This window comes from Haliotis cracherodii, unplaced genomic scaffold, assembly GCF_022045235.1.
Source record: "Haliotis cracherodii isolate W230 unplaced genomic scaffold, xgHalCrac1.p SCAF_14, whole genome shotgun sequence".
In the NCBI taxonomy this organism is placed as follows: domain Eukaryota; kingdom Metazoa; phylum Mollusca; class Gastropoda; order Lepetellida; family Haliotidae; genus Haliotis; species Haliotis cracherodii.
This window is the reverse complement of record NW_027266269.1, coordinates 22,477,020-22,762,682: the sequence shown is the minus strand read 5'-3', so window position 1 is coordinate 22,762,682 and position 285,663 is coordinate 22,477,020. Positions and strand designations below refer to the sequence as shown.

Below are 285,663 nucleotides of genomic sequence, written 5' to 3'. Positions count from 1 at the left end.
AAATGAACATATCGTACAGAAAAAACAGTTGTTCAGTTATCTTAATAAAAATATAATAAAAGGGAGCCAAGTGACGCTCTTCATTTTCAGAGACTAAACAAATCTGCAGAGCTATAATTTCTGGGAATTTTACCACACGTGTAAAGGATCCTATCACCCATCACTGGCATGCCTGATACCTCAGTAATCTAGACTTGCCAAACATTATAGACTTGCATGGGCTGTATTTGATATATATTTGTATCAGGGTCTGTAAGACAGACTAACGGGAGGCACGAAGCTCTCCATCCTGTGTAAAGGCCCCATTACCAAACACTGAGGAGCCGGTGGTGGAGCCGGTGGTGGAGCCGGTGGTGGAGCCTTGTAGTTATAGCGTTCGTTCATCGCTACGCTCGCCTCTATGTGGCTGAAATAACGCCGATGCGACGATACATTTTAACTCACCCATCGGACTCGTGAAGATTCCGGGGTAGAATAGGTCTTCAGCAACTCATACTTGCCGTAAGAGGTGACTATGCTTGTCCTAAAAGGGCGACTAACGGGATCGGGTGGTCAGGCTCGCTGACTTGGTTGATGCATGTCATCGATCCCAACTGCGTGGATCGATGCTCATGATATCAACCACTGGATTGTCTGGTCCAGACTCGATTATTTACAGACCGCCGTCATATAGCTGGAATATTGCTGAGTGCGGCGTTAAACAACAAACAAACTTACCCATCGGTACGGGATTGACTGGGTACTATGTGCGAAACCTATCCTTGGGGTCCACCGTCGTGGTACATGGAAGGACTGATGCTTAAAGTATTTTAATAGAAACCCTAATCAGTCACTCACTGATAACAAAAACTCTAAATAGCCAATAGCGTCTTTATATTTTTTCCGAACAATATAGAGTTTGTTAAATATTATAAAATACGGTACACTACGTTTATAACGAACACGCTTATAACGAACCGGCGGATATAATTAACTGCTTTTTGGGTCCCGTACATTTGCTGTGTATATGCTGTCTATATACTTATAACGAACTACGGTTATAACGAACTAAAATTTGTGGTCCCTTTGTGTTCGTTATAACCGTAGTTTACTGTATGTATCGATTTATCAGAAAAGTACGTTGAAACAACACAAGGTCTTTCCAGGGACCTAAGGTCCTAAGGGACCGACTATTTGATATTATTTGTGGGTGTGGATGTGTGTTGTGGAGAAAGGTTTTTTGTCGAAAAAATATATTGTCCCCAATGTACATTTCTTGTATAAAATAAACAAATAATTGTGCTGAAAAAAAGGAATTGTCGGCCACAAAAAATACATTGTTGCTAGGTGGGGTTTTGTTGAAAAAAGTTTTACCCTCATAGTTTTAAGTTAAACAAATATTTGGTTTGGCAGCTGTAGCTGAACAAAATATTTAGTCTCAAAACAAAATCCCAGCCCTACCCCCCACATCCATGAATATCAAATAGTACATGGGTCCCTAATTCAAAATAGGGTATATTATATACAACTGAATCGCGTTATATTTGCACCGTGTGCGTGATCTGAAATTAATGTTATCATGTTTTAAAAACTCTTGTGACCATTGTGGTCTCATGCAAAAAACAGTGAAACTTAGTCATTTAGATCTTTAATAACTCGATGACATTCCATTTAAGACAACACAGCTTTGGTCCAGACAGAATCGTTTTCGGCACTACCTTAATTCGATATTTTTTTTTAAAGTATCCCGGCTGTAAGTCATACCAAGGCTGCCGAGGCTCCTAAACATGGGTTACATACTACAGCTGTCCGTGGTCACGTGGGCTCAATTCTGAGAAAGCCATTTTTTTGCTGGACTTTCCCTGTGAAGAATGTAGTCAGTAGATATAGGGGTGTATTTTGCTGTTTAAAATGTTCCGAGTAGCGGGGAAAGTATAACCTTCCGCATGCATGGTGAAGGGTGAGAATGAGCAGACATGCACGGGTCTCATTTGCTGGTTTATCACCATCTTGACAGACATGCACGGGTCTCATTTGTTGGTTTATCACCATCTTGGCAGACATACACAGGTCTCATTTGCTGGTTTATCACCATCTTGGCAGACATACACAGGTCTCATTTGCTGGTTTATCACCATCTTGGCAGACATACACCGGTCTCATTTGCTGGTTTATCACCATCTTAGCAGACATACACAGGTCTCATTTGCTGGTTTATCACCATCTTGGCAGACATGCGCGGGTCTCATTTGCTGGTTTATCACCAACTTGGCAGACATGCACAGGTCTCATTTGCTAGTTTATCACCATCTTGGCAGAATGTTTGATATCCGCGTCCAGCAACTGGGCCCCGTGGTCATATAATTCTTATTGCTGAAATGACAGGGGTTCCCTTATATTGTTCCCCGTATAGCCAAAAGATCCGATTTGTATGCAAAAAGTGAGTGAGTGAGTTGGGTTTAACGCCGCTTTTAACATAATTCCAGTTTCATCACGGCGTGTCAGCTTAATGTGGGAGGAAAGCCCCAAGTGATGCAGGTCTCGGACGTTTACCACCTCAGTGAAACACACGAGCACGGGTATGGTGCTGACAAACCTAGAAACACAATCGGGACGAACCGGGATTCGAACTCACAATCAAAGGTTTCTGGCGTGCCCAAGGGACGCAACTCTGCACAGCGAATCGCGGCGCCTTAGACGACTGGGCCACCCGTGCCTCCTCCCCTTCATGTAATATACAGGGAGACTGAATGACATGAGTGGTCACGATTGTCATAGATATAACATAGTTCTCGTTCTTTTACCTTTATCAATGGAGATTGCAGTATCCATTTGATGAGGATATTGCCAAACCATCTCTAACTCGTCACCTTACTCCAAACAGGGTATTCCTGGTTAGAATACACCCCTACAAACCTATGCTGGATGTAAGGCGCCCGAATGTATCGGGTGGTCGTTCTCGGTGACTTGTATGTTATCTACCCCGACGTGGATCGATGCTTATAATATCGATCACTGACTTGTCTGGTCCGGACTCGATTACGTACAGGCCGCCATCCAATAGCTGGAACACTGATAGGTGCAACAAAAAACGGGATTGGGATTCATTGTCGGGATCACAAGGCTGTTAACGAAACGTCAGGGATCTTTATAATCCCAGGGGTCACGGTGAGCACAATCGCAAAAGGCGCCGCAAATCGCTGTGCGAAAAAGTCGAAAACGTGTTTTGAGCCAAACGAGCGAACACTTTCCTCTTGTGAAACTAATACGATTGCCATGAATTTAATAACACGAAGAGCAAGCCGTGTTGACTTCAATGTTCGTGTCCAAACGATGTTAAACGCACGACCACTTCAGTGGTGAAATAATAACCTGGGCGGCATAATCACAAGCGGATACTTTGAACAAGGAACCGATGAAGGGAATCACGTTGTCTGTCTTCATTATCTCACTCTGTGATACTTTGGGGGAGTTTCTTGATAATTCATTTTGTATCTTTTTCTGCATTTTGAGATTGCACCAATAGTTGGCTGTCTGACCGTGTTTGGCAGTTTGACTGAGAGTTTCAAGGGCTTCGGCACGTGATGCACATGTAACGCACGTGGTGTCTCCTAAGATAAGTCTCTGCCTCTGTTCCCCCACCATTAAATGGGTACCCGGTAGGATGAGAGCGTAAGGTAACTGTCAACCGTAAAGCGCCTCACAGGCAGCGTGGGTTGTATACTCCTCATGGAGTTGAGAATGAAGATCAACTCCACACTGATTTATTGATCACGGTTATAAGAATGTAGTGTCATGAGTGTGAGTGAGTGAGTATGGTTTTACGCCTACTAGCAATAATCAAGCAATATCACGGCGGGGGACACCAGAAATAGGCTTCAGACATTGTACCAATGTGAGGAATCGAACCCGGGTCCACGGCGTGACGAGCGAGCGCTTTAATCACTAGGCTACCCGACCGCCCCTGTAGTGTCATGAATCTGGCGCATTATGAATGCACTCCACATGCTGCCGCCCCATGAAGATCCAGGCTAGAATAGGTCTTCAGCAACCCAGTATACTGACCAGTCCTTGTTTTAGCCCCTTAATGCCAAGCGACAGACAGGGTAATAACAAGTACCATCTTTTACCGTTTATTGGATCGAACCCCTGAACTTCCCCTCTCTGGGCAGACGCTAGACCACGGAGGCGGTCAGAAGTACTCCATCTGGATAAACGAGGTTTATTGTTATGAAAAGGTTAGCATTTTCTGTATTTTCTTCCTATATTCGTTATCATTAACAGATACAGCCACCAATTACATTATTTAAATGGCTCGCCAATAATGTATGCATCATTAGAATTTGTTTTGAAGCTGAATCCCATTCTACTCACATCTAGTCGACATAGCCGGTGTCCATCCTTTGTTGATGAAACAAAAATTGCGTAAAGAAAGCTTTTAAGAAAATTGTAGCATCCCCGAAAGAGCGCGAGATGAGACTGTCACTTTTAATTTTGACAAGTGTTTAAGCTGAAATTCGTTCTCTCTCAGAAACATCATTCATTTTAATCTGGTTTGAAATTAAAGACGACAAAAATGAGTTAATGCCGCTAAATCAGTCTAAACAGTCGGTAAATTATGACTCTGATAATGAATCTGTCCCCAAATATAAATGAGCAATTGTGCCAGAATCTCATGGGACAATTTTCACGGGTCTGAGGACAAAGGACGCGCGTGCGCTGCGCAGGCGCAGAAGAAGATGAGTCAAGTCGCGTGCCAGTTTTTTGAGTGAATGAGCTTCTCAGAATGAATAAAGAGTCTCGTTTGAACTCTTCGGTTAATTATTGTTAATATAGGCAGAAAAATGTCCACTGACTTGCCACGCCCATTGGTAAGCCCATTGGGACATCAAACGAATCGGCATTACAGAGAGCTTGTTTGAAAATTCTTCAAAAACTTTTGCCTTTTTCTAACTACGCGCGACTGCGTGAAACTAAATGTTATTGACGTGGTGATTTCTCTCCGTGAAAATAACCAAAAAAACAGAATGAATTTGTATCATATTACCGATCTAAATGTAATGTATGACAATTTATTCATAGCCAGTTCTGTAATTGGTTGGCTTAGTTTAATGCTTGTAACAAAGCATATTTTTTATTTCTGTTTGTGCTTTTTTTATTAGGTATATAAATGCCAAGAAAAATATAAAATGATGATGAATATATTACTGCACATAACCATTTAGAATACCGAAAGCTATGACATGGGTAACTAAAGGGTCGTTTTTACCCCGACACGTTTGTATTTAGCCCGTTCCACAAAAAGTTGACGCTTTAGCACGGGTGCCTTGTATCACAGATAGGCAGACCATAAAAATATTATCAGTTATGCAAAATCTTTTTTTATGCCGCCGATATCTTGCATCAACTGAAATGTCTTAATGAAACTTTGTCCCAAAAGTGACAACTTTTTAATACACAGTGGAGACATTTGTAACTCAAATTCAAGTTTGTTCGTTTAGTTTTGTCAGCAATATTCCAGTGATATGACGGTTGTTTAAATAATCGAGTCTTACCACCCGATCCCGTTAAAAGCCACTTACGACAAGCATGTGTTGCTGAAGACCAATTCGAAACCTGGACATTTCACCTCAGGCGGGACCCGTGAAGATCCGGGGTGGAGCAGGTCTTCAGCAACCCATGCTTGCCGTAAAAGGCGATTTTGCTTGTCGTAACAGGCGACTAACGGGATCGGGTGGTCAGGCTCGCTGACTCGCTGGTTTATGCATGTCATCGATCCAAATTGCGTGGATCAATATTCATGATGTAAATCACTGGATTGTCTGGTCCAGACTCGATTATTTACAGACCGCCGTCATATAGCTGGAATATTGCTGAGTGCGGCGTTAAACAACAAACAAACAAACAAGATAAAGCAACAACAGCAGAGATGTGGTTTGAGACTTGAGATCTTACATTATGAAGAAGAAAACACCAGTACGAATGAGAATGACACCAACAGCACGATGTCTTAAAGCACGACATGATAACCTGACAGTCTCATTGACTGACAAGATGGACTTGTTTTTTTACAGTGTGTTCTGACCGTGCCTACTCATCCACAAGACTTTACTGGTATTCCAAAAGTCGAAAGAATTTACAAAACGCGTTTGAGACAAGCAGGTGGTGCACATAATTTGTGCAAACATACTTGGTTTGTTCAAGGACGAGAGGGTATATGCATGTTGTGCACGTGCAGGTCATGACGATTAAATTGACTACGCTCCCGTTGACACCCGCGTTGCTCATACGACACTTAAGAAGTCGATGTGACAAGTCGATACCAGAATTCTCTTTAAGTCATTTGATAGAAGTTAATTACAAACAAATAAATTGGCTGTCACCGTTTTCACTACCGAACTTGTTGTTAGCCGAGACAGGACACGCACATATCTATCGTACTACTTGTCGCGGACCACCCGCTACCCCTTTCTCCACAATGGTACGCGCAAGTGGGCGGACCCCATGCATAGTCATAAAGGGTTAAATGTCAGGTTACAACAGAACTTAACCTGGCTTACGAGTAGGGATCGAATTGACAAAACATTTACAGAGAAAAGAGAATTCCAACATGCCTTTCATTGAAAAATGTCAAAATGCCAGTCGCCGATTAGGGTTGTATTGTCTTTGCCCCCGGGAGTGTATTTTTGCCATCAGCATTCCTTACCACTCGCGTAATAAGGACGAGATGATGGGTATATCTGTCAGGAGGTTTTGATTTTGACATTAAGCAATTGTTAAAGAATGTCCTTGGCAGGTATACAGTGTGTAGGGTGTATATGCCACATCCTTCTACAGCTGGCACGAGAATGTCATGCGACTGGCAGTGATAATGATAGAAAACTCCCTTGAACGGGGATGAGGGGTTGTTTTTTGTTGTTGTTTTTTTTTTTGTTTTTTTTTTTTTTTTTTTTTGGGGGGGGGCTTTTGGATTTCCCCACACATAAAGTCAAAACAAACAACTTACATGTCATCCGGCGGTGTGGATATTTGCTGATAATATCAATCACTGGTTTGTCTGGTCCTGTCTCGATTATTTACAGGTCACCACCATGAAACTGGACAATTGCTCAGTGTGGCGTTAAACAACAAACATATACTAGTAACCAAACAAGAACATTTTATTGCAGTTTATTTGATAAGGTCCTTTATAAATAATTTCTTCCAGAAAATGCTTGAAAAAATATACGACCTCAGGTCAACAACAATATGATTGTTCAATGGATATGTTGGATATCATAAAAAAAAACATAAAAAAACTGCATGACTTATCCTTTAAGAGAAATACATAGATTTTGACAAAATTCTCTGACAAAACTCATTACACCTTTAGTAAAACTTTTAAAACAGTGTGTGAGTGAGTGAGTTGGGTTTAACGCCACTTTTTAACAGTATTCCAGTTATTTCACGGCGTGTCAACTTAATGTGGGAGGAAAGTCTGAAGTGATGCAGGTCTCAGACGTTTACCACTTCGGTGAAACCCATGAGCACGGGTATGGTGCTGACAAACCTAGAAACATACTCGGGGCGAACAAGTTTCGAACCCACAAGTTTCTAGCGTGCCCAAGGGACGCAACTCTGCACAGCGAATCGCGGCGCCTAAGATTACAGGGCCCCTGTTTAAACAGTCATATACATGCATTTATTAACATTTAAGCGACAGGTGAGGTGAAATGGGGGTTTAACGTCCCGCCCAAGATTAGTGCACTTATATAGCTACGTGCATGCATGTGCGTGTGTGTGTGTGTGTGTGTGTGTGTGTGTGTGTGTGTGTGTGTGTGTGTGTGTGTGTATCTGTGTGTGTGTCTGCAAGTACTAGTCCGGACTTTATAATACTGACCTACTGAGATATCATGCTGCACTTTAACATGAATACCCCACTCAGACACAGTGTACTGACTCCAAGCCGACCAGTCCTCGTTTTAGCCCCTTAATGCCGAGCGCCAGGCAGGGTAACAACAAGCACCATACTTTAAATTCTTCTCTCTGGGCGGACGCTCTACCACAAGACCTCGGAGGCAGTCTTTAAGCGACACCAATTATTTTACGCATTCATTGGTAGTTGCAAATAAAGAGACTGTTTGCAAGCTAAATAAAAAATAGGTGACAAAACATATTTGCAATCATTCACTCACTTTACTTTTGCCAAATTAAAGAAAGGCTCGTCCGCGAGGCAGATGATACATTTGACGGATTTAAAAGTGAGTGAGTGAGTATTATTTTACGTGGCTTTTAACAATATTCCAGCAATATCACGACAGTGGACGCCAGAAATGAGCTTCATACACTGTACCCATGTTGGAATCGAACCAGGTTCTTCGGTGTGTCGAACGAACGCTTTAACCACTAGACTACCCACCAACCCGGTGGGTTTTAAAAGAAATTGTTATGGGGAACAGTCCTTTCACGTGAACTGGTTTATATTTACGGTGGACAAGTATTCTCTTTTGGATCGCCTCTTGTCTTCTGTTTGTAATTCTGTTAATCCAGGTGTGTTCGTGTAATTAAGAAACTGCCGTAGACTGTCTATTTCTAACAAATACATATTCACTCCGCAGGTGCAGTGTCACCGCTGACAAATAGACACGTCTATCGCGTGAAGCACGTGCAACTCGTTAACCCCGGCGCTATTCTGCTCGTGCTGAATGTCATGCCACACAGAGAGGCATTTCATTGCATTTGACCTACATCATGCCATGACGGCTTGTTCCCTTTTCATGAGAGGAAATCTACAAAATATAGTTTTATTTATTGTTCAGTTCAGTTCAGTTTTTATCAGTGCAAACACTATCGTACGGAAGCCTTTTAGGGCCATTTGGATTTTTGTTTTTTTTCGATACTAAGTTGAAATTTCAAGGAACTAAGTTGAAATTTTAACTTAGTATCTTGAAATTTCAAGATACAGATGTTGATACTATCTTGAAATTTCAACTTAGTATCTTGAAATTTCAAGATACTATCTTGAAATTTCAATTTAGTTTCTTGAAATTTCAACTTAGTATCTTGAAATTTCAATATAGTATCGAAAAAAATATTTTAAATAATGGCCGTATTGTAAGATCTCAAGTCGTAAGGCGTTGTATTTTTATTTCTCCAGGGATATGGTCATTTTATTTAATTTCAAGTGTGTGGGTTTTTAATTCGCGATAAGACCGAAATGCACGCTTATGAAAGAAAATAACTGATGTTGAATGATACGTGCGCAAAGACCAGTAAATAATTGCTGCTGTACTATTAGTAACTTCATCGGTTTGCTTGTTTACTATTTCAGCTGTATGACGGAAGTCTGTAAACAATCCAGTCTGAACCAGACAATCCAGTGATTAACATCATGAGCATCTGCGCAATTGGGAATTCGGATGTCATTATTGACCAAGGAGTTAATATGTACACATATATCTGTACACGTGGCGATGGCCTACATGAGTGACTGGTATATAATGACATGCATCAACCAAGTCGTTGAGTCTGACCACCTGATCCCGTTAGTCGCCTCTTACGACGAGCATGGGTGACTGAAGACCTGAATCTTCACAGGATGCTTCCCCGATACTCCAAACAGTACATGTGTGGTTTTGTTTCCATGGGAACGCTATAGATTGTTAAAATTCTTGTCACAGGGCACAACAAATCCAAAAAGAAAATAGAAAATTCTAAAACATTTTTTATCCTACTGACCCCACTTTCTAACAGATTTTCTAACAGAGCAAGAAAAGATGATTGAAAGTCAAATTCTATTTTTATCTTCATCCCTATAGGTTTTGGGAAAACACATTCGTAAAAATAGGCCTAACTTTCATGCTGTCGCATATACCTAAGTCGTTGCCATAAAGGTCACCGGGGGCACGGGTGGCCCAGTCGTCTACGGCGCCGCGATTCGCTGTGCAGAGTTGCGTCCCTTGGGCACGCCAGAAACCTATGATTGTGGGTTCGAATCCCGGTTCGTCCCGATTATGTTTCTAGGTTTGTCATCACCATACCCGTGCTCGTGGGTTTCACCGAAGTGGTAACCGTCTGAGACCTGCATCACTTCGGACCTTCCACCCACATTAAGCTGACACGCCGTGATATGACTTGAATACTGTTAAAAGCGGCGTTAAACCCAACTCACTCACTCACTCATAAAGGTCACCTTGTGAAAAGATTACTAGTAGTAATGTCAAGGCCGATATGACGCACACTTCCTCATTAGCATGTATATGGGACAAAATTGATTTAGCTTGATGACATCTTGACTGTTCTTATTATTTTTAATTGTGATTATTCATTTTTGTCACAAAATTCTGTTTTGTATATCTGGGAACCCTAATGTTTCTAAGTTATTTCGCTAAATATATTTTTGCCTTCGGGAAACATGAAAAGGTTTTTGTCAAATAACACATTTGTCATATGCTTCCATATGCATCGTATGCTAAACCAGCGTTATTAAACTGGAATATTAGACCCAATCATGTGTAACGTACTTATTCTCATCTGATCACTCGCCTCTTCGAATCTGGAGGGTTATGTTTTAATATAGACTCCCCCAGTTCGATGTTTAACAGGACAGTTTCTTTTTTTTTTTAACATAATTTTACAACAATTTCGTTTTAAAGTCAACGAGTAAACAAGACCAACCCATCTTAAAAAGAAATATTTACCTTAAACAGCATATCAAGTTTCAAAACGTAACATCTTTTACTGAAATTATTTCATCAGAAAACTTTGATGTTGTATATAACACATGTTTATATCTATATAAAGTCCAACGGCTAAGAGAAACTTAAATCGACTTCTTCCTTGGTATGCGTAGTTAATGCAATCAACCATTGTCTGTATTATGGACCTTATGGCCTTCTTACTGAATAAACTGTCTGTCTGTCTGTCTGTCCATGATAAAAAATAGCTGATCCATTCTCACTTTTTGGCACCAACATTCATTCTTGTCTGAAAAGTTAACTTCGTGAATGTCACAACCTTGAACTTAGACATTCTTTAATTTCAACGTCGAATAATTTATCATGTCGTCCGGCAAGTCTTTTAATTAACAAAGCTATGCTGTCTTGCGGGTGACAGGGAAGCAATTGTGAGCGAAACTAACGCAGCTAACTCCGCCTCGTTCTGACAATCTGGGGGACGCCATGATGGAAGACAGTTCTACCACAAATGGGTCTGGATAATGAGTCAGAATGCGGCAGCTGTTTACGACATCAGCCATTCAGTCTGACGTGTGATTGGTTATTGAGATAGGGGGAATATTTCGTCGTTGACAGATATTTGTCAGCTCTACGACAGATTCTAACGACATTGGGACAGCAACGGGGACAACGTCACCCTTGGTTCATTTCGGTCACGTGGCTGTAAAGGAATTTAGTTGTCATGACGTCACCCCTCAACGACCTGTGCAGAGATTACGCACAGAGGAATTTGAAGTTAATTCCACGCAACAAGACAAACCCTTTCCCTGAATGAGTCATTTCGGGAAATGATAACAAAAAGAAAAAAATAGGAGCAAGAACGGTTAACTTCACGCATATATTATTTTAAACCGAACTTTAAAAATCTTCTCTGTTGAGACCAATATTCGACAAACGTTCAAACTTAAAAGAAAATCGAAACATGATTTGCGCTGAATGAATGCTTATTTCAACCGTTATGTATAATAAAAGTTACATATTATTTTTAATATAGTTATTTTCGAGCTAGTTGGAGAAAAATATACCTAAATACCTAGATCTCATTTAGGAGATAAAGCTAGTCTGTGTTAAAGTTTGAGATGGTTCATCGTTAATTAAACACAGGTAAATGTCCTTCAAACTTAACGCGTTAGTGTTTATTAACCCCGTCAAATTTAGTCAAAATTAACCAATCAAATCAGGTAATTTTGCAATGTGATGACAAAATTAAGCTTAACATATGAAATGCTTCTTCTTTATTTTTGATAGAAAACTCTCTCTTGTCTAGCCGCGTGAAGCCGCAATACTACTAATGCAACTTAAAGCAATATTTACTCGTTCACTCACTCACTTACTCACTCTTTTTTTTGTTGAACTGAACATGTCCAAAATGAACCCTACCAGTGTTTCTATTAAGCAGATCGGTCTAGGAAACAAACATAAAATGGGTTTGGCTGATGAAAGTATGAAGCAGATTAATGCAAAACTGAGACAGGAAATTGAAGACAAAGAAACGGTCAAATTACATCTGTAGAAACGTGAATCATTGACTAAACCTCTTGTGCCCTAAAGCCCTAACCTTGCAGTTAGTGGCGAGCTTAGGTCATGTAAAAACACTTTGCTTTTTTTATCACGACTTGAATCTAATTTTAAAATCCTCTTTGGGGTGTACTAAAATGTGCATTTCGTTCCGTTCCCAATTCCGTATTTCAGTGTTGACTCATCATTGATTCACACGATTGTGGTCAAGTATTCTGGGTTGTTTTAAACATTGGAACATATTAGAGATCTGAGGGAAAACGAACTATAAAAGCAAAATCTTTAACTGCTATCAACACTTCGAACTTACTTTACCATGAGACCCGTGAAGATCCGGGTTAGAATAGGTCTTCAACAACCCATGCTTGCCGTAAAAGGTGACTATGCTTGTCGTAAGAGGCGACTAACGGGATCGGGTGGTCAGGCCCGCTGACTTGGTTAATGCATGTTATCGTACCTAAATTGCGTGGATCGATGCTCATGATGTCAATCACTAGATCGTCTGGTCCAGATTCGACTATTTACAGACCGCCGTCATATAGCTGGAATATTTCTGAGTGCGGCGTTAAACAACAAACAAACAAACGAACAAACTTTACCATGTAGACCCTCATTTTCAAAAGGCAGTGGGAAATTATCTCTTTTCATATTCGGATCGCCTCCGTGGTCTAATGGTGGAGCGTCCGCCCGGAGAGCGGAAGGTCCGGGGTTCGATCCCCGGCCGCGTCATACCCAAAGACGTTAAAAGATGGTACTTGTTGTTACCCTGTCTGGCACTCGGCATTAAGGGGCTAAAACAAGGACTGGTCGGCTCGGAGTCAGTATACTGTGTCTGAGTGGGGTATTCATGTTAAACTGCGGCAGGGTATCTCAGTGAGCTAGCACTATAAATCGGCATCAGTCCGGACTAGTACAAGCATCCACAAAAACACACACACGTACATGCACGTCGTTATATAAGTGCAATAATCTTGGACGCGACGTTAAACCCCATTTCACCTCACCTTTTTTCATATTCTAAGTGTTTGTCTGTTTGTGTGTTGTTTAACGCCGCAATTGTCCTTTTCTCAGCTTCCCACGTCTGTTATTGTTAATTTCATCGTGTGATTGTTTCAAAAGTGCAGCATAATATGCTCCGTTGATTGTAAGGACTTTTGGAAGATTGTCCATCGTGAACCAAAAACAGGAAGCTGTTGTACAAAGCGATCTTAACGCTAAGGTGATCGTAACTCCCATACCTTAACATAGACTTACGACAGTCGTGGCGCTAAGGTGATCGTAACTCACATACCATAACATAGACTTACGGCAGTCGTAGCGCTAAGATGATCGTAACTCACATACTTTAACATAGACTTACGACAGTCGTAGCGCTAAGGTGATCGTAACTCACATACCATAACATAGACTTACGACAATCGTGGCGCTAAGGTGATCGTAACTCACATACCATAACATAGACTTACGACAGTCGTAGCGCTAAGGTGATCGTAACTCACATACCTAAACATAGACTTACGACAGTCGTAGCGCTAAGGTGATCTTAACTCACTTACCTTAACATAGACTTACGACAGTCGTGGCGCTAAGGTGATCGTAACTCACATACCATAACATAGACTTACGACAGTCGTAGCGCTAAGGTGATCGTAACTCACATACCATAACAGAGACTTACGACAGTCGTAGCGCTAAGATGATCGTAACTCACATGCCATAACATAAACTTACGACAGTCGTAGCGCTAAGGTGATCGTAACTCACTTACCTTAACATAGACTTAAGACAGTCGTGGCGCTAAGATGATCGTAACTCACATACCTTAACATAGACTTAAGACAGTCGTGGCGCTAAGGTTGTTTTGCACAAAGGTCCCCTAGCAATAATCTTCCTGCTGATGGCACAGAGTAGGCCTTCATTGGTGGTGGTATTGTCAAAGTTTTGACTCTGCCTGGAATTGGTGAACCCAGGTGTCATCAACAGTCACACATCATTTCAAGAACCTTCTGGATCAGCTTCATCAGATCTAGACTATAACGTGGCATGTTATGCCTGGTGCGTTTCTGACCAGATGTCAGAAGCTTTGGAAGCCAACGATCTAATAAACTGGGCGGCAAAAGAAAGTATAGGTCGAGTTCCATGATCGATAAAAAAATAACAAGAAGAGGTTTTGTTGGGAATTATAATATAATCTAGGGAAGGGTAACAAGTGATTAGTCAACCACAGATTGAATGAAATTGTGCAATCACAGTTGTTAAGGTAAGCTCAAGGTAAACAATGGTGGGGTAAGAAATTTCATTTTCAAATGAAGACTCACTACAAGTTCATTGTCGACACAGTTGCCTTCAATAGCGTGTATGACCTCCAGCTGCCTAAATGCGTGCGTCAAAGGTGGCGCGTTCGGGTGATGTGTTTTTTGGTGAACCCAGGTGTCATCAACAGTCACACATCATTTCAAGAACCTTCTGGATCAGCTTCATCAGATCTAGACTATAACGTGGCATGTTATGCAGTCATATTCCCAATACCCACTTTCCACTAGTTATCGCCCGTTTTTAGGGAAATTACAAATTAGCAACCTATACTTTCTTTTGCCGCTTAGTTTACTTTCTTATAGATTGCCTAAGTTTCTGTGACCGTGGAATGTAATCTCCACTGGGAAACGCCAACTGAACTAGCAATGTGACAATCAGTCATTCGCCGGTCGGTCATCACCATCTAGTGGATTCTCCAGATAATTTAGTGTGTTTATGACCTTCCTGGGAGGGGCTTGTCTTCAAGGTTCCCTCGGCCAGGTTTAAACTCTTTACGTTGGCAGTGTTGATTTGTTTGTTTGTTTGTTTGTTGTTTAACGCTGCACTCTGCAATATTCCAGCTATATGACGACGGTCTGTAAATAATCCAGTCTGACCAGACAATCTAGTGATTGACATCATGAGCATCGCTCCACGCAATTGGGATCGATGACATGCATCAACCAAGTCAGCGAGCCTGACCACCCGATCTCGTTAATCGCCTCTTATGACAGGTATAGTCACCTTTTACGGCAACCATGGGTTGCTGAAGACCAGCAGTGTTGAACTCATGTCTTTATAAATGGCTTTTGGCGTTAAGCCCTTTTTCTGCACGTTCATCAAGTTTGTCTTCTTACCAAAGGTCATATTCCCCCTGTTTGTTTTACTTGCTTGTCACAGCCTACATATTTCTTCAGTTGACTCAGATGTGTCTGTGTGGATATACCTCTTTGATTTGTTTGTTTGTTTGTTATTTAACGCCGCACAGTGAGGTGGATGTCCATGCTAACCACCGTCATCAACACTTCCTGCTTGTTTGGAATATGTACGTTTTGTTGTGACGTACGTAGTTCATTTGTTTGTTTGTTGTTTAACGCCGCACTCAGCAATATTACATCTATATGACGACGGTCTGTAAATAATCGAGTCTGACCAGACAATCCAGTGATTGACATCATGAGAATCAATCTACCGAATTGGGATACGATGGCATGCGAGCCTGAAAACCCGATCCCGTTAATCGCCTCTTACGACAAGCATAGTCGCCTTTTACGGCAAGCATGGGTTGCTGAAGACCTATTCTACCCCGGATCTTCACGGGTTCAATACTCCTCGCATTCAATGGGGCTCATTGTAGATATTCTAAGCGGCCATTACAATGTTTAAAGTGTATACATTTTGCGTGCTGTACAGATGATGTACAGATATCTATCTGTATGTAGCAGGGCGTGGAGTCATCCAACAGATGACATCCATACCTTGTCAGATTGCGATGACATGACATCATGTGATGTCCACTATTACGCAATTCCTGTGTGAGGCTCCAAACTTATCCATCAACCCCCGTAGTCCACGGTTTTGCTATTTTGCCCTAATAAAGTGTCATTGTAGTGTTAATAACATGCACTTCCGTGCACCCATTTGATGAAGTACGGTAGCTATAATATCGCCGACTCCCTCACATTTGGAAGCATTATCATCAGTGCGATTTAAATCTAATGCCGCCTTCAAGATTATGGCACTAATATTGCGACTTGCATGCGCGTGTGCGTGTCGTTGGTTGCTCGTACTAGTCTGGAGTTATGCCGATTTAATAGTGCCAGCCTACTGATTGGTATGGTTTGGTTTGTTTGTTGTTTAACGTCGCACTCAGAAATATTCCAGCTATATGACGGCGGTCTGTACATTATTGAGGACCCGTGAAGATCCGGGGTAGAATAGGTCTTATACTGATGTGTATAAATCTAACAGTACATTTTGTATGTTTGTTGTTTAACGCCGCACTCTGCAATATTCCAGCTATATGACGGCGGTCTGTACATAATTGAGGACCCGTGAAGATCCGGGGAAGAATAGGTCTTATACTGATGTGTATAAATCTAACAGTACATTTTGTATGTTTGTTGTTTAACGCCGCACTCTGCAATATTCCAGCAAAATGACGGCGGTCTGTACATTATTGAGGACCCGTGAAGATCCGGGGTAGAATAGGTCTTATACTGATGTGTATAAATCTAACAGTACATTTTGTATGTTTGTTGTTTAACGCCGCACTCTGCAATATTCCAGCTATATGACGGCGGTCTGTACATAATTGAGGACCCGTGAAGATCCGGGGAAGAATAGGTCTTATACTGATGTGTATAAATCTAACAGTACATTTTTTATGTTTGTTGTTTAACGCCGCACTCTGCAATATTCCAGCTATATGACGGCGGTCTGTACATAATTGAGGACCCGTGAAGATCCGGGGTAGAATAGGTCTTATACTGATGTGTATAAATCTAACAGTACATTTTTTATGTTTGTTGTTTAACGCCGCACTCTGCAATATTCCAGCTATATGACGGCGGTCTGTACATAATTGAGGACCCGTGAAGATCCGGGGAAGAATAGGTCTTATACTGATGTGTATAAATCTAACAGTACATTTTTTATGTTTGTTGTTTAACGCCGCACTCCAGCAATATTCCAGCTATATGACGGCGGTCTGTACATAATTGAAGACCCGTGAAGATTCGGGGTAGAATAGGTCGTCAGCATCCCATGCTTGCCGTAAAAGGCGACTATGCTTGTCGTAAGAGGCGCGGTCAGGCTCCCTGGCTTGGTTGATGCATGTAATCGTATTCCAAATGTGTGGACCGATGCGGTCTGTAAATAATCGAGTCTGTACCAGACAATCCAGTGATTGACGCCATGAGCATGATTCCACGCAATTGGGATACGATGACATGCATCAACCAAGTCAGCGGGCCTGACCACCCGATCCCGTTAGTCGCCTTTTACGGCAAGCATGGGTTGCTGAAGACCTAGTCTACCCAGGATCTTCACGGGTCGCTAGCCCACTGAGATACCATGCGGCAGCTTACCATTGATACCCTGGTCAGACTAAGGATACTGACTCCCGAGCCGACTGGTCCTTGTTTGATCCACATAATGCAGAGTAACAACAAGTACCATTGTTTGGTATGACGCGGCCAAGTGATTGATACAATGAGCATATCGGGGTTCATTCAGTCAACCAAGCCACCGAGCTTTATACCCTACACAGGCTGATTTTGATTGATAAAATATTTTTTATTTTTGAATAAATATTTTTAAAATCTTTCTGATGATGCTGTGATAGAGAGCGGCGCAAATCTATTGATAGCAAACCTACATTTGTACAATATCTTCATATTCACTCAAGTTTCTTTTTTCGTAACGTTTGTTTCGCTTTAATTCACTCTTACGTTAACGTCGAAACACCGACTTACGGTTCTCCGGGGAGACGCTCTATCCACTAGGCCACGGAGGCGGTCTGTGGGCAACCGAACTTTCGGCAAGACGAGCGAACGCTTTAACCATTAAGCTACCTCACCTCCCTGGGTGTATGACCATAACTGTATAGTATGGTAACTTAGGTTTGGAAATATCCGAACGTGTAATTTCGGATCTCTGTCGGACTGTGAGTTTTGCGTTAGTTAGCGTTGTTGTACGGAAACCTGTTAGGGCCATTTGGTTTTTTTCTTCTTTTTTTTCTTTCTCAATTTCAAGACACTGAGTTGAAATTTCAAGATACTAAGTTGAAATTTTAAGATAATATGTTGAAAATTCATGATAAAAAATAAGTTGAAATTTCAAGATACTAACTAAATAATTAAAAGAAGCAAATGGCCCTTAAAGGCTTCCGTATTATAAGGAAAGATGCGTCTAATTGCTTTCGGAAGTGGAACTTGGAGTTGTCCACCTTGACTGGGTTAGGATACAAAGCGAGCGCCCGTGGGGATTGCGGGTAAAAATATAGATCCTCAGCAACCCATGCTTGTAAGATGCAACTAAATTGATCGGTTGGTCAAGCTCGGTGGCCTGGTTTATGCGTGTCGTTGTATGGATCAATGCCTATGATATAAACAGACAGCCGTCATAGAGCTGGCCCTCGTCACGATATGGCTGAAATTCTGCCGATGTGACGTAAAGCATTAACTCACTCACTCATACAGCTGGCCCTCGTCACGATATGGTTGAAATACTGCCGATGTGACGTAAAGCATTAACTCACTCACTCATACAGCTGGCCCTCGTCACGATATGGCTGAAATACTGCCGATGTGACGTAAAGCATTAACTCACTCACTCATACAGCTGGTCCAAACCCTTATTTTATTTCCACGCCGCCGTCAAATGTGGCTTCAACGTTACTGAGTGCGACGTTTTACAACAAACACCAACAAAGCGAGGCAACATTGAGCTTGAGGAAGCGTCTATAAATATACACAACTGTTGCTGAACATCGGGCAAAAATGCTGATATTCAGCAGGAATGAAAATGTAATTTTATGCTTATCTTTGTATTCGATCAGTTTGACACTGAACCGGGCCTGTATATACGCAATAATAATAAGCTCCAGTAAAATCTTAAGTTCATTTCCCAGTAATGTTTATTGAAGAAGATTAAGAAACGTGAGGCTTAATGTACGTGAACGCTACCGATACACATAGTTGCTTCATAGGTGCTTTGTGTAGGGCGTTCACATTCAGTGAAATTAGAGACAAGATGGTCTTTGGTGATAATGTTTGTTTGTTGGTATATATGTTCTGAGTATTATAAAATGCTTGGGTTTTTTTTCATAACAGAACTAATTCTGTTTATAAAGTTTTTATGTGGTTTCTTATTGTTATTCAAAAGTCATTGCTTGAAGATTATACACAGACAATTTGACAGAGAGTGAGTGAGTGAGTTTGGTTTTATACCGCTTTTAGCAATATTCCAGCAATATCACGGTGGGGCACACCAGAAATTGGTTTCACACGTTGTACCCATGTCGGGATTCGATCCCTGATCTTCGGCGTGACGAGCGAACGCTTTAACCAATAGGATACCCGACCACCCCTTTGACAGAGAATAGACGAACTGGTTTAGTGAGTGAGTGAGTTGGGTTTACGCCGATTTGAACAGTATTCCTGTTATATCGCGGCATATCAGCTTAATGTGGGAGGAAAGCCCGAAGTTATGCAGGTCTCAGACGTTTACCACTTCGGTGAAACCCACGAGCACGGTTATGGTGCTGACAAACCTAGAAATATAATCGGGGCGAACCGGTATTGGAACCCACAATCATAGGTTTCTGGTGTGTCCAAGGGACGCAACTCTACACAGCGAATCGCCACCACTGGGCCACCCGTGCCCCCACATTTTGCAATGAGTGGGTGAGGGTGGTTTTACGCCGCTTTTAGGATTATTCCAACAATATCACAGTGAGGGACACCACAAATGGGCTTCACACATTGTACCCATGTGGGGAATGGAACCCAGTTCTTCGGTGTGACGAGCGAACACATAAACCACGAGGCTACCCGACCGCCCCACATTGTGCAATGACTGCGAGTGATCGGGTGTCTCATAAGTATCTCGTGAATACTTTTGGCGGAGTACTTGAGTATTATAATCCGTACTTGGTTCAGCCTTCAGTTACCAAATATTATTCGACGTCGTTGTCAACATTAATCCCACAACAAACAAATCCTCATTGTGTAAACATCACTCATCATCTTCAACCGAGTGAGTCACTGCCTTATTCTAAACTTCCTCAAAGAACTAATATTTCCCTTTAATTTCATTTTTTATACTCATGATCCTACTTTTCCGAAATATTCTTAAAATAGACAGACACTATCCCCTTAATTAATCTCCGGTTTTGAAGAGCGTTGTCATATTTTCAGTCAAACAGGGCGTGGATTTCGTGAACTGTCATCTCTGATTGACATTCGCTTGATATGAACATGTTTTGAGTCAGCATTGACAGCTAACAACCTCTATAATCGGGGATTACCGAAAACAGACGAGCGCATTACAGTAAGACAATATAATCCCGCCACAATGGTCTTGTCTCGGCGTTGTGTTTGCATGGCAGATTTCGGAGCGGGTTTCCGTGATGACCGTCAAAAGATAACCATTAACACAGTCGGATTCCAGACAAAAGGATGAACTTGACTAGTTCCTTATAAGATGGAGTGATTACGAGCAGTTTTAGTGTGTTTTTTTCCGTTGTGACATTGACCAATATTATAGTAATGCCATTGCTTAGTCGTAAGAGGTGAATATTTTGGAATGTTTTGGGTATTTTGTTTAAGGCTGCACACAGCAATATTCCAGCTATATGACGACGGTGTGGAAATAATCGAGTCTGAACCAGACAATCCAGTGATTGATATTGTGAACAACGATCCACGCCTGTGATGACAGGCTATCAACCGGCTTTCATCGATTCTGATCATCCGATCTGTTTGGTCGCCTCTCGCGATCAGGATAGATTGTCCAGGATCTATTAATTGGATTTACGCCGCTTTTGGCAATATTCCAGCAATATCACGACGGGGCACACCAGAAATTGGCTTCACACATTGTACTCATATGGGAAATGTAACCTGGGTCTTCGGCGTGACGAGCGAGCGCTTTAACCACTGGGCTACCCCGCCGACCTTTGTATGTTTTGAAGCAGAGCTCTAAACATATTCCGACAAAATTCCCAGGAATCAAACCCTACCCACGGATCATTAAACGGCCAGCCCCTAACGTGAATCATATGAATTTCTTTAAATGAAGCTTGTCATATATATAGGTATTGACTCGTTAGGACCTGCACCAGAAAAAAAGTCTTGATCTTGACCTAACTTTATTTCGATCTCGAAATCGAGATAAGCAGTTAATTGTGTACACATTTATATAACGAGGCGGTCTGGACAGTAGAATATGTTGGAGATATCGGTACATTCGAGTTAGTGAGTGAGTATTGTTTATTATCATGCAATATTCGGCGGGGGACACCACAAATGGGCTTCACACTTTGTACCAATGTCGGGAATCGAACCAGGGTCTTCGGTGTGACGAGCGAACGCTTTAACCACTAGGCTACCCGACCGCCCAGTGGGACACCAGAAATGGGCTTTACACATTGTAACCGTTCGGGAAATCGAACCCGGGTTTCGGTGTGACGAGCGGACACTTTAACCACTAGGCTACCCGACCGCCCTCGGTACATTCGAGATAACGGGGTCTGAGTGTTCGTGTTTTTCGTACGCCGACAACGCGGATCCTTGCTCATGCTGTCATCCACTGGTTTGCCGGGTCGAAACGCCATCATGTTTCACACACTGCTGTGATATAGCATAGAACAACATTCAGTCTCTCAGTTATGTCCCTCGGGCGTGCAATGTCCTATCCGTGGGTAGTTCTAGTGTAAACTGTTGTACCTGTAGACGATTTAGTTCCGTCTTAACTCTCGTACCTTTACGTTGACTTACGTTGTTTTGTCGGCATTCCTGTACTTCCACATAAACATGCGCAGTTTCGTCGTAACTCTTTCACGTCAGAATGGACTTGAGTGGCTCTGTCGCAGTTGCTATACGCAAACAGCTCTGCCGTCTTTCCTGCACGTACGTAGCTCTGCCGTCTGTCCTGCACGTACGCATCTCTGTCGTATTTCATGCACGTACGTAGCTCTGCCGTAATGCCTGAACGTACGTAGCTCTGTCGTATTTCATGCATGTACTTAGCTCTGTCGTATTTCATACACGGACGTAGCTCTGTCATAATTCCTGTGCGTAGGTAGTTCTGGCGTAATTCCAGACGTACGCAGCTATGTAGCTCTCTTCTACTTCCTTTGTGTGGGTAGCTCTGTCGTTATTCTGTACGTATATACGTAGCTACTATCATATTTCATGCACGGACGTAACTCCGTCGTCATTCCTGTGCGTAGGTAGTTCTGGCGTAATTCCTGCACGTTCGCAGCTCTGTCGTAATTCTGTACGTACGTAGCTCTCTTCTACTTCCTGTGCGTAAGTAGCTCTGTCGTAATTCATGCACGTACGTGGTTTTCTCCTAATTCCTTTGCGTACGTAGGTCGTTAGGAATCCATTCTATTGTAATCTTGAATGTTCACAACTCTGTCGTAATTCCTCTACGTACGTAGTTCTGTCGTAATTTCTGCATGTACGTAACTCTGTTATAATTCCTGCACTTACATAGCTCTCTCGTATTTCATGCACGGACATAGCTCTGTCGTAATTCCTGTGCGTAGATAATTCTGGCGTAATTCCTGTACTTACGCAGCTCTGTTGTAATTCTGGACGTACGTAGGTCTTGTCTACTTCCTTTGCGTAAGTAGCTCTGTCGTAATTCCTGCACGACATAACTCTCTCGTAATTCCTGCACGTACATAACTCCCTCGTAATTCCTGCACGTACATAACTCCCTCGTAATTCCTGCACGTACATAACTCCCTCGTAATTCCTGCACGTACATAACTCCCTCGTAATTCCTGCACGTGCATAACTCCCTCGTAATTCCTGCACGTACATAACTCCCTCGTAATTCCTGCACGTAAGTAGTTCTGTAGTAACTTCGAAACTTTCAGATATCCATCCCTATCAACTCTAGTTCAGCATAACTAGTTTGGCTAAAATGCGTTGCTCGAAGCATTATTTATCATAAGCCCAACAACATTGGGAATCTCCAGATCTTTTCCATATTTATGAATATTGCAATACAACGTTATTCCACAAACCAATTACTTTCTTATCGCTTTTACTGACATTACAAGACTTTTGAGATCGGATTCAATTTTATAATTAAAAACAAACGTAATCAGGCCCTATGGTTTTGACGTTATGAGTGCGATAAACCTATGCTTTTAATATCCATTGTGTCTGTATATGATTAATAAAGACATGAATTTTCATTCATGTTTTGCATTTACAAGCAATATTTGCATTTCACTAACACATCGATCTAAACAAACTATTTCAAAACATAAACTGATGTCAGTATTACCTACTTTTGTGATTAAATGAAAACTGGAGCTATAAAGTGATTCCTTAAAACAACCACCGATCAATTTCATCCACCAGCTATTGTTTTTTAAGATACCCTATGCCTCCCTCTTTCCCCAAGAAAACGCCCCTTTCCCCATGCTTCGTCCATGTGTGTGTTTGCGTTACTCCCGATAGGTGCACGAGATGTCCCGGAGCTCCACTGAAATCGATCACTTTCTGCAGACAGACCCGACATCGATTTCAGCTATAATTATGTGAGGGGAATCCCAGACATGGTGGCGCCACGTTATAAACGGGGCGGACGGGAATGCCAGGTGCTCCTTCGTTATACAGCTGTGGGTTTTACGCTGCATTATTGATATTTCTGATTGATTTGATCTATTTCACACAATAATAGGATGTGCTTCGCCGATATCTGTTTCATTACAGAAATGATGAATCACTAGAACCGTTTTCGTCGACGACATGGCTTTCAACCATGGAGACACTAAAGAGTCCCAGTATCTCATAGTCAAGAGCAATCTGCAAAAGATACATCAATTCATTTTCTGATCTCACATTTCCTGTTCTTGTATTTAAGTTTAATTTAGAGTTGTTTTAAGGATCAAGCGGGATCCATGTGGACGTGTGCAGATGTATATAATTAACGATGATTAATACGTACACGAGAGTCGTGAATCCAGATATTTCTTTTTAACTCGCTCGATTAGACAGGGAACTGTTTCGTCCGGAAAAGCGTGTTCTCTGCATCTAACATAATTCAATCATTTGGTAAGGTCTTTTGAAATGAATGATTATTTGTTTGATCATTAATCACGTTCAGATTATTGATTATTGATTGGTTTATTTATTATATTTTTTAGTTACATGTACCGCCCACACCATGTCGCCTGTCTCACAGTCCCTGAACCATATCATTTGCCAATCCGCCAGCCCTTTCTGTATTGCAGAAACCCTAAATGAAGCAAGTCTAGATTTTCTTCAGGTTCTGAATCTCCTATCTCACTGGGGCTCCTTTTCAGTTCAAAGGAGTAATTTGTTTCTATCAAACATATATTTTCAGGGAGTAAGCGTTAGTCTAACGCCTTGACCACACCCACGCCACCTCCGCAGTGCCCACCTTCTTGAACACAACAAGGAATTGTGCGTTCCCCTGTTCTTCTGTAGATTGCTAGTGCTTGCCATCATTCTTGCAGATGCAGAACCTACTCTCGTCCAAGGAGACGACCCTTGGTAATTGCTAACGTTCAACACGTCTGTCATATCGTAATCTTGCCTGACGAAGGCTATTGGCCAATGTCGTCGCCGTGTAAGGTATGTAAGGTATGTTAACAGTCAGTTAAAGGGGAAGTGTACACGCAAAAATCACTTTCTTTCTTTTTCTAAACAAAACGCAATTTTAGAATTAGTTAGTATCTGTGTTTGAAAATATACACTCATTTTTTTTCACAGTGAAAGTAGGAAGCTCACAATAGTACGAAAGTGATATGCCGTTATGAGGCCTTCGTTTTACGAGCAAAATAGGCCTGAGTTATCCCCCTTAGATTATGACGTAATTGGTGCCAATTCAACTGGGTCCCTGTCTATTCTCAACGCAAAAGATATCAAGGACCAGTTTGCAGTAAAACAACATGGTCTACGACACACTCCGGCGCAGTGGTGACTCAGCATAACACAATTCTGGCTGGCATCTGAGATGCTAGAATCACAAAACTGTACCTACACCACGTGAAGCGGCTCTAACAAAGCATGATGACGTCATAATGTTTATCAATTGGCACCAATGACGTCATATTGCAAGGGGCATAAGCCATGGTGTTTTTGTTATGGAAATAGAACACTTGGTAAATGTGAAAAATATAAATCGTTTTAGTGCAAAAAATATGTTAATTAAATATGATGTTTTCATATTTTTGTCTATGACACTTCTATGTTAACACTTTTAATGTGGAAAAAGTACAAGAAAAAAAGGTTCATTTCCGTGTGAACTTGCCCTTTAACGCCCTTGCCTCGGGAAGATGCCAGCAGCACGCAATATTCTTGTCACTGTCGGTCGACTCACACGTTTCGCTCATGCCGTGGCCGCCGATGACGACGTCGACGTCAGAAAACGGTTACATAAATGCAATTCACCGAAGTGGTAAACGTCCGAGACATGCATCACTTCGGCCTTTCCTGCCACAGTAAGCTGACACGCCGCGATATAACTGGGATACTGTTAAAAGCGGCGCTAAACCCAACTCACTCACTCAAAGCGGCGCTTAACCCATCTCACTCACTTACATAATACATAAATGGCCCGTGAAGATCCGGGGTAGAATAGGTCTTCAGCAACCCATACTTGCCGTAAAAGGTGTATGCTTGTCGTAAAAGGCGACTAACGGGATCGGGTGGTCAGGCTCGCTGACTTGGTTGATGCATGTCATCGTCTCCCAGTTGCATGGATCGATGCTCATGATATTAATCACTGGATTGTCTGGTCCAGACTCGATTATTTACAGACCGTCGTCATATAGCTGGAATACTGCTGATTGCGGCGTTAAAACAACAAACCAACCAAACCACTACATAAATGCAAAGATTGGATCATCGGTCATTGTTATGTAGCGCGTACTTGTAGTGCGTGGCCGACATCTTCTTGGTCAGACCTGTCTGCGAGACCCGCCTCAGCAAGTTACCAACTGTAACTCTGGAACACGGGTGATGTTCCCATTGGGGTAAAGTTTCTTATGGACTTGAGTATATATTGTGGCGACGTACAGCTTCTATTTTTATCAGTTTTACTGTTACCATCACACAAGTCACAACTACTACTACTATTACTACTAGTAGTACTACTACTACTACTACTACTACTACTACTACTACTACTTCTGATACTACTCTGTACTGCTACTATTTTTACAACAGCAACTACTGCTACAACGACAACTACTATTATTATTACAACTACTACTACTACAAATGTTACTACACTGTACTGCTACTACTACTACTACACGTGCTACTACTACTTCTATTACTACTACTACTACTACCCCAACAACTGCTACTACGACTACTACTTTTACTACTACTACTACTACTACTACTAACGCAACATCTGCTACTACTACTACTTCTATTACAACTGCTGCTACAACTACAACTACGACTACTTCTATTACTGCAGCAACTACTACTACATCTATTACTACTACTACAACAACTGCTACTACTACTACTACCACAACAACTGCTACTACTACTACTACTTCTTCTATTACTACTGCTGCTACTGCTACTACTACTACTACGTAATACTACTACTTCTATTACTACTGCTACTACTACTACTAGTACTACTACTACTACTTCTATTACTACTACTGCTACTACTACTACTACTACTACTACTAGTACTACTACTTCTATTACTACTGCTGCTACTACAACCAATAGGGCGGTGGGGTATCCTTGTGGTAAAATCGTTTGTTTGTCATGGTAAAGACCCGGTTTCGAGGTACAATGTGTATCCCCTGCCATGATATTACTGGAATATTGCTAAAAGCGGCGTAAAACCGTACTCACTCACTAATGTTAATACTATACGACCACAGCTGCTGTCGGTGTTGCTGTTGCTGTTACTTCTAGTGTGAGGCCGCCTCTGTAACAACTCATCCACCTTCAACCAACATACCCATCAATTACAGTTCCCTCCGCCCAACTGCCCCGCACTCTTGCAGCTTTGTTCGTCTGAAGGCGTACACAACGGCACTTGAAACTCTCACGGTAAACATGATTAATGGGATTTAAAACTTTGGCGCCAAAATTCAAGATGGCGGCAAATGTCAGACGACAAATTTAATGGAGTGTTATAGGCATGCCAGGAATCAAGACAAATGTGCCAGAAGTCAGTTTGAGACGCCTGCACGTGCACACGCGACGTGCACGCGTAATGACCCGTGCGTGGGGACGTGTAGACATTCCCAAGTCGCGAGAAGGAGGGTCGGTTAATTTTAAAGAAATGATCCGGGCCACGCCACGCCGTCTAGAATTTCGGTCTGTCTTTAATCTTCAGGGTCGGAATCTTCAAGAGATTCCATCCTCTGTGTTTCATCTTTGTTGGTGCTGGTTTGCACACGGTACATATTGTACCAAAGTTGATGTCATTCTTACTATTTTGTTACTTTCACGCGTGTCGTCAGCCCATGAGTTTTGTACTGGTGCATAACATGGGGCCCCGTTCCACGAAGCGATCTTAGCGCTAATGTGATCGTGTCCCATACTTTAACATAGTCTCGCGACAGTTGTAACGCTGAGGTGAACGATCGTTAGTCCCATAGTTTAACATCGGCCTGCGACAGTCGTAACACTGAGGTGAACGTAAGTCCCATGCGTTAACATTGGCTTGCGACAATCGCAACGCTAAGGTGATCGTAAGTCCCATGCTTTAACCTAGGTTTGCGATTGTCGTAGGGTTAAGATCGCCTGTGGAACGGGACTCTTTAACTTATTGAACTGGGATCGGATGATAATTTTTTTTGGAGTGGGTGAGTTCGGTTAACGAATTTTTAACAGTATTCCAGTTTTCACGGCATGTCAGCGGAAAGGAGAGTCCGAAATGGTAGAGGCCTCAGACGTTTACCACTTTGGTGAAACCCACAACACTGACAAACCCAGATTTGGTTGGTTGGTTGGTTTGTTGTTTAACGCCGCACTCAGCAATATTCCAGCTAAAGGACGGCGGTCTGTAAATAATCGAGTCTGGACCAGACAATCCAGTGATTGATATCATGAGCATCCATCCACGCAATTGGGATCGATGACATGCATCAATCAAGTCAGCGAGCCTGACCACCCGATCCCGTTAGTCGCCTTTCACGACAAGCATAGTCGCCTTTTACGGAAAGTATGGGTTGCTGAAGACCTATTCTACCCCGGAATCTTCACTCACTTCTTCTATTTCTAGCTCAGGTTGCTACATCAGTAAAAGTGAATTGGCTTTTTGACTGTTATTGAACGTTATCTTAAGTTTAAGTCAGATTTTCTTATCGGATTGGCAAAACCAAACCAAGGGAATTTGGCCAGAAAGTTTGACTTATGTGCATAAAGAAACAGATCAGCAAGAAGGGGAACACAATCAAGCCTGACCACCCGAACCCATCAGCCACCTTTTACGACATGTGAGTGAGTGAGTTGGGTTTGACGCCGCTTTTAACAGTATTCCAGTTATATCGCGGCGTGTCAGCTTAATGTGGGAGGAAGCCCGAAGTGATGCAGGTATCAGACGTTTACCACTTCGGTGAAACCCACGAGCACGTGTATGGTGCTGACAAACCTAGAAACATGACATTCTCGACAGGGGACACCAGAAATGTGCTTCACACATTGTACCAATGTGGGGAATCGAAACCGGACCTTCGGGGTCACGAGTGAGTGAGTATGGTTTTACGCCGCTTTTTAGCAATATTCCAGCACTATCTCGGTGGGGGACACTAGATGTGGGCTTCACACATTGTACCCATGTCGGGAATCGAACACGTGATGAGCGGACGCTTTAACCACTAGGCTACCTGACCGCCCCACAAAAATAAGGAACACATGGCATGTAAAATGATTGTATTTGAAACCATTGTTCGAGAAATGACTGAAATGCGTGGAACTGCCACTTGACAACCCTCAGTCGTCATGATATTCGTGCTGTCAGATGAGCTGCATCAAACGAAGGGCTTTGGACTGTTAAACTCCAGTCGGGGCAGGCCTTCGTGATCCTAGATCTGGCCCTCGCCGTGTTTACTCAGGAGAGGTGAGAGGGAGGTTCGCCATCATGGCTGTGTATAATACCACTGATATAACCCGAGTAATCTCCACGCTCGCTTTCAATGTGAAGCCATCAATCCATCAAGAATTATCACCCAATAATTCTATCTCGTCTCTACCGTTCAATACCGGGCGAGAGCTGGGGCGGCAACGTACACAGGAGTGGCGCCAAACTGCCGCCTGCCATTCCCTAACGATGTTCCAGGGTGAAGGTCGATTGAGGTGGTCAAAGGTTAAATCTATCTCGATGACCAGTGTATGATTAATTGTGAGAAATAGGAATCAACGGTGGACGTCATATTAAGTACCTCATACTTTCTGACTGTTTATATCTTTGCAAAAATCAATGGTTTCATAGTATTTCATTTCGGGCGAAATAGGTCTCCAGCACCTCGTTCTTGTTGTAATGGTTGTTGGTTGGTTGTTTGTTGTTTAACGCCGCACTCAGCAATATTCCAGCTATATGACGGCGGTCTGTAAATAATCGAGTTTGGACCAGACAATCCAGTGATTGACATCATGAGCATCGACCCTCGCAGTTGGGATACGATTACATGCATCAACCAAGTCAGCAAGCCTGACCACCCGAACCCGTTAGTCGCCTCTTACGACATGTCGTAATGGGATTTATGTGGTAAGATTTGTATTGTTGTTTAACGCTGCATTCACCAATATTCCAGCTACTTGGCGACGGCGTGTAAATAAGGGCCTGGACCAGGCAATCCAGTGATAGATATAATGAGCAACAATCCAAGCCGTCGGGTACGATGACACGCAAGCGATCAATCACAGAGCAGGATCACCCGATCCATTTGATCGCCTCGTACGACGAGCACAGGTTGCCGGAGCCCTAATTTTTGTTGTTTGTTGTTGTTTAACGCCGCACTTAGCAAGAGTCCAGGGGCGCGATGTATAGCGCTTTGCTTCTATTTAATAAAAAACGTTTCGTTCCATGCAGCGCTGCGCTACCACTCGCTGCGACTCAGAGGTGGTGCACACAGCAGCGAGCGAAATTCAAAATGGCGTCACAGTATGTCCTTCTCGAAGGCGCCAAAGTTAACGTGTCCTTATTGGTGACCGAGGAGCAAGTCTAGCGAATGCTATGTTTGTGTTTTGTTTTCCACCAATGATAGTGCATTTACAGTTCTGATTTGACTCTTGTGTCAAAAGTGTGGCAAGTATCGGTGGTACGTTTGCTCTAAGCGACGCCATTTTGAAAGAAGCGCTCTAAACCAGTCTGTTTCACGGGTTCGCGAGCAGCGTTGCGTTTCGAAGCTTGTAACGTTTCGCTTAGACAAACATCTAGTCTCTGAAATGAACATATCGTACAGAAAAAACAGTTGTTCAGTTATCTTAATAAAAATAGACTCTCTTCATTTTCAGATACTGCAGTAATCTAGACTTGCCAAACATTATAGACTTGCATGGGCTGTATTTGATATATATTTGTATCAGCGTCTGTAAGACAGACTACGTTTCGCTGAACAACGCGTCCGATTTATATAACGGCGGTCTGTAAATAATCGAGTCTGGACCAGACAATCCATCCAGTGTTTGACATCATGAGCATCGATCCACGGAATTAGGATACGATGACATGCATCAACCAGGTCACTGAGCCCGAGCATGTCGTACGAGGCGACAAATGGGGATCGGGTGGTCAAGCTCGATGACCTGATAGATTGCATCGTATCCCCGTTGGCCGTACGTCATGATACTAATCTCAGGTTTGCCTGGTCCAGAGGCAATTACTTTTCCAGCGACCGACCCATGCTTGCCGTAAAAGAAGACCATATTTGTCGTAAGAAGCGACCAACGGGATCAGGTGGTCAGGCTCGCTGACTTGGTTGATGAATGTCATCATATCCAAATTGTGTGTATCGATGCTCATGATGTCAATCAGTCTCTTGAAATTTCAACTAAGTATGTTAAAATGTCAAATTAGAATCTTAAAATTTCAAGAAAAAACAAGGAACAAAAGGCCCCAAAAGGCTTCCGTACTACTCAGTCAGTATTTGAACCCGTGAAGACGCGGGTTGCAATAGGTCTTCAGCAACCCGTGCTTGCCATTAGAAGCCACTTTGCTTGTCGTAAGAGGCGACTAACGGGATCGGGTGGTCAGGCTTGCTGACTTGGTTGATGCATGTCATCGATCCCAATTGCTTGGATCACTGCTAATGATGCCAATCACCGGATTGTCTGGTCCAGACTCGCTTATTTACAAACCGCTGTCATACAGCTGAAATATTGCTGAGTGCGGCGTTAAACAACAAACAAACAAATTCAGGCGACCGTGATATCGATGTATTTTTGCCGACTGCGGCGTTAATCCATAAACAAACAAGCACCAAACAAACAACGCTGACCACATTCATAAACTCCAATAGCAGACTAAAAATAATACCGCAAGTCTTAGAATGGTTATTGGCCTATGAAGATCACCATTGATTTTGTAATAGCAAATTTCCTTTCTGCGTTTCATAACTCAGTCAGTGGCAAGAACGCACGAATCACTGTCAGCGTATGACACTGTACAAACACATTATAAACAAGTAGAATAGGCACTCTCAACTGCGCATGCGCCAAGCCTAATTTTCACTTAACCCCACGTGAGCATGTCAAGCTGCTTGTTTATCTAGCCCATTACGGCGATGGGCCGGTGTCAAACGCCGACCACGTCATTTAATCAATGGAATAAACAAGACTGGCATTAGATAATGGCGAAATTGTAGAAATGTTATTGAATCTAGAGTAGCGTCGTATAAGCCTATACTCAGAATTAGACAAATAACTTTTTCTTTCTTTTTTTTGTTTAACGCCGCACTCAGCAATATTCCAGCTCTATGGCGGAGGTTTGTAAATAATGGAGTCCGGACCAGACAATCCAGTGATTGATGTCATGAGCATCGATCTATGCAATTGGGATACAATGACATGCATCAACCAAGTCAGCGAGCCTGATCACCCGATCCGGTTAGTCGCCTCTTACGACAAACATGGGTTGCTAAAGACCTATTCCTTCCCAGATCAGACAGATAAAAAATTGGTTTGTAGTATGAAGGATAATTATATTTTTTGGTATCCACAAGTCGCTTTCACCATGTCAGTTGACCCTGAAGATCCGGGATAGAATAGGTTTTCAGCAACCCATGCTTGCATTAAAAGGCGACTATGCTTGTCGCAAGAGGCGACTAACGCGGGATGGGGTGGTCAGGCTCGCTGACTTGCGAGCATCAATTGCTAGTAGGATCGATGCTCATGATATCAATCACTGGATATTGTCTGGAATATTGCTGAGTGCAGCGTTAAACACCAAACCTACAACCAACCATGTCAGTGAGGGAACCATTACAACCATGTGATGGATATATTAACGCCCGTCTTGTGGGATCAAAGAAGTATTTTTTTTTAAAATTTAAACACCCACGGTTTAATTTAAATCATTTCATACAGTACATATAAACTGCCGGTCAAAAGAAAGATAACACCCGGTGTCTTCCAGAGCGGTGGAATATATAGTTTAGAATAAGATTGTTTGTTTGTTGTTTAACGCCGCATTCAGCAATATTCCAGCTATATGACGATGGTCGGTAAATAATAGAGTCTGGACCAGACAATCCAGTGATAGATGTCATGAGCATTGATCCCTGCAATTGGTCTGACCACCCGATCCCGTTAGTCGCCTTTTACGGGTTGCTGAAGACTTATTCTACCCCGCCTAGTAAAGATTTGATAACATTTGTAATGTTTTGGTCAAATCCAATCTTCAAGTGTATAGTTTCTTTTGCCTGGCACATTAGGTATTATTTTGGAAGTCAGATATCAGATATATTATCAGATATATATATATATATATATATATATATATATATATATATATTGTACGGCGGCCTGTACATAACTGAGTTCGGCCTAGACAACCCAGTGAATGATATAATGAGCACCGATCCATATAGTTGGCATGCACAATGACATTTAATCAACCAAGTCACCGAGCCTGCCCATCAAATTCCTTTAGTCGCCTCTTACGACCAGCGCACAGGTTGTTGAATGCCAATTGCACCCGGGAATCCAGGATCCTCGAAAGAGTGAGTGAATTGGGGTTTACGTCGTTTTTAACAGTATTCCAGTTATATCACGGCGTGTCAGCTTAATGTGGGAGGAAAGCCCGAAGTAATGCAGGTCTCAGACGTTTATCACTTCGATGAAACCCACGAGCATGGGTATGGTGCTGACAAACCTAGAAACATAATCGGGACAAATCGGGATTCGAAACCACAATCATAGATTCTGGCGTGCCCAAGGGACGCAACTCTGCACAGCGACTGGTCCACCTGCCCCCTCAGAGAGAGAGAGAGACAGAGAGAGACAGAGAGAGAGAGAGAGAGAGAGAGAGACGTAACTATTACAATTTCTCAAATATTTCATACATCCCATCTTCTCACGGCATTAATTTATATTATGAACTTTGTTCAAATAATGTATCATTCGTCCGTTCAAATTCGCCCCGGCAAATCTAACAATTCAAATACATGCTTCACCCTAACTGAAGTCTGACTCAGATGGCTTGTCGATATCTGAAATATACACCCGAGCACAGAAAGCGTGTGAAGACATTCTAAACAAACACTCTAATCCTTAACCACGTGAGACATCATAATTACACGTTCTTGTAAACAGCTCCAGCGTCTTGTGACAAATCTCAAATATTCTAAGTGATCTTCAAGTTGGAATTGTCATTTAAAAATCAATATCTGCCACCAAATATCGTTATCTGCTCATCATGTTCGCTGAAGGAACTTAAGAAGGGTGCATGATTTACGCGTGCTAACAAGTGTCAAGTTGTGGCGGCACGCACGTGCTGACTGGTGTAGTCATTGATTGAAATTGTGTCTGATTCTGTTATTGGGAAACTCTTCAGAGTCGTCCCGAAAGATATTCGACTTGCAACAGTTGTCTCCTTGCTTTTCGTTACAATCGGGAGTGGTCGGGTAGCCTAGTGGTTAAAGCGTTCGCTCGTCACGCCGAAGACCCGGGTTCCGGATTCCCGACATAGGTACAATTTGTGGAGCACATTTCTGGCGTCCGCCGCCGTGATATTGCTGAAATATTGCTAAAAGCGGCGTAAAACCATACTCACTCAATCACAACAATTGGATGCCGTGACGAATTGCTGAATTACTAAATCTCACCAACAGTCCATTGTTTAGAATATATATATATATATTTTGGTTTAACGCCGCACTCGGAATATTCTAGATATATGACGGCCGTCTGCAAATAATCGAGTCTGGACCAGACAATTCAGTGATTCATACCATGAGCATCGATCCACGCAATCCTATAATAGACTAACCCTTACTCTGCAAATATGAAATTTTGAAAGAAACTACATTTATGATTGTCACAGCTTAATATGACTTCGCTATAACCATTTATTCAAGTCACGTATTCTGCTCACACTCTTCAAGTGGTCAATTAGCCAAGTACTGATGTCGGTATTATCTTCATTGATACTTGATTGTCATGACGACGTCACACGAGATGAGGCTGGCTTGCTGTGCAAATTCACACATTCAATGCATGCGGTCGTAAGCTTGTTAGCCATATTGTCCAGTCGTGGTTTCATCCTGGTGCACTAAAAGCAGGCAATTCTGTTCGCGTGCAATGTTTGGCAATGTCATCAGGCATGTAAAACAGGTGAATTATAAAAGAAAACATCACTCGACACATGGGCACACTGGTGAATATGAACGACCATACAGTGTCAGTTTGTGGTGAAATATAGCATCAGAAATGTGCCTTAAGTTATTGAAGCGTTGAGCGGTTTGTCACACGTTGAAAGATAGTAAGGCAACACCCTTCCTTCAGGACCCGTGAAGATCCGGAGTAGAATAGGTCTTATACTGACGTGTATAAATCTAACAGTACATTTTGTATGTTTGTTGTTTAACACCGCACTCAGCAATATTCCAGCTATATGACGGCGGTCTGTACATGATCAGTGACCCGTGAAGATCCGGAGTAGAATAGGTCTTACACTGATGTGTATAAATCTAATAGTACATTTTGTATGTTTGTTGTTTAACGCCGCACTCTGCAATATTCCAGCTATATGACGGCGGTCTGAACATGATCCGTGACCCGTGAAGATCCGGAGTAGAATAGGTCTTCAGCATCCCATGCTTGCCGTAAAAGGCGACTATGCTTGTCGTAAGAGGCGACTAACGGGATCAGGCGGTCAGGCTCCCTGACTTGGTTGATTCCTGTAATCCTATTCCAAATGCGTGGACCGATGTTCATGATGTCAATCACTTGCTTGTCTGGTCCAGACTCGATTATTTACAGACCGCCGTCATATAGTGGTAACATTGCTGAGTGCGGCGGTTAAACAACAAACAAACAAACATACAAACAAATAATATCTAAAACTCAACATTTCAAAACGGGGCCACACACAAATGACCCCAAACACACTGCGAGGGTTTTCTTTTACCGACAGAAGATTATTTGACATCTTACGATCTCGATGAAATGATTGACAGATTTACTTAAAAACGCGTGTACTTAGCACACCGTGCCTAAGATGACACCACGAGTATCACGTGCAATACGTGCATTTTAGTTGTCAATAGCAACCGAAAGCGAGTTTTGACAGCTCCTCGTGCATGAATATGGACTTCTGTCACATGCGACGGTTAAAGCACTTTCACAGGTGTTCAATTCCTTGCACGTCGATTTGTAAGTGTGAACGAAGAGGAGAGTTCGAGTTTGAACACCGTTTGCACTTATTTTCGAGTCTAAAAGATATTGACATAAGTCACGCTTCAGTGAAGACTGGTAAAACATTGTTTTACTTAATTTACATGATTATATTCATGACTCAATTAGATATCAACTCGTTCTTGTCGCTATGTGGCTGAAATACTGCCGATGCGACTTTAAAATGTAACTCACTCACTCACTCAATTTACATGACGTATTATCTTCAGTATTTTCACATTACTACAGAGTTGCACCCCTTAGCCGTGCCTTGATCCGCAGTATCACCGCGAGGAACACTAGAAGTGATGTCTTAATGCCTATTTGTGGAATCAACCTGTACCAGGACTTGACAAGGAACGTTGTTACCACTAGGCTCCCCGAGAATATCTCAAATTATGGAAAGTTCATTATATAAAATTATTATTAATTTCATAAAATAGTTATTGATATCACCAGTTCGATTATTAGATATCAATAAATAATAACTGCCTCATTCACTCTGTTGTGTTAGGGGGTAAATATTATCATATTGTCATGTCTACCGTATTAAATGGAATAAAGCCTCGAAACGTATTGCTAATAACTCGCACATAGGCACTGAGAAATATATTCATAGAATTACATGTGTGACAGACGCTATTGTTTTAGATATCAAAAAGTACATTTAGAATTTATCATGTCTTAAAATCATGTAATTATCTTTAACAATCGAATCTGTCACAGCGCTTAATTGATAACTAGAATTTGTAATATCAAGAAATGAATTATTGATATCAGAAAATGGGAATAAATATAAAAAATTGCGCCTTCAGCACATTTTTAAGATATTCAAGCATTATCAGCAAACAATTATATTATTTTTTTAAAAACCTGAGGCAAAATTGTTTTTAGCAGTATTTTCTAAAACACATTATGTGCCCCCTCTCCACATCAAAAGAAAACCCGCCATCCCCAAGGGTTTCTATCTCCAGTCAAAGAACTGCCAAGCACTTCATCCCCGAATCTTCAAGTAGCTATATTACATTGATACGTAATTACATCTGGAACAATATACCAAACGGGCTTATTAATCGAATATGACAGCATTATTGTTTACAGCATTTGAGGAACAAGCGCCTGACGTCTATTTACCCGATACTAACCATTAACCAACCCCTAAATGGTGTCTTAAGTCCTAACTGACAAGTTGATAATGTCTTTCCGTGCTGTTATTAACTTCTGTTTGGATAAATAGCATTACTATATCAATAGAAAATTGCCTGTTATCAATGGACCGATGCGATTGTAGAATTCGTTCAGCCGCAGTTTGTTCTTGGTGCCGTAAATCGGTTACATGGGCTTTGAGTGTCGTGACAGGATGTCGTAAAACAGACTTAATTTTATCTGTAATTGTTGATACGGCTTATTATCAAGCAGATGTGAATACAACCTGATTTTAATCGGAAAGTATTAGCAATAACGTACGAATCCGGAAATTGAGAGAATATTCATCTCCACAAAATCCATAAACTAAGAATACATCGTTGTTCTTTGTCAAGGACGGGATGGTTGCGAACAAAAGGCAGAACTTTGTCAATAGTGCCATGATTAATTTATTATTGAATATTTGACTCCAATGAGAACATGACACTGAGATAGCGCCAGAACGTGATCTGTCTGTGTGCATCATTCATAACCGTTTTACTTTGAGATTTGTTTATTTATTTAATGAAATATGTTCTGGTACTTTTTTTTCAAGCTCTGAACTGTGTCAATATTGGAGTGACGTATTAGTGAATGTTTGATTACTGTGAGAACGGGACATTTGCGACACACAGAGACCTGGCAATGATTTATATGATAAGCTGGTGTGAATGTTAAAGAGGCGAGGTTTCAAAGAGGTCTGTTTCGTGTCTGAGCTTTGAGGTCTGAGCTTTGAGGTCTGAGGTTTGAGGTTTGAGGTCTGAGGCTGTGAAATATTTTCATGTTAATAGTGTGATGTATGGCATACTGTAAGGGACATTCTCGCGATCTCGCATTCTCGCGATCTCGACCTTTGGAAACGGGGTAAATATGCCCAAAACACGAGAATGCGAGATCGCGAGAACGCGAGATTTGGCCTAAACCTCGCATATTTACCTCGTTTCCAAAGGTCGAGATCGCGAGAATGTCCCTTACAGTATTCCATAGTGATGAATTAGGCTGGAAACGATACTCTTAGCCGAGAGCTCAGCCGATTTCACAGTGAGAAAGTGAATTAGGTTGTAAGTCGCTTCTAGTAATATTCCACTTGTGACACGGCTGGGTCCACATAGGAATTGACGTCAATGGGTTTTTCGCGTTCTTGGGGGTATGTTGAGGTGAGGTGAAATGGGGTTTAACCTCACGTTCAAGATAATTACACTTATATAGCGACGTGCATCGCGTGTGTGTGTGTGTGCGCGCGTGCGTGCGAACTAGTCCGGACTAATACCGATTTTATAGTGTTATCCCACCATGCAGCTTTTGAACACGAATACCCCACTCAGACACAGTATACTGACTCCGAGCCCACCAGTCCTTGTTTTAGCCCCTTACTGCCGAGCGCCAGGAAGGTTACAACAAGTACCATATTTTAATGTCTTTTGGAATGACGAGGCCGGGGATCGAACCCAGACCTTCCGCAATCCGGGGACAGGCTCTACCACTAGACCACGGAGGCAGTCTATGGGGGTAAAAATACAAGTGTAAACACTGTGTAAATCTGCAGAGCACACCGTGTTTACCTTACATATTGAAGTCAATGTTTTATGAATAACGTCAATAATAATAACTTCACAGCCTGCTTAGATATTCATAAACACACACAAAATGGAGAAAAATAATATGATAACAGTGACAGTCACATCGTTTGTAAAAGGCGACTAACGGAATCGGATGCTCATGGTATCAATCACTGGATTGTCTCGTCCAAACTCGATCATTTACCATCTTCCCGAGGCAAGGGAGTGAACTGACTTTAAAAGTCCAGTTTCCACCCTTGCCGAACTAGGCTGGAATTACTGGGCTCGACGTAGTGCCACCAATGGCTATTACCAATTATGTCCCTTCTAAGCCTCTCCTATGGACCAATCAGATTCCACCTCTCGTATCACTTGCGTTTGCTTCAAACAAAATGGTGGCGCCCAGTGAGGACGATCTGATCGATGATCAAGATCTATATTGTGATAAAACGGGTCTTACATCGCGAAATACAACAAATCACGTGAGCAACTTGATTAAAAACATGAAAGGTTTTGGAAAATATCTGCTGACAACGAATTGGCGATGCACATGCTTTGCAAACCCTGCAATCGATCGAAATCTGCACGACAGTTTACGAACCGGATTTTGCCTCGGGAAGATGATCATTTACAGGCCGCCGCCATACAGCTGGAATATTGCTGAGTGCGGCGTTAAACACCAAACAAACAAGCAAAAGAAATGCAAAGTGACATCGTTCAGAGCAATAATGAATCAAAAGCCCCGCCCATTCTATTGTCATCCAATCATGAACCAGAAGTCCGTAAGTAGGCGTGGCCTAATTTTTGTTTGAGTTTATAGAAACATCAACGCAAAAGCATTGCTTAACTAGCCAATCATATGCAACGCAATCATTTGCAAATTATTTATATGAAATTGGGTTCATAGTACATTGGACCCATGTGGGCGTTCGAACTCGGGCCTTCAGCGTGATGAGCATCGCATTAACCGCTTGGTCCCGCAAGTTCTAGACTTTGTAACAAGTGCAGTGTGTGAAAAATCGAGTGTGTGATTACTGTTAACATTCACTGTTAGCCCAACGAAGATCAGGGTCTTCAGCAACCCATGATTGTCGTAATAAGCGACTAACGGGATCAGGTGGTCAGACATGGGTGATGAATGTCATCGTATCCCAATTGCGTGGATCGATGCTCATGATATCAATCACAGGATTGTCTAGTCCAGACCCAATGATGTACAGGCCGCCGTCATATAGCTGGAATATTGCTAAGTGCGGCGTTAAACAACAAACAAACGTTAAACAACAAACATACAAAATGTACTGTAAGATTTATACACATCATAAAATGGGTTTGCGCACGATGACGAATGACACTTGTTTGGACTGACTGAAGGCGGGGTTTATTTCAGTACCGCTTCAAGTACGGCATTTTGGGGCCTTACTCACACACGCACGCATGCGCATAACCTTCTCTCTATCTAACGGCCGTTTTCATTTAAGGACTCAATTCCTTGAAGCGAAAAGGACATGTTCTAATTCAGCCCGAACAATAACATGCTGAAACCAGATCGTATTCTGTCAGGAAGTGACGTCATTATGCACTTGAGTGTCCCTGTGCATGACTGCGCATCAATAATAGCATATCCTGTGCTCCTCGAACTTTTACTTGCCTTAAACAAAGCATACATAATGAATAATATCCAATAATTAGGCATATCGTATTCAGCATTGGAGTGTTTGATTTCCAAGACGTTGTCACGAGCCCCCAAGGGACTATGTTTTATGAAGATTAATCTGCCATTGTTCGCGGAGTGTTTTCCGTTTTGGGGTATCCGAATACTGGACAACGTGTCGTGACGGTAAATTAAGAAGTCAATTGATCATCCAATGTGTATGACAATTAAAGAAATCGCCATCTTTATCGAAACTGTGGCCATGAATTGGTTAGCTGTTAAGCCTCGCTCTCGGCTTTTATCTCGAGACGAGACATACCGGCGACACGCCATTGTTTCGTATCCGGGCGGCATTGTCAAAGGGCCTCTGATATTACAATATTTCATTGAAATCAAATATTAGGAAATTATTTCATTATTTTCTTTTGTGATCACGCTAATCTGGTCTTGTTTAGAAACACGGAACAAAGCATCGGAGATGAGAGCTTTAATACAGAACAGCGTCTGTACCGGCCGGCAGATGGACAAGGGGTATTTTTTACAGGATGGCGAAGAAAGAACGCTCGTCTATCCCTTAGTATAAAAATGAAAACACGTTTATAAATGTGCGTCCTTTCGGGAAACTTCGGAAGCAGCTTTCACTATGATATTTCTGTTAGAGAAGAACATGAGGCCGGCCTCGATGAAGCTTCGGCCCTCTTGAATAATTTTTAGATTCGATCATTTTGGTCAGCTGTGTCTTACTTGATATATTTTTATATATTTATTTCGTGCATACGTTAGTGTGTAGAGTCAATTATTCTTTACAAAAGTGAAGTCAAGTATTCTTACACAACAGGAAAAAATAACTTTGCGGCATGCTATTCTAACATGGCCGCAAGCTGGCTCCGAGTCGCTTTTCAGAGAGTGGTCCCTTGAGGATGGACTGAATGATCGTTTTGTTGGCGGTCATTGGACAGGGAAACTGTACTCTTTGCCTTGACTCTGCTCGGTACCTTGTCAAATAGAGACCACTTTAAGTTCGTTCAATAAGAGACCGACTACCGATATTGGGGATCTGTACAGTCAATTTCAACACGGGAGTGAGTTGGGTTAAATGCCGCTTTAAACAGTATTCCAGTTATATCGCGGCGTGTCAGCTTAATGTGGGAGGAGATCCCGAAGTAATGCATGTCTCAGACGTTTACAACTTCGGTGAAACCCACGAGCACGAGTATGGTGCTGACAAACCTAGAAACATGATCGGGGCGAACCGGGATTCCAACTCACAATCATAGGTTTCTGGCGTGCCCAATTTCAACATGGTAAATAGTCATTTCTTTTGCGGCATTTGCATAACGAGGGATGAAGCCATTTTTAACCCTCCTTGGTGTTACTGTTAATCTCTGCGCATATGTATTCTCACATAATTATAAGTGAAGCGGAGGGTAGCCTTGTGGCTTAAACGATAGCTCGATACGCGAAAACCCGGGTTCCATTCCCACATGCGTACAATGTGTGAATCCTGTTCTCATGTCCTCCGCCGTGACACATCTTCCCGAGGCATGAGAGTTAACTGACTTTAAAAGTCCAGTTTCCACCCTTGCCGAACTAGGCTGAAATTCCTGGGCTCGATCGTAGCGCCACCAGTGGCTATTACGAGTTAAGTCCCTTCTGAGCCTCTCCTTTAGACCAATCAGATTCCACCTCTCGTATCACTCGCATTTGTTTGAAACAAAACAGAGGCGCCCAGTCAAGACGATCAGATCGATAATCAATGTCTATGTTGTGATAAAACGGGTCTTTCATCGCGCAATGCGTGAGCACCTTGATTAAAAACATTTGGAAAGATTTGGAAAATATCTGTTGACAACGAGTTGGCGGTGCACATGCTATGCAAATCCTGCAATCGACCGAAATCTGCACGACAGTTTACGTACCGGATTTTGATTTCGGTGCACGACTTTGATTGGACTATGCACAGACTCGTTAGTCCAGCCAAAATGTAACTCCATAATACCAGCCTAGTTCGGCAAGGCTGGAAACTGGACTTTTATAGTCAGTTAACTCCCTTGCCTTGCTGGGATATAACTAAAAGCGGCGTAAAACGATACAAACTCTCTTTGGAACCAAATCCTTCCAGCTGTTGACCACGTGCCTGATATGATAGAAGCACCTGTACCGTGACATCACATTGAAATAATAAACACGCTGAAATCAATCCCGTCCTCATAATATAACTAATTTCCATACTGACATGTTAATATGAAAATTATTATTGTGTAATTAAATTTGCCTATTATACAGGGGTCAAGATCACTTGATGGAATGTCCCTCCTCACACCCAACACCCTCCATTCCATTCTCCTGCTCATCCGTTTCTCCTTAACCCCGTGTCCCCACAATGCCGTGTATTAAAGTACCAACATTAAATATTCATCTTCTTCAAGTGATCAAGGTTTGGATTTGGATATTAAGTTATCAGAATAAATACCATCAAAATACGGATCACTGACTGGTATTACTGAATACAATCTGATTAAATGCTTCGGGTCACGTGACTGGCACGTGCAGTAACGGCAGGTGCGCTGTGGTCGGAGGTAATCTCGTTTGCTCTCGCTGAGTGGTCTCGTGCCGCGGCACCGATACGTGGTGTTGGCCATTGTGTGGGTGCGTTGTCAACACGGTGCCAGTGCTGGTCATTGTATGTGACGCGTATTTGTCCATTGTGAGGCGAACCATGGGCTTGAGAGTAACAATGGTCGTTTTTGCCAGATTCACAATGGCATCGTCTGACTGCCGCAGACCACGGCAGAGCTGTTAGAGATTGGCAATTTGTGGTTTGGGGGTCAAAGAGCCTCACCGACAAGGCAATGAAGTGGTCTAACACTTTGTTGGCTTTTTAATCTATGCTGATGAATGAAACGTATGTAGCATAATGCTAGGGGGAGGAGTAAAGATGATGATGATGATGATCAAGATAATGCCCGAGAGTGATCCACTTTGGTAATGCCGTGGTGATGATGGTGCTGCTCATGATGATGGTGATTGTCAAGATAATGCCCGAGAGTGATGCCCGAGAGATAAAACCCACGAGCACGGGTGCTGAAAAAAACAGAAACATCATCGAGTTGAACCGGGATTTGAGCCCTCAATCATAGGTTTCAGTCCACTGGGTAGAGTTGCGTCCCTTATGCGTGCAAAATACCAATGACCGTGGGTTCGAATGCCAGATTTGCCCTGATTATGTTTCTAGGTTTGTCAGCACGATACCCATAGCAGTTGGTTTCATCAAGGTGATAAACATCTGAGACCTGCATCACTACAACTAATATGACTGGATTACTGTCCAAAGCCGCGTCACTCACTCACTCACTCAGCATCTTCCCGGGGCAAGGGAGTTAACTGACTTTAAAAGTCCAGTTTCCACCTTTGCCGAACTCGGCAGGAGTTTCCGGGCTCGACTGTAGAGCCACTAGTGGCTCTTACGAGTTATGTCCCTTCAATAAACCCCCTGCAGACCAATAAGATTCCACCTCTCTTATCACTTGCATTTACTTCAAACAAAATGGCGGCGCCAAGTCAAGACGATTTCATCGATAATAAAGATCTTAATGGTAATAAAACGAGTCTCACCATGCGAAGGGCATCAAATCACTTGAGCACCTTCATTAAAAAACATGAAAAGATTTGAAAAATATCTGTCGACGCCCAGCTGACGGTACACGTGCTCTGCAAATCCTGCAATCAAACGAATTCGGCACAGCGGTTGCCATTTTGTGAATGAACCGAATGTCGATTTCGTTACGTGATTTTGATTTGACTATGCGTAGGCTTGTTAGTCCAACCAAAATATAACTCCGTGATTCCAGCCTAGTTCGGCAAGGGTGGAAACTGGGCTTTTAATGTCAGTTAACTCCCTTGCCTCGGGAAGAGGTCACGCACGCACTCACTCACTCACTCACTCACTCACTTCCATGGTGATCTCTGCTTTTTCTAGCCTGTCTCCAAGACCCTAGAAAAAGGTAAAAAGTCCAAGAGTCCAACTTAAATTTAGAATGATTGCCTCACCTCTACTATTAAGGAAATTGAGGATTGTTCGGTGCTGCATTTGAATTACATACTTTTATTTGTATGTATATATATATAGATAGATAGATAGATAGATAGATAGATAGATAGATAGATAGATAAGATGGCCTTATTTCTGGGACTCAAATCTCAGTATGTTTTTTCATGCAGCATTAATTGTATGAGCGGATCCCCAGGTTAGCCAAACAGCAGGATGAAGAAACAAAGACAATTAAATAATGACGCAGCATTCAGCCCGGGAAAACCGGAAGTATATTCTCGATCACAATGGAGCGATTTTTACGCATATCTGCACTTTAACCAGTTCTGATGATAGTTACATTATATTTAAAGTTCATTTTATCGTAAGAATCATAATTATTTGTAACTGATACTTTTAAAAACATAAAAGCTATTATTTGCCTTTATATAATGTGAGGAAATGGCATCACTGATTCATGACGAAAATAATTGCTGGGTCGCTGAGTGATAATATGTGATAACGTTTAACCATAAGAATCCCCCGCCCAGTTGTGAACGTGACCAAAGATTTGGTTTGTTCGTTGTTCAACGCCATACTCAGATTGTTCATAGATTCACAAAATATGACAAAAATTGTTTGTTGTTAAACATCAAATTCAGAAATATTCCAGGTATATAACTTCGGTCAGGTAAATAATCGGACTAGACAATCTGGTGTTTGACATCATGAACACCTATCTACGCAACTAGGATACAATGACATGCATCAGCAAAGTTAGCGAGCCTAACCACCTAATCCCTTCAGTCACCTGATTCCGGGGTAGAATAGGTCTTCAGCAACCCATGCTTGCCGTAAAAGGTGACCATGCTTGTCGTAAAAGGCGACTAACGGGATCGGGTGGTCAGGCTCGCTGACTTGGTTAATGCACGTCATCGATCCCAATTGCGTAGATCGATGCTCATGATATCAATCACTGGATTGTCTGGTCCAGACTCGATAATTTACAGACCGCCGTCATAGAGCTGGAATATTGCGGCGTTAAACAACCAACCAACCAACCAATCAACTTAGGTCGCCTCTTTTGAAAGTCGTGGGATTCTAACCTGGATCATCACCGCCAACAATATTACGGCTATATGACGACGGCCTGTAATTAATCGAATCTCAACGAGACAAACCAGTGATTGATATAATGAACAAGGGGAGGTGTGTGTGTGTGTGTGTGTGTGTGTGTGTGTGGGGGGGGGGGGGGGGGGGGGTGTTAGAGGGATAGGATACATGTATCTTAAGCATGGAACGAATACTTGCAATATATTTGCCCTAGGTGTGAAAAATCCTATACATCGCCACTGCACTATTTTTTTCTACTCGTTTAGGTAGACAGGATCCCAGCCAAACGGAAGCCATGACACAGGGCGTCTGATGTGGCCTAGACAGGAGGTCTCTGACAGAGGTTTCGGTCCAATGTGGTCATTAAAATAAGAATCTAGGGTTCAGAAACAAAACTGATTCAGGACAAAAAAATTCTTTTACATAAAGTATAAATAGTAGAATACTGTTTAGACCCTACTCACTCACTCACTCAACCGGTTACAAACAGAAACGTTCACACTGTAGATGGCTAGACTACTGTATTTGGGAAAAGGAGTAGAATGAACCAAAAATTCGTACCGTAGAAAATAAGTAAAGAAAATTAGCCGAGTGTGTTTCCGTATAAACTATTAACTATTAACTTGGAATGAATATTGTTTCATGCGCACCGTTGGTCTTTTTCTTCGTCGTATATAATATTGACGATGCGGACATGTACGAGAGTAACACCAATTTTATCATGTGATGTCATTCTTAAAATAATATAAGAAATAATATCCCTCACTGAAGTAACTTTAAAATCGCCAATATATTGGTAGAGCTAGTGAACATACATCGATTTATCCGAATTCAACACAAGTTGGAATTCTATCACGGTTCCACCACTTGCTATTGAAAGTCAGTTTGGCACTAAAAATAACTCAAAACGGGAATAGTCTATTTCATGTCAAAACGGTACACGGCAATGAATTTTCTGTACCCAACAATATCTGCTGTTATTATTTTTATTCCCATCACTGGAAGAAAGTTGTTTCAGAACATCATGTTGTAATGTGTTCAAGGTGACGTCTTGAACGGAGGGGTGCACAACGGTAGGAGGAACAGCACAAACACGTTCTGCACGTGCTACATAGTATACGTCGTTGATGACTGACAAGATGCGCTCCTCAGCTGATTTTTAAGGGGGGGTGAATTCTTTCAGTGTGATGCGGAAACAGGAAAACCATTTATGTCATTAATAAATACTTGCAACGAGCTTCTAAAGATCTTAATATGTCTCCAAACAAGCTGAAAATGTTGTCCGTCAACGGGACTCTAGCAATCGTTCTCATTGTCTAAAACGAGATGGCCCAGTCGTCTAAGGCGCCGCGAAACCCAGAAACCTATGATTGTGGGTTCGAATCCCGGTTTGCCCCGATTATGTTTCTAGGTTTGTCAGCACCATACCCGTGCTCGTGCCAGACGCAGACGCCTTTATGTCAATCTGCAGACAACAGACACAATCGGGCCGGGCACGCACTGACTTGTCAGCTGAACGTGCTGGAGACGGTAGCGAGTCATGGTCGCTGTTTGACGAGAATAAAGAAATTACCACAAGAAATATGTTATCCTTTGACCTCTTACCTCCGTGTCGTTGATTTCTCACATCAATGAAGCAATGAGAAACACAACCATACTCATCATCTTTCGGAATATTAAAAAACCCACCCGAAAACATAACCAAAACAAACTATTTTCGTCTGGGGCTAACAACTTTTGGGTTTTGTCCGGTATTTATCCGGTTTCTAATTCGGTGAAAATCTCGACTGTCAGGATGTTCACGAAAAAGTGAGTGAGTGAGTTGTGTTTAAGCCGCGTTCAACAGTATTCCAGTTATATGACGGCGTGTGAGCTTAATGTGGGAGGAGGATTAAGGTAACGCGACGACATACTCAGGAAAAGACAATAATGCTAAATCAGCTCTTGATTGCTGCCTTAACTCGAACTCCACTTTCTCGTTTTAGAGTGAGTGAGTTGGGTTTTACGCCGCTTTTAACAGTATTCCAGTTATATCGCGGTGTGTCAGCTTAATGTGGGAGGAAAGCCCGAAGTGATGCAGGTCTCAGACGTTTACCACTTCGATGAAACCCACGAGCACGGGTATGGTGCTGACAAACCTAGAAACATAATCGGGGCGACCCGGGATTCGAACCCACAATCATAGGTTTCTGGCGTGCCCAAGGCACGCAACTGCACAGCGAATCGCGGCGCCTTAGACGACTGGGCCACCCGTGCCCCCGCATGTCAAAGAAGTAAAAAACGGGTTGTGAGTTAGTGAGTGACTTGAGGTTTCACGCATGTCAAATATCTAAACAAAAGGTTTTTTGAGTTAGTGAGTTTAATTACAATCAAAACAGACTGCCAATCCCCTGCAAATCTAATGTTGCTCCTCATGTTCCAAATTAACAAAGCGTTTTTACATCGGATACTTTAAAACGTGAAAAAGACACGCTGATTTATTGTCAGATCCTTTTAATACAACCTTGTCGCTCAATCACCAATCAGCCAATCAGCAAGAACCTTTGTGCATTAGACGTTAGAAGCATGTGGTGCTATTTGGCAACAAAATTTATGACACGACAACAGTGCAACAAAAACATAACAATAACATGCATTAAACTTCACCAAATCACAATCGCTCACTGATTTCCTTAGGTATTTCGTAAGAGACGAAAAGTCGCTTACAGAACGTTTTTCCTATTAACATGGGACATTTCAGACGAATAAAGGCTCCACATTTCCCCACAATTGATGATTCACACGTCATTTCATAGGAGTAGCCAATAAAGTTAAGTCATCCGTTGTTTACGCATGCGCACTATGGCCCGTTATTGTTTCCTGGGGCTGGACCCAAGGCTATCTATCTGATTGAAGGGTGCCATCATCTTGCCCAACAATAACCTTAAATCAAAGGGAGACAACTGCAATTGTGGAAAATCTCCTTTCTGCCTGGCCGAATTCCTTTACGATTTTAATTGCGGAGTAATAATGAGATAGGGCGGGGATTATGGCATAGATGATCCCTTAATATCACCAGTGTGTTTTTTAATAGGAAATTGATAACTATTGTCTCGGAGCTAGCCGTCTGTAATATTTTAGAAGGGCATATTGACCCAATGCGCATGCGCCAACTTTTGTATGCGGTCAGCCAGTGCAGGTTTTGAGAGATTTTGTAGGAAAACGCGATAGTCAGTTTTGATCAAACTATGTAAATAATTATAGCTATAACGATGCGCCTCGGTTGTAAATTATAAGCGACAGTTATTTTGCTTTAACGGGATTAAGCGTTTTGTTCCACACGCTGCATAATTTATGATATACTTCAGTGTGAAAGACTGAGTTTTCCGAAGTTGAGAAAAGTGATTTTTAAATGCAGTGAACTTAACAATTAATAGTTCTCTGCAATGAACATAACACTTGACATTTCACTGCTGTGACGGAACTATTGTCATACAAGAGTGACCTCCCCTCAAATTGTCTCCCTTTATCGTAAGTGTGTTGACGAACTGTTGACTTCCTTTTTACGTTAGTTTCACATTGACAAGGCAAACTAATGTCAGATGGTCATTTATGGAGTTAATATCGCTTCATGCCGTTTGTTAATCTCTTGAAAATGTTTCGCTATGAACTGTAAATTTCTCATTTAACTCGTCAATCGTGAGTGTTCGCTTCGCAAAGCGCCATTTTTGTGACTTGACCAGCGTGTATTCTTTCGTTTCCAACAGCTGTCTCATAGTTTTCAAGAATAGTTTTTGTTTAAATTGATTTTGTATACAATCATATCTATATTATGATACAAAAGTGGCGTGGCCCTAAATATGTTTTGTTTCTTTTGTTTTTATTTTTTTTTTAAAGATTTTGCAAACACGAAACTATATTTTTAGTCGCAACTACAAGGGGTGGTGAACCGTCCCTGTGTGTTAGGTAGGGATAATTCACGTTTCAATGTGTTTAATTTTCAGGTAGACTACACAAAAAGTATGTAACAAAAAGGATATTCCACGTGTCTGTGAAATATCATGTTTCTCTCATCTCGTGTTGGGGAAAAGGAGATATTTTCACTCGTGGATACAGAAGACATAGGCCATGCTTGGGCTGGGGCTGACTTCTTATGGCAGAACACACACGTGAGTTGTATTCGTTATATTTATAATGTTTATATGTAAAACATAACATATTTGATTGAAGTAATTGTTAATTTAGACTACTGGGATGTGTGTACAAAGCAAAGATGTTGTTTCTATTTGTTGTTTTCTGAACCTCACCATCAGCAACCGTTAATTAGTATTCGATACAAAGCTTTAATGGGTGAGAGAGTTTAAAGTGATTCTTGCCGCAACAATGGTCCCCTTTATGTGTTAAAAATATTTTTATTTCTCTCTTCAGTTGGTGGACAGGACGAGGAGACAGATGGCTGGTGAATCAAGGGAGATAATGCAGCCTTTATGCTTTAAACTTCATTTTGTGGGAAGACACAGATTCTTAATTCGCTGTGTTCAGGATTCTACTCGAGAGATGTGCCAAAAGACTAAATTGTGCCAAATCATCCATGTGCCAAAGACTGGAGGCTTTTGGGATACTCACAAATGTTGTACCTTAATATGACTGTGCCATGGATTGTACTTAATTAATTAAGGGACACTTTGGCTTGATTTTCTTCATTGAACCGTTACATTTTAAGGTGTCACTCCCTCCGTGGTCTAGTGGTAGAGCGGCCGCCCGGAGAGCGGAAGGTCCGGGGTTCGATCCCCGGCCGCGTCATACCAAAAGACGTTAAAAGATGGTACTTGTTGTTACCCTGTCTGGCGCTCGGCATTAAGGGGCTAAAACAAGGACTGGTCGGCTCGGAGTCAGTACTACTGTGTCTGAGTGGGATATCCATGTTAAACTGCGGCATGGTATCTCAGTGTGCTAGCACTATTAATCGGCATAAGTCCGGACTAGTACAAGCAGCCACACACGCACACGTGCATGCACGTCGCTATATAAGTGCAATAATCTTGGACGCGACGTTAAACCCAATTTCACCTCACCTCACCTCACCTAAGGTGTTACTCAATGGTTGTGATTTCATTTGAAGCAGTATTTGTTCAGACAATCGCTTGCCTTGTGTTTTGTAATACTCCTAACTCGTTGGCTTTAAACCAAGCTCCTTCCCAGCGCGTGACACCTTCGTTACACTCTCGGTAACATCGCTGCCACCAGTGTGGGCGCGGCCATTTCAAGAATCTTGAAATTTGCCCTCCAACCCCATATGTAGTAACGTTTATACTTCTTTTGATGTCTTTGGGAATGCCATCATATTTCAATTTGAAAAGGTTTACGACTGGCCATGTTTCCAGATGAATTTACTTTGTTGTTTTGATAATTGGTTCGAGATTGAAGACTAACGGAAAATCAACCAACTTCTCCCTTACATTCTTACTATATCAATAATACGATAGTTCTAATGAAACAGAAATTCTAATTGACAAACGAAGAAAGTAATTTAGCAGCGATAAGTGTATTCGGCGTCACGACAGTCGTCACTTGTTTGTACAAATAACGGTCATTCGGTTGCGAGTTCAACTCCAAGCATGGTTGTGGCCACCTATTCACAGTGGGGAGTTTTGACTGGTGGCAGCGATAGTATAGAGAGCTCCGGGAACGTACTATCGCTGTGAGGAGCTTGGCTTTAAACTAGTAAGGGCTGGTAACTCTGCAGAGTGGATGGGGATAACCCTGCAGGTATCTGGCAGACCACAAGTGACATTGGACTCTCTCACAATGCAGCATTCACCCTAATTAAACCATGCATGGAACGAAAATCAGTGATGACACCAGGTGTTCGCGAAAAGGAGATAAGCATGAGCTGCTCTATACCCAACATAAGTCCGGACAAGTACAAATAGCCACACACACGCCAACCTCACCTCACCTCACCTCACCTCACCTCACCTCACCTCAACGCGACGCGACGCAACGCAACGCAACGCAACGCAACGCAACGCAACGCAACTCAACTCAACTCAACTCAACTCAACTCAACTCAACTCAACTCAACTCAACTCAAACTCAACTACAATATCAATCACTGAATTGTCTGATCATTTACAGACCACTGTAGCAGACCAATATAGCAGGACTATTGCCACCTGCGTCGTGAAACAGCAAACAAACAAACACATTTACTCACAAACAGTGATGTACAACGGTTTAAAGCAGTCCCAAACTACATTCACCCACATTTATTATCAACCTTTTCCGGGACAACCCCCTCGATTTATTAACTACTTGTAGAGACAGATAATTGAATCTCTGATCAGCGTAAAAAGCCTTCAAGACGATGCTGACATGTTTTTCACGTGTTTGCAACACGTGTTGGTTAGAGATCACTTGAAAGACACTGTCCTGATTTTGGCATAATTTGAACAGATGTTTTAAATCTGACTTAATTTAGTCCTTCTAAACACATTTTCAAAGACATGGATTCTGCTTTCAGATCGTGTTCAGTGTTAAAGCCAGCATGAGTCATATGAATAAATCTTCTCAGCAGGTGGTGACTGGGATCCCGCTACCCCAAAACGCATACCGATTATCCGTCGTATTATATACCCGCTCTTTTATTATAAATATGTATTAATCGGTAAAGGAGCTATGATACACTGGATACTCGAGGATATGCAAATTCCGAGGGAATTGTGATTAACAGTGATGTCAAGGCACAAGAAGGGTAGACAGGCCTAAAGGCAAGGGTAGACAGGCCTGGAGGCAAGGGTAGACAGACCTATAGGCAAGGGTAGACAGGCCTTAGAGGCAAGGGTAGACAGGCCTAGAGGCAAGGGTGGACAGACCTAGAGGCAAGGGTAGACAGACCTAGAGGCAAGGGTAGGACAGACCTAGAGGCAAGGGTAGACAGACCTAGAGGCAAGGGTAGACAGACCTGGAGGCAAGGGTAGACAGGCCTAGAAGCAAGGGTAGACAGACCTAGAAGCAAGGGTAGACAGACCTGGAGGCAAGGGTAGACAGACCTAGAGGCAAGGGTAGACAGACCTAGAGGCAAGGGTAGACAGGCCTAGAGGCAAGGGTAGGACAGACCTAGAGGCAAGGGTGGACAGACCTAGAGGCAAGGGTGGACAGACCTAGAGGCAAGGGTAGACAGACCTAGAGGCAAGGGTGGACAGACCTAGAGGCAAGGGTAGACAGGCCTAGAGGCAAGGGTAGACAGACCTAGAGGCAAGGGTAGACAGACCTAGAGGCAAGGGTAGACAGACCTAGAGGCAAGGGTAGGACAGACCTAGAAGCAAGGGTAGACATTCCAAGAGGCAAGGGTAGGACAGGCCTAGAGGCAAGGGTAGACAGGCCTAGAGGCAAGGGTAGACAGACCTAGAGGCAAGGGTAGACAGACCTAGAGGCAAGGGTAGACAGACCTAGAGGCAAGGGTGGACAGACCTATAGGCAAGGGTAAACAGACCTAGAGGCAAGGGTAGACAGACCTAGAGGCAAGGGTGGACAGACCTAGAGGCAAGGGTGGACAGACCTAGAGGCAAGGGTAGACAGGCCTAGAGGCAAGGGTGGACAGACCTAGAGGCAAGGGTAGACAGACCTAGAGGCAAGGGTAGACAGACCTAGAGGCAAGGGTAGACAGACCTAGAGGCAAGGGTAGACAGACCTAGAGGCAAGGGTAGGACAGACCTAGAAGCAAGGGTAGACATTCCAAGAGGCAAGGGTAGGACAGGCCTAGAGGCAAGGGTAGACAGGCCTAGAGGCAAGGGTAGACAGACCTAGAGGCAAGGGTAGACAGACCTAGAGGCAAGGGTAGACAGACCTAGAGGCAAGGGTAGACAGACCTAGAGGCAAGGGTGGACAGACCTATAGGCAAGGGTAAACAGACCTAGAGGCAAGGGTAGACAGACCTAGAGGCAAGGGTGGACAGACCTAGAGGCAAGGGTGGACAGGCCTAGAGGCAAGGGTAGACAGGCCTAGAGGCAAGGGTAGACAGACCTAGAGGCAAGGGTAGACAGACCTAGAGGCAAGGGTAGGACAGACCTAGAAGCAAGGGTAGACATTCCAAGAGGCAAGGGTAGGACAGGCCTAGAGGCAAGGGTAGACAGGCCTAGAGGCAAGGGTAGACAGACCTAGAGGCAAGGGTAGACAGACCTAGAGGCAAGGGTAGACAGACCTAGAGGCAAGGGTGGACAGACCTATAGGCAAGGGTAAACAGACCTAGAGGCAAGGGTAGACAGACCTATAGGCAAGGGTAGACAGACCTAGAGGCAAGGGTAGACAGACCTAGAGGCAAGGGTAGACAGGCCTAGAGGCAAGGGTAGACAGGCCTGGAGGCAAGGGTAGGACAGGCCTAGAGGCAAGGGTAGACAGGCCTAGAGGCAAGGGTAGACAGGCCTAGAGGCAAGGATAGACAGACCTTGAGGCAAGGGTAGACAGACCAAGAGGTAAGGATAGACAGGCCTAGAGGCAAGTGAAGACAGGCCTAGAGGCAAGTGTAGACAGACCTAGAGGCAAGGGTAGACAGACCTAGAGGCAAGGGTAGACAGACCTTGAGGCAAGGGTAGACAGACCTAGAAGCAAGTGTAGACAGGCCTAGAGGCAAGGGTAGGACAGAACTAGAGGCAAGGGTAGACAGACCTTGAGGCAAGGGTAGACAGAACTAGAGGCAAGGGTAGACAGGCCTAGAGGCAAGGGTAGACAGGCCTAGAGGCAAGGGTAGTCAGATCTAGAGGCAAGGGTAGACAGACCTAGAGGCAAGGGTAGACAGGCCTAGAGACAAGGGTAGTCAGACCAAGAGGCAAGGGTAGACAGGCCTAGAGGCAAGGGTAGACAGGCCTAGAGGCAAAGGTAGACAGGACTAGAGGCAAGGGTAGACAGGACTAGAGGCAAGGGTAGACAGGCCTAGAGGCAAGGGTAGACAGGCCTAGAGGCAAAGGTAGACAGAACTAGAGGCAAGGGTAGACAGGCCTAGAGGCAAGGGTAGACAGGCCTAGAGGCAAGGGTAGACAGAACTAGAGGCAAGGGTAGACAGGCCTAGAGGCAAGGGTAGACAGGCCTAGAGGCAAGGGTAGACAGAACTAGAGGCAAGGGTAGACAGAACTAGAGGCAAGGGTAGACAGAACTAGAGGCAAGGGTAGACAGGCCTAGAGGCAAGGGTAGACAGAACTAGAGGCAAGGGTAGACAGGCCTAGAGGCAAGGGTAGGACAGACCTAGAGGCAAGGGTAGGACAGACCTAGAGGCAAGGGTAGACAGGCCTAGAGGCAAGGGTAGACAGACCTAGAGGCAAGGGTAGACAGACCTAGAGGCAAGGGTAGACAGACCTAGAGGCAAGGGTAGACAGACCTAGAGGCAAGGGTAGGACAGACCTAGAGGCAAGGGTAGACAGACCTAGAGGCAAGGGTAGGACAGACCTAGAGGCAAGGGTAGACAGACCTAGAGGCAAGGGTAGACAGGCCTAGAGGCAAGGGTAGACAGACCTAGAGGCAAGGGTAGACAGACCTAGAGGCAAGGGTAGACAGACCTAGAGGCAAGGGTAGGACAGACCTAGAGGCAAGGGTAGACAGACCTAGAGGCAAGGGTAGACAGGACTAGAGGCAAAGGTAGACAGACCTAGAAGCAAGGGTAGACAGACCTATAGGCAAGGGTAGACAGACCTAGAGGCAAGGGTAGACAGGACTAGAGGCAAGGGTAGACAGGCCTAGAGGCAAGGGTAGACAGGACTAGAGGCAAGGGTAGACAGACCTAGAGGCAAGGGTAGACAGGACTAGAGGCAAGGGTAGACAGGACTAGAGGCAAGGGTAGACAGGCCTAGAAGCAAGGGTAGTCAGACCAAGAGGCAAGGGTAGGACAGACCTAGAGGCAAGGGTAGACAGGCCTAGAGGCAAGGATAGAGAGAACTTGAGGCAAGGGTAGACAGACCTTGAGGCAAGGGTAGACAGGCCTAGAGGCAAGGGTAGACAGGCCTACAGGCAAAGGTAGACAGACCTTGAGGCAAGGGTAGACAGACCTAGAGGCAAGGGTAGACAGACCTTGAGGCAAGGGTAGACAGGCCTAGAGGCAAGGGTAGACAGGCCTACAGGCAAGGGTAGACAGACCTTGAGGCAAGGGTAGACAGGCCTAGAGGCAAGGGTAGACAGACCTAGAGGCAAGGGTAGACAGGCCTAGAGGCAAGGGTAGACAGGCCTACAGGCAAGGGTAGACAGGCCTAGAGACAAGGGTAGACAGGCCTAGAGGCAAGGGTAGACAGGCCTACAGGCAAAGGTAGACAGACCTTGAGGCAAAGGTAGACAGACCTAGAGGCAAGGGTAGACAGAACTAGAGGCAAGGGTAGACAGGCCTACAGGCAAAGGTAGACAGACCTAGAGGCAAAGGTAGGACCAAACTACCTGGTGACAGGTGGGATACGAGTACAGTGCAATGACGGTAGGCCGGCACTACAGAAAGAACACGTGAAGAAGATACACCATATAAGTCAAGTGTTATAAGGTGTAATATACCATCGCATATTGCTAATCTAAACTATTTACAAATATTATTTGTGGCGAACAAAGTTTGCAAAATATTCACCCACATTAACATGCATTTCCATACAAATAAGGATATCGTGTTATGTAACTAAGCCGTTCATGAAATTCTCAAATCAATTGTTATCACAAGGATGAAACGTGGCAAACCCATTACGTTAAACAAAAAACAGTTTTCATCCTGTGCGTTGAAATATGAGGAGAGTTAATTTGTCATTTCCACTTCATGATTCAGACGCTGTAACAATATGCCTCAGGCATAAAACACACTTTAAAAAAAAAACAAATTAAAATAAACTTTGAACTGCACGTGCGATATAGCTTAAAAAGTACTCATTTTAAAAAAATTAAATAAAAATAAAAATCGGCTAAAAATCTAAAGGATGTGATGAGAGTGATAGAAAACAAAGACAGGCACTGGCAGACAAAATGTTGCTGAAAAAGACGCTAGTTGGGAGACAGAGAAGATCAGAGCCGTCAAGTGACTCACACAGATGAAAAAGATTAAAATTGGAAATTAAAATCTGGCGTTTGTTTCAGCTCTTGCGTCTGATCAGAAACGGTTCACGAACTCAAAATGGCAATTTTAGTATCGGTAATTAGATTCTGACGAAGGCTTGTTGAAGGGATGTTTTGTGTGCAAATATGACAAGGGCACACCACGGGGTCGATGAAATCAGCCAATCAGAACAAACAGTGAAAATCAGGTCAATTGTGTCAGCCAATGAGATTGTGCTTTGTTTTATGTACCTCCTGATGTCGTGACATTCGTGAGGCTTTCATAATGTTGTATCCTTTGGTGACCTCAGGGCTAATAACGAGATTTCATTGTTGGTGCTTTATCAACCTGTAAAAGTTATAATTTTACTAATTGTTTACTTTGGGTTAGGCGTTATATTTGGGCACTTATTCTATAAAGGCGGGTACCAATGGCGGTCGCCTAAGGCGCTGTTATTCGCCGTGCAGAGTTGCGTCCCCTTTGTTTCCAGAACCCCAAATGACCATCGGTTCGAATCCCTGATTCACATTGTTTATGCTGCTAGGGTTTGTCAGAACCATATCCATGGTCGTGGGTTTCACTAAAGTGATAAAGGCATCACTTTAGCGTTTCCTCCCAAGATGAGTGAGTGAGTATGGTTTTACGCCGCTTTTAGCAATATTCCAGCAATATCACGGCGGGGCACACCAGAAATGGGCTTCACGCATTGTACCCATGTCGGGAATCAAACCCGGGTCTTCGGCGAGACGAGCGAACGCTTTAACTACTAGGCTACCCGACCGCCCCTCCCAAGATGACACATGATTGAATGAAATACTGTTCAAAGAAGCATAAGGTGCAAATTCCAATTTAAAAGTTTGTTATGTTGTTAATTTGAAAAAAAGGAAAATGTAATCTTGCCCTTTTGGTATGAGAAAGCAAATGCGACATTAGTATCTACTCTGTGCGAAGATAAGGACAAATTTGATTATAAAAGACACTAAATAGATCGCAACAATAACCGACCCGTGAAGATCCGGGGTAGAATATAGGTGTTCAGCAACCCATTCTTGCTGTAATAGGCGACTGCCGGAATTGGGTGGTCAGGCTAGCTGACTTGGTTTGCAGCATGTCATCGTATCCCAATTGCGTGGATCGATGCTCATGATGTAAATCACAGGATTGTCTGGACCAGACTCGATTATTCACAGACCGCCGCCATAGAGCTGGAATATTGCTGAGTGCGGCGTTAAACAACAAACAAACAAACACACACAGTATTACTGCTTCTCACGTGGTGCTGATGTGATGTCCTATCTGAAGTACTGGACCGCCTCCGTGGTCTAGTGGTAGAGCGTCTGCCCGGAGAGCGGAAGGTCCGGTGTTCGATCCCCGGCCACGTCATGCCAAAAGACGTTAAAAGATGGTTCTTGTTGTTACCCTGTCTGGCGCTCGGCATTAAGGGGTTAAAGCAAGGACTGGTCGGCTCGGAGTCAGTATACTGTGTCTGAGTGGGGTATTCATGTTTAACTGCGGCATGGTATGTCAGTGAGCTAGCACTATAAATCGGCAACAGTCCGGTCTAGTACAAGCAGCCACACACCCACACACACGCGCGCACACACGCACGCATGCACGTGCATGCACGTCGCTATATAGTGCAATAATCTTGGACGCAACGTTAAACGCAATTTCACCTCACCTCTGAAGTACTGATATTCCGTGTTTCTTACGAACGTGTTAGGCAGATTTACATTAAAATACCAAACTGTCTTCATTAATATAATGCTATTTTAACAATTCAACAACACAACAAAAAAACAACGGCTTTCAATACACCTTTGACGAAGTATTCGGATACAGGGAGTGGCCTTTTCATGCTTGACCTTCCATGACTCGTGCACTTGCTCCGAATGTGAACTGGTATCCGTTTCAGAATGCGAGACCGCGTACTTCGGCTGTCATAGACAGAATCCCGGTTTCACAGCTAATGAGCCGTGGGATGTTCTTGACGACAGTCACGTGCTCAAACTGTGGACTTACACGATGGGGACAACTGTAGGGATAACGGCGAACTTATCGTCTAACAGTTCTCTCCCTCCTTCCTCTCTATCACCAAGCGTCGGTGGTGTAAAGGTTAGCATGGTTGCCTTCCAAGCAGTCGATCCGGGTTCGATTCCCGGCCGACGCAGGTTTTTGTTCATACACATTCAATCCCATTCAGAATAATGATCATTTAAAACTGTGCTAAAATGATGGAGCTCAATTTTGCGTACGATAACATAATTAGAAGATAAATAGTTTGTGTTTTCGGATTTTCGGGTGTTATTGAATGTTTGATGTTAACTTTTCATGGCGTCAATCTGCAAATCTCAGAACTCAAAATCTTTATCGACATTTGAACAGCAAAGGCTGGCGCCACGTGACTATCCGGGGTAGAATAGGTCTTCAGCAACCCATACTTGCCGTAAAAGGCCATTATGCTTGACGTAAGGGGCAACTAACGGGATCGGGTGATCAGGCTCGCTTACTTGGTTGATGCATGTCATGGATCCTAACTGCGTGGATCGATGCTCATGATGTTAATGACTGGATTGTCTGGTCCAGACTCGATTTTTACTGACCGCCGTCATAAAACTGGAATATTGCTGAGTGCGGCGTTAAACAACAAACAAACAAACTTTTCGGTAGCAACTCTCTCTTCTTAAGTCTGAAAACAAATATCAACATTATAACAACAAAAGACATCAGTAATTTTCCGTAGTTCGTTTTCTTTACATGGACTACTTTACTTGACAAACACGACGTCACTCCAGAATGGTATGACGCAATGATACATTGACAAAGTCATCTGCTCCACAAATTGAATCCGCTCCTCGGATTCGACCTCGAAAATGTCGGACAAGTCGATTTTACGAACAGATGGGTTAAGTTTGATCTTTTGTCTTGGGGCAGTAGCGAAGGTATACAATTTCAATTTCAAGAACTTCAAATTCCAGAGGTTTAGTCTGACCCGTATTCTATAAACATGTGGCACTTCCATCATACATATCGAATACTGGAGGCCTCGGAAATGTCGGACAAGTCGATTTTACGAACAGGTGGGTTAAGTTTGATCTTTTGTCTTGGGGCAGTAGCGAAAGTATACAATTTCAATTTCAAGAACTTCAAATTCCAGAGGTTTAGTCTGATCCGTATTCTATATACATGTGGCACTTCCATCATACATATAGAATACTGGAGGCCTCGGAAATGTCGGACAAGTCGATTTTACGAACAGGTGGGTTAAGTTTGATCTTTTGTCTTGGGGCAGTAGCGAAAGTATACAATTTCAATTTCAAGAACTTCAAATTCCAGAGGTTTAGTCTGACCCGTATTCTATATACATGTGGCACTTCCATCATACATATAGAATACTGGAGGCCTCGGAAATGTCGGACAAGTCGATTTTACGAACAGGTGGGTTAAGTTTGATCTTTTGTCTTGGGGCAGTAGCGAAGGTTTACAATTTCATGAGCTTTTTAAGAACTTCAAATTCCAGAGGTTTAGTCTGACCCGTATTCTATATACATGTGGCACTTCAATCTTACATATAGAATACTGGAGGCCTGTTCCACCACAGAATACCACTATTGTAGATTAAAATGATTGAAAATTGTGTAAAACCTCTAGACTAACATCTAGTCTCTGAAATGAACATATCGTAAATAAAAATATAATAATGACTCTCTTCATTTTCAGAGACTAAACAAATCTGCAGAGCTATAACTTCTTTGAATTTTACGACACGTGTAGACTAAAATCTAGTCTCTGAAATGAACATATCGTACATAAAAACAGTTGTTCAGTTATCTTAATGAAAATATAATAAAAAGGAGCCCAGTGACTCTCTTCATTTTCTGATACTGCAGTGATCTAGACTTGCCAAACACTATAGACTTGCATGGGCTATATTTGATATATATTTGTATCAGGGTCTGTAAGACAGACTACGACACGTGTATCACCCATCACTGGCATGCCTGATGCTGCAGTAATCTAGACTTGCCAAACATTATAGACTTGCATGGGCTGTATTTGATATATATTTGTATCAGGGTCTGTGAGACAGACTATAAAACCTCAAACACTAGTCAGTAAAGACTCGGCTGGTTGTTCAAGATGTTTGTATTAGTGAGGCCGAAAATCCAATCTCATTAAAATCAGATCTCAGTTCTAGCTACCGCTAAACAAAGCAATCTCATTAAAATCAGATCTTAGTTCTCTTGTAGCGAGTACAAAGATTTGATTTTAATGAGATTGGCCGAAAATCCAGGTTTTATTCCCGGATGTACAAAATTAATCCCATTTTTGGTATTGCCAAATGTTTTTGTGACATCATTGCGACATACTATTTGAATGATTTTTTGCATGTATATTTTCCTATTCGTACAAATATATATGTAAGTAAAATATGAATGTCGAAGTGGTTTGTCAGTAAGGGCTTTGGTGTCTTATAAATACATGGTGTTAAATAACGACATTTAGTTCAAGAAAAAATACCAGGTTTGGATTATGGCTGTATATAGACGGTGACCCTGGCGGAACTTGGAGACCAGCAGTTTGTAACTGGTTTTGTTGCAAGAATGCTCAACCGCTACTCATAGTAGGTCGGTATCGATGTCTCGGAGCAGATGGGATTTCCATCGCGAAAGTTCATATGTATGCAGACTTACCAGATGGGGACGACTGTACCGACGGAGGCTACGCGTCTAACATTTCTCTCCCTCCTTCCTGGCTTGTATCAAGCGTCGGTGGTGTAAAGGTTAGCATGGTTGCCTTCCAAGCAGTCGATCCGGGTTCGATTCCCGGCCGACGCAGCTTTTTGTTAAAATCTGTTCCATATCTGACCCCGATTTTACGATTTTATTGTCTGTATTAGTCAAAGTCCGGTTTAAACGGATGCCTTTGTACAGACACTGGTTCCCGGCTCTCTGTGCGCATCGTCAACGTGAAATATGAAGAGACGGGGCCCAGCTTACCGCTGTACCGAGTCTTAACACATGAAACTTGATTGTGAAACTTCTCACAAGGACTGTCAAAATATAACAAGAAACGATTTCAGTGACTTCCATTAAAACCCCGTTAACCCTGACAATCCGGACACCCGGCATTGCGGGCGATTTCTGTAGGGAATCTTTGTTTGTTTTTTTGTCAAACGTCGCTCCTTAAAAATGTTACAGCTGTCTGAAAGAAAGAAAGAAAGATACCCACAGTGACATACCACCCTTCCCCATCACAGGTATGTTGATAACTTTCTTACTCGACACCAAATTTCACGGTCTATGGTGAATTTGGATAGAATCACTGTATATTTTGATATATACTCATCTACAAACGAAAAGCGAATACCATATATGTTGGTTAAGATATGAAGAATTACTCATATTCAGTGGTTATTAGATCCATGACGCGACATGCACCATTTGTCTCGTGCAGAATTAGCGTGTAAAGTATGGAAATCATGTGCAGCATATGTGATAAGAATAGAGACACTGTGGTAACTCTTGACTGATTGTTAGTTTTTATAATTAAGTGGTACACATTGGAAACATATCTTCTTAACATACACACCTCTCTATAAATTTCAATAGTTCACGTTTCTTTTGACGGTGAGTATAAATACGCATTTTTTTCGCATAAAATTGCAACATATAAGGAAATACAAAAATAACAAACATTTATCTCTCTTTATAGACCCCCTAATGCTGATAAACTCGAATGGATTTGTTTTAAAAATACCCAATGATTGTAGGCTCACTGAATTGTTTGATAACCCGTATGTTCTGCACAATAGCTACCTTTAAAGGAAGAAAAATACTTAGGGATCAATATCTGCCAAGTTGGCGCAGCTCTATTACGGAAAGTTCAAAGGGTTTGTTCTACAAAGAATTTAAAGAAACTCTTTCTTTTGAAAAAGTATCTTTTCTCGCCCAAAAATGTATATTATCCTTTTCTTAAATTTAGAGGGGCACGGTGGCCCAGTCGTCTAAGGTGCCGCGATTCGCTGTGCAGAGTAGCGTCTCTTGGATACCCCAGAAACCTATGATTGTGGGATCGAATCCCGGTTCGCCCCGATTATGTTTCTAGGTGTGTCAGCACCATACCCGTGCTCGTGGGTTTCACCGAAGTGGTAAACGTCTGAGACCTGCATCACTTCGGGCTTTCCTCCAACATTAAGCTGACACGCCGCGATATAACTGGAATACTGTTAAAGGCGGCGTTAAACCAAACTCACTCTCTTAAATTTTGAACTAATAAGCATAACTTGCCCATTGAATAGGTTTGTTTGTTGTTTCACGCCGCACTCAGCAATATACCAGCTATATCACGGCGGTCTGTAAATAATCGAATCTGGACCAGACAATCCAGTGATTGATATCATGAGCATCGATCCACGCAGTTGCGATACGATGACATGCATCAACCAAGTCAGCTAGCCTGACCACCCGATCCCGTTAGTCGCCTCTCACGACAAGCATAGTCGCCTATTACAGCAAGCGTGGGTCGTTGAAGAACAATTCTACCCCGGATCTTCACGGGTCCCATTGAAAAGGAGTATGCAGTTTGTGGCGTTTTAGTGTGAGCTGCTCATAACATTAGCAGAGTTTGGGCTCCCTCGGAGAGGCCAACTGCTGAAAGGCAATAAATGAAACATTTATAGGGATAGTAATTAGCAGTCACTGAAACATGAAGTATACCTATTGAAACAATATTGATTATGTGAAGACACACCTCATTAGCTCATGTTTGTCACTGGATTGTTGTGGTTCGATCTAGTCACTGTGTCTGTCAACCCGATCTATTTTAAAAGTCGCCTCGTACCACATACATAGGTTGCTATTTAAATCCGGAATCGCATCTTAATCACCATGGAGACTGAGAATGAGAATGTGATACGAATACCCAGGGGTATTAAAAGTAATAAATATAAATAAATTTGAAGAAATCAAAAAATTAAATATCTTTATTCTATAAATATTAAATGTTGGTTATTGATGAAGGGAAACACAAGCAGCATTGAGAAGAGGTGCATCCAGATTGCATATCATATAAGTAAAGATACGTAGAAGGGAGATAACTCTGCCTAACTTGATTGGAGCACAGTTGAAAAGTCCGATGCGTGGGTGATTGAGAGTGAGTTAGGTTTAACGCCGGATTTGACAGCATTTCTGTTACATCACGTTGTGTCAGCTTCATGAGGAATGAGGGGCGGTCGGGTAGCCTAGTGGTTAGAGCGTTCGCTCGTCACGCCGAAGACCCGGGTTCGATTCCTGACATGGGTACAATGTGTGAAGCCAATTTGTGGTGTCCCCCGCCGCGATATTGCTGGAATATTGCTAAAAGCGGCGTAAAACCATACTCACTCACTCATGATGAATGAAAACCCAAAGTGGTGCAGTCCTCAGATGTTTACCACGACCACGCGTATGCTGACAAACCTAGAAACAAAATCAGGGCGGTTCTGGGATTCGAACCTACGATCATAGGATCCTGTCGCGTCTAAGGGACGCAACTCCATGTGTGTCGCATTGCAAATTTATATAAGTGCAATAATAACAAAATGTCGAGATATGTGATTTCGAGGTTTTTATTACATGTGCTTGGAAAATTGTTCATGGGACACATCCATTTTACACAAAGTTCCTTTTCGAGTGCGCCAACATAGTTCTAGTGTTACCCTCTGTGATAGTGCTGAAATAGTGTTTAAAGTATAACCACACTCACCTACATTACGATAGACATGAGAAGCGCAAAGCTACATCACAAGATACGTGTATATTAAAAGTTGTGGAAAATATCCGAAAACATTATTACGTTTTAGGTCAGGTGGTACTTTAGGCCTTCCTTCCTCTGTGTATGACTAGATGGCGATCTCTACAGACAGAGCAGTGTCAAGTGGCTTAGTGTCAATGTCCGGTGTATTCTCGAGTCGCCACCACCCTGAAGGAGATCAACGGGAATCCTGCTTTTAAAATCCAGGAGGGCACGTCAAACTAACACGACACACCAGGGACCGTCAAAGCTGTGAAGATCCGTGTTAGTATAGGTCTTCAACAACCCATTGTTGCCGTAAAAGGCGACTATGATTGTCGTAAGAGGCGACTAACAGGATCGGGTGGTCAGGCTCACTGACTAAGTTGATGCATGTCATCGTATCCCAACTGCATGGATCGATGCTCATGATGTCAATCACTGGATTGTCTGGTCCAGACTCCATTATTTACAGACCGCTATCATATAGCTGGAATATTGCTGAGTGCGGTGTTAAACCAGAAACAAACTAAACTCAGCCATGTTTATTGTAACTGATATACAGAACATTATTATTCTGATTATTATGTGTAAAATAGAGGATATTTCATGTGTCGAGTGATAGGACATCCACAAACCTACAACATCTAACCTAACTTACATAGACATCAGAGATGTTACCTTCGACATTTGACCTTGACCTGTTCTGTTAACTGTACATCATTCATGCCGTGCTTGACAACATTTCCCCTCGTCTATGCACTGTTGCCAGACAAGAAGCAATACCACAGATTCGTGACCATCCTTAAGCAGAAACAGTAGATCTGAACTACACCTAAAGCCCACCCTGGTCATCACCGACTTTGAGGCTGCCGCGAAAAAAAACTGCTGGTGATGTATTCCAGTGTCTGTTTCATTTCCGCCAAGCCATTTCGACCCGATTTGGGACAGATCTGGCAGTAAATCGTTTAGGTCGACGAGCCCGTGCCTTACCCAACGTTTAAAGATTATACGTGTTGTTTCCCTGCCTGGCGTTCGGCATTAAGGGGCTAAAACAAGGACTGGTCGGCTCGGAGATACTGTGTTTGAGTGGGGTATTCATGTTAAACAGTGGGCCAGTACTGTAAAATCGGCATTATCACACACACACACGCACGCACGCACGCACACACACACACACACGCACGCACGCACGCACGCACGCACACGCGCACGCACGCGAGCGTTTTTACGTGCAACCTCACTTCACCTCAACTACTCAACTCATCTTCAAATTTATAAACAGGAACAGGCACAAAGTCACAGCCAACTCCATATGAGCAAGTTGATATTTGGAGGGAGACAACCACAAATAAAGATGAACTTTGAGACCCAAAATGATCAACTAGACCAGGAGAAGAGAGCTGCGAACTGGACTGAAGATCCCAATCTTGTATTAGACTTTGTGGGACTATGAATTTTGTCAACGGGAAAGACATGTGTCTAACTTATAACTTTTTTTTATTGTACTGCAAATTTATACGATATTAATTATTTCACAAGATGTGTACAGCGATCAATAAAGCATGTACGTATGACATAAACATGCCATATATGAAATTCTAAGATGCTTCGTTGAACGATCAAAGGCGCCGACTGTACTTTGTCCAATGATATAAGATTGCAAAGCGATAAATTGCAAAGAATAATTTAGAACGAAGGGCGGTTTATTTGACGATAAACCATTGTTGTATCATGACGTCATTTCTGGAGATTTGAACATTCGCTCGCAACATTATTTTTAGAGGGAAGTATCTAGTACCGTATTTCCTCTATTAGACGCCGGGACTCTAAAAGACGCCGGCCTCTAATAGAAGCCGGGTCAATTGTTCAGTGTGAAAAATAGAAGCCGGTCCTCTCATAGACAGACCTCGAGAATTGATTGAGATATATCTACGGATATCTACGAACACAAAATATTTCCATTTCGTGACGATTCGGGACATTCGTGGTCATAGTGAAATGGGGGTATTAATAGAAGCCGGGCCTCCAATAGACGCCGGGCCTCTAATTGACGCCGGGTCAAAGGCTTGTCCGAAATAAATAGAATCCCGGGCTTCTAATAGAGGAAATACGGTAAGTTGTTCGCCATAGACACAACGTAGATGACCGCAATGGCCGTAATGTACAGATGATCGCCGTGACAATTGTGAGAATATGCGGAAAATACCAAACTTAACCTACCTAACCTTCCAAACTTAACCTACCTAACCTTCCAAACTTAACCTACCTATTCATAAAATGAAGTCATCAGGGAGTCATCATTATTAAAGTATGGGTAAATATTCTTAAAGCTTATCATCATCCAGGCTGTACGACCTAAACGACTCGTGGTTGTTGTTTTTCGCCCCTCATGGTTTATACTCCCTGCAGTGTTTTATTGTACGATAAACAACTTCCACTCGTCGTTTATTTCTAAAACAACGGACGACAGCTTCTTTGATCAATTGTACACAACAAATGCAAGAGGCAACAGCATAACTCATAACATCAACACTCATCTTCAATAGCGGTTTAATTGTTTATGTTAAAAAGTTTGATAAAAAAAAGTTGCAGTAAAAATGTTCCGACCCTGTAGTGAAAAGTTCCGGTTCACAATGTTTTGGTTTGTTTATGCGTCTACGTACGTACGTATGTATGTAATGAAATACAAGTCTGTTACAAATTCAATTGACTTGCTCCAGATAACAAGACAAGTTTGTGCCCCCTGCCTCCTCTATCGTTCTACCAATCAGTCCGCCTGACTGCACACACCTAAACAATAGCTGGTGGCGAATCCAGAAGACCCGACCAGCCTACGTCTTGCTTGTCATTGACCATAACGTGGCCAGCCATCCGTTCACTGACTATAACAAAGTGTATGCCATTATGTCGATTGTCCATTGGTACATGTGAACAGAACACGTTGTGAATTGATCAATAAAATTATCAAAAGACCGACGGGGCACCTGCTTTCCTTCCGTCGACAACAGACAATATTCATATTCAAAATGAGGTCAACGCTCCGGCCAATTGGGAGTCATGGTTAGATTCAAGAAGTTCAAAACCTGTGTTGTGTGTGAACCTTTTTATGTATACAGATCAAGCGGTTAAATTCTTCTAATTGCTCAGGGAGTAGGGTTGTAAGCATGTTTTAGTTCCTACTTGTAAAAAATACCAGGATTAAATTAAAAAGATGCAGTGAAAATGTTCCGACCCTGTAGTGAAATTTCCGGTTGAATGTTTGGGCGTGTTTATGAGCGATGTTCCTGTACATTGTCAATGTGTAACATGAATGAAAAAATGAAACAAGATCAGTACGTTCGCTCAAACATAATCTAAATGAAAAAAAACAAAAGAATATCATGACGAAAGAAAGCATGAAACAAATACCGGTTGATTAAGGGAAAAGGAAAATTTGAAAAAATGTCATAAGGACAGAAACGGATAAAACACAGCGCCCAAAATACATCCGAGACTGGAAGTGATGATGCTGGAAAATTCCACGAAATGGCCGTGTTTACGTCAAGTAAATTACGACAGAGCACCTGAAGTACAATCTAAGTGTGAATACTGAATTTTCTTGACATGTATATGTAACCATGGTAACACAGATATATAAAAACAACAGCCTTTTCAAATTTTGTTATTTTTTCAAATGTGTTAACGAAAATCTTTCGAACATTGGAGCATTTACATCTGTTCCGACCGGAACAAATCCGAAAGTGCTAATATCTCGCTGCACGGAAACTGGGCCAACGTTCCCTGCATAGCGATATGCTATATTGGGCTGTCCCCGCCCCTCTCGACAGAGAGACCCACTTCGTGGAAATGGGTCACCGCAGCAAAATGCTGTATTGGGAAATTGGTCGGATGGAGCCCGACTGGTAACCTGCCCTTCGCATCCTAGCAGATGCAAGCGAGGAGCGCAAGCGCTCTAGGGCAGGAAAACCAGTCTAGGACAGAGCGTGTTGCCGACAGACATAAACATGTTGAGTGTAATAATTTACAGTTAGGAATATTTAACTATTTATGTATTTCGTATGTACGCATATCAATATACTTATCTCAGACAAATATAAACTTTCGTATGAACGTTTGGTTGCATCAACAATTACTCATCCCTATGTTGCACTTCATCAAACGGGGCGGTCGGGTAGCCAAGGGGTTAAAGCGTTCGCTCGTCACGCTGAAGATCCGGGTTTGATTCCCGACATGGGTACAATGTGTGAAGCCCATTTCTGGTGTTCACGGCCGTGATATTGCTGGAATATTGCTAAAAGCGGTGTAAAATCAAACTCACTCACTTCCTCAAACCAAAACAAATATTCACGTCCCTTTTAAATGATAGGCCTATTTAATCCGATTTAACGTCGGTTATGTTGTTAACTGAGGCTCTGACCACTAGCAATATATCCACCCAGTACTGATACACACTGCATCCGGGTACTCTTGGTCTTAGTTTGACAAGAGGCCATAAAATACATTTTGGATGTCATGGTCTCTGGTTTGAGTGAGTGAGTGACGTTTTACGCCGCTTTTAGCAATATTCCAGCAATATCACAGCGGGGGACACCAGTAATAGGCTTCACGCATTCACTCATGTCGGGAATCAAACCCGGGTCTTCGGCGTGACGAGCGAACGCTTTAACCACTAGGCTACCCGACCGCCCGTCTCTGGTTTGACCTGGAAGGGATATAGAGGTGCGCACGGGAAGCGCGCGTCGTAAATCCATGCTATTTGTAAGCAACACAGACCCTGTTTCAGTTATTTGATGAGCAATGGTATAGATGTAATGTCCACGTAAAGATGCTTAATGTCTATATACTAATCTTATGAAGATCACGTCACACTATACTTTGAAATAACAAATAAGGCTCAGTGGCTTGGACCCAGCAGTTAATGCGCATGCGCCATAGTTTTCGGAGTTGTCTGAACTACCGCGAAAATTAAATTAGAATCCTTCTTTAACCTTTGGGCTAAACGAAGCCCCAAAATAAAACCTGTTGCCTTAATTAGTGCGAACATAGGAGACACTGTTATTGACATTAGGCTCACCGAATATTTTAGATGTGATTGGTTCATCAATCGTGAGGTCGCTGATTAGATAGTGTTTGCATGGCCTAATTCAATATGGCTGTCACGATATTTTCGAGAAAAAACCCAATCTGGTCCCGAAGATCCTGAAAAAGATTCTCCGCTATTTCTTCGAATATAAACTGCCGGGTAAAAGAAAGAATACACCTTGTTTGATGTTGGTTAAAATGAAACAAACAAGAAAATTGGTTATTCGATGGTGATGTATTTGATACGGGTATCATAGTTGTGTTTTTGGACCTTACGTTTGCAGTGTTTTGCGACTGTTTTCAGCCTAGTAACGTTTGGATAACATTTGTAATCTTTGACCACATCCAGTATTCTTTTCTTTCTTTTTACCCGTGAAGATCCGGGGAATGGGCAGGCCCATTCTTGTTGTAAAAAAGCGACTATGCTTGTCGTAAGAGGCGACTAACGAGATCGGTTGGTCATTATTGCTTACTTGGAATCGTGTTCCAGCTGCGTGGTTCGATGCTCATGATGTCAATCACTGGTGTGTCTGGTCCAGACTCGATTATTTACAAACCGCCGTCATATTGCTGGAATATTGCTGAGTGCGTCAAACAAACAAACAAACAAGTTTTCTTTCTTTTACCCGACAGTGTACATCTTTCACAGGACTTGCCTCATGTACATTCTGAAATATGACGTAAATATCCCCAAAATGTTTGGTCCCTCTTTTCTGTGAATAATATACATATCATGTATATATTTGACAAACATATTGTCTCAACACGCACGCACATAATATTTTAGATCAGTCTATTATCTTAAATCTCGTGGGGGTTTCAGATAAGATTGTAGGTACCCAACAACTTTTGCTTTTTATAAGAGGTCACTAATGGACTGGGTGGTCAGGCCCACGACTTCGTTGGTTGCATGTTATCATATCCCAGTCACGTGGTACGATTCTTATTAGAGCAATCACGAGATTATCTGGCCCAGACTTGATAATATACAGACCGCCGCCACCTTGTCAAAATATTGCTGAATGTGAAACTTCAAGAACAAAAACAAACTTATCGAAAAGGGCGACTAGGATCAATTATCGGAAAACCGTTTTCAGTTTAGGTCGTGACGTAATGAAGGCGTTGTATTATGCTGAGACATAATCTCTACGTTATGAGGCCGCTCTTTAATCGCTACAGTCGGCTTTCCATTGACGTTAGGCCTACGGTATAACGTAGATTTGATTGGTTTATCAAACAGGATCTCGCTGATTAAATAATGTCTGCGTAGACTCATTTAATTAGGCTGGTCCTGTATTTTACATGGCGTCCAGCTCGTCTTTAAAGGACAGAGCTCCAGATAACTTTTTGAACAATTGAATATTTACTCTAGGGCTTCTATTTTAAAAGGGTTATAACATTTTTCTTTGGGTAACCAATGTTATTTCACTCATCCATTCATCACTCGATTGGGTTTTTCCCAAAATTAGTGAACATTTTAAGATTAAAAAAAAAATGAAATAATGTTTTATTTGTATATAATTGTTCTAAATATATAGGCTTGACTTAGAAATTAAATTAGCTCATAACTGTGTTTCGGAAATTAGCTCCGTTGTACGCATGCTGAAAAAGCTTTATTGGGTATATACGCGTGCTGTTTTTATACATTTGAGTTTTTCCTTTAATGCACGCGTTTTTTGTACGCAAGGTAATGGAAAGTAATTGGGTTTTGAATATTTTTGGGGAGTATTTTACGCAAATACGCAGCTTATCTGTAGCTCTGGAGGAGGATTGGGTTTACAGTCTACTGACAGTTTTCAGTTAGGGTTGTGACGTAACAAGGGTCTCTGTAAAACCGAGATATTGTCCGTAAAACCGAGATATTGTCCTTGTCTAATGAGAGCACTCGTTAATCGTTAGATTGATTGAGATCATAAAACGTGAGTTAGCAGGTGACGAATGTCGCTTTAAGGACCCGACTCCGACTTGCTAGGGCAATTTGACTAAGCCTCTTTAAGGAAAAGCTTCTTAGACCGATGAGCCGAAAATATAACGGCGCAATTGCTAATGCGGTGTAAAGCAATATTCACTCAACCTTGTGACCATTTCCTGTCTTAGTCGAGACTCTGTGATTAGTGCCCTGTGTGGAAACTGAGACAGTGTTTCCATGAAATTAGGGTAGACAGTTATTGCTAAGCTGGTATAGTCACTGAACTCAAGCCACGTAACATGCTGTTAGTATTATTTGTTCGAATTTTCTTCAGGAAAATAATTCGTATGGATTTACAAAAAACAGAATTGTTCGATGGACATACTGGGCGTACTAAAATATTCTGCTGTTAAGAAGGCACAATTGTACGGCTCTGTTTTTAGAGTGATGGAATTTGATTTTACGCCGCTTTTAGCAATGTTCCAGCAATATCACGGCGGGGGACACCAGAAATGGGCTTCACACATTGTACCCATGTCGGGAATCGAACTCTGGTCTTCGGCGTGACGAGCGAACGCTTTAACCATGAGGCTACCCGACCGCCCCCTCTGTTTAAGAGAAAGACATTGCCAGTCTTGAAACAGCTGCCGTCAAATTGACGTGTTGCGTATACTGACTGGAAACTGGTCACGTTGTTGACGTGGTGCGTATACTGACTGAAAACTGGTCACGTTGTTGACGTGTTGCGTATACTGACTGAAAACTGGTCAAGATGTTGACGTGGTGCGTATACTGACTGAAAACTGGTCAAGTTGTTGACGTGGTGCGTATACTGACTGAAAACTGGTCAAGATGTTGAAGTGTTGCGTATACTGACTGAATACTGGTCAAGTTGCTGACGTGGTGCGTCAATCAAAATACTTGCAGAATACTGGTCAACCAAAGTACTGACTGAATACTGGTGAACTAAAGTACTGACAGAATACTGGCCAACAAGTACTAACAGAATACTGGTCAGCCAAAGTACTGACAGAATATTGGTCAACCAAAGTATTGACAGAATACTGGTCAGCCAAAGTACTGACAGAATACTGACCAACCAAAGTACTGACAGAATACTGGTCAACCAAAGTACTGACCGAATACTGGCCAACCAAAGTACTGACAGAATACTGGTCAACCAAAGTACTGACAGAATACTGGTCAACCAAAGTACTGACAGAATACTGGCCAACCAAAGTACTGAGCGGTACATAAGAACCCATTATAAGCACGTGCACAGCATTGTCAGAATACTGGTAAAACTACTCACGTGAAAGGTTCACGTGAACGTAACGTTGACATCCATGCACTTAATGCACATGTAATACGATTCTTTGACAAATAACAAAGCTTCTTATAAGAACAATTGGGTTGTGTACTCCTCATGGAGCTGAGAATGAAAATCGGGTGCTCACTGATCCTTTGACTGGGGTAATAATGTAAGTGCCATGACTACACGAGCTGGTTTGGCGCCATATATTATTATTATTATCATCATCATCATCATCATCATCATCCAAAGTGAACTGTGGGCAACACACAAGGGACAGTGTGGCAGCGTTCGTCCGTCATGGGGAAGACGGTGCCATACCCTCGTGGGAACAAAGTGTAGAGTCTATACCTGATTATCCTGCCATGATATTGACAGAATATTGTCATAACATGCTCACGTGAATATTGGGATCCACCGCGTGGATATGTAGGTGTTCGCGTGTGTGCGTGCTTGCGTGTGCGTGTATGTGCGTATATGTACATGAGTGTTTGTATATCAGTGTTTATGTGTGCGTGTGTATGTATCTTTCATTTCAACAGGTATACATTTTCAAATAACACTTTTATCACGTACTTAGTGATGAAACACCGTATATATCCAAATATAAAGTCTATATTTTTTTTTCTCATGTATTAACACTCAATGTCGGATTTACTTTCAGTGACAATGGATTTCAAAGTATGATAGTGAAAATCATGCTAGAAAATGATTGATTGATTGATTGATTGATTGATTGAATGAACATATTATTTAACATGAAAGAGAAAAATGCTCTACGTCACTTAACGATAAACAATATAATCGATTCTATCTCAAATTCCTAAGAGTAATGAAAACAAAGTGAGCAATTCCAAGCCATATTATCTCAGCTATTTTTATCAATATAAACAACAAGGGACTTCCATCGTCTGTAGCCATCAGTTATGACATATCGAAGTTCATGCGCCGTGCGAAACACTGTAAATAATGAATCAATATCACACCCGCCGTGTCTTTGAAGTTGCCGACAAAGCACAGCGTGACGTTATTTGGGGTCACGTGATCAGACACGATTAGCCGTGCTTCAATTTGGCTAAATCTCCGTGTGTTTTTAATAGCTATTGAAAAGAGGTTTCAAACTGAAGTAAAATTCAATTAGATAATGTGAGCTTTTTAACGCCATCAAGGCATGACGTTCCATCCAGTGCGTCGTATTATTCTTTATTGAGATGTAGTGACATTCGCGGGGAGATTTTCGTTATTTATGGTAATGCGACATGTTTAGGGCGATAATTGGTAAACCAACCATGGTCTTGTAAATCCGAAACTTGATAATCACATGAGTCATGAAATATGACGAATGTTTTATTCACAGTCCAAGAAACACTTAACAGACAAAATGTTTTTAATCCATTTGATATAAAACATCAAAGTATGCAAGTTGCGATGTAAAAATATATGTAGATACATTGCTTGTTTAAAGCGATAAAATCATTGAAATATTTGATAAATTTGGTCGTTAATATATATGTATTACTGTTTGTTTGGTGACAATTAACCTTTTCATTTTGGTGACTGGCTAACTTTTTTTTCTTTTCTTTTTTTGTGACTGGCTCACTTGTGTTTTCTTGTCATCGAAGCATTCGTGTTACGAACATGACGTCATATCAGTTATGCCTAAATAAGAATTAAATTCTTTGGTGTATGAACCTTTATATTTTGGAACTCGAAAGACGTAAACAAAATTATTTAATTTAGTCCGTGTGACGTCATGTTTACGCCGACAGCCATAAAACAACCAGCTGTATCGCGGAATAAAATATTTCCTCAAAACGAGAGACGACATGGGCGTACATGGATGCTCAAATTGTCGTAACAGTTCTTTTGTAGTTTGGTTGCAACAAATCCATTTAAATAATATCATTATTACATGAGAAATGTCTGATACGGACTTCAGAACTATCTCTTAGCGAGTCACACTGGCAATGAGTCGTAGTTTACATTTACTTCAAGTTCAGGACGGCAATATGGCCGACACGATCAGCGTGAAGGGGAGATTTCCGAAATAGTCAATGAACCAGTGGCGATTAAGCGTTAGTCACCGACCTATCATTGATCAACTGGCCTATTATTCAGAGTTGATTGTAAAGACTGTGTCGAAAATACACTGAATTAAATGCATCGCTGTAGGCATTGTCGGCTGTCATGCAGTCACTGTCGGTCCAGGAAGGATCTTGTCGTTTGATCGGAGGGAGGATATTTGACTTTTTCCAATACATGTATATACAAAAACGCTGACTTCAAGATTAAAGGGTCTAAATGATCAGACACAACGCTTCTGTGTGTATTCGGGCTGGGAATTCCCAGGGTTTCCCCAGGAATGTGGAAGTAGTCCGGCGGTGTTTACGTCATTTCAAGAATAACGTCACGTGAAAAACGCATCAACGTCAACATGTTACATAATGCGTCGTTGATAACGACTTTGCTTGTCGTAGAAGCGACTATGCTCGTCGTAAGAGGCAACTATGCTTGTTGTAAGAGGAGACTATGCTTGTTGTAAGAGGCGACTTTGCTTGTCATGAGAGGCGACTATGCTTGTCATGAGAGGCGACTATGCTTGTCATAAGAGGCGACTATGCTTGTCATGAGAGGCAACTTTGCTTGTAAGAGGCGACTATGCTTGTCGCCAGAGGCAACTAATGGGATCGGGTGGTCAGGTTCGCTGACGACTTGGTTGATGCATGTCGTCATATCCCAATTCCGTGAATCGATGTTCATGATATCAATCACTGGATTGCCTTGATATTATTTATTGGCCGCCGTCGCATAGAGCTGGAATATTGCTGAGTGTGGCGTTAAACAACAAACAAACAGAACTTTATGAACGTCAGTTTCGCGGTCATGTGACATGTATACGGAAATAAGACAGGATCCGAGTAACTCGGGTAAGAGTGAGAGAGTGAGTGAATGAGTTGGGTTTAACGCCGCTTTGAACAGTATTCCAGTTATATCACGGCGTGTCAGCTTGATGTGGGAGGAGAGCCCAAAGTGATGGAGGTCTTCCGGTCAGACCATCACGGAACTATTGAAATGTGTGTACATTTGGTGCCTGAACAGCCTCGATTGTCCAGGTTTTCTTACATTTACATCATGTTATTATGCTAAATACTCTAGACCTATCCCCAGTCATAAAACGCTAAAACCACCGTACAATCCCTCTCATGAACAGAAGTCCCGTGCGAGGTACGTAGAGGTGAGGGGAAATGGGATTTAACGTCGAGTCCAAGATTATTGCACATATTTAGCGACATATTTAGTGTGTGTGTGTGTGTGTGTGTGTGTGTGTGTGTGTGTGTGTGTGACACAGGATACTTACAGTATACAGTTTTTGTTTTAGCCCCTTAATGCCAAGCGCCATGCAGGGTAACAACAAGTACCGTCTTTTAACGTCTTTTGGTATGGCACTGCCGGGGATCGAACACCGGACCTTCCACTTTCCGGTCGGACGCTTTACCACTAGACCACGGAATACGAAGAGAGATTGAGACGGTGACGCCACTTCCTAAACGAAAGTGAATGGAATGGGTCAAGGGTATTTATCATAATATTCAGAAGATATACTACACTTGCGTATCGGGGGTTGTATTTGAGATAAAGGGAGAACTACTGTATGATGATGCAAGCTTGAAACTGATCAGATTTGTGTGTGTATCGTATTATTGAGAAGAAAAAAACCGTTAGCTATTTGAAAATCCAAGATGGCTGCCATAATTCAAGATGGCCGCCAACTGTCACACTACTTGTCTGTATTTTCCGTAGAAAGTCATAGGATTGAGATCTATATTTTTTTCAAGGTACCTGTAGATGCTGATATTGAATTAAATTACTATAGTATCTCAGTGGTCTAGCACCATAAAACCGGCATTAATCCGGCAAGGAAGCGCGCACCCACGCACGCACATTTTGACCTGCACAATATCAAATACCGTTTAGTTGTTCTGTGTCACGTGATAGTCCCGTGAGGTTCCAAAATGGATCTTTCCCAGAACTGACCGAGATCACATGTAGGCTTGAGTCAAGCCGATTAAGGTAAAAGGCTTTTATGAAAGAGAAATAAATAAATAATCCCATCTTCATGTCAATAACGATTGTGAATTGAGCTAGATTAACGAAAGGCTTGTTTTCGTTCTTCTTAGTATGCATGAGTGATTTCTATCCATGGTACACCAGTGCACAGAGGCGGCTCCGGGCAGACGCTCTATCCATTAGACCACGTGGGCCGGCTCTCCTTCAAGGTGCAAAGATTTATTTAGTTTCTCCTGAATCCAGAATTTAGAACACCCAGAGTCCACTCAACAAATGTCAGAGATACTGAAAACATAATCATATAAAGAGATGGTTACTATGCCCATGTTAAATAATCTCCCATATTGTTCGAAAGTGTACAACTTCATATCTAAAACGACCAATAACATAACGAGCATATTTACTGCCAAGTTACCTTCTTCAAAGATTATTTCCATCCGTAAATATAAAACAAAAATGGGCATTTGGTAATTGAAACTCATAAAATAATCTAGTTCCTGTTATTTTGGCAATAAGGCCAATTATTCTAAGCCTTGTAGTTTTCTTATTTCTTTCACATGAACCTGATATTTGATGTTACATAGGATTTATTTTAACTCCTGAGGAGCTGCAAATGCCTTGTGACACTGTGCCCTTCACATTACAAATCGTTAAATAATTACCGAGCAAATTATTTTCAAAATGGTGTCATTGTGAGCTGTTCCGTGATAAATCCCATAGAAACAGACGGATGCTTCAGTATCCTCGATAATGTAAATTTGGTGCGAGCCTGCTTTCAAGCCACATCAATTTTAACAATGGACGCCAGTGACCAGGGGGCTTGAGACATTATATTTTTTTCAGATTTATACCCCGAGGTGTTCCTTTTTAAATATCAAAATATGAAATAAAGTGGTGGAATCCCTGCAACGTTGTTAGCAATATGGAGCCGGATGTCCGGTATGATCTGCCCCGCAGCAAATTTTTCAAAATTATTCGGTAAAACTCGTCACTTTCCGTTTTACCATTCGAGAGTAATCTGTCCTGTTTTTTCTCCCTCGGGGACAAATGACAGCCATGCTGTCATACTACCCTCGAGATCTCATTTTGTAATGCAAACATAAATTTAGCTTTAATTTGAAACATCTCCTAATTCTTTTTTTGCACTGTTTCCAAAAGGAATTTGATTGGAAAGAGTCGTGACGAAAGTGTAAATCACTCAAATATCATCGAACTAATTATTTTTTGGAGAATTTATATTAGGACATCACATTAGGGAAGACTAATAAAAAAGCAAACTGCATATCATTACATAAATCTATCAAGGCACGGGTGGGAAACATGCCTCGTACTCCTAATATCATGTTAAATATGCTGTCGGTTAAGGGGTTCTTTCACTCAAAGATTATGCTAAGAAAAAAAAAAGATTTAATAAATCAGTCCTCGAATGATTTAATTCGAAACACAAAATAAAACAAAGTGTTACGTGTCGATTCCCAAATTGAAACAAAATGTTAACCCAGAAATCTGTACGTGAAAGAATTTACTTTGAAAATCAACAAATGGTATACAATCAACACTTGTATTACAAAATATACTAGGTTAAGAGGTCAATACAAATTACTTCACATCAGTTACAATGGCAGTGCACAAACTAGTGGAAGTACAACATTCAATGGCTGAATCAAATACAAAATATGATGGCAGTGTTGATATAAATTAGTACATTGATAATAATATTCACCTATCTGCAACAGTGGTCAAGTTTCCGAGATGGACCAAGGCTGTAATCAGGGATGATAAGTAATCTTCCCACAAAAACTGGTCTTGATGTAATGTGAGATAAAATCTGAGATGAGACAAGGACGCGCCTGCTTCACGTATATAGTCGCTTCCAGTGCTTTCCACACATTGCTTACCCAGTCCAATGTCACAAGCACGTCACAGAATATTCCACATGTTTCTATAACGCTTGATAATCCATGCTATTCGGATGTTTACAGATAATTCGAGCCATTCGTGACCAACTCGTGTTATTCCGGGACAAGCCGAACTTAAAGGTTACGGAGAGGGGCGAGTGGTGACGAATTGATTCGAGCATCTACATAAAATAACTTCCTCACCACTGCTTTCATTAAATGGTACTACATACCTGACAACTAATCATTTTCCAAATACAATGCAATGAGCTTCTAATGAATCTGACCAAAAACAATCATTGTTTACACTGACATATAACAAAAGGGACACAACGGTGTTAGATAAGATACATACCGTGAGTGCGTGAGTGAGTGAGTGCGTCTGCACGGAGTGCGGAACGTCCGGGGTTCGATCCCCGGCCGCGTCATACCAAAAACGGTACTTGTTGTTAACCTGTCTGTCGCTCGGTATTAAGGGGCTGAAACAAGGACAGAGTCAGTATACTGTGTCTGAGTGGGGTATTCTTGTTAAACAGCGGCATGGTATCTCAGTTGGCTAGCTCTATGAAATCAACATTAGTCCGAACTAGTGCAAGCCGACACACACGTGCATGCAAGTCGCTTGAACCCCATTAAACCCCATTTCACATTACCTTCAACCACTACTGCTCGTGTGCCTCGACCGCTCGTTCGTGTAAGTAAGTTCCTGGAGGGAAAATGTTTTCATCTATAAATCGGACTGGTTTCCTGGAATATTGCAAAAACAACAAACAAATAGACAACATCACCAACCCACCCATCCCCGCCGCTTTGACCAACGGAACCACTTATTTTAATTCGTTATAACCGTAGTACGTAATACGCATATGTCCAACATATATACAGCATATGGGCGGGGCCACGCAATAGTTCGTTATATCCGTCAGTTCGTTACAAGCGTGTTGATTATAAACGGAGTTTACTGCAGTTGATGTGCTGCAGGTCTTAAAGGAATACCACTGCGGCGAAACACACGAGAAATCTTCGAACTACGATAAAAGGTTTCTGGCACACATGGTTGTTGGCTTGTTGTTTTACGCCGCACTCAGCAATATTCCAGCTATATGACTGCGGTCTGTATGTAATCGAGTCTGGACCAGACAATCCAGTGATTGATATCATGAGCATCGATCCACGCAATTGGGATCGATGACATGCTTCAACCAAATCAGCGAGCCTGACCACCCGATCCCGTTAGTCGCCTCCTACGACAAGCATAGTCGCCATTTACGGCAAGCATGGGTTGCTGAAGACGGCACGCATGGACGCAGGAAAACCCATGCCTGCAGTGTTGTATCTTGGCAAAAGCAATTCAATACACTTCCAATAGTCCCCTATTTTATTCAAATAAAACGTGAGCTGATTTTTAAATAAATTATATAAGAACAAAACCATTTGAATGTTTTAAATATTCGATTTAACTGCTAATAAAATATAAAAAATTCCTTAGAACTTACGCAAGTCAAAATAGCTGTCTATAAACCTTAATCACTCACTAACAAGCGTTCACGTGTAAATATCAGTTTTATGCTCAGGTCATACTTCTTGAAGGCCAAAAGGTCAATCTAAAAGGTCGGTGTTTTCACTCCGAAACTGAGAAAGGTCTTGATCATATCGGCACAACGCCATCCGTAATCCGTCTATTATCAACTTGAGCGTGGAATTAAAGGTGGTCTTCGCTGTATGACAGGTGCAAGCTGGGGATCATTTCCATGCGCCTTCGTTCATAGTTCGGGAATCATCGTCTGTTGTGTGTAGGCAGTTCGATTGTCATGCGCCAGATGAACAGATCAGTGGTGTTGGTAGTGAGAGGGATGGTGGGGGGTGGGGGGGGGGGGGGGGGGGGGGGGGTGTGGGTATCTTTCTGGTCTATTTCTATAAGTGATGACAGTGGTATCTGCATATAGGAGGATCCAGATAGGGGGTGTCCACCGGGTCCCCCCCCCCCCCCCCCCCCACCACCACCACCACCACCACGACCACCACCACCACACACACCTCTTTTTAAAAACCAAATATAGTTTGCTAGAAGTAAAATGTACTGAGAGAGGATTTAATATTATAACATCGCTCCCATGCTTGGCGCAGTCTCAAATAAGAGTCATTCGGTATATATCGGTTATTTCCGTGATACGATGAAGGTGCCTTCGGCACGGCACCCCTTGGTTCTGCTATGCAGCGGTTTAAGTGGGCCACGCCCATACTTGAATGAGATCCTAGGGATACTGATATAATTTCAGTCTAAACAACCCACACGCCTGTCGATGACTATCACATAAATATTTACACGAGCTGCACATTGTTTGGTTCGCCTTACATATTCCACACAATAAGGTGCTGGTACTTGGAGGTGAAGACATTCTCATGCCAAATATTGTGGCTATCGATAAAATATTTCTGCTTAAAATTGGACTCCAAGTTTATGTAGTTGTAAATTCTTCTTAATGTTTTTCATAGGCATCTTTTTTTTCTTATTTCTCCCACGGAACATATCCTGAAGGAATAATAGCTCGCTTAATAATTATACATGTTATTTGATCTGTGATGGGATACCAGAGTGAGAGTGAGTATGGTTTTACGCCGCTTTTAGCAATATTCCAGCAATATCACGGCGGGGGACACCAGAAATGGGCTTCACATATTGTACCCATGTCGGGAATCGAACCCGGGTCTTCTGCGTGACGAGCGAACGCTTTAACCACTAGGCTACCCGACCGCCCCCTGATGTGATACAAGAGGGTGATAACACGAATACGTACATACACCCGAAACACAAGTGTCAAAACGGGTGGTGTCACCCTGGGCAAGTGACTTAGTCCAAATGTGCCTCTGTTCACCCAGCAGGGAATGGGTACCCGATATGTGAGGCGGACGTAAAACCCTGCCATTGCCAAAATAAATTCTCACCAGAATATCAAATGGTCGGCACCTCACCCCGTTCTGTAGAATTGTTAAGCGGTCGGTAATTTCTTTATGAAGTGGCCATGCGTCAGTTCCAAACTTCAATCGCCATTCGGAGTACACAAGCGCTTTCTTTCACGGAAGGGGGGCACGGGTGGCCCAGTCGTCTGAGGCGCCGCGATTCGCTGTGCAGAGTTGCGTCCCTTGGGCACGCCAGGAACCTATGATTGTGGGTTCGAATCACGGTTCGCCTCAATTATGTTTCCAGGTTTACGAATACGGACCAGCTCCATAGTTCAAATGTCATTCATTTGTCACCAACTCGTGCCATTCCGGAACAAGCCGAATCGGGTTACGGAAAGATACGAGTGGTAACGAATAACAGAAGTTTGGCGCTTCTGGCATACTTTAGGCATTCGTGACCAACTCGTGTTATTCCGGGACAAGCCGAATAGCGACGTGTCCCTCTCGTGGCAATTTTTGCGACCGGGTTCCGTCTTAGCGCAAACGGGCATACCTAAAACATCCTTGCGTAATGGTTCCCATACATTTCCCAATATATTATATATGTTTCAGATGCAATTTAAAGCACATCTGGACATGCGGAATAAGTATTATTGAGCACATTTAACTGTGTCTTGGGTAATTTATAGATGCATGACATATGTAAAATCAAAAATTATTTCTGAGGGATTCTTTGACGAAGAACTTGAGATCATACGCGCATTCTGATTAGTTTGTCGTATTTTCGCACATAACATTCGGGGACGAGTCTTCTTGCAGGTTACGGAAAGGGGCGAGTGGTGACGAATGATACTTAAGGTAGACAGGAGCCCAGTCAATCAAAAAATGACACTTTCTGCAAAGGAATTCAGCACAGATAACAAGCAACCCATATGTACACCCGCGGCATACTTCTACGTTAATGTCGAAACGACGCACAGATGAGAGTTTTGATTATGACAAGAATACCAGACAAGCATAAGTACCACTCGAAAAGCTCCTTGCACTGTCTAACCGAGGCCTTTTTGCGGTGTGGAAAGACCATATCGTAGGTATATGTTTACATTGGATGTGATGGCGTATTGCCGAACTGTTATTTGTCTGTTGGCGCAGTGTGTTAAAGTGTCATCGTTGGAAACACTTGTAACATATTCAATATTTGCTGTTCAGTCACCCCGGGCATATTGAAAGGGTCGGCAGTGTTGACTAAAGTGTTGAACACACGTCGGTTACTCCCGTGAATATAAATTGTTTATACTGTCATCACAAACAGTTGAACCCCTTTATAGGATAGGTGATGTTTCAAGTTCCTTTCATGTTTCTTGCGTGCCTGTGGCTACCTCTATACCAGATCGAAATGGAAAAATCTCACATCTAGACGGGTCTAACAGATAAAGAAAGAACGAAATCGTAATTTATTTTAGTCCCTATAATAATAAAATTCAGTCAATCTTGTTTTACACTACTGATATTATATTCTTGTTTTATAATCGAGTGTGGAACGGTGCAAGAGCCCACTAAAATAAGTGAGTGGGTGCTTTTGTTTTTTCGCCGCATTTAGCAATGTTCCAGCAATATCACGACAAAATGGGCTTCAAGCGTTGTACCCATGTCGGAATTCGAGTCCGGACATTTGGTGTGACGAGCGAAAGCTTTGATCACTAGGCTACCCTACCGCCCTTGCCAACTATGCATGTTGTAGTCTCTCTCTCTCTCTCTCTCTCTCTCTCTCTCTCTCTCTCTCTCTCTCTCTCTCTCTCTCTGTGAGAGACTACGTGTGTTTGTTATTTGACGCCGCACTCAGCAACATTGCAACTACCGTATGTATAAGTTTTGGCCAGACAATCCAGTGATTGATATTGTTAGCAACGATCCACGCTGTCGGTTATGACGTCATCGACCAAGTCAATGAGTCTGACCACCCGATCCAGTTAGTCACCTCTTACGTCAAGCATAGGTTGATGCATTACAACCTGTTCTAACCCGGAAACCCACTTGGCTCGGGGTCAGCGACCAACATTGTCACTGTTGGATTCGAGTGAGTGAGTGAGTGAGTTGGGTTTAACGCCGCTTTTAACAGTATTCCAGTTATATCACGGCGTGTCAGCTTAATGTGGGAGGAAAGCCCGAAGTGATGCAGGTCTAAGACGTTTACCACTTCGGTGAAACCCACGAGCACGGGTATGGTGCTGACAAACCTAGAAACATAATCGGGGCGAACCGGGATTCGAACCCACATGTTGGATTCGAGCGCACCTTGATAGATACGTGGGTTTACGCCACACTCAGCAATACTCCAGCTATATGACGGCGGTCGGTAAGTTATCGAGTCTGGACCAGACAATTCAGTGATTGACATCATGAGCATCGTTCTACGCAATTGGGATACGATGAAATACATCAACAAAGTCAGCGAGCCTGGGTCCCGCTTCACAAAGCGATCGTAACTCCCATAGTTTCAAGATCGACTTACGACAGTCGTAACGGTAACCGCTTTGTAGAACGGGGCCCTGATCACTCGATCCTGTTAGTCGCCTGTTACGGCAGGCATGGGTTGCTGAAGACCATTTGTAACCCCGATTTTCATGGTTAATGTTACTTGTAGTCCATGACAAATATATTTCAAACACGTGTCAATTCAAAATGAGATTCAAGATTTGATAAATGACACTTCCGGGATTGTCTCCCTGTTATTTACACACGTCATTGGGGTGTCGTTTTTTTCAAGACAACGAAAACGCCTCGAACTTCATATGCCATTATTGTATTTACAAATCGAAAAATGTGAAGTATGACTGACGTTTGTCTTAATAACATAATATTCTTATTTAGCAAGTTAGTCATCAGTAAAACCACAATAAGATGTTACAGCCTTCAAACACACGTCCGCTTATTTACTTTAAGCCTATTTCCTGACAGTGACGATTTCCAATGCGTGACATCGGGATTTGATTACAGCTGCCTTTTCCCGCGGTGCGAGCTTTCAACGCGTTGCACGTGCAGCACGTGACGCAAGAGTATCGTCCCTTGGGTGAAAAGTGTGAAATTGACAAGACGTGCCATGGCGTCCCATTGCAGAGACGGCGAGTATCGCGGCACAGATTAGAGAATTCGTGCATCGCGAGGTATCAAACACATGCACTTAACGTTGTAAATCTTGCGTAATATTTCTTCCTAATTGATCTGCGAGATACAAACTGCCGCTGATTTCGTCTTCTTGGTGTTGACACGCGCTTGAGTAAATTGCCGGAGCCGATATTGACGTAACAGCTGATAGCAGCATGGCCGAGTCCATTTTTCTCCGAGTTGTGCCAACTTTAGAAATGTGGATCGCGTACATAAAAACGTATATATTGTTCCGTGTTAATACGGTGCAGCAGTTATCACATGATCCGGTATTTTTTTAATATATTGCTGTCATAATTATTCGCTGGTGTCAAAATAAGAGAAAATTAGTGGGTATCTTCGATCATATGTCGACTCTTCCGTATTTCGACACAAGCAGATATATGGAGTAAACCAGTTAAGATCATAACAACAGAAACATCTGCTCGCTTGTCCACGATTAAATCAGCTTTAGAAAATATTAGTTTCAAAAAGAGCGTAATTTCTTTTATGATAAAACAAACCACAGACTATGATTGCCTATTTCTTTTTTTTGAAAACAGACATTTATTGTGTAATAAAATATTCCATAGACTATGTGTCTATTTCTTTTTTAAAGACTGAAATGTATTGTATAATAAAAGATACTATAGACAATGTTCGTCTATTTCTCGGCATACATGTTGGGATGATTCCACATTCAGTATGCTGGCATCCCTTTAGTTGAAATGGAATCACCCACTGAGCCGGACAGTCGCGGTGTATATTTCAACGCCGCAGTAATTGAGTTAATAAAGAAGAAATGAGACGGCAAAACCACTGCTGCAATGGTATAATTATATTTAAATGAAGAGACTTTATGAGGTTCTTCGAGTACAGTGGAATAGGGAATAAAGTCCATATGTCGGGCAGAAACTAAACAACGTATTTATTGCTAATTAAAACCAATGCATGCAATACCAGTTTCCGGAACCACGAAATATATAGATATACAAATTTCTTGTATAGGAAATGCGAGTTGGATCAGATAGCTCGGACAATTAATTTGTTTACGTGCCACATATGATTTAATATCAATTATCAGAACAACAATTAGTATTTACATAAAAGTACGTAGACATTCGGTTGAGACAGAGTGGTGTGCACGTGCATAGGAAATGTTTACCATTTATTCATTTCTTTTGTTTAGGGTTTTCGGCACTGGATTCGTAAACAATTGACTTTAAAGGTAGTCATCGCATCCTCAGTCCAAGCGCTGCTTTTTTAAGCGGAAGGTCCAGCATTATTAAAAGGGAAGGGTTAAAAATATCAAAATCCTCTCTCAGTCAATTTTATTGCCTACAAACATACTACATTTGGATTTCAAAAGAAGGGGCGGGCGAATTTAAGTCAGTTTAGGTCTTCCAGCCTTTGGGTATCGCGCGGTGGCTTTCTTTGGCGCTTTGTTTCAATACGGGACTCGAACTGGGTTTTCCGTGACACGGGACAACGCACTAGCCTTTGGGCTAACATAACATAACACAGCTGAGAAGAGTACTTGACATTCAATGGTTGAATGAAATAATCCTTTTAAACATCAAAATAACCTTAAGGGAAAATGAAAGTGCAATTTAGCTGAAGTGGCAGTAACTATGGACACTGCCCGGGGCCATCAGAATGAGTTTGTACGTCGTTCCACCTGAACGTGACGCCATGAATACAACGTCTGTGGACCTCATTAATATAGGATTGTATAGATGCTGCATATTGGCTGGCTACACTAACAGTCTCACAAAGTGAATAATAATAATAATTATAATAATAATAATAATAATAATAATAATACTTCTACTACTACTACTACTACTAATAATAATAATGATACCACCACCACTACTACTACTACTACTTATAATAATAGTGATGATGATGATGATGATGATGATGAAATTGATATAAATAACGGCTGAAATAATGATCATGACAACAGATGCTGATGGTGCTATATTACTTATGATGAAATTATTGAGTGCGTGATTGGGTTAAACGCCGTTTTTATATTACTGATGATTATTATCATTATTATATTGATAATGTTCATGATGATGATCATGATGATAGTGGCGATGCCAGATATTAGCATTACTGATCATTCACACAGCCCATGTCGCAATATACATCTGACTGAGACTAACTCGCCGGTAATGTGTATTGACCTGCAACCGTTAGAACACTGTGATGGGAAAACAGAACTTCCGTCTCGTAACTCTGGACGCGAGGAGTCACTTGAGAGACCAAGTACATCGATATCGTAACAGCAGACGCCTGTATCACAAAGCCGCCCGTTGTTTCCACGCAATCGTGCACAATTCTTAAATTGGACATCTTCACAATAAAAATCAAGACTCCCTGTCTCTCTTTCATTGTCTCCCGATGATTGACAGCCAGCAGACAGCGGCGCATGTTCCTTGCAGTGAGCGCCCTCTAGCGAGTGTTTACCGTATGCAAATTGCTCTGCGCTAAAAATAACCACCGACCTTTACAAATAATGGAGGCCGCGTTGAACTCTGACCCGTGACCTTTCCTTATATGGGAATACTGACCCAACCTCTATTCAAAGCATTGCATGGCGATGTAGCTCGAGCGAAGGAACGATGTAGCACTGTTCCCGTCATTTGTTTGTGTGTTTTGAGAGGATATATGCACGTGAAATTGTACATATGTGGATTTTAAACTATAACAGGACTAGAAGGTTACGTGGATTGCAAGGGTAGCGCAAAATGGCGAACTGCTTCGCTGAGAAACTCACCGGAGTTTCATCGTGGATGAGGATTTACTTGAGTCTACAAACGGCCCTTGCGCTAGTCGGTACGTGTTTACTTTATAACTTTTCGCATGCTTTGCATTTTAAACCCACGATTGCTACACTAACACCAAGTACCAATCATGGTGTTATTACAAGTTTCACAGCTTTGCTACTTGTATTGGCAAGTTTGGCGAAACTACAACTCGAATCTAAAAAGTACCCCCCTGTGCGGTCGAATATGTCCCGTTCGCTATTGTTTGTTCAAGTCGACCGAAATTGACAACATGGCCCGTCTTGAAGAAATAAGGTTGACGGGTTTCAGCTGTCAAACTTGTTCAGGAGTCTGTTCAATGCCACATATTGTCTCTGCGAGCCCAGGATAGGGCGACACAATATTCCAGATAAAAAGAAACGGAGTGTTTATGTTTTAAAAGGGTAAACTTTTCAACTTGTCAAAAAGAGTTTGAAATGATCAACGATAACCCTTGTTTGCTCAATGGTGGTGTTTGGTGTTCAAGAAATGATGAAAATATAAATATATTTAAGATTTAGTATTTAACGTAGATTTAGAATCACAAATTTCCTTCATATTCCGAATCACAAATTTGATTTATCAATTTCACCGGAGGGTTTTCAAAAGTGATAGCATTTCACCGCACAATCGGGTGTTATTCAAACCTATATCCCGTTTCAACAAATTTTAACAATATTTCATATATTACCCAGTTATATACAATTTTGCAAAACGAAAACGTCTGAGCGCGTTGCAGACGAATAAATTCACGATGCAAATTTTACATGCTCTTACAGTATAAGCCCAGGACTATACACGTCATAATCCCACATGCTCCTGTATAATATAGAAAGTAGACCCAACGTGACGTAATTAATCAGTTTATCGAGATGATAATAGTTCATTGTGTTATATCCAGCGGACAAAGAAGATTAGAGGTGCCTACATATGTGTAGCCTTCCGCTTTGCCAGGTGGTGGCGATTTGAAAGGATGGCAGTCTGTTGGGTTGAACACTGTTGAACTATGTGACAAGACCATTCGTTGCAGTGTTATATATCATACTTTGATCAACATAGTACAACTAACACTGTTATTTGTACTCAGTGCTCAGGGAATAACGTATTCATAGAATTGATAAATATGCAAATGCCATTTGGGGTTTGTTACTGCAAATTCACTGAGCTATATTAACAGCGGTGTAGAATTCGTAAGCTAGCAATTACCAGTTGACGTTTTTATCGCATAGGGGAGAGCTGTACGCATAGCGGAATATATCTACAGGTCACAATGACATGATGAAATATTATTCATATCCCTGAAGACAGAGGGATAGGTACGTCTGGTGTGTCTGTATGATTAAGTCTTCGGAGAGAATTCTTTTGTGATTTAATGCATTATTGCAGTTTGGGCAATACCTCTAGGTGGTAAAAATCGTACTATTTGGGGAGGTGATTTATCTAATCAGAAACCAGAATCTGGTTTGAGCAAGTTCGTGCAATTTTAGTGTTAAGCGTTATGGAGGCAATATTTGTTTTCTCAATTGATTGTGGCAAGAAATATTTGCAACATAAGAGAGATTCGTATTGATTAAAGTCTGAAGATGTTGCTGTGTGGAGACGAGTAGGTGACTTCTGCGCTGAACAGAAAATTGATATTGTGATTAACGTGTGTGTACTGTTTGGTTTGCGGTAATTGCGTGATGATTGTATTGTTAGCTTTCTTGTTATTATCTAATATTCAAATTATATCACTTGTCAAATTTGAATAAATCCATATTTTCAACCAGTAATATCATAGTCTCCAAGACATCAATAGAAGGGTATTTGACTCTTTTTTATAAGAAGGAAAAGTCAGTGGTTTTATTTCAATGATTGATTGTAATTGCTTTTATTTGAATCCTTAAAGTTGTCAGTTTTTTGTCATGTGGACAGTTCTGAAAGTAACAATGTTGGTTTTCAGTTAGGAATTGTTACTTTTATTATTTTTTTTATTAATATGTCAATGGGATATGTGTCTGTCACATAGAGATTTAGTTTGATTGATTGAATTAATAATACATGTAATCATTGAAGTCAAAATTCATCTTGCTCAGTTTGACATTAGAACATTCGAACCAATAATGTCATCACATTTGAAACGCTTACAAATGGAACAGATCTAAATATAGGCTGTGCTCCTGGCCAAGAATATAAGTCCGATCAATATACGCTTTAGAAATTGAATCTCTGACTTTTCTCAGTTTATGTTCTATCATGGTTTCAATATTTTCTACATACCACCAATATGAAATGATGAAGTTTATCCAAGGTATTCGATCTATGACACAAGACCAGTCACAGGTGGATTCATTGACATATTTGTCACGGACTGTTTGGGAAATTTACGACCCATGGACAAATTATGCCTGGCGGACATGTCCTTTTTATGAGTAAATTCACCTGAAGGGAACCACTATTGAATTTCCCTTTACTTGCCAACCTTTTGTCATGAACAAGAGCCTAATTAATGAGGTTTGTAATGACACCCAAGGCATTGAGTTTGAGGTTGTACATTGCTCTGGAGTCAGCTGTTTTTCCCCCTGTTAATTGCACAATAAACATCAGGCTGTGAATTTAGGACGAGAGACCACCCTGTGAAAAGTACATCCATTTAATGGCCTTTGTTTTCATTTTTATGGCCCGTTTGGCCGAGCTCGGCAGTTACATAGCTTCCATAAAATCAACTTGTCTTTTAATTGAATTGATTTTGATCAATTTAATATCTGTATGATTAACCGATTGATCATTTGATCTGGTCAAAGTTGTTGACCCGTGATGGTTGTCTTGGCAACAACCTTTTGTGGTCGTTCTTTGAATTTTAATAGTTTTTGTCATATTTCGTAAGGCCACCTAAAATATGTTTGTTTCTGGATTCTGACCAACACATATTTGGAGCTGAGCCCCTAACCCTGCAGCCTTCCTTTTGTTTGTACCACCATCTTGGTATTGTCCATCTCGACCACTGGGTGAAATGGTTGCATTATGCTACGGACAAACCATTTATAATCTTTCAGAGCAGGAAACTCGTTTCAACTGCCAATTATGTTTTTTCAAAGAGATTATATATGGACCTAAGTCGAGACGATCATATTCAAATTTATTTTGAAACTTATGATGATCATTGTAATCACGCTAAAATAACATATCTGTAACCATGGTAACACAAAAGCATGTCCATAAGCATGAATTTTTGAAGGGGTCTTATGCCAATGACCTATAATTCTATTTATCATATGATACAAAGAATATTATTTTATTGGAAAGACGTCCGCCCATATCCCCCCTCCAAAAGTTATATACTACCGCTCAATCTTTTTAAATATATTTTTAGGAGGGGATATGGACGGAAGTCTTACCATTCCTTTTTTAAAAAGGCATTTGACAAAGTTAGGAGGTAGCATTGCCATGAAAACTTTGAATTCAAAGACAACAGAATGAGGAAAAAGGAAACACGTTTAGGGGAATTGGTGGTGCATACTTTGGATATCACAATAATATTTCATAAAAAAATATCATTCTATTAACATGTTACTAAGAACAATGTGTTGTGACTTTGACGTTCATCATTTGAAATGAGCAGAATTGCCCCTCCTGAAATGTAGTTGGTTTCTTTGTTGAAGTATGGTCATGTGTTAACAGTATTATCCGTCTTTGACATGCCATGCCTGTCTGTCATTTGGTGAAACTGACATCTGCTATGAGCATCACTGATGTGTTATCACGTGTTATCACATCATAGGGCCTAAGGAAACATTACACAAACGAAGTCGAGGTCTTGAGAAATACTTACGGCTGGGAATGTTTTGAAAAACTTGGAGAGTTTGTGTAACTGCGATGGCCTTTTTTCAAGGGTATCATTTTCACGTTTTCCTCTTCCAAATTTAAAAACAGAAAAATTTAATTTGCATCTATTTTAAGTTCTGTAATTTTTTAAACCCTGATTTTGTTATGAAACTTTTGCTAATATAGGAACAAAGAAACAAACCCAGCTACACCAAATGTTTATGGCATGTTTTCAAAACTTTGAATTGTTTTAATGTATAAAACAGTGGAATGGGAGTTTCTGTTAGGGCGGGAAAGATTCAGGGGGTGATGCGGCGTTGCTATTGGCAACAGGGAGTTGGAATAGAGAGGGGAGAGTTGTGTGTGGGATGAGATGTTTTGGTTGAGTTTTACAGTGGATTACTGCTGTACAGGCATTGACGTCATGGAGCCAGTGAGATATAGATTGTGGACCGATGACTTGGATCCTGTGATGTAATCATTATGGACCCATGACGTCATGGACCAAGTGATGTAATCAATGGATCCACTGATGTGAATGATGTGAACATCGTGGACCCATTGCATCATGGACCAAGTGACGTGAACATCGTGGACCCATAGCGTTATGGACCCATTGACGTAAACATTGTGGACCATGGCGTCATGGACCGAATGACGTAAGATTTGTTGACACATGGTTCCATGGATCCAGTGAAACAACATTATGGACCCATCATCCATGGTGTTATGGACCTCATAATGAATGTCATAAAATCACGAACCCAGCAACAATTTAACATCAGTATGTGGGAACAAGGAGATCCTATAACATTGCAGTATTTGCACAATAACATATTTCCCTCAATAAGGGACTTTATACACACTGAAGCTCTTGGACGTAAAAGGCGACTATGCTTGTCGTAAAAGGCGACTAACGGGATCGGGTGGTCAGGCTCGCTGACTTGGTTGATGCAAGTCATCTTATCCCAATTGCGTGGTTTGATGTTCATGATGTCAATCACTGATTGTCAGGTCCTGACTTGATTATTTACAGACCGCCTTCATATAGCTGGAATATTGCTGAGTGCAGCATTAACCAACAAACAAACAAACTTACAAATCCAAATATGCTTGTCTAAAACTAAAAGGAATAAACATAACTATCAGTTAATTTTGATGTGCATGAAATGTTTAATGTGTTCTACATTTGGTATGGGGTGATTGTCATAGGCTGAAGGAGATTTGACAAATTTTTATCCAAATATATCTTATTATTCCGTGAAAAGGGTGTCAGTAAGATACCACCCATGACCCCAGCGTATGACCGGTGAAGTGTTAATCGATTCAGTGTAGGGTTCGGTTCAGCCTCAGGTCTGGCTTCCCTATAACAGGGCATATTTGTGGAAGGTGTAAATATCTCAATCCACTTGGCGTGTTTATTTACACATCCAGAACATGGGCAGAGGAGGTTTCAGCTTGTAGAGGAGCTGCTACCAGTAGGATAATCAGCCTCGCCCACAAGAAAGTGGGTAAAAAAGGATAAAAAACATGAAACTCAAATAATGCTGAACTTCACTTACAACTTTAAAAAAAGGTTTGTTTGATGGTGGTGACATGTGTAAGTTAAAAAAATTGGACTTGTTTTTTTATGAAAAGAGATTTGTGATCCAGAACCTAGGGCCCGGTTAAATAAAAGGAACTTATTGCTCTGTTAATCTTAAGCCTATGTTGCAGTATGGGAGTTACGATCACCTTAGCGCTACGACAGTCGTAAGTCTATGTTGCAGTATGGGAGTTATGATCACCTTAGCGCTATGACAGTCGTAAGTCTTTGTTGCAGTTTAGGAGTTACAATCACCTTTTAGCGTTACAATTGTCATTAGTCTATGTTGCAGTATGGGAGTTAGATCACCTTAGCGCTATGACAGTCATAAGTCTATGTTAAAGTATGGGAGTTACAATCACCTCAGCGCTGACGATTGCTTTTTTTAACTGGGCCTTGCTCTACATAGGGATTGTACTGCTAAGACGTTCGTAACTCCTGTATGTAAATGCAGACCTACGATTGTCTTATTGTTAACATAGATTTGTAGAATAAGGCGTACCCCTTTTATTATGAAGGTGCTTCCTTTAACATTATACAGGATAGTCTAGACAATTTTTTAAAAACAAACTTAAAGATATCCAGCCTCAATAGCAATGTCTTTTTTTCTGACAGATTTACCTTAAAGGTCTCGCCTGTCACAATGTTGAAACACTGTACGGGAAACTTTCTAAAAGTTTTTCAATAAGGGGATGACTCTGTCAGCTTATTTGAAGTGTTTATGAGACGCCATTTTTTAGCATTGTAGATATCGCTGACAGCGAGATAAGATTCTCCGCTATTACTGAAAAAGGACCTCGCCTGATATGTTTTTTGAAAATTGAAAAGATGCATGCACTTAAGCTGATTCAGTGTCCATGTATTTAATGTGATCTTGGGTCTGATATAGTATCTCATGTCGGCTGAGAATATCTTTTTCAAACACTCAAAATATATTCAACACTTGCATCAGAGTGTAAATAAGAAAGTCTTTTGGAGCAGTGAGATCATGTTGAGTAAATATCTCCACATTGCAATATTCCTGATAGAGGAGAGAGTTTGGCTGGCCCAGTTGCCAATGGCAGAGTAATTTGCTGTGCAGAGTTGCCTCCCTCAGACGTGCCAGAATCCTATAAATCATGGAACGAATCCCAGTTCTCTCTGATTATGTTTCAACTTTTTCAGCTCCATACATGTCGTAGTGGTTTTTCGAAACAGTTTAACCTCGACTTGCACACTCACAGAGACCTGTACCACTTCAGCTTTCTTTATATACTCACCAACAAAAGAAACGTGAAGACCATACATGTTGGTTAATATATGAATAATTACTCATATATAAAAGGTACTAGATTGGTTTGACGTACAAACGAACATAGGTTATGTTGTGTGATGTGACGCTCATGATCGCATCACATGTGGCGTCACAGATCCATAAACTCAATATGCACCATTTGTCTCGTGCAGTATTAGTGCGTAAATTTTGAAAATCACGTACAGCATATCGTGATAAGAATAAAGACACGCTGTGGAAACACATGACTGTTTTTTAACGTACATACTTCTCTATAAGTTTATGTGGGTCGCGTTTCTTTTGGTGATGAGTATATATATGGTTGACATGCCATGGTACAACTGAAATATTAAACCCAGCTCACTCATTCACTATTATTGTTATCAACCCGTGAAGATCCGGGGTAGAATAGGTCTTCAGCAACCCATGCTTGCGATAAAAGGCGACCATGCTTGTTGTCAGAGGCGACTAACCAGATTGGGTGGTCAGTCTCGCTGATTTGGTTGATGCATGTCATCGTATCCCAATTGCGTGGATCAATGCTCATGATGTCAATCCCTCAAACAAACAAACAAACAAACAAAACTTCATCTCTTCATCCACATCAAGTTGACCCGCCATGGTATAACTGAAATACTGTTCAGAGCAGTGTTACACCCAACCCACTTACTCACTGAAAGACGAGACGCACAATAACACAAGCTCATCGTGGGATTAGAAACAACAATTATTGACTTTGTACGGAAAACTGACTTAGGATGTCAAATATAGTTGTGAGTAGAAACACAACTGTCTTACACTGCAATCATGACCTTGTGATGTTGATGTTAGTACCCTACCAGCACATGAAACGCTGTGATGTTGATGTTAGTTCGCTACCAGCACACGAAATGCTAAATATGTGCGGAAACCCATTGCAGGAAATAGGCAAATAATTGGCCTGATATTTTTGTCCCTGGAACTGCCAAAGTTGTCAAGCAGATCAGCCTACCATTGGCGCTCATAGAATCCTGGTATTGTATGTCACAAATTGATGCTGGCTTTGGGTATTAACTTCGCCAAGAAATATGAGAATATGTTCACCACTGCGAGAAGAAACGTGATGGAATATAACTTGATTTGCTAATTACAGATACCAGATTTTTTCTTTGTGTTTCAAAGTGGAGTATGGCGAATTTGATGTAGTGCTTGCGTCAAAGAACTTGAATGCCCTAACCTCTGGCATATATTGATGCCACTCTTTTGGACATCAAAGCTCTGTGGATAAAATGCCGAGAAATTTGAGCCGAGTTAACGGTTTAACCTCCAGCTTGAAAATCTAGTGGCATAACGCCCGAGTTGAAAAGAGAAAAATACCATTTCTGTTTTGAATGATCATGGAGAAAAAAAAATCATGAATTCAACTTGCGTGATTGTTGGTTGTTTTTCAGCAAGGAAATTGATCAAGTTATTTTCTGTCAGAAAATGAGTTACTATGAAAGTTAATTGTGAGTAACACTTTGACATATCGATAAAACATTTTGTTTTGGATATAAGGCAGTGTCACAATTTTATATAGGTTTATAGAATTGAATAAGTAATTATGCGCATAATTATTGACTTACGTATTCGAGGCCCAAAGGTTCACATTTTCTTGACACTTCTGAACGCTGAGTTGCATAATCAAGTTGGTTCTGGAATAAAGTTGCAGTTTTTTTTGGGTAAATATGCTTCTTTTAAATTCTCAAGGACAGTTTTCAGTAACACAAGGCAACTTTCGTAATTTGTGATGACCTTTCAAATGTCTGTGTACATTGAATGGCAGCTTGCTTGTCGCCATCCGTTTGTCACATGGCGACATTGTTTGTCAAGATAGATGTCAAATGGTGCCATTGAAATTTAAATAATTAACTTAAAAAGTATCAGTGAATAGGAGTGTTTGTTGTGTGTGAACTTTTAGGTTGAAATTAATCTAATATATGTGGCATATAAAGTTTAACAACCCTTTAATGCTTATTAACATAGAGATGAAAGCTTAGAATTTTGGCTCTGAATACTTTGATGTTAGTGTTTGGTCTTTAAACAGTGAAGCCTACTTTATTGTTTTAAGATATTAATTATTCCAGCCTTGTCCTGAGATAAAATCTTCAGACGAAAATACAAAAGATGTCATTCGAATAAGTTATCTTGAGAATAATATCACTGGTTGGTTGTTATGGTAACTGTTATTTAAATAATAATTAAAATGCAATATAAGCTCAAATGTTGCCACTATTTCATAAATAATCAATATTAATGTTGACAGGGCACAAAAATGTAGGTTTACAAGTTGTCTGTCTTACAGACCCAGATACAAATATATATCAAATAGAGCCCATGCAAGTCTATAATGTTTGGCAAGTCTAGATTACTGCAGTGTCAGGATGAAGAGAGTCACTGGGCTCCCTTTTATTATATTTTTATTAAGATAATTGAACAACTGTTTTTTTCTGTACGATATGTTCATATCAGAGACTAGATGTTAGTCTAGTTTACAAGTAAATGTATGATTTATGTTCATGTATAATTCAGACAGTTGGTATCTGCTGCTGGGTCAGCCTGCCATCTGGTTGCTGTTGATTAATGTCATTGACCTTTGACATGGTAATTAAAGGTCTCTGTGACATAACCCAAGTCGTTAATTCCCAGTGTTTATGGTGTGACAAGGTCTGTGTAGTAATTAGACCCTCTCGCCAGTGTCGGGAGCAGTCAGGTCTATTGTGTTGTGTAACCGTGGTCAGCAGCACTGCTCAGGTTATGAAGCTGTGAGTGTGATTGGTGTGTGTTGATTTCTCTGCAAGGTTGTTGATTACACGGAGATACAATCTGGCTGGACCACAGGGGTTCATCACTGCCCAGCTGCCTGTAGTAGTCTGTATTATGAGTATTTGGCCGAAATGGAGTGAGTGAGTGAGTTAGTTTTATGCCGCATTCAGCATTATTCCAGCATTATCACGGCAGGGAGACTAGAAATGGGCTTCACGCATTGTACCCATGTCGGGAAGCGAACCCGGTCTTCGGCATGACAAGTGAACACTTTAACCACTAGGCTACCCGACCGTTCCTTGGCCAAAATGGAAGCTTCAATTACCCACATGGGTACAATGTGTGAAGCCCATTTTTCTTGTCTGTGCTGTGGTATCGCTTGAATATTGCAACAAATGGCATAAGATCCAACTCACTCACTCACTCACTCACTCACTCACTCACTCACTCACTCACTCACTCACTCTCACTCTTGTCTGCATTCTATTATATTTTGAAAGAGAGTAAATGTTAGTTGACCAAAAGTGACAACATCCCTCATGCATTTGATAATATTTGAAAAAAAATGGACGTTCAAAGATTTAAAACTTACCAAGGGTGCTAGTACGATGTCCTTTGAGAGCTGTCCTTTGAGAGTCGTCCTATGAGAGCTGTTTTTGAGAGCCGTCCTTTGAGAGTCGTCCTTTGGAAGCTGTCCTTTGAGAGCTGTCCTTTGAGAGCTGTTTTTGAGAGCCGTCCTTTGAGAGCCGTCCTTTGAGAGCTGTCCTTTGAGAGCTGTCCTTCGAGAGCTGTCCTTTGAGAGCTGTCCTTTGAGAGCTGTCCTTCGAGAGCTGTCCTTCGAGAGCTGTCCTTCGAGAGCTGTCCTTTGGGAGCTGTCCTTTGAGAGCTGTCCTTTGAGAGCTGTCCTTTGAGATACGTCCTTTCAAGCATTGCTGGAACTGCCTCAAGAATAAGTGTTTTCTTCCATTGAAAGCTATAATGACTCCACAGCAAAGAAATGAAGTAACGAGATTAGAGGCAATGCGAATTTTCTCAATTTGGACAAAATGCTCTCCAATCCTTTTCCTTTTTTACTTGTTAATTCCACTGATGCTCAACAGATTATTTTGGCCTGTGTCCTTTTAGGAACAATTACGATAGTTTTTAACAAAGAGATGCCCTCATCAAGAAAGATTCATTATATTATGCTAATGTTGTCTTTCAACTTTGTTAAGACTTCAACACTGTCATGTGAAAGGTCAATTTTCTCTTAAAATCCTTCATTTTAACGTAATGCAGATTTGCGTCTTAATACATTTGAGATTTCCCACCATGCATTTGCACACGTTTATTGTAAAAGTCGAATCAGGGCTGCCCTGGGGTGTTTTGCTGGGGTTTAATTAGTCGAAAAACCATCTTAAACCTCACTGAATGACTCTTATAAAACTGAAGACAGAATGGTATGAAATTGCCAATGTTCGATTCAATAGTATGCTTCTGCTTGGCGCCTGCTAAATCCATCGTTTGCCCTTTTACGATATCACCCATCAAAGAATAATATTTGGCGGAAGTTTATAAACAATAATGAGGAGTAAATTAGATCCCAGGGTGGCTCTGTGCAGAGTGATGCACTTTGTTTTTGCTCTTTGAAAGTTCTCTGTTAGTCATAAGATTTAATTTGTTGAGATCACAAGAGGCTGCGATGGCTATTTGGCGACCCAGAGGGGCGGAATTAGTGGAGTTAAGATGGCGATACAGATCCGTGAAGTGTCATTGTTACTGGCCGCACATTCCGACAATCGAAACAAAGGCACCACCCCTCCAAAACCTCCCCCTCCAACCCCCTCTCCCCCCTTTGCTGTGACTCACCTCTAACTCATTCCCAGGGGATGCACTTGTTTCTAATGATAGGGAAGTGTCCAATCCCTCCGAAGTGACCATATGGTCAAGATCATTGCGGAAAGGGAGGGGGGGATGGGGCATGATAAAAAAAAGGCCGAAATCGACACCTCTCTCCAATTTAGGAATTCCGACTCATCAATTTCAGCTATTGGAATCTGCCAATTTTGGCTGTTGAACTCACCACTTGGAGATTGGGTTGGAGCAGTTGTCAATTTGGGCATGCACAGGATCAGATGGCGTGTCAATTGTCTTAGGGCCGACCGGCTGATTAATGGTGGTATGTTTACATCTTGAGTTAATCACAACAATAAGCTCATCAATTTTCACGATCAGAAATGGATTACGTCAACAAGGTTTAAGTGCAAGACCCCAACATGGCTGTTAGTGGCTGTCATTTAAATTTTCACTTTGAAAAAAATCTAATAACATTTTGGGGAATATTTGGACATGCAGTAAAAATGACATTACATGGATTTGGAATTGTTTGAAAGTAATTTCTTAGAATTTGACAGATGAAAATTTTGAGTGATGGACGAAAGTTTTGCTCGACGGATGATAGTTTTGCTTGACGGATGATAGTTTTGCTGGACCACATGTGTATATTGAGGTATTGTCCGACAGATAAATCAAGCTATTGAATCACCACCTTGGATTCTGACGAAGTTTGGCTGGCTGGGTTTACTTGATTAATTCAGTGCAAAAAGGATTGTTCTGGAAGATGGAATCGGATATATCTCTGTTCTTACAACTACTAAAGGGAGTTGGTAATTCAATTAAACGAAATCCTACTTCGTCTCGATTAGTAGTGACTATCAATAATGGTCAAAATCAATCTGGAAGAACTAGCTATGTTCAGCATTTGTCCATTAATCATGGAGGATTTTCTCCAGTTGCGACACATATATCTGAACTATACTCTCTGTCCGAAGTGCTATTGAGGTAGACAAAATCAATATCAGAATAGCCTCTAACGCTCTTGACACATTTCTTGAGAGCCTCAGCATGTGAATCTAATCGGCCAAGGCTCACTGGGATAATGTTATTTGTCTACATTATTCGGTGAATATATTTTCTGATTTGTACAATCAGAACATAGAATTATGTGCTCATCTTTAACGGTTGGATGGTGTGGATTATTTTTAATAATAATTCAGGACATAGGCTAAATAATTTTGGTAGTTTTTTTATAAATCTAATATAAGAATTATATATTTTTTCTATTCCATTTGGATAAATATATACAAAACAAAAATTGCAGAAATTCATAGAATTTACAAATGTTTTGAACTGTATTCCCATATCGTGGCAATTTCTGTAGGTTTTTGTAAAGTTTAGAATGACAAATTTGAAATCTGAAAATCTGAATACAATCTTCTTGTAAGACATTTTTGTAAATGTTTCAAAAGCAAAATAATTCTAACTCTGCTGTTAATGAGAAAATCCTCAACCAACCCTTGTTCTTTAATGAATAAAAAGTAAACGAACTTGTGTAATCCTCATTTCATGATAATTCTGTATTATTAAAATCCTGGTGATGACTTTTTCAAATCCTTTTAATTCCATATGGATTCAAGACCAATCAACTTGCCGTCATAAAATTCCCACATCCTGTCGTTTTTTGTTTGAACATCATTCTAAGAGGCAACTTGTTGCTATAAAACAGAAATTTAAATATGCATGAACAAGGCAGGACATTTCTCTAGTGTACAACGACTTCTCGGACAGACTCGTCTCTGGATGCATCCATTGTGTTACCAGAATATGCAGTTCCTTATGTCAGAAGTTGGAACCCAAAATGGCCAGAGTTTCACACTGGATCTTAAGTGTCTTCTACCACTTCTCCTTGTCTTGAAATTTATGAATTAAAGTGTGCCTCTTCATCAGCATGGCGCCAATGGTCTTTTTAATCAGTTTCAAGAGATTACCGATTTGTTTTATGTCTGTGTGGGGTTTGAGAGGTGTTTGATTATTTTGTAATTTGGGGATAATTGTACAAGTACCTTGATGAGGTTCAAGCAGATGAAATCTGGCCCTGTCCTCCACTGATGTATATCGAATCTCACCCGAGTGTCTTTTTATATCAAATATATCAATACGAGTTGATGAAAGTGGAAAAACTCCGAGGCTCTCAAAAGACACGAGGGTGAGATTTGATTTATCATCCAGTATCATTCTCAAATCAAAATACGCGAAAAAATCAGTGATTTTTAAAAGCGATATGTAGATATCGTTTGATCTCACCAAAGCAATATCTCCTGTGGGAACCAGATTTGGACAATAAATGACGGAACGCTAGAACCATATTTGTCCACTCCTGTAAAGAGACGACAGTGCCATTGAATAAATTTTTTGACCGAAATCGTTTGAGAAAGGCTGTGTCACAGACGAGTGGCACTTTGACAGTTGAGAGGCAACAAGGAACTGCTCGTATGTATGGGATCAATAATACCTCTGGTACCATGTACCGGAATGCGTTCGTTGGGTTTTGATATACATTGATTTTCGTGTCAAAGGTTCTTGCCCAGCGGGCATACTGTTTGTTGTTTAAGCTGCATTTAACTTGCAGCCAGGACAATGTTTACGTTTTGTGTCATGTCAATTTTACACGTAAAGGTGCACGCAGCGGTGTGTAGGCAACAGTTTCAATCAGCCGACTCCCTCATGAGAGGTTGAGCTGTAAATTTGTCCTCTTCATATTGCCATGACCAAACAAGAGTGCCCTATTCAAAAGCAGACTTTCAACACATCTGAACAAAATCTGTCTATCGTTGGCGTTCATGTTTATACATGTCAATGATTCACTGTCATGTGGAAGGGAACGCTGAAGGGTTGGGGACCATGGGAATATTTTTGATCTTGTGTTTGTGTTTTTATTTCAAGGGCTGTTTAAAAACGTTCAAATCTCTTTGACTCTTTCTTAACGTTCTCCTTTGGGTCTCATTGTGATGGTTGCATCTCTAAGATTCAGATAGTGATAGAAGGATGGAAAGCCATTGGGGAGAATAAATTTGAATAAATAACGGTGGGACTTGCGTAAGTTTGTACTCAACCCTCACTCTCACTCACTCACTCACTCACTCAAAACCTAATCACTCACTCATTCACTCACTCACTCACTCACCTAATGACCTAATGAAGCACTCACTCACAAAAAATATTGCAAAAAAAGACACATCAAACCCAACTCTCTCACAAACTGCATCACTTCAGGATTTACTCCTACAAGCTGACACACTGCACTCACTCACTCCTTCACTCACTCAACCGCTCAACCACTCGCTCAATCACTCACTCAACCATTCACTCAACCACTCACTCACTCACTCAACCTCTCACTCACTCAACCACTCACTCACTCACTCAATTGTGTAACCATGACATGGAAAAATCAACCGCCTCCGTAGTCTAGTGGTAAAAGCATCTGCTTGGAGAGTGGAAGGCCCGAGGTTTAATCCCCGGGCCATATCATACCGAAAGATGTTAAAAAGGTACTTGTTGTTACCCTGCCTGGCACTCGGCATTAATGTGCCATGATTATGATTCTAGATTTATCAGCACAATGCTGTCCTCATGGGATTCCTAAAAGTAGAAAACATCTGAGACCTGCATCACTTTGAGCTTTCCTCACACGTATAGGGCAGTCGGGTAGCCTAGTGGTTAAAGCGTTCGTTCGTCACGCCGAAGACCTGGGTTTGATTCCCGACATGGGAACAATGTGTGAAGCCCATTTCTGGTGTTCCCTGCTGTGATATTGCTGGAATATTGCTAAAAGCGGCGTAAAACCATGCTCACTCACTCACTCCTTCCACATAAAGCTGACACTGATTTAACTGGAATACTGTTCAAAACGGTGATAAACCTAACTCCCTCAGTGTAACCAATGGCAGCAGCCATATAATGGAACCAGACCCCTCATGTTTCTCGGTGGCGAGAGTTTCCGCGATTTAAGCATTTTGACCAATATTAGAGTGAAATGATTACGTGACGAGAAAATTCTTTGGCAAATATAGTCCCTCAAACCTGAATACTGCAGCCGAAAGCCTCACAGCACAGAACAACTGCGAGGCAACGTACCTTGAACTGTCATCAAAGATGAGTGTGGTTCCTTCAGTGAGCTCTTCCAACCACAATCAATGCTCTGTCTTTGAAAAGATTGATACTGAATGGCTATGATAATATCACTGATGAGAATATGTAAGGATTTCTTGCCATTGATCGGTACAGCTGTTCAAGTACTGGCATTGGTTGTGGCGCCATATTAAGTTTATGATCTTACTCTGATTTGCTAATTTGACGAATCTCGTAAAAGATGTGCACTATTGATGGCGCACCAGACAGGGAACGGATTTATTGATTATGTAATCAGATGAAATATCTGTCTTATTCTGAATTTTTAAAGGTTTTTTTGTGTGTGAAAAATAAGGAAATTGTTCATGTACTAGCATAATTTTTTTAGCTGTTTTTAGGAAACGATTAATTATGATAAATTTCGTGAAAGATGGAAATTCTCATCTAGATAGAAATTTACAGCAGAATACTTTTGAATCTTTTTTTTGGTACAAGAAAAAGTACAATTCATTTATTCCAAAATTGATGGATGTCACAGTTTGAGTAATAAAATATTTGTGTTAATTGATGCAATTAAGTTGGAGTATAGTGGATTCAGTGTTTGAATTATTCATGATTCAACTGTAATCGTTCTGAATATAGATTCCATTTTCTGGAAGTTTTCAATAAAATTTTCAATTTGAATTTAAGTTGCTTTTGCTGGAAATAGAACATGATAGTTGTAGGAAAGCAGTTTAATACATTTTGGGGTGAATGTTAACATTTCTTCTCATTGTGTCTTGTTAATATCGTTTGTGTCGCTTGAAGACGATGGATCTATTCCTGTGCATTCTGAGACACCACAAGCTGGGCTAGAATGCATCAGCTTCTCCTCACAATAAAAAAAATGCTGATTCCTGGGTAATGTTGTGTGCATTAGTGGGTGAGATGTGGTGAAGAAAGTGATGGATCGCAGTGACGAGGGATGTCATGCTGGGCTATTGATATAGATTGCAAGCCAAGGAAAGTACATCTTGGGTATGTCATACTCTTTCATTTTGGGCTAAAAAATCAATTCAAGACCCATACAGGTTCTAGTAGTCCAACTGTAGCTCTACCCAGCAGGACTTCGCTCCAGTAAACAGTTTCTCTGATAATCAACCTTAAGCTCTACCTAACAAGACTTCACTCCAGTAAACAGCTCCTCCAATGATCAACCTGAAACTTGACCCACCAAGACTTCACTCCAGTAAACAGTTTCTCTGATAATCAATCTGAAGCTCGACCCAACAAGACCTCACTCCAGTAGACAGCTCCTCCAATGATCAACCTGAAGCTCGACCCAACAAGACTTCACTCCAGTAGACAGCTCCTCCCATAATTATCAACCTGAAACTCGACCCAACAAAACTTCAGTCCCTGTTCCACCAAACAATCGTAGCACTGCGACAATCATAAGTCTATGTTACAGTATGGGAGTTAAGATCACCTTAGCGCTACGATCATATTGTTGAACACCCCCCAGTACAGTAGACAGGTTCTCCGATAGTAATCAACCTGAACTCTACCCAACATCTTCCACTTCACAAGGACCACTTGAGACTGTCCCAACTGCAGTTGCCTGTGCTGGGTATTAAATCCACTGATCTGCGAGTGTGATGTCTGCGTGTGACATACAATGTTATCTCTCTGCCCGTCAGTCAGGACAGGTACCCCCCACTGGGGTACACTACACAAGTTACCTGTAATCAGCTAGACTTACCTGTGCGACCTATCTGGAGATCTCTTGACAGGTCGCTACGCGTTGTTGGGTCCAGCTTGACTGATCTTGTTTGATGTTCGGCCTCTTGTCGTATTTGAGGAGTTGTGATAATTATGTTCTGGGGAGGTTTGGACAAAGTTATCAAGCAATAAGTTGAGACTGTTGTGTGATGGTATTGTTGTTGTTATTTATGAGAACTGTACGGCCGTTGTTTGCGTCCTATTCCTTTCTCTTTGTTTCCAGTGTAATTTATTGTCTGGGGTGAGGTGAAATGGGGATTAACATAGCGTTCAAGATTATTTCATTTATATATATATATGTCTGTCTGTCTGTCTGTCTGTCTGTCTGTCTTGTATGCCTGTGTTCACTTATGCCGATTTTATTGTGCTAGCAAGGAGACACCATGCTGCAGTTTAACATGGGCACCCCAATCAGACACATTATACTGACTCCGAGCCTACCAGTCCTTGTTAAATCATACCCCAGTGGACGTGATGTTGCTCCTAACATCTGGGATTCGAACCCACACTGTCAGAGTGAGGCACCTAATCGCCAGCACACAAAGACAGCGATCTAACCCACTCAGCCACCGAGGCTTCGACCAAAATGAAAGTCTGACAACTGGTAGTCTCACATACTCAGCCCGAAAAAGTACTAGAATCTGTACTTTACTAAGAAAGTGTTATCCCAAATATAACATTTGTTAAATAACATCTTGGGTAACAAAAATATCATACTTGTGTTTGTAGAATCAGTAACAGATTTTGGACTGACGGCAGGTACAATTTTACGAATGTTTTGATGAAATTTGTTGACAATTAGCTGTTATGAATATTTCAAGGTCAGATAAATGATAGGTTGGTCAGTCAGTCAGTTACAGGGAGTGTTTTTCCACTTTAAATAAAGTTAACACGGCCTGTTTGTGGAATCAATATGTGCCAGACATTATTTTTTATGCATCAAATCCCGATCACTTTCAAGTTCTCATCTCAACACCCTCGGGGAACATACAGAGCTGAAATTCACATGTGATTTTCAAATCTGTGCCATGTCAAAGAGGAGATAACCCAGGGCCTTAGGTTAGTGGAACACCTGTAGTGAAATTTGTGATGTAGCTAACTGGATATACAGACCCTGAGTAGGACTAAGATAGAAGTAAGATACTACACAGGGTAAAAGGAACTAATATACAGGCGTTTTCACACACCTTCATTGATGTTCCTGAAGTTTTTTTCAAAGAGGATTCGTACATCAGAGAACTTATATTCACTCGAGGGAATTGGTTATATGTTTAACAGTCATGTACTTGTTTGAAATGAGTTTTACAGTTGCAATATTAAAATAGCAAAACTGGTTGGCTGGAAGTCAGTGTACTGTGTCTGAGTGGGTAACCATGTTAATCTGACCCGTGAAGATCTGGGGTAGAAATGGTCTTCTGCAAACCATGCTTGCCGTTAAAGGCGACTTTTCTTGTCATAAGAGTTGCAGGATCGGGTGGTCAGACTTGCTGACTTGGTTGATGCATGTTATCGTATCTTAATTGCGTTGATTGGTGCTCATTATATCAATCACTGGATCCAGACTCGATTATTTACAGGCTGCCATCATATACCTGGAATATTGCAGAGTGAGGCATTAAACAACAAACAAACCATATTAAACTGCAGCTAGGTATCTAATTAGGCAAGCACTATAAAACTGGGTTTAGTCAGGACTAGTACAAGTTGCCACACATACATACATACATGCACGTGACTATATAAGTGCAATAACTTTGAAAGCGACGTTCAACCCCATTTCATCTCACCTCACCTGAATCCCATATTCCCCCTGGTGATAACCCTTCGTCAGGAACAACATCATCTATTTGTGTTCCACTGATGTAGTTGACATCTACCTGACCACCTGATCCCATTAGTCACCTCTTTCGAGAAACATTGGTTGCTGAAGACCGATTCTAACCTGGATTTTCACAGGGGTGAATGAACGCAGAAAGAATAGTTGCAGAGATGTTGGACGAGGCTGGTGTTGTTGTGATGGGGATGTAGACAAGGATGCTGGGGATGTGAGAATGAGGTACTTACGTCAGCTAATGAGTGTACAAGGCTTCGGTTGCTGCTACTCAGCTACTTTCAAAGGAAAGAGCTCAATCAGGGGAGGTAATCACTTGAGAATGAGGTGATACCGATCTAGTGGCACTTATCGTCTCATTTAGTTATGTTACAGTCATTCCGTGAGATTCTGTGAGACGGTAACAATATCGCGTCACGGTGCCAGTAGGTATCGTGCAATATTTGAATTTTTAGACATAAAATAAATAAAATTTTAAAACCAAATTTATTTCTCAGTCGCCTAAATGTGGATTAAATAAACGTTGAATTTAGAAGAAATATCACTTCTAAAATATAAAAATGAAATTTTTGTTTTCTATAAAATTTGAATTTGGAAACAAGATAATCCCAAAATCATTTTCACATACTTTTTATAATAAATTAGTAAGGTTAAAACATTGATAAAATTCCTCAGTACTACAAATAACATTCATTACAAAAATATTGTTTTCAAATAGAAAATTAGGGAGAACACTTTACAAAGATTTGGTTTAAAGTCCTCAGTACAAACAGTTTGACTTAAATTTTAGTCACGAGCATTAACCAAAAAACACGGACTAGATAACATTCTGTGGTGTTTAGCACAGACACAGGTTTTAGGAGATGGCAAACTAATCCAAACTGCCATGAAAGTAAATGAACCAGACAAGTTAGTGCCCACGAAAACACTCTCAATGAAGTCAGTGCAGGTGTGGATGTTTCCAACCTAACTGACCCAGTCCTGTCATCCGCTAATCCCTTTCAGCAGTTTAATAGTGGCACCTGCAGAGTGATAAGACAGTCCCTTTGAAGTGCCTCCAACTTCAGAAGTCGAGAATGTCCCGAGAGAATCAACTACCGTGATGTACAGACCATCTGGGTCGAACTGTAACTTGTTCACTTTATGCTAGCGACATTCTTCTCATAACTGCCATGGTATGGTTATTTGTTGTTAGGGGACTATTATGTTGTCTCTCTCTACTGACAAGATGATTAGTTTGAAATTTGTTATGAGGGAAGTAGTTTTTGAAGGTGCTGTGTCTTCAATGGCATTGTGTACTTTTTGTTGAGACCAACATGTTTATAGTTGGGATGCGTTATTGGGAGCTGAGTTTTTTGTTTTTGGTCTTTTTTTTGATCATGCTCACTTGATGTGGATTTGATTGGCAGTCGTATAAAAAACAAAACTCATTAGAGAGGTATTGGCCATAAAAACCAGGTACATGTCAAACAACTTATAAAAATACTACTACCATAACAACTACTTTTTCTCCAATTAACACACTACTACTATTACTGCTGCTGCTACTACTACTTCTGCTACTACTACTACTACTACTACTACTACTACTACTACTACTACTACTACTACTACTTGTATTGCTACAGTGTAACAGTAGAAATGTAACAAGATACCAATAAGTTAGTGTAGTTCGAGATGACCCAACTGCTTACAGATAAAGTTTCCAACAACACCGCTAGGCAGATAATGAGAACATTACAGCGATCTTAGGCATCAAACTGTTCCATCTCCGTGTTCAACTGTCATAACATCCCCATGAAAACCATACGCCATCAGTCAAATATGATCACACTACATAGACAGCGTCAAGTTACGCTGGCGCCAAGCCAAGTTGTCACGTCCAAGTTAATCGTGTTTAAAATGACGCAACATGCATTTTAAGTGACATTATCTCGCGATCTTAATCTGCGGATGTTGTGTGTTGTCAGTGCTAAGGAGAGTCTCGGTGCAAGTGCAGTGTATTTAACTGCTGGTTGGATTGTTAGAACTCAATTTATGGCGGAATAATCGACAACAGAACTAAACCACTGAAAACTAAACCTTAAACTGCACTTGATGAATGGAAGATAAGGCTGGGTTGGGTAAACTATTAAACTCATAATTTGAAGTTAGAAAACATTGTCCATTCAAACTAAGAATGTGCTTGTTAGTTTTATTTTATTTTTTTGTCGATACTTGTTTATTCACAACTTGGGTTTGTGGTTTCAACAAGGTCGACTGCCTCTGTGGTCTAGTGGATAGAGTCTGGCTGTGTCGTACCAAAAGACGTTAAAAGATACTAGTTGTTGTTACCCTGCCTTACGCTCAGGAATCACCACCTGATCATAGAGTAAACATATACTCCAGAACGTTGTATTCCTCATGAAGAAGTTGGAATCCATAAATTCTCTTTCTTAAAACAAGGACTGGTCGGCGTGGTGGTGTCAGTTTACTGAGTGGAGTATCCATGTTATTAAAGTGCGATAATCTTGAGTGCAACATTAAGCCCCATTTCATCCAACCTCTCCCACGTTTTTCTCGCTCATTAAGACATGGATTATCTCCCTTGTCACTAACCTTCGCTTGAACATACCGTATTGATGTTTTTCCATATTGAAGCCAATAACATAATTGTAGTCCTGCCCTATGACTGTGGAATTATATATATATATATGAATATTTTTTTTTACTATTTAAAGCCTGGGCAAATCTAGATCAAACTAAACCAAGTCTAGTTTCAAGTCAAGGTTCTTTCGAAGAAATTTAAAAAAATTTTTTTTAGAAAATGTTTTCATTGACTAAGTGTCTGACACAATTGGGGCCTGACTATATGATAATCTGGAGGTGAGGGCTTGGATTGTTTTGTAGAATATAATGTTTGTAAAACATATATGTATATATTGTTCCAGATTAGAGACAGAAAACCTATAAAATGCATTGTTAAGGTAAATAAAAAACTGTTCGGCTAATGTTATCTTGTGGCTTGATTCTCAGTGTAACTGATCGCCAATATATCCTTGAGATATATGGAGATATTTCTGTGTGGGGTGGCACGTTTCTTTCCTCTCCAAGTAGGTAAACCATGATGAGGCATGTTAGGCAATATTACACACGTCTCCTACACTGCTCAATGAAACGTAATAGTGTTTGGGATTTTACAGTTCTGTAAACCCTTTGTTCGTGCTGCTATGGACGATGACTTAGGAAATATACAGTACTTGAAACGTTGTTTGTGTTTTGGGGGGGAATGTTTTAGAAATATTCTGTTCGGGGGGCTATAGTTGCAAGAATAACATCATTTGTTGAAGGTGGAATATATATTCATTTATCGTTAACCATTTTCATCATTGAGATCAGGCCAGATCAAACAACTTCTGTCATATTTGACAATTTCTATAATGTGCAGTGTTGAATATTCACCAAAAGTCCAGAGGATTTAAATCATCATGTCAGTTCATATGGGTTTAAAAATTTGTTATTCGTATAATTTACATATACGGTTTAAAAAATCAACACCATCAGGTGTCAACTGCCAAGGCCGTAGTTAACTTGTTTTGACAGGGGGAGCAAATATTTGTACAAGTATCACTTGTCCCCAACTTGATTCAAATAAAACCGTTTTCTATAAAACAATCTAGGGGGAGCAACTGCCCCCCATGCCCCCCAGCTGGCCACGGCACTGACTGCCAGGAATGAAAACATCCAGTTTCGGACGGCCAGGCAGGCATTTCCACTGTTGTTATACGAGGATTAATTTGTTTGAATATCTGACATATTGTTTAATCATTGGGCTCCTAGTAAGACAAGAATAATTGTCTTCATATTTCTGTCCTGAAAACAATTTCAATTTTAAAAACCAACTGTTTTTATTATTAACCTGTACACCAAGTAATAGAAAATAAGGGGCTTACAAAACAACATACACTTACTACTGTAAACACTTAGAATTGATCTTCACCAACCTCTGCTTGTCGTAAGAGTCATGGGATCAGGTAGTCAGGGGGTGAGTTGATGCATGTCATCGTATCCCAATTGCATTGATCGATGTTTATGATGTAAATCACTGGATTGCCTGGTCCAGACTCGATTATTTCCAGGCCACCATCACATATTTTGTTAAGCAACAAAAAATACAAAGTTTAAAAAAATCAGTTTTACTTTTGTTTGAATAAATAACATGAGGAGTTCACAATGTTTTTAAGAGCACATTGCTCATAAAATTGAAATACTGTCGAAATCAACAAAAGATTGTGAATGGATATTGAGTTGTCTCCCTTGAAAGCCAGCCTCTTTTGTTAGTCCATGAATGACAGAGTGCCAGTACAATGTTTCTACACAAGGATCGTCGTCTGTGAGATGAAGTGGAATGATTTATGATATTCGCATGTAATAAACATGGCCTTTATTCCGAATACAGTTTCTGTGATTGTCTTGTCGATTTTATCAACTCCAAATCCAGCCGGTAACATAAGGGCCAGTATTGTATCAGCTACCTGCTGGGTTTACAATAAAGGAGATATTCAAAACCAGCATGGGTCTACATAAAAAAAAAAACCCGGGGAGAATTGCCTGTTTTAATGGTGTGTGTGTGCTCTTGTGATCCAGTATTCGGAGCTAATAGGATTGCAATTTGAAACGTGTATTGTAGACGTGCAGATTTGAAATTTGTCATTTGTGAGAGCTGACATTCATGGAAGTAAGTTTTATGTTTGCTTACAATGGAGAAATGAAAATATATTGTCAAGGAGTAGTATCAAGTTGATGAAAATGTACGTTATTGTCGCTTTATCTGTTTTTATATTCATCTACTTGTTGTTCAGTTGTCTGGGTTAAACTTGATAGTTTACAGACCGCCGTTTACAGAGTGTGGCGTTAAACAACAAGTAAACAAATAATTATCTCTGACTCTCGCTAGCTTTCTCTGACTCTGGCTCTCTCTCATTCTCTCACTTTCTCTGACTCTCGCTAGCTTTCTCTGACTCTGGCTCTCTCTAATTCTCTGACTCCACTGGCTTACTCTGGCTCTCTCTTATTCTCTCGGGCGGTCGGGTACCCTAGTGGTTAAAGCGTTCGCTTGTCACGCCGAAGACCCGGGTTCAACATGGGTACAATGTGTGAAGCCCATTTCTGGTGCCCCCCCCCCGTGATATTGCTGGAATATTGCTAAAAGCGGCATAAAACCATACTCACTCACTCACTCTTATTCTCTCTCTCTCTCTCTCTCTTTTTCTGACTCTCTTTAGTGTGCGGTCATAGTGACTTACTGCCTTACACAAGACTGCTTTAACCACAACGAAATGATTAAATTTTGGATAATATGTTTAACAAGAAACAAGAACACAATAGATTCCGTTCAATCATCTAGTTGATTGATTCATGCAATCTCATCAAAACAATTCCAGTTCAGTTCGTAGCATTAATAAACTCTCTCTGCAAAATTTATCACAAGAATACCGGTTGCAGGATATGAAAATGGTAATCAATTTGTTTGGGAAAAAAGGTGGAAATTTGACGTCTCTCGATTTACGTGCACTGCGTCCAAGTCAATGGCGAATTGGTTGTGGTTTTTGTGTTGAAGGATTCTAATGACTTGAAACTTGTTGATTTTGGTAATAGAATTCTCGTGTCATGTAAACTCAAACAGGTTTTGCATAATGCCTGTCAATTTGTTTCCCCTAGCCTATGAAAGAACTATTTCATTGGTTTAATCGCAAATGGGGTAATAATTAACATAAAAAATGAAAAATTTCTAGTGTGTCTTTAGAATTGGTGGATTGGCACCCTTTGCAGAGTGTAGGTTTAATTGTACAGGGATTTATCTAAACTGCTCGGAAACTGATATTCCGCCCAAATCTGCAGCAAATGTCAATAATAATTCTTAAATTTGAATGAAACATTTCCCAATTCATGGTGTTGTGATTGTAACTGATGTCATGGCTTCGGTGATTTGTCTGTCATTGATAACATGGCCAAAATGGAGGAAGATGCTTTAAGGATTAGTTTAACATTATTGCATTGAATGAAACGTTACGATTCAATGTTAAAATACCTCTGACACTAGGAAAAAAGGAACTTGAACTTGAACAAAGTAATGAATTTGTCTGCCAAGGGCACTTAGTTTGGAATCCTATGTAAATATTTTAAATGCCTGTTGTATGATGCTAATTATTGATTTCATCTAGTAAGTGACTGACATTTGATATCTAGGGATTACTGTATTTGACATAATAAGCACTCATGTGTTATATGCACCCTTAATTATGGGCAGTTAAATTCTGGAAAAATATATCTGTTGTATATAAACATTTCAGGCTGTCAGCATAAACCACAAAATTAACGATCTTTCAACTCTGTTTTTTTCACCAAAATAATAATATTCTAATAAGAGCCCCTTATTTCTAATGTGTGTGTGTGTGTGTGTGTGTGTGTGTGTGTGTGTAACGAATTATTTCTTGTGTATCAATACTAAAACAAACCTGCATTTTAGGGGATGGATTATTTTATCAAAAATCCCATCCCCAGAATATCAAATTGTTGTGGGCAACATTACTAAATCACTCGCATTCTAACAAAACACATTTTTTGCAGCGAAAGAGTCCAGTACAAAATCGATTCAAATTCAACCAAATGAACAAGGCATGCATTAGCGCCATGGTAACTGAGGAACCACCAACCCCCTGTTGAGAACAGCGGCACAAACATGCTGTGTAAATAAGACATAATTAGCCGCAGAAACCTGAACATTGTGTAGCAAAACACACACAGTGTTTGTGTTGGAGGAATGGCAGGCCAGAGTGTGACCATTTGACCTCTCATTAAATCTTGCTGCCTTACGATCACAAGAATTTCAAAGCAAGGTGCATTTGTGTTTGAAAAAGAAAGTTACGTAAGATCCAGGTTGAAGTTAAGGTTAAAATAACTGTTTATGATTCATGAGATAAATTTGTGTTCATATTTCCTGTTTGTGTTTGTAATGAGTGCCAGATTCGAGGTTTGAGTTTGAACCAGAGTTTCATCCAGTCTGTCGTTGTTTTGCCAAGTACTGGATGTTTGAAGTTTTTATTTGAATTTTGCAAATTATAGCACAACTAGGTCACATTTTTTTATGACATCAGGCATAAATTACACTGAGAACATTGCCTCATGGAGACAAATGTTAAACTAAACAATTCTTGAATCTTGATTCTTGAAGTCATCTTAGTGCTTTTAGTCTTTTTCTATGTTTTAGTCATGGGAAAAGAACTGATGATAGTTGTCATGAATATAGGACCATAAATAGCAGACATCTTGTTTGGAGGTATCTTGAGAACACCTTGATGAAATGAGAAAGCACACATTAACAGATGAAAAGGAATATTTTATCATTGAGAAATAATTGTAGCACTACTAATACTTAATTTTGTGACAAATTGATAATGATACAAAGTAGTTATCATGAAAATATGACCACAAACAGCATCCATTTTATTTGGAGGGAACTTGAGAACGCCTTGCGGACAAAGCAAACAGCAACAGGTGAAAAGTAATGTCATTGCTGAGAAATTGTTATTGATAATATTAATTGTTACATGACTGTCACTTAGGGACTGGTCATGTATCATATGGTCAGGGAGGATTGATTGTAGGAACTTTCTTTTCATGCCCCCCTCCACCCCCCACCCACACCCCAAAAAATAAAAAAAAATAAATAAATAAATAAACCCAAAACAAAACCTGAAACTCCCCCTCCCCTAAATGCCAAGTCCCCGGATTTTGTATCAACAAGATACTGTTACAAAGTAGCTGTCATGGAAGTGTCCTTTTCGTTTCGAGGAATCATGAGAATTTCTCAATAAAATAAAGACAGTGCAATACTTAGCACAAACCCAAGAAACATAATGACTATTATAAAGTTGTACCACAAAAATAGAAATTGTGTAAATTGCACATCAGTGTGGAGACATTTATGACAGTGGCTTCGGCTTTCCTTGTATAGCAGTTTATTAGCTACTGATGTAGACATGTGGTTATCAATCACTTGTTGCAAAAGTCACTTAATCGCCAGCCACTGTCTCTAGGCATCTAATGCATGGCTATATATACACACAGTGTCACATTTGTGCCGAGTTCATCAACAATCACCTCCGATTTCATTTCGTATTCTGTCATGATTTATACGAGAATTTCTGTTGGTGTGTGTGATGAGAAGGTCTAGACAGCTCATGAATATCCTTAGGAGCTGTTACACATGTGTGGTCAGCGACTGCCATTTCAGCGTTCAGTGCAGACATTTTCGTGGATCATATCATGTTTCAAGTCAATATATTTTGACGTCTAGACAATCTGTTGAGTGGTCAGTATCATATATTCAATCAGTATTTCACATTGCTGTAAATTTTGGGGAGAGTATGTTCATCTGAAGTTGAAAGTGTAATAAGTTTACCTGGCATTTTAAAACTGTGAAGATCCAGGTTAGAATAAATCTTCAGCAACCCAAGCTTGCCGAAAACGGCGATTATGCTTGTTGTAGACACTGCACTGTCACTTACGAGATCGGGTGGTCAGACTCGCTGACCTGGTTGATGCATGTCACCGTATTCAATTTGTGTGGATGGATGCTCAGGATGTCAATCACTGGATTGTCTGGCCCAGTTTTGATTATTTACTGACCGCGGTCATATAGCCAGACCATTTTTGAGTGCTGTGGTAAACAATAAACATACCTACAAACAAAACCTCACATTTAAAAAAAAAAATGTTTGCTGGATGTCATGAAAGAAATTGTGTTTTAAAATAAAAACACATTTTAAGCTCGTCCTTTAAAATGAATGAAGCACTTGCTCACTCACTCACTCACTCACTCACTCACTCACTCACCTTTGCCCATGAGTATATATACAGGAGGATACTTTGTCTTTTCCTCCCACATGAAACAGACCATCTGAATCAGTTTTCACATGTGGATTTGTGTGCAAGGTTTTATCATGATAGTTGTCATGATATAACATTTATACTAAGTTTTCATATAATAATTAGATCCACCACAAGTGCTTTCATAAGATATCATGATAGTTTTAACACGACTTAGAACAGTATTACATGATCTTAATCGAATAAAGATCTATCTGTTGCTTAACTATTGCCCATGAGTATTCATACACAATGGCCTCTGCCTATAGATATTTGGTCATTTCTTGCTACAATAGACAGACCATATGAATTGCTTTAATGGCAATATGACCATCATCTGGGTCAGTACTGTGACCGATGGGTGCCAAGCGTTATCGGCCAGCAGACCAACTCCTGTAAACATCTTCCCACCAATATAGATGCCATACTTTCCTCTAATGAATGAGCTGTGCTTCATTGTACACCCCAGGGTTATATCCCATTGTGTCAGTTCGCTTCAGGGTCTTTGTGGGTTGCTGGGAACGCTTGAAGTAGTCTGGTGGAAAACGTTGGCAAACAATACTGTCTGGTGTAGTCCTCAGGACAATAGTATCTTGGTCAGTAACCGTCGCTCAGGGTCAGGTTTGGTGAAATTCTCCGATTCATTGTGGACGGTAATTAGATTAGATAGTGAGTGTGGTATGGATTTTGCAGTGTTCACGATTTTGAATATTTATGGTGACATTTGAAGGAAAATTCAGATCAAAGAGAAATAAATATATATGTTGAGATGGTGGAATATCTTTGGCCTTATTTTTCCAGACATCTTTGAGACTACCTAATTCCAGCATGTCTGTGTATACCGTTCAACTAATGTTAAGAACCCGATTTTTTTCCTGTGACAAGTTGGACCGCCTCCGTGGTCTAGTGGTAGAGCGTCTGTCCAGAGAGCGGAAGTTCTGGAGTTCGATCCCGGGCCACATCATAACAAAAGAAGTTAAAAGATGGTACTTGTTGTTACCCAGCCTGGACCTCGGCATTAAGGGGCTAAAACAAGGACTGGTCAGCTTGGAGTCAGTATACTGTGTCAGAGTGGGGTATTCATGTTAAACTGTAGCATGGTATCTCAGTGGGCTAGCACTATAAATCGGCATCAGTCCGGACAAGCACAAGCAGCCACACACACACACACACACACACACACACACACACACATGCATGCACATCACCATGTAGATGCAATAATCTTGAACGCGACGTTAAACCCCATTTCTCCTGACCTCACCTGTGACTAGTTAATCTGTCATGGCATGACAGATTAACTATTATGTTGAGTCATGAAAAGATTGGGTGTTCCTTTACATCTTTTAAGTAGTATGTATGTGTTGGTTTTTATGGCAGTTGCAACAATGACATGGAATCTTTGAACAGGATGCAAACGCTATTGAAACATTTGTTTGGATGTTATTTTTTCCTCTGATAATGAACTTCAAAAACAGAAATTATTTTACGTTATGTCAACAATTGAGAAGATGACCTTGGTTTGCTATGCGCTTTGAAAAACTGTATAGCAGCACGCAGTGAATTAATGATACAGTAATTAACCTAATTAGCAAGATGCACACATTAACCACTGTCATTACTGCCGTCATTATCACCGTCGTTACCACAGTGATTACCGCTGCATTACTGCCACAATATAATACATCGGTCCCCCACCATGATATTGCAGGAATATTGCCAAAAAAAGACACATCAAACCCAATTCCCTCACTAACTCTGGTGAGATCTGCATCACTGCAGGATGTTATCCTACAAGCTGACACACTGTTCTCACTCATGCACTCACTCACGCATGCACGCACGCACGCACGCATGCACGCACGCACGTACTCACTCAACTACTCACTCACTCACTCTTTAGCTTGACATTCATAAAATGTACCTTGCCATTATGTCAAGTAATGAATAGCATTGCTAGCCAAGCTTTGACCATTATCCCACTCACATACTCTAGTCACAGTTGTATATAATGTAATTATCAACAAACAAAATATTTTTACCTTGATTACCTTCCCAAATTAGATGTAACACTAGTGGAAGTTGAATAAATATATTTTAGATTTAGTCAAATTAGTCTTCAAACTGAAATGTCTTGAAAGTTGAAAAAAGATATGTTTGGACCAGGAAATTAACCATCATTTGCAGAGTCTGCTCTGCTCGTCCGCAAATCCAGGGATGAATCACTATGGCGTTAATGCGATTTTAGGTGCACAGTAATATCATTTCTTATCCGGGTGTCATCAGTATCTATTTACTTCGAGTATGCGTAACGCCACCAGAAATAACCGTGTCACTTTGTTGGATGTGACGGATGCACATCAAAGGATCATTATGATACCAAAAGCATCCTGCTGTCTGAACATGGCCTCATTTAATGTTAATATATGGTTGGAAAGTAGTGTAGGAAGGAAGCACTCTTCTATACGCGAGCAGTGTTTCCGTCATTGCTAGGAGAGGCTCTCAGGTCGTGAGGACACTACTCGATCGAGACCATTTAGGCAATCTGATGAGTAAAGTACATTGAGGTGGTCGAGGATTATGTGAGTGCTCTATGCTGGTTCTGGGTTTGAATCCTATATTCAGACCACCTTGGTGGTGTAGTGGATAAGCATGTGCTTAGAGAGTTGAAGTTTTGTGGTTGGATCTCCTGGCTGGGCCATACCTGACGCTCTGGACTGGTTGGCTCGGTGTCAGAATAACATATCTTTTTTTTTGTTTTAAACATTTTATTTCACCTTTTCCCCGTTACATGAGGAGGATGGCCATCCAGGGCAATGGTCATCCTCACATTCTGAAGACAATGTATGTATACATTTGGGGAAAATTAAATACAAGTATTGGAAATGGTGCCAAGGTGATTTTTAAGAAATATAAAAAACCACACACAGTCAAGCATTCAGAATAACGTATCTTAGTAGGGTATCCATGTTAAACCGTGCCATGGTATCTCAGTGGGCTAGTTCTATCAAATTGGCAAATTGGCTACGCACACACACATGCACGCTTGTCACTATGTAAGCAATGGTAAGTGCAATAATATTGAGGACTGTGAAAATCCGGGGTAGAACAGTTCTTTGCAACCCTGCTTGCTGTAAAAGGCTACTGAGCTTCTCATAGGAAACTAACAGGACAGGGAAGTCAGGTTCACTCATTGTATCCCAATTGTGAGGAACGATGCTCATGATGTCAATCACTGGATTGATTGTTCCAGACTTGATTAATTAAAGACCACCGTCATGCTGCTGGATTATTGCTGAGTGCGGCGTTAAACAACAAATAAACAAACAAAGAACAAGACGTTAATCCCTGTTCCACCTCTCCTGTATTCCACATACCCCTGGTTATAACCTATGAAGAGAAGTTAAGCTGTTGGACTCTCCAATCCCAGAAAAAGATTGCATGTTATTTGGTGACCAAAACAATATCCCGTCTCTACCAAACACTTCCAGCAACCCACCCTAGAATGTTATCACAAGGAATAGGCGCTCGGGAAACATGGCGTGCCATTGCCGGTTCATCCAGGAGGAGGATATGATTTTCAGCTCGCACCTCCTTTCATCTCCTGTGTCATCACAGTACACGTATCATTAGATCTGCAGGAGACATTAGTAAGATCATTCCCACCTTATCCTCCCTGATCAAAAGTTCAGCCATTTTATGAGCTGTCCTGGAGGCAACATTTGATGGGCAGTGTAATTAATGGGACAGTAACCCTGCATCTTGTCACCGTTTTATTGTTGCTTTAGAGGCATCAATGAATAGTGCAGGGATGTTGGTCTGCTTGCCAGCTTCTGCTGAACACATTCAACATAGATGTCGGCTATATTGAAGGTCAAGGTGAAGGTCATCTGAGCTGTACACTTGGAAATGCTGTTTTTTATGCTCTTGTTATCTTGTTACATGTTGTTTGAGAGTACCCATCAATACTAAAATGGTGATGGTCTGGCTGCTTGTTTCTGCTGAACACACTCAACATAGATGTCAGCCATATTGAAGGTCAAGGTGAAGGTCATCTAAGCTGTACACTTGGAAACGCCCTTTTTTTTGCGCTCCTGTTATGCTTATATTGTTCTTCGAGAGTACCCATCGATACCAAAATGGTGATGGTCTGGCTGCTTGATGTCAGCCATATTGAAGGTCAAGGTCAAGGTCAACTCAGCTGGACATTTGGCAGTGCTGTTTTATTTATGTTCCTGTTACTGTTTTATTGTTGTTCTCGCGTATCCATGAATAATACAAGGTTGTTAGTCTGGGGGAATATTCAATATACCAGTAGATGTCGGCCATAAGGTGAAGGTCAGCTGAGCTGAACATTTGGAAAGGCTGTTTCTGTTCCTGTTCTGTCATCACATAGCTTGATTGCTGTGTGTGATGTTAAACAACAAATAAACTGAATGGTTCAGCAAGTCTTGCATAGTCACCATCCAGGTCTCACATTTACATTAGTAAAACCTCTATTGGTTCTCATGGCAACAGGTACTGGAGGATTTCAATAGACTGTACCTAAGTGTGGGAAAGATTGACTAAAGAATTATGTATTTTTAATAAAATATCTGATATTTTCAGTTTACGCAAGACGACATGCCTCGTCATAATTTTTTGCAGCCAGCAATTCCGGCAGGTTATGAATTTAAATCGTAAGAAGTGGCGTGATTCACCAAATAAGATAAGACTTTGGCACAAATCAATAACTTTCTACACTTGAATGTCATTAAGGAATCCCTTCATTGGCTTACTTGCAGTGATTTTCAGTTTGTGTTAACCCCTTTGAGGCTCAAAATGTGTTTTCTCATGAAAATTACGCGACACGTTTCTGAGATTCTACAAGGGATTTATGGTCGTTGACTATATATAAGCATCACCACCAACAAACCAGAATGTGATCAGATTTGCCCAAACATGATAAGGTTTTATTAAGCCTAGTGGTTAAAGCGTTCACTCGGGACACTGAAGACCCGGGTTCGATTCCCGACATGGGTACAATGTGTGAAGCCCATTTCTGGTGTCCCCCCGTCGTGACATTGCTGGAATTTTGCTAAAAGCGGCGTAAGACCCATACTCACTCACTCACTCACTCACTCACTCACTCACTTTTATCACTGGTACATTCTGTCATCAGCTGTAACATCTCTGTTCTATGTAAACATCAACATGATATCTGTCAATCTAACACGGAGCCTGCATGGCGGACTTAGAATTTACACTTTCACCTCATGTTTACACACAACTGATCTTGCTAAAGGTACGAATGTTTGTAGATCAAAAGTCTCCGATATCTGAAGAATTGAAGTTCAACACATCCGACTCTTGCTTTCTTGTCTTGGTCTTCTTTATCGGCTGGATGTGAAAAAGGGAAAAAGATCGAAAGCACTGTTTTCATCGCCCTAAATATTTCTTGTTGAGACGTAAGAAACATGAGGGCTTAAACAAACACAGCGCTCTTCAGCAGTGGTCTGTCAAAGACGGGGGGGGGGGGGGGGGGCACACACATCTTTTCTGGAGGTGAGCCGGTCGCATTTTCAAAGCTAATGCAACCTAGACGGTCGGCTTATACGTTTCATTTTCAAAGGGAACCTGGATGGATGCATTGACATATTCCGATGTTTGTCTGACTGAAGACTTGATGTGGATGTGGATGTGGCCATGTGATAGTGAAATACAGCAACGTTTTCGATGTTCGCATGTTGGAGTTTGTAAGATGGAGGACGTTCATAGAATTGTTCTAAAGGATAGGAATTTTTGTTTTCACTTCAGTTAAGACTTGGTACAAGGATAGGATTTTTTGTTTCCACTTCAGTTAATACTTGGTACAAGGAAAGGAATTTTGTTCCATTTCAGTTAATACTTGGTACAAGGAAAGGAGTTTTGTTTCCACTTAAGTTAAGACTTGGTACAAGGAAAGGAATTTTGTTTCCACTTCAGTTATTACTTTGTACAAGGAAAGGAATTTTGTTTCCACTTCATTAAATACTTGGTACAAGGAAAGGAATTTTGTTTCCACTTCATTAAATACTTGGTACAAGGAAAGGAATTTTGTTGCCACTTCAATTAAGACTCGGTAAAAGGATAAAAACATTGTGTCCACTTCAGTTAAGACTTGGTACAAGGATAATAACATTGTGTCCACTTCAGTTAAAACTTGGTACAAGGATAATAACATTGTTTCCACTTCAGTTAAGACTTGGTACAAGGATAATAACATAGTGTCCACTTCAGTTAAAACTTGGTACAAGGATAATAACATAGTGTCCACTTCAGTTAAGACTTGGTACAAGGATAATAACATTGTGTCCACTTCAGTTAAAACTTGGTACAAGGATAATAACATTGTGTCCACCTCAGTTAAGACTTGGTACAAGGATAATAACATAGTGTCCACTTCAGTTAAAACTTGGTATAAGGATAATAACATAGTGTCCACCTCAGTTAAGACTTGGTACAAGGATAATAACATTGTGTCCACCTCAGTTAAGACTTGGTACAAGGATAATAACATTGTGTCCACCTCAGTTAAGACTTGGTACAAGGATAATAACATTGTGTCCACTTCAGTTAAGACTTGGTACAAGGATAATAACATTGTGTCCACCTCAGTTAAGACTTGGTACAAGGATAATAACATTGTGTCCACTTCAGTTAAAACTTGGTACAAGGATAATAACATTGTGTCCACTTCAGTTAAAACTTGGTGCAAATGGGTACATGTTCTGGAGACATTTCTGCTTGAACTATTAGTTAAAAGCTCTAATTGTATTGAATTTTCAGCATCGGTTTGGAAGGACCGAAGTCAATAATGAAAATATTATCCTGTTTTTTGTACCACTTGAGTCATGAGTGGAAGCCTTCAAACTATATTTTCATGATGTGCCCCTCAATTTATGCATTTTATTTCTATCATTACAATCTTCATGAAACAACGGAAAAAGGCATGTTCTTATAGTTATAACAGAACATCAGTCTTTGAGACATGAAATTGACTCTGTTAATAAATATTAAGAATGGCTGTATCACTTACAAAATAAATCCACTCTGTTGGTGGCTTTGGAACATCCATGATAAGGGGAGACAACTGAATACTCTACTCCCCAAGCTCATCACAGCCTTTTGATCAAAGATACACCCAAACACTGTGGGGAGTTTGGTGACATGTCAGGGGATTAAGTTACGATTTATTTTTGTGGCCTTTTTATTTGTTTTCGTAGCCATTAGGGCTTCTCTCAGTGCAGCTTTATGGCATTTAATGCATGGTGTGAAAGAACAGTGGTATAAAAAAGTTGGGAATTTGATATGATAAGCCTACATCTATGGAGGAATTCAGTACCAATCTTGTCTGGAGTAGAGTTCTCTGCTCTTACAAGATTGAAGCTGAGTGTATTGTTTGTAACAAGATCGCAAGGCGGACCTGAAAATTCTTTTACATAACTAATGGATTCAAAATGAGTTTTGGACAGGAATAATAATTAGGGTTTATCACGATATGACATTGTTATCCGTGTGATATAACTGGGATCAAAATGGCTGAATCTGTTTATGAGCTAAAATAGAGATCAAATGCTCAAAGTAGATCAATGTGTTTGTGAACTATGAATGGAGATCAAACATTCCAAGTAACTATGGTAACAGAATGTGTTTGTGAGCTAAAATGCGGATCCAGTGATAAAAATTGCACTGACTAAGATCATCTTCTGAGATTGTTTCTTAGTTGTGACAACTCATGAAAATCTGGGTTAGAATAGGTCTTCAGCAACCCTGCATGTCGTAAGAGGCGACTAACGGGATCGGTTAGTCAGGCTCGCTGAGTAGGTTGATGCCTGTCATCGTACCCCAACTGTGTAGATCGATGCTCATGATAACTGGATTATCTGGTTCAGACTCGATTATTTACAGACTGCCTTTATATAGCTGGAATACTGCTGAGTGCTACGTTAAACAACAAACAAACAAAATCCTGAAAAAAGTCTGCAATTCAGCATGTTTCAGATCTCGTCATGAAAATCATGAAATTTTTTACAGACACCTGCATAGAGCTGGAATATTGCTGAACAAACAAACAAACAAACAAACAAACAATTTGGTCCAGCCTAGATTATTTACACACCACTTTGATATAATTGGAATATTGGTGATAGCAGCATCTTGGCCTCCAACTGTGCCGTAGTCTTAGGAATATCGTCAATGACTTTATCACACTCTGTCTGAAATATGACAATCTCTTCCACCTTAATAACTAAATACAGCCAACGTAATATTTTAACAGGGGTTAGCAACCAATTAGTTTTAAATATGTACCAGGAAATGCCATTAGCTCATTTAAGTTTTTCATCAGATCTAAAGTGCTGGTAAGATAAATAATATTTATAGTTCTGAGGAACATACAGTCAAATGTCTGCATTGGCATCTGCAGTCACTTTTATCATTGACATTGATTGACATAAGTGCGAATATTAGATTGCAGATGCTGTGCCGGGAGTTATTAGTGTAAAATAAATCAATTTCGTACAAAGACTGGTGAGACAGACTTATTCAAACTTCTAAAAGGCAGCAATTTAGTCAGCTTTCGATAAATCTCAATCAAAATTATCCACAACTCTAAAACCAAATTTGTACTTTTCAAATAAAGTAGTGTTAATTTTACCACTAAGAGATAACAATTGGTCTTGTTTCCAAGTTCTGATGCATCCAATTTGTTTATCTGACGTTGATTGTAGTTTGCGAGGGAAATAAAGTATCTTTGAATATAAATATATGTAAATATAAATCTTTTTCATTTTTCTTAAAGATTAATAACCATCTGTCTAATAATTTCTGTTTTAATAATGATGATATTTGAGAATTAGAAGGATCCCCTGTTAGAGTTCTCCATGATTAATGACTGTGGCGGCAAGACGAACCAGAGCTATCTGTTATTTCCTGTTAATAACGGAAGACAGATGATTCTTCTCTTAATACTGATAAACGCTGATGTCGTTCGTTGTTTTGCATTATACAACAGCTTCCTGTCATGTTGCTGTCATGATAGAATTGGAGCTGTGTTAATCTTGCAATGAACATATTTTCTTCTTTTTAAAATCAGGGGCGGTCGGGTAGCCTAGTGGTTTAAGCGTTCGCTCGTCACGCCGAAGACCCGGTTTCGATTCCCGACATGGGTACAATGTGTGAAGCCCATTTTTGGTGTCCCCCGCCGTGACATTGCTGGAATATTGCTAAAAGCGGCGTAAAACCATACTCACTCACTCACTCACTCACTCACTCACTCACTCACTCACTCACAGTGATTAACATGGTTAATAAGAATAATAATGACAATTTATATGTTTGAGCAATTAGTTAGAATATTAATGCATACATCTATGCATTGGTTGTTTTTTTGGTCAAGTACACCAGTTGTTTATAGTAGATATTGGCAGGTGGATATTTTCATTTAGCACTGCTGGCATACTCTATATTTATTTCAGGATTACAAAATCAATTTCAGTGTAGACATTACGACTGTGATGATAGTAAGAAGCCAAGATAATGTGATACTTTACTTTTCATTCAGATCAATCTGGAACATGAAAAATTGTAAGTGTAGTGGAGGGCAGATGTTCCTCCCCCCACGGGGGGGGGAGATATCTGGCAGGATGTATTCAGTGTGCAGTAATGTGAGGATCCCGGGGACTCCCTGTGTTAGTCACTTGCGTCCCCTGTGTCACACTAGCACAAATTATCCAATAAGCAGAACCCTCAAGTCATTCATCGCAATATATTGCCACCAGGTGGCGCTCTGTTAATCTCGTTGACAGATTACGATTGTAATAAATATTGTAATTTTCACAGTTCAGTGGGAAATTTGGTAGACTTTGAATGGTGTGTTATTGCATGAAAAAGTGTTATTCAGGGTTCAGAGATTTGCTACAAAAAGTTGTGGAATGTGTCATATATGTCAGAAAGTGATGTATGGTCTGTGTATTAAATGTTCATAATGAAGGATGACATTTGTCTTCTTCTAAATGTTTTCTTCCTTTCATCTTTCCTGCCAGTTTTTGTTTTTCCCTTGTTCACTCTCCGTACCTAACCATCCAGTTTTGTAAGTTTCAGTTTTGTTTCATCTTTTATGCCATGGTTGTACAAATATTCTTCCCATCTCCTTTCCATTATCCATCCATCCATCGTCCATCTGTCATCCATCCTTAATCTCTTCCATCCATCCATCCGTCCATCCATCCCAACTTCCATCCGTCTGTCCATCCATCCATCCATCCATCACATCTTCCTTCCATCCATCCATCCATCCATCATCCATCTATCCATCACCCATCCATCCATCACATCTTCCATCCATCCATCCGTCCATCCATCCATCCATGTTTTTCTACACTGCATCATGTTCCTTCTTCCTCCTCTCTTTCTCACCCCTTTATTCATATCATGATTACCCCCCAAATTAAAAGAAAACAATCAGACTCCATTTAGTCCTTTTTATTCACATATTAAATGACAGTTTCCATTTTATTCACTAAATTAAAAAAATAACTATAAAATATTACTGGGTTGGTGATTCATGTCCTTCCTGCCTTGAGGACATCCAGCTAATCATATGTTTCAGCCAAAATGCTCCAACGCCAATATCAATTATTTGTAATGCATTACCATTTTATCAATATATTGAGAATTAATGAATTATTAAACTAGAACATGAAAAATCCTTTATTTAAGCCCACCCTACTTGGCAGCCTAATGACTCCTCCAGATGGCATCCATTGTGTTTATACATCTGAAACGATGGGCCGTGACAGGCCAAGCATGGCGGCATAATCTTTGACAAATTCTCCGACTGGGAACATTTTTCTTGCAGCCTGCGTTGCCTGCCTTCCAAGTGGCAAGTCGCAGATTGTCTTTGTTTCCTACAATTTGTGGCAACCGATTACCGAGAAACTACAACCATGTCTGTCCATTCATGACAATCATTGTTCACTCATACTATTGTCTCCTCCAGACATCCTGGCGCCGGCGCCACCAAGTTCGGCGCACCGTCCAATCGAATAGCAGATTACGAGTTAGTCATGTAAATTAACGTTGATTTGGGATTATTCCGTTAGCGCTGCATCAGAACTGTTATGGGGGTTTCAATATTTTTCTAATCGCCTGACAGTAGCGGAACGGTTCCAAACAGAAAAAAGCCTGCGACTATTAAGGGCAAGCGCCGTGCCATAACGGTTCTGAGCCTGATATTTGATGGCTGGAGAATCGGTTCAAAGAAGTGAACAATGCCGAATCTCAGTGACGGATATTGACAACACGGAAAGAAAAAGACAATGCCGTCTTTGTTCGCCTGTCTATCATAATATGCTACTGACTTGTATAATTGGGTAATTGTATTGTTCGTGACAAAGACTCTTTGAAAAGCAGGACATCAAACTGTAAGAGATGAAATTTAGTTTGAAACATTATAATTTGTGTCTGTTCAAGCTTACAGGATGATGAAACGAGTCATGGAAATATTTTTTATTTTCAATTTTTAAAACTGCTGGAGACGTCCTGTTAAATAATGTGACTTTTCCCATTTACCTTCTTCATGAGTGGTTCCCTGATGTTGAATTGGGTGTTTAGGTCAGGTGAGGTGAGGTGAAATGGCAGGTGAGGTGAGGTGAAATGAGGTTTAATGTCGCATCCAAGATTATTGCATAAAGCGACGTGCATGCATGTGTGTGTGTGTGGCTGCTTGTACTTGTCCGGACATATTCTGATTTTAAAGTGCTACCCAACTGAGATACCATGCCGCAGTTTAACATGAATACCCCACTCTGACACTGTATACTGACTCTGAGCCGACCAGTCCTTGTTTTAGCCCCTTAATGCCGAGTACCAGACAGGGTAACAACAAGTACCATCTTTTAACATCTTTTTGGTATGAGGCGGCTGGGGATCACACCCATGACTTCCACTCCCCGGGCGAACGCTCTACCACTAGACCACAGAGGCGGTCTGTTTAGTGGAGTAGTGGAGGGATACTAGTCCTGACTAGCCCATTACCTCACTGACTAGCCGAGGTCTCCATAGCCTAGTGGATGCAGCCTGCCCTGAAAATGGGTCGGTGCTACAATCCCCGGCCGCGACATACCAACAGACGTTAAAATATGGTACTTATTGTTACCCTGCCTGGTGCTCGGCGTCAAGGAGATTAAACAAGGACTGGTCAGCTCGGAGTGTGTACTTTGTATGTGACAGGGGTATCCATGTTTAACTGAAGCATGGTATCTTAGTGTGCTCGTACTATAAAACTGGCACTAGTCTTGAATGTCCGTCAGTATGTAAATACAATCATTTTGAACATGACGTCATTTCAAATCCACTACATTTACTTGACTATTCAGTAGACTAGAGCTGGGACATGTCCAAACTTGCTACTCGGGTCCCATCCCCATATTGCTCGACCCTACCCGGGTGCCCGCTGTTGGTCTCAAGAGATAGGTACAAAGTGTCCGATTGGGAATAGTTTGACCATAGCTCTGGCAAAATGTATTTAGATACCAATATCAAACGATCTGGTCATGCATACACTGAAGTTGACTCAAGTTTTATCTTTTCTCAAATGGACCCATAAAGATCCGGGGTAGAGCGGGTGGTTAGGCTCGCTGACATGGTTGATGCATGCCATTGATCCCATTTGCGGGGATTGATGCTCATAATGTCAAACACTGGATTGTCTGGTCCAGACTGTATTATTTACAGACCACTGTCATAAAGCTGGAATATTGTTGAGTGCGGCGTAAAACACCAAACCTACTACATTTCTCAAATATATAAAGTCAGAAAGAAATGTGAACATTAGTGATTTATAGTGTAACCATATAGTGTTAATTAATTTTTGTCATTAAACAAATATATCACGTGACTAACCACGGGTCAGGGTAGACCTGTGGGTACCTGGGTCCTACTCAGGACCCACCAGACCTGAGGACCCGAGTCATCTGTCTCGGCCCTTTAGTAGAAGTAGCTAAGGCTGCTTGGAGTCAAGCCAGATTGCTCTATCACTAAAACACCTTCATGTTCTATTTAAATTAAACATCTGACAATATTCTTAGACATGTAAAAAGAAGTCTTCACAATGTGAAGCCTGACTCGTGAAGATATATCGATTGATTCTTTATGGTGAGCCCAGCGATCCAGAGTTTGGGCTTAAAATGAACTTTAATAACCCAATTTTATTAAATAGGTTTGCATGGAAAAAGCTAGATGTGCAGTTTGTCATTAACGACAAAAATCATGGTGCCGCTTCATCATGGTCAATAAACAGGGTCGATCTGGTTGCATGTGTTCTTAGCATTGGCATCAACAATGACCTTGAAAGCCTTTCGACTCTAAAAATCAATGTCAACTTACTGGCAGTGACAGCTAGTTACCGCCAGTGATGGTATCAATATGTCGCTAACTACCCCGCCAAGTAGCAAATGATATTTTTCTGTTTGCAAAGGTCACATAGTTGTACCTATTTGATGTAGCTGTGTTTATCATCTGCTGATCGATTCAAATGATTCCCATGAGAGATATTGGTGAAATAACACTAAATGGGCTATTTTTTATTTTCTGAAGTATCATGGCGACTGTCTGCCGTCTTTGCCAGAAATGATTGAATTTTCTTCACTGTGTGAGTTTGCAGCATGGGCTCAGAATTCCTGGGCAATGGGATGGAAGATTTTTTTCCCAATCTTTCCAGTGCATCCTATTCGGACTCAATTACATGAGAATATGGGCTGTTTGACATTGCGGAGCCCAGAGGACTTATTTGGGAGGACACACACAACCGTTAACATTTTGAGAGGAGTTCAGTAAAATGCGCCTCTTCTTGAAACATCACGCTTCCATTTCGTTGCAGACCATATATTCGTTGGCGTTTTGCAATTTACGATGCTGTTAACAATATTGCATTAATATCGTGGCAGTATAGACACAGACATAGCCTTCTCAAATTATACCCATGTGTGGAATAGAACCCAAGACACGATCGTAATGAGCTCACACATTCCCATTTGACTAACCAATTCTCCAAACAGACCAATGATCAAACCATCGAAAGATTGTCAAGGTTGTAAGATAATTCTTGTTTAGTTTTATATCGTTAAATTCCATTGTTGCCTCTGAAAAAAGGAATACAGTAATTTAGCGTCAAGGATTTCATGCTAAAATGGATGGATTGACATTATCAATTTTATAAGTGAGATAGTTGTTAAGATAATGGCATACAATCTGTTTTTTATTCACAATATACAGGAATTTGGGTAATTTTGCAGTAATGTGCCCAATTTGGTAGACAATATGGCCACCTCCAGGATTGGATCCTGTCAGGCTAGAAAGACGATCATTGAAATTGCCTTTTTCAGTCAACAATTACTTTACAGCCGAGCTTAATGATCGGAAATTAAATCAGACTAAAGAGAGATTGACTTTTTTTACACAGTTTAATGACTGACTTCAAATGCTGGCATTTTCCATTTGGTAGTTTATTTGATGTCATTTGCGTTAAGATGCATACTTTTATTTCAGTGAAGTCAGTTTAACTTTACTCTTCAAATTTTGGTGGCCATTTTGTGCAAGTTATTTTCTGAATTATGTATTCTTTGTGAAAAAATTAATTCTTTTCAATGTTTGATGATTGTTACTTTTTGCTGTGTCGGCAACCTTTCAACTGTTTGCTGCAGTGTAGAGGCTGACAGCACTTTGAACATCTTGCCGTTCAGGAGGGAGGATATGATAGGAAACTTGTAGGTACCCAGCTATCTCGCCCCCAGGGTAGTACTTTTAGGCTTCACTTAAATGACAATCGGCTATGTTTTATCTTGTTCCTACATCAATGTTGTATTCATAATTTTTTATTTATATCATACTGAATTTTTATGTTTCGCTCAAACAGTCAAACCCACCCACTCGCTCGCTCACTCACTCACTCACTCACTCACTCACTCACTCACTCAAACCTAATCACTCACTAAAACCCGCTAGCTCGCTCGCTCGCTCACTCACTCACTCACTCACTCACTCACTCAAACCTTATCACTCACTAAAACCCGCTCACTCACTCGCTCGTTCACTCACTCACTCACTCACTCACTCACTCACTCACTCACTCAAACCTAATCACTCACTAAAACCCGCTCGTTCGCTCACTCATTCGCTCACTCACTCACTCACTCAAACCTAATCACTCACAAAAACCCGCTCACTCACTCACTCACTCACTCAAACCTAATCACTCACTAAAACCCGCTCGCTCACTCACTCACTCACTCACTCACTCACTCACTCACTCAAACCTAATCACTCACTAAAACCCGCTCACTCACTCACTCACTCACTCACTCACTCACTCACTCACTCTTGATATATGCTTACATTCTGCCATGCTACAACTTTATCATTGCTGACTCCATCATAAAACCACGTCCAGTCAATCTAAATCCACTCGGGAGATGTGACAGATTTGAAGAAATGATAACATCTCCTTTGATATTGGTATTATAAAATGTTACCTGGGAAGTCAAGCATGTCTAATCTTCACTGTGAACGAGCCACTTCAAACTACGAACACACCTCATGCTAGACTAGCGTACTTCACGCCCCGATCGCTCCGAGACCTCTAACGCTATTGTGATTGAGAGTCGACATGGCCATTCCAATGAGGGTCGGTCAGGCAAGTAGGCCTTTCATGCATGCGCTATTCATGCACATATTTATCAGATTCTAGCATTGACCACGATGAATGCCAAGGCTATATTACCTTCCCAGTAACGTTGTGGTGTCGTGAACGTATTGAGCTGGATTAACCAGGACTCAATGAGACACGCCATAAGCTTTAATCTCGGAGCCATAGTTTGGTATTTTTGACAAAGATATACGACTCACGTAGTGTAATCACACCCATTTTCGCAACGTGAATGGCCGTTTTGTAGCATGTCTTTCTGAGACGGACCCCCTCTTAGAAAGTTTTTCATTATCCGCCATTATAACAAGCGGAATGAGAATTATTTTGAGGAACATACTTGACCCAAGGAAAATAGAATATATTCACTTCATCTAACATGAGTTGAGTCATTCAATGCTGTTTGTGCACGGGGCTTGTCTCGTAAATCCGAGTATATTAAATGTTGGGAGGTATTCATCGTGATAGTGTGGATCTTGATCAAGTCTCAACACCCTTGTTATGTAGCGTAATATAGACATTGGGAGGGAGTCTGTGAGAAGGCCCGTGTCAGATTTAGATCGACCTGTTCGATTATTTTTTTGCCGCTCAATTTTCTGAGTGGTATCATTTCTTACGATACTATGATGGGATTAGTAGGCGATAAAGTTACCAGATGTCTAAGATGGATTGTACTTTCATGAAATTAGGTTTGAGGTTGTCAACGGAGGAGTTAGTGTTATGTAAAACAGTCATAAATATTGCTTATAAACCCAAGAGGACGATGTATACGGGGGAAAAAGTTGAGTATCATGAGTATTTTGGTTGTAATTTTTTATGAAATTATATGCCCTGTCTTCACAACAAAAAATGTCCCCAGAATTATTCATGATCCCTAACTTTTTTTGTTCAGTATATAACCAAATCTCACTCTCACTCACACATACCAATCATCTTTTAAGTTTACACTTTGGGGCTAACCATGACATACCACTCATTCTCTCACTCACTCAATCAATTATCTTTTAAGTTTTCACTTTGGGGCCAACCATGACATATCACTCACTCACTCACTCACTCACTCACTCACTCACTCACTCTTTTAATGTTTCACTTTAGGGCTAACCATTTTATGGTCTTGGTGGAAGTCTTGTTTTGAAAAAAATCTTTCACAAAAAATTCTGTAAAAGAAACTTGTGATCAAATCCTTACAGTTATCTGTTTGAACAAAGTGCGATCAAAATCAAAATCTCAGTTCATCTTTGTGGTTGACCCTAATGGTGAACACAGAAGCAGGTCGAGCCTGTCACATGCTCACCAGTAGCTTTGCGAGCATAGCCCAACCAAGTCTTCTGAAAACTCGGCTCAAGTATGATTAATGCTATTTCGTAATAACAGGTTAACGCTACCCTGTTTGCCAGTTGTGAGAGGTTTTAGACAGAAAGGGGAGTTATCTACCCCTCCCCTTGGCTGTCAGCCATATTGTAAATTCACACATTCGCATCATGGGTCAGCTGTACTTAAAGAGTACCAAACAGTGCAATAAATCTTTCTTTTCAGTCAATGGAGGTCTTTCTCATAATGACCTAAAAAACCAGTGAAAGTTATATATCATAGTCGTGTGCTTATAAATCTAGAACTCCTCTGAGCACAATAAAGCTTTCCCCAAACCCCTTAGGTCACACCTAAACACAAGTCTATCTTGTAACCGTGTAATCGATCGTGTCGCTGTAGTTCAGGATCCCACACCTATCCACCTATAAGACTAAGGTAGCCTGCTTATCAGTTCACAGCGTGTCAAGTTTGATATACACCATGTTTATCATATTCGGCTGTTATACCTGACACACACCGAATGCCACTTATCCATTTGGTAATGCAAACATACACATGGCAATGGACAGCTCAAACTGACTGTCTTGCTCGTCATGTAATCTTAAGCATTTCATTCATATCATCGTAGAGATTTTCTCGTGGAATCCTTCCTTCTCAGGAATATTATCCGTTCAACTTTTACATAATCCCATCTCAATAAGATCAGCTTGTCGTGTTTCATTAACTTTTCATCACGCCTGTATTATGATGGAAACGGAAGAAATTTCTCTCGTGGCTTAGCGTGTTTTTACTCGTGGAGAGTGACTCCATATAAATATTGATCTTGCCTTGATATTGGATGAAGAGGGGTCGTACTGCATCAAATAAACGTAGATCCATCACGTACAATTGTTGTTCGGAGAGTTGTGTCCGAATGGTTTATCGCGACGGCGTTGAGAGGGTACCGAATACAGTTGTCTGCATTGTTCTGTAAGGTTGAGGAATTTGTAGTGTTTGGTTATCCTGCTATAGTTAAGCATTTTGAGTACCGGTAGATAGAAATGATGTCAGTCTGTCGGTGCAAATCTGAATCTCTCTCCCTGGCAGTGCGTCTGGGCCCACTTGCACAAAGCAATCTTAGCACTAAGATAATCGTAACTCCCATACTTTAACATAGTCTTAGCGCTAAGATCGCTTTGTGCAAGTGGGCCCTGCTATTGCGTCTCTCCGAATGGTCTGGGTCTGCATGGAGATTTTTGTTTCATTGGAGAATACGGTATTCATTGAGTAAACTCCCTCCAGAATCACAAATGGCTCATCTGTCGGTAAAATTCATTATTAGATATTCTGTGTGTGCCAAGTCAGTCGCTAGATTGATGAAAAGCAAAAAGCAAATTACTTTTATTCCATAGTGCTTGCTTTGCATTCAGGTGGAAAATCCTCACATTTCACTAAATTGACATTTCCTTCAGAATAGAGTTATTGCCCTTGATTAGGGTTTACGTTTCTTGAGGGAAATTTCTATAAAGTTTGTATGGACAGTCAATGCCAGGATGTGTGATTCCGGGCTGAAGAACAATCGAAATGGGGATCTCCTCAAGCAGTTACCTAATTAAGTTTAGGCAACAATCACTTTTCATTCAATATTTTCCAAAATTTTAAGCTGGAGGCCATTGTTTTGTGTTATTGTTTTTCTTTTCAAGGCATCTGTAGCCTACATTAACTGCTGATGTGCTGTTGAGTGAGTGAGTGAAAGTGAGTGAGTGAGAATAAGTATCCAACAATAAATTTATAATGATCTAAGCCTCAAGAAATTAACTGTCAGTCTTGTCTGTATTTTCATGACAGGGATGCAGTTTACCCAGGTACACTGGCAGGTACCCTGATAGGTATCCAGGTATATACCCAGGTACCCAGATACCCTGGCAGGTACCCAGGTATACTCCCAGGTACCAAGGTCAGTGAAAACCTGGCTTCAAATGGTTGGTTGGTTGGTTTGGTGTTTAACGCCGCTCTCAGCAATATTCCAGCCATATGACGGCGGTCTGTAAATAATAGAGTCTGGACCAGACAATCCAGTGATTGGTATCATGAGCATCGATCCGATCCGCGCAATTGGAATCGATGGGCTAGAAATGAAAGTTTTCAGCCCCTTAACAACTGCCATTTGTTAAAGAAACTTGGGGTGGCATGGCCAGTCCTTTCGTTAGCCTGTCTCACAGTCCCTGTACCATACTATTTTCCCTTCCGTCCAACCCTTTCTGTAATGTAAATATCTAAATGAAGCAAGTCTAGATTTTCCGGGTTTGAAGTGGGCCCCAGCAACCTAGACTCCTCATTAGAGACGACCAAATGAATCGTGTGATCAGGTTTGGTGACTTGGTTTATTGCGTGTCACCGAACCCGACAGCTTGAATCATTGCTTACAATTTCGATAACTGGATTGTCTGGTCCAGTCTTGGTTAATTGTAGTTGCCATATAGCCTTTCCTCTTATGCTGTTTTCGTGGACTAATCAACTTCACTACCTGATTATCAAAACAATGTGGAATAAAGTAAAGTAGACTTGGTTTAGTTTGATCTAGACTTGCCTAGGCTTTTAGTAAAAATAAATTAATATACATGTGTAAATTCCATAGCCATGGTGCAGGACTAGGTTTATCACCTCTTGGAACAATATGAGACCTGCATCACTTCGGGCTTTCCTCCCACATCAAGCTGACACACCGTGATATAACTGGAATACTCTTAAAAGCAGCGTTAAACCCAACTCACTCACTCACTCTTGGAACAATAGCGAGCCAGTAGATAGGGACATTTGTCAGATCTCAGCCTTGCTTTATGGTGATGCTTGAAGGTCCTTGGGCTGTATGGAACATATTTAAGCTTCTTGTTTCTGAATGAAGTACTTCAGACAGAACATTTCCATAACTCTTGCTGTCACACTCAACACGAAGGAGGTGATGAACTGGCATAAGTAATTTGTCAAGTTCTGAGTTAAATCTGTAGCAGCCTGTAAACTCGGCAGATACCGGATCCATTACTAGAACTGTAGCCCCTTCTCACGTTTCTGCATCTTGGAACAGAGGCTGTTTTGTCTTCACACGTTGTTTCTTGTGATTTACTGTCTAAAGTTATTCAGCAGTTCTACCTCTCTGTACTGGTCCCCTCCACCCCTTCCCACATCCTCCCCATCCTCTCCTCCCCCTCCCAAATCCCTCCCATCCTACCCCCCACTACACCCCTGAGTAATGTATATTTAATTGAGGATGGGTGAAGAAAACCTTTCATGAAAACACCCTAACTGAGAAGGAAATCAGAATCGATTTTTCGCGACTGTGTAAATCTTTATTTCAAATCTTTATTTCAATCTTTATCTAGTTGATTCTTGGCGTTTGAGGTTTATTTTTAAAGAGGATTGTTTGCAATCGGATATTGTAATGTCAGTCTGACCGTAGAGGTCCAGATGGCATCATCACGTCTATGTTGGCTGTCAGCACAAGGTACCCATTCGAATTACTGGAATATTGTCGAAGATGAGTGTGTGCTTGAATTTGATTGGTTGAAAAACAATAAATGGCATTCGAAGATTTAACTTCTTTGAGACTTTTCACTGGGATTGAATGCTTTCCTCGATAGTTTCTTTTTATTCCCAATCCTTAATTTGAAAAACGTGCCATTTGCCTTTGTGAAATAGGAACAATGTTATTTAAATATTATGTTTGATCAATATGTATCAGAAAAACTTCAAGTACTACCAGTTTTTGGGAAGAACAATTTGATTTTCTGGGTATGGGGTTTGAAAAAATGATTTGTCCCTGAAAATACAAGACAATATTGATGGCCTCAATTTTAAGACATGCAAACATTAAGCAATAACTGAAATATGTTCAGTGGCACGGGTGGCCCAGTCGGCTGACAAGAAAACCAAGCTCCGCACCTAAAATGGAAGGATTGGTCCCCCCTCCCCACAAGGGTTATGAGTAGCTGGTGTGTGGGGACCACATGGGAGGCATTGATGACCAAGCTGACCCCTGGTCAATATGTCTCTAATGACGAATACTGCAGTCATCAATCAGCCTTGATGGGGCCGGCAGAGAAAGGGACTGCACCTGTATACCACATGGTACTCAGTGATCAATAATAATGGAATTTCATGATTTTCATGAAACATGCTGAATTGAGTTTATGTCCTTATCATGAAGTTCTGCTGAATTTCTTTGACACTTATGAGGAAGTTATATTCCTGTTCATTTGACAATTTATTATCCCCCCACACACACAAAGTGAAAGGGGGATATAGGAATTGCAGCTGTCTGTCCGTCATTCGATCCGTCCGTCTGTCCATCACGTTTTGTTTCTGGAGCTGAATTCAGAAATCAATAGAGATATCATAACCAAACTTGGCACGTAGATAGGTCTAGAGGTGAACTGGCCCCTTGTGATTGTTAGCTATTTTAAAAAAAATTATGTGCTGAGTTTCCATGGCAATGCAGTGCAGAGTTGCATCCCTTTGGCCTGCCAGAAACTTATGATTTGGGGTTTGAATCCTGGATTGCCCCTATCGTGTTTCTGGTTAGTCAGCACCAAACCTGTGGAAAACATCTGGGGCCTGCATCACATCAAAAAAATTTCATACTTTGAAATGATAATGACAACATATTCCTACAACTAATATCTGTCTCTTTCTGTTGTCCTTATTTTTCAAATTCGAGGCAATAATAGAATCATAGAAAATAGTCAAGTTTCTCTAAAGCTTTGAAATATTAATGACAATATTTTCCTTCAACTAATATCATGTTTTCTTTTTTACAGGTAAGTACATCTGCTATTTTTGACAAGGTGGTTGACAAGATTGATATGTTCAAGACAGGTAGGTCAACACAAAAGTTGTTTTTTGATGAAGGCCAAAAAGACGGAGGGAACAACTGTCCAGTTTCAACCCTGGCAGTTTGTGACAATCATTATTATTCTTTTAGAAACCAGTTGTGATTGATTTCATTCATTCCTTTGACTTTGTATCATTGAACATAAGGGAGCAGTAGGTAGTTTGTGGTTCAAGTGTTCGGCTGATCAAGTGGAAGACCAGATTCAATTCTCACAATTCCTGATTTCCTTCTGTGTGATATTGGTACATTCTGAAAGGTCACCAATCTTAAACTCTCACATAAGAATATCCCCCGTAGGAAATACTTATTTCCATATATGTTATTGGTTCTTTCAATTTGCCATGATTCGATATTTCATGTTATGAATTAGTTGTGTTACAGTATTTCTCAACAGTCCTGTTATCGCGAGTTTTCTGTGAATTTTTTTTTTTTCTCTTGTGAATTTTTATTATTCGTTATAATTTTTATGTCGAAACCGTGAACACCATGTAGTAAATTATTAAGAAACGCCCAAGATGGTCCACCTGACAAGTGTCACCAAGCTTTTATGTTACAATAAAATGAGATGCAGTCCTAATTTTTACATGAAAAAAACCATAGACTTGATAATGATATGGTTTAATTAAGTCACTATCAGATTGATAAGTAAGAATGAATTATTACTTTTCTCTATGAAATATGAACTAATTTACAATCCATGATAGTGAAATGGGGGTAAAAATTACCTGTGATCTGTGAAAAGGTTGTCTGAGTTACCGATGAACAGTTATTCAGCATAGGTATATTCCCTACCTTCATTATCAGTAAACACTCTCAAATACATTTGTCCGTTAAACACCTTCGCATGTTTCATCACATCCTCTGATGTCTAGGGTACTATATCTCCAGTGTAGTGCCATAAATACCCTGGACCTGCTCTCAAAATTAGCTTAGTTTCAGAAGCAATGTCACCATGTCCATCTCTCATAACACGAACTCGGAACAGAATTCCCCCCCCCCCCCCCCCCCCCCCCCCCGAACAGAATTTTTTTCTCGTTTGGGAGCCTGAAATCAACACCCAATGAAAATAACTCTTCTGAATGTAAGATAGGCATAGGTCTGTGTTAAAAATTGTGGCCTCGTACAAGAGAATCGTTGATATATGTTACCTAGTCAGAAGACTTATTAATGACTTTAAATTGGAACAGATGTTTTCTTGAGTATTGAGATTGGGAAGGGAAGTCTTTCTAGATGCCACGAAGGAGAAGGGGGATATGGGAATGGGTGCTGTCCTTCCGTCAGTCAGTCCATCACGTTTTTTTTCCCGGGGCAGAACTCAAAAACCTTTAGAGATATCTTATCCAAACTTGGCACAGAGATAGGTCTAGTTGTGAACTGGTGACTTTTGATAGTTTCCATGGCAACGACTATGACTTAGACTGAAAATGGTGGTTGTGCTCCTTTCTGGAGCAGATAAACTTTGCACATAAAATGATCTAGTGATAAACTAGTGCCTTTTAATAGTTTGCGATTTAAAAAAACTAAAAAAACTTTGAGTTTCCATAGCAACTGCTTTGACTTAGACTGAAAATGGCAGTAGTGCTTGTTTCCGGAGGGCTAATGCCTTGCGCACAACCTGTCATGACACCTTGGTGGGGATATGAGTATTTCATGCTTGTTATAATATTATATTCCCAGCTGTATTTGAGACGGTATGCAACAAAGTGAGTCTGGTGATATCGATTCTTGAAAAAGAGGGTAATTTGATTGGCCCGCTATTATTAGCGTAATTCAAAGCAGACTCATAACTAAACAATGTTGGCACTGGGACCAGAGTACTTATTATTATTATTATTATTATTATTATCATTATCATTATTATTATTATTATTATTATAGAATGGAAGTATAATAAACTCAATAATTAAGGGTGAATTTATCTAAAAAACCTTCCACTCGACTTTTACCCTAAGTAACAAAATGATAAATTAGATGGATACACTTCAACATATTTAATACATTGCGTCAACAGGTGTGTCTATATCAGGCTTGTTCAGGGCCATAAGTAAAACAATCTGGGCAACATACAGAATTATTAATTTTTCGACATTTTCCACAATGCAATAGGTCATCTTATATTATCCGGTTATATTGGATTCATCTCAACTTCCCCGTGTTTCGTATACCAATTTGCCACAACGTTCGTGGAGACGTTGCTCATTTCTTGAGGGAGGAAATGACGTCGGAACAGTGCAAGGAGGTCAAAACAGATCAATATTATAGACGTGCTGTCCAATATTGTGTATGCTTGATTGATGGGTATTCAGTTTGGAGGATAGAGTTGGTATTTCCCACTTACGAGGGTTATTATCCAAATCTTCCGGAGAGATGGATTAGGGCTCAGGTTGAGTGTTGTAAGTTTATCTTAATCAATAAATTAATGATTGACTTTAATCCTGATGGTGATTATTGCAAGTAATAGCTGGTGGGGTGAGGTGAAATTGGGTTTAACGTCGCGTCCAAGATTATTGCACTTAAATAGCGACATGTATGCATATAGCGACGTGTATGCATGTGTGTGTGCGTGTATGCATATGTGTGTGTGCATATGTGTGTGCGTGTGTGTGTGTGTGTGAGCGTGCGCGCATGCAAGTTTGAACTAATCCAGACTAATGCCGATTTATAGTGCTAGCTCACTGAGATACCATGACACAGTTTAACATGAATACCCCACTTAGACACAGTATACTGACTCCGAGCCAACCAGTCCTTGTTTTAGCCTCTAAATGCCGAGCGCCAGACAGGGTAACAACAAGTACCATCTTTTATCGTCTTTTGGTATGACTCAGCCAGGGATTGAACCGGGCGGATGCTCTACCACTAGACCACAGAGGCAGTCTGAAAAAATTAATTACATTGACATAAAAACATCATACTTGAATATATCTGATTTCACTTACAAAATTGGTTTGATCAGAAAGAAATGTTTTTTTATGAGAAACACTTCAAAGATTTTAGGATTCGATAACTTATTTGAATTTCTTTTTTTTAATTTGTTATCAACTGGCAAAAAGCAAATTCTACTGAGAGAGGGATCAAACATTTGGAACATGTACCTGTTACGTGTTCGTCTTGAGGTCGGATCAGAAGTGTTTCAATCCTTGTTGTAAGCTTGACTCATTTTAGAATTTGAGGTTGAAAATGGGTGTGGGACAATAATTTGAATGGTACCATTCCACCAAACACATACCCATAAAAAAATATACTCACCCTTGAAAATACGGTCTTGCAACTTTATGCTTATGTCACTGAACATATGAAAGTGAGCTTCAGTGCCGAGGTGCTATGATTCTGTGACCCCTGAACTCTTACATTATCTAGGGGCGGTCGGGTAGCCTAGTGGTTAAAGCGTTCGCTCGTCACGCCGAAGACCTGGGTTCGATTCCCGACATTGGTACAATGTGTGAAGCCCATTTCTGGTGTCCCCCACCGCGATATTGCTGGAATATTGCTAAAAGCGGCGTAAAACCATACTCACTCTTACATTATCTGTAAATAACTAAGTTGGATATTTCAGTATGATCACAATACGAGACACAAAACTTGTCACTTGCATGATCGTGCTCGGGATAATTGAAATCTACCTTAGCTGTTTTATCCTGTAGCTTGGATGTGGAGTGTTGGGTGCCATAAAAACATGTTGAAAAATCAATATTAAGTAGACACTGCCGATTAAGAGGCATGGTCGAGGCAGGATAACGACCACTCCCAACCACAATAGCAATTTGTTCACAAAATGCTGTGTCCAGAAAGGTTCGAAAGTATGTCTTCGCCTGATTGAGCTTTATCTGTTCGTAAGCTTCCCTGAAGGATGCACCTTCGCATGCAACATTTGTGTTGATTGGCAGAGAACTAGAATGGTAAATGTTTATCGAGCGTGCAACGATTGTGTCAGGAAATAAAACAACGTCTGCGATGAGCGATGTGATTGGTTCTAGTGTCTTGTAGTATTTTGATGCCATGACACTTATTGACAATGTGACGAATATGCATCCAAGCGTAATTATTGCTTCCAAGGACGAAATGGCTTCCACGCTGAAGGCCGATCTTGACAGCAGTATGGACAATGTGATGAACAATGGCTCGCAAAAACAATGCAGTTGGTTTTCAAACCTGCCGGCAAGTTGCCATTAACGCCCATGGCGTGTTGGGAGCAGTTTTCAAGAACAATACATGCCCTAGGACCCCAATTGGGGTAAATATGGACATGGTGGTACTTTATGTCATTGTCGATAGTGTCTTTGATGGGCTAGGAAAGATTTGCATTTTGACTGGAATTATCGTGTTCTCGTGTGTGAAGTGTTCTTATCTCTTTCACTGCTGAAAGGGAGATTTAGTCAATAATTCTGTCATTAAGAAAGAAATTAAGATTGTCTTAAAAAGGCCTGTTTTAGTGATGTAGGATGTTGTTGAATTAATGGAGGATTGTAAATTGTTCATCAAGACAAAGGCGTTTCATTTGAAAGAAATCAATTTGGCAGAAAACATGCTTATTACAAATTTCAGAAATGACCTATTTAAAAAATAAGTGTAGATAAAAACAGCTTGTTTTCATCCGCAGTAAAAACTTTTTTGAGTGCAAAACATGAAAAATGGTTTAATTGTTCCCAAAAATATTTTCAAATGCTGTCAAAGTGTGTTAATTTGTGAGAACTGCTGGCATCGTACAATTTGGCCTGGCTTGAATATAATGAGCGCTGCAGGAAACAACAAAAAGTGCAGTTATGTCCCCTTGTTCATCAGTCTCCCATCTGTGGAGTTGAAAAAGTTGGCACTTAGGTATAAATTGTGTCTACATGACGCAGATAAACGTGTGAATTACAGGACCAGACTAGGCTTAACGCATGGCGCCCACTGATAAAGAAACTATCAATGGTAAAATATGCAGGGAATTTGGGACTTGAAGCAGGAGATCACCCCGTTTGATCTAATGGCCTCATGTGATAGGAATTGGTTGGGTAGTTTCTTCAGCGAAGTTTGTAGAAAAAATCAAACTATTTGGAACATTGTTGTTCACCAGAAGGATTTTCGAATGTGTCGGGTCTTGTTTCGGAAAGTGGTTTGAGCAATATCGTTCAGAAAGTTGATGTTTTAACATGCAGGAAAGTATGTGAAATTCATTGTGACAAGGATTGCAGACAGACGATCATGTTTTGTGCATATTCAGATGGGTGCGTGAGTGAGTGAGTTTGGTTTTAAGCGTTCGCTCATCACGCCGAAGACCCGGGTTCGAATCCCAACATGGGTACAATGTGTGAAGCCCATTTCTGGTGTCCCCCGCCGTGATATTGCTGGAATATTGCTAAAAGCGGCACTCACTCACTCACTGATAGACTCAAGGAACAAAATCTCCATGGAGGTGCTTGGATAAATCACTTGTTCTGTGTTCCTCCGCCTTGACATTGAATAGCTTAACAGAAGACCTTGCTGGTCTCTCTCTGGAGACCTTTAGACTGGATGGTTTAACAGAAGACCTTGCTAGTCTCTCTGTGGATACCTTTAGACTGGATGGTTTAACAGAAGACCTTGCTAGTCTCTCTGTGGAGACCTTTAGACTGAATAGTTTAACAGAAGACCTTGCTTGTCTCTCTGTGGATACCTTTAGACTGAATGGTTTAACAGAAGACCTTGCTTTTCTCTCTGTGGATACCTTTAGACTGGATGGTTTAACAGAAGACCTTGCTAGTCTCTCTCTGGAGACCTTTAGACTGAATAGTTTAACAGAAGACCTTGCTTGTCTCTCTGAGGATACCTTTAGACTGAATGTTTAACAGAAGGCCATTGCTAGTCTCTCTGTGGATACCTTTAGACTGGATGGTTTAACAGAAGGCCATTGCTCGTCTCTCTGGAGACCTTTAGACTGAATAGTTTAACAGAAGACCTTGCTAGTCTCTGTCTGGAGACCTTAAGACTGAATAGTTTAACAGAAGACCTTGCTAGTCTCTCTCTGGAGACCTTAAGACTGAATAATTTAACAGAAGACCTTGCTAGTCTCTCTCTGGATACCTTAAGACTGAATAGTTTAACAGAAGACCTTGCTTGTCTCTCTCTGGAGACCTTTAGACTGAATTGTTTAACAGAAGTCCTTGCTTGTCTCTCTGTGGATACCTTTAGACTGAATAGTTTAACAGAAGACCTTGCTTGTCTCTCTCTGGAGACCTTTAGACTGAATTGTTTAACAGAAGTATTTGCTTGTCGATATGTGGTTAATCTGGGATAATTTGGGGCAGAAGAGTTTCCCAGAAGATTTGAGTTAAAAGTCTTAAAGACTCTCAACTCAAAACGTATGAGAAGAGTTTTACAGATGAGAAAAATCTCACTCATAAGTCAAAGATTTGAAATTTTTGGATTGTGTTTAGGCCAGATCCTTCTATGCCAGGAAAAGTTTATTATTTTATGTTGAATTCCTTTGACTTGCCTCAAGGCTTTGGGGAGATTGTTCTGACCATGTGATACAAATTTATTGCTTGAGTTGGTAGTTAATGGATTTGTTGCCTGAGTTCGTAGTTTAGAGATTAAGCAAGTGAGGTTTGGTGAGGACTTCTCTCATTGTGCACTGAGATATTAATAATGTTTTGTGAGGATTTTGTCGTTAGTTGGTAGTGATTCATGTTACTTTTAATGTTTCATGTTATGCTTGTTTAAGGGACAGGTCATTTAGTATGGGGTGGCTGGGTGAGTTTTGGGGGGCTATTCCCCATGTCAATAGCACTTTATATTTTATCATAAAATGTCATTTTTTCCTGACCTTCCCCAAATGTATGTATTATTTTTTATGACCCTTCTATAGGGCATAATATATTGTTTGGTGACCCTCCACTGATTCCCTCTGACCACCCCCCACCCCTGCCTACAATGAATGACCAGTCCCTTATGAGCTCAGTAGGCATCTACATAATGATCTTAATACTACGATTGTCATGGGTCTATGTTAAAAGTATGCGAGTTACGGTCTCAGACAGGTCTCAGACGTTTACCACTTCGGTGAAACACGTGAGCACGGATATGGCGCTGACAATCCTAGAAACATAATTGGGGCAAACCGGGATTCAAACCCACAATCATCGGTTTCTGGTCTGCCCAAGGGACGCAATTCTGCACAGCGAATCACAGCGCCTTAGATGACTGGGCCACACTGAGTAAATGAAGTTTTACACTGGAGTTTTTAAAACTTTTTCTAAATTTTTGGTCGAGCTTGATGGAAGAGAAGCATTTACCTTTCCGAGGGATATAACTCATACTTCTTTGCTTTTGCATCAGCATTTTTTCTAAAGGTTCATTGAGTCATCAGAACATTTTTCCAAAAATATTTGGGTCTGCAGCTAAGAGATGAAAATCATGAAAATTCATAACACGTTTGTTTGGCTGAATTCTTTTGTCACGATTACTATCTGCGAAAGAATCAGTGATGAATGCATTTCAATTCCTTAATCACTGTTAAAAATATTTGAACTAATATGATCAAGAATTTGAAAAAATATGTGAAAAGTTTAAATTACAGCAGACGATTTCAGTCAATATGGCGCTATCTTCCCTAACACTATTTCTCAGTTGGCAGGGAAATAGTTTTATGTCATCACATCACAAATCTTTAAATACTTTATTCAAAATCGTAGCTGAACTGACAGACAGGAAATTTAAATCTCAAGATTAAATCCCCTTGATTCTTATCACTGCGGTGTGACTGCCAGGAACAGACGTAATCACGCACATTGCTAACTTCTTCTGTCTTCTAAACCAGTGCTGGACGAAAAAGTGAAAATATGATTAACGCGGCTTGACTTGGCTAAAGCACTAATATCTTGCTTTAATCACACTTTCATTTCTTGTAGAGAGTGTTTTTCGCTCATTCTAATGAAAAAAAAACGTGATATATTTTCTGTTTGTGCATATCCAGTGATGCCAGCTTAGCCAATGATAAGTTTATTACTTGTTAATGATGTCTTACGTATTCTGGGACTCGTCTTTCTGAGCCAAGGGAGTTAACTAACTATAAAAGTCAAGTTTTCACCCTTGCCGAACTAGGCTAGAATTTAGTGGCTATTACACGTTATGTCCTTTCTATGTCCTGTCTATTGACCAATCAGATTCCACCTCTCATATCACTTGCATTTGCTTCAAATGAAATAGTGGCACTTAGTCAAGACGATCTAATAAAGTTAATCAAAGAAAAGTTTCACTTTTCCTGCCTCAGACACCCAGTGCATGTGGATTATTGCACAACACACAACACAGAAAGTTGATTAAAAACATGAAAAGATTTGGAAACTATCTGCTGACGCCCAGTTGGCGGTACACATGCTTTGCAAATCCTACGATCGACCAAAATCTGCACAGCAGTCGTAATGTTTTTTTTTTAACCAAACGTTGATTTCGTTACGAGATTTTGATTGGACTATGCATACATTTGTTAGCAGTGGTTAGTCCAACCACAATATATCTCAGAAATTCTTGCTCGGTTTTGCAAGGATGGAAGCTTGACTATCGTCGTCAGTTAAGTCTCTTGACTTGGGAAGATATTTAGGCCTAAGCTTGTAAGAGGTAAATCGAGGCTTGGGTGCTTGCAATATGAAATGTGGCTTATTGTTAGTCTTTGTGGTATGATAGTGTGGATCGTTGCTCAGTCTATCAACCACTGGTTTGTCTGCAATAACATCCAATCCCCACTCTAACTCCCCTCTTGACTAGAAGGTATAATCTGTGACCTTACAGGTAAGGATTAGTCTTCAGCAACCCATGTTTGTCGTAAGAGGCGTTGAACGGGATCGGGTGGTCTCACTCACTCACTCACTCACTCACTCACTCACTCACCCACCCACTCAACCCACGTTTGTTGTAAGTGGTGTTGAACGGGATCGGATGGTCTCACTCACTCACTCACTCACTCACTCACTCACTCAACCCACGTTTGTTGTAAGTGGTGTTGAACGGGATCGGATGGTCTCACTCACTCACTCACTCACTTACTCACTCACTCACTCAGGTGAGTCTACAAAAATAACTTCAATTCCCAGGTCGTGTGACATGAGGTTGGCCTGTTCCAGGCTACCAGCACTAAATTTGTCATCAGACATCAAACGATACACGACACTTAAGTTCTTCAATATCTAAATTTATCCATTTCCAACACAAAAATAGGAGAAAGATTGGGAAACTATCTTTAATGATATACAAGGCCTCCAAACGTGAGTCTAACTGACTCCTAGAAACCCTGAGGAGAGTGGCAATCTGGACCCAGCCTGTAATAGCATGAAACACCAGATCTGACCTGAGGACTCCGATAAAAATGGTTATTCCTGAGAGGCCCTCGGCTACTTGTTTCTTGATAAGTGGATGGTCCTCCTCCACAACCTCTCATGTGGTCAAGTGGGCAGATTCATCAGTGACCGCTTACATTCACATCACACGACACACACGTCTCTACCTCCGGGCAGACAGAGGACAGCTGTGGTCGGTCACAGAATGAGTAGCTATCAGCAGCTGGGTGTAGTCGACAGATATTTTATTTATGTTGTAGCCTGTCTGGAGTGTTTACCCTTAGCTTTTTAGAGCGATGGATTTGTTCTGTTAAATAGAACTGATTTAGTTCTTGTAAGGACAGATTCAGGTCTCCTGACCCAAAATTGGTACTTTTGTTTGTTTGTTGTTTCATGCCACTCTCAGCAATATTTCAGTTTGTTTGATGGCAGTCGGTAAATAATCAAGTAGACAATCCAGTGGTTGATATCAGGAGCATTTTCCACTATTTGGATACGATGACTATGAACCATCCATTACGTCGATACAAATTAGCAAGCATAGGTTGGAAACCATTCCGACCTGTGAAGAATCGGGGTAGAATATGTCTTCAGAAACCTATTCTTGACGTAAAAGGCGACTATGCTTCTCGTAAGAGGGACTAACGGGATCGGGTGGTCAGGCTCACTGACCTGGTTGATGCATGTCATCGATCCCAATTGTGTGGATCTATGCTCATGATATTAATCACTGGATTGTCTGGTCCCGACTCAATTATTTACGGACCGCCGTCGTACAGCTGGAATATTGCTGAGAGGGGCGTTAAACAACAAACCAACCAACGGGCTGTATCTCAACTGGGTCCAAGCACGAAGTTGTAATATAGCTAAGGATGAACTTGGGCCACACTTAAAACCTCCTCTATTTAAGGATTAGGGCGGTCGGGTAGCGTAGTGGTTAAAGCGTTCGCTCATCACGCCGAAGACCCGGGTTCGATTCCCAAACATGGGTACTATGTGTGAAGCCCATTTCTGGTGACCCTGCCAAGATATTGCTGGAATATTGCTAAAAGCGGCATAAAACCATACTCACTCACTCACTCACTCACTCACTCACTATTTAAGGATTACTTCCTAACAGTTATCCCCCTTTGTTTTGTGTGTTATTGAAATGGTTATAATTTGAAAACGTTTGAAACAAGAGGGTGAAGAAGGTTACAGATATGTCATTCTGTTCATGAGGTAGGACAGAGTGGGGATTGGATGTTTATGTTGTAGACAAACCAGTGATTGAGAGAATGAGCTATGATCTACGCTATCAGAATAATCATCAGTCGCATTTCACATCGTAAAGATCCGGGTTGAGAATAGGTCTTCAGCAACCCATGCTTGTCGTAAGAGGTGACTATGTTTGTCTTAAGAGGAGACTAACGGGATCGGGTGCTGACTTGGTTGATTCTTGTCTTCGTATCCCAATTGCATAGATCGATGCTCATGATGTCAGTTTCTGGATTGTCTGGTCCAGATACAACTTTTTGCAGTGTTTAACTCTTATAGCTGGAATATTGCTGAGTGCTGTGTTAATCAGAAACAAACAAATAATATCAGACTATGAAGACTAATAATTGTCTACATTTGATATTGAAACCACTATTATCACGTTATAAGGCTGCAAAGATATGCCTGCTTTGTAGTGTCTTCTAAGAGGGAGATTGTATATGATCCAACAACGAAAAATGATATAATATTTCACTTCTAAGATGCCGCAGCAAATCTGAATGTATTGTTTATGTTCCTGAGAAAAACTGTTGCTTCATTTCCGTCAGCCGCCAAAGAATATCAGAATACAACAGCTGAACTTTAATTTAATTTCAAAAACGGTTGAGGGACACTCAAGCAGACAGTGTGTACAATGATTACATTGCTTGAGAGAGTCCTGACAAAGACTGATGATCCTCCCCTTTTTAAACCCCAACGTAACAGCCCTGTCGCCATTGTGTTGCATTCTGGAAACACCTGACATGACACAGGTCACCATTCGTGTCGCCACCTTGGCGACTTGCACCCCAGGCCACAGATGTGCGCCTAATTAATGGGAAAAGAACTTAAAAATGGCGTCTTCTCGGATCCGATCTGCACATCATCTACAGAAGATCGTCAAGGAATCGCTAGCAGTCGGTGCCTCCGTTAGATGTATTGTGGGATGCGAGTGATGATCATCTACAGAAGATCGTCAAGGAATCGCTAGCAGTCGGTGCCTCCGTGAGATGTATTGTGGGATGCGAGTGATGATCATCTACAGAAGATCGTCAAGGAATCGCTAGCAGTCGGTGCCTCCGTGAGATGTAGGATGCGAGTGATGATGAAGTAGCTGTGTCATGATGACAGTTGTGTATTTGTCTCGTAATCTGTTGGGGTATGATTTCCCTTGTCCACCGCATTCAGTGCCAGCTGCCACTTCAATCGGAATGACATCACCCTCGGACAATGTGTCAAGCTGATAGCTATGCGAAAGCTTGATTCCCAAATCATTTGTTGTAGAGATAATTCTCATGAATAAAAATTAACAGCAAGGAATGTTAATTTTTGACACTTGAAAACTAAGTTTCTGATCATGCAAATTATGAAACGTTTTAATAATTTGAATGAGAGTAAATATACAAACAAATAATTTTAGGGATCATGAATATTTTTGGTGATATTTTTACAGAAGATTGAGTATACAATTTCATAAAAATATTCCCCCAAATATTTAGGATCCTTAACTTTTTTTGTTTTAGTAAATATTGTTGATAATAATATTTACAATTAATTTCATAACATGAAGAATTTTTTTTATTTTAAAATTCATTTATTACAATTTAATTGATTAAAATGTTACTTTATGAGATATAAATTGCATGATTTCACGTGTAGAAATGATAGCTTATGCACAGATGTATTCATGACAACTTTTTGTACATTGGAATGAGATTAAGTGGATAGCCCTGTAGTTCAAGCACTTGCTGATCATCACAATACTGGTTCGATTCCCAGATGTGTCAACTGCAGTATGGTAGAACCCTAATGAGGGTGGCCCCCTGCTGGGATATTACCGATATAATATTGCTAAAAGCAGCGAAACACACCTAGGAATTGCTTTAGAATCACAATATTTTTCCGGTCACAGCCTGAACATTTTTCTTTGAAGGGAGGAGTAGCACAAGTGAACTTTATTTCACATCCTCCTTGTTTCATTACGTCCACTTCGTCCACTCAACAATTCTTCAGATATTGTGAAACCTGATGCAAAATTATTTTTTTCCTATTTTTTTCGATATTTTTTTTTTTCAAATCATCCCAAGAGTATCAAATGGTTGGTTGCTAAGGAACTCAATAAGTGATAAACATTGTATTCATTTTACAGATAATTCATACAATATGTTGCTCTTTGTCAAATTTGTCCAAATGTCTTTTCAGTGTGTTGATGTAATTCTTGAAAAATGAGATAAGTTTATTTTTTGTCTCTGTGGAATTTGTAACCCCAACCCCAACCCCAACCCCAACAGCAATCCCAACAGCAACCCCAACAGCAATCCCAACCCCAACCCCAACCCCAACCCCAACAGCAACCCCATCGTTCAGACAAAAAATTAATTCCAGTCAGGACAGACAAGACAGATTATGCATCCTCATCTGGTGGGGTTATATGGACGAAAATTGCTTTTTCAAACTCCCCATGAGCCAAGGTATTTTTTTTATAAGAATCCCAACCAGTAGAAGATAAAATGGTCAATCTCTACCCATATCAGACTGACCTTTCATATCCTGTAAGATCCCCATTGACAAGATAGGCCCAGTCATTGTTATATGCCTACATTCCTGGCCCATATTTATGGCAGAAAAGCCTTGCAAGATTTGTCAGAAATTCAGTAGCCAGATTTGTGGATAACTTCACAGATTGAATCGTAAAGATCCACCAAATATCCCCAGCCACTCACAAATCAACTAATGGCCTGATGCAAAAAATCGTAATTGGATACTGTTGATATTCCTCATAGGAGGGTTGCAAAATGGTGGACACTTGGAGTTTTTTGTCTCACAAGTTGAAGAGTGCGTATTTGGTCTGTGAAAAATGGTGGTGCAAGACAGGGTCCTTCCAGGAAAATAGCTGTGTCTTTTAGTGCGTCTGATTAGGTTATGTGGAAGGGTATTTGGTATTTGGATATTCTTTGCATGAGAAGTGTCAAAGGTGTCCGTCCAATTCATATTATAGAGACGGTGTCAAAACTGAATCAACATCTTAATCAGCCACCGCAACAACTAATGGCCCCCTGAATGAAGGATGGAATGGGACATGATTCCTGTAATTAGTTGGATTGAGTTTTCCATGAATTATTGAAGGAACATCCAATCAGAAGAGGCAGATACTCTTGTGATGCATGTTTCACGCACATCTGGTTACGTCTTGACCTGCCCAACGTTGCTGCACATCTGCGCAACATCTTCACAACATTTCATGCACAACAGGATGTGTTTTCTTCACAGCTCTCACGATGTTATGATGGTAAAATGGACTATATTTTTATCAGCAACAACAAAGCATAGTTTTGAAGCATATTGCGACTTTTTAGCCAAGCTGGTCCCAAAAACTTCCTCTGACATGTCATTTGTATCCATCAAAACTCAGATAGGCATGACCCACAAATACAGAGAATCAATCTTGTATGTCGTCAGTCAAAAAGCGAACACAATGATGCCAAAATAATCTCAATTGTCAATGTTTTTGTCAGGTGACTGATTGCGAAGTATGTTGATGGCTAGCTCAGACATAAGTCGGAACAACTTAAGTGAAATGACATGAAGTTTTGATGACCTGGAACTAAATCCCCTTCACAAAAGGCTTGGAGTTATGACCGGACACACCTCAGAATCTTTGTACATATGATACTCAACGGTTGCTACTGGTTGGAAATATCAATAAACAACAAGAAGTTCATTACTCTTAACATTGTATAAAAATCTCCCAAATTTCAGCCAGACAACCAGACTGGCAACATTGGAAAGTTACCAGACTATTCTAGACTAACAAACAAGTGTAACAAAACGGTATGATCTGTTTAATGTTAGTTCTCAGAAAATTACAATAAACTGGTGGATTGTCGACTTACTGGCTTTAACCCCCAGCCATCAAGCGTGCAACTTTTCAAAGTTCTCTCAGACTGTGGGGCAGGCGCTTATTTCAAACACTGCTGTTAAGGGGTGAAAAGCTTCAATGTTTTATTCTGTAAAGGACCATTTATGGTGAAAAGCTACAATGTTTTATGCCATAAAGGGCTACTTATGGTAGAAAGCTACAATGTTTTATTCTGTAAATGGCTACTTATAGTGAAAGACTACAATGTTTTATGCAGTAGAGGACTATTTATTTCACCAAACAAGAATACTCAAATGTTCAAACGTTGCATTTTTTTGTGAAAACGGTAAGTATGCTTCCAAACCTACAAAATCGACAAACATCTTTATCAAGGTAAGACTTGAACTATATTCCACCCCTTGTGAAACTGTATTAAACTTAAACATCATTTTTCCGAAGATGTGTAAGCGGGGAAAGATGTTAGACTTGCACAGGACTCTAAGGCAATAATTATAAGTTTAAATCATAATTCCTAATTATGTAAATAACAAGAACAAGTTGTCCCTAAAAGAGACTGGAGTCCTTACAGTCCACATATCTAAACTTGCCTGTTAAGAGGAAAGAATTACAACACATCCATGGACTTATCCTTCAGTGAGCCTTGGAGCAAGGCTAGGAAAGATGTGAGCTTCAGGCAACAGAAGCCGGCCCATGTGGCAGTCATTGGGGGTGGGGAGCCCCGTGTAATTTCACACAAGCCTGACTGTTTTGGTGGATGTTTGGAACAGCAGGTGATAAGAATCTACTGTGCTTGACTTCTCCAAGCCTGCCAGGGGATCACTAGCACATTTCACAGAGCATATTTCATACCGTTTGCTATTAGCCCATCTGTCAATAATTTGAGAGATGATGGTGATTGGGAAGTACAGATCTTATCGCCCTGTGAGTAATATGTGTGTATTGGGTGACACACGTGTGTGGCGTGTTTGCACACTTCTTCATTAAGGGAAATACATCTTCGGTTTTGGGTGTCAAAGGATGGGTGTTTTTTTCAATAAATAAGCTGTATTGGTTTTTTAGAAGTTGTGTTCGGGAATGCAGTGTTGATACCTTTGAGTTTGTGATAGTAGAACGCTAATTTGTTTGTTTGGAGTGAGTGAGTGAGTGAGGAAGGAATCAAGAGGAGTGAGTGAGTGATCGGAGGAATGATTGAATAACATGCACTAAAAATAATACTTTGCTCATCAGGAAAATTTCGAAGATTTATAAAGAATTTTTTTCAGTCACAAACATGCTATCATTCTCAGGACTGTGAAGATCAGGGGTAGAATTGGTCTTCAGCAACCCATGCTTGCCGTAAAAACGACTATGCTTGTCGTAAGAGGCGACTAATGGGATCGGTTGGTCAGGCTTGATGACTTGGTTGTTGCATGTCATTGTATCCCGATTGCGTGGATCGATGCTCATGATGTCAATCACTGGATTGTCTGGTCCAGACTTGATTATTTACAGACCGCCGTCATATAGCTGGAATATTGCTGAGTGCGGTGTTAAACAATAGACAAACAAACAAAAATCTTAGTTTTGACTAAGAATCAAGAATTAATCATTTATTGTGCAAGAGACCCATCATGCTGTGACTGGGACCGTTACAAGTATGGCTGAAAAAAGTTATCCACTTTGGTCGAGATTTTTCGTGTTTATTAAAGTTTCAGTTTTTACATACACATGCTATTTTGATGTTTAACCTCAAACTCTGCGTTATTCCAGTTAAAAGATTTTCGTCATGTGTGAGAATGTGATGTTTACGAAAAGGAGAAATCTTGTCCAGTTCAGTTGAGAATTAGAAACATGAGTTGTTGAGATGTGTAATGACGTTAATTTCACGTTTGTGTTATCCACACAGCGGAAACCTCATGAACAGACTCCTGAAATAGACTTGACATGTGTATAGATATGTATGTCAGCATCGATTACCTCAGACAAACACACTTCATATTAGCGCACAGAAAAACAAACATGGATGATATCAAATTGTCCTGGGTTAACTTTCCCAGCAGCCCCTATCAAATCGCTGTCAGTTTTGACTTGTCTGAAATAAGCGCCATGGGAACTCCCAGTGAAGGGATAGTGACGGCGCTGATTGCCGTGTAATTCGCACCTGATAGTGATATGTTTTTACTGTATGGAATTAACCTGCTTTTTGACAATCCACGGTTGTCCTGATACTTCATGATCCAGAGATTTTCTTACTTCTGTTTGCAGTTTCCCCCTAAGATATATGCATTCCTCTAATGTGTAGCCCACTTTCCAAAATTCTGTTTCCATGCCTGATGGTATTTCCACTTTTGCAGTTTTATAGTTGTTGTCTTTGTTTTAATGCCACATTCGGTAATATTCCAGAAGTGTGACAGCGGCTTGTAAATGATATAATCTCAGGTAGACAATTCTGTGGTCGATATAATGAGCACCAATCCATGCCATCAGAGTACGATGAAGTATGAAGCCTGATGGTCTGCGCCATGAGTGTGAAATATGTCTATTTATAACAATCTAAAGAATATTTACTTAAAGCTTTGGCAAGTCTTGATGAAACTTTAAACGTATACATATAAGTTTCTAAATCTTTTTTTACTATAAGTCGTGGCAAGTCTAAATCAAACTTAAGCAAGTCTAGTTTCCTTGTTTCCACAAAACAGCAGGGGAGGAAAGGTTCTTTTGAAAAAAATAGATTACACTTATTTTGAAGAAATGTTTTCCAAACGAAGTGTTAGTCCACACGCCCAACCACCTGAAGCACTATGTCGCCTTATGACCAGCGTAGGTTGCAGGGGACCAGTTCTTATCCGGTATGCCCACAGGAGATATGTACCTCTGCCGTGCTCCGACTTCAAAATACACAGGATGAGGCCTGGAGACTGACGACCAATTGTACCTGAGAATCTCCAGGGGGGGGGGGGGAGAGGCACACACTGATGTGGAGGATGGGGGGGGTGGCGAGAGGAGAAGGAGGCACATGTGGGGGTAGAGTTCTTCTGGTATCCCCAAAGAGCTCGTTCTCATTTAGAGTGGTACTTAATTCCTATAGGTATACCTAAGTATCTACAGACGGAGTCATGTTTCACACTACCACAGAGCACTTAGCACCTGCGAGCCATTTCGTGTTCCATTTGTAAATTTCAACTCCATGTGCCGAAGCGGAACCTTGCAAGAAGTTGCCGTAAATCAACTTTTTTGTGCTGTAGAGCAGATTAATCCGTCTGTTCAGCCGAGTAAATCTCATGCCCAAGGAGGCCTGCTCAAGACGTGAAGCAGACGGCCATCTTTTTGGAAGAAAGCTGTTGCCCTATGTCATAATTCTTGATTGTTTTGTAGTTAGCAAGTCGGTGATCGCTGTATGTGTGTTGTAGTTAGAAAGTCAGTCTGTGTGTTGTAGGTTTGAAGAGCTTTTTCTTCATCGATCGGAATTTTAGTTTGGTTTCATTCAAGCCCACAGAACATGTAGCTAGTTTTTTCGAGTGAGTGAGGGTGTGAGTGAGTGTTTGGCTGAGTGAGTGAGTGAGTGATTTCTTGAGAGTGATTTCTTGAGTGAATGATTTCGAAAGTGAGTGAGTGATTTCTTGAGAGTGATTTCTTGCGCGAATGATTTCGAAAGTGAGTAAGTGAGTGAGTGTTCGGCGGAGTGAGTGATTTCTTGAGTGAGTGAGTGAGTTTTAACGGTAGATTGATCTGAAATCAACTTTGGTTCCATTGAAGTCCATGGGGCTTTTACTTCTGGTCTTCTCTGAGAGTGAGTGAAGTTTAACTTTGAACATCATTTCAGTTACAAAATGTCAGCTGGATGATGCTTACAACTTTGGTGAAACCCAGAGCATGGCCAGGCTATCCTGATAACCTACACAATGTTTGTTTGTTTGTTTATTTTTTTGAATGGTTGTTTAAAACCACACTCAGCAATATTCCAGCTACATGAAGGATGTCTGTAAATAATCAAGTCTAGACAGACAATCCAGTGATTGACACGATAAGCATCGATCCACACAACTGGAATATGATGGTACTAATTCAGCTTTATGACAGCAGCCCAAATATAATAGATTCTGAACAGACAAACAAGTGATTGATATTATGAGCAACTCCAGCTGCCAGGTCCCCGGGAGTCCCTGAGAGTGACCACCTAATATCCATTAAGTCTTCTCATACGACTGGCATAGATTGCCGGGTCCCTCCTTCGTCCCTGATTCCCGACAGGGATCATGTTAATGTAATATGGAAGGTGTCAGTGGTGGGAAGATAGTGTAGCTAGGTTGATGTAGGTATTAATTGTGGTTAGATTTAGAGAAAATGATAACTTTCTCAGAGATAAATATAAACAGTCGAGTAAAGAGCACATTTTATTTTGGCGTAAATTGACAGGATTTGAGGTTGATGCAAACTACATGTACCTGTGTTAATGAGTGTTGCATCCTGGTTCGAGAGTACAGAAGAAATGAGTGCGTATCGGGGTGCGAATATTCTGCAGATTTTATTACGATAAGGGTCACTTTTGTAATTTATACCATTACAAGATACACACAAATCATATAGTTCCCAAGACCCCTGGCTAACTTTCAGTGTGTTTTTGTTGTTGTAAAAACCCAATTCTCATCCCTAGTAATATTTGTTTCTGCTAATCAGCTTGCTGGGACAATTTGATCAACTGCTCTCTAAAAACATCTATGTATCTTGTAGCTCATTAGTAAAAAAATACAAACAGCATTGATGACAAGATCTTGTAATGGCTTGCAAGGGATGTTTACAATATCCTCCAGCTTTGCGTGTATTGAATAATGAGTGACATTAGTTAGCCCCAGGCAATGGATATAAGTTTGAGTGCACAAAAAATTGTTTAATCAATCAAGATTACATCATGGCCGTGTATTCCTACAGGCATTGAATCAATCAAATTTGGAGAAAAACTGAATTGTGACACATTTCAATACTAGCAGAAACTCTTGAAAATTTCTGAAATATTATTTCGAAGTGTTAAAAGTGCACAGAGGCCAAATCGTGTCAGTTTAGCGATAAACTCTGTCAATGTTCGGAATCGCTCTCAACTAAAACTCTATGAATAATCATGATGTGGGATGTAGTTTTGTTAAAGATTTTTGTTAATATGACAACTGCTGTTTGGTTTAATTTGTGCGAGAGGATTGATTAAACATGTGTAATGTTGCAATTATTAGCATCGATAATCACGTGTCAGTCGATGGTGTCTGCTGCAAAATCGGAGACACTGATGATGTGATTCTTAACATTATCATATTTTTTAAACATTATTATATATTTGAGATTATCATATTTTTGACAGTATCTTTTTTTTGACTGAATAATGTCGTTGACATTACCATAATTTTCACATCATTTTATTGAAATTATCATATTTTTGACATTATCTTATTTGAACATTTTATGTTTTGACATATTCCTTGACATCAGATTGTTGTTATTTATGTATTAAGCTGCCTGTAGATAAATTTCATCACATATTTTAATTATATTTCTTTTGTTTCAGGTAAGTACACGATTCTTCTGCAAGCAATGGCTGCCATGACTCCATGGATATACTATTTGCAGCACAACTATGTATCATCATCAGTAACAGCACATCAGTGATTGTCATCAGCTTCATGCCAACATGTAACGTATGTCACACATCGCCAGTACATAGTGCCATCTTCACCTTCATCACCGCAATGTCTGCATGTGCGATGTCATCCTGGTATGGTGATGAGAATAGGACTGATATTAGTGTACGTCAAGAACGCAACGCATATTTCATTGACGTGTCGCTTTTTCCTACTCTCTCAATTATTAAAAGAGAGAAATGCCATCGAGTACATCAGAAGCTAATTCAGGGTCATAGCGGACTAGATGTGTTGTAAGGAATACGGTACATGGGCTCCTACAAGGATTTACTGGGTTTATTTTTGACACAAACAATGCTAATAATTAGTCTTGTTTAGAAGTCCTGATACCCTGGAACATGTTGTCAGGCATATATGGCTTACATGGGTTTGTTAGAACATGTAAGGTTAGTTGTTTCAGATAGAAATACTTTGATTAAAAACATGCAAACAGAAGTACCGTATTTACTGTATAAAGCACCCACACCAATAAGCTCCCTCTGACCAACCTCTATACCTTCTTGTAAATAACAGCGACAAAGCCCTTTCCATTGCCAAACCAAATCTTCAAAAGAGTCGATTGTACGATTCTGACTGTATCACGAGTATAGTATGATTCACTATCAAATAGTGATTATACCTGGTATTCACGAAAGGTGAGCGTATCCTGCCCCTCCAGTGGCACCCATCACAAACACATGCAAAGGCACCAAAAAACACGAGAACAGGTAAGCAGTGATGATCTGTAAGTAATCTCTAAGGGCTCCATACAATGCTAAAGTATTGACATGACAGTCCATATTTTATGGTTTATGCACAGATCTTTTTTTGAAACCACAGCAGTATTGAAGGGGTATGGCACCATCACTATTATCAAAACATTTGAGCTTCATCAATGTTTGAACCAATAGTTTTAATAAGCGTACCCTTTGTCAAATGTCTATACACCCAGGTAGCATGTTACGGCGAATACGGTAATATGCATTAACAGTGATTGCCATATTTTGCTTTTCTTGGCTATCACCATAGCTGCATTTACGTATGTGATGAGAGAAGATTACAGATTTTCTCAAAGCTAAATATACTATGATGTTAACCCCAAAGACTTTCAGGCCGGAATTATTTTCATTATTTACGACACAGACATATAAAACATGCCAGCATAAAGGGAGGTGAGGAAAAAGTTCTTCATGTAAACATGTCTTGGAAAAAAGTTCCTTTGGAAAGAAAAGGAACAAATTATGAATAGAGTAATTGCGTGAAACTTTCGTGTCCAATTCTACGTCTCGTTTATCACCAGGAAGTCGAACGAGCAGCTTGTTTGTCTGTGACTGAAACGAGTGGATAAGTAGCCGCAGATCCCAGCGCTATTACATCTGAACTCACAAAGACCAATGGAAGACAGATGAGAGAAACACAGTCACTCAGGAATCCCATCTCAAACTTTCTAATGAACAAGTTTATTTTTGCATCAGGTATTTTTGCCCCCCAACATTTTTTTATGCACTTGCAAGTCAACATCTGGTCTCTGTCTGATTACAGCTGAGGCTCGCAATGCATTACTCGTGAAATAGAAGAAGATTGAGTTGCTAGGGTATTCCACACAACACATTATTACAAATGCAACATGGAGTCGTCTTGTCTTGGTTGTATTTTTTATGAAGGGTTATTAATGTGGTATTTGTGCTATAACTCATCCAAGCTATTAAAAGTAATAGCTGATACTTTTATTTGAAAGCTACTCAGTAATAATGAATGGTTTTAGATAACAATATAATATAAGTTTCATGCCAGATAGTATCAACAATTGGTGCCATCTTTTACCAGGCAGACACGATGAGGATGTAAAATTGGCAAGATACAATTGAATATCTGCATATGAAGCTGAATTCAATTTACAATTACCTACATCAATAATAACATGTAGACAAAAGGGATCTGTTGGATGAGTCCGTAATTCACCCCCTGGGCTAGTTTTACAGAAATCATAAGAAGTAACTCATTATTGAGATGGTGGCTTAAGGCAGCTTGTCAGTCATAATTACCTCCCTTCCGAGTTATTATAAGCTTTCAGGTTACTTCTGTCACTAAGCTTGTTATCAGTTGTAGGAGCGCTAGTATTTTCTCCATCTTATTTTTGGGGATGGGATTTTGAGCCGAGCTGTCGATAGGGTTACAAGGCCATTAGTAAAATTTATCCTGTGCCTGTTCCCAAAGTGGATGTTGCTCAAAGTCAAGTACTGCTGACACGAAAATTGCATTTATTTCTTTTTCGGTTTCTGGGCTTCCTGTCCTCAATTCTTTGTGTAGATACGTACGAGTTTCGACTGTGAATAGGCATGGATGTACAAGCATCCTTGCTCCCTCATCTGTATACATGAAGGATGGTTGCCAAGGGAGAAAGTGTTCAATATTTAACTAAATAAAGGTCAAGGATAAAATTAAAATCATGTTATCTGCGTCAAGGGCTTGTAATGTGTTTGTCAAGTGGGGGCAGGTTGCGGTACTGCATATTTTATTGATTTTACAGATCCAAATATACATTTTTTGGTGCAAAAAATGACAGTTGAGTTCTTTAAAGCAGATGTGACTCAAATTCATTCATTTTCTTAAAAAACTATTGACTTTTTTTCAATTTAGAGAATCAGATGAAAATTGAATTATAAGACTGGTAGGTGTAGAAGGAATTGGAAACAGTTTGATGCAATGAAAAAATGAGTTATGGACCATTCATGTGAGAACTTCTGTATAATACAGACATGTTGCAATTATTGGATATTAAAAGTCACATATTGATGAATACTATTTTCCCAAGAACTCATTCTTACATGTTAGGCCCCTTGAGAATGTCTCTCATACCAGTGAAGTGACATCACTAAGACCTTGTACTCATTCCCTTTATAAATGTAACAATGATACATGGACAGACGCCCATCGCTGGTGTTGCCTGGAGGCACAAGGCAGCAATCTTTTCATCACAGATCAAGTGAGAATTCCAGTCCATTTCTCACATTATTGACTGCCAATGGCCCACGATATTACTTTCCACCTTCACATTGTTGAGGGAAATCCTATCTGGAAGGTGTCAAGATTCACATGGGTGACCTTGGATTCATGACTTCATGTCTGTGATGTTCTGTCCGGAATATTTGGGGTAACTTGGATGCAGAAATATATTGAATTGGCACAGGTACAATTGATGTCTGGAGGAAAATGTTTTGGATGGTGTGAGTTTTGGTCAGCAGTGTTTGGGGTATGATGTTACTCCTTCAGGGCCAGGGAGCAACTTTGGGTTGTCCTTCAGATCCAACCTTATTATTGGCATCAAGGCCCAACTGATCATTGGCATCAAGGCCCAACTGATCATTGGCATCAGGGCCCAACTGGTCATTGGCATCAAGGGCCCAACTGATCATTGGCATCAAGGGCCCAACTGATCATTGGCATCAAGGCCCAACTGATCATTGGCATCAGGGCCCAACTGATCATTGGCATCAAGGGCCCAACTGATCATTGGCATCAAGGCCCAACTGATCATTGGCATCAAGGCCCAACTGATCATTGGCATCAAGGGCCCAACTGATCATTGGCATCAAGGGCTCAACTGATCATTGGCATCAAGGCCCAACTGATCATTGGCATCAAGGCCCAACTGGTTATTGGCATCAAGGCCCAACTGACCATTGGCATCAAGGCCCAACTGGTCATTGGCATCAAGGGCCCAACTGATCATTGGCATCAAGGCCCAACTGATCATTGGCATCAAGGCCCAACTGATCATTGGCATCAAGGGCCCAACTGATCATTGGCATCAAGGGCCCAACTGATCATTGGCATCAAGGCCCAACTGATCATTGGCATCAAGGCCCAAACTGGTCATTGGCATGAAGGGCCCAACTGATTATTGGCATCAAGGGCCCAACTGATCATTGGCATCAAGGCCCAACTGATCTTTGGCATCAAGGCCCAAACTGGTCATTGGCATCAAGGGCCCAACTGATCATTTGCATCAAGGGCCCAACTGATCATTGGCATCAAGGGTCAATTGACTATTGGCATCAAGGGCCCTCTGGCCCAAACTGATTGTTCCTTTCTCACTAAACAGTTATGACGATCATAACTAGTTGAATATAGACAGTCAGAGAGACTGCTGCCCATGCAAACATATCCAGCCATCTTGATCTCCACGGATCTCTGACCCAAACTGGACCTTGCATAGCAACAGCATGGTCATCACCCCACACTGGTTCAGTGTCAGCGCAGTCTGTGTTCAGGAGGCACATCTCCTCAGCAGATGAGCTGCCATCATACTGCTGGTGTCCTCAAGCATGAAATGGCTGCCTCAAGTAACTGAATTCTGTTGTCAAGAGTCAGTTGAGGGAGAAATGATCCTGTCAAGTGAATCATGTGGTAGTCTTGTCAGAACTGCAGAACAAAGACTGTATTGAGGGCTAAGATTCTTCTGTGGGTTGTGAATGTTGTAGAAGACTTGACGGGGTTTGGGTAGGGTAGTCCAGTGGTTAAAGCGTTCGCTCATCACGCCAAGAGCCTGTGTTCGATTTCCCACATGGGTACAAATGTGAAACCTGTTACTGGAGTCCCTTGCTGTGACATTGCTTAAATATTGCACGAAAATTGTTGTGATATTGCTGGAATGTTGCTGATATTGCTGGAATATTGCTGTGATATTGCTGTGATATGGCTGAAATGTTGCTGATATTGCTGGAATATTGCTGTGATATTGCTGTGATATAGCTGGAATATTGCTGTGATATTGCTGTGATATTGCTGAAATGTTGCTGGAATATTGCTGTGATATTGCTGTGATATAGCTGAAATGTTGCTGGAATGTTGCTGGAATATTGCTGTGATATTGCTGTGATATAGCTGGAATGTTGCTGTGATATTGCTGTGATATGGCTGAAATGTTGCTGGAATATTGCTGTGATATTGCTGGAGTATGGCTAAAAGCAGCATAAATCAACCCTCACTCACTCACAAAGACTTAAGGAATGTGTGTAAGTTCATCCCGTGAATCATAGTGTATCAGGTGTTCGTCATGAGAGGAGTTGGAAGGATGGTAGCATGGATCTGTGATGGCAGGCATGATGGGTAGATGGTCAAGTGGGGTTGTGTTTATGGGGTGACGAGACTAAGTTCACAGGGTGTGGTTGTAAGGGCATGGGTGTGGGGATGTTGATAACAGGCTGATGGGGGTGGTTGCAGGGATATTGGCGCAGGTACGCTGAACTCTGTCTGGACTGCAATGCTATTGGCCCTGTTTCACTTTCTAAAACTAAAAGCATTTCAGCACTTTCATTCATTTCTGTTTATTTCTTGTTCAGCGCCACACTCAGCAATATTCAAACTATATGATGGCGGCCTGTGAATAATCAAGTTTGAACCAGACAATCCAGTGACTGGTATTTTGAGCAACGATCCATGCCATGGGGACACGATGACACTCAATTAACCTAGTCACCTTTTTGACCCCCAATCCATTTAGTCATCTCTTACAACCAGCAAAGGTTGCTGGAGATCAATTCTAAGATGGAATCCCCATGGAAACAAGACTTTCAAACTTCTGCTTTTAACTTGTCTTTTTGATCTTTGTCAACATATGATTTAATGCATGACAAAGACACTTAAGAGAAAACCTTTATTATAATTATCTTAAGACATAGCAACCAGACATAAACTAGCTCTTTGAATTTTGATTCTTGCATCATCAAGTTGTATACGTGTCAATAACACTATACTGTCTTATATATAGCTAGATCTGTGCAACACCCAATCAGAACTGCTCCCATGGTAATAATTCAACACTGTAGTTTCAAATATTTACCTACAAGTCCATTAAGAGCTGGAGTACATTAGAATTGAGGCAGAGTTCCGTCTGGTTGCCACGGTAGCGGCGGTAATTGTCACAGATTGGTTTTGTGGATCTGGTGAAATCAAAGTCTCAGCATTCCCTTTTTTTCTGCTTCCAAGTCCACAACTTTCTCCAATCATGTTTCTAGGTTTCAGACGTGTTTCAGTTCGCCCAATCCTTCATCTAGGCGGAGCAAAAACAGCTGAATTTCAAGGCGCAATAAATCTGGAAATCTGTCTCTGTCATGCCCCACTGAAATACAAACCAAAAAAATGTCAGCCAGCATGTCGGGCTGAAGGAACGTGTTATGCTCACTGGCCAAGGTTTGCGCTAACATGGAAGATGAGTTGAGAAGCCGCACATCTGATTTTCTGAGATTTCCACGTCATCTTTGTCTTCTGATAAAAAGAATGATAGTTGTTGGGAAAGTAGGATTTCGTTTTGGGAAAGTAGTATTTTGTAAGGTTCAGCTCTATTTCAGTGTTGTTTTTGCATGTTTCATAATGTAGTTTGACAAAAAACAAATAAGGTTTGTTTTTTAGATTGATTTTTCATGACAAGCAGTGGTATGGAAATGTCTTTTTTCTCACGTTTGCAATATTTCAGTGAGGAATTGAGATCCTTTATCAGTCAAAGTTTTGATTAGTCATTTAGATTTTTGTTGGAAAATGATATATCAATGGAGATGTATTTGCGAGTGAGAATCTGTTGAAAATGTAATTTCCTTTTCATGTGTCGCTTTTCCAGTGAGGATTTGCTTCCTGGGTTTCAGAATTGGCTTCACTGGCATCTGACATTTGTAATTTGAATCCGTCACTGTTTCCACCTTCAATATTTCTTCACAAGACAACCGAAATAGAGAATGATTGAACAGCATGTCTGCAGTAAGGGAATTCAAATGCACAATAAATACCGTATTCTATGTATGAATTGTTCAACATAAAAAAATGGCGCTTATTTAAACCGTAACCAGAGAGGTTTATTTTGACGTCAGGGAATGATTGGGAGAAAATTGACCTGGTAGGGTAGCAGGTAGACTAACATTTAGTCTCTGAAATCTTATATTACACAATATCCTTCTTGACTCTAAAAAAATAAAAAAATATTCCCTATGCTGATTTGGAATAGAGCTAGTTTGAGCTGGCTAGACTTGCTTTTGTATGCATTTCTAGAATTTTTTTTTTTCATAAAATAAATATATTCCACGGCCATGGTGCAGGACTAGGTAGCAGTAGAGTGTTTGCCTGTGACGATGAAGACCAGGGTACTGTTGCTACGACTGTCATAAGTCTGTGTTATGGTATGGCAGTTACAATCCACCTTAGCGCTAAGATCACTTTGTACAACGGCACCAGCGTTCTATTCCCCACGTGATGTATGAAGCTGTAAGGCTGGATATTGCTGGAATATTGCAAAAAGCACTGAAAAACCAAACTCTTGCACTCTTAAGCATGGTTGTGTTTGTAGATTGGAGCTGTGTTTTATAGAATCTGTTATTACTGGCTGTGCTTCACTCGCCCATCAGATCCGTGATGATCCAGGGTAGAATAGGTCTTCAGTAACCCATGCTTGCTGTAAAAGGCGACTATGCTTGTCGTAAGAGGTGACTAACGTGATCAGGTGGTCAGGCTTGCTGACCTGGTCGATGCATGTCATAGATCCCAATTGCGTGGATCGATGCTCATGATATCAATCACTGGATTGTCTGGCCCAGACTCGATTATTTACAGAGTGCCGTCATATAGCTGGAATATTGCTGAGTGCGGCGTTAAACAACAAACAAACCCTCACCCACCACGGATGGTCCAGTTGTAAAAGATGCACAATTTGTTTTATTGTAGGTTCGAATCCCGTTTCGCCCCGATTATGTTTCTAGGTTTGTCAGTACCATACCCATGCTCATGGGTTTCACCGAAGTGGTAAACGTCTGAGACCTGCATCACCTCGGGATTTCATCCCACATTAAGCTGACACGCCGTGACATAACTGGAATACTGTTCAAAGCGGCATTAAACCCAACTCACTCACTCACCCACCCAGCAATTTTCTGAACTGATTTATGTTTGTAAAGATAGCCTGGATATTAATCCCATCTTCAAGTGTATCGCACAGTTATGTTAACTTTCTGTTGCCAGTGCCCTGCTGTGATGCATTGATTCCGATCACCAGGTATCTTACATCAGCACTGGCTAATGGTTTTACTGGGAGCATGATAGACTTATGTTTCGTGTGGTATTTTTCGCCCTTGGGCTTGTCTTTGAATATAAGGGATAGGGGATTAGATTGACATTGATCCCAAGTTGATTTGTTGTCATAAGCTTTTCTCCTCTTCCCCTCCTACCTTCCTTTCTTCCTTCCTGCGACTTCTTGTTTTTTTTACAGATTGTTATGCCAGAGCTTGCTCAAAAACATTTTATCATCCTCATGAGAGAAGGCTTGGTTGAGATCAAGAGATATCCTCTAGATATCTCTATTCCTGCAATGTTTGTTTGTTTGTTGTTAAACGCCACACTCAGCGATATTCCATCTATATGACAGCGGTCTGTATATAATCAAGTCTGGATCAGACAATCCAGTGAAATCATGAGCATCGATCCACGCAATTGGGATACGTCCTGCAATGAAAGTCATTGTGACATCACCTGGTACCATGACGTCACAATCAAATGATATCACAAATCTCTCAGCCACTGATTTGTTTGTTTGTTTGTTTGTTGTTAAACACCATGTTCAGCAATATCCCAGCTATATGACAGCAGTCTGTATCAATAATCAAGTCTGGACCAGACAATCCTGTGATTGACATGAGCATCGATCCACGCAATTGGGATACGATGACATATATCAACCAAATCAGCCTGACCACCCGATCCCATTACTTGTCTCTTACGACAAGCATAGTCACCTTTTACGGCAAGCATGGGTTGCTGAAGACCTATTCTACCCCGGATCTTCACGGAAACTGGTTAGCTGTTATTTAGAACTTGCACTCTATGTCCACTTTCACCAGCATGAATTGCAAGCTAGCTCGGATTGTGTTCAGTTGAGACTTTTGCAAACGGAAAAATCAATATTTCACTGTAAGTTAAAGTACGACCATGGCAGAACAAGGTCAAAACTAGAGTCAAATTTTGTCGAAAATATTGACTTGATTTGTCTGCCATATTGTTTGGCGCCATTGTAGTTGTGCCATTCCTAACGGCCATTTATCGAAGAAAACAAATTGCCTGTCAGAAGTAAATTTGTGACCATGTCTTGTCGAATTTTGCTGAGCTAGCTATAGCAAGGCTAATGCAATAGCTAAAGGTAAATCATCGAGAGAGATTTCCAGCAGAAACCAATTGAAGGGGACGTTTTCCATATTGATTAACGCTGACGGCAGAGTTGTATCTCTTGAAAGGAGAATTGTGTACAGAAAAAGTATGCTTGGAAATATCGTCCGTATTCATTGCATATCAGCTCCTTGTTTTACTGCCCAGCTGTGAGACAGACGAGATATTTGATGGCGTGTTGTTTTATAAAAAAATCCTTTTTGGTCTGTAGGTATAATTGATCAGAGGAAGGTATCTGGAATTAGATCTTCTGTACGGTCTCAGTGATGGTAATTTATCCAGGATCGGAGGTAATCTGGTGGTAATCTCGGTATCGCTGTTTATTTTGTTGATGTCCGCCCCGTGAAAGACGAGGGCTGTAAGTTTTGTCAGATGAATGGAATTTATGTTTCTTTGGGAAATGTTTACGATTGGTTACTGGGTTTAAATGTGACATCTATCTGAACTAAAGTGATAAGAGTTGGATAATAGAAGTTAAAGTTTGAAACTTGGACGGGTAGTGACTTGGGAATTCAGGATTTTCTAATTATTTGTTAGAGCATCTTGCTCTCTGATTGGCCGGTCTCAGTACAGACCAGCTGGTCAATATGTACAGACATGTCATAATGTTTGACGTGATGTCACTTTCTTCTTGTATAACATCTCCTTAAATACTGCACGCCTGAAACTCATCATTAGTAATAAGTAATTTCTTTTTTTCTTTTTTTTCTACTGTGATCATGTGACCTACAAGTGTCATTAGTAGCAGTACTAATCTGGAAGTTGAAATTTTTAATATTTTTTTCTACCCCTTACATTGAATTTTAGGCCATTATGGCCACACATTTTTTATTTTTTGTTTCACAAATGTCCCCGCCACCCCTACTGAAAAGCAGCCGGTCTAAGAAGTAAATTAAACATAAAATTATGTATTTTCATTATGTCTCACGCTAGTAATATAGACCCTCTTATACAATATAAAATGATGATTTTATGTAAATTCCCGGTCTACTATCAGTGATTGAAGAGGCCTACTGCAGTTTTAACTCCATGTCGGAATGACTTTCATGTAGATAATAAATAATGAACGTTTATATATGTTTTCACTTTGAACAACCTTGAGGGGAAAAACTGGAATAAATCTGTGAAACATAAAATTAAAAAAGTGTGGCCTAAACTAATATGAAATATAAAGCCTCACACATGACACCAATAATGGCTTAGGACCCGTGAAGATCCGGGGTAGAATAGGTCTTCAGCAACCCATGCTTGCCATAAAAGGCGACTATGCTTGTTGTAAAAGGCGACTAACCGTATCGGGTGGTCAGGCTCGCTGTCTTGGTTGATGCATATCATCAATATTGCTGAGTGTGGCGTTAAAGTACAAACAAGCTTAATGGCTTTGCACCAAGTTAGCTAGACCCTGTGTAGAAAGATGGCATTCCATGACGAATGTTACACACAAAATGTTGACACATTGTAACAATGAGCGACTAAATGTGAGCTGTGTATGATCCACAATGGCTGACTTTAGATAATGAAGATTAAAATCTACTAGTACAACAACTTATTTCATACAAGTAGTTTTAGAAATTTTGTACTCTACCCCATGAAGGTGTTTGTTCAATAAAGACACTAAAATTTTTTTCTACAACTCCCATTTATTAGCTGTTTTTTATAAGTTTGTATATTTTCTGTAATATTTGGGATTTCTCCCACATGTGACTCCGTATTTGTCTACAATGTTCAACTATGCTCAATAAATGACACTTTTAACAACTAGGGATGATTATCATGATTATGAGTCTCCATGCAAAAACAGGTTTATATACAATAATTTTATGTCCATCAATAATTGGGGAGAGATTCCAAAATTTATTCTCACTGTAAAACAAATGCGTAAAAACTGGCAATACATAACACGTATATGTTTCCTCTTATTGCCAGATAGAGTGCAGACTTTCCAAATTGCCACATTTGTATGCAACATGTTTGTGGGCGTTGTGAGAAGGTCAAGGTCGGGTCTGTACAGTAATGGCTTCAAATGCCCCCACGGTGTCTGTTGGGCGACTAAAATATGAGGAATTCGCTGTGCAGAGTTCAGTCCCTTGGGCATGCCAGAAACCTATGGTCGGTCTGAATCCCGCTAGCCCCGATTATGTTTCTATATAACTAGGTTTGTCAGCACCATACCCGTGCTTGTGGATTTCACCAAAGTGTTCATTTGTAAGATGGGCTTTGCTTCGGGATTTCCTCCCACATCAAGCTGACACGCCGTGACAAATGCAGTACCATTCAAAGTGGCGTAAACCCAGCTCACTCATTCCAAAACATGAATATGAATATATATCTGGGCAGTTACTTATTTACAAGAGCGCCACTGTTTTAATGGATTTAACTCTGGACATATAAATTACATGTTACACATGTGGGAATTTGTTTCAAAGTTATGAACTCCGGAAAAAGGTGAAGCGAAAGAGCACAGTTAGCTGCATTCAGAAATTAATGTTATTCTATCAAGAGAATTCTGTAATATCATTTTGAATGCCGGAAAACAAAAAGCGGTCATGTGGAAAGGCTGGTCTCAATTGGTTGTTGGTTTTCAGCCCTCTGCTCAGCCATGGTGTGAGGTTGTGATGCAGCTGAACAGTTATGATGAATTAACACGTTCTGTTATGACTAAAAGTTGTTGTCCAACATTCCACACACTTGTGTTGGTGAAAGACTATATTTGAAGGTGGGGATGCTTATGGCAGATGGAGGATTGACTTGAAGTGGCATACAAATAGTTGTGTGTTGCAGTTGAACATTTTTAGCTCAGGAGGGTGTGTGTGTGGTGGATGGTGGATGGGAGATGGATGGGAGATGGAGGATGGGTATGAGGTCACGATGAGGCGGGGAGATCCTTGGGACTCTTCTTTTTGTTTTGTTTGTTTGTTTGTTGTTTAACAACGCACTCAGCAATATTCCAGCTGTATGACAGTGGTCTGTGAATAATCGAGTCCGGACCAGACAATTCGGTGATTATCATCATGAGCATCGCTCCACGCAATTGGGATACGATGACATGAATCAACCAAGTCAGCGAGCCTGACCACCCAATCCCGTCAGTTGCCTCTTACGACATGCAAGCATAGTTGGCTTTTACGCAAGCATGGGTTGCTGAAGACCCATTCTACCTCCAGACTCTCCTAAAGTTCATTACCATGGATTCCACTAAAATGGGTTGGGTGGAATGTGGGTGGAATTTTGGATGGTGGGTATGGGGTTTGGATTAGGCTGTGAGATCCTTGGGACCAGGGGTCCGGAAAATTTAAAATCCCAATCGGACATTTACATTTATGCCACGCCCCCTTCAAACAGCGTGTTTTAGTACGACTTTTTACACACAAATTACAAGTTGTTACGTATTCATAATATGATGAATTATGAATTGTTTCAATTTAAATTGTTTAAATCACCGGACAATTAATAACAAATAATATCATTTTAGATATATATGGAAAACATTCGTTTGTTTCTGTTATAATAACGATCTGTCAACGTTGTGAACGGTCTAATTAATATTCATGAGTCTGCTAGAGTGTACGCGTTGTAACATTTGGATCGAGACTATTATCCCATATTTGGTTATCACGTGACCTCACGGGAAAAGTTTGTTTTTTTAAACTAAAGATTATTTAAAACAAGACAGATAATATAATCCTAAATCCTAAACTATCGTTGATAGCAGTAGTTATTTGAATACTTTTTCATCTGTACTTAATTATTGACCATAAAATTTTTTGTTATCGATCGTCACAGAAAGCAAAATGGCGGTCAATCAAGATTCAATATACGACTAGCTACTGAAAACAATAAAATCTGCAAATCCTCGTTGTATGTCAACCAAGTGAAAGTCGTTAGCCACGACTTACAAAATGATCATTCAGACTTTGAGGGTTTGGCAGATCCGCTCGACTGATCTGCATCGGTCGACTGGCTGTCGTCACGCTTTCGCTTCTTGACTGAGGTTACGTATCGTAGCATTGTGAGGATAATGAGGTACATCGATGATGCAAGGTATTTATGTACAGTTGTAAATACATTTTACTCAAATTAACAAGATGTTCTCAGTAATAAATCCTCGATTAATCAGTGTCAACTCAGTTTATTGCCTATTACAGTGATTGACCGATTGGACTATCATTCTAGGTACGATGTATTTACAGCAATCAAAACAAACAAAGCTTGTCAGTGTAGATAATCTTCATTGTGTTACAACTGCAGACAGAAATTGCTCAGTCCTAACTGTTGATCATGTCCGGTCAAAATTTAAGAATGTCCGGACAATACTTTTTAAAATGTCCGGACAGAAAAATTTAAATGTCCGGTAAGCAATATTTTAGACCGGACATTTGAGATTCCCAATCGGACATGTCCGGCGCATATGACGGTTTCCAACTTCATGTTGATCTCAAAGAGGTTTTACTAAAAGGGATTGAGTGAGTGAGTGAGTGAGTTGGGTTAAATGCCGCTTTTAACAGTATTCCAGTGAAATCACGGCGTGTCAGCTTAATGTGGGAGGAAAGCCCGAAGTGATGCAGGTCTCAGGATTTACCACTTCAGTGAAACCCATGAGCATGGGTATGGTGCTGACAAACCTAGAAACATAATCGGGGTGAACCGGGATTCGAAACCACAATCATAGGTTTCTAGCGTGTCCAAGGGACAGCAAATCACGGGGCCTTAGATGACAGGGCCACCCGTGCCCCCACTAAAAAGGGTTGAGTTTGGGGTGGAAGGGGTGGGGGTTAATTTTTGAAGAACAGGGATGGGTCTAGATGAGGCAGAGTGTGACACATCCTTGGGACTCTCTTTGGAGTTCATCACAAGCGGTTTCACTCGTCTCAATTTGTCTACTGCAGGTTATAGTGGCAATTATATGTGCGTATCTCTGTAATGGCATTCCATGGTTTTCTGTAGTCGTGGGTGGCGCCAGATTACTGCTAAACAGACCTGGTCTGACCATTTATCATTGGGCAATGCGACAGATTTATGACCACAGAAATTTCAGAGAGTTCCACCAAACCAGAATAGCAGTAGGAGTTGAAGTGACATTGATACAGGCAGTAATTGGGTAGGAGTTGGTGGTAGTAGCTGGATCAGCCGTACATTAGACAAACATGGTGTCAAGGAAATAAAGTTATCTGTAAGGTTAAATGAAATACCATAAGGATCCCCCAAGTCTCATAGAGCTGAGAGGAGAGGAGGTGAAATGGAGTTTAGTGTCACTTTCAAGATTATTGCACTTGTGTGCATGCAGTTGTTTGTGTGGCTGCTTGTGGTAAAGATTTATGTTGGTTTGATAGCACATAGCCACTGAGATACCTGTCCACAGTTTGACATGAATACCTTGTCAGAAACGTTATCCTGACTCAGAGCAAACCAGACTTGTTTTATCCCCTTAATCCTAAGTGTCAGGCAGGGTAACAACAAGTACCATCTTTTAACGTCAATTGGTATGAAGCGGCCGGGATCGAACCCCGAACCTTCCGCTCTCTGGGCGGACGCTCTACCACTAGTCCACAGAGGCGGTCTCATAAATAGGTAGAAAGTTAATATGTGTCGACAGTTTACAGATCGGTGACAGTGCGGTGTTAGTGGTCGCTCAGATGTGAACATCTTTTGGTATGACGTGGTTGGGGATCGAACCACTGACTTTCAACTCTCCAGGCAGCAGAAATGAGAGTAGAATGGGGTGAATGTTTGATAAGTGTTTGTCCTGGGTTCTGTAAGAGAGACTAGCTGTACATGAGTATGAAGATAAGGCGACGGTGTTTAAAAGGAAGTGCATGTCTCTGAACTAAAGTTTTTAACGTGACGACTTTCTTTATCAATTTTTTTAAAAAGTAGATGATGCATGTGCTCAATGTCTGCAGCGTTGGACTCGTGAGCTGTAGTTTGGGAAATGTCCATGTTTCTGCAGGCAATATTCTGATACATCAACAGCATGTTATTCCAACTAATGCTTCTGTAAGAGAGACTAGCTGTACATGCAAGTGCATGTCTCTAAACTAAAGGGGACTGCCTCTGTGGTCCAGTGGTGGAGCGTCCACCCGGAGAGTGGAAAGTCCGAGGTTCAATCCCCAGCTACCTAATACCAAAAGACCTTAAAAGATGGTACTTGTTGTTACCCTGTCTGGCGCTCGGCATTAAGGGGCTAAAACAAGGACTGGTCATCTCGGAGTCAGTATACTGTGTCTGAGTGAGGTATTCATGTTAAACTGTAGCATGGTATCTCAGTGAGCTTGCACTATAAATCACTGTATACTTGCAATAATCTTAGACACTACGTTAAACCCAATTTCACCTCACCTCACCTCACCTCACCTCTAAACTAAAGTTTTTTAACCTGAAGACTTTTTTACGGGACATTTGTACGTAGTAGATGACGCACCTGCTCAATGTCTGCAGCATTGGGCCCAGGAACTGTCGATTGGGAACTGTCCATGTTTCTGAAGGCAATAATCTGGATACATCAACAGCGTGTTATTCCAACTAATGCTGTTTCTATGTGGAAGCCTAATGACTCAAATATAAACAAGTTTTTAGAGAATTATATCTCGGTCCCAACAGAATTAGCCACACGGCAAGAACCGATGTTGATCTAAGAGCTCATTTGTGGTTGTTTATAAATCCTGAATGTAGTTTGGAATAACCATATTGCTTGCTCCCTGTGCATACTGCTTTGGACTCCAGGCAATATTGCATACTTTGCAGAAGAGCATACCTTTTCATGTTTATATGATGTATCACATACCGTATTGCCTCACTGCAGCCCAGATAACACTGAATTGCGGGTCTCATAGTATTGACATATCTTATAGTTTTGCATATCTGATCATACTGTTTATCTTTGAGTATGGCATACCATGTTTTATTGCATCATTGATAATATTTCATGCTGTACGGTGTGGCATACCATATTCTATTACATTTCTGCAATATTCTATGGGTATTCATCTTAGGACTGTTTCTTTATTTGCTGATCCCCAAATTACGTAAGTTGTTTTCATGACACCCCTAATCTCTCCTACCTCCCCCCCCATATACTTGTGATAAATGTTTGTGATCACCCTCTTTCTCGGTCATTTTTTCATAATCTCCCCTTTAATCTTCACACCCCCTCTCTGGATGGTCAGGTAGCCTGTTGGTAAAGCGTTTGCTCATAACGCCGAAGACCCGGGTTTGATTCCCAACATGGGTACAATGTTTGAAGCCCATTTCTGGCGTCCCCCGTCGTGATATTGCTGGAATATTGCTAAAAGCGGCGTAAAACCATTCTCACTCACTCCCTCACAACCACTCTCCAGCTCTCCTGCTATAATAAATTCCAAGTCCCTAACTTATAATATATGTTGAAACAGAAAATGTCTTGTCTACTTTCTAGAAAACATTCATTTGTCCACCTTCTGACCATTTGTCCCACCCTAAAAACATACTACATGACACAGCACTCGCTTATAGTAGGGGGGAAGTCAGGTAGCCTAGTGGTTAAAGTGTTCGCTCGTCACGCCAAAGACCCGGGTTCGATTCCCGAAATGGGTGCAATGTGTGAAGCCCATTTCTGGTGTCCCCTGCCGTGATATTGCTGGAATATTGCTAAAAGCGGCGTAAAACCATACTCACTCACTCACTCACTCACTTATAGTAGGAACAGAGCTGAGTGCGGTGTTAAGCAAACACGGAAATCTGACTGATTTTGTTTCACCAACTTGGAACATAAACAAAACCAATGGACACTCTGACCAATCCTTCTGGTAAATGTGCTAATGGGATAAACGTTTCGGAGATGTGGAAAACAGGAACCGCGACCTTTTGACCCAGAATCTTTGGTTTTGACCCCATTTATGACATCGCAGCAGGCAAACGGCATAAACCCCCAGCTGATTTCTTGTGTGTATATAACACCAGTACTTAACAAGATAATATGTAAACCAAGGCCTAATTATAAATCTGTAATATGTACCCAATGGGCAGCTTGTTTTCCATAAACGTGGTCGTGTATGTGGTCGGTCTCATTAAGCGGCTACCTGTGCCCTTTCTGCATCCTCCTTGTTTTGAGAAGAAACAGCGTTCGGTTAAAATGAGTTCTAACTCGCAGATGAGAAGTAGCTGCCCTCATTTCTGCTCTGTTGAAAACAGGCCATTGCCGCCATTTCGGTAGTTGTGTTTAGAAATCAGTTCCCTTGAAAGCCATAAAGAACCTGACCAGAACCAATTTACCTGACAGTCTTCAAGGCCTTGGTTAGTGACAGCTAGCAGGTGGACTACGGTTCTGGCTGGGCATTCCAAGAGAATTGCTTGGAAACTAACACACAACAGCTATAATAGGTCCAGACCTACAATTAAATCTCTACTTAGGTACATATGCACATGTACTTATCCAGGCTAACACAAAGAGGACCAGCGCCATTAATACGTTATTCGGGATCGGAAGAAAAAATGTGATTGGGTTTTGTGACAATGTGGTGAAGTGGTCTTTGCACCATGTTGAAACTAGCGCCCTCTACTGGCAATGTGGAAGCAATCTGTTTGAATTGTTGAGTTGAAAACTAAGGATTGCCCAAATTACGAGAGAGTCGAAGACAGTGATGGGGAATTGGTTTGAAATGATGGTGTTAGAGTTTGACAAGGACAGCTGTCGTGAGCGATAGGGCATCGACCGTCAGCTATATTTAGCTTATATATCGGTACCAAGGAATCATGGACGAAAACAGACTGTTAATCCATCTAATAAATTTATGTGAGGATCTAATGTATAGTAGAATTTGGTCTAACTTTGTCTTCATCTTTTGATCTGTGGACAGTGTTGTGGGCAGTCAATCAAACATGATTGATAACGTTTCCTGGAAGTAAATCTGAAATTTTTATATTTTGTATAGGGACTTTGAAATGACTCTTTTAGGCGTTTTTACCAGAAGCTAGATGATGCGTAGGACCTTTGATGTGTGTTCAGAATTTTTTAAAGTATTTTTTGTGATGTTGGTCAAAATGGAAGATGAGAATTCTGCTAGATGGACAAAATATTGATATTACCTTGTCAGTGTCAGTTTTCTGTGTTGGTCAATAAATCAATGTTTTTGTCATGTCAGCTTCAGCTCAGTTGGAAGAGTTGGGATAGAAATGTTTTGTTTTCAAGTGTGCCACGTGGAACTCGTTGAGATGTTCAAGTGAGGCCTATTGGAATTGAAGTGCACGAACAAGAATACTTCTGATCCTTCCTCAACATCAGCTGGATAATAAGCGGTTGTAATATGGGAAGTTTGTCCTCTTCCTTTTCAGTGAGATTGATAACACGTTTTTCAATTTCTGATCGAATCCCTGGGTTTATCTTGTGCTAGATATTAAACGTGTTCACATGTCAGTGTATGAGTCAAGGTAATTGTGTGAAAGTACATAAATTGTCACTGGCATCATAAGAAACATTGTCAAAATTTTCCTTCGGTCAGGTATCCTAATGGGTGAAGCATTTGCTTGTCACACCAAAAACCCGGGTTCGATTCCCCACATGGGTACAATGTGTGAAGCCAATTCCTGGTGTCCCCTGCTGTGATATTGCTGGAATATTTCTAAAAGCAGCGTAAAACCACTCACCCATTCAGTCACACTCACTCACTCACTCACTCACTCACCCACCCACCCACCCACCCACTCACTCACTCACTCACTCACTCACTCACAGTGACTACAATTGGACCAATGTCCGTCTCTTCCATCGTCTTTATTCACAGCTGACAGACTTCAAATTACTGTCTGTCATGTCCATAATCTCAAGGACATGATGTCCTTCATACCACATCAGCATCAAAATGTCATCCATAATTTGATCACATTGAAATCCCATTCACACGTCACTAACATGATGTTGGCAGCCATCCTGCATTCATCAGGTGACCGATGACGATGTTATGACCAACGGATGGGTTGATAATGAGATTATGATTAAAAGGCAGCTGCAGAATTAATCCTGGAATGAGCAGTGCCTCGGGCGGTCAGTCCTGGTCAAGAATTGGCTGACCACTCTATCTTTTGTATTGGCAGGATTAAACATGACAGGTGATTATTGCCGCCAGGTTTGGACATGTGTCATGGAATTTCACTCTGATGAGGTTTAGAGTACAACTAATTCTTGTTTGTCATGCACTTTTGAAGGACAGCCTGGTTTTCGGAAAGACCAGAGCTGTTGATAAAGATCATATTTCAGAATGAAGTTTCATGAAGTTGTTGGGTAGCCCGTTGGTTAATGTGTCGACTTTGTGTCCAGTGTCTGGGTTTAATTTTTTCCTCATTTACACAGGACATCATAGCTTTGACAGATCCAGAGCTATTTGATGAATATGATCATATTTTTGATTGAATTTTCATGAGGATGTTGGGTAGCCTTTTGGTGAGTGTGTCGACTTGGTGTCGACTGTGCCTTGGGTTAATTCCCTACTTACTGAGTCAAGAAGCCATGGCCTGCAAACCATTTCAGACATTGTACTTGAAGGTTTTTCAGTCAAGCATAAAAGATTTGCATCTCTTTTGGCTGTGTGATTGAGTGAGTGAGTGTGGTTTTACACCACTTTCATCAATATTCCAGCAATATCATGGCAGGGGACACCAATTGGTGGTCACGCATTGTACCCATGTGGCATGATGAGCAAACGCTTTAACCACAAGATGTTAAACCAAACTCACTCACTCACTCAGTAACAGCGCCTGAGATGGACATTGTCTGTGACAGACAGCATCTGGACTATGTCCGTGATGGACAATGAGCCTAGTGGTCTGCACAGATGACCAGGGGTGTCTAGACAGCCTGACCCCACACTGGACAACATGGATCCATCCTGGTCGACATGATGGGTGTGTCCTGTTTGCCATGTCCAGCCGAAGGGGGACATGTCTGGGGTGAGAGATAAGCCGTCTACATCAAATGACCAGTGTCCAAGCTGATTCTGTCTGCCTCACCTAGGAAGGGAGTGCCTGTGACATGATGGAAAGTCAAGTCAATTGGTGTCAGGGCCACTTTGTCTTTATAATCAGCCTGACCACACCCCCCCCCCCCCCCTCCCTGTGAAGATCCGGGGTAGAATAGGTCTTCAGCAACCCATGTTTGCTTTAAAAGGTGACTATGCTTGTCGTAAAAGGCAACTAACAGGATCGAGTGGTCAGGCTAGCTGACTTGGTTGATGCAAGTCATCGATCCCATTAGAAGCCCATTTCTGGTGTCCCACGCCTTGATATTGCAGGAATATTGTTAAAAGGAGTGCGGCGTTAAACAACAAATAAGCAAACAAACATAATCAGACTCATGGGCGGATACAGCTTTTTTGAAAAGGGGGGGTGCACAATTAAGATCTATTTATTGTCTTTGGTGGTAATTTATACAGAAATAAATATTTTTGGGGGAAAAAAAAGGGGGGGTACGCACCCCCGCACCCCCCCTCTGTATCCTCCCATGAGACTGAATTGAGGATTGTAACCTGCCTCAGTATAAGCAAGGCCACTTTGACCACAGTCTCTCCTACAAACCCCACAGCATATGTTTAATAAAACATCCCATTCTCAGCCTACACTCACCTGCATCCTTTAACAGTTCTTTGGCTGCATTGACTCAAATTATCAAAAACTCTGAATATATAATGAATGATGGATAGATTTCTTTTATCCTTAAGTTGCTTTGTACACTACACTATATCTGCAGATGTTTGCAAAAGCATTTCAGATCAAAATAAATCCCAGTCTTCATTACCAATATTCTGTTTCCAAGAATAACGCCTTTTGTTTGAAGTATTAAGATACACAATGTTTATGTGAATGATTTCAAGATGGCTGTCCCATTTTCAAGATGGCTGTCCCTGCCTGGAAATGTCCATATGGCCATTGTTCATTTTAACTTGAATCAGATTATGGCTTGCGTTTATAATTCCCCCATGGATACCGTGTGTGAAGCCCATTCATGTCAGTGTGTCTTGCCTTGATGTGTGGCTGCAAATGCGTTAAAGTGGTGTAAAGTGACTGTAAAGAGTCAGGGAGTGACATGATTTCAGAAGTAGATTCTACAACATCATTTTGGACATCAGTAGGGACACTGCCCACACGTCTTTGTAGCAGGCGAAGAAATCAGAAGCTTCTGAATGACAAATAGCTCGCCTCATCTCTTGGAGAACCTGATTGATGGTGAAGCGGTCATCACTCGGACAAGATGGACAGTGTCTCTGACAGTTAGGAGATGAGTTGTCGGCAATGTCAGTGCAGCTTGACCGATGGTCAGAGAGCTGGGCCCCGGGCATGATAGCAGAACATAGTTGCCTCATTAGAAGTTGATGTACGACACTGACAGGAACATGGTCAGTTGTTAGGAATGTTGTACATGCTTGTAATCTGTAATGAGGGCAATAGTATTCTGATGCTGGAGGCATTTTTGTACTCTGATGGCAGGATTTTGCGGATCTAAGATAAGGTGTAGGATTACACTGAAATGATTGCAAGTGTTCGAAAGGGGATTTTTTAAAATATATTATTTGTGATGGAGGACACCATCATTCCATATATGGCATTGTAGGCTGAAGTATGCCACCATCCCCCACTGCACGATGTTCGTCGTGAGTTCCACCTGTTGACTTCAAACTGATTATTTTGCCCTATGTAAAAGACAAATGTTGATGATCCTTTCGACCAACATTTAGTCCAAGAAATAAATGTATCTTACTTAACCTCCACAACGTACCACCCAACCAATTCACCACCTCAACAACCCGCCACCCCACCACCCCACCCATACACCACCCATACACCATCCAACTGTTTTCTCACTGACATAGTTTCAGCACATAATGTTAGTGGGGTCCCACACCAGCGAAGATCCGGAGTAGAATAGGTCTTCAGCAACCCATGCTTGCCATAAAAAGCAACTAAGAGGCAACTGTGGGGATCGGGTGGTCAGGCTCGCTGACTTGGTTGATGCATGTCATCATATCTCCAATTGCATAGATCGATGCTCATGATGTCAATCACTGGATTGTCTGGTTAAGACTCGATTGTTGACAGACTGCCCTCATATAGCTGGAATATTGCTGAGTGCGGCGTTAAACAACAAACAAACAACAAGCTAGTGAGGTCTATGCCTGTGTCAGGTGCCTGTGGTCCGTGCCTTTGGTAAGTGCCTGTGTCAGGTGCCTGTGGTAGGTGCCTGTTTCAGGTGCCTGTGTTAGGTGCCTGTGTCAGCTGCCTGTGGTAGGTGCCTGTGTCAGGTGCCTGTGGTCCGTGCCTGTGTCAGGTGCCTGTGGTAGGTGCCGGTGTCAGGTGCCTGTGGTGGGTGCCTGTGGTAAGTGCCTGTGGTCAATGCCTGTGTCAGGTGCCTGTGGTAGGTGCCTGTGGTAAGTGCCTGTGGTAGGTGCCTGTGTCAGGTGCCTGTGTCAGAGGCCTGTGGTAGGTGCCTGTGTCAGGTTCCTGTGGTAGGTGCCTGTGTCAGGTGCCTGTGGTAGGTGCCTGTGGTAGGTGCTTACATAGCCAACTGGACAATAGAACACAGCATGTTCACCAAACATGGCAAACATGGCCCAGTGCAATGTATTCATTATATTAACTGTCTACAGCTTCATTCAGTCTCATCCAAAGAACCATTGTTTTCTAGCTAACACACTTTCAACTCCCAGGGGAGTATACATACAAATTTGCGCTGTGGCTTGTGAAGTAACAGCTGAATTCAATTACAAGCCTGTAGGTCGCAATAGCATTGGAGCAGCTCAGATTGTGTGTGGTAGATTGGGAGCCGATTTTGAATTTTCCGTGCATTTGTATTGCCATGGTCCAAGCTGCTATTAAGAGATGCTTGTCAAGACTGAGCTAAATAATTGGTGCCATAAAAAAATGTGTATGGCCCTTGATAAATGTTGCTTTACTTGGTGCATAGTGGCTGCAATGGAGACAGAATTCTGATGTGCAGGGGGGTGGGAAGTGTGGGGAGGGTGGGGAGTTTGGCAAGGGGGTGGGGAGTGTAGCAGGGGGTGGGGAGCATGGCAGGGGGGTGGGGAACATGGTGGGGGGTGGGGAGCATGGCAAGGGGGTGGGGAATATGGTGGGGGGTGGGGAGCATGGCAGGGGTGGGGAGTGTGGTGGGGAGTGTGGCGGGGGGGGGGGGGGGAGAGGGGAGGGAGCATGACCAGTTCAGGGACGGTCTCTCGACAATACAAGATAATTTTCAGTTAACTGCGAGCAAAGTGTAATTTGCTCTGGTTTACATCATACGATTCAGAGAGCCATTGTGTGGACACAAACTGTGTCCCTCCTGGGGAGTATATTATTTTAACTTACTTTGTGAGATTGTAAAACGAGCATTTGCTAAACCAGGTGAATGTAATCTTAGCTTAACCCATTAGGTATTGACTGACTGCGTAATCTGTTGGTACCCTGTGTACAGCCATTTTTAGACCAGTCAGTATACTGTGGCTGATTAGGGTATCCATGGTAGATTGTGGCATGGTATCTCAGTGGGCTAGCCTATAAAACCCAGTACAAGCAGCCACACAAGCATGCATTCACACGCTGTTAGTGCTATCATCTTGAACATGACATAAAAACCGATTTCACCTTTAATTTAATATCTCCGCAGTCGGAACTAGTTGTATGGCATAGAGTTTATTTGACATCACTATCAGGAACTCTGACTTTTGAGATCAACTTTGTCTTCAGATAGCCGACTTTTGGGAATACCACATTTTATTTACCATATTTTAGGGAATTGACATCCCAGCCTTGAAATAATGTCTGAATCACTTCAGGATATTGTTCGGGTTTTGACTCTATTTGGATTCTGGGTTAGAATAGTTCCCCAGCAACCTGGGTGTAACAGCGACTTGGTCAATGGCATGTCATTGTACCGAGATGGTGTGGATCATTGCTCACTGTATCGATCACTTGATTGTCTGGTCCACTTGATTATTTACATGCCCCTCTCATTTAAGATAGCTGTAAATACAGGCAGACTCGGAGTCAGTATACTGTGTCTGAGTGAAGTGTCCATGTGAAATGTGGCATGGTATCTCAGTGGGCTAAGCACTGTAAAACTGGCATTATTTCAAACTAGTAAAGCAACCTCACACCAATACACACATTCATGCATGTCACTATATAAGTGCAATAGTCTTGATCGTGACATTAAACTCCATTTAACCATCACCTTCGAATTGTAATTTTAGGATAGTTGTGATTTACGGTGATGAGTGTGGCTATCATCGGCGTGTAAAGAGATTAAATATTTTGCTTAATATTACACTGCACCCCAACAATATGAAAAGCCTGATTATATAATTGTTGATCTTCAACCTAGACAGGTCACAGGTCACTCCCCAAGTGGTTAGGAAAGTAGTTTCTGTGATAAGATAACTTGCTCATCATGAATGCAGACAATACACATGATACACAGCATCACACTTTCTCATCAACTACTTGTGCTTGTCTCACAATTAGATAGCCCTGAGCTGTTGCTATTCTAGTAGACTAGACAAAGAGATAACATAGTATCAGTTAGTTGTCTGGAAACTAGTTTGCTATGGAATGAAGGCTGTTGTAATTTTGGGAGCGTTCATACACATATGTGTGTTGGTGTGCCCAGGGAGGGGGAAGAAAGGGTATTGTAGTTACGATCATCTTAGTGCTATGATCGCCTTGTGGAGAAGGCCCTTGACATCCCAGTCAGTCATCTGACCATTACTATACGGGGCTTGAAAAATCCGCTCGTATTAACGAGTGACAGCATGTGAAAAGCAAGAAAGAATTGAAATATGCAAGATAATTTCAGACATAAAGTTGGTTTTCATCTTTCGTCCGATCTAAGTTCATGTCGCTCATGTCATGAATAGACGACATACTTGGGAGGGAAATGGCTGAGAATTGAAAGTTTTTAAAAGGGGATGATGGGTTAATGACAAAAAAACATGATTCAATTAACAAACAGGACAAAAAAAGGAAAATTTCTAAAGAAAACAGTCCAGCTGTACAAAAAAGAAAACAAACTACAAGATGCATTGTTGAGCGAGTTTGAATGTGGGGAGATGAACATAGATGGCAGGGACTCTGAATTATTTTCTACTGTCTGTCGTAAATAATGACTAAGGACATAAAACTTTATGAAATTTGACAAGGCAAGTGAAAATATTGCAGGATGAGTACAAAATATTTGCTAATTGCCCTCAGCAGGACAAGTTGTGTTTAAGAAATGTTTCGAGCCCTGCCGATAGCTCCTGGCAGTGACAGACCTGTCCATCACTTGGTGCTGACCATCTCGATGTCCTTACCTAATGACCACTCCCAACAGCTGGAATACACTTGTTGAGGTGCTTCATCGTAGAGGTGCTTCATCATAGAGGTGCTTCATCGTAGAGGTGCTTCATCGCTGCTGGTGTCCAGATGCTAAATTACAAGATATTAGGTGCAGGGTTCGGTTTCGAACTCTCATCTCTTGAAGCCCTGGTGACCTTCAAGATGACCCTGAGGAATGAGAATAGATAGTTTTTGTACGTGCATCTGCTGATCTGGAAGGGGAAACCACATAATTGATGGGATGTAAAGAGAAAAGGAAGGGGTAATTTTCAAGGAAATTAGTTTTTTCTTGTCGTGATTGAAAACTGGGCACTCTCAATGTACTACCTTCCCAACAACTCTCACAGCTGACATGAATAGACAGTTTGGTTTAAATTCCAAGAAGTATTTGAAGCAAACGTTAACTGACTGACAACATAGAAATGTGTAGCAGAATCACTAGTCGTTTGTTGGGTTCTTTCAGGATTTTGTCTGTTACCCAGATCACCAAGATTATTCTGTCAGATAGTGATCTTGGCTATTATTGTCCAAAGACTGTAGCACTTGTTGATGAGAGTCAAGTATTTCCACCCCCCAATTAATTTCTAATCAACAGTGATATTGGATTTTTCTGGTGCGAGATCCATATCACCCTGGATTATCTCCCCATGAGATCACGTCCAATCTAGGGAGGCTTCATCCTCTTGACCTGCACCAGGTATTGACCGTCTTGACCAGGCAGGAATACTCCTGCCCACTTGACCACCCTGGTCTGTCCATCTCCCCAGCTTATTCCTCATCCCCTAAGTCCGAATCTAATGACCCTCCAAATCTTCAGAACACATGCTGATAGGCTCTCAAGTCATTTAGTCCTTGACCAGTGTCCAGGAGAGATGGTAGTTGGCTCGCGAGTCATTTAGCCCCCAGCCTGTCTCACAGTCCACAAACCATATTATTTTCCCTTCGGCCCAGCCTTTCTGTGATGCAAACCCCCTTAATGAGACCGCCTCGGTAGTCCACTGGTAGAGCGTCCACCCGAAGAGCAGAAGGTCGGGGTTTGATCCCCGGCCGCATCATACCAAAAGACGTTAAAAGATGGTACTTGTTGTTACCCTGTCTGGCGCTCTGCATTAAGGGGCTAAAACAAGGACTGGTCAGCTCGGAGTCAGTATACTGTGTCTGAGTGGGGTATCCGTGTTAAACTGCAGCATGGTATCTTAGTGGGCTAACACTATAAATCGGCATCAGTCAGGACAAGTACAAGCAGCCACACACAAACATGTGCATGCATGTTGCTTTATAAGTGCAATAATCTTGTTAAACCCCATTTCACCTCACCCCCCTAAATGAAGCAGGTTCAGAATCTCCCATCCTCAAGGGGCTACTTTTCCGATTAAATGGAATTATTTGTTACTCTCAAAATTATATACTTTCAGAGACTAAGCGTCAGTCTATTAAGTCCCTGACCAGTGTCCAATAGCGGCAGTATTCATTAAGCCCTGCGTGGAATCAGCAGTGGTCAGTGAGTGACCCTACATGCGTTTCTCATCCAGGGCTTGCAGGCTGTCTATTGATTAGCCTAATGATGAAGTTTGTCTGCTGTTCTGACAAAGGTCATTAATAAGATTTAGACCTCTAATTAAGACACCAACTGTCTAAAAGGAGGGTTAGCCCCGCCATCATCTGTTGCCCATCTCTAGAACTGGATTAACCAGGTCAGACTTTTTTCAAACTTGGTTTAAGAATCCGCCTACTCCCCAAAATTGAAATATGAAAAAAACAAATAACTATTCATCCGACAAGAAATAAGTAAAAGGTTTAAAAAACTTATATACTGTCGCTATCAATATAAACAAATAATTTAAAATACTATAATTTAAACATGTTGAATATTTTTCTTAAAATCTCCTCCCCTAACATTAATATTTAATTTTATAATGGCTTTTTAAAATTTTTCTTTCACTTCCCTGCTGACTTGATTTTTGGGCTCTGTATTTCAGCGACTTCTTCAGGACATGTAATATTTTTTCTCAGAAAGGACAAGCGAACTCATTGTTTCACTATAATACCTGAAGACATGAGGTGTGGGTAGCAAGATACTATTACTTGCACAACTGATTAAGGATAGTTGACAGTGAAGACGACTTCCATTGAAAATCGGACGATTGTATTTTGTGATGACTGTCAAAAGACAGGATCTATGTCTGAGATGTAATGGCGGTCGTGTTCTTTGAATTATTAACAATGATATCTATTGTTTGATTTTCCAGTATTTTTTGCTAAAAATTGTTTAAAAACAAAATAAACATGGTTCTTCCACCAGAAGGCGGACATAGTGTAAAGCTGAGGTTTCCAGATTGCTCATTATCACAGAGCTAGACAAGTCGTTTCATGTCAAACATCAAAGGGTTTTTATCAATGTAGTATATATTTTTTTCACCTTATGAGGAACATGTCGTGACCATGCTCTCCATCCATGTTCTTATCCTATCTTTGATGACACCAAGGACACCAGCTTGTATCAGTTGATGTCAAAACATCTTGAAGACCTGCGTCATCCACCCAAGACGTCAGTTGAACGTTACAGCAACTTCTATTCATATCACAGAAGTTTGGAAATTGAATTGTGGAGCAACAAACATTTTAAAATTCGAAAGTTTTATAGAAATCTAATTACATCAAACATATACATCTGTTTCAGGTTTTGGACCAACCATTTGATGGAATAGCCAAAGGGTGTGTTTGGGTAGTTGATAAGAGATAAAGATCCCCATTTTTAAAGTATTCTCAACATTCATACAATTGGAGCTTTTATGGGTGATACTAGGTTGTACATAATAAACATATATCATGACAATCTAACTCATTTTGGGATATATTTTCCTCAAAATAATAACAAAGCAACAAAACCCTTTCCATATCCAATGGAGATCTCTGCATAAAGCAGAGTTGATTGTACGATTCTGACGATATCATGAGCATGTGTTTGTGAAACACTATCAAATAGTGATGATACCAGGTGTTCGCGAAAAGGTGAGTGTATCCTGCCTTATGAATGACACCCATCACAAACACATGCAAAGGCAAGTCAGTTGTTCATCTGAAAAAACACGGGAATGTATGGTACAAGTCAAAATAGGGAATTGCATCGGACATCATTTTCGTCAACGATGCATCAAATTTGGAAATATCCTCCACATGTCTACCATTAAACTTTTTGAAAGCTTTACTGAGGCCTTGATTGCTGAACACGAAAATAAATTCACCACACTTTTCACAAATGTGAATCTGTGCTTGGATCATGTAACCACTGTCTCAGAGATAGCATGGCAGACATGCCTCCAGGATGTTCCGAGCAAGCCGGCCACGCTGCTCATTAGGCAGGGAACAGTCCTGCACAAACAGAGCTACAAGGGTGTGCTAGCCGTAGAGTATCTCTTCTGTCTTCAAGCTACAAGGTGTGTTCGACTTCCATGTCGATAACAATAGCAACTCGCTCTGTTGAGATAAAAACAGATTTTGAGTTGTAACACTTGTAGCTCCAGTATAAGACTTGAAATCTGCAATGCAACATTTTACTGATGAAAAGTCATTCTTGCCTCTATGTTCTACAAAGTGAAGTAGCTGTATGCAAACAAACAAATAAACAAACAAAACACACAAACAAACAAACAGCTTCGTGAGATATTTATGGTCACAGTGACATTTTTGTAGGGTTAGTATCTGGATGGTGAAAAAGTGTCAGCTTACCCAGCAGTTTTGTGTTCATGCTATCAACCACTTGTTTGTCTCTGCAAAGCATCAGTGCTTTGAAATCAGTCACCATGAAACATTTGTTTCCTGGGTTAGAATAGGGCCCCAGCTTTGTACCATATATCAAACCCTTCAGCAGCCCTTTCTTGTAGGATTCCAGGGTAGAATAGGTCTTCAGCAACCCATGCTTGCCGTAAAAGGCGACTATGCTTGTTGTAAAAGGTGACTAACGGGATTGGGTGGTCAGGCTCGCTGACTTGGTTGAAACATGTCATCGATCCCAATTGCGTGGATCGATGCTCATGATATCAATCACTGGATTGTCTGGTCCAGACTCGATTATTTACAGACCGCAGTCATATAGCTGGAATATTGCTGAGTGCTGCATTAAACAACAAACCAACCAATCTTTCTTGTAGTGAGAGGCTAATACATGGATCTTGAGGTCAGAATCCCTGACTTGGTTGATGCATGTCTTCATATCCCAATTGCATTCGTTAATGCTCATGGTGGCATTGTCTGGTCCAGACTCGAACATTTGATGTCAATCGCTAGATTGTCAAGTCTTGTCTTTATTATTTGAAGACCGATATTATATGGCCGGACTATTGCTGAGTGTGGCTTTAAACGACAAACAAAACAAACAAACAAATGAATGTCAAATTTGTTGTAAGAGTTGATGTAAAGGATGGTATGGTCAGCCTCTGTGACTTGATTGATTTGATGTCATCGTATTTTCCGACGGTGTGGATCATTAATTGCTTATATATTTATTCACTGGTAAATTTAGTTCATCTCGATTATTTACAATTTTCCGTCGTACATCTGAAATGTACATCTGAAATATATCTGAGCAAGACGTTAAACAATGAAGAAACACTTAGAAAAGCGTTATCTTAACTTACGCAATCTGCCTTGAGGATATTATAATCTTAGATTCGGTGAGGGGAAGTTTTGTGGTTGGAAGGAAATATACATGCATTGAGGCAAAGATGTTTCTTGGATTTATTGGGAAGCAAACCGAGACCTTATTTGAAATAAGCTATTTCCCTATCAACTATTTATGATGTAACTTATGGAAACTGTTTTGTCTTGTAATGCCAATGAGTGTATGTATACCATGCTTGGATGAAACATATCTCGGACATAACAATCGGACACTCCAGCATTAGAAGTACCTTGATTCTATTCGGAAATGGCGTCATATAGAATTTTTTTATTCCTACTCGTTACAATGAGTTTGTTGAATGCATACACAGCTTAAAACTGGTGCCGAAAATTTGTCAATATTTTGACAGTAATGACATTCTCTTCTTTTGGTGGTCAATATCCCAGTGGAGGCTTCGACTGCTTTCAAAATGGCAGATCAATTTGATTTTGTGAAAGAAACTTTAAATGTAATGGCCGAACTATTTACCAACGTGAAACTTGTTGATTTGCGATCATCAGATTCTCCCGTGGGTTTTGTGCTAAAAGGGCAATATCGGCAACATTAGCCTGCCATGGTAGAGGAGGTCTCACAGATGGTGGGATGTATCGTCAAAATAAAAAGCCATCTTGCGAACAGTTTATCACTTTTTCCATACCTTTCTGAATCCCATTAAGGTCAACAGCATTTCAAATGAGATTACCAAATCGGTTATCATGTTTAACACTAAATTCTTCTTTTTTTTCGCCACTTTGCATCTTTAAAGAAACTTCTTTGCTTTGAAGTGAAACACTTTGTACTATGTTTTCAGACGGTTAAGAACTTGTTCGAAAAAGAATGATTTGGAATTTTTTAACAAACTCTTATTTAGAGTATCTTGCAGTAAAGATGTGGTGTCATGTTTGTCTTGAACAACATAACATGTGTTGAAATGATTTATTACCTGTCATTGTGGTAAGAGATTAAGATTAAAGATTTGTGAGACGATATTTTTGTCATTAGGAAAACGTTTTTGTAAGATAAAGTCTGAAAATCTTCATCCGAAATTGATTTATTTGATGTGTATCTATCAAGGTGTGAATAGAATGAGAGATAAACACTATCTACAAAGTGTTTTTTATTTTGGGATGATTAATTAGGGATTTGAAATAAACTAATTAGATTGAACAGAAATTTCGCAAAATAAACACATAGGAGAGCAAGCTGCCATGTTTAAGATGGAGATAACCAGAGAGGATAAAAACGCTACTGAGGAGACATCTGTGAAAGATTCCTTATGTTTTGCCAGTGTGATGTGGAACATCAGCTAACTACCGAGTTCCTAATGATATTACTAAAGTTTTTTCAGGGTCTTGGATCTGTATAATGATGAACCTGACAGTGTGAAATACGTTGTTTTTTTCCCCTTTTTCGGGAGTTATTTCTCAAAATAGCTGCAATCCTCACTTGTTTTTTAACCTCTTTTCTTGACGATACTTCTTATTGCGCTTTTTATGATCATTAGAAGATAATTGATAGAGTTTTGTTATGAAAAAAAGGTATAAGGTTAATATGTGTAATAAAAAGTTGGAATGTTTTTACCTTGAAGTGTTTTTGAGAATGTTAGAGTTAAAAGACTCACAACTGAACTTTGTGACAAAGAAGAACTGTTCAAATACTTCTTAAAGATTTTTTCCCCCGCCACAAACTGGAAGGGCGATATGGGAATGGGTGCTGTCTATCGTTCCATCGTTCCATCCATACATCCTTCCCTCCTGTGCGTCTGTCACATGTTGTTTCTGGAGCAGAACTAAAAAATCATGAGAGATATCTTAACCAAACTTGGCACATAGATAGGTCTAGTAGTGAATTGGTGCCTTTTGATCGATTGGGATTTTTGAAAAAATTATTTTTTGAGTTTCCATGGCAACGACTTTGACTTAGTCTGAAAAAGGCAGTAGTGCTCATTTCCTGAGCAGATGTTGAAAACCGTACAAAACTGTCACACGTTTATGGCACCCGGAAGATCCAGGTTAGAATAGGCCTTTAGCAACCTAGTCTTGTCTTATGAGGCTACTGTGCCTGTCGTAGGAGGCGACTAACCGGATTGGGTGGTCAGGCTTGCTGACTTGGTTGATGCATGTCATTGATCCCAATTGCATGGATCGATGCTCATGATATCAATCACTGGATTGTCTGGTCCAGACTCGATTATTTACAGACTGCTGTCATATAGCTGGAATATTGCTGAGTGTGGGGCTAAACCACAAACAAAACAAAGGAATTCAGCTAACCAGTTTAGAAGAAACGACAGTTATAATTGTCAGCAGGGTCACGGGTGGCCCAGTCGTCTAAGGCGCCGCAATTCGCTGTGCAGAGTTGCGTCCCCTGGGCACGCCAAAAACCTAAGATTGTGGATTCGAATCAGGATTCGCCCCGATTATGTTTCTGGGTTTGTCAGTACCATATCCGTGTCTTAGGTTTCACCGAAGTGGTAAATGTCTGAGACCTGCATCACTTCGGGCTTTCCTCCCACATTAAGCTGACACGCCGAGATATAACTGGAATAATATTAAAAGCGGCGTTAAACCCAACTCACTAACCATAATTGTCAGCAAAACCCTGTTCCATCAACTCTGGTAAAATTGTGTAACAGTACGACTGACTGACATTTACCAGACTTATTGCACAGGCAGATTTCTGTTACAGAATGCCAAGCAAATTATGGAATAACCAAGAAAAATCAATCATAATTTTCATTCCTTTGGATAGAAAAATCCATCCCGACATTTCAGGCCTAGACAAGAGCATTGCGTTACTATGTTGGTTTAGTCATGTATTTGTGTAAAAGCGTAAGATCATGGATAGCTAGCTTGTGATATTACTCATCCTTGGATCATCGTGTTTTGTAGAAAGTCAATTAGTAGCAAGACACGGATAGTTTCGACGTTTTAACCTTTGCCAGTAAAGCGTTCATGGTTCATCTTATCTACAGTCATTATGGATATCCGACTTGGGTCGAATGGTTGAAGTTTAGCATCAGAGCAGCATTAATTCAACGGCATTTCGGCAATTTAGACAGGTCTGAAACGAGTCTATGTCATGATTTGATGGAATATTGGTAATATTTGTAGCAGTTATGTTTGGTACCAGTTTGATATTTGTGCTTCCGAAAGGGAATTGGTGATTTATGGAAATGAGGAAGGATGGTTATTGAGCTGAATAAAGATTACTCATCCTGGAGTCATAAGTATTGTACGAGGACTGGCGCAGATGGGAATAGTTTATGGGATTGTAGATTTACTGATATCCTCCTAAGGCTTCGAGATGGAGTTTGGAAGATTTCTAATTTACATCAATGAAAAGAAATTTCAATCAGGGCTTAAGAAAAATTCATTTGATCCTTTGAATGATTTAACTAATGATTGGTACAGGAACTTGCTTTATAGCTTTATGGGGGCGGTCGTGTAGCCTAGTGGTTAAAGCATTCACTCGTCAGACCCGGGTTCGATTCTTGACATGGGCTCAATGTGTGAAGCCCATTTCTGGTGTCCCCTGCCATGATATTGCTGGAATATCGCTAAAAGTGGCGTAAAACCATACTCACTCACTCACTCACTCACTCACTCACTCACTCACTCACTCACTCCCATTGCTGCTCTGATGCTAAACTGCTGTATACAAGGTAACCTGGCTAGTTGTAGTGTTATTGTGTAGTCAGCAGTGAATGGGTACCCGGTAGGATGAGATGGTGATACAACTGTTAACCTACGAGCACCTCAAAGGCAGCTGTTGTATGCTCCCCAGGGAGCTGAGAAGGAAAATCGAGTGCACACTGATCCATTGATTGAGGTAATAATGTAGCACTTGCATTATGATGTAAATATTGCCTAGATAAACATTGTAGATATGCACATTATCATCATTATACTTAGTAGATTTATGATAATAATACGTATAAAGACCTTTCATGTAATGTTATGTGATTACTTTAATTACTGGAAAATATTCAGTGAGAAGTTTTTGGTTTTTGTACATTTGTTTTTTTTTCGTGCATGTATATCAGTTCCATGATCAGATTTGTCAGTTAACCGAAAAATTCAAATACATTTACATTAAAAAAATTTTTGGGTTTATGATCTGTATCTTAGTTTGACCAACAGTTTTTGATAAAGTAGTTTGCTTGTAAAATACAGTTCCTCCAAAAACATCTTACAATGGTTAAAGCAGTCACGAATTTCTAATGAGCCTAATAAATCCAACTTTAACTTTAAGTACAAATCATGAGAAGTAGTTGTGCCTTGTCAGTGCCAGCATTAGTTAAACATGTCTTCAGGAAAGCATTATTTTTTACTTTAATACACAAAATGAACATTTTGACATGAGGATGGCTAGGTGTGTTTGTTTTTATGTCGCTTCGAACAGTATAAATTTGACATTAGGAGAGAACACACTTTCACATGGTGGAGAAAAATGTCTGTCTGTCCACATTTGGATTTCAAAAGTGCTTCCCACACAACTTAGATCCTCTACGCCACAGATTTATGAGGAGGTCCTGAAGCTAAGATCACTTCCAGGAATGGAAACATGGCCATGGATTCTACCACATTTTTTATTCACTTCAAATTTTTTATCAGAACTTGTGTGGATATACACTCATTACCATTCCGTCTGTGCCTTGTATGTTATGTCCAGTGGCATATTTACCTTCAATATATCTCATTCGGAAGACTTGCTGCACCCAGTTTCATGGGTGAACTCTCATCCAAGGCCAGTACAGACACGGTCCGCTTCCATTACACGTCCCATGTGTCCAAATCGGGGATAATTACCTCCCCTTGGGTGACTCTTCGCCCTGTTAATGCTTCCTCCACCGTGCTAACTTCCTGTTTGTGTATAAACATCATCATAACCGCAAACATGTGCCGCTAGGTTAGAAATGCTTGAGTTATGATATGTATAATCATTAGGGCTGCTGACAGCCATTTAAAGATGTTGATGCAGATATTAGACCGTACGACTGATCACGCCCAGGCAGACATCAGGGGGCTGCTGGATTAATTAAGAAGGAGCCCAGTTTGTTATGGCAGTAGAATTATGTTGAAGTCGGAAGAGTAGTATTTTTTGTTGATTTAGGTATAAATAGTACCGTATTCGACGTAATAAACGCCCCGCTCTAATAACGGCCCATGGCGATATTTTCTCATATATTGGGTAGTGAATAATCCCAATTAGCACCCCTTCCAATTGATCAATGTACACAGGACTTATTTATTCGTGTATAATGCATTCTTAATTAGGGGAAATTAACTTCTGAAAAAAATATATCTGTTGTATATAAACATTTCAGGCTGTCAGCATAAACCTCGAAAATTACGATCTTTCAACTCTGTTGTTTTTCACCAAAATAATATTATAATAAGAGCCCCCTATTTCTAACTTGGAGAGCGCCCCTGGCGCTTATTATGTCGAATACGGCACTCAGAAAAGGAGAATGTGGATACTTTGCAGCTTGTGGGTAAATGACGAAGCAGACACTCATAGTATGGTGTGTTCTAGTGTGAGTGGGTGGGTGAGTGGCTTGTTTTATGTTTGTTTGGTTGTTTGTTTGTTCGCGCTGTAAGGGAGCGTTGACACACCATCAACCAATTCACAGAAACTGACTAAAACGTGGTAAACATCTGAGACCTGCATCACTTCGGGCTTTCCTCCCACATTAAGCTGACACGCCACGATATATCTGGAATACTGTTAAAAGCGGCATTAAACCCATCTCACTCACTATTTCCTTTTCCAACCATCAAAGCCAAACCCTAAGATAGTACACTGGGTGGTGTGGTAGCCTAGTGTTTACAGTGTTAACTCTTCACGCAGAAGGCCCAGGTTCGATTCCCACATGGGTACAATATATGTAGCCCATTTGAGAATTTGCTAAAACTTACGTAAAACAATAGTCATTTAATCAGCGACAGCTGTACCATTGGAAAACAGAAATCATCACTGACCCACTCGATCATTCTCTAGACATTATGTGATAGTGATTCATACACTCAAATCAACTTATGCCGTAGGTTGACGGAATAAAAATAGCTGTTTTATGTGGTTAGGGATACGTTATCAGTTTACGATAGAGCCAACAGTGCTCAGTGTACTTGGAACGCAACCTGATTTAATTCGGTCCAAATTTCAGAAAATATATCCCATCTGCGTATAACCCACCCTGCGTATATATTGGATAATCCATTTAATTTAAGGGGGGTGGGGTTAGGGGCTGGGATTTGTATTTGGGACAGAATATTTTGCAACAACAACACATTTATTTACGAGACCCCAGCAAGACCACTAAATGATATTTTTTCAGTAAATCCTGCAGAAAATTGTTTTCCAAGCATTGTGAGAAAATGTTGCTTTAAAAAACAAAATCCAGACCCCCTCCAGAATATGAATGGTTGGCGCCTAATCTCATCTTTCCTTTCCCAACTGGAAGACTGATTGAATCAAACCTGTGTCGATAACTATCAAAAATTGATTTTTGTGTCAAGGGAAATGAAAGCCATGGATCTTATCGCATGGAGGAAATCGGGCCTTCAATGACTTGCAACTGAAGAGGAGGCTGAAATAAACGATGGAGAATTTGAAGTAGATGAATGTTAAACATTTGGAAATACGCACCAGCTCCTGTCTGGGTCTTGTCAGATTGAGGGTTTTTTTTCATCTGTGAAGAGAAGCCACTTGAAATATGCTTTCGCTCAGTGAATTTCTGGTTTTGAAAAAATATATTTTATTTGATTCAAATTTACTTTTTAATAATGATTATGTTATGATTGAATATTGTGAAGATTATAAGCACATTTTTCATCTATTTTTTATCTTTGAAGCACATAAGATGTAATAATGAGACAATCATTTCTTTTGCTTCTCAGATTGTTGTGAATAAAGTCGAAAGTCATAATTTTAATGTTGGACTTGATGTTGTTTTCGATATACTCGTGCCACATTAATTATAAAGTAATGCTAGTTTCATCAATGTGCTTAAAAAAGTAAGGTTTCTCAAGCAGCCTATTCAAAATGCACATTTGTCTGTGTCTTGCTTTAAACCTGGCACTGGCACGCTAATGATATGGGTAGTTAATGAATTACCTCCCTTAGGGAAAGGTCGCAGAAGTTTTCAAGTCTTTGAAGTTGTGTGTTCTGTCCATGTTTCTCCCTTGAAGGCGTCCATCTTGAGGATAGAAGGTTTCATTCAGATTTCGTTAACACATCTTGTTTCGCCAATATTGGTTTGTTTCCCTTAAAACTACTCTGGAGCAGGAGGTTATTGAAAAAAGACATTGCGAGCCTCATCTTTTGCAGAGATACGAATAAAGCGCTGAGCAAATTGAATCAGACGGTGTTTGTATGTCCCCTTTGATGGAGACGATCCCCGTGATTGTCACACTTATCAGTACGTGGTCCCCTGGTATGCCAGGAACTGCATGTGATGTTTTGTGGGAATGGTCTCGGCAGAGAGTTGGATGTTCATTGTGGAGTGATTTATTCAAGAATTGACATAAGTTATTGATAAAATGAACAATGCGGGAAAAAACTGACTTGAAGCTGTCACTTTTTTTATGAATGTAGATGCTGATTGGATAAAGAAGACCTTTCACTTCTTTTAGCGATATTGCTGTCACGTCAAACTGCGTTCCCTCAGTGCAGCATTATGTTGGGTATTGGGATTCAAACTCGAATGTGCTCTGTTTGGGCTGTGTCTACTGGGCGAGTTAGGGACCGACCATTTCATATTATGAGAGTGGCGAGGGATTTTATCGAAAAAAATTAAATTGTTCTCGAAAATTCTTGACAGAAATAATTATGTGGTTGACAAAACATGAAATTGCCTGCCACAGAAATTATATTGTTGCAAGGTGTTTTTCTCAGAACAAAATTCAGTCTCATAGTTTTAAATAACAAAATATCTGGTTTTGTAGCTTTTGATGAAAAACTATGTTATGTCGATACAAAATCCCAGACCTCCGGAATATCGGTCGGTCCCTTGTTTAGTGACATTTACTTTGTTTTGTCGTCAGATAATGTGTCATAATGTCGCTTTGTTAAAGTGGAACGATATACGAAGCATTTTTAGGGTTTGTCTGTTGCCATAGGTGATGGGCTGGAGTTCTTTGTGTCGCTCAGTATTATATGTTTCTGGTCAAGTTTCATTTGACCAGCAAAACGGGATTTGTCCACAAAGGTTTGATCAAGTCCACCAGAGATTTTTTGACCATGCATCCTCGGTTTTCAAGTTTCATTTGTCCATGTATTTCATCAATGATATACCCGTGAAGATCCGGGGTAGAATAGGTCTTCAACAACCCATGCTTGCCATAGAAGGTGACTATGCTTGTCGTAAGAGGCGACTTACAGGATCGGAGGGTCAGGCTCGCTGTCTTGGTTGATGCATGTCATTGTACATCTTCCCGAGACAAGAGAGTTAACTGACTTTAAAAGTCCAGTTTCCACCCTTGCCAAACTAGGCTGGAATTCCTGGGCTTAATCGTGGCTATTTCGAGTTATGTCCATTCTATGCCTCTCTTATGGACCAATCAGATTCCATCTCTCATATCACTTGCATTTGCTTCAAACAAAGTGGTGGCGCCTGGTCAAGACGATCTGATTGATAATCAAGATCTATATTGTGATAAAATGGGTCTTACATTGTCAAGTGTATCAAATCACGTGAGCACTTTGATAAAAAACATGAAAAGATTTAGAAAATATCTGTTGACAACGAGTTGGCAGTGCACATGTTTTGCAAATCCTGAAATCGACCAAAATGTGCATGACAGTTTACGAACCAGATTTCAATTTCAGTGCGCGATTGTGATTGGACTAGGTATAGACTCGTTAGTACACCCTAAATGTAACTCCATGGCAAGTGTGGAAACTGGACTTTTATAGTCAGTGAACTCACTTGCCTCGTGAAGATGGTCATCGTATCCCAATTGCGTGGATCGATGCTCATGTTATCAATCACAGGATTGTCTGGTTGAGACTTGATTTACAGACCGCCGTCATATAGCTGGAATATTGCTGAGTGCGGCATTTAAACAACAAACAAACAAATCATCAACTACAAGTGTCATTTGTCAACCAGTTTCATTTGTCTACCATTTGTGCACAAGTTTCATTTGTTTGAAAGATCAAATTACAATAACAAAACACACATGGCTCAGTTTAACACGATTAGTGACGGCAAAGTGTGCCGAAAAAAAATGAATAACCATTAGTGTCGGTACACAGTGATGGCTTTTTGTAGCAAGCAGATAATTAAATCGAGAAAATGCACTCGTCTGATTATTGTGCTTTTATGCGTCACTTTCGTGCTGACTGTTCCTTTTGAGAAATAATTGATCTGTGTAAATCGGTAGATGAAAGAAATATTAAATGTTGTTTTAAGAACAACGTTGCTGAGTTTCATGTGGAACTGTTGTTTGTTGTTATGATCAAAGGAAAAGTGTTGTAAACGACTCTGAGTGTAACTCTTCGCGTTTCAATAGAATCAATCAAACAAGTCATTATGTTCGTGAACTGATGCTAAAAACGTGTAACTCTTTCAATTTTAAAGATCAGTTTATTATCTACTGATCACAATTGTGTTAAGTTTTAAAAAGAGATGTAAGACTTGTAACGTTAAGTTGACGTTAATTTAGCATTTTTTTTTTTAAATACCTGTACAAAGGCAAGTTATTTGGATTTCGGAAAAAAGTCGTTGAACAATAAATCGAACAAAAAGATGTAAGCAAGCAGTGTATTTTGTTTAAAAAAAATTTAAGTCTTTTTTTTAGTAACTGCATGTTATATTTTCATGCAACAAAAAAAGATTAAAAAAAGAATCATTTTGAATATAAACACTTATTGTAATGGGACAGAACATTTCTTTTTACTCATAAACAAAGAGAAATATTCATGGTGTGAGTGAGAAGTGTTTTGCACCACTTTTTTCAATATTCCAGCAAGATCACAGCAGGTTTTTGACATATATCCATGTAGGGAATCAAACCCAGACAGTCAGTGTGATGAGCCAACGCTTTAACCACTACGCTACCCACACTGTGCAAATGGGCAGTTTTGTATGATGAATATTGAAAAAACCTAATCAACATCCTTTTACAAAAAAGTAACTACTCGTTTAAAATAAATGACTTATGAAATGAGATGCTTCCTGAGCCAATTTACTATTTTATTCCGAGGAGAAGGCAGTGTAACCGTTGATTCTGAACAAGCTGATTCCCGGCCACTCATTACTAGTTTACGTAATGTTAGATGCACAACTTGACAAATGGGGCAAAATGTGCTACTGTGTTATTTGTTGTAGCAGGTTAATTGATGGGGGGCTATTATCTGTGTTTGATGGGAAATACAGAGGCTCGCTTCTACCAGGTTCTCCTAAAATTATTCCTTATCAAACATCTCACATGCCAGCTTTGCCGAATGTGCAGTGATAAGAAACAGTTCGTTTGACTCATGTTTGATTATTGATTTACTGTAAAACTGGACAAAATATACCTTATTTCTTTCCACACATGTATTTGATGAGAAAATTCTGGTTTTTGACTTCCAAATAGATTAATATCAGTTCCTGTTTAAGAGGAAAGGAAAAAAACAATGTACTTTATCTTTATAGATTTCAAAGCTGTTTTTTTATTGGTCATACAAAAATATTTTTATCAGTCATATTAGGGGTTTAGTCATAATTCATAAATAAAAGTTTCTCATCATTTTATGTTTCTTCATCAAACCTGTTCTTTGTAGAAGCATTTGTTAATAGTTGTCAGGACAGTATGACAGAAACACTGTTATTGGTGGACTACATTACTTTATAGAAGCATTTGTTAATAGTTGTCAGGACAGTATGACAGAAACACTGTTATTGGTGAACTACATTACTTTATAGAAGCATTTGTTAATAGTTGTCAGGACAATATGACCTGAACATATAAGTTATAAGTGAGTTAGACTTATGCTATTAGGCTGTTAAATGCCACTTTATCTGCAAGTTGAAACTGTGATAATCACTCTAACAATGACTCTAATTACACAATAACAATGAGTTCCACACAGTAATTCAGTCTTTAGAACTCACCCGAACACGGCTCAAATTAACACTGGAACATTTCCACCATTTTGAAAGACTTTACATGTTAGCATTTTTGAATGAAACAAATACCTGTACCACCCACAGACCTGTTGTTTACTTTGGTTTGACCTTAGATCACATGCACACAGGCAATTGGCATTTGCTTAGCCTTTGATGCTGCATGTAAGAACTGGTCTATTTATTACTCCCAGACTCCCGTGAGGATTCGGGGTTTGAACAGATCCCTACCAACTTATGGTGGCCGAATGAGGAGACAAAAATGTATCAGGTGGTCTGAATGAGTGACTTAATTGTGTTATCGATACCCAGACTTCGGGGTCGTTGCTGGGGCTGTTGGGTAGCCTAGTGGTTAAAGCGTTTGCTCGTCACGCTGAAGAACTGGGTTCGATTCCCGACATGGGTACAATGTGTGAAGCCCATTTCTGGTGTCCCCCGCCATGATATTGCTGGAATATTGCTAAAAGCGGCGTAAAACCAAACTCACTCACTCGCTCACTCGGGATCGTTGCTGACTATCAGTAGTTGCTGACTATATTGTTGCTGACTTGGTTCATTCCGTTATGTAAAATGGATCCTTGAGGATTCTGGGTTAGAATAGGTCCCCAGTAACCTATGCTGGCCGAATAACGAGACCAAAATGTATCGGGTGGTCAGGATGAGTGACTTGATTGTGTTACTGATACCCTGACTTTGGGATCGTTGCTGACTTGGTTCATTCCGTTATGTAAAATGGATCCTTGAGGATTCTGGGTTAGAATAGGTCCCCAGTAACCTATGCTGGCCGAATGACGAGACCAAAATGTATCAGGTGGTCTGGATGAACGACCTGATTGTGTGTCATCGACACCCTGACTTTGGGATTGTTGCTGACTTGGTTCATTCTGTTGTGTAAAAAGGATGTCGGAGATGTTGCAAAGAGTAGCGATGGCATAGAAATTGTAGGAGATGTTGCAAAGAGGATCAGGGGCGTAGAAGTTGTAGGAGATGTTGCAAAGAGTAGCGATGGTGTGGAAGTTGTTCCATGTGTGTTGTGCTTATGTAACTGAAGCAGACATGCAAACAAAGTACCACCATCTGTGCAGATGAAGTGCACCATGGCGGCCATCTTGGAGCAGACGTCAGAATAAACAAACAAAGATGGCAGGCGTCTTGCAGGTGTGTTTGTGCTGGGAAAATCCATGAAGGAATATTTACAGAAGCTATGTTAAGTGTTGTGATGATTGATACTACTGAGAGGTTTTGACCCGTTTCTTCTACATTGATGGTGAAATTTTAGGCATTTTGTTTGAATAAATATTACGATCCGAAATGGAGGAAGTTCCTCATGAGTCTGACGCCCAAGTTTAGGAATATCAATTGTACTAGTTTGTTTGTTCTTTCTTAATACCACACTCAACAATATTCCAGCTATATGACAGCGGTCTGTAAATATCGAGTCCAGACAATCCAGTGACAGACATCATGAGCATTGATCCACCCATTTGGGATATGATGACATGCATCTACCAAGTCAGCGAGCCTGACCACCCGATCAAGTCTGGAGTAAAATTTAACACCTTATGAATTTTTCCAATGTATTTTTTTTATTATTATTATTATTTAAATTTTAACCCATTTTTTGTTGAATAAATCCTCAGTTGAATGAGGTAGGTAAAAAATGTGTCTGTGAACAACCCCAGCTGTTAACTTGACACGCCATAACAGAACAAGGCTAGCGATTCTTGAAACAATTCTTTGGGTGTCGAAAGATCTCGTCAATCCTAAATTTGCCAATAAGAAGATGTTCCTGATGCCATGATCCTGCTCAGACGGAGACACTGGTAAAGGAGTAGAGTTGATCAGTGATATAAAGGAGTCCGTGATGAACAAGCCAACCAGAAAGATAATGTCTAGCGCAAGCCCTCGCGAGACACTCCTTGTCACCTGATGCTCAAACTTCATGGGAGAAGTATGTTAGGTACGCTTAGAAGTCACATTTCGGATTGCTTGAAAAATTATTGGAGAGATTTGTCATGGAGAAGGGGATCTATTTGAGGGTATTTCTAGCTTGGTTGTGTGGAAACTGTCGGAAATAATACAAAGAACTTATCTGGCCTTTGTAGATTTTGGAATGCCAAAGGCATTTGACAGTCAAAGCTTTATGTAAGAAAATTTTAAGGTATGCTTAGATGTTCAAATTTCATACTTATTGAGGCTCTTTGAAGGTACTGTGGGGTTACAGTAGAACACTAGCCACCCGACTGCCTCTGTGGTCTTGTGGTAGAGTGTCCGCCTGGAGAGCGGAAGGTCCGGGGTTCGAATCCCGGCCCGTCTTACCAGAAGACGTTAAAAGTCGGTACTTGTTCTAACCCTGTCTAGTGCGCGGCATGAATGTGATGCCGGGCTTGATGTGATGCAAACGCCCTAAATGAGACCACCTCAGTTGTCCACTGGTAGAGCGTCCACCCGGAGAACAGAAGGTCAAGGTTTGATCTCCGGCCGCGTCATACCCAAAGACGTTAAAAGATGGTACATGTTGTTACCCTGTCTAGTGCGTGGCATGAAGGGGCTAAAACAAGGACTGGTCGAGTCGGAGTCAGTATACTGTGTCTGAGTGGGGTATTCATGTTAAACTGTGGCATGTTTTCTCAGTGTTCCGGACTAGTACAAGCACACACACACACACACACACACATGCGTGCATGTCGCTATCAAAGTGCAAAAATCTTGGATTCAACATTTAACCCCATTTCACCTCATCTCACTCCAGCCACCCATGCTGGTCGGAAGATGCACCTTAATGGATCAGATGGTCAGTCTCGGTGACTTGGTTGATAGCGTGTCACGTACCCTGACAGCATCACTTGATTGTTTGGTCCAGAGGATAAGGGGATAAAACAAGAACTGGCCTCAGAGTCAGTATACTGTGTCTGAGCAGGGGTTCCGTGTTAAATCTCAGGCATGGTATCTCAGTGGGAAAGCACTAGAAGACCTAATTATCAGCCCGGACTAGTTGGTCGGTTATCGTTATCATGATGTCAATCAGTGGATTGTCTGGTCCAGGCTTGATTATTTACAGGCCATTGTTTGTTAGTTGTTTTACACCACACTCAGCAATATTCCAGCTATATGACAGCGGTCTGTAAATAATCGAGTCTGGACCAGACAATCCAGTGATTGATATCATGAGCATCGATCCACGCAATTGGGATCGATGACATGCTTCAACCAAGTCAGCGAGTCTGACCACCCGATCCCGTTAGTCACCTCTTACGATAAGCATAGTTGCCTTTTAGGGCAAGCATGGGTTGCAGAAGACCCATTCTACCCCGGATCTTGACAGGTCTAGTTCAAACAAACAGACACACACACTTACATGCATGTCGCTATGTGACTCCGATAATTTGAATGCGACGTTAAACATCATTTCACCTCTTGGACCTGTCTGCGGAAGAGAAATCGTAACTTGTGTGTGGCAATAGAATCCATGTTGGATCCGATGAAAAGTTAGCCTTTTCACAAGCCGACTGATAGGTTGGTGGTTATAAATATTAGAGTATGGTTGCGCATATAGATTACAAATTATCTGGCTTCAGAAAAAGGACTTGTTTTGTAGACTCATAAATGGTAATGCATGATGGTGTTGAAGTATATTTATGCCTCGCAAGGTTTTGACACTCCAATTTTCAGTATGGCTAAACTGAGAAGAGAACAAAGTTGTTTTTAGTGCAAACTCATTTCTGAAAGCACTGAAAAAGTGACGTCAATGCATTAGGAATTAATAAGATCATGGTATTTCAAATTGTTGAAATTAGATCATGAAATTTGGTGCTGAAAAACTGTGAAGAAACTACAGGTTGAAAGATGGCAAAAAAGGGTTTTAGCATCTCAAAAACATACAAGTCTTTCAATGGCTGCACTGCTCAAAGACTGATGCAAGATGACAAGCATTTCAGAAACCCTAAAAATGTGAAGAATTTCCGACCAATCTGTGGACTTCTTTGGTTTTAGAGGAAATGTGGTGAACTTGAATTAATTTACACTCTCTTCTTAGGACCTGTCCGTTTTAGCTGTTGCTGAACATTAAGCTAGAACAGATACCGGAAGAATACAGCTGTTAAAAAAAGGGAGGGGCACCTATTATTTGTAGTGTGGCCTTTGATGACTCTAATGGTTTTGAGTTACTAATTTTAGAGTTGTTGGTCATAAAGGTCACAGTTTAGTCTATTTGCAAACCTTTAAACTTAAATTAATTAAAGTTAATTCACGGGAAATTCTTCAGAATTTGTGGTTAGAGTGTTGAAGGTTGAGCCCACTTACAAACATTTGAATCATTTAATCATTTGAAGCTACCGACTTTGAAGTTGTCGGTAAGTAAGTCCACATCTTCTCCATTTATAAACATTGAAACTTAATGGTTCAGTAAGTTCATGTCCGTGTTCACAGTAAACACAATGGAAATTGAATGTAATTCAAGCGGCCAGGGGCACAGGTGGCCCAGATATAACTGGAATACTGTTAAAAGCGGTGTTAAACCCAACTCACTGACTCAAGCGGCCAAGTTTATCAGTTTGCATTACTTTATGATGAACCAATTTAGATGTGAGGCCAGACTTTTGTGGGGGAAGGGGAGGGGGGAACGTGTTGATGCAATTAAATTTTAAAAAATCTGATATAAAATATCCTTTTTTCTATTTTCTTTCACAATTTGTCATATTTCGTTATGTTTTAAAGTTCCTAAGAAACTGGTTCAACAGGTTCTAATTTAGATACTTTATATATATTGATAGTGACAGTATAATAAGTTGAATCATTTTTTGTAATTGTCACCATAAAAAACCACGGCATTTCATTTTACCGTAGTCAACGTAATAAGCGCCCATGGCGCTCTCAAAATTAGAAATAAGGGGCTGTTATTAGAGTATTATTTTACTGAAAGAAACGAGTTAAAAGATAAATTTTGTGGTTTATGCTGACAGCATGAAATGTTTATGTATGACAGATATATATTTCCAGAATGTAATTGCCCATAATTTAGTGTGCATATAACACATGAGTGCGTATTATATGCAAATAAACAAGTCTTGTGTACATTCAATCTGAAGGGGTGCTAATTAGGATTGTTCACTGGCCAATATATTAGCAAACATCGCCGTGGGCGCTTATTACGTCGAATACGGTAATTTCTTTTCACATTTCAATATTTGGAGTCGGCGATTCATAAACCTCATTTAAAAAAACTCTGGCCTAAGGTAGCTTGATTTGACACTACTGTATGGAGGTTTGTTGTGGGAGTGGGAGTGTTTGCACAAAGCAGGTGGGAACTATCGCGATCTTATTATCTGTCCTGGGTGGTCCTCTCACCCTGATGAAGGCAAGTTTGCGTATATTTAAAACTCTGTGTCCCTACTCTCGCAACAGTAATGTCTGGGCAAACTATGAATGCTTTGATACAAGCATGTGTGTTGATGTAGGAAGGGGCTGAAATATAATCACTTTGTTCGCTTGTAAAATATCTCCGCATGTTCGCAGCTGAAATGGAGTGTAGCATTTCACAATGCTTCTTTGGCGGTGCTGGTTAGGTTGTGGACACTATTGCGAAAACGTAACTGTGTTTTTTTAGGATTCCTTGATATAACTTTTTCAGGAACAATGCTAAAAAATCACTGGTTCCACACAAACTTTGCTAATTTTCTGCCCATTAATTTAATGTTTCATGGACTTTGCAGGATTTGGATTAAAACCTTCAGATGGCCAAATGGTCGTGTGTTCTGGATCGGTGACGTGGTTGGTTGTGTGTCATGGGACTCTAACGGCATGAAGCATTGCTCACAACGTCAATCACTGAATTGTCTGATCAAAAAACGAACAGGATGTTGTGCAGTATAAGGAGACAGACACATCATACTTTTCAAAAGTTTGACCAGTTGGCGTCCATAATTCTTAATGGTCTTGATGAATTTTCACTAGCATTTGCCTAGTGACCAGCATATTTGCAAATGCTGTTGTGTCCAAATCATATACAGGGGTTGAACAATGCAGGGGTTGAACAATGCTGGGGTTGAACAATGGAGGGGTTGAACAATACAGCATTTGAACAATGGAGGGGTTGAACAATGGAGGCATTGAACAATGCAGGGTTTAATCAATTTAGGAAATTTCAAATTTATTGGAACTGGAATCACTGTAAGTTACTCTTATAAGAATATAAAAATGAGAAAAAAAAGAAAGAAAAATAATTATGACCATGATCCTGTTAAGTAACATTATAGTATGATTAAGATTGTGGTTACATTACTCATGCTGTAGTTCTGCTACTACTAACATTATTCTTCTTCATCGTCATAACTTCTGCAATAAAAGATGTTCTTTTGCAAGAAAAATGCTCCTCTTTGAAATGAGTGAGTGAGTGAGTTTGGTTTTACGCCGCTTTTAGCAATATTCCAGCAATATCACGGCGGGGGACACCAGAAATGGGCTTCACACATTGTACCCATGTCGGGAATCGAACCCGGGTCTTCGGCGTGACGAGCGAACGCTTTAACCACTAGGCTACCCGACCGCCCCTCTTTGAAATGAAACCGGCACCTAAGAAGCAGACGACATGTAGACTGCACATGGCGTTGGCTATGTTTGTGGCTAAGTTTGCGCTATCTATCATCCCCGAGGCATTGGAAACATTCTAGCCTTGCTGTTACATATTCTTGGTATATCCTGCACATTGGAATCATTCTAGCCTTGCTGTTACATATTCTTGGTATATCCTGCACATTGGAATCCAAATTATTCCATCCCCCTTGAAACAATAATGGAACAAACCTTTCTTTGATGTTGGACCAGTCTATGACAAATTTAGTGGTGAAAGGATGGGATGAGCAGACGGGATATGTGCAATGTCTGCTGATGGTTTAAATTTCATACATATGCTGGAATGGCAGTGAATATTTGTTGTGAGATCAACGTTCTCCAGTTGCTTGTTCGTTTACGGTTTCAGTCATCTAGACTGTGTATCATAATGTGTTATGTCAACATGGCGGCTTGTGTTTATGCCCTCCTGAGAGCCTCGCCACTGATCAGTGATTATGTAAAATTCGTTAACATCAAAGTCTGGGTTTGACTGATGGAATCAGATAATATTGACTATATACTGCTTAATTTAAGGTCAGTCTCTGTTCAGATGTTTGAATTATTCTCCAGCAAATTCACTTCCTTACTTTGATCTTCCAGTTTGATTGGTTGGTTTTGAGAATATGAGTGAAAAGTAATTCGGGGAAATATTTAAGTTAGATATGTAAACAGGAAGACCGTAAGGATGATGATGATGATGATGATGATGATGATGATATATGTGTTGGTGATGAGTAAGATGATGACAATATTATTATAAGTGTGTTGATGATGGTTGTTATTGATGCAGAATAAAACACTGCTCACTCACTCACTCTCAGCCACTCACTCATTCACACTCAGCCACTCACTCATTTACACTCAGCCATTTACTCATTCACTCTCAGCCATTTACTCATTCACACTCAGCCATTTACTCTCACTCCCAGCCATTTTTACTCACTTTCACACACTCTCAGCCACTCACTCACTCATGCACCCGAAGCCATTTACTCACTCACTCACTTACTCTCAGCCATTCACTCACTCACGCACTCGAAACCACTCACTCACGCACTCGAAGCCATTTACTCACACACTCACTCACTTACTCTCAGCCACTCACTCCACCTTTTATAATCATTCACTCACTCACCTATACCTATTCACTCACTCACTCACTCACTCACTCACTCACTCACTCACTCACCCACTCACTCCACCTATACTCACTCACTCACTCACTCCACCTTTACTCACTCATTCACTCCACCTATACTCACTCACTCACTCACTCCACCTATACTCACTCACTCACTCCACCTATACTCACTCACTCACTCACTCCACCTATACTCACTCACTCCACCTATATTCATTCACTCACTCCACCTATACTCACTCACTCTCTCCACCTATACTCACTCACTCACTCACCTATACTCACTCACTCACTCACTGTTTCAGGAGCCACAGTCCCCCACTTCAGTCAGTTTTACTTCACCGTGGAGCCGCATGACCTGATCGTGAAGAAAGGCTCCAAGTCGCTCCTCAACTGTTCCGCCTACCATGGCGAGTCCACCCCCAACATACAGTGGAAGAAAGATGGCAACTACTTAAATTTTGAAAATTCAGATCGGTAAGTAAATTGGTAACATATAATTCAGTTGGTGTCTTACTGAAATAACATACTGGCAGTAAGTGGCCCCTTCGTCCAAGATACAGCACCCGTGAAGATCAGGGGTAGAACAGATCTTCAGCAACCCATGCTTGCCGTAAAAGGCAACTATGCTTGCCATAAGAGGCGACTAAAAGGATCGGGTGGTCAGGTTTGCTGACATTGTTGATGCATTTGTGTGATCCCAATTGGATCTATGCACATGATGTCAAACACTGGATTGTCTGGTCCAGACTCGATTATTTACAGACCGACATCATATAGCTAAAATAGTGTTGAGTGGTGCCTTAAACAACAAACAAACAAATCGTGGAAGATACAGCAATTCATTTTTAAGAGTTGCCTCCCTTAAGCATACCAGGATTGTGGGATTGAATCTCAATTCACCCTGATTCTGTTTAATGATACCGTATTCGACGTAATAAGCGCCCACAGCGATATTTGCTAATATATTGGCTTGTGAACAATCCCAATTGGCACCCTTCCGATTGATCACTGTACACAAGACTTTTTTTTTCGCATATAATACGCACTCATGTGTTTTATGTACCCTTAATTATGGGCAATTAAATTCTGAAAAAATATATCTGTCGTACATAAACATTTCAGGCTGTCAGCATAAACCACGAAATGTATCTTTCAACTCAAAATTTCAAAATTTTGAGAGCGCCCTGGGCGCTTATTACGGCGAATATGGTAATCACATTTATGTGGCGTTGTGCTCCATCCATAGGCATGCTTAGCAAGCGCTAAGACATTATTACCTTGGTTACTGGAGCTTGTAATTAGGGGTGTAAAATCGGGATTTAGCGCCAGTCTGTTTGTATTTTTGGTTAAATTTGACATCATGATACTGATACTTTTGTTTATTGCAGGAGTTTATTAGCAAATGGATCTTTATATTTCAACCAAGTCCAGCATTCTAAAACAGCCCATCCAACTGACAAGGGCACCTACCAGTGTACAGCCACTGTCGATGGATTCGGAACCATCGTCAGTCGGAAAGCTGATCTGGATATTGCATGTAAGTTTTTCAAATATTCCACTTGGAGATTAAGTAAAGGCTGTGTTAATATTTGATGCTTGGCTAGCCATTGGTGGGTCTTGCTCTGCTTGATTCTCAGGGTGTGCAGGTGGTGTCTGGACCAGACAATCCAGTGATTGACATCATGACCATTGAGGCACACAATTTCGGTATCATGGAATGCCATTGTACAGAACAACCTCAGCGATACAGTGATCCTAAGCCTATGTTAATGTATGGGAGTAACAATCACCTTAGCGCTAAGATTGGTTTGTACAACGGCAGCCAAGTCACTGAAAATGACCACCCAATCCTGTTAGTCGTCTCTGCAGGAACAGATTTTCGTACCTGGAATCGCTACGGGTTGTCAAGTTAAGTTTGGGTGTTAATGATGATTCTCTCTAGAAAATAATAAAATATATTTGATTATGTCAAGAAAACTTAAGATGGAGATAACATTGCCGAATCTGATCAGGTTGTTGATAATTGTGATCTTTCATCAGCTTTCAAACAAATCATCTTTTGCTTCATAAGGGTAAGAATCGGTACCCAGCATTCCATGCTGGTCGTAAGACGGAACTGGATCGGATGTTCAGGCTTGTTCTTGGTTTATCAGTGTCATCGTACCCTGACGGCGTGGATCGTTATCATGATGTCAATCAGTGGATTGTCTGGTCCAGGCTTGATTATTTACAGGCCATTGTTTGGTTTGGTTTGGTTTGTTGTTTAAAGCCGCACTCAGCAATATTTCAGCTTTTTTACGGCGGTCTGTAAATAATCAAGTCTGGACAAGACAATCCATTGATTAATATCATGAGCATCGATCCACGCAATTGGGATACGATGACATGCATCAACCAAGTCAGCGAGCCTGACCGCCAGATCCCGTTAGTCGCCTCTTACGACAAGCATAGTCACCTTTTACGGCAAGCATGTTTGCTGAAGACCTATTCTACTCCAGATCTTCACAGGCCACTGTCAAATCACTGGAATGAATATCGCTGTGTGGGCATTTTAGCAAATGCTGAGCTGGCATTCAGCTCAATATAAACTTACCAAACTTGATCCACTTCCTAATGATTGTGTTTATTTTTCAGACTTGTCGAAACATTTTATAAAAGAGCCCGAGGACTTGGTGGTGTATCTTGGAGATACAGCCATGTTTTCTTGCGAGATTGAAGGGGTACCACACCCGAAAGTCAGGTGGATAAAAGCTGGGAGAGCCCTCGCAAAAGCAGACAATATATACCAGTATGATGATGGTATTTTAGAAATATATCCTGTGAGATTTGCAGACTTCGGGGCCTATAGCTGTGAAGCTAAAAATATGGAGAGGTCTCGAACGAGCCGCGTAGCCTCACTACGTCAGAACCCCAACACAAGTGAGTACATCGGTCACACAGTTTGAAGTGGAATTATTTTGAGAATAAATGTGACCCGCCAGGAGATAGGGACCTTATGGTTCCTAGGATACAATTGTGCGTCATACAAAAGACGTTTGATGTCAACTTACTTCCGTAAAAATCGCCATGTGTGCGGATTGTACACAAATATCTTATTTTTCTCTTTTTGGTTTGTAATGTAATAAAACATTATTTCAAAACATTTCAACAAACATATCTACTTTGGATTAATCAGTCGCTATATCTAATTATTGCAGCAGTTATTATTTCAAGACTGAAAATGGGATTTTCCCGAAAATTAGTCAAAAATGTTGATGCCATGTATCTCTGCAAAACATATGAATTGTTGCTTTAGAATTGAAGTGTTATGTTCCTACAATACTGCAGTTTTAAAATTTAATAAGAATTTAAGTCAAAATGAGGTTTTATCACCCTGAAGGTGTCTTTTTCCATGGTGGGTCACAAATAATGAAGTATGTGAGTGAGTATGGTTTTACGCCACTTTTAGCAATATTCCAGCAATATCACGGCGGGGAACACCGGAAATTAATGAAGTATTTACCCACTGAGGAGTGATGTATGGATTGGGTAGGGCTGGGACGGGTAACTCGGCTTGTGTGGGCCCTGGGTAGGACCCAGGTACTCACAGGTCTACCCGGACCCATGGTCACTCATGTGATATATGCTTCAATGACAATAACAATAAAATTTGATGGTTACACAAGTCGCTAATGTTTGCATTTCTTTCTGACCATGGGCACATTCCTTTTGACTTTGAAATGTTTGAGTAAAGACAAAGCTTCAGTCAACTTCAATGTTTGCACAATCAGATCGTTTTATACCTTATCTAAACACTTTTTGTACCCAACTTAAGACCTACAGCAGGTACCCTGTAGGGTCGAGCGATAGGGAGTGGGTACCTGGGTAGTAAATTTGGACTCGTCCCAGCCCTAGGATTGAGGCCATCTTGACATTGAGTTTTATCAATGTTATTTTTTTTTTTATTTAAATGAGTTGCAATAAATAGACAGTCTATTATCTTGTATGTCTAATGTATGTAATAGTGGTAGTATATAGTTCTAGTGGTTTTTATGATAAAAGTCATTTACAGAACAATGTAAAAAATTAAATTTCTTTCAAATTTGTATTTATTAATGTATAAATCAAATTTTCTTTTGTAGATATAGAAGAAGGTGTCGCTCCTGAATTTGTGATGAGGCCTAAAGATCATCGTGCGGACTACGGAACGACTGTTGTTCTCCACTGTGGCGCCAACGGGAGGGACGTGAAGGAGGAGACACCCACGATAAAGTGGCTGAAGGATGGAGTCACGATTGCTTTAGCGTAGGTGTCAAAACCTTATATGGCATTAGAGTAGGTGTCATAACCTTATATGGCATTAGAGTAGGTGTCATTACCATATATGGCATTTGAGTGGTTGTCTTTACCTTATATGGCATTAGAGTAGGTGTCATTACCTTATATGGCATTAGAGTAGGTGTCATAACCGTATATAGCATTAGAGTAGGTGTCATTACAATATACGGAATTAGAGTTGCTCTCATTTACCTTATGTGGCATAAGGGTAGGTGTCATTACCATATACGGCATAAAAGTAGGTGTCATGACCTTATGCTGCATTATGTAGGCGTCATATTACCATATATGGCATTAAAGTAGGTTTTATTACCTCATATGGGATAAGTGTTGGTGCCATTACCTTCTATGGCATAAGAGTAGGTGTCTTTACCATATATGGCAATAAGGTAGGTGTTATTACCTTATATGGCATTAAGGTAGGTGTCATTACCTTATATGGCATTAAGGTAGGTGTCATTACCTTGTATAGCAATAGAGTAGGTGTCATTACCATGTATGGCAACAAGGTAGGTGTCATTACCTTGTATGGCATTAAGGTAGGTGTCATTACCATATATGGCAATAAGGTAGGTGTCATTACCTTATATGGCAAATTGTGTACATTTGGATCACTATTCAATTCTTGGTGCCAAATGTGCACATTCCTTGTCATTGGAAAAACTTGTGAACAAAACAAATGAATACAGAATCTCTAACAAGGCTGTATTGATATCAAATTCAGCCAAACCTCGTTGTGTCGAATCTCGTTGTGCCGAACTTGTGGGGACCTGGAAAAGAGTTCTAGTTAGTTATCATGGGTTTGTGACATCAGGAACACTTGATCCTTAATTTGGACACCTGCGTCTCTCAAATGAGTTTGAAACAACCGGTAATTTGACACATCAAACTTTGACGTACACAATAAGGATCGACTGTCTATCAACTCAAGTCGATAAAAGATAAATACTCCAAGGCTTGCCGAGGACTCTTAAACAAATGTCAATGAGTGCTGATATATTCGATATCAAAACAATTAAACCATGGAAAGATTGTGTATATCATCCAAAATCATTTTTCCTGCTACAAGAAATAACCAGTGTCTTGTGTGTAGAATGGACAGCTAACCATCTTCAGCGGCAGAGAGATTAGTGATGTCATTTGATTGTGACTTCATTTCAACCTACATCGCTAGTAGATATCGCTTGATCTCATGAAGGGAATTTCTCCTGTGGAAGCCAGTTTGGGATGATAAGTTTTGAAAAAAAGAAGTAATATTTTTTAAAAATACAACAGTTACATCCTTGTCACTTCAAAGGCCATCTTCCCGACATGACAGATGAGGCTGATGGCTGAAAATGCCATGACCGTTTATCATGGCCATTTTTTAGACGTCACTAAATATTGGCTTTGTTGTACAAATTCTCGCTTTTGAATTAAGTTATAAAAAAAAACTGCTTGAAAGGGTAATATCAGGTTGTTATTTATTTTTTATGGAAATGTACGTGCAACTGCATTAATTCTGCTAGTTATTGAGTTCTTCAGGAAAGCAAACAAATGACTTTTCACCTTTCATTTAAGTTTCAAGTTGAAGGGAGGTAATTGGTCGTCCTGTATTTTATGGTAGCTTCGTTCATCTGAGAAACACAGTGGGTTGTTCATACAAGGAAGCTCCTTGTGATTGTTGCGCCCCTTTGGTTTGGGGTTCAAATCCCGTTTCGTCCTGATAATGTAGGTTTGTCAGCTCCATTTCTTGCTCTCTTGTTTCACAAAGTGTTAGCATCTAAGACCTGCATCACTTCAGGCTTTCCTCAAAAGTCAAGACCGCTGTCATATTGCTGGAATATTGCGGCGTTAAGCGACAGACAGACATACAAAACAAACAAATCAAAATTCAAGCTGACATGCTGTGAGATAACTGGACCAATGTCTATGTGAGATGAACATATTACATATGACCCATATCACCCACAAACCCTACTAGGGATTTAGAATTTGAAAAGGGTATTATCAACCTAAACAATGGAATTTTTTGTTGACTCGTATTGATATATTTAATATTAATAGTCAAATATCATAACTTCTAGACCAGGGATTTATTGACATTATGGAAAAATATGACCCATCCACAGCGCAGGTCATGTTTTAGTTTCACACTTCTTCAAGGAAATAGTCTGTCTTGGATGGGGAGATGGATGCTAATTTGCAACTTGGTTATGATAACGATGATGATGGATGATGACGAGGACGATGGTTGATGATGGTGGTTGTTGTTGATGACGATGATGATGATGTCATTACATGATGTCAATCACTGGATTGTCTGGTCCAGACTTGATTATTTACAGACCAGTGTCATAAAGCTAGAATACTGCTGTGTGCAGTGTTAAACATCAAACAAAAACAAGTGATGATGATGATGATGATGATGATGATGATGATGGAATACTGCTGTGTGCAGTGTTAAACATCAAACAAAAACAAGTGATGATGATGATGATGAAGATGATGATGATGATGCCGGAATACTGCTGTGTGCAGTGTTAAACATAAAAAACAAGTGATGATGATGATGATGATGTTACAGAAACACCAAGAGTGCAAGGATAAAGAAGGTTGGCAGTGGAAGCCTGCAGATCACGACGTTGAAGGAGAGTGATGGGGGTGTCTACACGTGTCGGGCTGTCAACCAGGAAGACAGCATCGATGCAGACACCATGTTGACAGTATTAGGTAGGTTCGCACGTCAAGCCGAAGACCTGGGTCCGATTCCTGACATGGGTACAATATGTGAAGCCCATTTCTGGTGTCCCTTGCCGTGATATTGCTGGAATATTGCTAAAAGCGACGTAAAATAATACTCACTCACTTAAATTAAAGATGAAGGGGAAATATGATTGGACTGATTGAACATCTTTGTTTTCCTACAAGTAATGATGTAAGTCACGGAAGATCTATACCCCTGTCAGTCATTTGTTGTCACTTTTTGATCATTATTACATCTTAAAACTCAAATAATGTAGTTGTAGCAGAGATGATTCTGTGTTTTGATGCAAAATATATCTGAAATCAAATGAAAAATGTGTATGAATTCTATTTTTCTGAACTGAAATAACAATCTATAGGAAAACAGAAGAGGTTGACAAATTTAGTTGAAAATTTCAATGACATTTTTATTTTCATTCTGTCCCTCCCAGATTCGTGAAGAGGCAAGCCAATGTATTTGCTCACAGCAATTCTGATGTCAAATTTCTATGACATTTTTATTTGCATTCAGTTCCTCCCAGATTCGTGAAGAGGCCAGCCAATGTATTTGCCCACACCAATTCCGATGTCAAATTTGAATGCAACATATATGGAGAGCCTAATCCCAGAATCACTTGGCTAAAGAACGGCATTGTGCTCTTTCCAAGCGACTACTTCCAAATAGTCGATGGCAAAGACTTAAAAATACTTGGCCTCGTAAATTCGGATGACGGCATTTATCAGTGTTTTGGTGAAAACGACCTCGGCAACGTACAAGCTAGTGCGCAGCTTGTGATTCTGCAACCTGGTATGTATTACTCATATCAAAATGTGAATTCAAAAAACTATAAAGGCCGATCATTTCAAATCATTACTTCATGAAAATCGGTAACATTTAATCTGAGGTGTGCACACTCTCAACTTTTCCTTTTAACGAGCAAGCACCAATTAACAGCACTATATATAAAATTGAGTGTTTGATATCATTCAGCTGATCAATATATATCATCTTAAACTAAAAAAATAACTCTCCATTCCTATCGGAATCGTGCATATAAACTATATTGTGTTTCAAAATATTAATCACTGCACAAAGTTGGGTTTTTTAAGATCTTAAATGATTAATTTTTTTTTTAAATTAACAAATGACAAGTGTTTTTCACAAGAAATATTGTTAAATGTTTGGAATAAGAACATTTCAAAGTGTTTCTATCAAATAATTGTTCTTTTAATAGATTGTTAATTTTCAGATTTTTGTTTAATATGTTAAATTTCAAATTGTCCCCTTGGAGGATGTGAGTGGTGGGATTTGATGTATTTCTGTGGAGGTTTTGGTCAATTTTATTTTTGGTTTATTCACATAGTGTAATTACTGTGCAGTTTGTGTGGAAGTTGTCTCCCCTCTCTTTGTTTTAACCCTCATGTTGTTTTTCAAGTTGGTGAATTAAAAAATAATATTATTTAGTATTGTGATTGAAAAACCTTCACAGACAACTGTCTGCAGCTTGACAATTGTGTCAGGTTGTCGACCTAATTTTCTGCATGACCTTCACCTTGTGTTCACTTAATGCTGATTGGTCAGTTTCACCTCCCTGCTTTCTGAATGTTGTGTGACATTCTTATGCACTTAACAAAATATTAACAATTTTTTTCAACAGACAATTTCTGATTTTTCTCACATTCAAACGGATATATTTCTTCGTGCTTTTATGGAACATGGTTTTATGGAACAGATCTTGGCTGGAAATCAGGCATATATTTCGAATTAGGTCATGGCTGATGTTAACAGGAAATATACTCACCACCAAAAAACCCCGCAAACCATAGAAACATAGAAACCATAGAAAATGATATCACATGTGATGCGTTCATGAGCGTCGGTTCACACAACATACCAGTATGTTCGTTTTTGCATCGAATCAATCTAATATCTCTTGTATATGAGTAATTCTCCATGTATGGTATTTGCATTTCTTTTTACGGTGAGTATATGATCAGGTTAACTTTTTCAAGGTATGATATTTTTTATCAAAACAGTGAAAGCTTTAGAGAGAAAAAAATGAACAATGTTAGTTTACTACCCAAAAATATTTTACTTTAAATTCAATCTTTTCTATTAACTCGAATATGAAATTAATAAGACATTGAAAGAGTATGACATGAATAGTTATGTAGCTGTTGATATTATTATCAAAATTATCTTGGACACAAAAAAGACTTTTATACAGATTTATCTCTAATTTCTAAGTGTTGCCTAGCAACAGGAACGTGATCCACTGTTGGTCCGAGGATTATAAGAAGGTTGTGAGAAACGATCTGAAATCACAAAATTGACAGACGAATCCAAAATAATTGAGTTGGAAACAAGATATTTTCCTGTTTTATAAGGCATGTCATAAATTCACATATTGCCCTCCTTGTCTTCTTGAAAACCCCTATTTGTGACACCTGGTGGTTTAAAATGCACTTGTTCTATTTCAGCTGATAAATCACGTTTTTTGATGTGCAGACAATGGCTTAAGACCCCAATCTTTAATACACAGCATGTTGCTAATGAAACAGTGGCTGCCACACAATTACAATATAGAAATAGTTTGATTTTTTATTTCTGGTTGAAAAATTATATATATTTTTTATTGGTTTTAGCCTAACAGAACATGAAAATGCATTCGGTCGTTGTTAGTTTTGGTGATTTGTAGATCAAGTTCAAATTGGAATCTTGTATAGTGGAAAACTGATTTTCAGTGCCCTGATGTAAGGGAGGTAACTATGTGATGTTTACTGAATACAAAGCTTCTATGGGTATTTGTAAACTTGGAAATTGGCACTGTTAGGATTGAATGTGAATATAATTGTATCAGTAATCATATTATTCAGCCCAGAATATCTAAAAAAAATTGTATTATTGTTTTTCATTTTTTTTTTTCAACTCTATTAATTTGGATGGTGTTTTAACATCAAATACTACCCGTGAAGATCTGGGGTAGAGTAGGTCTCCAGCAACACATGCTTGCCTTAAAAGGCGACTATGCTTGTCATAAGAGGCGACTAATGGGATCGGGAGGTCAGGCTTGCTGACTTGGTTGATGCATGTCATCATGTCCCAATTGCGTGGATCGATGCTCATGATGTCAATCATAGGATTGTCTGGTCCGTACTTGATTATTTACAGACTGTCGTCCTATAGCTGGAATATTGCTAAGTGCGCCATTAAACATCTAATAACATCAAATACACAAACTGTTTGGTTTAGGATGCTTAACGAAGTTTAATAAATGAAATTGTGACATTTTGCGATTAAGCCTTGCATGATAGAGAAACGAGGATGCATTGCTTTCCTGATTGATACCAACCCTGCCTGACATAATAATTTTAATAATGATAATAATACAAGTTAAAGGTATTAATTCACATATTCTTAAAATCATCACTCATTCATTATTCGTTCAATTTCACAAACAGAATCACATAAATCTTTGACATATAAATGCTAAAATTTTCGTAAAATTCTATTTTTCCAAGATTCTCAAGAACACATGCAGATAATTTGGACACAAGCCAGACATAGGTTTTTTTCTGCATATTTGACTGCCAGAATGTCCAACTAGTCTTAAGCCACGGTCGCTGATGTTACGTTTGACCTCATTGCCTGCCGCTTCAGTTCTTTCGTTTGTTTTGCTTTTACACTTTTTGTTTCTTTTGCCTCCCTTAGACGTCCCCCTCCCCACCACCCCCTCTCTGTACCCCCTCATTCATCCAGGAGCTCTTCACGCTGACGCCAAGAACCTACCCACCGCGCCTATCAACCTCCGAGCCGTCCTGGTGTCGACTAGATTTGTTACGTTGTCATGGCAACCGCCAGCGGGGAGCATTCCATCCGACATCATCGCCTACTCCGTGTTCTGGCAGGAAAAAGGGTCTGAAAGGTGAGCGTTTAACTAGCCTTGGGGAGTAACAGGTTTTGTGATGAAATTATGATTTTGTTGTTATTGTAATTAAATGTTTTTTCGTCTTAACGACCCATGTTGGATGTTAACAGGGAGCGTGTGACCAACACGACAACCACGGAGGCCAACATCCAGCATCTGAAGCCACACACAGAGTACGAGTACCGTGTGATTGCCTACAACCGGTTCGGGGCTAGTCGACAGGAGGCCAGGATCACCGTCACTACTGACCAAGAAGGTAGGGCAGGCAATATCATACAGATAATTACTCTTGACGAGGTCAATAAGCAAAAACAACAACCCCAGGACCCGACCCCTGAGGAGGTCTGGTCCTCGGGTCTGGTCCTTGAGCCTTGTCAAGAGTAGTTATTATTTTTTTTATCCCAAATTCACTTTAAAGTTTATAAAGTCTTGAAAAAACATCATGACTTTGTTTTCAAATAAAACGTTCATGACCTTGTGTTCAGATAAAAAGTTCATGACCTTGTGTTCAGATAAAATGTTCATGACCTTGTGTTCAGATAAAATGTTCATGACCTTGTGTTCAGATAAAACATTCATGACCTTGTGTTCAGATAAAACATTCATGACCTTGTGTTCAGATCAAACATTCATGACCTTGTGTTCAGATAAAACGTTCATGACCTTGTGTTCAGATAAAACGTTCATGACCTTGTGTTCAGATAAAACATTCATGACCTTGTGTTCAGATAAAACATTCATGACCTTGTGTTTCAGTGCATGTTCCTAGCCCGCCTGTCAACCTCCGAGCCGTGGCCATGACCCCCACCTCCATCAAGGTCAACTGGAACCCCCCAGTGGAGAGCAAGGGCCGGATCTCCCACTACGTTCTCATCTACTACGAGGTCGGCTCGGACTCCGAGAAGGAGGTGTCAGTGTACACCACAGAGCATGTCCTCAAGAAACTCAAGAAGTTCCGCGAGTACAGCCTGCGAGTGGTAGCGCACAACCAAAACGGTCCCGGAATGAGTACTGAAGAATTTGTGTCAAAGACATTTTCAGATGAACCTAGTGCTGCGCCCCAGAACTTCACTCTGGAGGTATCCAGTGCCACGGTAAGTTCTGGAATCAAATAAATTTGATGTTTAATGTTTCCTTTATGCAGAAGGCCAGTAAGTTAAAAATAGGAAAATGACAAATCTTAATATTTTCCTAATTCATGTGCATCTCTGCATTTACATAGATTTTTACTTACATTATAGTGTTCATAAATATTTGTCTTGAATAGTTTTTAACAAAAGACATATATATATATTTATTTGGTTACTTATTATGTTCTTGGATAGTTTTGGTAACAGAGATATATTACAAACTATGATGTACCGGGTAACTGTAATACTGTTCTATGCGGTGCTAAACAAAACTCACTCACTCACTTACTCTACTTCAACTTGTCCAGAGGATCATTGTCCGATGGGAACCGCCTGCCTTGGATAACCGGAACGGAATCATCACCGGCTACAAGATCCGCTACAAGCGGCGAGGCACCAAGCAGGGAAAGACCGTCACCACGGACGGAAACAGAAACAACTACGCACTCACAGGTACTCCAGCTTTTAGTGTATATATAGAGGAGGACGTGTTACTGATATTTGCTGTTCTCAGTCTGTAGGTGATGTGAAATGGGGTTTAACGTCGCATCCAAGATTATTGCACTTACATAGCGACGTGCATGGACGTGTGTGTGTTTGTGTGTCTGCTTGTACTAGTTCGGACTGATGCCGATTTATAGTGCTAGCTCACTGAGATACCATGCTCCACTTTCACATGAATACCCCACTCAGACACAGTATACTGACTCCGAGCCAACCAGTCCTTGTTTTAGCCCCTTAATGCCGAGCGCCAGACAGGGTAACAACAAATACCATCTTTTAACGTCTTTTGGTATAACACGGCCGGGGTTCAAACCTCGGACCTTCCGCTCTCCGGGCGGACGCTCTACCACTAGACCACGGAGGCGGTCTCTCAGTTTGTAGTGCAGGTTGTAGTTTGTTTGTTTGTTGTTTAACCTATCTGGCAGCAGGCTGTAAATAATCAAGTCAGGATCAGACAATCCAGTGATTGACATCATGAGCATCGATCCACGCAATTGGGATACAATGACATGCATCAACCAAGTCAATGAACCTGACCAACCTATCCCGTTAGTCACTTCTTATGACAAGCATGGGTTTGCTGACGACCAATTTGAACGTGGATCTTCACGGGTCGTCAAGGTCAAAGCTGGAATATTAGATCTAATACTGAAATAGGATTTTATAGTTATAGGGGCATCATTAAAACTGATGTTAACAGATGTTCTTGATTTGGTTTACAAACTGATTTGTTATCACCTTTCATTAGTAAATAAGCCATATGGGATTCTAGGGTAGGACTGGTCCTCAGCAATCCATGCTTGTGACAAAAGGTAATTGTCTTGATCAGTTGGTCAAGCTCTGTGACTTAGTATATTATGTGTAATTGTCCGTTGGATTGGGACGTTGTTCATGATATCAATCACTTTTTTGTGTGGTGCAGACTTGATTATATACTGGCCACCATCTTGGAGCTCTGAATTATTACTGAGTGGAGCATTATTCAACAAACAAACAAACAAATGCATATAATGCATATATTATACCTTCCTGGTATAAGGGTAACGCTATTTTTCAGAGCATTATCATTTGCAGAAGCCTGAGGACTTCCATTAACTGCCCAACGAAGGAGGGCAGTTGAAAAGACCGAGGACTTCTGCAAAGGATAATGCCACGAAAAATAGCGTTACTGTTATTATAGCTAAAAATGGATGGAATTTGTTATCAGATAAAAAGAAACAACAATATCGGTTTTAAAACATTTACTGCAATCAACACGAATGTCACTGACCCTCTTTTACAACTATGGAAACGTCATAGAACAAACCAGATGACGTCACTATTGAAGGTGACGTCACCTATCCCTATCCTATGACGTCACCTAACAATGGGCGTGATAATGGCCATCGTCAAGCAATATCAGGGCATTATCAAGTTACAGTGGCCCACTCATTTTTGATAACATGCGGGCGGTTTAATGATAATTCTATCCATTTTAACTCTTAATATTTATTAATTCACATTTAACCAGAAGCAGCAGCTTGTATAAACCTGTTGATGATCACAAACCATGGCATGCTTGATTTCAGAGCTGCGTAAGGGGACAGAATATCAGGTTAGGATCTCGGCTTTGACCGTCAATGGATCGGGTCCAGCCACGTCCTGGGAACATGTGACCACCTACCGAGATGACCTATCAGGTACCTAGTTTGGTTGGGTGGGGTGGGGTGGGGTGGGGTGGTTGGGGTGGTTGGGGTCAATATTATTATATGAAAAAAAAAAAAATAAAAAAAAATAATAAAATGATTTGCTAAATTTTTCATGACTGTTCATAAGATTTTCATATTTTATGAATTTCTCCTAATGGACTCTCATCTCTTATTATGAAATTTAGAAATAATATTTTTAATGATTTTTAGATATTTTTTTATGATATATCTGAAGAGTCAAAATTTTCAAATATATGCTTTCTTGTATTTTTTTAATAGTAGACATAAATCTTAAGCGGATGTTTTTCTTGTCCAGAAAACCAAGTACCACCTCGGCCTGCACGGTTGTCTGTGAAGCCACGGGCTAACTCCATCATCGTCACGTGGGCGCCGCCGCCATCTGACTCCAAGATCCTGGTTCGAGGCTATGTGTTGGGATATGGCAAAAATCTCCCCGATGTGTACCGTTCCACGTTTGACGCCAACACTCATGACTATACAATACAGAATCTCCGTAAGTTGACACTGACAAGATTGACTGGTCATTTTGGGCAAACTTTACAATTTTGTTGTTTCGATACATCTGAGCTGTCAATTTAATATTTTTGTTGCTTGTTGGAGTTAGAATCATTCTTGGGTCACTGCTTCTTACATACAATTCGTATTTCTCAGAAAGGAGAAGCAAAACGAACACAAATTTCATAACACAATTTTTCAGGATGGTGAAGGTTGTTTTTTTCACATACACACACACACAAAAAAAATTTTTTTTTTATTATATTGTTATGCCCAAATATATTTGTCAAATTCTGTTTTAAATATTACTTTGTGTTCATGACCTAGTTCTATATATATCAAGTTGTTTTCGTCATTATAGGGCTGAAATAATGCCAATGTGATGCTAAATTTTAGCTCACTTATCCATAAAAAATTAACCTGGAACAAAATCATTTTCCTGTATATTTGATGTAATATGATGCCAATATATGTCCAATCACAGAGAGTAGTTGGATGGGTGACCACGTTAGGCAGCTTGACTCCACAGCGTTTCCTGGGCTTCGGTCCTGCCCCACAATGAAGCACATGGAGCACATGTGGTGTCTCCTTTGGCAAGGGACTTTGTTGAAATATGCCTCTGTGTTAACCCAGCTGTGAATGGGTACCCGGTAGGATGAGATAACTAGTCTTCTAGTGCCTGACAAGGCAGCTTGGATTGTATACTCCCCAGGGAGCTGAGAATGAAAGTTGAGTGTGCACTCATCCATTGACCAGGGTAATAATGTCAGCACGTTTAGCATGCACCAAGTGTATGGAGGCTGGCACGAGATATGTACACACAAGTATTATTATTTGTAATGATTGTTTGTTTCAGAGCCGGTGTCGGAGTATGTGATTTCTATACGAGCATTCAACAAAGAAGGAGAAGGAGAAGTGAAATATGAGACAGTCACCACAATGGAAGAGACAAGTCAGTTTAAACTTGAATTTTAATTTTAAAAATTTAATTCATTTTTTTTAAAATTTGCTACATCATGTTCAGTCTGATTATTAAATAAAATAATTTTTTTCTCTTTTTTTTAAATCTAAACTTGGATAATAACTTACAAAAAGAAACAACATAAAATAACTTGTCGCAAATTGATTTCACAACTCAATGTTGAATTGGGCATTGGGGTAAGCTAATGGTTAAAGTGTTCGTTCATCTCGCCTTAGGCCGGGTTTCAATTCCCCACATGGATTCATGGTGTTCCTTGCCAGGTTATTGCAGGAATTTTGAGATTGGATCTTGTATCTCAGATTGATTATTTATTGGTTAAATTGTGTGTAGTTATGTTTATTTATTTACAATATTTCATTAGAAAAGTTTTTTTGTTTGATTATTTCCTAGAAGTAATATAACATTTTTATCCCGTAGTTTGAGATCTGTGTCTACCCTTTAGGAACAACTTATTTTGGTATGAAATCCTTTTCATGCTGCTTTAACATCTGAGTTTGGACCGGGTACAGAATTAACATTATCTAGTTATTCTACAACAATTACTTTCCTAACAATCGAAGACCCTTATCTTTTGTTACTAATTAATTAATCAATCAATCAAAAACATTCGAGGTCCTCTTCATTTTTTAAAAAAAGGATTAGAAACAGGAGAGTTTGCATATCCGTCTCAGATCCTGGGTAGAAAAGGTCTTCAGCAACCCATGCTTGCCATAAGAGGCGACTAAAGGGATTGGATGGTCAGACTCACTGACTTGGTTGATGCATGTCATCGTATCCCAATTGCATGGATTGATGCTCATGATATCAGTTACTGGATTGTCTGGTCCAGACTCGATTATTTACAGACCGCCATCATATACCTGGAATATTGCTGAGTGCGGCGTTAAAAACAAACAAACAAAGCATATTTGTTGCACAGACAATAAAAGACCCCATTGTTTCAAGAATCTGGTTGTGACTGTACATTGAAACCCTTTTCTCTCCCACCTTTACTTATCGTCCATTTTAAGTTCCACTGAAATTGTGTAACCTAGACTAGTTGTCCTGCTTGTAGTTCTTCCGTTGCCACTAACGATTCTGTTACTAAAGTAGAATGGGTTTTACCCGTTTCTCCCAGCAGAGGAACCTGCCACGCCCATGATGCCTCCGATTGGTCTCAAGGCCATTGTCCTGTCCCCATCAACCATTGTGTTGACATGGGCAGATAACACCCTTGGGAAGAGTCAGAAAATAACGGATAACAGATATTACACTGTGAGATACACACCGCTACCGAGCCACAACCGTAGACCGAGGCAGCTCAACTCCACCGATCTTAATGCCCATGTTGATGGTCTCAAGCCAAACACACAGTATGAGTTCTCGGTCAAGGTCATCAAAGGTCGCCGACAGAGCACGTGGAGTATGAGTGTGATCAACACTACGCAAGAATCAGGTAGGTGAAGAATAGGTCTTCAGCAACCCATGCTTGCCGTAAAAGACGACTCTTGTCGTAAGAGGCGACTAATGGGATCGAGTGGTCAGGTTCACTGACTTGGTTGATGCAAGTCATCATATCCCATTTGTGTGGATCGATGCTCATGATGTCAATCACTTGATTATCTAGTCTGGACTCGATTATTTACAGATTGCCTTCAATGAGTGAGGCGTTAAACAAAAAAACAAAAACTTTAAAGTGCTTTTTTCTTTGTGAAAGACTTAGAACATTAAACATCAAACAAACAAACAAAAACTTAAGGCGTACGAGTAATGGCTGATGGAACCCAAACCTGCTCTGTGACTGCATACCACTTCTGTGTTCCAGCGCCTGGTTCAGAGCCAAGAGACTTGACCCCAGTGGCTGTGGAGGGCAACCCCCTCTCTGTCACACTCAACTGGCAACCCCCCCAGAAACCAAACGGTTTAATCACAGGTAAGCTCTCTCAAACCTCAACCCTCAGAAAATAGGAATCCAAGAATCTCAATAAATTGATGCAGCTGAATGGGGATGTCACGATGCGCTTACCTTGCGTATCGATACATATCGCGATACTTTGGTCACGACGCATCCTTCATTTTGATTGGATGTTCATAGTTCGCTCAGTGTTCACCTGACGAGACCTCGTATGGTGGTGTCAGATCTTGACACAGATGTACAATATCGCAGTAAAAGGTTTGAAATGTTGCGGATATTATTTTTTGAAAAGCGATACAGATACAAAACATGAATCATGGGTAGATTAATGTCGGTCATACTGTCAGGTGTAACTTTGCATTGTATTGATACATCGGTGAATCCATCTTCCGGAGGCAAGAGAGTTAACTGACTTTAAAAGTCCAGTTTCCACCCTTGCTGAACTAGGCTGGAATTCCTGGACTCGATCGTAGCGCCACCACTGGTTTTCAAGAGTTATGTCCCTTCTAAACCTCTCCTATGGACCAATCAGATTCCACCTCACGCATCACTTGCATTTGATTAAAACAAAATGGCGGCACCCAGGCAAGACGATCTGATCGATTATCAAGATCTATATTGTGATAAAACAAGTCTTACATCGCGATATGCATCAAATCACATGAGCACCTTGATTAAAAACATGAAAAGATTTGGAAAATATCTCTTGACGGCAAGTTGGCGGTATACACATGCTTTGCAAATCCTGCAATCGACAGATTTCGATTTTGTTGCACGATTTTGATTGGACTATGCATAGACTCGTTAGTCCAGCCAAAATATAACTCCATAATACCAGCCTAGTTCGACAAGGATGGAAACTGGACTTTTAAAGACAGTTATCTCCCTTGCCTCGGGAAGATGTAGTGAATCGTGACAACCCTACCTTGATGTTTCCAAACCATGACCATTCATCACCGCCATTGTATCTTTTCCTGCCATCCCTCCGCAGAGAAAACAGGTATGCCACCCCTGTCACACAGTCTCTGTGTGCCTGTGTCTGTTTGTCTGTGTCCATGTCTGTCTCCATGTCTGTGTCTGTTGGTCCATGTCATGTCCCATAATGCACTCCTGTGGAGTAGGTACAACTTCCTGTTTCCCATGGTGCAACTTGTCCTTTTCATAGACACTGCTGTGCTTTCCAAACTTAGATTGGTGGTTTCAGTCCCTTTTACAGGAATTTTCAGCAAATTTGCTGAAGAACAGGATTTCAAAAGAATTTGCAGGAATTGTATGGCTAATTATACACTGCAATAATTGGCTATTAATTACCTATTATCCTATAAATTGTTTTCTTTAGAAAATTCACTTCATGTTTTGAGTCTGACAATATCCTGTTTCTTTTCATTTTTTTAAAGCTGTATCATTATCGAAACATTCCAATGTGATCTTTTTGCAGAACATCTGCAACAATGAAACGTATAAAAAATATAAAAAGTTATTTTTTTGTAAAAATGAAAATAATAAAAAAAAGTATATTTTTCAAAAATAAATAAACTTTCATTTCTATTCCTTCTTGACTGATATTTGGTGTGTTCTGGGTAATTTGTGCTCTGTAGGTCATCCATGTTTGAATTTGTTCAATGGTTTAGAGGTAGACATTTGACTCTTGTCAATATTTTCATGCACATATCGTGTGTGTCCTCACGTTTTGCACACTTGTTGGAGGTAAGCAAGGTCACATTATATGTCGTACTTTCCCCGCAACTCGCTGTCGTCACACTTTGTCAGATGTCCAAAAGAACATAGGAATATATTTAGTACAATAATAATTTTGAGAAAAGAATCTAGATTACAGGACAAAATTGGAAATCGTCACAAATATTTTTGTCACCATGATGTTCCATACTAGTAATCATCTGTTTGGGCAGTAAGGACTAAATCCAATATGTTTGGTTTTCAAGAAAATAGTATTTACAACTGAGATGCCCACATTTAATTTCCAAACAGTTTGCTCATTAAAAAGTTTGTCTTAAAGTTCCATTGGTTTAAGTTCACAAAGAATATTCAGGTTTACAGCAATCTTAAATATTAAACACTTTTGTGTAGTAGTGGGACGATACATTGGTGCATTGGTTGATCGCAATTTTTTACTTCTCGATACAAGTATCAATCACAGTCACACACTAAGTGAAAAGTTACTATTCTTACCTTAAATGTTTGCTTTGATAACTGTAACGCCAAACACTAATTAGTAGTGAAAATTTGTAGTGAAAACGTAAATATTTTCATCCTTTGCGCCATACTTGACACAGCCAGCTGTAAATCATCAGTGTGCCAGGTATTTGGCCATCCAGTCTATGAAAAAGATGGCTTACGCACCACAGAGCTAGTATCATGATACATATCGGATCGCACAGTTGGTGTATCGTCCCAGCCCTACTTTTGTGTAAGGTCACCATCGTTATGGCACAGGTAATGTTGGTGTTAGAAAAAACACAAATAAGGAAAAAAATTAAATTATTTTTATTTTTACAGATTGAGAAGTGACTGAAATGCCTTTGTTTGACATGATTTGTCTTGTGAAGATGAAAATTACTTGCAAAACATAAATTCTTATTATATTTTTCAGGTTAGAATGTAAAAATATAATCTAAATTTAAATTTTCACAGTTTAAATTTTGTTATTTGTTTCAGGGTACTTGATATTTTACACAACGGACTCCAACCAGGCCGACAGAGACTGGGTGTTGGAGGGCGTGGTCGGAGATCGGTTGTCTACTGTGATCAGTGATCTCACCCCGGACACGACCTACTATTTCAAGGTTCAAGCTCGGAATCGGAAAGGCTATGGCCCAATGTCGGAAACCAAGATCTACAAAACACCAAAAAGTGAGTTGTTGGCTGGTTTACTGAGGAACTTTGTCCGTTGAAATCATGAATTGTGTTTGTTTGTCATCACATGTGTCTGTTGAAATCATGAAATGTCTGTTGAAATCATGAATAGTGTCTGTTGAAATTATGACTCATACATTGAAATCATGAATTGTGTCTTTTGAAATCATGAATAGTGTCTGTTGAAATTATGACTCATACATTGAAATCATGAATTGTGTCTGTTGAAATTATGACTCATACATTGAAATCATGAATTGTGTCTGTTGAAATCATGAATTGTGTCTGTTGAAATCATGAACTGCATATGTTGAAATCATGAATCATACATTACAATCATGAATCATACATTGAAATCATGAATTGTGTTTGTTGAAATCATGAATCATACGTTGAAATCATGAATTGTGTCTGTTGAAATCATGAATCATACATTGAAATCATGAATTGTGTCTGTTGAAATCATGAATCATACATTGAAATCTTGAATTGTTTTTGTTGAAATCATGAATCATACATTGAAATCATGAATTGTGTCTGTTGAAATCATGAATCATACATTGCGATCATGAACTGCATCTGTTGAAATCATTTGGGTAATTCTTTGCATTAGTTCCGCACACATATTTTGTGCATAGAAGTTTTAAAGATAGAAGGAATTTGTTATACATGTATTTTGAACAACTTTGAAAATCACAGGAAATTCCCTTTGGCTGCTAGGAAGATTTGTTTGTGGAATATTGAAAAGGGGAAAGAAATTCACAGCCAGTGGAGCCTACTATTTGATAATCAGGTTAGGAGTGTGTGTGTGTGTGTGTGGGGGGGGGGGGGGGGGGGGCAGTGGACGTGGGCATGTAATTTTTCTATTTTTTAACAGCAAACTGTTCCCCAAAATGCTGCAACACAGAAGTGAAAGTCCCACAATGTTATGGTTTTGTCTCGTGTATCCCCCAGTGGACAGAGCAGCGATGACGGATTCCGACGAACAGGGTGGCCTGTCCATGAACATCATCATCATCATCATTGCGGTTGCCGTGGGAATAATATTTTGCATCGTCATCATCGTGGTTGGTGTTCTGCTGTGCAAGAAGCGTGACGCTCAGCGCCAGGATATCAGAAGGTAGGAGGACAATTTGTCCACAGCAACATTCTTTCTCAATGTTCTAATGAAACTGGAACTTTCAAAGAAGTATGAATGTATAGAGGGCCAATGACTTGATATTCTAGGGGAGGGTTGGCATTTTTTCTATTAATTCTTGTTCCCTAAAATGATTTGATAAATATCCTCATGTTTAAGTGGTCATAATGGATGTTGTGAAAAGTAATGTGTCGTGGGTCATGAAAAGAATTGTCTCCACCTTTCCGAGAATTGTTTTGGAATTTTTTAAAGTTCTAATTGAAAGAAAATTCTATTTCAAACCCAACTCAAATGACTTTTCAACAAAACCAACGTTAATAGTTGACAATCCAGTGTTAGAAATTGATGCTAGTCCTGTAGTCCTTGCCAAACTGCCCAATAGTTAAGGTATCATAAGGACAAGTAGAAATTTGCCGTTTATAGGGGGTTTGCCATATGTTATCATTATAAGGAGAAGTGGACTAAAATGTTGGTTTCTACCACTGCAAAGACTAAGTTTCATTCATCTAATGTCATAACTATCCAGGGGCGGTTGGGTAGCCTAGTGGTTAAAGCGTTAAAGTCAAATCCTCGAAGAAAACGGCCATCTGAGAGGCGGCGCCACAACGAAATAATAAAAGAAGAAAGTTACATGTTCCTGTGGTTGAAATCCCCGATTGCCATGGATAGTTTTAATAATGCTATTCGTAGGGGCGGTCGGATAGCCTAGTGGTTAAAGCGTTCGCTCGTTACGCTGAAGACCCGGGTTCGATTCCAGACATGGGTACAATGTGTGAAGCCCATTTCTGGTGTCCCCCGCAGTGATGTTGCTGGAATATTGCTAAAAGCGGCGTAAAACCATACTCACTCACTCACTCATAACTATCCTCCAACATCAAGCCGACAGGTCAAGATATAACTGGAATTCGGTTCAAAGCGCCGTCACCCTCACTCACTAACCACAAATGTGATTTCCCAGCTACAAGTCTCCAAACAAGCCCCTGAAGGGGATGCCCAAGGATGTGAAGCCCCCAGACCTGTGGATCCATCAACCCAACCACATGGAGATGGGCAAGATGGACAAGTCCCAGCGCAGCGAGTCCAACATGTCCGTCGCCACCAGCACGCTACGTCGGTCATCGCGAGGCTCCTCCGACCGGCTGGACGAGTTCCCTCCAGGGCTAGACATCATGGACAAACGGAGAAACTCTTTTGTTGGTCAGTATTTAGAATATGCCAGCTTGTGAATACAGCATGCTTGTGAATACACTGGCTTGTAAATACACCAGCTTGTGAATACATCAGCCTGTGAATACATCAGATTGTGAATACACTGGTTTGTGAATACACAAGCTTGTGAATACGCCAGCTTGTGAATACGCCAGCTTGTGAATACATTAGCTTGTAAATATGCCGGCTTGATATTTGTCCCCTACAGAAGAGAGTGGCTATATGTTTGTTCCAACCATGATATTTGTCTCCCACAGAAGAGAGTGGCTATATGTTTGTTCTTACGGTGATATTTGTCTCCTACAGGAGAGAGTGGCTATATGTTTGTTCTAACGGTGATATTTGTCTCCCACAGAAGAGAGTGGCTATATGTTTGTTCTAACGGTGATATTTGTCTCCTACAGGAGAGAGTGGCTATATGTTTGTTCTTACGGTGATATTTGTCTCCTACAGGAGAGAGTGGCTATATGTTTGTTCTTACGGTGATATTTGTCTCCTACAGGAGAGAGTGTGGCTATATGTTTGTTCTTACGGTGATATTTGTCTCCTACAGGAGAGTGTGGCTATATGTTTGTTCTTACGGTGATATTTGTCTCCTACAGGAGAGAGTGTGGCTATATGTTTGTTCTTACGGTGATATTTATCTCCTACAGGAGAGAGTGGCTATATGTTTGTTCTTACGGTGATATTTGTCTCCTACAGGAGAGAATGGCTATATGTTTGTTCTCATAGTGATATTTGTCTCCTACAGGAGAGAGTGGCTATTTGTTTGTTCTCATAGTGATATATGTCTCCTACAGGAGAGAGTGGCTATATGTTTGTTCTTACGGTGATATTTGTCTCCTACAGGAGAGAGTGGCTATATGTTTGTTCTTACGGTGATATTTGTCTCCTACAGGAGAGAGTGGCTATATGTTTGTTCTAACGGTGATATATGTCTCCTACAGGAGAGAGTGGCTATATGTTTGTTCTAACGGTGATATTTGTCTCCTTCAGGAGAGAGTGGGTATCCCTCAAGTGGGGAGGAAAGATACCAACCGGCACATCAGAGGAGCATCGTCCGTCCGAAACCCATCACCATCCCAGTGGATGCACAGCCTCTTCAGAAAGAACGTAGGTCTTCATCATCGTCACAGGACAGAAGTATTTGTCTGTTCGCAAATTCCCACTACTTTCACTTCACTGAACAAACATACTGATGTTTATTTCAAATGAAATTGTATTGTTTAAGCATGAAAGGAAACATTTATTTTTCATTGCAAATTATAGTAAATTTATTTTGGTGACTTTGACTAAATCTGTGTATTTCACAGTAGCAAAATACAATATATTTACATTTGCACTGTTGAGTTTAGAGTAATAGGCACAGTCACTTTATGGCTCTCAATGGCTCTGGGACCCAGGAGAGACCCTGGTCCCCAGCAGTTGGTTTATTGATGGTCATAAGATACGGAGACAGTGGGGATTCTGGGTTAGTTTTGTTCCCAAGCAACCTATGCTGGTCATAAGATGGGGAGACCGGGGGATTCTGGGTTAGTTTTGTTCCCTAGCAACCTATGCTGGTCGCAAGATACAGAGACAGGGGCGATTCTGCGTTAGTTTTGTTTCCTAGAAACCTTTGCTGGTTGTAAGATGGGGAGACAGTGGGGATTCTGGGTTAGTTTTGTTTCCAAGCAACCTATGCTGGTCATAAGATGGGCAGACCGGGGGATTCTGGGTTAGTTTTGTTCCCTAGCAACCTATGCTGGTCGCAAGATACAGAGACAGGGGCGATTCTGCGTTAGTTTTGTTTCCTAGCAACCTTTGCTGGTTGTAAGATGGGGAGACAGTAGGGATTCTGGGTTAGTTTTGTTCCCTAGCAACCTGTGCTGGTTGTAAGAGGCAATGTAATGGACCAGGTGGTCAGGATTGGGGACTTTGCTGATAGCGTGTTTTCATACCATGACATCATCGATCGTTGCTCATGATATCAATCACTGGTTTGTCTAGCCCAGACTTGATTATTTACAGACCGCCATCATATAGCTGGAATATTGCTGAATGCGGCATTAAACAACAAACAAACAAACAAAATATGTCCTCGAGGTAATCTTTGGTTCACCATTTGAAGTTTTTTTAACAAAGTTTCACAAATGCTTACATCCTTCCATTTTGCTTGCAGCGGTTGCCACGGTAACAGCATTACCAAATGGTCACATTACCCAAATGATTGACCCGCGAGACGTCGGAGGTCATCCCATGCGACCTGTGTACCCTCGAACCCAGTACAACACTCAGTACACTTCAACGCCCCGCGTCAACGCCGGAGATATACCTCAGTCAAGCTCAAGTGAGTATCATAGTTAAATTTCTGTGGAACGTTTTTCTTGAAATTATCTTTTTCATTGTTTTATTTCAATTTTTCAAGTTGAGAACTTATATTTAATCTGATTCAAGTTTGTCATGTCCTTCAATAATTTTAAAGGCATTTTTATTTAATTTTGTTATTTTGGCAATATGTTTCTTTAATAAAATCACTCTTCAATTTACTGACTTTAAAAGCATCCTCTGATTCTAACACATTTCTCACTTAACATTTGCTTGTTTCAATTTTGCAAATTTTGCACCTCCTCGTAACGGACTGTAACAAATAATTGCTTTCCATTTTGGATTACGATATTGCTTTTAAATGCTCATGAGCAGAAAATTGGTAAAATATGAAATGGTTTGTTGTGGTCCACAGACAATGGTTTTCCATTCAGTGTATCCTGCATGACATCACCCAGCTTTTGAGTAACGTTTGTTGAGGCATTAACCATCTTCTTGTAGCCAGGGTATTATATCTCCAGCCTATTGGGATAAATACCCTGGACCCATTTGCCACCACAGCTTCGTTTCAGAAGTGACATCACAATCTCCATCTCTTTCATCACTAACATCGCACAGACATTCTCTTGCTCATGAGAAGAATTTGATTGGATGGCTATTTTTAGCATCATGCTGTTTTGAAATGAAACTGTGGATGTGCATGGGTCCAGGGTATTTGTCATGATAGAATGGAGATATCATACCCTGGATAAATGAGGATGGTCATTAACTGGTTGCTGAACTTGATGGTGTCCCTCACTAACTCTAAATTTAAAAGAAAGAATTTTTTTAAAATGCATACCTGGTAAACTTTTGAGAAATTCTGCAGTTATAATGTAAAGTATGGTGTTGATTTTTTTATTGAATAAAAAAATGTTATTTCAAAAAGAAATAAAAAATTTAGTAGTTTACCAGTATCATGAAATGTGATGAAAATTTATATTTTCATTAAAAGAATTGTTTTTCTCTTATATTCATCTGAAATATTGGAAATTAAGTTCTTCAATATTAAATAATAGTTGGAATGGTCAAAGGAAACAAATATCATCACAAAAATACATTCTGATTAAAGAACTAATATTGATGGTTGAATAAGGTTTTTAAACTTCATATCTTAGAGGCTGTTAAATACCGGTATTCCTCTTCTTAATTAGGAATATATTGATTCAAAATAGTAATAAATTGCTATAGTGATTAGAGGTCTATTTTACTTCGAATAATCTGGAATCTGGAAAATTCATGTGATTTATGCGATCACTTTGGCTACTCTGATAAAGGATCATAAAATTAGGCAGTGTAACTTTTTCCCTATCTATTAAGACTTTATAAAGACTCTATTTAGACTAATATTTTTCTAGCGTGTGTGCGTGCTGTGTTTGTGGCATGATTTGTTTGTTTTCCTCGTCAGCAAAAGCCATGTCATCATTGAGCGAAGACGATTGTGTGGGCTATCCCCCTGACGTGTTTGAAGACTCCTACGCCAGTAGAATAGGCTATGGCATGTATTCCTTCTTTACTTCTTCTCATAACAGCAGAGATCATGATTTCCGGTGCTTTCTGCAGAATTCTGCAAAAAAATTCGGAAATTTTGCAGAAATTGTTGGAATTCACTGTTTCAGCAAAGTGGGCACTTAAATGCATCTTACATTTAACCACATAATAAATAATCTGCTCAGGTTTTGAGAGTATTGATACACGTATAGTACACTCACCATCTTACACTTTTAATTTCTTTGATACTTGATTATTGCATGAACATGCACACCTAAGGTTTGTATATCCCTATTGTTTCCCTCACACACCAATTTGAAATGTATTTTCCATTTTTCATACTCTGGATGTATTCTGAACAGTTGGTGAATACGGTAGTTTCTTTTAGCTGTAGCCAATCAGATGTAGTGCAGACATCTCTACCCCCAAAGTTTCTTGATTTATGAGTGACCTTTACTTGTTGAAAGAAAAATCTTCTATTGTGACCTATACAGCCTTCGAAAGTCACACAAGTCTGCTAGCCTGGCACTCCTACACTGCTGTGGACAAGTGTTAATCCAAGTCTCAATACTTCAATTTTGCTACAAAATAAACTGACCCGTGAAGATCCGGTGTAGAATATGTCTTCAGCAACCCATGCCTGCCTGTTGGCAATGTTTAGATTATACATAATCTATCGGTACCACACTTTACACACACCTCACATCCATATTAATGTGCTTGACAGGTAAGTCCAGGGATTGATACTAATACTCTCTCAGACACACATCGCGAATACTTCACGGGTTTGTATAATCCTCCATCACTCGATCTGTCGCTATTATTACCAACCAATTTCAAAAGTGTCGAGTTCAGCTCGGCTAAGGTTGCACAATCGGATATATTTCTCACTTGACACAATGTGTGCATTGTGCCTTGTGAAGTGACGATATAGCCATGTTTATTTGTTTGTTGTTTAACGCTGCACTCAGCAATATTCCAGCTATATGACGGCGGTCTGTTAATAATCAAGCCTGGACCAGACAATCCTGTGATTGATAACATGAGCATCAGTCCAAGCAATTTGGATACGATGACATGCATCAACCAAGTCAGCAAAACCTGACCACCTGATCCCGTTAGTCGCCTGTTTCGACAAGCATAGTCGCCTTTTACAGCAAGCATGTGTTGCTGAAGACCTATTCTACCCCGCATCTTCACTGGTTGTATAGCCTTGTGAGGTGACGATGTGGCTGAAATATTGCCCATGGATAAATCTTAAAACATAAGGCCATATATGGTTTCGTGCAAAGGTGTTACTTTTAAAGGCTCTATTGACCTTCCATGAGTTAAGAACGGCCTAATACCAGTATAAGTTTACTAAAAATAGATGCACATCATTACTACACTGCAAAGCGGCCATGTATTCTTGGTTGATCGAGGGATTTGGGATATACAGACCGTGAAGTTTTGACGATGATTTAAACGCCGCAGTTTCATGTTCCAAGGTTGAGTATTGTGCTGTAGACTTGTGTGAGAAATGATTAACTTTGTCCCGAAGTGACGTTCAATGTCTCCATGTGTCCAGTCATGTCTGTCACAAGTCACGTGACCCTTGTACATGTTGAGTGTCGGTGCAATCTCATTAAAATCTGATCTTAGTACTCGCTACCGCTAAACAAAGATCTGAGGACATCCCGTAAGGGGTCTAGTCAGAACAACCTTTCATCTGACCAATCAGAGCGTTGCTTACCGGATCAAAGTGATAGTTGGAATGTGATTTCTAATCATACAATCTAGACCATACATTAGCCATTCCAGAATGTTCTTATGTTCAGGTTCCAAAATTTTAATTGAAAATTTGTCAAAATAGGTTTCGAAAGCGTAGTCGCCAATTTGATATTAATGCCGTAAAGCTTGAGAAAGCTACCTTCTGATTGGCTGATGTCGACTTCTTGTCAGTCATTCTACTGGTCGGTCAAAGTTTGGTCTGACGTGACCCGTAATGGGATAGTCTCAGATCCTTGTTTAGCAGCAGTGAGAAATAAGATCTGATTTTAATGAGATTGAGTGTCGGTGAATCGGGTTAGCACCGGTGTGGTAGCTGAGTGTTCTAGACATGTATAATCATAGCTTCAAGGCTTTGACCCCACTCATTTGCATGTGACCCCTACATCGTACTGACTCATCCAACCAGCTATAACATCTCTCGTCCCGCCCCTTCCATTCTCCAGAGTCGCCAAATGCATGAGAACAGTCTCGTCTTCCAAAATCTGTCGAGTGAATTTGTCTTTGTTTCTAACAAGTTCGTGTTTTGATGAAAAGAAAAGACAAATCAATTCAAGACCTAAAATCAAACATCATCGGAAAATATTTGAAAATTTGAAAAAGATCATGTGACAAAGGGAGATAACTGTGATCATGCTTAATTCCAGGCCTTATGTCACCTGAATCACCAACCCAATATGATCAGCAAGCAAACACATTCGCTGAGTCGACAAGTGGGGTGGTCTCGTCAGAGGCCTTGAAGGTTTCACTGGGGCGCACCCCCAATCCGCTGCGGAGTTTTGCTCTCCCTGGCCCCCCTTCCCCAGGAGCTACCCCACCCAGACACATAGGTAGGAGTCAATGAACACTCAGCTTCCAGGGTTGCCAAGCAACGAGGGCACCGACCATTTGATGTGGGTGGGGACTGGTATTTTTTTTTTTTAAGTTGTTAATTTTAGAACACTTAAAACACAAAAACATAATCAGGTCAATTCGTGTAAATAAATATGTTAAAGATAAACTTCAGCGGCTGTTTATTTTGTCAACACGAAAAAGCCGTAAACAACTACACGACATCAGTGACATCATTCAGTGCGGTAGGGCAACCAAAGCACTTCCCATTCTATCATCAGCTGATAAGGAAACAGGAGTCCATTGGCATGGCATTTTGTTTTTCGGTTTATGGAAACGTAAACAAATTGCTCGGTTAGCCAATCAAATGCCACAGAAACTCTTACAATTTATTTCTCATTCCAGAAAGCTAATTCTATTATGAGCCAATCAAGAAACTGTAATCTGTTTGTGTGCGTGGCCTTATTAATTTTTAGGGGGTTTATCCCTTGCAATTTAATTAAAAATAATTGGTTCCAGAGACAGAACGAATTTTTTGGGTCTCCAAACAAAACATTTTTCACGGAAATTACTCGATGGCTGAAACAGCTGTTCTTGAAAAAAGATTTGTTTTGCTCTTCCTTCTGAAGAAAGTAATTGAACCAGTGAACTAAAATATTTTGTGACTCAAAATTCCCAAGGCCCCAGAATAGAACAAGAACCTTTTTCTCACTCTCTCTGCAAGGTCCATAATATGAAGCCAATTAGATTTTGTTCAAATTATGTGTGAATGTTTATATGTCATATGTATAAAACGATAATTTGCTGGGAAAAAATGGTTGGGAAGTTTGGTTTGATTGGGGTCGGAAAAAACGACTCTTCGTTGTCATTGTTTAGGGATTGTGACCGACTAGATCACTCCTACACTTTAACATAGACTTAGGATAGTTGTCTTGTTGAGATTACTTTGGTAGTGGATATAAATGTGGATTGGTTGTCAGTCAGGCTCAGTGCCTTTGCTGTTGGCACATCACTGTGTCTGATGGCAGTCCCCTGTGAAGATCCGGCAAGATTTAGCAACTCATGCTTGCCGCAAAAGGCGACTATGCTATACTATTCCTGTCACTGACGACCCGTGAAGATCTTGGCTAGGTCTTCAGCAATCCATGCTTGCCGCAAAAGGTGACTGTGCTATACTATTCCTGTCACTGACGACCCGTGAAGATCCGGGGTAGGTCTTCAGCAATCCATGCTTGCTGTGAAAGGCGACTGTGCTTGTCGTAAGAGACAACTAAAGGGATGGTCAGGCTCGCCGACTTGGCTGATGCATGTCATCGTATCCCAATTCCATGAATGATCCTGATGTCAATCACTGGATTGTCTAGTCCAGGCTCGATTATTTACAGACCGCCGTCATATAGCTGGAATATTGCTGAGTGCAGTGTTAAACCACAAACAAACAGAACAAAATATAGCACTGTCTACTCATTTTGTTAGTCACTGATTTGCCTGGTCCTTTACAAGCTGGCATGGTGTGGCTGGAATATTGCTGACTGTTGCATAAAACAACATTCACTCACTCCCTAAGTCGGTTGTTAGAGTGAAAACATCAGGGTCTTTTTCCACAAACTGATCTTCAGACAGATTTTTGGGGGTGGGGGACCCGTGAAGATCCGGGGTAGAATAGGTCTTCAGCAACCCATTCTTGCTGCAAAAGGTGACTATGCTTGTCGTAAGAGGCAACTAACGGGATCGGGTGGTCAGACTCGCTGACTTGGTTGATGCATGTCATCAATCCCAATTGCTTGGATCGATGCTCATGATGTCAATCACTGGACTGTCGGGTCCAGACTCGATTATTTACAGACCACTGTCATGTAGCTGGAATATAGATGAGTGCAGCATAAAACAACAAACCAAACCAAGAATCTTGGGGTGGGATTACACATTTGTGGCCTAAAACTAAAACAGAATTCCACTCTTTGTGTTTTGAAATTTTTATGATAAATTTTCAACAGGTTTTAATTATAGTATTTTTAATATTTTATTAGTATTTATGGCTATAGTAAATGAGTTTGTTTTTTAACATCTTATTTATCTTTTTGTAGGTGGAATAAAAAAACCTGCTTTTCATTATTTTATATTGTTTTACATTTCAATGTTTTGGAGTCGTGGATTAGTCAATCAAGTTTTCAAAAAGCATCTGGCCTTATCACTTATACCATCATCACTCCCATATTTTAACATAGACCTACCAAAAAAGTAGATAAGATAGCTTTGTGGAAAGGGGCCATGTTGCTTAGTGTAGAATAATACATTTTTTTATTTACGATATTCGACGTAATAAGTGCCTAGGGCACTCTCAAAACTAGAAATAGGGGGCTCTTATTAGACGATTATTTTGGTGAAAATAACAGTTGAAAGATCGTAAATTTCGTGGTTTATGCTAACACCCTGAAATGTTTATATATGACAGATTATTCCAGAATTTAATTGCCCATGATTAAGGGTGCATATAACACAGGAGTGCATATTATTCACGAATAAATAAGTCTTGTGTACATTGATCAATCGGAAAGAAAGGAGGCTAATTGGGATGTTCACTATCGCAGTGGGTGCTTATTAGAACGGGGCGCTTATTAAGTCGATAACAGTATGTGTCTGATTTGTAGTTTACAGTGCCTAAGAAACAAGAATGTTTAGTCTTACTATAAGACAATTCTTGAAGGGATCATAACCAAGGTGTATTTCTTTACAGTTAAACCACAGCCTAATCTTAGTCCTTACAAGAAGCCCACTCCGCCTATCACGACCGGACCCATCAAGTCTCGGTCGCCTCTCCCACTGATCACCTCCAAAGCACCGGACGTGACGCTCAAAGCGGGGAAATCGGGAAAAGAAGACAATGGCATGGAGGTAGGAGAACTGAGGAGAACTAAATATCCAATATCTAGAATAACATAATAACAAGGCCTTTTATTAGTTACATTCAGAATTGGATGTTTAAATTCATTTTCAACGATACAGAAATGAAGTATGTTTGTAGGAGAACTGAGGAGAATGATAACAACATCAAATTTATTATTCCTAATTATGTTGTTTCAACCCAAACACGTTTCACACGAGTGGTAAACGTCTGAGACCTGCATCACTTCGGGCTTTCCTCCACATTAAGCTGACATGCCGTGAAATAACTGGAATACTAAAAGCGGTGTTAAACCCAACTCACTCACTCACTCAACCCAAGCCAATCTAGATTATAACAAAGCAAGTCTAGCCAGCTCTATTGAAAATGAAATTGTTTAGAAAAGAGATATGAATTGTGTTATGAAAGACTTTCTAGACTATCTCATTAACACATGGGTAATAATCTTTTTTTTCTTATAATGTCTTTCTTAAAATAATCAAGGTATAAGTTATATTAATTGGGTGCAGTTGGTTGGCACTAAATATCCAATATCTAGAATAACATTATAACAAGGCCTTTTATTAGTTACATTCAGAATTGGATGTTTAAATTCATTTTCAAAGATACAGAAATCAAGTATGTTTGTCTGAATGCTCTCTGACTCATACCAAGAATCCTCAATGCATATTGTCTAAATAGAAAGTTCACCGGGCACAACCTAGTCATCCAAAACTAGCATCCAAAGAAGATAGCACGTGGATGAGATCAGACAATATGTCTGACGAGAAACTGCTACAATGAAATTGCAACATTATGCTGTGCATTCCATGCTATGCATGACACATAATTAAGTGACGTCACGATTTTCACTACCAAAGGAGCTTGTTAGCTGAAATTTTATTCTCAAGACACTGGTTATTTCTGTTTAAAAACTGAAAAGGTTGGCAGAAAGTTTTTGAATAATAAACAGAATCTCACCCGAGTGTTTTCCAAGCACAAATGTTACAAGATCATTGTTAAAATAACATTATCCTCATCAAGCCTTGGATATTTGTAACTTTTTTCAACTCGTCTTGATATATTTCATCTCAGGCGCTACACAGGTGAATGTGAGTGAGTGAGTGAGTGAGTGAGAGTATGGTTTGACGCCTCTTTTAGCAATATGCCAGCAATATCGGCAGACCAGAAATGGGCTTCACACATTGTACCCACGTGGGGAATTGAACCCGGGTGATCGGTGTGACGAGCCTGCCTTTTTATTTATTGAGACTTAAGTGTTTTGTTAACTCATGTCTTCACTTCCAGAAATCTCTGAGTACCGAGGAGCTGACGGCGGAGATGGCCAACTTGGAAGGCCTGATGAAAGATCTGAATGCCATCACACAACAGGAGTTTGAATGCTAACAACGATGGGTGGGCCACTACAGCGTGTTGATATTGTTATATATATGTATTTATATGACAATACTACTGTGAGAGGACACAGCCCCAGCAGTGGCTTTCTATTGGATGTGTAGTCAGGTTACTATGACGACAGCATTTATAGTACACGGCATACGTGTACTACTCGCCGGACAACTTGTTATACGATATGGACTCCAGAGCAGAGACGAAGATATTTCTTCAAAATTTCATAAGTCATTTCTGCTGAAGGGCTCAAGAAAAGATTTCTGCGTGTGGACTGTGTGGGAATGGAACACTAATACAGTGAGGTTTGAAGTTGACTTTTCACAGCAAAGGGATTACATTCACAAGCAAAGATTATTGGCCGATTTTCTGACGTAGTTGATCCAGTTATCTCCCTTTGCTTTGTAACACATTTCCATTGTCGTGTCGCTGCCTGTTTGGTTGTGAAGTTCTGTCAAGCTGTAGTGGAAAATGTCACGTCTGCAGTATTAGCAAAGGGAGATAATTCTGAGAGAAGACAGTGGTGCTATTTGTGTCACAACTACCCAGAATGTCTGTCAGTTTAAGACTTGGAACAACAGCAACTGCCTTATGAACAAACACTTTGTACATGTTTTAGAAGTGCTGGCCAACTAGCTGAGCAATATATGATCAACTGCTGAATTTCTTTCAAGTAATGAAAAATACCATATTTCTTTGGAATGTTTGAGTTTTTCAATAAAGTAAAAATGTATCCCTGGGAATGTGTGCTTTTCTAGATACATGTATTCTAAGGTATTATATTCCAACTGTTTGAACAAGAACTTTAATTGGGTTGGCCTATTTGGGACTAAAGTCATATTTCCCTCATTTTGAATTAGCCAAATAATAATATATCGCCAAAGTTTGAAGGAAAATACTATTGTAGGTAAGAAATATTTTTTTTCACAAATAAGACACTATTGAAATAATCATAAAATGGAGAATTTATCCAGGAATAAAGGTTTTGTGCTTTAAATATGTAATTGGGGTATTTTTAGATATAAATGAACAAACTACGCAATGTTACGACAACTCGAACACTTTAAAGAAATATGGTTGTCAATAGCTTGGACAGAGATATTCCAAACATAGGTCGGTACAACAGCGAAGCCGTTCAAGGGTTGGAACATGAATATTCATGAGGCTAATTATGCATGCTGGATCAGAACATTATTATTGAGGGTGGACAGGTATTTACGTCCCACAATAATTAGGTAATTGAACCACTGACTAACATGAAGCTGAAGTATGAAATTGATTTCAACCCCAAATATCAAATTTTATAGAAAAAAGAATAACGGGGTCAAAAAACAAAGTTTTGACCTGACAAGTAAGACCCAGCGTCCGTTTCAACCGACCCGAATAAGTCATGAGCCTCCCGCTGGACTGCTCCGCTGTTAAGATGAAGCACCCTTCGCCTTGGTATCAGTATCTAGAAGTAGAGGGCCAAAACCAAATAAATATTTGTCAGCTTGTGTTTACTTATAGTTGACTAACGATCTTCCACCACAGCCCTTGTGTTTTGTCCAATGCCAAAGTACGTAAGGCACACCCATTTTGTATGAAATTGCTTTCTTGCATCATGACTTGTACATAAGGTTCTCTATGTGTATTGAACATTTAAAACTAAATGACAATGAAGCCTGCCTGTAGCAGAAATAGTTGCTGTGCTGATATCATTGTTGTCTTCACTTTAAAGTCCATTTTGTTGTTGTTTATGCAAGTACTGCATTCGACATAATAAGCGCCCAGGGCACTCTCAAAATTAGAAATATGGGGCTCGTATTAGAATATAATTTTGGTGGAAAAAAAAGAGCTGAAAGATCATAAATGTTGTTGTTTATGCTGACAGCCTAAATGATACGAAAGAAAAGTCTGTGTGTATTATACACAACAAATATATATTTCCTGAATTTAATATCCCATAATTTAGAGGGCATATAACACACAAGTATGTATAATATATGAATAAATAAGTCTTGTATACGTTGATCAATTTGAAGGGGTGCTGATTGGGATTGTTCACTAGCCAATATATTCGCAAATTTTGTCGTGGGCCTTTATTAGAGCAGGGCGCTTATTACGTCGAATACAGTATTTGGAAAGTGATTATTTTAAGATGCAAAGTGTGAATATTCATATACTTTGTACTAATGGTCAAAATTACTATGCGGTTTTAGTTGCATTGATGCCTTTGTATTTTTACAAGGTCAACAAATAATTATTGTGATTTTTTCAAATAGTTTTTATTACATTTTTATGACTGCAATTCATTGTCATCATCTTTTACCCCTCGTATTACTCTATTATTTATGCCATATGAACAAAGTGAAAATTACCTCAAACATATACATTTTTCTCTAGTGTTGATTAAGCATGAAACTGTATTTGAAAGTTTTATTTTGAATATAATGTACAGAAAAAATGTTGAATAATTTTAGAAAGAAATGTGAATTGTGTATACATAGAAAGAGACTTAATAGCTTTGAAGGCTCTTTGAAAATGTTTGGAAATCACCATGCAGTGTTCTTATGTTTAATTATTCTGTTGCAACTCAGTACATGATGGTCAATGACTGTCTGGTAGTACTTTAAAGTGTTGAACTGCTCTTGACCAAAGAAGCATCTATTTATTTGACATCAACCATACTTTTTTCTGATGTTCATGAAGTTTCAACCCTTAAGAATCTGAACTGTTGGAAAAAAGGATTGACAGTATTTCATCTCAACACTTTTCAGATTTAAACATTGATATGAAAAGAAATTGCATTGTATGGTATCTCATTCTTCGTGTTGGGTGAAATATTTTCTCTTTGAAGAGTCTTGACAGGAATTTTGTCCGTTGCTGAGACAATTTAGTTGTTTTGATAGGTTGCGCCTTAACTATGACAGCAGTTTCGAGAAGGAATTGTACATTTCTGCCACTGGTTTCCATAGAAACAACTTATGTATTGTGAGGGTGAACATGAAACATTTGATTAAGTAATGCATGAGAAATCAAATGCATATTTCGTTATATGCATGCAAAAAAAACCCAGAATAACCTTCTTGCCCTATATGAAAGTGAAACAAAATTTATTTGGTGAGAATGACCTTGGTATATCAAGGCCGTAGTTAACTTTTTTTGACAGGGTGGGCAAATATTTGTACAAGTATCACTTGTCCCCAACTTCATTCAAATAAAACTGTTTTCTATAAAAAATCAAGGGGGGAATTGCCCCCCCCCCCCCCCCCCCCCCCAGACCCCCCAGCTGGCTACGGCACTGTATATTCTTCCATGTGGGATCTGTTGTGTCAGGAATTTATGAGGGAGAAACAAAAGAAAAGTCCTAGAAACTGTAAAGCTCAAGAAATGACTTTCATGAAACAATGAAAAGTTTAAGAATTAATAATTGAATATAAGGTTGTGTCATTGTGAGCGAATTGATTCACATTACATTTTTTCTAGAATTTTTGTCTTACAACTTTTGAAAACCTACAGACTTTCAGCAGTTTGATGAAACTCTTCAAGGGACATAACTCCTACCATTTTTGTGACAATGAAAAGTAGGATTGGAACATGGAAAAATCATAACCAGATATCAAGCAGAAATTAGGGTTGGCATACATTTTAGCATTAGGTGGGGATTACAAACATGTTTTTTATATGGCCTTACAATGAAATGTTTCAATAAGTCACAAAAAAGCATTAGTGAGCCCGATGTCCAAAGTAATGATTATTTTCAGTGACCCTGACGCCTTAGCAGCCTGTGCATGTGCATGAGCGACCAATAATTTATTATGATAAAATTTGTACATGTTTATGAACTTGTAATTTTTATACAAGTTACAAACCAATGCTTCTGAGTTGACTTTGTGTACTAAGTCCTTTTGCTAACTTTTTGTGTGGGCACGAATTCATCCTCTTCCTGATGGCTGAGCCTCAGCTATCACACTTGGGCTGCTGGAGATGGGTCATATCTTGTCCTCTCTGCAAGGGGCACCTAAAAAACATTTTCGTATTTTTTTTCGTATAACAATTTCATGTTGTTATAATACCTGTGTCAGAATGATTTTTTTGCTGTATTTTGCAGATTTCTTTTCAAACAGGAAGTGGTCAGTCCCTTAAATGAATTTTTAAAAATCTTCATAACAACTGATCCTACTGCAGATATTTTTTGTTATTGTTCCATTTCATAATCATAATTAAGAATTCACAATATGTTTGTATGAAATATGATGAAGTATGGAATATACAAAGTTTTCAAATATTATGTTTAAATTTTGATGTCCGTGATTCTAATTTTGATACATTTGTTCGTTTTCATAATTTGTTCGGTTGGTTTTATGGTATTATTAATGGTATTTTATTAATGGTATTTGAATAATGGTATTGCTTTAATTACCTATAAGGATTTTAAGACTATATGGAACTTGTAAATTCTCTGCCCAGTAATACATGGATCAAAATTTAACTTACTTTTATCCATTAATTAATTAATTCATCAGGGAATAATACCACAAAAAATAGTATGTAACCACCAGTAAAATAACTGTACATTTCATCTTCCAATCACTAAAACATAAATAGTCATAGGGCTAGGAAATTAATAATAATTAAATTCAAGCCTCCTCGTTTAATGTTAAAAAGGTTATGATTTTTTAAGATTCTGTTTTGGGATCCAATGTTTTTTAGGTTCATAAATGTTTAGAGAGATTCAGTTTAGGGCATTAAAATATTTTGAAGGTTCATAAATGTATTGTAGAGATCTCTCTCATAGCATTAAAACTTTTGTAAGGTCTACAAAAGTTTGGACAGGATCATGCTTGAGGCTCAGCATCAATATATCATCATGTCATCATCACTCTCTCCTACCTGGCCTCCGCCTCGGTTGTCATGGCAACCCGAGCTTGGGATCTGGGTGTGGTGTTCAACTGCTTTTGTACGCTCTGTGACCTGGTCATGGAGAGATCAGTCTCAGCCAGCAACAACTGGGAGAATGAAATAATAAACATATCAGAACATTTGCTTGGCGTCTTCTTGTGTCATGAAAGTGGTAATTTACATTTTTATTTCAAAAACGCTGCACTCAGGTATACTCTGGGTATATGACAACCATTAGTTTTGTTTGTTTGTTTGTTTGTTGTTTAACGCCGAACTCAGCAATATTCCAGCTTTATGACGGCAGTCTGTGATTAATCGAGTCTGGACCAGACAATCCAGTGATTGACATCATGAGCATCGGTCCATGCAATTGGGATACAATGACATGCATCAACCAAGTCAGTGAGCCTGACCATCTGATCCCATTAGTCGCCTCTTACGACAAGTTAGTCGCCTCTTACGACAAGCAAAATCACCTTTCGATTATTTAGACTGCCGTCATATAGCACGAAGTGCGGTGTAAAACAACAAACCAAACCAAACGAGTTGCCTCTTACTACCAACATAATTTGGTGGGAACATATTCTGGCCCTGAAACCTTAACATATGTAATATATGTAACAACCATTTCATCCTCAGAATATTATATTGTGGGGATAATCTAATCTGAAAAATCGGTGGGTGGATGAGTGTGGATATTTGTATTGCGCAAGCCAATTTGCAGTGTAATAATTTTTTGATGTTTGTTTGTTTGACGCCACACTCAACAATACTCCAGCTATTTGAGGGCAATCTGTAAATAATCAAGTCTGACCCAGACAATCCAGTCATTGACATCATGAGCATCGATCAACGCTTTTGGGATACGATGACATGCATCAACCAAGTCAGCGAGCCTGACCACCCTATTCCAGCTAGTGGCCTCTTACAACAAGATAGTAAAGAGTGTGTGTGTGTACGTAGTATAATATATATATATACATCAAACTCCATTCATAAATCCTCAAGTTATGGTATACACTAGCTGGTGTTAAACCTGGTGACCTTGACATCAATGTCATCCAATCATATGTCAGAAAAAGTAAATAATCAAAAAGTAAATAATGGGGTATATATATTGCTATTCACATGATAAGGTCATCTGTCATTAGTGCGTTATTGAGAAAAGCTTTGTTTATTTAATAAAGATCGAGACACCAAACTCACCAAAGACAGCATCATCATCCTAGCCTCCCCCAGCTGCTTTGACACATCATTTTTTACTTTCAAAGACAAAATCTACAAACAAATCCACGGACTGCATATTGGCCCCCCTCTATCTCCACCTTCGAAAGATGAGCACCATTCCAACCCCTCTGCTGGTACCGGCAAGTCAACGACATATTCACGACTATAGCCCACCAGAACGACCCCACAGAGCTCCTAAAACATCTCAAAGCCAAACACTAGGGAATCCAGTTCACCATGGAGACAAACCAATCAACGCCTTCCATTCCTAAACATGTCCCTCCAAACCACAGATGATGGACTTAGAACATCAGTGTACCGCAAGCCTACACACTCAGACCAGTACATCAACTACAACTCATGCCACCATCTCCAGATAAAACAAGCCATCAGACCTCTGTCAACAAACTAGACCGGAAATCCGCTGTTTCCGAACACATCCTCAAGAACAAAGATCATAACATCATAATGGAAGTCCTGTCTACCAACAACAACAATTGGCGACAAAGAAAACTACAAGAAGCCATTTACACCAGGAGACACCAGCCAGCCATGGACCGTGACTAGGGAATATATCTGCATATTGCTTGGAACTTATTGCTTTGATCTTTGTCGTTGCTAATTATCTTGCTGGCTTTTATTTGCCCGTTGCTATTTCCATTCCTTTACCTCTCGGTGCTAATTACCCCCGGTCTCCCGTTTGCCCATTGTCCGTTGCCAATTACCAATTAGTGACCATATCAAGAACAGAGGGCTGATATGTGGGTCTCGGGTTGATATGGGGAATATGAAACTTCAATAAAATAACCTCGAAATAACGACCCCTCGAAATAATAGAGTGAGTGAGTACAGTTTTAAGCCGCGTTTAGCAATATTCCAGCAATATCACGGCGGGGGACACCAGAAATGGGCTTCACACATTGTACCCACGTCGGGAATCGAACCCGGGTTTCGGCGTGACGAGCGAACGCTTTAACCACTAGGTTACCCGACCGCCCTCGAAATAATAGACATAACGCGCACTAGTGGTGTAAGCGCGAGTTAAATCGTGGCTTCTTTGTTTCGACCTGTCTTCTGACTAACGCAAAATTTATTTTCTATCGTTGATTTACAGTGTACCCCCCACGCAGTTTGGATACGATGACATGTATCGACCAAGTCAGCGAGCCTGACAACTCGATCCCGTTAGTCGCCTCTTACCACAAGCATTGTCGCTTCTTAGGGCAAGCATGGGTTGCTGAAGCCCTTTCTAACCCGATCTTCAAATTCCTCTTGAGCAGTTGCCCCCCAATCCGCCATAAACGGCAAGTGTATGTTAGCTGTATAAATGCGTTCGTCTGCAGGGTATAACCACACGTGATGAAAGCACACAAAAGAAATGCAACGACTGTCACAGGAGCAGAGAGATAGAGAGCCATCGGTATGGCCGAAATGGGGGCAACACTGGTCCAAATTGCCAGAAGGTTTGGTACTACACCATTGACAGTAGCCAGGCTGATTCAACGGTACAGGCAGACAGGGAGGACACAGGACAGGCCTGGAACCGGACGACCCCGAGTGACAACACCACTGGAAGACGGTCAGATACAGCTCATTCATCTGCGAAACAGATTCGTAACGGCGACGGCGACGGCAGCAACTGCGTTGTGACATCCCGTTAGCCAAGGTACAGTACTACGACGACTTCGTGCTGCTGGAATCCGAGCATATCGTCCTTTCCGAGGTATGGTACTGACTGCTCAACATCGACGCCTGAGACTGCGATGGGCGAGGCAGGTTCGACGCTGGCAAGTGAGAAATTGGCGTCGAGTGCTGTTAACTGATGAAATCGGTTTAACTTGTTTCGAAATGACGGCAGAGAACGAGTTTGTCGACGCAGAGGGGAACGTTTGGCTCCGGCGTGTATTCGAAAGGTCCATCCATGCTGCAGGGGAGGTTTCATGGTGTGGGGCGGTTTTTGTGGAGATCAGAAGACTGATTTGGTGATTATACAGGGAAACCTGAGACCAAGTGTTGCAGCTAGTTGTGCTTCCGTTCTTACAAAACCAACAGCAGGGGACATTGTTTCAACACGACAATGACAGGCCCTATACTGCATGACTGACTGGGAACTTTCTAAACCAGCAGAACGTTGACGTTTTGCCCTGGCCTGACCACTCACCCGATATGAATCCTATTGAACATCTGTGGGACCATCTTGACAAACAGATTAGAGCACGCAATCAGCCTCCCGTCAACCGACAAGAATTGCAGCAGGCCCTGAGAGACGAGTGGCAACGGATTCCAGTCCACGTCATGAGAAGACTGACGTCATCGATGAGGCGGCGTATCACAGCATGCATTAAGGCAGCTGGAGGTCATACACCCTATTGAAGGCAACTGTGTCGACAATGGACTTGCAGTGTGTCTGACAATGTTTTGGTGACATTTCAGACAACTTTTGAAAATGAAATTTCTTACCCCACCATTGTTTACCTTGAGCAGAGACCATATACCGATATATGGTCTCTGCCTTGAGCTAACATTACTTGATATTGCACAATTTCATTCAAACTGTCATTTGTTACCCCTCCCAAGATTATTTTATAATTCACAACAAAACCTCTTCTTGTTATTTTTTTATCGATCATGGAACTCGACCTATACTTTCTTTTGCCGCCCACTTTACAATGTGTATTCCTATAATAGGTTACATGATATTTACCATCCCAAAACACATTCGCCTGCTAAGCTCTATACGTATACATGCTAATAATTAAGGTACATTCATGACTGACACGACAAAGTGTTCAAAATATACTGAACAGCAAAAGAAACGTCACCGCAAGAAACATTGCAAGGAAAGTTGTCATTTAAATATCTGGGTACTTTTTGTCAAAGTTTCTAAAATTTACCATTACCTTGTCCGGAAAAAATAAATTTGATGATAAAAAAACAAAGCAGATGACAATGAAACCGATCGCCCAAACGCATCACGGCAACGGCCATGGTAACCCGATGCACCCAAGTGCCGTGCAAATTGAAATGCTCATGCGTTCACCCATTTCTTGACCTATAAAAATCCACCCAGATCGGATAACATTCGTTCGTTATTGAATTGCTACCACATGCCAAGATTGACAAGAAATCAGCGACACCAAGCCCTTGGACGATTGCAAGCTGGACAAACCTCCCGGCAAGTAGCCATTGCATTTCAAGTCTCCAGCAACGGTACCAGACCACCAACACTACAGATGACCGACCACGTTGTGGAAGACCAAGGGTCACAACCCGACGCCAGGATCGTCAGATTGTGCGACAGCATCTTCAAGATCGCTTTGTTACTGCTGCGGAAACTGCTCGACAGACCATGGGGACACACCAGCGACACATAAGTGCGAACACCGTGCGTCGACGATTGACGAGCAGACACCTCCACTGTCACAGGCCACACCGAGGACCCATTCTGACACCACATCATTGCCAGGACCGTCTTCAGTGGGCAACACAGCACCAGCATTTGCGCCACCAGCAGTGGAGAAGAGTCCTCTTCTCAGACGAGAGCCGTTACTGTATCTCAACAGCAGGTGGCAGAGAGAGAGAGAGAGAGATTCTGGCGACGACGTGGGGAACGTTATTCGGATGCTTGTGTTGTTGAGAAAGACTCTTGGGGTGGTCCGAGCATCATGGTGTGGGGTGAAATTGGTCTTGCACAGAGGGTCGGCCCTGTGGTCTTCCAGAACATAGGTCCAGGGAGAGGCAATGGTGTCACAGCAGCTCGGTACATTGATCAAGTCTTGAGACCTCACGCCATATCTCATTTGGCACGTCGCCGCAACCTCGTGTTTCAGCATGATAACGCCCGTGCCCACACTGCGAGAGCAACAAGAGACTTCCTTCCTCCAACAGAATTGCATCAGCGCCATGCAGTGGCCTGCCCTCAGTCCCGATTTAAATACCACTGAGCACCTGTTGGACGAGATTCAAACACGTCTGAATGACGTCAGACCAAGGCCGACAACTGCAGCTGAACTGCGCCAGGCGTTCCTCAAAGTGTGGGCTCAAGTGCCTATGGCCTTCATCAACCGCCTAATCCATTCCATGCATTGACATTGCACGGTAGTCATCAATGAACATGTCGGACACACGAGATACTGACTTGTGATGCCCTTTTCTCAGAGACTAGTGTTGTGTTTCACTTTAAGAACATTTGACACTTTAATTTCAACCTTGATGATCAGTTTTGCCAAGTTTCATCTTGTTAATATGTCTAAAAGTATGTTTACAGTGTTTGGACAAAAAAGGTTTTTCATATATCTACCCATGGTGACGTTTCTTTTGCGGTTCGGTATATAATAGTAACATTCTGATATAATATGCCGTGATTGCAAAGAATTCATTAATATATACTGAACCAAATTAAAAACTTCACAATCCTAAAATTTTAACATTTTGACCTGTTATCATTGTGGGCCCTTATTGTGTATTTAAACAGTAATGGCCACGTATTGTCTTCAGATAACACCCGTTTTGTGCAGGTGAATCGATCAAAATCATGTGCAAAGCACTATAGTGGCAAAAGTGTTTTTTTTTAACGTGCAACTGGTCACGTGGCAGTAATACCGCACGTTTTTTCAGCCATACTTGTTTGCAGTCATTAACAAAAAAAGAAAAACACAAGAAAACAAAAGTCACGGCCATTTGTCATGCCACGCCTTTCAAATGTGCAACGTGAACGTGCCATCGGCATGTTGCAGACGGGAACGTCCGTAGCTGAAGTCGCAATGACGATGGGTTGTAGTCGACGGATCTACATCAAACGGGTACCACCGCTGATCGCCCTCGGCCAGGTCGACCACGTGTGACGTCACATGCAGAGGATCGTCACATTGTCTTACGTCACCTCCGTAACCGATTTTTGACGGCTACATCAACCAGAAATGAACTGTTTAGGGGTAGACTGAGTGCGCAAACTGTTCGAAACCGTCTGAGAACTGCTCACCTTCAAGCACGACGGCCATACTGCGGGCCGATTCTGACTCAATTACACAGACGTCAACGTCAATTGTGGGCACAGCGACACTTACGATGGACTACGATGGAATAAAATCTTCTTCAGTGATGAATCCCGATTTAATCTTCGATTTGCTGATGGTAGGACGAGGGTGTGGAGGCGCCGTCATGAACGTTACGCCCAGTGTTGTGTACAGGAAGTTGACAGATTTCGAGGCGGAAGTGTCATGGTGTGGGGTGCTTTCTGTGGCAATGCACGTTCCAGGCTTCTTGTCATCCGTGGCAACCTCATCGCTGCTTCTTACCGCGACAAGGTACTGGCACCAGAACGTCTGCCATTTATGGCAGCACATGGACCCGGTTTGATCTTCCAACACGACAATGCCAGACCCCACACAACAATTTTGACAAGGAATTTCCTTCAGAATGCGGGAGTCAACGTCATGGACTGGCCGTCAAGGTCTCCCGACCTCAATCCCATCGAACACGTCTGGGATGCTCTTGGCAGAAGTCAGTGCACTGTCCAGAACCAACCACAGAATTTGCCAGATCTTGGCACCATTTTGCAGCAACAATGGCGTCGTCTTCCCAATCATGTGTTCACAAGCATCACAAGGTCCATGCGGAGGCGTTGTGTGGCAGTTGTCAACGCACATGGTGGCCATACACGCTACTGAACGTGTGTGCCATCAGATTCTCGTGCTTGGGACTTATGATTTAAACTGTTGATCTTATTACCGAATACCGTAGGTGCTTGGAACAAATTATAGTTACCACCGTCAATTAAAATCCTTCTTTGGACATTAATGATTAAAAATTACCTTCTCTGATACATTTGTCCGTTGTATATCATATATGGGATTACTTTTAAAAATGTGAAGTTTTTAATTTGACTCAGTATATTATGTTCCTTCATATTTGTATAAGTGAGTGAGTGAGTTGGGTTTAACGCCGCTTTTAACAGTATTCCAGTTATATCGCGGCGTGTCAGCTTAATGTGGGAGGAAAGCCCGAAGTGATACAGGTCTTAGACGTTTACCACTTCGGTGAAACCCACGAGCACGAGTATGGTGCTGACAAACCTAGAAACATAATCAGGGCGAACCGGGATTCGAACCCACAAGACTAGGTTTCTGGCGTGCCCAAGGGACGCAACTCTGCACAGCGAATCGCGGCGCCTTAGACGACTGGGCCACCCGTGCCCCCTATTTGTATAAGAACATAATCAGAAGTAACATGTGGCATATTTTGATTAAAATAGGTTTATAGCTTAAAATGGATATATTATCTCGTTATAAGGTTAACTGAAATAAATCGTCTAATAGATTGTCTAAATCGGCATTGCGAGAGGGCAGTTAAAAAAGACAAGTCTCAAATTGTTGTGTTTGTTTCTTTGTTTGTTGTTTAACGCCGCGCTCTGCAATATTCCAGCTATATGACGACGGTCTGTAAATAATCGAGTCTGGACCAGACAATCTAGTGATTGACATCTTTGGCATCGATCCACGCTATTGATACGATGACATGCATCAACCAAGTCAGCGAGCCTGACCACCCAATCCTGTTAGTCGCCTCTTTCGACAAGCATAATCGCCGTTTATGGCAAGCTAGCATGGGTTACTGAAGACCTATTCCACCCCGGATCTTCACGGGTCTTACTATACATATGTACGTTCACATTCATCATTGTACACATATGTTTGACAAATTCATCATTAGATATAACTTTGTATTCATGACTCACTTGTGTGTATATCAACTTGTTCACGTCGACTTTAAATTTTAACTCACTCACTCACTCACTGTGCTAACTGGTCTGTTCCTGCTCAGTTACTGTTGTATGTCCGTACAAGAAGTTAACCCGGAAATGTATACGAAAAGAATCCAGTGTGAAACCAACAAATAACAAGGAAATGATAAACAATTAACAATTGCATTATAAATGAACTTGTATTACAATTACTGCACAGCAATTACAATGGCAGACCACAACAGAGTGGCAGTACAAACTTCAATGGCACAGTATAAAATATAATAGCAGTGGTATTAATATTCACCGAGCAGAGTGAATGTGTGAGTGAGAAGAATGTTGTTTTCTGTAAAAAAACAACAACTAAGTAAGATGTACTGATAAGTTGTGTTTTATGTCATGGGCTTTCTGCTACCCTGGGCGGAAGCCCATTTATGTAACAGGTGCGTCTTTCTAAAAACAATAAAAGAAAAAAAATAAATTCACCGAGCAGCAACAGTGGTCAAACTTCCAAAATAGGCCAGGGTAAAAAACATATCTTCACGCAACCGCTGGTCTTGATGTACTGTGAGATGTAATGTGAGATGCGAGAGGCACGTCTTGTCCGCTTGTCTATAAATACCTCGCACTTTAGGACTGGTCCATAACCACAACAGGTAAATCTCAAATGTTTTGATAAGCCATCTCTGCTCCGCTAACAATTGGGGTATCTAAAAAATGGGGCATGATCCCTCAATTCCATGCTTGTTTGTTTGTTTATCGCCGCACTCTGCCATATTCCAGCTATATGACACCTGTCTGTAAATAATTTAGTCTGGACTAGACAATCCAGTGATTGGCATCATGAGCATCGATCCACGCAATTAGGAAAACACGATGATATGCATCAACCAAGTCAGCGAGCCTGACCACCCGATCCCGTAAGTTGCCTCTTACAAGCATAGTCGCCTGTTACGGCAAGCATGGCTGGGTTGCTGAAGACCTATCCTAACCCCGATCTTCACAGGTCCAATTCCATGTTTACAATAGTTGTGAAGTAATGGGTCAAAGCTGGTCCTGTAGTACTATTCGACCCGATTATGTTTCTAGGTTTGTCAGCACCATACCCGTGCTCGTGGGTTTCACCGAAGTGGTAAACGTCTGAGACCTGCGTCACTTCGGGGCTTTCCTCCCACATTAAGCTGACACGTAATATAACTGGAATGCTGTTCAAAGCGGCGTTAAACCCAACTCACTCACTCACCTGTAGAACTATCTGCAAGTGTTACCACACTTCTTCAAGCCGTATGTCGCACAGTCACCATGGTTATTTTACAATGTATGGCAGTATACCTATCCAATAAACCGCCGTTTTTCTCTTGCCGATTCTACACATGAAATCAGAAACTAACAAATTTCTGTCACCTTGCTTCCGCGGACAAATACAACTATGGTATATTGGTACCTTTGGGCGACAGTACCATTTATCATCCAAAACTAGCTCCCACAGGAGATATCGCTTGGATGAGATATACATATAGAATACTAAACGAGCTCCCGTGTAATACCAATTTAATGAAACGAGTGAATAGTTGTGGTATCTGACTCGCTTTCGCTCGTCAGATACCACAACTATTCCGGAGTTTCATAAAATTGGTTTTACTCGGGAGCGAGTTTAGTATTTTATTTATTACTTGCCATTTATAACGTTTTTAGAATTATACTGTTGAGTATGAATAGGCTGACACATTCACGATCCACGGCATAGTCCAATTGAGTTTAACAGAATAATACTTTAAACACGTCAAACGTTGAAACGTATGAATTTGATACCATACAACGGTCAACCTTTAGAATTCACAAAATTATCGTAGGGCTAAGACTATCGCAACTCACATACTTTAACTTAGACCTAACGACTGTCGTTGCGCTACAATACAATCGCCTTGTGGAACGGGCCTTGCACCTAAAAGTTTACAATAACGTCACAATACCCGATGACGTAATTTGTGGAATTGTGTTGCAAGATCCATTGGCGAAACAATGCCATGTGACGTAGCTAGCAACAAGGTTGCTGGGGTCATCGAGTGTGCATAACCTCCTCTCAGTGATCTATCAACTCCACACGCAATGTCGTGGAATAAGCCAAGGGATGTTGAGAGGTTTCAATATTTGTTCGTGAAACGTGTTCCGAGAGTATATAAGCACGCGTTTTGGTATTTCACAATCTGTAATACAGCTGTATGTTTATTAAACGGGTGATCTCTTCACGGGCAAGTAATAAATAGAGGTTATCACGCGAGTGTGTTTGGGGATGGTAAATATCCTGCATTAGGAATAAACATTGTATTTAGCGAGCCTTGGCGAGCTATATACATAGTGTTTATTCCTAATACAGGATAATTACCATCCCTAAACACACAAGCGTGATAACCTCTTTATCATATAATGTCATTCTTCAATTCTGTGCTTGAAAATCGCTTCCCCTCACTCACAAACATTACCTAAACATTGCGAGTTTTCCTGGAATGCGCGCATTAATATTTATTACGTCACAGGGTAGGTGATGTGTCAGTCGGACAGTGACAGTAGCCAATATAGTTCAAACTGAAATCTGTTTCTTATACAGTGGCGAAGCAACATATACGCAAAACAACAATTGTTTTTACTTGCCTTTCGCGACAATCCATCGGTCTGTCCGCTAGAGTAACTGCCCTTTGTCAAAGGGAAGCTACTCTAACCCTAGTCTATGAGACATCACGGCCAGTGATTGTTCACAGTCGGCCTGGTCTGTCATAACGTTAAGAAGTATACACAGCGCCAAAACGAAACAAGGTAACAATTCATACATATTTCGCCTAAACCCAACTATTTTTATTTGTGGAAAAGGTTTCAAGCCGCAGAGGCCTACAAGCACAGATATGGCTACTGATCCCGCTTGGCTAGGCCTAGTGCCCTCGCAAAATTGTTTCGAAATTTATATCTCCAAAGTTGCCCAAACTTATAAAATGCCTTAGTTACGTCGCAGTTCGACACTGACTTTCAGTATATAAGACTGTTTTTTTTAATAATTGTATCAATTATACCTGTAGTTTATCCGGATTCACGATGGTTAATTCTGACTCGATCGCCGAATGACAAGTGCGACGCCATGTTTGTTTATAAACACTGAAAGTAGTCCCTACTTGACCTTTGATATTTGCATCTCTATCCGCATATGACCCCAACGGATATCGTTTTTATCCGTTGGCTTTATCCTGCCGAGAAACCTACCCATTATATGATAACAAGCAATATCTACACTGAAGATATCGCTACAATGAAATTACATCACAATGCTTTGCAGACCATTGTGACGTCACTGGTTACCATGACGTCACAATTAAATGACATCACTAATGGCTCTGCTACTGAAGCTGTTAGCAGTACTTTTTACACTGAAGACACTTCTGATTACTGTCTACGAATTGAAAAAGTTGGAAGAATGATGTTGGAAGATAAATAAAATCTCATCCTCGTTTCTTTTGATATCAAATATATGAACACTCCTTGATATATTTGATATCAAAAGACACTCGGGTGAGATTCTCTATATATTACAAGCATACATAACCACACTGTTGTTGCACACACGTGTCTTTGGTAAGGCTGCTGTCATAGCGACTGATTTACAACACCCATTGTCTGAAGAACATTTAATTGCAAAGTCTCATTACCCTGGAGCCATGACATCTATATGCCTTGAAACACTTAATTGCTGTTATTTATAAGATGCTAATCCTATTTGTTAATCCCCATTTTTGGGTACATCGACCGTCTGCCATCCTGAACGAGATGTGCAAGTATGTCACTGATGATTTACTGTTTACATTTATATTTATTACTTACTAAATGTCAGGTGACCATAGTTATATAAGCCTTGGTCCAAATGAGAAAAGGAAGGTCTTACCCTTAGCCTAGCTAGGGTTAGGCTGGGGGCTCCGGGGCACCTAGACAACAACCACTACCACTATGTGCTGACCTGGCACATAGTGTCTTTTGTATGTATATATCTTCATGTATAAAGTAAAACTGTATATACCGCAAGCCATCGTCTCCAAGTTGTCACTTCCTACTGAGAACCATACGTCGGCCCCTTGCATATACTAGTATGCAAATTATTCATTAAACAACGTCAGACCGACACGCGTTGTTACTGCGCTAACCCGTGGACCCATCCCCTCAAATTACGCGCCCTTGTTTTCCTTTTGTCAATTTGATTGGCTTCGCTTCTAGGTCTATGAAAATCAAGGGCAGTTGTCGGTTTACCGAAATGCTAGCCCTTGAGAAATAGATGATGCCCATCCTGAAAGGAACGAAGTATAAAGACGATCGATATATTTCATAATTTTATTCACAGATCAGCGAATATTTTAAACCAAGTCCCGAGGTGGCAGATGCGTGTGTTTTGCTAGTTTCACCTATTGTTTTAATACAAAACAAGATCCTTCGATTTGACAGATATTTCGAGCAAATTGAAGTCGATGTATAGAGTTGAGGTGTAGTGCCCAGACGGCGAAGAGCATGCAGGCAGTGATTGACATGCACTGACACTGTTAGGGAGGGAACGATAGGTTGGGTCGGGCGACGATGAGACATAATTTGGACCATAATTTATGTGCCCAAATGTTCGCCAGAGGATAATAACGAGTGCACAGTCGAGTTCGCTTACGTCCTTATACGTGTAGCTATTGTAGCATCGCTACTTCCTCCACTGCCGTGTCACTGCATGGCCACAATGAACCCCGTCTGATAACGACAGCCTACAAGGGCATGAGTTAGCAAGGAGGCCAGGCGCTGTGATGAGAGACCCATAGATGGCCAATTTTCCACGCCCGTAGCCCAAATGGATATATCGACGACGTGATAAAGGTAATACCGGTCAGAATAATACTCTGTATCTAATTCGTCGAAACATGAACGTTCGTGATAATCCATATTTCCATTTAACATCTAAATTTAGATCTAAATTCGTTTGGATTTTTACGGCATCCGGAAAGATGTCGCCCGGATTTTACCAAATGTGACATTTCTCTTTCGAGCAGAGGTGAAGATCGTTCCTGATTCGGGCGACAAGTTATTTGTTTTGAGCGATGTTTTGAATTCGTGACCAGCTGATGACGTGGTTGCACTTTTATATGAGATGACGAACGGAGACTGACCTCATTTACTTAGCCGGAGGACAAACGCTCTCGGCAGAGACCATACAATTTCTTGATATATATAGGCTCTGCTCTCGGTAGCTGATACATTTGAGACTCGCTCAACCGGAAAGCACCTGGTTAAACTGCATGGTATACTGTGAAACCTGATTTATCCGGAAAGTTCAAATGAAACTGCTCAGATTAACATATATTTCCGGATTGGCCAGTTTCCAAATTAACAAATAGAGTGAATTTATCTGAGTAATGTCACTTGTCTCTACCATATTTCATAAAAGAAATATATTCCACAGTCATGGTGCACACTAGGCTGGTAGCATCACACATTGTAAATACTCAGATAATGGCTTAAAAATTGTTTTAGGAGAAAGTTGTCATTTATAAATGAATGAGATGTTTTACAGTTGTTTATGTGATTAGAGAGATAACTACGAAGTTGTCTTAAATGTCCGGACCGCCTCCGTGGTCTAGTGGTAGAGCGTCCGCCCAGAGAGCGGAAGGTCCGGGGTTCGATCCCCGACCGCGTCACACCAAAAGACGATAAAAGATGGTACTTGTTGTTACCTTGTCTGGCGCTTGGCATTAAGGGGATAAAACAAGGACTGGTCAGCTCGGAGTCAGTATACTGTGTCTGAGTTGGGTATTCATGTTAAACTGCGGCATGGTATCTCAGTGAGCTCGCACTATAAATCGGCATCAGTCCGGACTAGTACAAGCAGCCACACAAACACACACATGTGCATGCACGTCGCTATATGAGTGCAAAAATCTTGGATGCGACGTTAAACACCATTTCACCTCACCTCTTAAGTGTCCGAAGACCCATAACACAGGGATTAGTGATGCATCGGTTACTTCTCCCTGAAATAAATATAACATACCATATTCGATGTAATAAGCGCCCCGCTCTAATAAGCGCCCTAGGCGATATTTGCTAATATATTGGCTAGTGAACAAACCCAATTAGGACCCCTTCCGATTGATCAATGAACACAATACTTATTTATTCCTGTATAATACGCACTTGTGTGTTATATGGATCTTTAATTATGGGCAAATAAATTCCGGAAAAATATATCTGTCATATATAAACATTTCAGGCTGCCAGCTAAACCACGAAATTTATCTTTTAACTCTGTTTTTATTTCACCAAAATAATATTCTAATAAGAGCCCCCTATTTCTAATTTTGAGAGCGCCCTGGGCGCCTATTAAGTCGAATACGGTAATTTTGTGAAGTTCTTGATGACAACATTGAGTCTGTATTGTGAAGTAAGTCAAATGTTTATTGTGTACAAGTAAATGTATATGTACAAGAAGCATTATGTGCCAGGTCAGCACATAGTGTTTGTGAAGTTGCTGCCCTGGAGCACCTGGCTGAATCTAGCTAGACTAAGGGTGAGACCTGTCTTTCGATCATCTCTGGACCAAGGCTTAAGAAATATACCCATGAAGATCCAGGGTAGAATGGGTCTTCAGCAACCCATGCTTGCCGTAAAAAGGCGACTAAGGGGATTGGGTGGTCAGGCTAGCTGACTTGGTTGATGCATGTCATTGTATACCAATTGTATGGATCGATGCTCATGACATCAATCACTGGATTGTCTGGTCAAGACTCGATTATTTACAGACCGCCATCATATATCTGGAATTTTGCTGAGTGCGGCATTAGATTACAAATATAGACAAAGACAAAGATTAAGAAATGTGAAGTGAGATGAAATGGGGTTGAACGTTGCGATCTAGGTACACCATGTCACACGCACACACACCATGTCACATGCACATACATCACATGCACACACACACCATGTCTCACATACACCACATGCACACGTGTACATACACCATGTCACAAGCACTCACACCAAGTCACACACACATACACCATGTCACACACATATACACCACACACACACACCATGTCACACATACACACACCATGTCTCACATACACCACACGCACACGTGTACATACACCATGTCACAAGCACACACACCAAGTCACACACACATACACCATGTCACACACATATACACCACACACACACACAATGTCTCACATACACCACACGCACACGTGTACATACACCATGTCACAAGCACACACACCAAGTCACACACACATACACCATATCACACACACATACACCACACACATACACACACACACACCATGTCTCACATACACCACACACACACACACACCATGTCACACACACATACACCACACACACACAGACACACACACACACCATGTCACACACACATACACCACACACACACACACAATGTCTCACATACACCACACGCACACGTGTACATACACCATGTCACAAGCACACACACCAAGTCACACACACATACACCATATCACACACACATACACCACACACATACACACACACACACCATGTCTCACATACACCACACACACACACACACCATGTCACACACACATACACCACACACACACAGACACACACACACACCATGTCACACACACATACACCACACACACACACACAATGTCTCACATACACCACACGCACACGTGTACATACACCATGTCACAAGCACACACACCAAGTCACACACACATACACCATATCACACACACATAAACCACACACATACACACACACACACCATGTCTCACATACACCACACACACACACACACCATGTCACACACACATACACCACACACACACAGACACACACACACACCATGTCACACACACATACACCACACGCACACACACCATGTCATACACACACACATCATGTCTCACATACACCACATGCACACACACGTTTCACATACACCATGTCACACATACATACACCACATGCACACACACCATGTCGTACATACACCACACACACACTATGTCACACACACATACACCACATGCACACACACACCATGTCTCACACATACACCACATGCTCACACATACCAGAGACACTGCACAAACACACCACATACACATACCACGACACACATGCAATGCCACACACACATCACACAGATGCCACGCCTTTCATGCCATGCCACACACATAAACACCACACACAAATGTACACACACACACACACACACACACACACACACACACACACACACACACACACACACACACACACACACACACACACACACATGAGGGTTGCAACATTAGATTAAAGAAGTCTGTAGTCTGATGATACATATCACTACACACACACACCACACAGACACAGAGGAGGGTAGTGTGCACTCACTCACTCACTCTCACTCACTCACTCACTCAGAGTACCCTGTCACTCACCCACTTACTCAGAGTACCCTGTCACTCACCCACTTACTCAGAGTACCCTGTCACTCACCCACTCACTCACTCACTCAGAGTACCCTGTCACTCACTCACTCAGTCAGAGTACCCTGTCACTCACTCACTCAGTCAGAGTACCCTGTCACTCACTCACTCACTCACTCACTCAGAGTACCCTGTCACTCACTCACTCACTCACTCAGAGTACCCTGTCACTCACTCACTCACTCACTCACTTACTCAGAGTACCCTGTCACTCACCCACTCACTCACTCACTCAGAGTACCCTGTCACTCACTCACTCACTCACTCACTTACTCAGAGTACCCTGTCACTCACTCACTCACTCACTCAGAGTACCCTGTCACTCACTCACTCACTCAGAGTACCCTGTCACTCACTCACTCACTCACTCAGTCAGAGTACCCTGTCACTCACTCACTCACTCACTCACTCAGAGTACCCTGTCACTCACTCACTCACTCAGAGTACCCTGTCACTCACTCACTCACTCACTCACTCACTCACTCAGAGTACCATGTCACTCACTCACTCAGAGTACCCTGTCACTCACTCACTCAGAGTACCCTGTCACTCACTCACTCACTCACTCACTCAGAGTACCCTGTCACTCACTCACTCAGTGTACCCTGTCACTCACTCACTCACTCAGAGTACCCTGTCACTCACTCACTCACTCACTCACTCAGAGTACCCTGTCACTCACTCACTCACTCACTCACTCAGAGTACCCTGTCACTCACTCACTCAGAGTACCCTGTCACTCACTCACTCACTCACTCACTCACTCAGAGTACCCTGTCACTCACTCACTCAGTCAGAGTACCCTGTCACTCACTCACTCACTCAGAGTACCCTGTCACTCACTCACTCACTCACTCACTCAGAGTACCCTGTCACTCACTCACTCACTCAGAGTACCCTGTCACTCACTCACTCACTCACTCAGAGTACCCTGTCACTCACTCACTCACTCACTCACTCACTCACTCACTCAGAGTACCCTGTCACTCACTCACTCACTCACTCAGAGTACTCTGTCACTCACTCACTCACTCACTCAGAGTACCCTGTCACTCACTCACTCACTCACTCAGAGTACCCTGTCACTCACTCACTCACTCACTCACTCAGAGTACTCTGTCACTCACTCACTCACTCACTCAGAGCACCCTGTCACCCACTCACTCACTCAGTCAGAGTACCCTGTCACTCACTCACTCACTCACTCAGAGTACCCTGTCACTCACTCACTCAGTCAGAGTACCCTGTCACTCACTTACTCACTCACTCACTCAGAGTACCCTGTCACTCACTCACTCAGTCAGAGTACCCTGTCACTCACTCACTCACTCACTCACTCACTCAGAGTACCCTGTCACTCACTCACTCACTTACTCAGAGTACCCTGTCACTCACTCACTCACTCACTCACTCAGAGTACCCTGTCACTCACTCACTCAGTCAGAGTACCCTGTCACTCACTCACTCAGTCAGAGTACCCTGTCACTCACTCACTCACTCACTCAGAGTACCCTGTCACTCACTCACTCAGTCAGAGTATCCTGTCACTCACTCACTCAGAGTACCCTGTCACTCACTCACTCACTTAGAGTACCCTGTCACTCACTCACTCAGAGTACCCTGTCACTCACCCACTCACTCACTCAGAGTACCCTGTCACTCACTCACTCACTCACTCAGAGTACCCTGTCACTCACTCACTCACTCACTCACTCAGAGTACCCTGTCACTCACTCACTCACACACTCAGAGTACCCTGTCACTCACTCACTCACTCACTTACTCAGAGTACCCTGTCACTCACTCACTCACTCACTCACTTAGTGTACCCTGTCACTCACTCACTCACTCACTCACTCACTCAGAGTACCCTGTCACTCACTCACTCAGAGTACCCTGTCACTCACTCACTCAGAGTACCCTGTCACCCACTCACTCACTCAGAGTACCCTGTCACTCACTCACTCACCCACTCACTCAGAGTACCCTGTCACTCACTCACTCATTCACTCAGAGTACCCTGTCACTCACTCACTCAGTCAGAGTACCCTGTCACTCACTCACTCACTCAGAGTACCCTGTCACTCACTTACTCACCCAGAGTACCCTGTCACTCACTCACTCACTCACTCACTCAGAGTACCCTGTCACTCACTTACTCACCCAGAGTACCCTGTCACTCACTCACTCACTCACTCACTCAGAGTACCCTGTCACTCACTCACTCACTCACTCAGAGTACCCTGTCACTCACTCACTCACTCAGAGTACCCTGTCACTCACTCACTCACTCACTCACTCACTCAGAGTACTCTGTCACTCACAGGCACATTCTAGTTACCCATACAGGCGTCGAGATAGACTAACATTTAGTCTCTGAAATCTTATATTATTAAGATCATTCTTGACTCTAAAAATAAAATAAAAATTCCCAATGCTGATTGAAAGCTAGCTTGAGCTTGCTACACTTTCTTTTTGTATGAATTTCTAGATTATTTTTTTTTCATAAAATAAACATATTCCACGGTCATGGTGCAGGACTAGGGTTGAGATCGTGTTCTGAGTAATTACTCATGTTCTCATTCACATGGGGTATTGTAGTGTCCCTAGGGTACTCATTACCCTATTACTCTCATTGGTCTCGTGAACCAATGATTGAACTCTTTTGAAAAAAATCTACTTCTATGCATGTAGTTTCTACTTAGCATATGTTCATGTTCTGCCCCCAGTGAGTCACATATCGCATTACCTCACAACACTGCCACAGGCAGCATCTGGCATTACCTTATTCGATGTAATAAGCGCCCACGGCGATATTTGCTAATATATTGGCTAGTGAACAATCCCAATTAGCATCCCTTCCGATTGATCAATGTACACAAGACTTATTTATTTATTTGTGTATAATAAGTGTGTTATATGCATCCTCAATTATGGAAATTAAATTCTGGAAAAATATATCTGTCGTATATAAACATTTCAGGCTGTCAGCATAAACCACGAAATTTACGATCTTTCAACTCTGTTGTCTTTCACCAAAATAATATTCTAATAAGAGCTTCCTTCCGGGTTCGATTCCCGACATGGGTACAATGTGTGAAGCCCATTTATGGTGTCCCCCGCTGTGATATTGCTGGAATATTGCTAAAAGTGGCGTAAAACCATCCTCACTCACTCACTAAACAGGTAAATATCCAGTGTTGTGATATACAGGGTCACGGAATCTCTTCATGAGTAATGTAACGGTTGGTGATGGGTGATTGTAACACTTCACTGGGTCACGGCCGGAGCAGCCACAAGGGGCCAGTCTGCATCTGTGGTGGTTTGTTTCCACATTGCCGACAGGCTGAGTATTGTTTTAGTCGTGGATGGGGGACACAGGTGGCCAAGTCGTCTAAGATGCCGTGATTCGCTGTGCAGAGTTGCGTCCCTTGGGCACGCCAGAAACCTATGATTGTGGGTTCGAATCCCGGTTCGTCCCAATTATGTTTCTAGGTTCGTCAGCACCATACCCGTGCTCGTGGGTTTCACCGAAGTGGTAAACGTCTGAGACCTGCATCACTTCGGGCTTTCCTCCCACATTAAGCTGACACGCCGTGATATAACTGAAATACTGTTAAAAGCTGCCTTAAACACAACTCACTCACTCACTTTAGTCGTGGATTAGTGATGAGCTGACGAAAATGTCTGTTTCAACTGAACACTACTCACGGGGCACCTAGGATCATTCAGCCAGTGGGGTCGTTTTATGATTCATCTTCCCGAGGCAAGAGAGTTAACTGACTATAAAAGTCCAGTTTCCACCCTTGCTGAACTAGGCTGGTATTATGGAGTTACATTTTGGCTGGACTAACAAGTCTATGCATAGTCCAATCAAAAATTCCAAAATGAAATTGAAATCTGGTTCATAAACTGTCGTGCAGATTTTGGTCGATTGCAGGATTTGCAAAACATGCACCGTCAACTCGTTGTCAACAGATATTTTCCAAACCTTTTCATGTTTTTTATAAATGTCTAGGACCTGCATCACTTCGGGCTTCCCTCCCACATTAAGCTGACACGCCGTGATATAACTGGAATACTGTTAAAAGCGGTGTTAAGCCCAACTCACTCACTCACTCATGTTTTTAATGAAGATGCTTGCTTGATTTGATGCACTGCGCGATGTAAGACCCGTTTTATCACAATATAGATCGTGTTTGAAATAAATGCAAGTGATGGAATCGGATTGGTCCATAGCAGAGGCTCAGGAGGGACATAACTCATAATAACCACTGGTGGCGCTACGATTGAGCCCAGGAATTCCAGCCTAGATCGATAAGGGTGGAAACTGGACTTATAAGTCAGTTAACTCTCTTGCCTCGGGAAGATGACTATGATTATGACTGGACTGTGTTCAATCAATTTGATTTTAAAGAGTGTACTGTGTCTGACCCTAATGATATGTAATGGAATCATTGACAACACATGTAAGACCTGAGAGTTTTCAGAATACAAAAAGATCTAAGAACATCTCGGGTAGAATAGATCATTCTTGCTGTTAAAGGCGACTATGCTTGTCGTTAGACGAGACTAACGGGATCGGGTGGTCCGGCTTGTTGACTTGGTTGGTCATAATGTCAATCACTGGATTGTCTAGTCCAGACAGGATTATTATCTGACTATTCATGTGACTAGACTTATATATGATTTAATGGATTATACAGAAAGTTATCAAAACCCAGGGTTACTGGTATTAATAGATTGCGAGAAAGCTTTGGATACGGTAACTAGAACTTTTATCATTAATGCACTAAAATTCTTTCAATTTGGAGCAAGTATTCAAAAATGGATGTCAACATTTTTTAATGGCATGGAATCCAGTGTAGTAGTTAATGGATTTGCAAGTTTTTAAGATATTAAGAAGCTGTTGTCCAGGTGACCCAATGTCGCCATATATCTTTATAATTTTATATAATGTAAAGATTGGCATTTAGACTGGACTAATACAAAGTTTAAACTGTCAGGAATAAACTTTGATGTTGATTTAGATAATATTGTAGAGGATAATTATAAAATAAATTTTGAAAAAATTGAGAGAGAAATGAACCTTTGGACGGTAAGAAATTTGTCCCCAGTGGGTAGACATATGCAGTAAACTACGGTTATAACGAACTCTAAGGGACTACTAATTTTAGTTCGTTATAACCGTAATTCGTTATAAGCATATATACAGCATAACTACAGCATATAGTCGGGACTAAAAAGTTAGTTCGTTACATCCGTTAGTTCGTTATAAGCGTGTTTGTCATAACCATAGTTTACTGTAGTCCTAAAAAAACTCTTATTGTCAAAATTAAATCATGTTTTTTCTACCATACCCAACCCTCCAAAAGATGTGATTGATACTTTTTAGAAAAGATGTATATCCTTTGTATGGAAGGGAAAACTGGATAAAGTGAAAAAACAAATAATGTCTCAACCAGAAAAAAAACATGGTGGAATTAACATGCCAATTATGAAGGATGTGATTGCAACTCAAAAACTTTCATGGATCAGAAGATTATATTGTTATCACTCAAAATGGACTGAGTTGGTTGCTTGCTGTATTCCAAATAGAGAGAGATTATGGTTGGCAGATGCCTCCTATGTTGATGTATTTATTGCTCCAAATACCATGAATTTATTTTGGAAGGATGTTTTGGAAGCTTGGGCATCAAACTTGTCCAAAAAGAAACCGAAAACTGGTCAAGATATCATGAGACAATCTATATGGTTTAATAGTAGAATACAAATAGGAAATAGCCCAATCTTTTATAAACATTGGTCAAGCTGAGGTGTAACGTTCATTGGGGATTTAGTTGATGACAAAGGTAAAATTTATGTATTTGATGCTTTTGTGCATATATATTGAATCAAAACAAGTTATATGGAATATTGTGGAGTTGTAAATGCAGTCAAACAATTTTGTAAGGTGAAGGAATACAATAATTTCATTTCTATATCTAACCATGCAGTCCCAAATAGAAAATGTATCGTGCCATGGATGACAACCTGACCGTCCTGTAGACCCGTCTGCTGCAGGCAACCTAATCTGCCATTGACTATGGAGATGCTGTTTCCCATCTTGTTGGTGTGCCACTGTAAATATGTCGGTATATGCTATACTGATATGAATAATACATATTGAAGATATTGATTAGCTGACTACTGTATTTGTGAATATAATATGAATACCGAATTATATGAATGTCATTTTATGATAAAATATAAAATAATTGCACGAATTAGTGTGATGAAATATAAACACATCACCAGAATTATAGTTTCGAAGGTAATTTAAAGTACCGACATTTACTACAATATCTGAAAAACTATTAGATCTACTCCAGTCAAAGTTGGTATGAGATTTTTGAACAGTCATACATAACTGGATATTACATTTAAAGACAATCGGTGCATGAATAAAAAATCTGTCTATTTAGCTATCACTATATTTCATCAATAACCAGACCTGTTCGTCACGGGTGGAACGAGCATTCATTGAAACAGCCATCTGCATGATGCTACCCCTGCGTCACAGGGCCATATGACACAGTTGAACCAATCAACTCAACTCGAAAGGGTGCACGGGAATCACGCACGCATGAATACGGTGTTGGCGTTGGGCGTCTCAACGTGCGTGATTTCTGTGCACCCTTTCGAGTTGAGTTGATTGGTTCAACTGTGTCATATGGCCCATATATTTTTCAGGTATTGTAGTAAACGTCGGTACCTTAAATTACCCTCCAGACTATATGTGGTGTGAATAAAACAAATCTCTATGATATTTTCTATTACTTTTGGCCATAGACCAAAAGGGACTATAGCCTAGTCCCCTAATGTATAGGGGATTATTATCATAATATAACATTTATACTGTGTTTTCATGTAATAATTAAATCCACAGCATGTGTTTTTATAAGTTATCATGGTGTAATATTTATACAACATTTCATATAATTATAGTTTAGCAAGTAATACATATTTGGAACCAGGAAAAATTCAAATACAAAATATTAGTCGTTTTGAATGCCCGGGATATATAAAATTTTGAGGATATTATAACATCCCTGTTTATGAGATTTGACCCAACTGAAGAACAATAGCGTGACGTCACTGGAGGTTCATAAAAGCAGTGATCCTAACACTTTGACACGTGATATTTATATGTTAATGTTTATTTTGCAGACAAGATTACAAGTACATGTAAGATTACCGTGAAGCAAGGTTGAATTGTCACTGTAGACAGTGTTGATTCGCCGCTGACTGAGTAAAGCCATTGCTCCTGTTTGTAAAATATGAGACACTGATCTGCCCAGAATGAAGTGTAAAGGTTTCGATGGGTCTAGACTGTCATCACAGCGGCTTGTTTACATAGAGACCCTTGAGTCGGATGGAAGTGTGACGGGGAATACAGTCACTGAGTAACAGAATAAATATGCATGCTTGTGACATTTGATCTGTAACTTAAAGCATGCCTACCGCTGTGTAGGATTGAGTTTGAAACACTACTTGCTATGGTTCAAGTTGTGTACTAAAATATGCAGTAATTTAGATCCAATTGAAGAGCTATAAATATGATTCTTCCTTAAATTTGGAAATTACTCTTTTCTGATTGGTCAATCAGAGCTATCAAATGACAATAAACCCCCTCTGATTGAAACAGCTGTGCTAATATTAGAAAGGATCTCCGTCTGGCATGACACATCTTGCCGAGGCAAGAGAGTTAACTGACTATAAAAGTCCAGTTTCCATCCTTGCTGAACTAGGCTGGTATTATGGAGTAAGATTTTGGCTGGACTAACAAGTCGATGAATAGTCCAATCAAAATCGCACACTTAAATCAAAATCCGGTTTGTAAACTGTCGTGCAGATTTCGGTTGATTGCAGGATTTTCACAGCATGTGCAGGGGCGGTCGGGTAGCTTAGTGGTTAAAGCGTTCGCTTGTCACGCCTAAGACCCGGGTTCGAATCCCGACATGGGTACAATGTGTGAAGCCCATTTCTGGTGTCCCCGGCCGTGATGTTGCTGGAATATTGCTAAAAGCGGAGTAAAACCAAACTCACTCACTCACTCACAGCATGTGCACCGCCAACTCGTTGTCAACAAAGTTTTTAATCAAGGTGCTCACGTGATTTGATGCACTTCGCGATGTAAGACCTGTTTTCTCACAATATAGATCTTGATTTTCGATCAGATCCTCTTGCCGGGCACCACCATTTTGTTTGAAGCAAATGCAAGTGATACGAGAGATGGAATCTGATTTGTCCATAGGAGAGGCATAGAAGGGACATGACTCGTAACAGCCACTGGTGCCGTTAGTCCAAAACGAATGGTATACTTGCCCCGGGACATGCATTTCATAACCCACATCGGCAAAGTGCTAGGTGCACGTGCGAAAGGTTCGGGGAACAATTTCACGTGCTTCACACAGGGCTGACTATTACAGTGTTCTCACAGTTGAGCATAGAGTTTCTGAATATCTTTCCAAATACCTTTAACAGAACAATGTTTTTTAAGCATTTTAGGTGCTATGAATGTTGGACATGGTTTAAATAAATTAAATCCCTCCAAGCCGGGATCAAACTTTTTAAATATGACAGTTAGACCCTGCGGGCTGCGCCCTTAGAGATCAAACTGTCAAATTTTAAAAGTTAGATCCCTACTTGGAGGGACCTAATTTATTCTTAATGGCTGACCAGACAAAAACATGCCTGATTTATGTCTTTCTATTTTTTCAGGAACATGCTTAAGAAGATCATGTTGGTGTCTGGAAGGTAAAGTTTCGATAGAGTGCCCAAACGAAAAAAAGAAACCTATTGTATATATTGTAGTAGGTAGTAAGTAGGTTTGTTGTTTAATGCTGCACTCAGCAATATTCCAGCTATATGATGGCGGTCTGTAAATAATCGAGTCTGGACCAGACAATCCAGTGATTGATATTGTGAGCATCAATCCACGCAATTGGGATCAATGACATGCATCAACCATTTCAGCGAGCCTGACCACCCGATCCCGTTAGTCACCTCTTACAACAAGCATAATCGCCTTTTACGGCAAGCATGGTCTTCACGAGTCGTATATATTGTAATGACACTTATGTGGTGACCTAAGGGTCAGAAAGGTCTGCACTGTGTTGTCCATGTCATGAAACTCCATTTACCGTATTCATCGCAATAAGCGCCCCACTTTAATAAGAGCTAAAACAAGGACTGGTCCTCTCGGAATCAGTATACTGTGTCTGGGGTATTCATGTTAAACTGCAGTAGGCGAGCACTATAAATCAGTATCAGTCATTTTTTAAGTCGCATTGACGACTAAAATGGTCTGTAGGTAGAGGGCTGGGACGGGTAACTCATCCCTGACACTGTGAAATAGGGCTGTGATGGGTAACTCATCCCTGACACTGAGAAATAGGGCTGTGATGGGTAACTCATCCCTGACACAATGAAATAGGGCTGGGACGGGTAACTCATCCCTGACACAGTGAAATAGGGCTGGGACGGGTAACTCATCCCTGACACAGTGAAATAGGGCTGGGACAGGTAACTCATCCCTGACACAGTGAAATAGGGCTGGGACGGGTAAATCATCCCTCACACAGTGAAATAGGGCTGGGACAGGTAACTCATCCCTGACACAGTGAAATAGGGCTGGGACAGGTAACTCATCCCTGACACAGTGAAATAGGGCTGGGACAGGTAACTCATCCCTGACACTGTGAAATTGGGCTGTGATGGGTAACTCATCCCTGACACTGTGAAATAGGGCTGTGATGGGTAACTCATCCCTGACACAGTGAAATAGGGCTGTGATGGGTAACTCATCCCTGACACAGTGAAATAGGGCTGTGATGGGTAACTCATCCCTGACACTGTGAAATAGTGCTGTGATGGGTAACTCATCCCTGACACTGTGAAATAGGGCTGGGACAGGTAACTCATCCCTGACACAGTGAAATAGGGCTGGGACAGGTAACTCATCCCTGACACAGTGAAATAGGGAATGGGACGGGTAACTCATCCCTGACACTGTGAAATAGGGCTGGGACGGGTAACTCGGGTACCCGGGTCAGGTGGTTCCTGAGTAGGACCCGGGTACCATAGGACCTCCCAGACCCATGATTAGCCACATGATATATTGTTTAATTACAAAAACACACTATAGCTCGCTAAACCAACACACATATGCACGCACGTGGCCATATTAATCTTGATGGCGACGCTAAACCCTATTTCACCTCACAAGATAAAGCTTCCACTGATAGGCTAGTCTATCACCCACATGTTCCCAGAGCATTGGGTGTGCTGTTGAATACCTGAGAAGTCCACAACAATCATTTATCTGACCATGTGCAAATAGACAGCAGCAACAGTTGGTACAGTGTGTCATGTGATATGATCGACCGTAGTGAATAGACAATTTAACCTTCGGTAACTGTCTGTATCAGCATCCAGTGTCCAGGGCAAGGTTCAACTCGAAGCATAGTTCATATGCTAGACTAACATTTAGTCCCAGAAATAAAGTTATCTTATTGAAAAATATATACATGTATCTACAAAATAAAAAAATGCTCCAAATGTATAGTCCAAGAGATGGGAGTGATGTTTTTCATGTTAGTGGTCCATACAAATAAATGCTTGTCTCTAAGACAAAAAAGGGGGAATTTCATGAAATGACTAAGAATCTGATGGTCCATTTTCACACTAAGGGGGGGCTGAAGTCATCACAGCACTTTTAAAGCTTTATTCTTCTGACCCGTGAAGATCCGGAGTAGAATAGGTCCTAAGCAACCCATGACTGTCATAAAAGGTGGCTATGCTTGTCCTAAGAGGCAACTATCTGGATCGGGTGGTCAGGCTCGCTGACTTGGTTGATGCATGTCATCATATCTCAATTGTGTGGATCGATGTAAATCACAGGATTGTCTGGTTCATACTTGATTATTTTAGACCACTGTCATATAGCTGGTATATTGCTGAGTGCGGCGTTAAACAACTAATAAATGTTATCCTTCTTAGTTAATATATTTTCATCAAAACTATTTTTTTCTTTTAATATTTGGTGTCAAAATAAAGAAAATACAACAAGCTACACAGTCATACTTAAACAGTAAGTTTTTTTAAATAATACTTTTTTTGCAACTTAAATTTAACTTGTTTGTTTTTAACAAGTCACAAAAATTATCAATATTGACACATCCCCTTACTTCACATTAAAACAAGCAAAGAAACATTGCATAAATAATATTTTCTCTAACAGTGAAAATAAGATGTTCTTTTTCTAAAGTTCCATTAAAAGTAATTAAAAAGTTAGTGACCAAGGGAATATTTCATGTGATGACACAAGGGGTTTTCATACATTTTGTTATTTGGAATATTAATCAGCATATATGCACCTAAGATAAGAATCTTCAGTAAATAGGTTATCAGTTACCATGGGATCTGTTAAAAGAAAAAAACATTTCTAAATAAACTTCAGTTAAAGGTGGTATTTTACTGCAGCTTCAATTAACAAATATTACCCATTAGGGTAACTTATAGCACTAACATTGAGAGGTTTCATCTTATTGGCCTACAAATTACATATTCATCACACATGTAACTATCTTTTGAGTTTCTTGTAGTGAATTGAAATGACCGCATTATTGTAAGTACTTCAGATATATTTCCGCTGTCCAAATCTGCATATCTGGAAGCCACAAATCAAACAGTTACTGACCTGAATACACAAGTTACTGACCTATTTGATTGTTGCCTCCGGTAAAAGTCATGATCTTATTCAGTGTGACACAAATTGCTATTTTAGCTATTTACTGCCTTCGTTTGTTCTCGGGGCGGTGGGGTAGCCTAGTAGTTAAAGCGTTTGCAATACGCCAAAGCCCTGTGTTCGATTCCCCATATGGGTACAATGTGTGAAGCCCATTTCTGGTGTCCCCCGTCATGATATTGCTGAAATATTGCAGAGAATGGCGTAAAACCATACTCACTCACTCACTCTAGATGGGTTGCGGGGTAGCCTAGTGGTTAAAGGGTTCACTTGTGATGCCGAAGGCCTGTGTTCGATTCCCGACATGGGTGCAATGTGGGAAGCCAATTTCTGGTGTCCCCGTCATGATATTGCTGGAATATTGCTACAATCGGCTTGAAACCATACCCACTCACTCATTTCCTTTCAATGCATAGTCTTTCCTCCAACATGAAGCTGACACGCCGTGATATACCTGGAATAAAGCAGAATTGCGTCCCCCACTCACTGACTGACTAAAACGAATGTCCAGCTCACATCTTCATGGCACGACAAACATTCATGAAATGACTTTCACTTTGTGTGAGTTCATTGGAGTATGAACCTTCATAGAGTGAGGGCCAAAGTGTACGAACGTCAGCACTGAAATGGGTTGTAGCAAGGATATCCTTGAATTGGCATGCTATCAAACTCTCTGACTTATCCCAATGTATGCTCAAACGCTAAGTTCAAGATTAAAGGGTCTGAATGACGAGAAACAACGCTTCTGTATTTATTTGAGCAAGGGTTTCCTCTGGAATGTGAAAGTAGTTCATAGTCCGTCAGTGTTTACATCATTTCAAGAATACAGTCTCATGCAAAATGTATGAACCTCAAAATGTGTCAGTCATACACTTATGAGCTTCAGTTTTGCAGTCATATGACCGACCTCTCGTCCATTGGAAGAAAACGTCTATCGTGTAATCTTCAAATTTAAAAATTATACCACGTTAATCTTCTTCGTCCGTGTCTGTGTCACTTTCACTGTCTGAACTGTCAAATCAGCATTTATTTTATCTGAATCATCACTGATGGTCACCAGTTGCTTCATGATGTGGCTGGGCATTTGATTAGATTAAAAGATTGGGTATTTTACAACTGCTAGATAACATGATTGTGTAACGGCCAATCGCGAAACTCACTTACCGACAGTTAGAATCGGAAAAGCTTGTGCGACAACCATACTGATAGATGCCTATTGAAAAGAACATCGGGCCTAGTCAATGTACTTGTTGTATCTTAAACAGTCGCTGATTGGGGATTTAAAGAAAATGCCTTTCTTACTATGCTAAGTTTTGCAAACAAAAATAGCTTCCCGGAGAGGGTGCTGCAAGCAGACGCAGACGGATATACCACAATTCACATAGTTTTAAATGATTTAAGGGGATTGTTACAAAACAGGTTTTAAGTTAAAATACTCAGAAACGGGTGGGTAAAAAATATTTGAAAACTCTCTAAAAATACCCAATAACAATGAAAATTCCTGGGTGAAATACCCAAATAACCAAAGGCATATCTAGAGCTCTGACCATCAAACCAAACAATTGGGTATGTTCTGTCTACTAATTTCCAGCCATTTCCTTTTGGTTCATAATTGAACAGTAGTCATTGGTGTGTTAGCATTTCTCCAAACACTTGATACAAAGTTTGTTTGTTTGATCTTTTCCACTAATGTTCCCTGGTGGAACTCTGTCAGGTAGAGCAGTATTTGTTGTGTAGGAACACACTTCAGTTTAAGGATACCAGGGGGCACGGGTGGCCCAGTCGTCTAAGGCGCAGCGATCCGCTGTGCAGAGTTCCGTCCCTGGGGCACAACAGAAACCTATGATTGTGGGTGCCAATCCCGGTTGCCCCGATTATGTTTCTAGGTTTGTCAGCACCATACCCGTGCTCGTGGGTTTCACAGAAGTGGTAAATGTATCACCTGCATCACTTCAGGCTTTCCTCCCACATTAAGCTGACACGCCGCGTTATAACTGGAATACTGTTAAAAGCGGTGTTAAACCCAACTCACTCACTCAATTAAGGATATCAACTCGAACTTGATTTATGTCTGTCGTTTCCTGTCTGGAACAGAAGGCACACACAAACCTGAAGCCAAGAACAATTCTTAATTTCAGGCCTGAGGCAATCTCACGGTATACAGATCATTCTTGTGGTGAAGGAGTGCCTTTTGAAGATTTGGGTGTTTTTTTAAATCTTTTTTTGTTTCATGAGGGTGGGGCTCGTTTTTGGAGCAGAACTCCAAAACCGTTGAATGTTTCTTTCTGAATCTTACAGATGAATGTAGTGGTGAAATGGTGCCTTCAGATGATTTGGGAAACCGTATTCAACGTAATAAGCGCCCAGGGCGCTCTCAAAATTAGAAATAGGAGGCTCTTATTAGAATATTATTTTGGTGGAAAAAACAGAGTTGAAAGATAAATTTTGTGGTTTATGCTGATGGCCTGAACTGTTTATATGCGACAGATATATTTTTCCAGAATTTAATTGCCCATAATTAAGGGTGAATATAACACACGAATGCGTATTATACACGAATAAATAAGTCTTGTGTACTTTGATCAATCATAAGGGGTGCTAATTGGGATTGTTCACTTTTCAATATATTAGCAAATATCGCCGTGGAAGCTTATTACAGCGGGGCGCTTATTACGTCGAATACGGTATATATTTTTTTATCAATTTTTGTTTTAATTACAACAAATTTGACTTGACTGAAAATGAGGGCAGAGCTCATTTCCGGAGCAATCTAGACTTGGCAAATCATACTAGACTCCTTCTTCTTATTGTGTGGCGTTGATATTCCAGTAATGACAATGTTTTTTCCTGCAGGAGACTTGGTGTCAACAAGCGCTTGAAACTATTTTTGCTCCTGTCCTGTGTTCCCACCCTGGCATTCTTCTTGTACGGCCATGACGTTCGTGAGTATGACAGGCAATAACACTGACTACAAAGGATAATTTTTTTATACATTTTTCTGATCATGGTGTTTGTTATCATATGAATGAGATCTGTCAGCAGGGTATATGACATTTATGTGTTACCGGTCGGCGGGGTTTATGACATTTATGTGTTATCTGTCAGCGGGGTAAATGACATTTTATGTTATTTGTCAGCTGGGTAAATGACATTTGTTTGTTATTTGTCAGGGGGGTATATGGCATTTATATGTTATCTGTCAGCGGGGTATATGACATGTATGTGTTATCGGTCAGCGGGGTATGTGGCATTTATATGTTATCTGTCAGCGAGTAAATGACATTTGTTTATTTTTTGTCAGGGGGGTAAATGGCATTATATGTTACCTGTCAGTGGGGTATATGGCATTTATATGTTATCTGTCAGCGGAGTATATGACATGTATGTGTTATCGGTCAGCGGGGTATATGGCATTTATATGTTATCTGTCAGCGAGTAAATGACATTTGTTTATTATTTGTCAGGGGGGTAAATGGCATTACATGTTACCTGTCAGTGGGGTATATGGCATTTATATGTTATCTGTCAGGGGGGTATATGACATGTATGTGTTATCGGTCAACGGGGTATATGGCATTTATATGTTATCTGTCAGCGAGTAAATGACATTTGTTTATTATTTGTCAGGGGGGTAAATGGCATTATATGTTATCTGTCAGTGGGGTATATGGCATTTATATGTTACCTGTCAGCGGGGTTTATGACATGAATGTGTTATCGGTCAGCGGGGTATATGACATTTGTATGTTATCTGTCAGCGGGGTATATGACATTTGTTTATTATCTGTCAGCAGGGTATATGACATTTGTTTGTTATGTGTCAGCGGGGTAAATGACATTTGTTTGTTATCTGTCAGTGGGGTAAATGACATTTGTTTGTTATCTGTCAGCGGGGTAAATGACATTTGTATGTTATCTGTCAGCGGGGTAAATGACATTTGTTTGTTATCTGTCAGCGGGGTAAATGATATTTGTATGTTATCTGTCTGTGGGGTAAATGACATTTGTATGCTATCTGTCAGCGGGGGTTATGACATTTGTATGTTATCTGTCAGCGGGGTAAATGACATTTGTATGTTATCTGTCAGCGGGGTACATGGGAATATTTTTCAATCAGTAACCAATCAGAATCAAGTATCTTAGTGCAAGGTGAGATAAAGCTAGTTCAGGCTTATTTAAGGATTGACTTTGTGTTTTTTTAAGGCTCATTGAGGTATGAATAAAAAAATCTGCTATGCGAATTCTTATAAAAGTTTGTATTCGGATTTTTGATTCATACCTCAATGAACAGAAAAAAATACACAGTCAATGCTTATAATTAAATTCGACAACGTAAAACATGTTCATAACCAAAAACAGTTGTATATATATCAAAACAGACGAAAGTGACGAGATTGATAAACATATCAGGTGTAGGAATACATACTGTGGCATGACTTGAATCAGGTGATCGTTTAATTGATGCACACAACTTGACACGCCAACACAGTCAGTAGCCAATCAACGGAGAGTAGGATCAAAACAATGTCCATAGGAACTGTCAATTAAGGCAAGAGGCGAGAAGAACTGCAACAGTCAGACTGTAACGAACCGGAAGAAATATGTCCGGGAGTAGGCGGCTGTCTCAAATGACCTGGTCAGTTACCGCCAGATTCAAACATTACTTCCCTGAAAACGGGAAAACACAGTTGGAAAAATGATAGTTAGAAGGATTCATCGACATACCACAGTAATAAAAGTAGTGTGCCTCGGTGGACGTGGCTTAATGATATTTGTATGTTATCTGTCAGCGGGGTATATGACAGTTGTATGTTATCTGTCAGCGGGGTATATGACAGTTGTATGTTATCTGTCAGCGGGGTATATGACAGTTGTATGTTATCTGTCAGCGGGGTATATGACAGTTGTATGTTATCTGTCAGCGGGGTATATGACAGTTGTATGTTATCTGTCAGCGGGGTATATGACAGTTGTATGTTATCTGTCAGGGGGGTATATGACAGTTGTATGTTATCTGTCAGCGGGGTATATGACAGTTGTATGTTACCTGTCAGCGGGGTATATGACAGTTGTATGTTACCTGTCAGCGGGGTATATGACAGTTGTATGTTATCTGTCAGCGGGGTATATGACAGTTGTATGTTATCTGTCAGCGGGGTATATGACAGTTGTATGTTATCTGTCAGCGGGGTATATGACAGTTGTATGTTATCTGTCAGCGGGGTATATGACATTTGTATGTTATCTGTCAGCGGGGTATATGACAGTTGTATGTTATCTGTCAGCGGGGTATATGACAGTTGTATGTTATCTGTCAGCGGGGTATATGACATTTGTATGTTATCTGTCAGCGGGGTATATGACAGTTGTATGTTATCTGTCAGTAGGGTAAACATGGTAAATGACATTTGTTTGTTATCTGTCAGCAGCCGACATACCGCAGTAATAAAAGTAGTGCGCCTCGGTGGACGTGGCTTAATTTTTTACATTCATTGGGAAATGAATGCAATAACACGTGACCAATTCAGCTAATCAGAATGCAGGAATTTCAATGAACACAACGAAAATTTAATTATTCCTTCATAACTTCATTTGCTTTTCAAAGATCATTATTTCTCTTCCAGTGATATTTTTGGGCCTGAGGGTCCGCGACACAGCCGGTATAACATGGAATGACTCATCAATGAGGAACAGTAAGTACCCCGTAAGCTTGCTTGTCTGGCGTTTTCCCCACTTGTGAGAATCCATGTCACTATAAATACAATAATCTTGAATGTGTCGTTAAACCACATTTCACCTCGCCTCACCTCACTATTAATAAAGGACTCAACACAAGAAAACGGGATCGGGTGGTCAGGCTCGCTGACTAGGTTGATGCATGTCATCGGTCCCAAATGCGTGGATCGATGCTCATGATGTCAATCACTGGATTGTCTGGTCCAGACTGGATTATTTACAGACCGCCATCATATAGCTGGAATATTGCTGAGCGCGGCTTTAAACGACAAAGAAGCAAGAAAACAATTGGTGAATCTGTCTAGTATATATTATGATTATTTACAAGCCGCCTCATTGTGGTGAAAGCAAGAAACAGATCCAGATGTTTCACAATCACTGGATTGTCTGGTCCAGACTGGATTATTTACAGACCGCCATCATATAGCTGGAATATTGCTGAGCGCGGCTTTAAACGACAAAGAAGCAAGAAAACAATTGGTGAATCTGTCTAGTATATATTATGATTATTTACAAGCCGCCTCATTGTGGTGAAAGCAAGAAACAGATCCAGATGTTTCATGATGCTTCATGTGGTTTCCTTGCAGTTTTGGTGAATGACACAGTTTCCCAAGACTTGCAGAAACGAGTTCGTATTCTTTGTGTTGTCCCTACCACTGTGAAGAACGAAGATACCAAAGTGTACGCAGTGAATGCGACATGGGGATCGCGATGCAACAAAATACTGTTCGTGTTTGTTTACCACCATTCAAGGTTCCATCATATATCACTCAACATCTCGGATGGTCGTTCACACCTGACTGCCAAAACCATGCAAGCATTTAAAGCAGTGTACAAGCAATATGGGGACTCTTACGACTGGATTCTTAAAGCGGACGACGACAGCTTTATTATCATGGAAAACCTACGTTTTCTGTTATCCAAATTTGACCCAAACGATGCAGCGTACATCGGATACCATTTCAAGGTGCTTGCTCACAATGGCTACATGAGTGGCGGTGGTAGTTACGTGATCAGCAAGGCTGCATTGCGATTGGTCGCTGAGAAAGGTTTCAGTGGGGGATGCGCCACCGACGGTAATGATGAAGATGTGGATGTCGGACGCTGTATGGAAAAGTTGGGCGTTAAAGCCTACGTTTCATATGACAAGTTTGGCAGAGACACGTTTCATCCTCAAAGTATTGAACAGCACCTGATCGGCCCATTACCTTGGTATCTCAAGGACTATCCTGCATCACCAATTCAAGCAGTAAGCGTGGACCGGACTTGACAGTAATTTAAGACATACTGTATTCGACGTAATAAGCGCCCCGCTATAATAAGAGCCCACAGCGATATTTGCTAATATATTGAAAAGTGAACAATCCCAATTAGCACCCCTTCCGATTTATCAATGTACACAAGACTTATTTATTCGTGTATAATACGTGTATGTGTTATTTGCACCCTTAATTATGGGCAATTAAATTCTGGAAAAATATATCTGTCGTATATAAACATTTCAGGCCATCAGCATAAACCACAAAATTTACATTCACCATTTACCAAAATGAAATTCTAATAAGAGCCCCCTATTTCTACTTTTGAGTTGCGCCCTGGGCACTTGTTACGTCAAATACGGTGTTAGAATATATTGATGGTTTCTCGGCGTTAGAAATTGGCACTAGTCCTATAGTCATTGCCAAACTGCCCAATAGTTAAGCACTGGTAGAAATTTTTAATTTTTAATGGGTTTTTCTATATGTTATCATTGTAAGGACCAGTGGACTAAAAATGTTAGTTTCTACCGCTGTTTCTATAAGTCATTGAATGCATTGTTGGTTTAGAATTAACTTCAATATTAAATCATTAACACAAAAAGCACTGAAGACGATGGTACACAATCTGTAACATCATTCATTGCAATAATACAACAAAAGCTATTATCCATTATTCTTTTATCAGCCGATCAGGAAATAATAATAATCCGTTAGTGGGTATGACCTAATTCTTAGGTCCTAATGGAAACAAACACTCAAAACTGCATGGTTAGCCAATCAATTGCCATATAATCACAATTTATTTCTAATGTGATCAACACACTCACTATTTGACTCAGTACAACACTGTTGTCTGTTTCAGGGTACAGAGTGATGTCACTGTACAACAGCGTTGTCTGTTTCAGGGTCCAGAGTGATGTCACTGTACAACACTGCTGTCTGTTTCAGGGTCCAGAGTGATGTCCCTGTACAACACTGTTGTCTGTTTCAGGGTCCAGAGTAATGTCACTGTACAACACTGTTGTCTGTTTCAGGGTACAGTGATGTCCCTGTACAACACTGTTGTCTGTTTCAGGGTCCAGTGATGTCCCTTTACAACACTGTTGTCTGTTTCAAGGTCCAGAGTGATGTCCCTGTACAACACTGTTGTCTGTTTCAGGGTCCAGTGATGTCCCTGTACAACACTGTTGTCTATTTCAGGGTCCAGTGATGTCCATGTACAACACTGTTGTCTGTTTCAGGGTCCAGTGATGTCACTGTACAACACTGTTGTCTGTTTCAGGGTCCAGTAATGTCCATGTACAACATTGTTGTCTGTTTCAGGGTCCAGAGTGATGTCACTGTACAACACTGTTGTCTGTTTCAGGGTCCAGAGTGATGTCACTGTACACCACTGTTGTCTATTTCAGGGTACAGAGTGATGTCACTGTACAACACTGTTGTCTGTTTCAGGGTCCAGAGTGATGTCCCTGTACAACACTGTTGTCTGTTTCAGGGTCCAGTAATGTCCATGTACAACATTGTTGTCTGTTTCAGGGTCCAGAGTGATGTCACTGTACAACACTGTTGTCTGTTTCAGGGTCCAGAGTGATGTCACTGTACAACACTGTTGTCTATTTCAGGGTACAGAGTGATGTCACTGTACAACACTGTTGTCTGTTTCAGGGTCCAGAGTGATGTCCCTGTACAACACTGTTGTCTGTTTCAGGGTCCAGTAATGTCCATGTACAACATTGTTGTCTGTTTCAGGGTCCAGAGTGATGTCACTGTACAACACTGTTGTCTGTTTCAGGGTCCAGAGTGATGTCACTGTACACCACTGTTGTCTATTTCAGGGTACAGAGTGATGTCACTGTACAACACTGTTGTCTGTTTCAGGGTACAGAGTGATGTCACTGTACAACACTGTTGTCTGTTTCAGGGTCCAGAGTGATGTCACTGTACAACACTGTTGTCTGTTTCAGGGTCCAGTGATGTCCCTGTACAACACTGTTGTCTGTGTCAGGGTCCAGTGATGTCATTGTACAACACTGTTGTCTGTTTCAGGGTACAGAGTGATGTCACTGTACAACACTGTTGTCTGTTTCAGGGTACAGAGTGATGTCCTAGTACAACACTGTTGTCTGTTTCAGGGTCCAGTAATGTCCCTGTACAACACTGTTGTCTGTTTCAGGGCCCAGTGATGTCACTGTACAACACTGTTGTCTGTTTCAGGGTCCAGAGTGATGTCTTAGTACAACACTGTTGTCTGTTTCAGGGTCCAGAGTGATGTCACTGTACAACACTGTTGTCTGTTTCAGGGTCCAGACTGCTGCAGCCAATTTTCCATCAGCTTCCACTACGTCTCGTCCCACATGATGTACATCATCGACTTCCTCCTCTACAGGGTCTCCATCTATGGGAACTACGACTTGCCAAAAGAACAACTTCAGGATATTTTCACAAAAAAGATCTCCAAGATTAAACACCAAACTGAAGACGAGGTGTTTCCTGTACGTCACTATTTTGCTGCTCCAAACTTCGTACCACAGGAGCATCCAGAATATAACCACAAACGGACATGATCAACACTTGTCTGGCATAAAGTTGACCACTTACAGGCCACTGTCGCATGATATTGTGGAATGTGGCTTTGAGATAACAACAGACAACAGCAAATATTTGCATTCACGATTGAAAAGGGAAAATGTATTTTAGTCTAATCCCATCCCAAACCACCCAGCCCCAGCCCCAGCCCCAGCCCCACACAAACCACACCACTCTGTCCCATCCCCCCTTCCCCCCACAAACCACCCAACTCTGTCCCACCCCCCCCTCCCCCCACAAACCACACCACTCTGTCCCATCCCCCCCTCCCCCAAAAAACCACCATACGCTGTCCCATCCCTTTTCACCCACCCCTACTCTGTCGCACCCCCTGCACCCACCCAAATCACCCAGCCCCATCCCCCCCACAAACCACCCCCACTCAGGCCCATCCCCCAACAAACCACCCCCACAACCCCCCACTCGCACTCTGTCCCAGTCCCCTGCATCCACCCAAACCCATCCTCTCCCCCCCCACACCCCCCATCCTCCCCACCCAGCCCAATTCTCTGAATGGGGATTCCAGGAACAACTGGTAGTTCCATCTGAAGTGAGTGTTCTTCTACCTTCCCTTGAAATGTCAGTGGCACTTAACATGGAGGATGTATGTATGCAAGATATATTTATTTTTAAATTGTTGTTTAAGATCTTGTTTTTTTTTAATATCACCAGAGGCAACATATTGTAATTGTTGTTATTATTAGTTTTGCTTTGTAAGATAGAAGATTTATAACTTATACAAAGTAGATTTTACGGCGCTTCCATCCTGGGCCCGTTCCACAAAGTGATCGAAGCGCTGCAACTGTTACTAGTCCATGTTATAGTATAGGAGTCTTTCCCTCAGCACTACGATAGCTTTGTTGGACGGGGCCCAGGTCTCAAAACACCTCATTACATCGAGTGGCATTATAGCCTATGCAGTGTTTAAAATTGAGCAAAAATTAAAATTGTGAGGATTCCTGGTTTCAACGGGTCCACAGCAAGCGATGTTGGTTCAGGCAGAGACCATATACCGATGGTATACCGGTATATGGTCTCTGGTTTGGGCAATCAGTGATGTGATTTGCTGATATGAGTTTATGTATCCTTTGTCTAGTCTGGAAACCCCAGGAAGTGTACAACTTGCGAGGTGTCCTCCTTTTTGGTGTCCTCAGCCATAATATTGTTGTGTTCGAGAAACACATGTTCATGTATACAGCCGTGAAAATCCGGGGTAGAATAGGTCTTCAGCAACCCATACTTGCCGTAAAAAGGCGACTGTGCTTGTCGTAAAGACGACTATGCTTGTCGTAAAAGGCGACTAACGGGATCAGGTGGTCAGGCTCACCTGACTTGGTTGAAGCATGTCATCAATCCCAATTGCGTGGATCTATGCTCATGGCATTATCACTGGATTGTCTGGTCCAGACTCGATTATTTACAGACTGACGTCATATAGCTGGAATATTGCTGAGTACGGCGTTAAACAACAAACCAACCAACCAACATGTTCTCGTTCCCTGTTCACATACACACACAGTATTATTTACTTGATTTGTGTCCAATCAAACTTATGTGTTGGCATATTCATGTTTAACACATGCCTATGACAATCAGAAAAGATGTACTTGTCTGTTATTTATATTTCAAATTTTTAAATTACTTTGTATGCAAGTAGAGGCTCATGTTACCCAGTAATTTGTACAGAGTTGCTTCCCTTAGGCATGCCAGGAATGATTGTGAGGTCCAATACAGTTTTCCCTGATTATGTTTCCAGATTTGTCAGCACCACACCGTGGTTTTCTCATGGGTTTCACCAAAGTGGTCACGTCTGAGACCTGCATGGCTTGGGGCTTTCCAACCACATCAAGCTGACATGCTTTAATATAACTGAATATGCTTGTCGTAAGAGGCGACTTACCGGATCGGTGGTCAGGCTTGCTGACTTGGTTGATGCATGTCATCGTATCCCTATTGCGTGGATTGATGCCCATGATATCAATCACTGGATTGTCTGGTCCAGACAAAATAAACAAACAAATAATATAACTGAAACACAAATCCAAAAATCCATTCTCGGTCGCCCACTCCCTTGTATAAAAGTATTTTTTCCAAAACCTAGGGACAAAATCGAGCTTAGAATAGAATTGAAAAATAACATGCATTTTTAAGTTGTCCCCCTTACCTGAGTCAGGATGCTCTGGTCGCGAGTCAGCATCATACCATTCCTCGTGTGATTTAACAATGTGGCACACATCTATGACATTCCACAAAGGCTGTGATACAACTGAAACGTTGTCTTAACAGCTTAAAGGGCAAGTTCACACGGAAATGAACCTTTTTTTCTTGTACTTTTTCCACATTAAAAGTGTTAACATAGAAGTGTCATAGACAAAAATATAAAAACATCATATTTAATTAACATATTTTTTGCACTAAAACGATTTATATTTTTCACATTTACCAAGTGTTCTATTTCCATAACAAAAACACCATGGCTTATGTCCCTTGCAATATGACGTCATTGGTGCCAATTGATAAACATTATGACGTCATCATGCTTTGTTAGAGCCGCTTCACGTGGTGTAGGTACAGTTTTGTGATTCTAGCATCTCAGATGCCAGCCAGAATTGTGTTATGCTGAGTCACCACTGCGCCGGCGTGTGTCGTAGACCATGTTGTTTTACCGTAAACTGGTCCTTGATATCTTTTGCGTTGAGAATAGACAGGGACCCAGTTGAATTGGCACCAATTACGTCATAATCTAAGGGGGATAACT

The 285,663-nt window shown here is 40.7% G+C and overlaps 2 protein-coding genes and 2 non-coding genes across 9 annotated transcripts; all 4 read left to right on the top strand.

Moving 5' to 3' along the window:
* The first annotated feature begins 58,774 nt into the window (after positions 1-58,774).
* Positions 58,775-58,846, top strand: Trnag-ucc (transfer RNA glycine (anticodon UCC)). The gene has a single exon. It is a non-coding gene; the product is annotated as a tRNA-Gly (tRNA).
* A 2,596-nt stretch (positions 58,847-61,442) lies between these two features.
* Positions 61,443-61,514, top strand: Trnag-ucc (transfer RNA glycine (anticodon UCC)). The gene has a single exon. It is a non-coding gene; the product is annotated as a tRNA-Gly (tRNA).
* Positions 61,515-87,369: 25,855 nt separating this feature from the next.
* LOC139461104 (neogenin-like) lies at positions 87,370-245,157 on the top strand. Of its 6 annotated transcripts, none has more exons than XM_071242630.1 (24): positions 87,370-87,616; positions 206,809-206,980; positions 207,895-208,043; positions 209,141-209,425; positions 210,628-210,790; positions 213,390-213,535; positions 214,080-214,355; positions 217,308-217,473; positions 217,587-217,732; positions 218,233-218,570; positions 218,915-219,059; positions 220,679-220,789; positions 221,115-221,312; positions 222,171-222,266; positions 223,414-223,731; positions 224,101-224,208; positions 226,867-227,061; positions 228,019-228,184; positions 229,161-229,399; positions 230,408-230,524; positions 231,573-231,740; positions 235,663-235,845; positions 238,584-238,741; positions 240,039-245,157. In XM_071242630.1, exons 1-24 carry the CDS (start codon positions 87,529-87,531, stop codon positions 240,135-240,137), a joined length of 4,230 nt encoding a protein of 1,409 aa, XP_071098731.1. In that variant the 5' UTR covers positions 87,370-87,528; the 3' UTR covers positions 240,138-245,157. The 6 variants fall into 6 exon arrangements, with proteins under 6 accessions (XP_071098731.1, XP_071098730.1, XP_071098735.1 ...); XM_071242629.1 differs by having other exon boundaries at positions 217,260-217,473; positions 223,417-223,731; XM_071242634.1 differs by lacking the exon at positions 235,663-235,845 and adding an exon at positions 233,166-233,255 and having other exon boundaries at positions 217,260-217,473; positions 223,417-223,731.
* A 12,415-nt stretch (positions 245,158-257,572) lies between these two features.
* LOC139461102 (glycoprotein-N-acetylgalactosamine 3-beta-galactosyltransferase 1-like) lies at positions 257,573-285,348 on the top strand. The gene is made up of 6 exons (XM_071242627.1): positions 257,573-257,883; positions 270,297-270,332; positions 276,178-276,266; positions 278,949-279,017; positions 279,648-280,309; positions 282,620-285,348. Exons 2-6 carry the CDS (start codon positions 270,301-270,303, stop codon positions 282,881-282,883), a joined length of 1,116 nt encoding a protein of 371 aa, XP_071098728.1. The 5' UTR covers positions 257,573-257,883; positions 270,297-270,300; the 3' UTR covers positions 282,884-285,348.
* The last annotated feature ends 315 nt before the right edge of the window (positions 285,349-285,663 follow it).

Coding starts and splice junctions, on each gene's coding strand:
- LOC139461104 (XM_071242628.1), top strand. CDS start 87,529: ATGGCGAACTGCTTCGCTGAGAAACTCACCGGAGTTTCATCGTGGATG. Junction 222,267..223,413: donor CACCACAATGGAAGAGACAA/GTCAGTTTAAAC, acceptor CGTTTCTCCCAG/CAGAGGAACCTGCCACGCCC. Junction 238,742..240,038: donor AAGAAGACAATGGCATGGAG/GTAGGAGAACTG, acceptor CTTCACTTCCAG/AAATCTCTGAGTACCGAGGA.
- LOC139461102 (XM_071242627.1), top strand. CDS start 270,301: ATGCTTAAGAAGATCATGTTGGTGTCTGGAAG. Junction 276,267..278,948: donor CTTGTACGGCCATGACGTTC/GTGAGTATGACA, acceptor TTTCTCTTCCAG/TGATATTTTTGGGCCTGAGG. Junction 279,018..279,647: donor TGACTCATCAATGAGGAACA/GTAAGTACCCCG, acceptor GTTTCCTTGCAG/TTTTGGTGAATGACACAGTT.